At 56.5% G+C, this 270521-nt stretch overlaps 13 protein-coding genes and 1 non-coding gene across 47 annotated transcripts in view; 7 read left to right on the top strand and 7 right to left on the bottom strand.

Annotated features, from left to right (window-relative positions):
- NF2 (NF2, moesin-ezrin-radixin like (MERLIN) tumor suppressor) overlaps positions 1 to 21581 on the bottom strand; it is a 49457-nt gene extending 27876 nt beyond the window's left edge. For 9 of the 13 annotated variants that reach the window (XR_008731787.1, XR_008731786.1, XM_055707532.1 and 6 more), the window contains exons 1-8: positions 21388 to 21580; positions 9944 to 10069; positions 8773 to 8895; positions 6430 to 6513; positions 1846 to 1914; positions 1267 to 1349; positions 495 to 570; positions 50 to 184 (exon numbers count right to left, since the gene is read on the bottom strand). Coding sequence is in view for 11 of the 13 variants with exons in the window: in XM_055707532.1 (XP_055563507.1) it covers positions 50 to 184; positions 495 to 570; positions 1267 to 1349; positions 1846 to 1914; positions 6430 to 6513; positions 8773 to 8895; positions 9944 to 10069; positions 21388 to 21501 (810 nt within the window). In the remaining 2 variants the exon portion in view is untranslated. Of the gene's footprint in view, positions 1 to 49; positions 185 to 494; positions 571 to 1266; positions 1350 to 1845; positions 1915 to 6429; positions 6514 to 8772; positions 8896 to 9943; positions 10070 to 21387 lie in introns of all 13 variants that reach the window. The other 4 variants (XM_055707552.1, XM_055707559.1, XM_055707525.1 and 1 more) reach the window with 2 other exon arrangements.
- Positions 21582 to 21915: 334 nt separating this feature from the next.
- On the top strand, positions 21916 to 29062 carry NIPSNAP1 (nipsnap homolog 1). Of its 5 annotated transcripts, none has more exons than XM_027813876.2 (10): positions 25871 to 26000; positions 26699 to 26826; positions 26999 to 27044; positions 27368 to 27462; positions 27641 to 27711; positions 27824 to 27964; positions 28149 to 28180; positions 28291 to 28385; positions 28491 to 28574; positions 28667 to 29062. In XM_027813876.2, the coding sequence occupies exons 1-10, from the start codon at positions 25945 to 25947 to the stop codon at positions 28729 to 28731; spliced, it is 813 nt and encodes a 270-aa protein (XP_027669677.1). In that variant the 5' UTR covers positions 25871 to 25944; the 3' UTR covers positions 28732 to 29062. The 5 variants fall into 5 exon arrangements, 3 of the variants coding, with proteins under 3 accessions (XP_027669677.1, XP_055575544.1, XP_055575537.1); XM_055719569.1 differs by having other exon boundaries at positions 25872 to 26000; positions 26609 to 26826; XR_008733759.1 differs by lacking the exons at positions 26999 to 27044; positions 27368 to 27462; positions 27641 to 27711; ... (3 more) ...; positions 28491 to 28574; positions 28667 to 29062 and adding exons at positions 21916 to 22181; positions 22540 to 22600; positions 23154 to 23258; ... (2 more) ...; positions 24290 to 24393; positions 24581 to 24752 and having other exon boundaries at positions 25446 to 26000.
- Positions 29063 to 29378: 316 nt separating this feature from the next.
- Positions 29379 to 43038, top strand: THOC5 (THO complex subunit 5). Of its 2 annotated transcripts, none has more exons than XM_055719560.1 (20): positions 29379 to 29533; positions 29985 to 30098; positions 30743 to 30886; positions 31537 to 31650; positions 32320 to 32417; positions 33051 to 33197; positions 34742 to 34856; positions 35367 to 35499; positions 36601 to 36678; positions 37059 to 37099; positions 38005 to 38104; positions 38577 to 38685; positions 40168 to 40269; positions 40547 to 40643; positions 41008 to 41122; positions 41647 to 41750; positions 41831 to 41918; positions 42059 to 42174; positions 42376 to 42566; positions 42829 to 43038. In XM_055719560.1, the coding sequence occupies exons 2-20, from the start codon at positions 30003 to 30005 to the stop codon at positions 42890 to 42892; spliced, it is 2052 nt and encodes a 683-aa protein (XP_055575535.1). In that variant the 5' UTR covers positions 29379 to 29533; positions 29985 to 30002; the 3' UTR covers positions 42893 to 43038. The 2 variants fall into 2 exon arrangements, with proteins under 2 accessions (XP_055575535.1, XP_055575536.1); XM_055719561.1 differs by having other exon boundaries at positions 29495 to 29533; positions 29965 to 30098.
- Positions 43039 to 43164: 126 nt separating this feature from the next.
- NEFH (neurofilament heavy chain) lies at positions 43165 to 49546 on the bottom strand. Its single transcript, XM_055719559.1, has 4 exons — positions 48649 to 49546; positions 47352 to 47551; positions 46466 to 46590; positions 43165 to 46092 (listed from the first exon to the last, which is right to left on the bottom strand). The coding sequence occupies exons 1-4, from the start codon at positions 49526 to 49528 to the stop codon at positions 44409 to 44411; spliced, it is 2889 nt and encodes a 962-aa protein (XP_055575534.1). The 5' UTR covers positions 49529 to 49546; the 3' UTR covers positions 43165 to 44408.
- A 1945-nt stretch (positions 49547 to 51491) lies between these two features.
- Positions 51492 to 78144, top strand: AP1B1 (adaptor related protein complex 1 subunit beta 1). Of its 2 annotated transcripts, XM_055725667.1 has the most exons (24): positions 51492 to 51558; positions 57558 to 57671; positions 59030 to 59092; positions 60188 to 60293; positions 62233 to 62368; positions 63187 to 63432; positions 64256 to 64446; positions 65024 to 65245; positions 66654 to 66774; positions 66981 to 67076; positions 68139 to 68254; positions 69074 to 69239; positions 70168 to 70266; positions 70657 to 70916; positions 71328 to 71529; positions 72460 to 72480; positions 72813 to 72842; positions 72959 to 73105; positions 73318 to 73463; positions 74044 to 74173; positions 74767 to 74851; positions 75358 to 75444; positions 76208 to 76362; positions 77741 to 78144. In XM_055725667.1, exons 3-24 carry the CDS (start codon positions 59056 to 59058, stop codon positions 77813 to 77815), a joined length of 2874 nt encoding a protein of 957 aa, XP_055581642.1. In that variant the 5' UTR covers positions 51492 to 51558; positions 57558 to 57671; positions 59030 to 59055; the 3' UTR covers positions 77816 to 78144. The 2 variants fall into 2 exon arrangements, with proteins under 2 accessions (XP_055581642.1, XP_055581646.1); XM_055725671.1 differs by lacking the exons at positions 72460 to 72480; positions 72813 to 72842.
- On the top strand, positions 73589 to 73693 carry LOC114017530 (small nucleolar RNA SNORD125). The gene has a single exon (XR_003562640.1). It is a non-coding gene; the product is annotated as a small nucleolar RNA SNORD125 (small nucleolar RNA).
- Positions 78145 to 79653: 1509 nt separating the features above from the next.
- GAS2L1 (growth arrest specific 2 like 1) lies at positions 79654 to 88102 on the bottom strand. Its single transcript, XM_055700626.1, is given in 7 exon segments — positions 79654 to 81671; positions 82831 to 83149; positions 83470 to 83566; positions 83836 to 83943; positions 85956 to 86354; positions 86356 to 86610; positions 87758 to 88102. Coding segments are annotated over 6 exon segments (2370 nt in total). The 5' UTR covers positions 86602 to 86610; positions 87758 to 88102; the 3' UTR covers positions 79654 to 80470.
- Positions 88103 to 88605: 503 nt separating this feature from the next.
- On the bottom strand, positions 88606 to 111204 carry EWSR1 (EWS RNA binding protein 1). Of its 5 annotated transcripts, none has more exons than XM_055707427.1 (18): positions 111106 to 111203; positions 107949 to 107985; positions 107648 to 107699; positions 105220 to 105343; positions 104747 to 104764; positions 99564 to 99750; positions 98037 to 98204; positions 97077 to 97291; positions 96358 to 96538; positions 93518 to 93555; positions 92950 to 92982; positions 91982 to 92100; positions 91241 to 91370; positions 90703 to 90825; positions 90419 to 90596; positions 89880 to 89977; positions 89116 to 89386; positions 88606 to 88820 (listed from the first exon to the last, which is right to left on the bottom strand). In XM_055707427.1, the coding sequence occupies exons 1-18, from the start codon at positions 111179 to 111181 to the stop codon at positions 88781 to 88783; spliced, it is 2088 nt and encodes a 695-aa protein (XP_055563402.1). In that variant the 5' UTR covers positions 111182 to 111203; the 3' UTR covers positions 88606 to 88780. The 5 variants fall into 5 exon arrangements, with proteins under 5 accessions (XP_055563402.1, XP_055563407.1, XP_055563415.1 ...); XM_055707432.1 differs by having other exon boundaries at positions 93518 to 93552; XM_055707440.1 differs by lacking the exon at positions 104747 to 104764.
- Positions 111205 to 112332: 1128 nt separating this feature from the next.
- EMID1 (EMI domain containing 1) lies at positions 112333 to 122968 on the bottom strand. 7 transcript variants are annotated; one of them, XR_008730677.1, is made up of 16 exons: positions 122755 to 122968; positions 120336 to 120449; positions 120127 to 120233; positions 117967 to 118053; positions 117810 to 117871; positions 117595 to 117721; positions 116952 to 117056; positions 116626 to 116763; positions 116309 to 116395; positions 116155 to 116207; positions 116001 to 116054; positions 115832 to 115876; positions 115706 to 115750; positions 115142 to 115226; positions 114162 to 114252; positions 113120 to 113168 (listed from the first exon to the last, which is right to left on the bottom strand). XR_008730677.1 is itself a non-coding variant. In XM_055700903.1 (15 exons), exons 1-15 carry the CDS (start codon positions 122892 to 122894, stop codon positions 113038 to 113040), a joined length of 1380 nt encoding a protein of 459 aa, XP_055556878.1. In that variant the 5' UTR covers positions 122895 to 122968; the 3' UTR covers positions 112897 to 113037. The 7 variants fall into 7 exon arrangements, 6 of the variants coding, with proteins under 6 accessions (XP_055556876.1, XP_055556874.1, XP_055556875.1 ...); XM_055700903.1 differs by lacking the exon at positions 114162 to 114252 and having other exon boundaries at positions 112897 to 113168; XM_055700902.1 differs by lacking the exon at positions 115142 to 115226 and having other exon boundaries at positions 112897 to 113168.
- A 4760-nt stretch (positions 122969 to 127728) lies between these two features.
- DTX1 (deltex E3 ubiquitin ligase 1) lies at positions 127729 to 138433 on the top strand. The gene is made up of 10 exons (XM_055700822.1): positions 127729 to 127820; positions 129005 to 129763; positions 132973 to 133633; positions 135945 to 136006; positions 136167 to 136328; positions 136593 to 136654; positions 136842 to 137000; positions 137123 to 137284; positions 137380 to 137469; positions 137862 to 138433. The coding sequence occupies exons 2-10, from the start codon at positions 129505 to 129507 to the stop codon at positions 138084 to 138086; spliced, it is 1842 nt and encodes a 613-aa protein (XP_055556797.1). The 5' UTR covers positions 127729 to 127820; positions 129005 to 129504; the 3' UTR covers positions 138087 to 138433.
- RASAL1 (RAS protein activator like 1) lies at positions 138383 to 148101 on the bottom strand. 2 transcript variants are annotated; one of them, XM_055700820.1, is made up of 21 exons: positions 147599 to 148101; positions 145967 to 146023; positions 145763 to 145876; positions 145605 to 145666; positions 145387 to 145516; positions 144490 to 144571; positions 144243 to 144380; positions 143906 to 143994; positions 143692 to 143809; positions 143447 to 143600; positions 143177 to 143241; positions 142926 to 143038; positions 142543 to 142735; positions 142324 to 142461; positions 141643 to 141787; positions 141226 to 141401; positions 141000 to 141137; positions 140313 to 140448; positions 140102 to 140222; positions 139942 to 140006; positions 138383 to 138698 (listed from the first exon to the last, which is right to left on the bottom strand). In XM_055700820.1, exons 1-21 carry the CDS (start codon positions 147661 to 147663, stop codon positions 138556 to 138558), a joined length of 2442 nt encoding a protein of 813 aa, XP_055556795.1. In that variant the 5' UTR covers positions 147664 to 148101; the 3' UTR covers positions 138383 to 138555. The 2 variants fall into 2 exon arrangements, with proteins under 2 accessions (XP_055556795.1, XP_055556796.1); XM_055700821.1 differs by lacking the exons at positions 145605 to 145666; positions 147599 to 148101.
- A 1341-nt stretch (positions 148102 to 149442) lies between these two features.
- WSB2 (WD repeat and SOCS box containing 2) lies at positions 149443 to 153650 on the top strand. 3 transcript variants are annotated; one of them, XM_055724719.1, is made up of 9 exons: positions 149443 to 149878; positions 150027 to 150198; positions 150310 to 150545; positions 150753 to 150884; positions 151229 to 151329; positions 151583 to 151755; positions 151998 to 152111; positions 152419 to 152529; positions 152610 to 152717. In XM_055724719.1, exons 1-8 carry the CDS (start codon positions 149863 to 149865, stop codon positions 152483 to 152485), a joined length of 1011 nt encoding a protein of 336 aa, XP_055580694.1. In that variant the 5' UTR covers positions 149443 to 149862; the 3' UTR covers positions 152486 to 152529; positions 152610 to 152717. The 3 variants fall into 3 exon arrangements, with proteins under 3 accessions (XP_055580694.1, XP_055580686.1, XP_055580676.1); XM_055724711.1 differs by lacking the exon at positions 152419 to 152529 and adding an exon at positions 152933 to 153650 and having other exon boundaries at positions 149463 to 149878; positions 150313 to 150545; XM_055724701.1 differs by lacking the exon at positions 152419 to 152529 and adding an exon at positions 152933 to 153650 and having other exon boundaries at positions 149471 to 149878.
- Positions 153651 to 154399: 749 nt separating this feature from the next.
- RFC5 (replication factor C subunit 5) lies at positions 154400 to 157230 on the bottom strand. Of its 2 annotated transcripts, none has more exons than XM_055724732.1 (11): positions 157151 to 157230; positions 156959 to 157023; positions 156739 to 156875; positions 156557 to 156636; positions 156141 to 156214; positions 155860 to 156019; positions 155613 to 155694; positions 155364 to 155493; positions 155081 to 155158; positions 154940 to 154994; positions 154400 to 154706 (listed from the first exon to the last, which is right to left on the bottom strand). In XM_055724732.1, the coding sequence occupies exons 1-11, from the start codon at positions 157180 to 157182 to the stop codon at positions 154610 to 154612; spliced, it is 990 nt and encodes a 329-aa protein (XP_055580707.1). In that variant the 5' UTR covers positions 157183 to 157230; the 3' UTR covers positions 154400 to 154609. The 2 variants fall into 2 exon arrangements, with proteins under 2 accessions (XP_055580707.1, XP_055580716.1); XM_055724741.1 differs by having other exon boundaries at positions 156739 to 156870; positions 157151 to 157205.
- A 7109-nt stretch (positions 157231 to 164339) lies between these two features.
- Positions 164340 to 251711, top strand: KSR2 (kinase suppressor of ras 2). Of its 2 annotated transcripts, XM_055724680.1 has the most exons (21): positions 164340 to 164519; positions 171755 to 171895; positions 172736 to 172886; positions 180539 to 181043; positions 196311 to 196492; positions 204373 to 204442; positions 205129 to 205212; positions 207584 to 207651; positions 207826 to 207924; positions 209206 to 209324; positions 211963 to 212131; positions 215104 to 215145; positions 215481 to 215547; positions 217771 to 217819; positions 218526 to 218893; positions 232568 to 232664; positions 236863 to 236996; positions 241653 to 241784; positions 244326 to 244455; positions 244868 to 245001; positions 246896 to 251711. In XM_055724680.1, exons 1-21 carry the CDS (start codon positions 164343 to 164345, stop codon positions 246900 to 246902), a joined length of 2925 nt encoding a protein of 974 aa, XP_055580655.1. In that variant the 5' UTR covers positions 164340 to 164342; the 3' UTR covers positions 246903 to 251711. The 2 variants fall into 2 exon arrangements, with proteins under 2 accessions (XP_055580655.1, XP_055580662.1); XM_055724687.1 differs by lacking the exon at positions 246896 to 251711 and having other exon boundaries at positions 244868 to 245005.
- Positions 251712 to 270521: the final 18810 nt, after the last annotated feature.

The raw sequence follows: 270521 nt of genomic DNA, 5'->3' as shown, positions 1-270521 counted from the left end.
GCAATTCTGTTCTTACTGCCCTCAGGGAAGAGGGCAGATGTATCCATACCTCTTTATCACTGTATGAGATATTTCGGATCTCGTTCCACGGGAAGGAGATTTTAGGAGTCAACCTGTTGTCTGGATCATAAATGTGGAGACCCAAGGCATCAACTCCAAGGAGCAGTTCAGTGCCTTTTTTATTCTACAGGAGAAAAGAAAAGCACAGAAAACCCTTTTATTCCACTCAGAGGGTCTGACATGAACCATTGCTGGTTTCACCAACCAGCCCTGAGCAGTGACCCACCAGCACTGCATGTTAGAAGAGCTTCTCCCTCCCCGGCAGCCAGCAATGAAACACACTGCAGCAGGACTCTCACCAACACACTGCAGCCACCTCACAGGTCTGCTGGCTCTCGAAGGCTCCACTCATCCAATCTCACAGCAACACAAAAGATGAGGACTAACACAAGAGCTATGCCGGCAAGAAAACACGACCCACAATCTGCACTCACCCTAATCGCAAAATAGTTCACTCCATACATCTCCAGGTCCTGAGCTATCTTCAGATACTCCATTTCAGCTTCATCTCTGTCAGACAAAAAAAGGCCAGTGTTACAATGTTTGGTAGAATCAGGGAGAGGGGAATGGTTGCTCTTTCTGATCCTAAGTACTCACAAGGCTTTGAAGCCTGGACTGTCTCTATCACACAGGTCAATCCTGTCTTTGCTGGCAGGATCAATAAAGTCCAACAGCAAATCCCACTCTGCAGCTTGCCAGCATCTTAATGGCTGCTGATGCCTGCCTAGCATTTCAAGCCTTGCTTTCTCCATCTCCCAGTCCCTTAAGCATAAATAGGCAATCCCTGGCTGGGAGGCCCCTGTTTCAGATCCATCTGGCTTTAGACTTATCCCCCACAAGGAGCATTTTACCACCCAAGGCAGCGGTACACCTCCCCAGTCTGAATCTGCATTTCTTTTCCTGGCCCAAAAAGCACCCTGACCCTCTAGGCAGGCTGCCGGCCTCCCTGCCCTGCTGCAGGTGGTCCCTTACTGAGCATCAGTCCTAAAACCTCTCGAGGACCCTGTCAGTGACAAGGGGACAGGCAGGGCAGATGCAGAGCAATCAAAGCAAGCCCTTTGCCCGTCATGAGACTGCTGCAGAGGTGAGCTGGGATTAATCCTGCTGTCAGTAGAGCTCATCCATCACCTGTCCAAGCTCCCCAAACCCTTGTGACTCTTGCAGCGAGGGGACTGACCTTGACCCACCACTGCAGCACACACTCACCTTGCTCTGCCTCGATGTTCTGCATACCAGGCTGTTATCCTTTCCTCCCACATCTCTGGAGTCATTTGGTACAGGTTTATTACCTGAGATAGGTGGAGAGACAGAGACCAGGTCATACTGCTGCTCTTGTCACAGTCTCCTTAGCCAGCAAGCAAGCCAGGAACACCTGAGCCCCAAGCATCCCCTCCCCAGCACCACATCCAACCTCAAGACAGGTGACTCTCAGCAGGGCACGCTCAGCCCCACACCCTGCGATCACCCAGCGCTCACTCAGCCCTCCCAATCACACAGCACAGGCAAACTGTCCCCAGGCCACCCTGAGGAGATGCAGGTAGGATGAAACCATGAAAAGAAAGAATACACTTGCTTCTGTTTTTGTTAAAATGTCACACAGAGATTGAATTTTCCTCCCTCGATACACCTCTTCATACTGTCTGCCTTGGTAAGGAAGCCCAAGGAAAACAAAGCAGGGTGCATCGGCTCAGGCAGTCCCACAGAAACCCTGTCTGCAAAGGGCTCTCTTGCCCAAAATACCAGCAGGCTTGGAAACCTAATCCTCCACCCAGCCGAGCTCCTTACCCGCTTTGGAAGCAACTCCTCCTGCGCCAAGAAGCCTCGCTTGTGGACGTTGGGATCATAATCACCATACTGAAAAGAAGCACAGACACCATGGCCCACCCCATGTTAACAACAGGGGCAAGTAAAGTCTTCACCCTTACACCTCCTCCCCTTGGGGAGACAGCAAATGCAGGCTGCTTACAGCCTCCACATCACAACCTGTTAGAGCACTGAACATATGCTGCTCGGTAGATCTAACAACTGTATTTTCTTTGTTATTTGATTGCTAATAGAAACTAACATCCTCCTCCTGCTATGCCGCAGAAGTTGGAAGCAGAACAAAACTTCCCACCACCAGCTGACATCTACCACCAGTTGGGCTAGTTGATCACCGTAGGTCCCTTCCAACTGAATGATTCTATTCTGCTCTAATTAGCATGCCCAGCAAACACTTCCTCCGACACAGGGAAAGACTCACTCTATAGCTGAGATGTCCTTGCTGTCCCACCGACAGTGGGAAAGAGAGTCAAGATATAGACAGAGACCTGTCCCCTGATCGATACCAGTAATTCAGGTGAGGCAGATGGCTGTTTCTCTGTTGCTACTCACCACCCTAATGAACAAATACATAAAAAAATTACAGGAGTTTGACAGACTCACCTCAGACAGGTGCCAGCTTTTCTGCCGGAGGGTCTGTTGCGCAACTGGATCATGGAATCCAATTCAGATTTAAGTGCCTCCAGTAATTACTAGTATTTGTTTAGATTTACATCTTTTTGAGCAGCATACAATAAGCAGTTTTATTTCTCAGTCATTTTAACAGATTGAAAAGCTGAGTGTCCCTGCAGTGCATGTGAAAATGAATTTACCTCCTGTACAGCCTAAGAGGGCAGGAAACTGCCAGAAAACAGCACCTCAAATAACCTAGCAAGTTCAAGAGAGGAGGATGATGGATGTGAGGCACGTACATGAAACGCTGCGATTTTCATTCACCTGGCAAACAGGACTTCTGCAGTGACATTACCCAATTACAAAAGACATGGCAACGTTTGCTCAAGTCACTCATTTTGCAAGGGAGGCAGCCCTTCCCTCCCTGCTTTTCTGAAGAACCTCAGCTCAGGAAGTACAAAACGGTGACAATTTTTAAAACCAAGACCAAAACACACATGGTGGTCATGTAGTAAGTCAGCAAGCTTTCCCTATCAGCTTCCTTTTAATGGCAGAACCATCACGTTGTACACCAAAACAAGAGCCCAGCATCAAGAGTCTATGCATACATCCTCTCCACAGCCCAGCAAGCAATGTTTCATAGATGACAAGCAGGGATTAAAGACGCAAATATTGATTTGGAGCCAATGCAGATGCAAAGGAAGCATGCAACAATCAACACTGACTCAGACTTCAATTAATATAACAAAACCACCATGGATTTCATTCTGGAGGGTGCTGAGCAGCAGCAACTGTCTGTCTTCCAAGGTCTACAGATTGGAGCTCCTCTGAAAGCAGCGCATTGCAGGTACACATCCCTTGAACCCACATCAAAAGGGAACAGTAATAAAAACATGGTACTGGCAAAGGAAACAACTCCAATAACCTTGGAAACGCAGAAAATAAATCATTTTTAGGTGATGAAAATAACAGCAAATAGGATTAACGTGATTATTTTCTGTTGTGATCTACCATGGATATCCAAGACTAAGTATGGATTATGTGATTTTTATGTGGTGAAAAATATCACCATGTCCCAAAGGAATATTTGTACCAAGAGGGAGTCTAGATGAGAACATTAATTATTCACAAGTAAAAAATCAACAAATGGCTTAAGTATTGCAGTATATGTTGGCTCAAACGATTTGGCAAACATACATTTAAAGACCTTTTCAATTAAATCATTACTTCAAAACTGTTGTGGAATTTCGGCTCCTGCTAATTGAACTATCTGATTAATATTCCTGGTTACACATGGAAGTTCTATTTTCCTCATTCATACACCTGGCTTACATCATGCTGGATAAACACAAGCATGTTCATCTTCAAACTATTAACACCAAGTATTGTTTGTTTTGAGGGAGGGAAAAAAAAGGAGGGGAAAAAAAAAAAAAAAAAAAAAAGAGCAGCCCTTTGCTAGTGCTAAAAGATCTGAAGTGCTGAGAAGGCTGCGGCACAGCAGCGATCTGCATTTAAGAAGCAAGAAATGGAAGAACCTCCTGGACATCATCATTTCCTGCCGGGATGCATTTTTCGGTAGATTCCACATCTCTCCTGGCTATTTAAAACCTGAACCACCTCCAACATCTGAAAGCAGCGTGGGTGGTTTAAATGCAGGGCTAGAGGGGAAAACACATAGTAACTCCCCAAACGAACACAATGATATAGAAATAAATAAGCTTTTATTTTTATGACCCACACGCTTGCTTTGTTATTGCAGGTAGGTGTGCAACAACAGTACAAACCAACCTGGCTGTCAATCAAATGGCTGTATCAGATGCAAACACACTGCTATGTCAGGCTATTATGCCCCTAATCATGCAAATCAGCATGTTATTAGCAAAATTACTGTGCTCAGTGGCCGCCTTCTTGTCCAGAAAGGACATCATTATCCTATTTAACTGTAAGGAATGACCTGCAACATCTTTCTTCCCAGTTCCATACCAAACATATGCTTTCAGCTTCCTCCTTTGCTGAAAAAAAACCCCAAACAAACAAAAAACCCACAAAAAAAGTAGAAGGGGAAACCCAGCCTGGAGCCTGGCTAGCCTGGAGGGGCAGCAAGGAGAAGTGACATCTGATGCAGACATGAAAGCACATTTAGCAAAGATCAGAAAAGGCATCCCTCTTCCACTTTCTCACAATCTCTGTGCGGAATCAAGACGTGCAAGGTTAACAGAACTGCTCTGACTCCAGACAACCTCCTCCAGACGACCGAGCATTGAGCATGCCGAGCGTGCTACTGAGCGCAAGGTCAGCAGCTGAGCCGCAAGAAGAGAAAGGGGACGGCACAACAGTCCTGTACCAAATTACACCCTGTTCCTGATCACGCGAGCAGAAGCTGTCAGGGCCAAGAGTTAACAGCGCTCAATATTTACCCAATGGTCTATTCATTTTGGCAACAGGAAAAGTCATCCTCTATGCATCCTCAGCTCAGCAGGTCAACAGAGAAAAAGCCAAGTAAGTGTTTACTCATGCACTCTAATAAGAGTGATGAATGTTTCACACGAATAGAAACGTTTCTAAAAGCAACTTGTCTTTCCCTGGCTGATGAGTCTCTTGAACAAAATACGGTTTCATCAATATTCTGGCTATGAGGAGAAAACATCTTTTTCTAGTAAATTCAAACATTCATCAAAGAACACCGCTGCATGTCACCCAGGGCTGCATTCAGACAAGCCGAGCACGGACTGAAGGGTTATGAGGAAGATTATACAGCACAATGGAGAAAGCCACAGTGAAACACAGGGGACTGGCATCCATTTCCAACCAGCCTGGATCAGGCCCTCTTCAGACAACAGAGCCAAATCCCCTCTCCTGCACTGTCAGATAAGGTGGTCTCAAACCAGAGAGCTACCCTGCTTCTCCTAAACTGCTCAACAGTTATGCCCCTCAAAGACAAGCAGATGGACCAAACCCAGGGCACGGCCACCTGCCTGCGCTCCTGAGAGCCAAAACGCCTCCCTAAATCACATCCAGAGAGTCACAAGTGACTACAACCACGAAGCTACAGTGATAACGTAGCTGGGTTGTGATCAGACTCCAGTCACTCCTTTTCCAAAGACATTATCTTTACACACAAACTGGAGATTAGCTAGAAGACTTGTTAATTGAGCAGCAGTACATGTTGTGCATATACAGAGATAAATTACTTCCCTTCCTGCAAGAATGTCCCCACTTCTGAACCTTGTGCTGCTTCCTCTGTCCCAGGAGTCCCTCTGCTGTGGGCTGCTGCAAGCTGTCCAAGGCTGCAGGCTCCAGACTGGAAAACAGCGTTCTCTTAAATAAATCCACAGCAAAACACACTGACTCTGGGTCCAGAGCAGAATTCAGTCAAGGAACAAGGGGAACTTAGTGACCACTGACTTCTTCCTCTGTCTAGTGAGGCCAAACACCCAAGATAAAGGGAGAAGCGAGGAAGAGCCTTTTAACACTGCAATAACATTTAGGTGGCAAGCTGCAGCACTCAAAATAAAGTAGTTATCATGATGACAGGTATTCTGGGGAAGCAACAGAGCTGTGAGTCCCACGGCTGGCTTGCCTACGGCTGCAACGGCAAGAGCAGAGACAAGAGCCAAAAAATCACGGGCTCGGGGAATTCACCTGCTCCAGTAGTAAGCTACACTTGAGCAGGCACTGCAGCTCATAAGCTGAGCGCTTGCTAAACAGTCCTGGAAAAAGCAAGCAAAAATCTGTCAGGTCTGAGGGTAGTCAGGAACCAGTCATGCAGAAAAGGCAACAGTGTTGGTGTAATCCCCTCACTTCCCAACTTTTAACAACTTTCCCTGCCTTCCCCCTCCTCAGGAAGCAGGTATATCACAAAGCACCTCACTTCCCAGGAGCAACACTAACACATCACCAACGTCAGCAGCCCTTGGAGAATCCCCCTGTGCCTACCTTGGCTTGGACGGCATAAGAGGCCAGCAGGACAGAAGCTTCAGGAGGACAGTAGATCTTCTCATCCAAAATCTGCTTCTTCACCTGCACACAGAAGTAAAGGACACATAACATACATTTAGTAGAGCAGTGCAAAGCATGACTGTCACAACAGATGGTTACAGTTTGGTTTAGCTCGAGCTGTCAACCACACAGTTAACAATTTTCCTAACACTAATTACAATTCAGGCCCAGGATGTCTCTGGTGGCTCAGAAGGGAAGGGCTCAGGCTTTCACTGGCCGCCTTTTTCAGACAGGTTTGCAAGAAGAGCTAAATTTATATGTGGAAAATGACAGAACCTATATACCATCGCTAAAGGCAAAGAGGGGGAAAAAAAAATCTTGCATGTAAACACAACTATAAAACTCTTAAGGTACAAGCTATGGATGGATATGACATCTATACGCACCACTAAAAAAAAATGAAATTTGCAGCTGAGTCTCTGAGCACACAAAGGTTTTGCTCTGGGATATTCAGGCCTCATTATGAGTCAGTGCTCACCTGTGCTCGAGGCTAATTCCCTCCAATCCCACTGGCAGCAAGGAGAGCTGCGAGTCACCTCCGTGGCAGTGCTTTTAGCAGCAGGCAAAGCCCTGTGCACACTCCCAGAGGAACCAATGTGCAGTTCCCAAAAACAACAGCTTTACATTTCCTAGCTTCTGTGCATTAAAAAATTACACCTGTCATGTTTGATATTTTTTGGTTTTGCACACTTAATTTTCCTTAATAAAGATAGGGAAAAAAACATACTATTTCCTGGGAGACTTAAATGGATTGTCACAGAGATGCAGTAACATCAATTTGAATTTATAACATGCTTTGAGTCCTCAAAGTTGGTTACAACACAATCACAGAAGATATTCCACTGCATTAAGATAAAAACCAGCAGTTGCAAGCTTACGTGCGCTCCTGTTTCCCATATGCATTACAGGAGCCCAGGCTCCTCTCATCATCAGAAATCCTAGTAGCAAAGTCACGGTCTGCATTTATAAAAATGCAGCCTTAACTGCTTTTCCTCTCTGATTTTTCTTTTCAAAGATGCCAACAGCATTTTTCCTCATCAAGGATAAAACCCATGGCAAACCAGACATTTAAAAATAGCCCTACGGAGACACGAGCACACGAGACAGAACTTGGAAATTAACAGCAATACTTCACATTTAGAAGTCCTTTAGCTCTGAGGAACAAAGATGAACTTTGGAAGAGTGAGAAGTAGCAAGAACCTGGTGAGCTCACTTTCATATCCATTTGAAAGGGCACGGCACACTGAAGTCTACAGTGGTTATTTCAAAAGCATCCAAGTCCAGGTTGCCTCTACTTTGGTGTAACAAACTTAAGTGTATTTTTAAAATCTTTATAATGTATTTATTTTACAAACTTCAAATTAACAGCCACAGAGCAGCTGAACCATCCCAACAAGTGCCTAGGGGGTCTGACTAAGACTACTCTAGTCCCAGTAATCATAGTTGACACAACTCTTTATAGGACATAGTTTCAGAAAATTGATCTTGTCTGAAAAAGAGCTCCTGCAACAGAAGCTCTTTGTTACCAGCCACACAGCACTGCTACAACATCAGCTGAGCTGACTTCTCAGGATGCAAAATTTTGTAGCGTACTTTAAATAAAAAAGAAAAAAAATCTGAAGATGCATTCACCACAGTTTCCAAATGCTTTAACATAAGGGCACGAGTTACAGGGGCACATGGGACCGTTAGGTTTCCCTTTCTCCTGTGCTTCTGCCATCAGTCTCTGATGAAGCTCTGCTGCTGGGATTTTCTTCCGCTCCAGTTATTTGAAGGCTGATTTTTGAAGAGGTGAACCTTGCTGTACAGCCTGAACATGAAACAGGTTGGCTGCATTCTGTTCTTGAGGATGAAATTCCCCTGCTTCACATAACAATGCTATCATGTACAAAGGCAACTGCCATCCCTCAGCACAATTGATATCCACACCCTGCAGAGAGGTGGACTCCAAGGCTGTGTGTGTCATTCAAGCCCACATCTGACAGATTCATTTCCCCTAGCTACCACACACTAATATTACAAATCACCTAATCATTCCTGACAGCGAGTTTACGAGGTCTGCAAGTCTGGGCACCTGTGACTGCTTCATCCAGACAAACCATCTTTGACCTATTTTACGAAGTAGTTGTTGAAGACAACTCCCTTCGGAGAGATGTCAACATAACGATGAGGATCCACACTCTGCTGACAACTTTCTGACCCTGCAACCTTCTCACACTTCTGCTCATCCTAGCTCCTTCTCCCTCAGGCTGGAAAACACTGTATTGACATGGCTCCTACCTGCAGGAAGAACAAGTGCTGTGTGATTTCCTGGACCAGTTCCTCCTCTGCGTTCTCAGGATAAAATTTGGCCAGGAAGTGAAAGGTGACGGGCTCCTCTGTTGGAACATCGTGATCCAGAACCTGTGGGATACAAGAGCCATTCAGCTACTCTTTCCAGCTTCTTCAGCACTCTGTCTCTTGGAGCCAAGACACAGCTCCCTTCTGTTCAGATCAGCACATCTTTTGTCAAGCACTTTAGACACCTAGAACAGACGAACCAAGCTAAGTAGTTCAGAAACCACAGTTAAGAAAACAAACAAACATTTCTGACGCTCCTGAGAATGCAAGAAAACAAACAAGTCAGAAACAAACAGCATGCGAAATGAGACAGCAAAGGTTGATCCTGATCTGCTGTGCGCACATTGCCTCTGCTGAACCTCGCAGAGCGGTGCTATATCCTGCTACGCCACCATCCGAACCTTCTCGTTGTTGCCCCGCACTGCCTCTTCTTGTATTTGTTTCAGTGCTGTTCCTCGCTACCTTTCTATTGTGCTGGCACTGCCCAGTTCAGACTGATGTTAGTTTAAAACCTTGGCATAACACACGAGACACCCAGACCTCCCTCACAGTCTCAATTACTGTCTGGTTTTAGTGTAACATCCTTTGGATGCAAACAGAACCATGTTTATCACTTCTCCAACCCACCTCTCAGCAACCTGGAGGCTCGCCTATTTGGGAAGCCTTTCCTCCCTTAGCTCCATCTCCTTCTCACTCCTCTGGTTCTCCCCCTCCCCAGCTCTTCATACATCTCAAAAACAAAAGAAGCCAAGATGCAATTTGACTTTTCCACTAATGGTTTTGTCATTCAGTGGCACAGAAGAGAGGCTTTTAGGTTGCATTTATGTTATAGTCACTCTGAAGTCCAGCATCCCAGCATGGCCATCTCCCCGCATGCCTCAAGGGGATTCAGTGTGTACGGTCCAAGGTTCACAGCTCAGAAGGAGCTGGGGTTATCTCTGCCACCTCTCCTTACTTTAACTTACAGATGCCATGGGGATGAGATTTAAATACACTTCACCCAGTTCACTTTGGCACCACACATAACACAACCTTGAGCATTCAAGGAAATAGCAAAGTACATCGTCTTTTGTCATCCCACACGACCTCTCAAGGGAGGTTTGGTTCCAACCTTCTTGTCCATTTTGAGCCAGGCCACCGTATCCTTGATAGTGTACTGAAGCCCAAAGAACCAGGTTTCTCTGAGTCCTAGTGTCCTGCATACTAGATCGAACAGGTCCTTCCCTTTCCACTTCACCTGCAGGAAAGCAAAGAGAAAGCAGAGTTACAAAGATAGATTTCAGAACTTCATCTCCATTCAACCAAATCCACTCTTTTTTCACCTCACGAGGTCTTTGACAGTGTGGAGAAGGCATCTGGTACAGATAAGAAAACATCTTAATGAAGCATACTTTATATCCTTCCATCTGATCTCATCTGCAGATCACCAGCTCCAACCTCAGCAGGAAACAGAGATGTGATTTTTCCCCCCTTCCAAAAACGACACTGTAAAACCCTCTGTTTCTTCCTCTGGCAACCCACCAACATTCAACAGAGGACCTGAAGGGTCCATTCAGGTTCCTTTTGAGCAGCCATGCACTGCTATGAGCAGCCTGTTTCCAGCAAGAAATAAAAATCACTCTTAACTGCCCCTTAATAGCTTTAACGGCTCCACTTAATAGTCCCAGGAAGCCCTGCACAAGCTCCAGCGTCAGCAACAGGGTTTCACAGACAAGGGTGCAATGCACTCCCCAAAATCAGAAGTGAAACGATCTATGTGCAAAGTGTGTTCATCCAGAGCCACCGACCCTGCACATGTAAAAGGGAAAAAGATCAGAGAAAAAAAAAAATTATCACTGAAGTCAACGGTTCTCTTGGAGCATGTTTTGATAGGGTCAACACTGCATTTTCTGCTGAAAATGTTGGTGACAAAAGTAGCTCAGGAGCTGAGAAAGTTGGTCCTGCTCAAAGACCATGTCCTTCGAGCAATCCTGCAGCTGCATCTATGTTGCTACTGAAGTTTGCTCATAAAAACAGAAGGCGTTGGGGAGGCAGAAAGGTGAAGAGGGACATAAAACAGATTAATCTAATATGCCAAAGCCACTTTGGTCTTCCATCTGCACAGTGGAAACAATTGCTGGACCGAGACATATGGCCATTACTCTAAAGCCCTAGGGCAAAAGGATCTCGGCACATTCTCTTGTCACTACAACTCAATCTTGGTGCCACCTGGACAGCATCAATATTAATGCTCAGGCTCGGCAGGGACTGCTGGGGCTGGTGTCGCGCCGCTCCCGCTGTCACCCACTGCCGCCTTGTGGGCAAAGCCGCCGAGGACAAGCTTATTGCCATTCTGCTGGCTTTGATTAAATGAGTATATCGTTATTTTCTCCCCCTCCCAGGGCACGCAAACACACACACTGGCAGTCCCAGAATAGAATAAAGTCAATGTTACCCTCCAAAAAACCAACACCCCCAGACGGCTCGCCACAGCCTCTCCGCAATTCCTATCAACCACCGTCAACACCTCGAGGTCAAAAACACCAGGAGGAGCAAGTTTTGCAGGGTTGTAATTATAAAACCCTAATTTCACACATTTAGCTAGCCTCCAGTCCCCATGATGAGCTCCAGCTCGGCACAGGATGGTTCAGATTGTAGAAGATCTTTTCCTGACTATTATTTTAAGAGGGAGGTTAATTCAAGGGTTCAGACAAAACAGAGCGAGACACATTTAAACAGCTATTTTGTACCATTTCTGTAGGCACATAAAAACAGGCTGCCATCAAAGGGCTATTTCTTAACTGGAATGAAACTGCTTTGCATAAAGTGTTATCGGCTTTTTTTCTTTTTTTTTTTTTTTTCTTTCTGCAAGGACCACATTACAGCCTATTGCTTCAGAGGAGTGATGGGTGCCTGCAGGCACACAGCCCTGCACCTAACCTTTCCCAGGACAGGCCCCTGCGTGTTGCTAACAGGAGCGTCTCCTCCCCAGACACTCCACATCCCATGGGATCAGTGTTGTGAACAAACCTGGAGCAAACCCACTGAGTCCCATCCCCCCCTGAGCCGGGGTTTCCACCCGCTGTGGCTCCCCACCAAACCATCCCTGCAGAATTTCACACGCAGGCACCCCGACTTTGCTCACCACCCTGCAGCAGCTGGCATGACCCAAAGATTTCTTCCCCATAAGCAAGCCAGCCGTTCGTTTCAAAAACCAGCAGTGAGCATTAAAGCAAGAGCTTTGTGTGTTTTCCCCCTTCCTTGCAATTTTAATCTGGTGACAGGAATATTTTAAGCGATTGCTTCTGCTGCTAGATTTTACACCGCTGCTTTGTCACTGCACGAGTACGTTATAGCAGAAATATATATTTACATTCCTGCCCGCACAGTGCTGAAATCTCCAACAGTAACACGCTCAGACAGCCTCCCTGACTGTGCTGAATTACCTTCATTAAATACATAAATGGAACAGCAGCCACGTTTATTTCAACATACATGATTTCATTCCACACCTCGGTACTTAAAATAACTATCTGCATTCAAGTGGCGTCTTTTGACAGCTGAGCTCAAACTGCTTTAGAGGCGTTCAGGACCTCAGCCCTCCTTACCCTTACTTGATAGGACTCGTATCATTAACTGCCACATTTCCTGGTTGTAAAACGCAAAAAAGCCTCCCCCAGGCACGAGGGTATGAGGAGAGCTGCTGTCCAAGGCTGGGCAGAGAGCCTGGGGGAGAGCCAGGATGGGCTAGCAGTTCCCCATCCCATCCTCTGCTAGTAACGCCATTCCCCTGCTCTGCACTAAAGTGACACCTGAAGCGCAAAGACGGTTTCACAAGCCATTACGAGCTCCTGAAAACAAAACAAAGAGGCTCAGAGCAGAAAAATTCCCTCTCAGCCATATGCCAGAGCGTCTGGCACAATGCTATAATAAAGCTCAATGTCCCAATAAAAAGCTACATCATGATAACCTGAACCTGACCCACAGGACAGAGCAAGATGCGTCACCTCAGCATCCTCGATCAGCTGCAGGCATCGCCTCTTACATTTGCAGCTTTGCGTTCTTCCATTAGTATGATCGCAACACAGGTTGTTAGATATATCCAGCGAGTCGTTGAAGGAATACGTGGACAAGCTGCTTTATAAACAGGGTAAGCGCTGCAAGGCTGTTACTCTGCGGAGCTGGAATTTATGTTCTTTACTAAATACAGAGTGTTTACAATTTATCAGCAGAGCATTTTAAGTAAACAGCACCAAACACTTAAAAGTCAGCAGCCAGTGGCTAGAATAGAGTGCTTCCAGTACCAGTTATTGGCATCATCTTTTTCTCCAGCAGAGACATTGCATTTGGCGTCGATTAACAGGGTTTGCATTATTTATTAACCTGCACCAAAAGTCATTTCCAGCTAGCAGGCAACTGGACAATTTATTTTGGTGCACAACCCTTCCATCAAGTTTCACAACTGCTCCTTAGCTAACAAGTCAATAAACCAGCTGCAAAAATGAGCAGAAGGGTTATCTGATTCCCTTGTTGTGGGGTGACAAGGAAGGAGTGCCAGCACTACGAAGTCGGCACTTTTGTAGCGAAGTGCTACAAAAAATGGGTGCCAGGCACAAGAGGGTGCAGCCACCCTGCAGAGGGTTGAGCAGGTGGTCTATGGAAAAAAAAATCAACCACTGGTATAGGCGGATGCTTTTCTTCCAACCATGTCAAATTGAGTTTACGCCAACTACATGGAAAAGGGAAGGAAAAAAAAAAAAAAAAAAAAAAAGGACACTTTTTAAACCATTTAAGATCAAGGTTCCTCACGTGAGAAGCTCTCCTCAGACAACAGGGAGGTACCCAAACCGCTGGGGACAAAACCTGGCTCTGTCCGGGGGCGGCAGATGAAGATCTCACCTCCGTGTCGATACAAACACAAACCACCAGAGCTTCAGCTGTCCCTGGGGTCAGGCTGGGGAGTAAGGGCACAAACAAGTGACTGGAGGGCATTAAGGCAGCGCTCAGCAGCTCAGCCCAGGCACACTGCTTCCCAGGGAAAATCCATTGCCAACAGTCCCTCTGCACCCCACGCAATGCAGCCGCTCTGCAGAAGGCACAGCACCAGGTTAATGCATGACCTGGAAGAAATGACTAACATCTATAGAATATTTCACTGCACCCATTTATCTTTAAATAATGCAGAAAATGGCTTTTCACCTCAGCAGATCATTTTATTAAGCGTTAGTTCTGTGCTAGAGATGAAAAGAGAGCACAGAGTCCCTGTTGTGGTGACAGTCTGAAAGACCACGAAGAAAAGGGGACCAAGCCCCAGGAAGATGTGCTCAGCTTCCATCGTGTGATGTTATTTCCATTTAGAAGCAAGGTTTAACAAGAGGATGTGACACCTCTTCAGTGGAACAGGGAGGAAGATGGCAGAAGGGAGGGGGCAGGGGCTGAGCAGAGCACCCTTCCACTAACCACCTGGGAAACAATAAATGGGTGGGCTGTATCTGTTCCCCATCCCACCAGGAGATGCCCAAACAAACGAGCCACAACAGTTTACGCCTGAAATGGAGATAACTTTTGAGACTGCAGACCACATTTATTTCTCTTTCTGAACTTGAATGATATTAGGATTGCCACAGACAACAATTTATTTGGATTTAAAGCCCATTTGCAGCAAATGGGGAATCAAATACGCAATATGCTTCCATTTTTTTAAAAAAAAAATCAAGTGATGTCAAATACTTTCAATTGCCACTTACTGAGCCACAAGACAGGGCTGTAAAAGTTATTTTTATTTACTAATGCTACACGACAACTCGATAATGAGCTTTTAATTAAAACCTATTCTGTTAACCACCGAGGAGGCCAAAAATGCACCCAGGCGTAAGGACACAGATGGTGCAGCCAAGCACATTTCGTGATGTCTGCCCAAGACAGAGACGGAGTGGGGTACACGGCAGAACAAGCTGCTGCGGCTCCGGCCAGCCGGCACTGAGGCAAGTGGGAGAGGCGGAGGGGACAACAACCGATGATGATGTCCCAAAGCCTCACCTAGCCCCACAAGTTGGGTTTGCACAATTTAAGAGTTACAGAGTCAAGCAGCAGCTCAACACATGGGAAGAAGGTCCAAGAGGTTGAGAGAAGGATCTTGATCCTGCAGGGACCCCCCCCAGCCTTTGGGTGCCAAGGATGCATAGGAATATAACATCAGACAGAGCTGTCTCTGACAGCAGCCTGCACCCTCACCGCCGCGAGAAGGGCCCCACAGGGCAGCAATCACCGCGTGGGAGCCAACTGTGGACTGACACAGGGTATTTCAGCACAAGCCTGACCTGCTCTGACGATCTTTTGCCTGCTGATGCACTCTGAAAACAGACAGCTTACCGCAGGGAAAGCCACGCTAGGCTTTAAGAAGCCAGTGTTGTCAGCCTTAGGAGAGAGGGTTAGCCTTGCAAGTTTACCTCTGAATGAAGCAAGGCTAAACCATGTATACTATCAAACGCCTCTCTTCCAGTCTTAAGGGCTGTTTGATTTTCTAACAGAGTGCTGCCTCCCAGCTTCAAGTAGATTGTTTCCAGGGCTGCTTCCCTGTTCAAGTATTTTTAATTTCAAAAACCACCTACTTGAAAGACACTGTAGAAAAAAAAAAAAAGAGGAAGAAAGAAGAGATATTAAACAGCATCAAAACCAGAGTCTGTACACCAAAAGAGCAAGACTTTCTGTCCCAAATGCCTTCACTCCTTCCCCTTTGCATCAACACACCTCCTCTGAATTAACCACAAAGACTGACGATTGACAGCAGTTCTGAACCATCTTTGGAGGGAACGAGATAACTCGGAGTTTCACAATCAGCTCAGAAGAGGCTGCAGTGGGACACAGGGGATCCAGAGAGCATTTCAGATGCAGGATGAGGCAGAGAGAAGCCAAAGAGGACCTGTCTTCATAGCAAGTCTCATGTGACTTGTGCACAGCTTAAGGGAATGCAGAACTGAACCACACCAAGCAAGACATCTCTAAAAAATTAATTCCCAAATGACACTGTTGTGAATCAACAGAATTTCTGACCTTTTTTGGCATAAACCCCTCCAAGCCACGAAGTGAGAAAATAGCCCTTACCTGCAGCTCATATTTAAAGAGGGGTCAGCAGCAACCAAACAGCACAAACTCCTGAGCACTCACAGAGAGCCAACACAGGATTGGGGCAGATGGGTGTGCTGAGGAACCAGAACATTGACTTGACAGCTGGTATCCCAACAATTTACTGAAGATCATTTTGTAGCTGAGGGGGATTATTTCTCTCAAGCTTTTTAAAAATAGCTGTTACTGCCCACAGATCCGTCTTTTCCAGTTAACTTCCTGCCTGTTTGCAGAAGCTTAGCAGCAGTGAGAGAGGTCACTGCCCCTACTAGCATCACTGAGCTGCTGCTAGATATTTAACCAGGGATGGAAGGATTTTTATAAAACCCCTTCCAAGGATCCTGCAACACAGAAGGAAGCTGAGGGCGCTCTACTTCCTGGCTTCCTTCTCTTGCCTGTTTTATTTTGGTGCAGTGACTAGAGAGAGCTCAAAACTCGACCTCAATTTACTGTGCCAGCTCTTACTCAAAAACTTACTTGGTTCCAGATTTTCACCACCAAATCTTTGCTTGCTCCTGTTTCAGAGGATAAGCTTTTGCAGCTCAGCTACGTAACTCCCTAGGTTTGTTAACAAAGAGACCAATCCTTGGCCACACACTGCTGAAATTTGGTCTTGCCTACTTACAAGCGAACAGAAAAGCTTTACAACTAACCTCGTCCAACTGGCGCTTCACCGAGTGGGGCACTGGGCTAAAAAGATCCCTTCCAACCAAGGTTATCCTCTGGACAAAGAGGAACAGATTAAGCACTGAAGCAGTGACAGCGTGCACGTTTGGACCAGCAAATACATCAGTCCAAACCTGCCACTTCTTGCTGCTTGAACACTTAAGCTGTTTCTCTAGGTTGGCTGTAAAGCTTTTCCATTCATTTTTAACCTACGACCCACAGAAGCCGCTGGATAGCTAGCTGCATCCTTGGTGAAGTAATGATCCCTGCAGGAGTTTCAGGCCCAAGATCACAGGCGCGATTAAAAGGCTAAAGATAAAACACACACTTCAGAAAAGGTGCTGTGGCTCCAGAGGTGAAAAGCCACTAACCTGACTGACCACTGCAAGAGGAAGAAACGGGCAAAGACATGCACAAAACCAAAAGAAAGATTGATGGGTTTCTCCTATCAACCAGGGAACTTGGTTCTTGGAGGAAAAAAACTGCACATCAGTCCACGTGAGACCAACCTGACACCAGCCACGTTACACCACCACCGTCCTACTGGAGGGACAGGATGAACGATGCCTTGGAAGACAAAGACTCAAAAATACCACAGATTTTTATGATGTATGCCAGAGATAATGGATAACCAACTACCTCATCTAGAGAGGCACCACCAAAACCACATTACCTTGCCATGTCGACTACTTTAATTTGGTTCAGGGCCACTGTCAGCAAGCTGCACCATCAGGGTGGCAACAGCAGAGGAAACCATCAGGCCCAGCAGGCTCCTGGCACTGCACTCTGAACTGACATCAAGCCATTTGTACCACACCCTGGCAAGCTCTGCTCTACACTATGCCACTTAAAACAGCTTCCCAAATCGGTACTCGGGCAGTGCACTGCCTATCGCGGTGTTAATCGCAGGAGAACATCAACATTAAATGTCTTTCAGCAAGATTTCTCTTCTGCTGCTCTCCAAGCACAGAAAGCTGAGGGACCGCAGGAGCTATTTGAGGGTGATCTCAGAAAGGTGAGGCAGCTAGGGATTGGTTTAACATGGGGATTTTAAGAGCTATGCAAATGTCTATCCTTCCTCAAGATGCTATCAATTAATTAGGTAGCAGGCTCAAACAGCTGCGATGGAAGTAACATAAAGGAAGACACTCAATTTGTGCCTTCAAGATTTCCCCAAACAAATTATAAGTCTTTAAAGTGAAACCCCAACCGTGATTATTAAGTTTCATCACCAGGTTAGAAAGATTAAAATTTCATTTCTATGAATTATTTTAGATTTAGACTCGATTTAGAGACATCATTTGCAGAGTAAACAGATGCAAAGCGGGTTTAATCTCTTAAAATACACAGCTGGGAATTTCCACAGGGCAGACTGAAAAACTAACACAGAAAAATAAGATGTCCCCCTCACAGCTACGGCGGTGTTGGTGGGGTCAAAAGAAGAGGGACTGCTAGGACCAGAGCCAGGGCTCTACAGCTTGCACTGAGCGACATTCAGTCCAGCCCCAAGAGCCAGCCATCAAGCCACAGCAGGTTACGGATTCAGATCTCTTAGCTGCTCCACACACTCTCCCCAAGGGCTGGGGCAGACCTTGCTAGCCCCAGCTGCCCACCACGCTGCCCAGCCAGGCACTGCCAGGTCTTACATCCCATGGCCTCCACTATTTCCAGCTGTCTGGCCACCCTCGAGGTCTCAGGCCTCCGCTGCCACTGCCTCCAGGTGAGGACAGCACCTCTGTCCTGCGCAGCAGGGCTGGGAAGTCTAACTCATGACAACACAGATCACACCTCAAGAGCTCTGCAACAAAGTTTGGAGAAAAAAGATCAGTTATGTTAATCCCACACAGAAAAACTCATTGCTGAAGTGTGTTTACCAGCAATAGGATCAAAACCTGCCCGGGAAGCCACCAGTTAGGCTATGCTGAAGACCAGCACACATAGTATCAGCCTTCCCAGAACAGCCTCACACCCCTCAGATCACTCACTGGCTGGGCATCTGGCTCCTGGAGAAGGAAAAGCAGGGTGAAAGAAACACAGCAACGCTCAGAGCAAGGCTGGGAGCACACACCTAGGGCACAGAGATGAGCAGTGGCTATTTGCAATGGGGTGGAGGGAGGACAGAGACTTCTGGAAGTGGATGAGACCAAGGGCATGACAAGATGGCAGGGCAGGATGACAGAAATCAGCCCGCTCTGCCTGGACCGCAGCCTCTCCTTCGCAGGGACCCGCAGTGCCAGCATGCAGAGGATGCAGGAGGGAGCAGCAATTTCCCGCTGTCCCTCCCAACTCTGAATACCCAGCTCCCAGGGCTCAAGCAAAACAGTGCTCCCCGGACAACTGCCGAGCGGGCAGGGCTCCTGGGCAAGGCCATTTGGACTGGCAACCCAAGGTCAAGGCGTCAGCATGAATTAGGCAGCAAAATGCTCCTGCACTCCTTCCTCTGCCTGCTCAGCTGCTGTTTTCCATGGGGTTTCAAGCCCAAGGCAGGGAGCAGGCTCCAGCACACCAGGTACACACCAAAACCCAACCAGAGCTACAACCCTAGGACTGCTGGACTCACAGAGGAACTGATGAACCTGCAGCTCATTCCCTTGGTGGAGCCAGGAGGTGCCCACGGCTGGAGAGCAGCAATGGCAGAGAGGGAGGGGATGAGCACAGGCAAGAGAAGCCAAGAGGCAGCAGCAGTCCCCCCTGCCCAGCTCCGAGTGAGTTGGATGCCCCCAGGAGCAGGCTACTGATGAGATCTCCAACAAACCATCGGCTACCCATCCCTGTCAGCACCAGGTACCATTTACAGACTGCAAAAACACATCTCAGGAGCCTCCCCCAAACAGCACAACAGCAAGACTCCCAACTGCACCTCCTTCCACTAACCTTCTGGTGCGTGTTTGTGCAGCAGGGGTTTCCCCCTCCCCAGCCTCCTGCTCCGGTCAGCAGTCCTTCCCATCCAAAGAAACCCATCACATCAACGCCCACACAGATACTCCAGCAAACACAGTGCTGCTCACTCCTCTCTCATCTCAACCCTCCACAGCCCGAGCCCAGCAAAGCTTCGGGCAGGGGCCAGATCCCTCTAGAGAGCATGGTCCTCCCCAGACCATCGACCCTCCCACTCCTTTGACTTTCAGGCAAAGTGGCCAAGGCCACAAGCTCTGCTCCTGGCTCCAGGTCTCGCCATGGGCTGCCACAGCAAGGACAGAGACAAACCCTTCCCTGGGCCACCTTCCCATCCCCTCCGTCACATCAGCCCCAGCGACTCAAGGCCACAGGGTGTGTCTGATCCATCTGCAACGTCAGGAGCTGGGCTTGGTGCATTTCTGCAGAATCAGCAGCCAAGGAGTTTTCCCCAGAGCCATACAACTACAAGACAAAGACAGGGGCAGAGACACGGCCAGGGAGCTGGACTGCTTGAATAAAACTCACACCTCAACATGGACTGCCCTGTGCTCACGGGCACCAAGCATGGTGTGAAACAGCCCCATCACTCACAAGCATCCAACTATTTCCCTCCCCTCCACCTGAGCACTCTGTGCTGAAGGATGCCTGAACTCTCCCATGCATCAGCTCAGACGAGATACAGGAGACCCGAGCAGGACCATACACATTGCTCAGGAACTCCTTCCTGCACTTTCAGAAAGGCTGAAGAAGTCTATCTGCAGCAACAAGCTTTTTTGGCAGGAACCTCCCCAAAAAGTCATCTCAAGAGGCACAAGTTGCACAGTCAAATCCCACCCAAAAGCACTGCCTCACTGCTGCACAAATCCCCTAATCCCAACGTGAAGCAACAAATGGCTGCAACATTAAAAAAAAGAATTATTTACTTTTCATCATACGTTATTACTGGCAGCCTCAGAAAAACATGCAAGAACAGTGCCAGGATGCTTAAACTCTCCTAGCAGCATCACAGTGGGAAGCTCACAGGACTACTATCTCAAATAAATCCTTATTCCCTGGGAAAGGCAGAAAGTTCTTCAGAGCGGACAACAATTGTCAAAAGCAAGAAAATTTATGACAACAAACACCCCTCGGCTTACAGGAACTGGGATTCCATCAAGATAAGCATCAGACTAATGAAATATAAACTATTAAATAAGAAGGTTAAACTGGGTAGAAACGGATTTCGGTGTTTGCATGCCTGAGCCCTCTGGATTGGCTGCAAAGACACCGACAACAAACGAGACCCTGGGGCCTGACAGCAACTGCCCAGGGGAGGTTTAAGGGCCACCAAGGGCCAAAAAAAAGGAAAATATCAGGGAAAAAGCAGTCACACCCACAGCGGGCAGCTGGACACAATGCCCCCAGACTCCTCTTCATCCTCGGGACTGAGCTAATAACTCACGCAAACGTGAAAAATGTATTTGTGTGTGTTTGCTGAGCGCTTTGAGCCGGACCCTGGTGGGCTCAGGCCTGGCCACCTGGGCCACCGCCGGCCTCCTCACGGTAGCCACCGTGCAGCGGGCGCCTGCGGCTGCCTGAAGGCTGAATTGTAATGAGAATGAAGGCGAGTTACAAACAAGACACCAGAACCGCGCACACCCCTCTGTCCCGGCCGGCAGCCCCAGGGGGTCGCTCCCCCACCGCGTAGGGCCCACCCACCGCCCGGCCGGCCCCCACCCGCGCCCCCCGCCGCCGGGCCCCGGCCCCACCGCCAGGCCGGCCTCAGGCCGGCTGCCGGGCCAGGGGCAACCCCCGGGCGGGCGGGACAGACCGCGGAGGCGGGCGGGGGTGCGGCCCACCCCCCCGGGAGCCCCGGCCCAGCCCCGCCGCCGCCGCCCCGGCCGTCACCTCGCAGCTGAACTCCATCTCGGCGTCCATGGTGGCGATGCGCACCGTGAAGGTCTTGGGTTGCTTCCTCTTCAGCGAGCTGAAGCTCATGCGGGACGCGATGGCCCCGGCCATGGCGGGGTAGGCGGCTCAGCGCGGCGGTAGCGCCATGGCGGCGGGGAGGGCCCGGGCCCCGCCGCTCCGGGCCGCGCCGAGCTGCGCCCGCCCCCGGCGCCCCGCCATTGGTCCCGCACTGGCCTGCTCCCGCCCCCGCCAGGCGGGTTGCGCGGCGCGACAGCCAACGGGGAGGGCTGTAAAGGAGGAGAGGGAGCGGAAGCGGCTGTGATTGGGGAAAGTTGATGCCGCTCAAGGGAAGGGGGCGGTGCGAGAAGGGAACACCTCCCAGGGCGGGGGGATGAAGGAGAGGCGTGGGCCGGGCGGTGGCGCCACCTGGTGGCGGGCGGAGCGGGAAGCAACCTGCGCCGTGACGTGCTGCGAGGAGCCAGGCCCGTGCGTGGGAGCGGCGGGGCGGGGCGGGCGGGCACTAGGACCGGGGCAGCGGCCGAACGACCCGGGACTCCCCACGCTGCCGGCATCGGGCGGGACCGGGACAGCACCAGGATAACAGGGCGGGACCGGGACAGCACCGGGATAACGGGACTGGGACAGGACTGAGATAACGGGATAGAAATAACCGGGCAGGGGTGGGACAGCACCAGGATAACGGGATCGGCACCGACACAACCGGGAAAGTCTGGGACGGAACCGGGATACGGGACCGGGACCGGGGGGTCAGGACCAGCACCGGGATAACGGTATGGGACTGGGATCGGAACCGGGACCTAGACTGGGCAGTGGGATGGGACTGGGAGCCGAACTGGCGGAGATAACGGAACTGGGACCAGGGGATGGGACCGGCACGGGGCTGATGGGATGGAGGCTGGGGCCAGCGCCGGCGCGGGGGGGACGGCACTGGGATCAGCACAGAGTAATGGGCCGGGAACTGGGACCAGCTCGAGGTTCCTGGGCCGGCAACTGGGACCAGCTCGGGGCAATGGGCGGAGCCGGGCCCACCCCACCCCGGCCCGCGGCCCGGCGCCCCCGCAGCGGGAAGAACGGGGCCTCTGTTCCGCGGGGACAATAGGGACATTGACGGTGCCCTCGCCCCCGCAGGACCCCCATGGCAGAGGGAAGCGAGCCCCCCCGCCGGGCCCCCGCCGGCCCGGGCACCCAGGTGGGCGGGGGAGGGGGGCACGGGGGGGCTTGGGGGGGTGTGGGGAGCTGGGAAGGGACGTGGGGGACTCAAGGGTGACCCGGGGTGCTGGGGGGGGGTCATGGGGGGGGAGGGCAGGGGGTACCCAAGGGAGCTCGGATCCAAGGGTGACCTGGGGTGCTGGGGGGGCTCATGGGGAGGTATGGGGGGGGGGGGGGGGCAGGGGGTACCCAAGGGACCGAGGGGGCTGGGGGGGTCATGGCGAGCTGGAGGGGTATGGGGCACCTCAGGGGGCTCAGGGTGGCTGAGGGCCCATGGGAGGGCAGCGGGGACTGTGGGGAACCCAAGGGAGCTCAGGGGGCTGGGGGGGGGGACGGGACATGGGGGGCCCAAGGGAGCCCGGTGATCCATGGGGACCTATGGGGCACAAGGTGGGGGGGCATAGTGCCCCAGGGGATCCCTGGGGAGTTGGGGGGGGTCACAGTGGGGTGCACAGGTGGATTGGCATAAGGGGGCTGGTAGGGGCCTGGGAGAGCCGCTCGGAGCCCCCGCTCCAGGTGACTCCCCCACCCAGCCCTGCCGGCCAGTACCGCGGGTCCACACCTTCGGGAAGGGGGGGCAGGCGCTGCGCAGAGACCCCCGCGCCCCCCCTGCCATGCGCGGCTGGCTGTACAAACAGGTGGGGGGCAGAGGAGGTCGGGGGTGGGGAGTATGAGGGGGCTCCAAGGTGGGAGGGTATGGGATTGGGGAGGTCTGGGGTGGGGGGTGCTGGGGGGGGTCATGAGGTTTGGGGGACTGGAGAGGGTTGGGGGTCTGGAGGGGGTATGGGTGTTGGTGTGGGAAGAGTTCTTTGGGGGTATTATAGGTTTTGAGGGATCAAAGGGGGTGCTGGGGGCATGGGGGTGGCAGGGGATGCTGGGGTGGCAGGGGTGGTGGTGGTTGCTGGGGTGGCTATGAGGTTTGGGGGGCTCTGGGGGGGGGTTGGAGTTTGGGGGGTTGATGGGCTGGGAGGGCTCAGCCGCTGTTGCCCCACAGGACAGCTCGGGGCTGCGGCTCTGGAAGCGCCGCTGGTTTGTGCTGGTCGATCTCTGCCTGTACTACTACCGGGGTGAGGGGGGGCCAGGGGGGCGGGCAGGACACCCTGGGGGCTTGGGGACCTAGGGCATTGGGGGTCCCTGGGGGGGGCTCCCGGATCAAAGGTCCCTGGGGTGGTTGGAGGCCCCTGGGGGGGTCAGGGAACCTGGGGGGATCAGGGGTGGGGTCCCTGAAGGGAGTGGGGGGCCCTGGGGGGGTCAAGGAACCTGGGGGATTGGGGGTCCCTGGGGGATTGAAGGGGTCCCTGGTAGGGATCTGAGGTCTGGGGAGCCCCAGGAGGTTTGGGGACAGCCAGTGGGACTCAGAGAAGTTCCCTGCGTCCCCCCAGTGGTGCTGGGGTTCTTGGGGTGCCAATGGGGTCCCTGGGGGTGTTCTCACCCCCTGCCACCCCTCTGGCCCCCAGATAGCAGCGAGCAGCAAGTGCGGGGCGGCCTCCCCCTGCCCGGCTATGAGATCCGCATACTGCCTGCTGCCCCCCGCGCCCCCCGGTTCCTCTTCACGGTCAGCCTCCACCCCCTGGGTCACTGGATCTGGGGGTGTCCTGGGTGCGGGGACAGGGCCCAGGAGGCTCTGGGCCTCCTGGGCCCCCTCCAGCATGAACCCCCCCATCCCCAGGCCGAGCACCCCGGGATGCGGACGTACTGCCTGGGGGCTGAGACCCCCGAGGAGCTGAATGCCTGGGTCTGCGCCTTGCGTCGGGGTGCATCACCCCTGCCCCGGTGAGGGGGCATGGGGGGTCACAGGGAGCCTGGGTAGCAGGGGGTTTGGGAGGGTCCCAGGAGGCAGGAGGAGGCTGGGGGCTTTGAGGGGGTCAGGGAGGGTTGGGGGGGTCAAAGGCTTTGGGGGGGGGGGGGCTGGGGGGCAGTTAACCCTTTAACCCCTGTTGTTTTCTTGCCCTCCCCCCAGCTCCCCCTGCGCTCCCTCCCTCCAGATGCCCCAGGAACCACAGAGTGGGGGTCCCCCATTGTCCCCTCGCCCCTGTGGCTGGTGTCCCCCATGGCCCCCAGCTGAGGAGGTGGTGGGCCCACCCATGCCCCCTACTCGCCACCCCCTAGTCCCTCCACTGCACCCCAGCAAGGTGAGTGTAGGTGGGGGGCACTCAGGGGTGACCCCTTTATTTCACCCTCCCCTCCATAGTGACCCCCAAACCAGCCTCCTGCCCCCTATCCCATAGCATCTGGGGCTGGGGGGGATGTTGGAGTAGGGACCTCTGACCCCCAGCCTAACCCCAGGTGTCCCCCAAGCTGCTCTGACACTCCTTGCCCTGGGGTTCCACGGGTGCTGGGTAGCCCCACAGGTGCCGGTGGGTGCCACAGTGGCCCCCAGAGCAGCAGCTGGGGGGGGCGGTCTGGCCAGGGTAGTACCTCCGTACCCCAAGGACCACCATAGGGGGATCCTGAGGGTCCCAGTACCCCCACAGCAGAGTACCGGGGGTGCCCCAAAGACCCAGGGCTGGGCAGGGCACTGCACTCCAGGGGACCCTAATACCTTCCCCTGGGGGGGCCTACCCCCTGCAGGGACCACAGTTCCCAGCCCCTCCAGTGACCTCCCCCAGCACTAGGAACAAGGGAGCCATGGGGTGCCCTGACCCACAGCCAGCACTGCAGCCCCCCCAGGACAGAGTGGGGGGATATGGGGGGGTAGGTACCGGGGCAGTTGTGGGGCAGGTCTGTGCGGTGGGAGGGGGTTATGGGGCAGGCTGGGGGCGGCAGGGTATAGGGGGAGCCGTGGGACAGACAGGAGCAGCGGGTGCCCTGTACCCTCACCGCAGGTGTCCCCACGCCCGGAGGAGGCCCCGGCACGGGGGGAGCCCCGCCCTATGCTGACCCCGCCTCCCCTGGGGAGGAGTCTGCGGGAGCTCCGCCCCCCTGGAGCAGCGACCATCCAGCAGCTGCCCCCTCTGGCCGGCGGGGGGCCAGATGCCGTGGAGCAAGTCATGGCGGCCAATCAGGCACTGGCTTTTCCACCTGGCTTTTCTGATTGGCTGCTGGCACTCGAGGACTCGGATGGGGCTCTGCCCTTCCCGGGCACCGCCTCCCCGCCGGCAGCCAATGAGACCTCGCCCTGCCCGAGGGCGGGAATGAGTGGGCATGGCTCGGAGCGAGAAGGTGTGGCCGGCCGTGGGGCGCCTCGGCCAATCAGAATCACCCTTCTCCAGGCCAGCTTCTGAGGGAAGGGAGGGGAGCTACGCCCCTGTGGGGCGTGGCCTGGTGGAGGGCGGGGTTTCTGTAACCCCGCCCCCTCTGAGCCCCGCCCCGCTGCGGGGGAAGATGGCGGCGGCGGTGCGGCGGTTGCTGGGGTGCGGCGGCGCCCCCGGTGGAGCGCGGTGAGTGGGGCCGGCCCGGGTCCCCCCTTCCGAGGCTTCGGGTCCCCTCAGCGGGCCGGGGGCTGCTGCCGGCGGGCGGCTCCCGGGCCCTGGCGCGGTGCCGGCCCCGCTGTTAATGCCTCATCGGGCAGCGCAGCCTGCTGGGCAAAGGTCCGGCCGGCAGCAGCCCCGCGGCGAGGAGGACTCCGCCCGCGCCCCGCTGCCCTGGGGGCGCCCGGCCCTCTGGAGGGCACTGGGCAGGCTGTGCCCTGCCATGGGGCAGCGGGTCTGCCCCACTGCGGCGGGGGTCCTGGCCAGAGCTCCTGCGCTTGAGGGGGCTCCCGGGAGAGTGCTCCCCTGCCCCCCCGGGCCAGCCTGAGGCCCCCAGAGCCTGGGATGGGGAGAGCTGCCACCTTCGATGTTCTACATATTCCCTATAAAAGTGGGCCGGGTGCCCCACCCCACCCCCCACCCCACCCCCCACCCCACCCCTTCTGGGATGAATGGAGTGAAGCCCTCCAGGATGGACGGTGCTCCCCAGCAGCTGGAGGATGCAGGCACCTCTTGCCTGAAGACCCTGGAGGAAAGGACCAGCACTGTGGCCTTCAGCTGCTGTTTTTGCCCCCCAGTCTGTCATTCCCAGGCCAGAGATGCTGGGGTTTCCTCCAGCATGGGTGTTCTGGCAGGTGCCCCCCCGGCGCTGACCCGCTGTCTCACAGGCAGTACTCGAGGGACGCCGAGGGCAGCTGGTTCCGCTCCCTCTTTGTGCACAAGGTGGATCCCCGCAAGGATGCCCATTCCAACCTCCTCTCCAAGAAGGAGACCAGCAACCTCTACAAGATCCAGTGTGAGTGGCCCCGCTGGGAGGATGGAGCTGGGGGTCAGAGCAGGTGGGGTGCACCCTGCTCTACTGGCCCCTCCTCACCCATGGGGACTTCCCCCTTGAGCTGCTCTGCCTTGGGCCACCCTCCCAGGGCCTCGGCTTCTGCCCTGGCAGACCCTCTCTCCTCTCCCTGCAGTTCACAACGTGAAGCCAGAGTGCCTGGATGCCTACAACAGCCTGACGTGAGCCCTGCTGCTGTTGGGGTGCTGCCTGGCATCCCAGCCAGCTGTTGGAGTGCCACTCTGGAGCAAGGGGGTTGGGAGGGTGGGCTTGTGTGGAGCTCCTCAGGATGCTGGGTGGGTCTGTGCCTCTGCTCTCCTTGCCTCAGTTTTTCTTTCTGTGAAATGGGTGCACCCCCCAGGGATGCTCCCTGTCCTGTTAGGGCAGACTGCTCCATGCCCAGACTCCTTGTACTGGCCTGGGAGGGCAAATGGGGGTATCTGGAGTGGTTTGGGGTGGCTGCTGCTGCCCCCCCCCCCCAGCTTCTCCCCCTTTGCCCCCCCAGAGAGGAGGTGCTGCCCAAGCTCCACTCAGATGCTGACTACCCCTGTGACCTGGTGGGCAACTGGAACACGTGGTACGGCGAGCAGGACCAGGCAGGTGCGGGCAGGCAGGCGGTGGCTCCTGGTAGCTCTGCTGCCCGAGGGGCTGTGAGCAAAGTCGAAGACCTCGGCTTGTGCCAGGGGCCGGCTGTCATGCAGGGGGAGAGGGATGTGAGCTGCTGGGTGGGCTTTTGGGGTGCTACCCCCATCTCCCCAGCACCACGCTCTCCTTCCAGTGCACCTCTGGCGCTTCTCAGGCGGGTACCCGGCCCTGATGGATTGCATGAACAAGCTCAAACAAAATAAGGTACCACCAGGATCATGGCGAGGCGCCTGAGCTCTGCCCCTCTCCTCTGCCTGACACCCCCCGGCCTGGGTTGTTGCCCCTACCCGAAACCCCCAGCTGGGGCTGTCCCCAGGAGTACCTGGACTTCCGCAAGGAGAGGAGCCGGATGCTGCTGTCCCGCAGGAATCAGCTGCTTCTGGAGTTCAGCTTCTGGAATGAGCCCCTGCCCCGCCAGGGACCCAACATCTATGAGCTGAGGACCTACAAGCTCAAGGTGAGCAGCTGCAGGGGACCAGCCCACACCATGGGGCAGCATTTGGGTTGATATACCCCTGGGATGGGGGTCCTGCCTTGTGTTTTGGGGGCCAGCTGCCCAAATTCCTTCCTCCTTGGTGAGGAGAGCCCAAGAGCAGGGATCTGGCTGCTCACACTGGGGTTTTTTTGTCTTCTATTTCCAGCCAGGGACCATGATTGAATGGGGCAACAACTGGTAAGTGACTGTTTTCCCAGCACAGAGGGAATCAAGGGGGGAAAAGGTCCCCGAGGAGTGGGGGCCCTGGGCAACTCCCTCCCAACCATGTTTCTCCCGCTGCGTGCCAGGGCTCGGGCCATTAAGTACCGACAGGAGAACCAGGAGGCGGTTGGTGGGTTCTTCTCCCAGATTGGGGAGCTGTATGTGGTGCACCATCTCTGGGGTAAGCGGGCTCCTCCCTGCCACCCTTGTCACCCCCTGGGCTGCCCCCACCATGGGCTCTGGGGGGGGTGTGGCCCTGAGTGCCAGCTCTGTCCCCTCCCCACAGCGTACAAGGACCTGCAGTCCCGGGAGGAAACAAGGAACGCGGCCTGGAGGAAGAGGGGCTGGGATGAGAACGTGTACTACACGGGTGAGCAGGCCCCCCCTGCCCACACTGGGGACCCCCCTTGCTCACAATGGGGACCCCCCTGCCCTTACCCCTCTCTTGCTCTGTTTTTCTAGTCCCACTGATCCGGACCATGGAGTCGCGGATAATGATTCCCCTGAAGATCTCACCCCTGCAGTGAGCGGGGGGATCTGCGCCAGGGTGTCTGCCTGCACCCAGGGGGGCTCGCTGCCTGCCTGCGGCCCTGCTCTGCTGGGGGTCTCTGCTCCCCAACAGCTCCTGGCTCTCCTTCTCCCCCCTCACCTCATTTTGGTGTGCCCTGTGGGGTGGGGAGGGTCCACGGGTGGGGAGGGGAAGGGCGGGAGGCCCCCACCCTGCAGCAGGTCCCCAGGTGTGGCTGGGGACAGCACTGCAGCGGGGCTGGGCAGGCTGCAGAGGTTGGGGGGTGTCTTAATTATTCCTGACGGGCCCAGTGAGTGCCTTTCCTGCCAATTAAATATTTAATATGCCAACACCTGGCCTCTCTGGGGGGTGTCTGGGGGCACTCAGGCCCCCCAGTGTGGGGAGCAGACCTGCCCCCAAACCTGGCCTCACCCAGGGAGATACCCTGCCCCATGCCATGGGTGCGCCCAGCACCACAAGACCCCCACCCATCGGTGCGATGCTACACCGAGGCTCCTCCCCTCCAAGTGCCCCCAGTGCCATTGGGGACCCCATACCTGGGGACCCCCCAGCCCAAGGGTCCCCTGTGCCTTCTGCAGGACGAGCCCCCCGAGCCCACGCGTGTCCTCACCGTGGGGGGACCCGCCCCATAAAGCGGGACTGGCCACGCCCCCTTGCCGAAGCCACGCCCCCCGGCGTGGATCGCTGACGGACCTCTGTGGTGGTGGCCGCTAGGGGGCGCCCTCAGCGGCTGCCGCTCTGCGCCGCGCTCGCTCGCTCCACCGGCGTCACTTCCGGGCGGCGCTGAGGCGGGCGGTGCGGTGAGCGGGGGGCGCCGGCCTGGGGGAATCCAGGCAGGGACAGCCGGGCCGGGGGGCGGCCTGGGGCCGAGCTGGGGTGGGGGGGGGACGTCCCTGGCCTGGGAGCCGAGGCTCCGGGCCCGGTGTGCGGGGGTCTGGGGGGGCTCTGGAGGAGCCGAGGCTCCGGGCCCGGTGTGCGGGGGCCTGGGGGCTCTGGAGGAGCCGAGGCTCCAGCCCGGTGTATGGGAGTCTGTGGTGGGGCTGAGCGCTGGAATTGGGGAAACTGGTGGAGAGAAGCCCCGGGACTGGGTCGGCGGGGAGGTGGTGCAGGGGCTCGCTGGGCTGGGAGAGTGCGGTGCCCTGGGCAGGAAGGAACTGGGGACTGGGGATAGCCCGACCCCAGGCAGCTTTGGCACCCACAGACGACGGCTTCATCTCCCTGTGGACAACAGCTTTGCCTCTTCTCCCCCAGTCTTTGACTGGCAGCACCATGTCGTCGGACTCCAGCAAGAAGAGGAAACCCAAAGTGATCCGCACGGATGGGGGCCCACAGGAGGGCAAGCGGGGCAAGGGTGATGCTGACCAGGTAGGGCCCCTGGCTGCCCACATACATAGGCAGAGCCTGCCTGCTGCAGCAGGGTCCTCATGACCTCCCTTACACGGGTCTGTTCTCATACCTGCTCTTTGCTGACCTTATTTTCCCTTTTGGGAAGTTGTGACATTATTCCTCCAGCTCCCAGGGCCTCTGAAACTCCCGCTCTGTACTTCTGAACCTGCTTCCATCTCCTTCAAGAAGCACAGCACTCAAGGAGTCAGATGCTCTTCAGGAGATATAGGGAGAGGGAGCACCAGGCTGAAAAGTCCCTTGGGGGTTTGCATGTTGCCTTAAGACACTCCTGTGAGCAGCAGGGTAACTTGGGTTCAGCCAAAGTGGGGATAAGGATTGAGGAAGTAATCACCTTCCCAGTTTATTCTGTGTAGTCATGTGGGTACACCAGTGCAGGATGGGTACCACTGTGTAAAAGATGGCCTGAACTTCCCATGCATTTTAATGACTGTTTGTGTTTGGGATTGTTCATCAGGTTCTGTCTTGTGTATAAAGTCTCCTCAGGTGTAGGATTAATGGACAGAGCTGGGAACTGGCTTGCAAACAGAGCAGTTTGTTTCCCAGTGCCCTTTCCAGAGAAGCTGGAAGGAACAAGCCACAGAAGGTACTTTCTGCCTCTGCAGGATGTTAGGTACTACAGTGAGGAGTGCGAGGTGGATCTCCGTGACCCTATCAAAGACTACGAACTTTACAGAGAGACTTGCCAGGAGCTTCAGAGACTGATGGCAGAAATCCAGGAGCTGAAGAGCAGGGGCATCAAGGACAATGTAAGAAGCATCAGTGCTTGATTTAGTGTGTTCTGTCCTTATGTGTTTAATGCTTTCCCATTAATCTGAGAGGAGCAAGAGCCATGATGTCTTCTGGGGAGAGTCAGGAAAGTGGAACAGCCTCCCTTATATAAAATAAAATGCAATTTAGATGAGGCATTTGGTCTTTGACTGAGCAGCTGTTATGCAGACTGAGTTACTGATCTCCTAAAGCATCTGTGGGCACTTCTGGGAAATGTGCTGATGGATGGGGGGGCTCCTGGGGGAGGAATTGAGCTCCTGCTCACTGCAGGTGGGGGTGGCCAGACTCTCGCTGTCCCACAGGCTTGGCCAGGGAAGGCTTGCACTGCAGCTGCCCGTGATGTCCCCTGCACATCAGGGTGGGCGCTTCAGGCTCAAATGCCTCTGTTCCTGCTGCTGAGAAAAATCACTAAAGTGAGCCCAGAACCCCCCACCCCCCAGGTTATTTCCAGCTAGTGGCCTGTGAGTGTGGCAGTGGGAGGCTCCCTCAGAAGCCCTGGTGGCATAAATTGTGTCTCCTTAGAAGCATGGAGCCCCTTTGTGACGGGACTGGTAGGAGGTACCTGTAGCAAAAGGACTCTGTGGTGGCAGTTGTGTCTTTCTTTAAATGCCTGTTTCCTGCCACTCAGGCTTCAGAGATAGATGAGCGGCGGATTCAGAGCTGTGTCCACTTCATGACCCTGAAGAAGCTCAACCGGTTGGCTCATATTCGGCTGAAGAAAGGGAGAGATCAAACCCATGAGGTACAGAGGGGGCTGGGGGGTGATGAATACAGGTTGGGATTTAGTGGGATCACAAATGATGTCATTTCTGCCTGTTCTGTGATGGATGCTTGTGTGGGAGGAATTCAGCACCAGCCAGGTTGTGGTTTTTGAAGAGAGGGTTAACAGGAGACTACTGTGGAGCAGCAGCAGCTGTAATTATAATGAATAGTGAAGGAGCAATGTCTGCTTCTGTCTTGAATAAAGTGGGGATCCAGAAGGCTCCATCTCAAGAGTCTGGTGTGCTGTAGGCCTGAGAAATGTGTATATGATTGGCCCCAAAGTTCCTTATGCTGAGTTCTGGAAGAGTTTTTCCACAGCTTGTGAATAACACTGTTTTGATTGTGCCACTGAGGAGACTGAGGCACAGGGACAGGAAGGGACTCAGTCTCTGTGCCCCAGCAGATCTGCCCTGTTTCGTGCCTTGTCCCTGAAATACGCTGGAAGAGAGCGGGATCAATTTGATGTCATGATCGTTTGGTTTCCCAGCACTTGAAAATGTCTTTCTTTCCCCAACAGAAAAATTGTTGCATGCCCTAAAGCCCACTGTCCCTAGCTGGTATGGTGGGAGGGGGTGTGTTGGTGACTCTTTGTGGGGTATATTTGCTGGGAGGAAGGCAACAGAGCCTGATCCCCTGCTCTGTGTTTCAGGCAAAGCAGAAGGTTGATGCATATCACCTGCAGCTCCAGAACTTGCTGTATGAGGTGATGCACCTGCAGAAAGAGATCACCAAATGCCTGGAGTTCAAGTGAGTTTAGCTGAGGAAGAGAGGGAGTGACAATGTATCTGGGATGGGGTGGAGGCCTCCAGTGTTTGGGATCTCTGCCACATTGCCTGAGCCCTCTGCGGAAGGAGATGCGTTATCCAGATGCCACCACACAGCAGAGACGGAGAGAGTATCCCGGAGTTCTTGTGCTGGGACACCAGGATAGAGGCTTGTATAGCAGAAAGGGAAGAAGGCATCTATTTTGGTAGGTGGACGGTGGAGGAGAGACCGAGTAAATGTCAAAGACATGGTCATGCTGGTCTTTTGAAGGACTCCTTGGCCTCTGTATATCAGGAGTTTTCTTCCGAAAGCTAAGCCTTCTGTCATGCCCATTGCACGGGCAGCACTCTGATCCGCTGCCAGGAGAGCTGTACTTAGACTGATGCCTCAAACAGCGCTTTAGTTAATTGTGCGGGGAAGGTGTCCCTGTGGAAGTAGGGACCTGGTTCGGGCCTTTCTCTCCTCTGCTGCAGTTTAGCTCACTGATACTGTGGTATTCACACAGCAGAGTGAAGCCAGCGCACAGGCGTTGGCACTGAGCGCTGTCCGGTGAGACGCGGTTGAGTTTGGCTGTGCTGCAGCATTTCCCACCCTTCCCCAATCTGATCCTTGCAGGTCAAAACATGAAGAGATCGAACTGGTGAGCCTGGAAGAGTTTTACAAAGAGGCTCCCCCTGAAATCAGCCGGCCTGCCATCACCCTGTCTGAGCCTCACCAGCAGACCCTGGCCCGCCTGGACTGGGAGCTGGAGCAGCGCAAGAGGTGGGTCAGCAGCATCTCTGTTGGGTGTCAGCCTGCTGCAGGGTAGGGCTCTCGGTAAAACCCCGGAGCGAGCCACACAGCTGCTGTGTGAAGTGAAAGTGGGTAACAAAGGTTTTAATGCCCTCTTGAAATAGTGTAGAACACGTGACAGATTTGTTGTGTAACTGAACCCTCAGCATGGAGATTCATGCTTTGTGTGGAGCTGGGCTTGGTGAGATCCTTTTTTCATAGATCAGGGAGTTTTCTTTCACACGCCTGATGAGAGGGCACTCCGGGGGATCCTGGGGAGCAGAGCAACATCCAAACCAGTCTGAGAGAAGCCCTGAGCCAGCCGCAGCTGCTGTGCAAGAGAGGCTGTCTGGGACCACACCTTGTGCTCTGGTTGAGGACAGCAAAGGTGTCTTGGTTCTCCTCATAAGCCCACGTGTTCTCTCAGCAAGGCAGTGAACATCAGTGCTGACGCTTAAGTATCAAGGGAGGAAAATGAATTTTGTAGTTTGATGTTTCCCCAGCGTCTGCTTGGAGGCTTTTGCATCAGGGAATGGGGACACTGCCTGCCATAGGGGTGATATTGAAGGATGGGTGGGTACACGCTTCCATCCAGAACCTGGTTCTGCACGATGTGCCATGCAGGGCAAAGCGATCCCTGTTTTGTCTGCCATGCTATGGTCCAAGGAGCAAAATTAAGCCAGCCTGGCACAGCCTGGTGATACTGCCATTCCTGCCTGTGCTCTTAACGCGTGCCACTGTGGGGAGCTGCCTGCACAGTGCTGATCTCCGCTGAGCTAGTGCTGGCAGCCAGCTCCTCATTGCAGGCTGTAACCACCGAGGTCCCTCAGCTGGTGCAGGCAGGCCAGGTGGCTTGGCTGCTCCATCGACTCTTACCCCATGCAAAAAGCAAACATGACACAGCGTTCCTGCATTTTGGTAACAGCCAGCAGCTTTTGCAGCCAAGCAGCAGCTTGGAGTCTCTCTCCTCTGGAGACATTCAAAACCTGCCTGGACACAATTCTGTGCAACCTGCTCTAGGAACCTGCTTTAGCAGGGAGTTGGACTAGATGTTCTCCAGAGGTCCCTTCCAGTACTGACCATTCTGTGATTAAACCTCACTCTTCTTAGTTACTCACTTAGTAAACTCACAAGGAGTTGACGTGACATGAAGTGACTCTGGTGATAGGAAGTGGAAAAGCCTCTTCAGAAGCTTGGTAGTGTTGGCAGAGGTCTGTCAAGCATGGCTGCTGGTAGCAGAGGCTGGCATGGGAATGGATCTGCTGAGGGACGGTCTGGTTGCTGTCCCCTCTCAGAGCACAGCACAGGCATGAGCTTCCACTTTCTCTCCCTATTTGTTTTCCAGCTCTCATGGGTTCCTTTCTCCCTCCACTTGCCCTTGGCATTAAGAGCTCTTTGTTTGTTGCCATGTCTGAGCTCTCCTGGTTCCTGCAGTAACTTTTGTCAGGTCAGGAGAGCTGGGGCCCATGACCCAGGTGGATCTCAGCAGGCTTTGTAGCTGTAATGTGTGGCAGTGACTGAGTTTCCATCCCTAGGCTGGCAGAGAAGTACAAGGAATGCTTGACCAGCAAGGAGAAGATCCTGAAAGAGATCGAGGTGAAGAAGGAGTACCTGAGCAGCCTCCAGCCTCGACTTAACAGCATCATGCAGGTACTTAAGCTCTGCAGGAAGGGGAGGTAGCCTTCAGGGCCAAGCTGAGGTCATGCTCCAAGGGCTGTATTAGAGACATGCAACACCTGGGCTGATTCTGTTTTGGAGATGTTTTGCTCCCAGGCAGGGTGGACGAGGAGTAGATCTGCCTCGTGCCGAGATTCCTCCAGTCTGCTTGTTTATGCGGCAATTCCTGCAGAACTGCAGATGGAGAGTCATTAAATGGGCCTTTCCCTAGGGAGTGACATGCAGTTCCAGCTCCTTGTGATTATCTTGGGAGGGAAGAACAGGAGAATGAACTGGGTTATTCTGAGATCCAAAAGTTTTCCAGCGAAGGAGAGCTGCCAGCCTTCCCTGAGGGCTCGCAGTACCCGTGGCTGTGTTTAACCCTGCACCACAGCTGCTGTGCTGGTTTCTAGTCTCCCACTTTCTAACTTGGGGTGAAGGAGGGGTGAGGAGGCTAAACTGTTCTGCTCCCACTGACGAAGGTTAGCCCGCTTGTTCCCCCAGGCCTCCCTGCCTGTCCAGGAGTATCTCTTCATGCCCTTTGACCAGGCGCACAAACAGTACGAGACAGCCCGACACCTCCCGCCGCCTCTCTATGTTCTCTTTGTTCAAGCCAGCGCCTACGGTCAGGCCTGTGGTGAGTACCGAGGGGGTGGCACAGTCCTCAGCGACACCATGAGGGGCTGTCACCAGCTGGGGCCGGTGGGCCATGCTCCCCCCACAGGATAGATTTCACTCCCACTTGCAGAAGACACTGCTTTGGGGGGGGGGGGGGTGTCTTTCCATCTCATCTGCTCTGCTGCCAGATTCCGCTGAGCTCAGAGCACCAGCACGGCCCCACAGCTAGGCACAGTGAGGCAGCAGCATTTGAAACCTTGTTTGCTCAGCTCCCTTGCTGGAAGAACTGCTTGGGAAGCTCGCTTCCCACCTCTGCCCCCCCTTCTCAAGGTCGACAGGGACGTCCCTGCAGCCTGCAAGCTGGCACAGTGCTGACATGGCCTCCCAAGAGATGTCACCCCATGGGGTGGGTGCTCCTTTGTGCCACCCATGGCAGGGGGAGGTTGACTCCAGAGCAGGCAGTACCTCTGCCTGCTTTTGCAGAGGCACTTCCCCGCAGCTCACCTGAAAGCCTTCATCCCCTTAGGCAGCTTTGTGTTTTGCGGAGCTTTCTGAAGCCTCCCTGAGTTGGGAGGGATTTGTCAGCAGGGCTCAGGAATCCCCCTGGGCTGTCTGCATCTCCTGTGCGGAGAGGGCTGTAGTACAGCATGAGCTGCAGTGCCACTTGCTCTTGTGCTGCTCTGGGGGTGGGGCAGGCAGCAGAGGAGCGTGGAAGGACCTGTGGCACTTGGCCCCACCAAGTCCCTGCTAATGGGCATCTGCAGCCATGATGACACAGCTCCTTGCTCCCTGCTTGTGGCTTGTGCCAGCCAGACCCCCACCTCTCTTGGCTCTTGAGTAAGATTTGGCCTTTGTGGTTTTCAGGGACAGTCCCTCAAAACGCAGCATTTTCCCTCCTCTGACCCCATCCTACGCAGGAGATCTGGCCTTGTGGTGGCCCCGTGTAGCCCTCCGGGCAACTGCCTTTTCCCACTGACCCTTTGTGAGAGCTTCCTCTGCCATGGGGCTCTGCCTCATGCAGCCATTTAGCAGGAGCTTTTCAGGGCAGGGCTGCTTCTGCCAGCTGCCTTTCCCAAACAGAAGTGGGGTTCATAGCTTAGTTTTCATGTCTCCTCTATAGATAAGAAGCTTGTGGTGGCCATTGAAGGGAGCGTAGAGGAAGCCAAAGCTCTGTACAAGCCGCCTGAGGACTCGCAGGGTGAGTTGGGGTGATGTTGCCGCAGGCCAGCTGCCTGATGTTCTGTGCAGGCAGAGGGATTGGGCAGAGAAGCAAGTGGAGCAGGTGCTGAAATGGCACAGTGCCTGATGTCTGCACTGCTGGCCGAAGTCCCCAGCAGCTGTTCCCCTCTGTCCCCAGCTCCTCCTTCCTGAGAGATGTTCGCAGCCCCTCATCTGCTAGAGGGACCCCAGTACGGGGACATGTTCCTGTGTGTCTGCATCCTGCTAGGGCCCTGCTTTTGGGGGGACAGTGATGTCTGGGGGAGCTGTGGTCTTGGAGAAAGGGCTGGTAGTCCTGCTGGTTGTGGGAAAACGGCTGAGCCCCAAGCAGTCCCTGCTTACACCCCTCTCTTTGTGCAGATGATGAAAGCGATTCTGACGCAGAGGAGGAGCAGACCACGGTAAGGGATAGCGCCGTCCCCTTCTGGATCTTCTCCCAACACCATGTCGTGGGCAAACCAACCTGTGCCTGGTAACTGGAAGGTGCCAAGGGAGCTGGACCTGAGTGGGGCTGGGAACTGGTTCCTACATGCTGTGGATGTGTGTGGTGGTGCACTGACATTAAATCCAGTAGTTTCTTGGGAGGAGAGAGGTGCCATTTCCAGTTTCTGTCCTGAACGCAGGAAAGCCAGGGTACAATTCTGCCCTGCTTGTGTCCCACCATGCTCATCCCACCCAGCACCGACAGCTGCCTCACAGCTCTCCAGCTGGAGCTGTTCCAGTTTGTATAAATAGTCTTGGGCCAGGGAGGCTGGTGTCCAGCCAGGAGGGATCCGTGTCTGTCCCCTGCCATCTGCTGAAAGCGTTGAGCTGAACTCTGCACCGGGATTTGTCCAGCACTCCCTTGGGGAGGCATTTAGGTCCTACAAATTGTACCTGCTGGATGCTGGGGAGAGGCTCTAGGTGGTGGCTGACCCCAGCATCAAAGTCTGAGGGAGGTCTGTGCCACCGCCCACCACCACCCAGCAGCAGCACCTGGTGTATCAGGGCTGTTGCTGTGGGGAAGAATAAAGGGAAGGGCCTCAGTTTCTGCCTCTCACAGTGGTGAAGCTTCTGGGGCCAGCAGGTCCTTGGCCTCATCTTGCAGTGTTGGGGACACTCCTAGGAGCTGAAGGAATGACCAGAGCTGCTTTGTCCTTGCCCTGCAGCAGGTCAAGGATTTCCTGCTTCTCTCCATCCCCAGGGCTGCTCTGTGGCTGTGGTACTGGGGGATTGGGGAACTAGGCTAGAAGGAAAAAGCAGTGGGAGAGGAGGGTTGGGGCTGAGGAGCAGGAGGAGGCTCTGATAGCTGTTTTGCCCTCCCCAGAAACGGCGCAGGCCCACCCTGGGTGTGCAGCTGGATGACAAGCGCAAGGAGATGCTTAAGCGGCACCCTTTGTCCGTCACTGTTGACATAAAGTGCAAGGGTAAGTGTGGTGTGGTGGCCCTTGGTGGAGAGCGCACAAGGATGTGTTACAGCAGATCAGGGAGCAACCCGGCAGCAGCTTGGGGTCCTCAGGGAGAGCTCAGGGTGTGGAGAGGCTTTCCTGCCCTTGGCCCTGCTGCCCTGGCAGGGATGAGCGTGGTCTTGCAGGGGAGACTGAATGAGGTGGTTTATCAGCTGTCTGCTGGAGCTCCTCTCACCCGTGCAGGTGAAATGACCTTGCTCTGAAGCTGCCTTCATCTAGTTGAGAGGTTTTCTTTTGTGGAGGGGCCTTAAGCCTGACAGATAAAGCCTGGCAAATGCTGATGGGACAGCATTAGAGGTTACAGTGCATCGGTTGCCAGTTAATTCCCATGTTGCTTCTCTGCTCCGCTTGCTGTTGTCCTAGCAGAGGAGCATGTATATCCCCCCTGCAGAGTGCAGACAGCGCTGTTACCCCTCCTTTGTTTGCACAGATGAGAATGTGCTTCACCTGACCTTTTACTACCTGATGAACCTCAATGTCATGACAGTGAAAGCCAAGGTGACCACCGCTGTTGAGATGACAACTGCCATCAGTGCTGGGTAAGGGGAGCCTCTGGGTGCTGAGTCCGGAGCTTACTGGGCAGCGACCCCTCCACTTGCCGCAAACACCCTGCCCTGGGGTCCTGCCGTGCTCAGTGACCCGTTGGCAGAGCGATGCAGTGCCAAGAGCAGCATGCAGTGGCAATGTCCCTCTGCTCAGCTGTAGCCCCTGTGGCCAGTGGGCCAAGGGCACTCCATGCCCAATTGCCTGTTCCCAGCAGGTGAGGTTTTAACCTCAGTCCCTCACCTTGCCTCACCTGGGCCACCATAAGAGCCTTTGTATGGAGCTGTGGTTTCAAAGTGCTGTCTTGGCTTCTCCTTTGATGGGTAAATGAGACCCTGAAGAGCACAGCTCCATCTCTGCCTCTGGGGAAGGTTTTCCCCTTGTGCATCCTCTGCTCGGTAGTATCCTTCCCTTTGGCTCCAGGGCCTTGCCAGGAGCCCTGCCGGCTCCTGCATGCCAAACAACACCCTCCTTCTCTCCCTCTGTCCTGACAAGCCAGGGGCAGGGAGGTTGGGAACCTTTTAAGGGAACAGTGCCAGACCTGTCAGGAGCTGGGGGAGAACCTCTCCTGCTTGTCACATTCGGTCACCCTCTTGCAGCTGAACTGCTTTCCTTCCTCCTGCAGCCTGTGCCTGGCAGCTCCCTTCACCTGCTTGCTCTGCAGGTCACCTTGTCCTGAGTGCTGGAGATGCAGCTACCTCTCCGTGGGCTCCCCAGAGACCACTGGAACCTGATTTGTGTGAGGAATAGCTGAAATGGCAGTGGTGGGAGCCTGCCTGGGGAGCTGCAATCAGCTGCCAGCTCTCCGGTGGCTGTCCCTGGGCCAGGAGGAGGTGCTTGAGGAAGAGGGAGGCAGGAGAGGCTAGTCTGGGCTTACCTGGAAGCAAGTGCTGCCTCCCAGCCTGTCCCATGTGAGGCTTCCCAATCCTCGTGGGGTTCCCTTTTCCCTGTAGGTATCCAGAATCCTTCATGACAGCAGCTAGAGTCTCTCCGCAGGGTTTCTGTGCAGGGTGCTCCCTCCTTTGCAGCTGCCCTTGGCTGTGTTACACCAAATCAGTCAAGCTGATTTTATTTATGCTTGCTTGGGCTTGCGAGTACAATCAGACCTGAAGAATTTTATTCTATAAAGCAGAATTCCTCTGCTTGAGCTTGTTGGGTGGCAGACAGCTATCGTGTCATGCCCTGCCTATGCTGGCAATGTTTTCTCTATACAAATCGGCAGGTTTTGAAGTTAACACACTGGAGTGAGCAGCTTCCTGGGAAATCAGGGAGCTGGTGCCCTGTGGTTTCTATCTTCTTCACAGACAGGGAGGAGATAGTCTCCTTTTGGAGTGGAATTAGGGGAGAGCCGTTCTGGGGTGAAACCCAACTCGTGGAGCTCACAATCTCTTTCTCTGGGCTTCAGAGCTTGTTAAGAGGCCACGAAGAGACACGGAGCCCAGGCTGCTGCTCATTAATCTCTTCCCTCCTCTTGTCAGTGACCTCCTCTCACCAGACTCCCTCCTCAACTGCCTCTATCCAGGAGACCACGGGAGGAAAACGCCTAATCCAGCCAACCAGTTCCAGTTTGATAAAGTGGGGTGAGTGGGGTGCTGACCCACACAGCTGGGGCAGCTTTGCCTAGGTGGTTGGCATGAGTGCCCTGCTCCTGGCACAGCACATCCCTCCCTGACATGCCAGGGAGGGCTCAGTGGCTCAGAAGCCAGTTGGCATCAGGTGGGCTCACCAGGCACAGCCTGCGGTGCAGGTGAAAGCAGCACCTGCTCCCTCCAGCTGGTTCACAGGCTGGACAGTGGGAGGGACAGGGTTGGAGGGAATGTTTTGGGGTGGCATAACCCTTCCTCACTGTCCCCGCAGCATCCTGACGTTGAGTGACTATGTGACAGAGCTGGGGCACCCCTACGTGTGGGTGCAGAAGCTGGGTGGCCTGCATTTCCCCAAGGATCAACCTCAGGCATGTCACACCTCCTCCCCCATCTCCTCCGGAAGGTTGAGCTGGGGTTTGGGGAGGCTTTGGGGACAGTTTTTGTGTCCTGTCCTGTTCCCTTGGACTCTGGAGTTCCTGCTGGCACCAGCCGCTCCCAAACCATGGTGCAGCCTTGGCTGGGAGAGGCTCAGCTGGGATGAATCTGTGCAGCGGGGCCACACCAACATATTTTGTCTGCTGCATATAACAGTCTAAGCCATGTTACACGCACTGAGCAGTGACACGAGTGTGTGCCTGTCCCCATGGCTGGGTGGGGTGGCTTCTGGACCCATGGGGTCCCCAGTGGGGGCCCACAGGTCGATGTGATGGTGACGGTCCCTCCTGCCTGCAGCACACAGTCACTGCAGACAACTCGCTGAGCGCCAGCCACATGGAGCTGACAGTGAAACTGCTGCGGACGAGGCTGCAGTCCCGCCTGGCTCTCCACAAGCAGTTTGCATCGCTCGGTGAGTGCCTGGCTCCCCACCTGTGCCTGGGGACAGGAGTGCAGTAGCAGGGTCCTCCTGCAGAGGAGAGCTGGCTGGTGTCGCCTTTAATAGTGTGACGGATTTGTAGTGCCACCCTCTGTGCTCCCAGTCGTTCTCTGTGTCCTCAGTGGTAGCGGGGCTGTGAGGGATGCCCTGTTTAGGGTGGGAGAGGAAGGCTGTGCCCCCTCTCAGTGCCCAGCACCCCTTTGGGACTGGCCATCGCTGCACTGGGAATCGATTTGGGACATGGCGGGAGGTGAACCACACACCCACGCATGTCGTGCACCCATTGAGCAGGCCAGGCGTGTACTGTGCCAAGGCTGTGAGCTCCAGTGGGATTGCAGCTGCAGCCCCCGCTGCTCCTCTCCAGGCACCAGGTGAAGGTGTTGGAAGAGTAGCAGTGTCCCCACGTCCTGGTTTTGGAACATGCCCCACACACAGGACAGTGACAGAGATCTGTCCCCAGCCCTCCCCTGCTCAGGTGGCCTTGTCCTTGGTTTCAGAGCACGGTGTCGTGCCAGTCTCCAGCGAGTGCCAGCATCTCTTCCCTACCAAGATCGTCTCGCGCCTGGTGAAGTGGGCTGCCATTCCCTTTGAAGATTATGCGGTAGGTGCCAAGTGCGAGGCCGTATCGATTCCAGCTCCCACGTGGTGCCAGTAGCTGCTCACTCTTGTCTCTCCTTGCAGGAACTGCCCTACACTAAAGATGTGATAGAGGCGGGCTTGGCTGAAGACACTCACCTCTACTACATGGCCCTGATAGAAAGGGGAACAGGTAGGCACGTTCCCTTCCCCTGGCAATTTCTAATTCCCACACTGGATGCCCCCAGGGCAGCTTTTGGGGGTCTTCATAGAAATCCCTTTGTTTGGAGGCCCCGTGGGCTGTGGGTGATGTTTCTTTTCTGCCCTGCTCAGCCAAGCTCCAGGCAGCTGTGGTCCTGAACCCTGGTTACTCCACGCTGTCACCCATCTTCAGCCTGTGCCTGAACTGGAAAGGAGAGCGAACCAGCAGCAATGATGACAACATTCGGGTAACCTGGGGTGATGGGAGAGGAGGCTGGAGAACCGCTGGCTCGCTGGGGGTGTTCCTAGCGGTTCTGTGTCCGTAATAAACGAGCTATCAGGGTGAGCTGGTGGCCAGGCCAGGCCCATGAGACCTGCTGGATGCAGCAGCAGGTCCTGGGAGGGCAGAGCAGAGCCTCAAGCCTGCGCTATACTGATTCCTCTGCCAGGCTATGGAGAGCGAGGTCAACGTGAACTACAAGGAGCTGTGGGGGCCCAAACCAGGCTACCAGCTCCTCACCAACCAGCTGCAGCGCCTGTGCATGGTGCTGGATGTCTACCTGGAGACGGAGCCCCACGACACTAGCGTGGAGGGGCCTAAGGAGTTTCCCCAGGAGAAGATGTGTCTGCGCTTGGTCAGGTGGGAGCCTGGCGCCCTGGAGGACCTGGGGGCAGTGAGGAGCTGGGTGGGGGTGAGAGTGCTGGCCAGGAGCCTGGTGGCACTGCTGTCCCCCAGAGCACAGCCTTGCCTGACGTGGTGCCAACCTTGAAGCATCTCCTTTAGCTGCCTGTGGGGATGTGCCCCCCTGCAGCTGGGCAGTGCCCCAGGACCAGACCCTTTCTGTGGGGTGCTGTGAGCTTCCTGATGCCTGTGGCCGAATCAGGTTCTCCTTCTCTTCCAGGGGACCCATGCGCCTGAAGCCATTCAAGTTCAACTACCCTCAGGGCTTCTTCAGCCATCGCTGAGTGTTCCCTGGGCGTCAGTCTGGGATGGGCCTCATCCTGTCCCCAGGAGGAACGTCCCCATCTCACCATTTCAGTTTCTTTTCTGACGTTGGGTTTCTTTTGAAGATTTTGTAACCAAAGGGTTTAAACGCTGAACTGAATGAAAAGTGTGTGTCTGCCTGGTCTGTAGGGAGGGCTGGGATGGGGGCACCTGCGGGGGCTGCAGCAAGCCCTGTCCCCTGTCTCTGGTAGCCATCTTGCTGCTGGTGTCCTCTTGCCTGGGCTGCTGCCTGCCTCTGGCCCTTGCTCCCTCGGGACTGTGGAACTGAGATGGCTAAAAACTGAGATGGCTAAAAATAGCCCCTTTTCAGAGCCCGCACTGCAGCCCTCGCCTGTCCTTGCCTGTGCTGGCTGCCAGCCCGCTCAGCACAAACCCTGCAATGAGGCAGCGGGGGCTTCGCTGTTTCCCTGGGCTCATGCTTGGGGCAGGGGGGGAGCAGAGTTGTGTCCTGTGAGAGGCAAGACCTCATGGCACCAGCAAGGGGTTGAGATTTGGGATGGGAATCCCAGCTCCCCCCGGTGGCTCCCATCTTATGTCCAGGCTGGCTGAGGTGGGGCTCTATCCCTGCTCCCAAGGTCATTGTCTCTCCACTTGGCCACCGTGGGAGGTTTCTCCACCAGGAAGGCTGACAGACCCTCTCAGTGCCCCCACGCAGCCCCTGCTCTCAGGGTAGTGCTGCACTGCAGCGCTCAGGTTAAACCAGGCCCTACCAGCCCCCTGGGAGCCCCGCTTTAAAAAGGGAAGGAAGAAGAAAAACTGCTGCAATCCTTGGCAGAGCAGAGCGGTGGGGCAGGCCCAGCAGGACACGGGGTCCTTTGTGCCCACAGTGGGGTGGGTTTGCCACAGGCAATGGCTGGGCTTTCCTCCCTGTAATGCAGCTAGGGTGCTGGAAAGCCCTGTGCCACCCTCCCCCAGCCCCCTCCCCAGCCCTGGACAGGAGGCCAGCAAAGCCAGAGCATCTCTGTAAGCACTTTATTTGGTTATTGCACAGAAAGCAAGTAACAGTGGGCTGAGGTTCCTAGTGCACCGTGTCTGTGAGCGTTCCTGCAGCACCCAGCCTCTTCCACCGAAGCCAGCCGCAGCCTGGGTCACCGCTCGGAGGGACAGTAGTCACCCTCAGGTCAGGGAAGGACCCCCAGCACCCACCAGCCCCCCTCCCAACCCCTCCCAAGCAGCTAGAGCTCTGCATTGCACTCATCCATCAATTGCACATACATTAAATAAATGCACTTATTGGAGAAGGAGCACTCAGATCCCCTGGGCTCTCTTCTCAGTTATAATTCAAGTGTTTAAATGTGGCGCTCGGCGTGTATCACATTCTGCTAGGGAAGCTATCGGCCAAACCGCCAGGGCAGGGCAGCGGGGGGCTGCGTCTCTCACACAGACATATTGCTAAGGGAAAGCCGGGCCCGGCCATCGGAGGGGAGCGGAGCAGCTTCCGCACCCAGAGGTGCTCTTTGGCGCCCAGGGCTCTGCTCACTTCTTCCCTGCGGTGGGTGCTGGCTCTGGGGCTTTGGCTTCCTTGCTGGAGGGGGCCTCAGCCTTGGAGGGGTCTTTACTGGCTTTGGGCTCTTCTTTGGGTTTCACTTTAGCTTTGGGATCCTCCACCTTCTCCTTCTTGGGCTCCTCTGCCTTCTCCTCAGTCTTTGGCTTCTCAGCCTCCTTCACAGCTGCTTTGCTGACCTCCTGCTGAGGTTTTGGTGGAGCCTCCTTCTCAGCTTTTCCTTCTTCCACAGGTTTAAGGCCTGGCTTAGTTTCCTTCACCTGTGGAGCTGGAGGCTCTGGCACAGCAGCCGCTTTCTCTTTGGGCTTCTCCTCCACCTTGGCTGAAACATCCTTCTTGGGAGCTTCTGCCTTCCTGCCCTCCTCAGGTGCAGGCTTGGAGGGAGGCTTCACCTCTTTGGGCTGCTCTTCCTTCGCAGGGGCTTTCGGCTCCTTTTGAGGGGAGGGAGTGGGCTCCTTGGCTGGGGCGGCTTCCTTCTGTGGAGACTTGACAACCTCCTTCACAGGAGATTTGACTTTGTCAGGGGACTTCACGGTCAGGGTCTTGCCCTCCTCCTTTGAGGGGCTTGGGGGCTTCTCTGGGGATTTAACAGCAGGGCTTTTGGCCTCCTCTTTTGAGGGGGTTGGGGGTTTTTCTGGGGATTTGACAGATGGGGTTTTGGCTTCCTCTTTTGAGGGGGGTGCAGGTTTCTCTGGGGACTTCACAGCTGGGGTTTTGGCCTCCTCTTTTGAGGGGGGTGAAGGTTTTTCTGGAGATTTGATGGCAGGGCTCTTGGCCTCCTCTTTTGAAGGGGTTGGTGACTTTTCAGGGGACTTGACAGCTGGAGTCTTGGCCTCCTCCTTTGAGGGGGTTGGGGTTTTCTCTGGGGACTTCATAGCTGGGGTTTTGGCCTCCTCTTTTGAGGGGGGTGCAGGTTTCTCTGGAGATTTGATGGCAGGGCTCTTGGCCTCCTCTTTTGAGGGGGGTGCAGGTTTCTCTGGGGACTTCACCGTTGGGGTCTTGGCCTCCTCTTTTGAGGGTGGTGCAGGTTTCTCTGGAGATTTGATGGCAGGGCTCTTGGCCTCCTCTTTTGAGGGGGGTGCAGGTTTCTCTGGGGACTTCACCGTTGGGGTCTTGGCCTCCTCTTTTGAGGGGGGTGCAGGTTTCTCTGGGGACTTTACCGTTGGGATCTTGGCCTCCTCTTTTGAGGGGGGTGCAGGTTTCTCTGGGGACTTCACCGCTGGGGTCTTGGCCTCCTCTTTTGAGGGGGTTGGTGGCTTTTCGGGTGACTTGACAGCTGGAGTCTTGGCCTCCTCCTTTGAAGGGGACTCAGGTTTCTCTGGGGACTTGGCCTCCTCTTTTTCAGGAGACTTGGCCTCCTCTTCACCCTCTGCTTCAGCTTTCTCCTCTTCTTCTTTCTCTGCCTCTTCAGCTTTCTCTTCTTCAGCCTCTTTCTCAGCCTCCTCTTCCTCTGTGACCTCCTCTGTCACCTGAATTTCCTCTGTCTGCTCCTCCACAATCACAGTCTCCTTCTCAGATTTTTCCACCACCTTGATCTTCTCTTCACTCTTCACCTTGATGTTGGCGGTGATGCTGGGAGCCTTGGGGGACACCTCAGGGAAGGAAAGCATCCCAAAGCCAGACTCAATTCGATATTCCTCCCCTTCCAAGAGCTTTCTGCCAGGAAGAGACAAGAGTAGGACAGTCAATGATTGCTTCTCACCCAGCTTTCAGCAGCTCACATCACCAGGAGCTGCCAGCCATGCCCTGCAGCTCCATCCCCCTCCTTGCCCTGCTTTCAATGTCCTAGTTGACCCTCCTGTTCCTACACTCTGGGCTGTGCAGGTTTTCTCACCCTTTCCTCCACAAGCCACATGCAGGGATGGGTCACCCAACTGGATGTTGCCCACCATGGTCTTGGAGGATGGATGGTGTCTTTCTCACCAGGAAAAGCCCAGGTGTTAGCGAGGGCCTTTAAGGAGTGTCCCCAGAGACACCAGCACTAGAGACTGACTGAGATTCCCCCACTTTCACCTTGCCCACCCCATACCTATAGGCAGCAATTTCAATGTCCAGGGCCATTTTGACGTTGAGTAAATCCTGGTACTCCCGGAGCTGAGCTGCCATCTCCCACTTGGTGTTCCTCAGCTCGTTGTCAAGCTGCTGGATAGTTTCCTGTGGGCAGACAGAGCAACTGGTGACATGGGGGAAGCCAGTCCCCAGGAGTAGGGGGACACAGAGCACCCCTAAACAGTCCCCTGGCCTCCAAGGAGGAACCACTCATCCAGCACCAGGTTGCCTTCACAGAGGTGTGTGCAGCCACCTCCTCCTGCAGACACAGAGGGAAGGGGATGCATCCAGGGGCTGTTTCAGTGTGTCCAGTTTCCTTGAGGGATTTAGCAGGAGCCCTGCACCACCCTGGGTGAGAGCTGCACCGCTGCCAGCTGAGCCCCCAGCCCCCTCCCAGAGCTCCCTCCAGCAGGGACAAGCTGTGGGAACATTTCCAGGACTTGAGTGAGCCTGGTGGCCACCAAACCCCAGAGCATGAGGCTGATGGATGGGGCATCACCCTGGGGACAGTGTTTCAGTCCATGGCCACCACCCAGTGCAGGTCTCTGTGCTGCACTTCCCAGCTCTGTGGCACAAGACATGGCCTGAACCCTGGTCATGGTTCAGTGGTGTTTGTGACCAACATTATTAGCAGCTCAAAGCCAGGCAGAGATGTGGGACAGGTCCATCATGGCTAAGGGACACAACAGCCCAGATGCATTCTCAGGCTCTGCGTACCTGGGGCTGGGGAAGGCTGGCTCTAGGCACAGCTCTTAGTATTTGCCACAGGTCATCACCATGTCTGAAGCCAAAGCACCAACGCTGCTCCTACCCAGCAGCTGGATGGTCCCTCACCACCAGAGATGCTGCCCACTGCACCACATTACCTGGTAGGACAGGACATCTGCATGATGGCGCTCCTCCGAGTCCTGTCTCTGCCTCTCCAGTGACTCCTGGGTCCCTTTGAGGGCTTCGAGCTCTGTGGTCTTGGACTGGAGCTGGCGGCGGTACTCCGAGATCTCCTCCTGAGCCAAGCGGATGGCATCTGTGTTCACCTTAGCAACCTCTGAGAGCTTGTCCAGCCTCACTGCAACAGGGGAAAGGAGAAGCTGCAGAAGAGGAGGCTGCAGTCCCCCTTTCTTGGGGAACCTTAAATCCTTTAATACCACACACCCCCTGCGTGCACGTTCTCTGCAGAGCCAGCCCTGGGGGGGGGGGTCCCTGGGTGCGCTGGCTTTGCCAGCACTCGCTGCGTCTGTGCTCGCGCTGTACCAGGGAGCTGAAGGTGCCCGGGCAGGACGGGGTTCTGCCATCCTGGGCTTTATCCAGCGCAAACTCGGGCTGCAAACCTGCTTCTCCCTTTCGGCTCCTGCCACAGCCCCCGTGGCCCGAGGCTCTGCCTGCTCCCCCTGCCACGCCTGGCTGCGGCCGGGCGCGCTCTCCTGGGGCGATGCGGGGAAGGCGGAAGAGGGGGGGGGGGTGTGCCTGCCGCAGAGCCCTGCAGCCACCCCAGGGGCCGGGGGGGGTGGCCAGGAGTGGGAAGGACAGCGGGGAAGGGGGGGGAGCAGCGTGCCCATGGGTGCCGCGCCCGCCGCTGTCCAGGGTGCGGAACTGCCGCTGTCCAGGGTGCTGATCACATCCCCGCCGCTCGCCAGCGCACACATGGGTGCTGAGCCCCAGGGTGCCGATCCCCCCCCTCCCCCACCGGTACCGTAGTGCCCCACCCAACAGCGCAGCAGGGACACTCCCTGCCCCCCCCCCCCATCCCCCCGCATCAGGGCTGCGGCACCCCCCCTCCCCGCGCTGCAATCCTCTCCCTGCCCCGCACCGCAAACGCTCCTGGCCCCGCTCCAGAGTGCGGGGCACGGACCGGTAGGACCCCCTGCAACATTAGCGGGGTCCGGCACCCCCAAAACTTACGGGGTGCTGGGGCAGTGACCATGTCTCCCTCCCTGCTATGTACTGCAGGGCACGGGCAGCGCACTCGCAGACACCGGGGGGCTGCTGGCAGGGGTGGGGTTACCCTAACGCCCTCCCGGAGCACGGTATGGGGGGAACCCCCGCATCCCCCAGGCGCCGTTGCCCTAACGCCTTCACAGAGCGCGGCAGCCCCCGGGGTCGGGGGTGCCGGGGGGTCCCCCCCCGCGAAGTGCGTGCACGGAGGGGGGACATACAGACACTCACCGCGGAACCACTCCTCGGCCTGCAGCGTGCTGCGGACCGCCGTGCCCTCCAGCTGAGCGCGCAGGTCGCGCAGCGCGGCGGTGACCCCGGGGCGCAGGGCGGAGGGGAGCTCGGCGGGGGGCTCGGGGCGGGCTCCGCGGAGCAGCGCCCCCACCTCGGCCCGGTGCTGCCTCCGCAGCGTCTCCGCCTCCTCCCGCAGGGCTCGGGCTCGCTCCTCCAGCGGACCCCGCGCTCTCTCCTCCTGCGCCGAGCGCTGGGCCAGCCCGCGGGCCGCAGCCTCCAGCTCGGCTCGCTGCCGGGCCTCCTCCTCCAGCCGCCCCCGCAGCGCCGCCACGTCCTCGGCCAGGCGCGCCCGCTCCAGCCGCAGCTGCCCCTTCTCGGCGCCCAGCCGCAGCACGGTGCCCCGCATGTCGCGCAGCTCCCGCGCATACAGCTCGCCCATGGCCGAGCGCCCTGCCTGCTGCTGCCGCAGCGCCGCCGCCTCAGCCGCCAGCGCCCGGTTCTGCTGCTCCAGCGCCCGCACCCGCTCGATGTAACCGGCGAAGCGATCGTTCAGCACCTGCAGCAGCTCCTTCTCATTCCGCGCCCGCGGTTCCCCGTTCAGCGAGTCCAGGCTCTCGGTAGAGGAAGCGGCCGCGCTGCCGCCGCCGCCCCCCCCGCCTCGAGCCCTCCCCACCACCGGTCCCGGCCACGAGTAGAAGCCGCTGGAGGCGGCGGAGCGCGGGGGTGCGCGGCCCAGCTCCTTGCGGAGCCCCCCCGGGGGGGCCAGCAGCGTCTCCAACATCAGGCTCATGGCGACCCCCACCCTCGCTGCGGCACCAGTGCCGCCGCCGCCCGCTTTATAGGGCTCGGGGCGGCCGCTCCGCCCCGCCGCCGGCATCGGGGGTGGGCACCGGCACAGGTCCCGCCCCGCACCGCAGCCCCGCGGGTGCGGGGGGACTCCGCGGCCGCGCCCTGGGTGGGGAGCGGGGACCAGTGATGGAGGACGGGGGCTGCCCGAGAGGGGAGCGGGGGCGCCCTGGGAGAGAATGGGAGCCTCCCGTGTAGAGTGGGACCCCTGGGAATAGAGAGTGGGACCTCCAAGAACAGAGAGCAGAACCCCCGGGAACAGAGAGCAGGGCCTCCAAGAACAGAGAGTGGGACCCCTGTGTAATAAGTAACTAAAGGTAATTTGCTGATCAAATGGGCTTTTAACAAAAGGAATGATCTTGCTGCAACAGATTTGATAACGTTCTGTCTGGCGAGAAAAGAGTTAACTGTTAACCATGAGGTTGCGAGATGTACCTTCTCAAGGCCAATGTTAAACCATAATCTCATGTTACTATGACAACCTTTGTCTTAGTCTAGACCTTAGTGTAAAAATAGATTAGTTTTGTAATATACAGCTTCTTGCTATGGGACTGAGAGCATAACTGTTTGCTTAAAAGGGCTGTGATACTTGTTGGAATTAGCGAGCCTGGATGGAGCTGTGACTCCCCGGCCGCCCAGCGCTGTTTTTGCTTTCCTGCCTTAAATAAATACTTAGTGAATTTATTTCGGACTCTAGTTATTTCAATTCAACTATAACACCTGGGAACAGAGAGTAGGATCCCAAGGAATAGAGAGCGTGACCCCCAAGAACAGAGAGTGGGACTCCCGGGAATAGACAATGGGAGCCCCGGGAATAGAGAGCGGGATGCCCAAGGACAGAGAGCAGGACCCCCAAGAACAGGGAGTGGGAGCCCTGGGAACAGAGAGTGGGATGCCCAAGAACATAGAGTAGGACCCCAGTAACAGGGTGAGGGCCCCATAGGAAGGGAGTGAGGAGCCCCCGAAGGGAGCACGGATCCCGCCGGTAAGAGAGCAGGACCCCGGGGAAGCAGCCGGCTCCCCGGGCAGAGCAGGGCCCCGCCCCGGGGCAAAGGAGAGCCGGGGGGACCGGGACCCTTGGGGGACACAGGCAACCCCCTCCCACGGGCGGGACGGCAGGGTGGGGACCCTGGGGAGGCTCAGCGCCCAGACCCCCCCGCTTCCTTATTCCCCCCCCGGGGCTCAGCACTGCCTGGGGCCGGGGGCTTCTGCAGCCCGCTGGGGGGCCCGGGGCTGGCAGCAGGGTCCCGCGGGACCCCCGCCGCGGGCCGGCAGGGGGCGCCCCATCCCGGCTCCTCCACCCACCCAATCGGCTCAGCCGCAGCTCAGCCAATCAGCGCGCAGAGAGCTCAACCAGTCAGCAGGTATCTACAGCCCAGCCAACCACCAGCCGAGGATATGTAGTCTAGCCAATCAGCAGCTGGGGCCATATATTGTAGCTAATCAGCTGCCGCAGCGCCATAGGCCGGCAGGGGACCCTGGGAGAGTCGGAGCGGCAATGGCCACGGCCCACCGGTGCATGCCGGGACGGTGGGGGTCCGCCTGCGGCGGGGTGTGTACCCCCCGCCCGGGCAGGGGGGCACCCGGTGCCGCCACCGCCTCCCGCGGGCAGCACCGTCCCGCCGGAGGCCCCCATCCCTGGAACAGCTCGGGGGGGGGGCACGGCAGTCCCGGGGACAGGCAGCCAGGGTGTGGGGGACACGGGGACCGGCCCCCAGGGGACAACCCCGCGCCCGCCTTGCGTCTGCCGGGCACCGCTGGGGGGGCCTGAACCGCTGACAGTGACCCCCCACCTGATCATCCACCACCGGCCCAGGGCTACGGGCAGGCCCGCGGGTGCTAGATGGGACCTTGTGGGCTCCTCTCACCCCGTGCCCCCCGCCCCCCCCAGAAGCGGGGAGGGGCGCGGGGCGCGGGGTGTGTGCCCCGGTCCTCATCTCGCTGCCCGGCATGCCCTGGCTCCGCCCCCCAGCCCCGCCCATCACCCCCGCCCCCGGAAGCGCTCGCCCGCGCGTCGCTCACTTCCGCTGGGCCGGTGGCAGCGGGCGGCGGCGGCAGCAGGTATGGGCCGGGAGGGCTGAGCCGGAGCCGCTCCCGGCGGTTCCGCGGCATGGCCCCTGCCGCAGCGGGGATTGCTGCCGGCTTCTAGCTGTGCGCACCGCGGGCTGGGCCCCCCTCCGCCGGTGGGCTTCGCTCCGGGCCATCTCCCGGGGCCCGGGCCTTCCTGCCCCCCTGCTCCGGCCTGGCGTCCCCGGCCTCGCCCTCTGCCCGGGCCCGGCGGCACGCAGGGTCCCCTGCAGCCAGGAGTCCGGCTCCCGCCTCCCCCGCGCTCAGCCCAGCCGCATCCCGCCGCGCCGTGCCGCCGCGGGTGGTCGCTGGGCCTGCGCCTCCCCCCGGGCCCTCCCGGAGCTCCGCGGCCCAGCTCGGCCCTCCGGATCCGTCCAGGGTGGTGTGGGGGGGTCAGCCCCGGGGCCTGCTCCCCTCCACCGGCTGTGTCTCCCAGCAGAGCCCAAGGCACTGTGTCCTCGCCCGCAGTCGGAGCCACCGGCGGGTAGGATGCCTGGGAAGTGCGGGTGTCCCTGCCCACAGGGGCTGCCCGGCGCAGGACTTGCCCCTTCATCTGCCTCCTGATCTCGGTGGGTCCTGCTGGTGCAGCCCTGTGTCCTGGCTGGTATGGCATGGCATGGACCTACACATCTCCGGGGCAGGAGGCAAGGGACTCGAGAGCCAAAGGGCATGCGGAGCTCACCAGCGCACTGGACCCGCTTCCCTTCCTACTGCTGCTTTTGGGTGTAATGTGCCCTGGGCTGTGTGGTGGGGCAGTGGGGTTGGGGTGGCTTTGGGGGCTGGAAGCTGTTGCTGCCATCAGTGCCCCCTTCTCGGGGCTGCGGGGGCCTGGCCTCTGCGCAGGCAGTGCCGTGGCTCAGTGCACAACAAGGCACCGTGCAGATCTGTGGGAAGAGGTCAGTACGGAGCTGAGCCATGAAATAAGCTGGGAACTGGGTATGGATTGGATAGAGAGGCACCTGGTCTGATATCATGTGCTTGCTGCCTCCTCTGTGGAGTTTTTTTTGGAGAAAACATCAAGCCTGATAAAAAGGAATCGGTGAAACAGCTTATTCCTAAAGGAGTTGTTACAGGTTTTCTCCTTCTTCTCCGCAGGTGCCTCATATGGTGTGGAGTTTGGCAGAGTTATGAAACTTGTCAGGGCTACAGTCCCAGAGTAGCAGTGCAGCCTCACGTAGGGTTTTGCCATTTGCTCTTGCCTGGGGTGTGGGATGTTAAAGGGGTGCCTTGGATAAGCAGTTGGTTCGATCTGGTTTGCTGCCCCCAGATGTGGCCAGGGGAACCGTGGGCTGCTTCCTGCTTGACTCAGGCTGCTGGACTGAATGGACCTGACAGTTTGGGACCCTGTGGGGTTTTCCAGAGGTGTTGGCCCACACTCTGATCAAACCAGGCTAGGAATTCCGTGGCAGGAGGTGTGTGGCCTCAGAGCCCTGCAAAGCCTGGCTTTCCCAGGAGAAGAACGTCTCCTGTGCCGCAGGAAGCTGTCACTGGGGCAGATGCTGCCTTCCAGCACTTCCAGAACAAGGTCCTCAGCATCTCTGAGGGTGCTCAGCTGGTGCTGTAGGAGGAGGGACATGGAGGTGTTATCCCTACTCAAGGTGATCTCTGGGCTTATGCTGCTCAAAATCCTCCCCAGCTTTCCAGAGCACAATGCTTTGGGCCCCGCAGTGCTGGATCCCCACGTGCTGTGTTGCCCAACAGTGTATGGTGCAGGGACACCTTGGGACTTTTCTTTGTCTGTTTGTGGGTTTTATTTCCCAGTTATTGGTTGATGGGACGTATCAGCCATGATTCGCTTTTTCTGCATACAGCTGCTCTTGTGGCCCTTCTGCCATCTGGGTTAATTAAGGGCCAGGTGCCAGCGCTTCGGGGTTTTGGATCACTCAAGTGGTGCCTCAGCAATTGAATTGATCTGCCACCATTTTGGGCACCTTGCTAATACCGCAGTGAGTTTGGCAAGGCTTTTACCCACGAGTTATTAAAAGGGGGCACCTTAACCTGTTGGTTGATGTGAGATGGACCCCCTTGGAAAGCGCATGTGTTGGTCAGTAACAGCTTTGCGAGAGGATGTGCTGGCTGCCAGCCCACTGGCTTCACAGGCTGTTGTCTGCGCTCGCTGCTGCTGTTAATTGGTGGCTCCTGTTCTAGAAGGTGCAGGATAATTTGTGGTGCTCGCTGGCTTCAGGCATTTCCTTTGCAGGGGACACTGCGGAGTATATTTACAACTCAGGGTAAAAGCTACAGGGTCTTGCCAGCCCTCGAGGTTTGGTGGCACGGCACAGGGCACCTGTGCCATGCTGTGGCAGTGCAGGTGGGTTGTTTCATGGCTGGGCACAGCCTGGCTGCAGGTGGGGACAGCCCAGGTCCCTTTACGGGGCATGAAGGTTTGAGCCAAGCTTGGGATGCAACAGCAGGCTTGCAGCCCCATGTTGCTGCGTGCTGCGGGGCTGAGTGTGAGCTAAGACTGGCCCCGGTTAGGCCAGTCCTTAGGAAAAATATGTTCCTAGGGAGTGTGTACGGGCTTGATGTGAGCCCTTGGGGCTTTGTGCTGGCTGCAGGGAGAGGCGTGGGGCAGAGGTAGGGTTGAGCACAGGGGTGGGAGCTGTGCCCACAGCTACGCACCATCAGCCGGACGGTATACACCATGTAACTTCACTGCTGTGAATAAAGAGGTAAAAAAGAATTGGGTTCAGCATGAGTCTCTTCCAGCTGCTGGCTCTCGTATCCTCAGCCGCTTGTTCTCCTCCATGCTTGGGTTTTTATCTTCCCCGGCTGATGTCTGTGCCTGGTCCAGGGGGTTCGTTCATTGAGGCCAGGGACATGCAGTGCTGCTCAGAGGTGTGGGGAGCCATCACCACCTCGTGCCTGCCTGGCCTTTTGCTTTAGCTTGAAGATGCTTCATATCAGCAGAGGATAGTTGTGTGAAGTCCCAATGGCCTCAGTTATCTGTCTCAATGTTTAGGGTTTTTTCAGTCTGTCTTAATTTTCTTTAATTGTGCTGACTTGCTGGGTTTTACTGATCCACCTCAAGTGCTTTATTTGCAGCTGTGAGAGTGTGCATTGCTTGCTTGTAGAAGTTTTCTTTCCCTATTAACCTTCAGCTGACCCGCTGTTTCCTAGAAGCTTGCCCTTTGAGTTCCTGCTCCTCTTTGCTTCTCCCTCCACATCAGGCACCATCGTATATCCCCTGGTGCACAAGGGATGCATGTCTGTGCAGGGCTGGAGCGGATGCGTTTCCCTGTGTATGCTTCCTTCCTTTCCGCCTGCCTTGTCAGATCCTCCTGAAGACACATGTCAGGCTGGGAAGATTAAAATTTACTGTCAGCCAGTAAACTCCTGTTCTGGGTTGTGACAGAGTCTATAGAAAGATCAGTGGAGCTATGGTGAGCCCTCTTGCTGTAATAGCCAGGGAGCTGGGGTGTCTTGGGCATGGTTTAAATGCTCAAGTGATGCTTAGATGGCTCATTCCTTTGGAAGAGCGGCAGCAGCAGCACGTTCCCCACATCCCTTCCCAAGGCAACAGGTCTCTATTGCTGGAATGGCTCAGTCAGCAGCAACTCAGCCCCCTAGGATGGAGGAATTAGCCTAAAACAGGGCAGTAAAAGTAGCTGGGGGTCACTAATGAGTTTTCTTCTTCCACTCTCTGTAAGAGAAAACAAGTGGCACCAGTGACAGCTTATTTGGCTTCAGTGTCATCCCTGGGAGCCTGCTGGCAGCACCCACCTTGACGAGAAGCACCATGCCACATTTGTTGCGGTATCTCAGGTTTAGGAGCATGTTATTCACCCAGGATGGTTGAATTCTGGAGCCTGCTGGTATGGCAGCTGGGAGGAAGGGGCTGGATGAGTTCTGGCATGTTCCTGACCTGAGGGCCTGAGATCAAGGAGGGGGCTTGCACCATGTTGTGCCTGTGTGGGTGCATCGCCTGGCAGCTCTGAATTGCAGGTCCTGGGGGGAACATGCTGTCCTGTGTTCAGCCATGTGAGTTCAGCTGCAGGAGCGCCGGGTTCTCCTTCAGCCTCAAAGTGCTTCATGAGCAGCAGAAAATCAGATGCTCTAAACCATGGTGCTTCTTCCAGCTGGGCCGTGGGCTCCTTGGTGCTGCATCGCAGGAGCAAAATAACTTGTTAAAGCTGTATCCATTGAGGAAGGTGTATGTAGCAGCACTTAGCAGGATCCTTCTGCTGCGTGTTGCGTGAATGTGGATGATGTTTTCCACCTTGAGGCAGGTAGAAGGGAAGTGTAGGAGGTAGAGCGGCGTGGCCGCTGTTGCGCTGAGGGTCTTGGAAGAGCAGCATTGCTCTGGGTCTTCTGGAGCTCTTGAATTTAGTTGTCGTGGGTGAATAAGATTGGGGATAAAATTCTTTGGAGAGCCCCTTTCCTCCCAGCAGCTGGCACAGAGGGCTGAGTGGTGCTGAGCTCCCCACACCTTCCTCTTCGTATCACTGAGCCTGGCTGGTGCAGCCTGCAAGGTGGGAGATACAGGAGGGATTGTGGATGGCACACGTTCCGGTTTCACCGTTAGCAGGGGCTTCAGAGAGGAGGTCTCCCACTCTCCTTGGTTGTGGGGACCAGCTGGGAGCAGAGGACTTTGCAGTAGGGCAGGGGTTTGATGGTGTGGGAAACCTTGTGCCCTGGGATGGTAGGTCCAGGGTTCCAGGGAGGGCACGGGTTTGTGCTGCTGCAAAGGCTTGTCCTCAAAACGGACCCAAGGAGCCTGCACTAGGTGTGGGTGAGCTCTGGGTGCTCCCTGCCGACACCCAGCCGCTGTTTTGCTACCAGATGCTTACAAACACTTTGAAGTCCTTGAATCCAGTTTGCAAGACTGGCTTAAAATAAGTCTGTCAAGAAGTTGAGGTAAAATTTGAGCCACCACAAGGTCAGGGACTTTTTGTCTTCCTTGATTTGTCACTGCAAGTCTTGCATCTTGCTTTTTCTGAGTGCTGTTGCTGCTTCTGGCTGTCAGGAGCTGCCACTCTGCTTAGTCCCTCACCAGGAGATCAGCTAGTGCTGATCGTCTCCCTGCCTGCAGATGAACTCCCGCTGCCCGTTTTCGATCTCTGGGTGCAGGGTGTTCAGCAAGGGTTGAGAACTTGCAACTCACTGTGATGACTCTAAACAATCAGATCTGTCCAAATGAGATGACTGAGGCTGCTGGCTCTGCGTCTGACATCCCTCCTGCTCCCGTGTGCCAGGTAACTGGCTTATTTTCTTTTAGGCTCCAGCCTGGGAGAGGGGTCCCTGCCCCGTCCTCCCCCTTGCCCAGTTCAAGCTGGGCAAAGACATGTTTAGAAAGACATGGGGTAATGCAAGAGCTGCTCTGCAGTCCCTGAACCGTTTCTTTTGCCCTCCTTAAAACCAGAGCCAGACAGCAGCGTTGGACCCTGCCCAAGGGCTGAGCTTGGGGAAATTCACCTTCAGCAGGGCTTTGCCAGCAGCAGTTGCATCCCTGGGCTGGCAGGCAGCCCTGCCTCGTCACCCTCGGTTAGCCTGGGGACACACACAGGGTGCAGAGCACCCAGCTTTGGCAGGTGTTTGGAGTCTTGCTTGGCCTCTCATCACCCTGCCTGAGGTGCTGGGTGGCTGCAAGTCTGGTCCTGCTGCTGGGGAGCTTGAGGTGTTGGTGTGGGGAGCAAGGGGTGTCTTAATTTTCGAGCTCAGGCAGGAGGAGGAGGCAGCAGTTTGCTTTTTGGAAGCAGCTGTCAGCACTGCAGGGCTGAAAGAAGTGGGGGAGATGGGTGGCCGTCTCTGTCTCTGAAATTAGTGGGGGTTTGGATGGTTAAAACACACGCAGCGCTACCAGAGGGCTCTGGGAAACTGGGAAGCTTCAGGAAGGCAGCAGGCGTGATTCATGTCTCCCAGCCGGCTGCAGAAATTCCCTGGTAGGCTTCAAGTTTGCTTTCCAGGCACTTCTGCAGAGCAGGGCTGATCGCGAGCCAGGTCGGTGAAATCTGAGGGACTGCAGTAAATCCTCCTTCCTCCCTCTCTTGCAGGACAGGATCCGCAGTGAGGCGCAGAGAGCTGCTGCGGCGCAGCCTGGGAGCTCCTGCTGTTCGCTGGAGAGCCATCGACCTAGGGGGGAAAAAAAGGCTCTGCATAAATCCCAGGTAACCGAAGCAGGGAGCAGTGTTGTGTCTTATGTGAGGCTGCCCGGGAGGCAGTTTTCTCACGGGGCAGCCTTGGCAGGGCGGGGGTAGCACAGTGGCAGACGTGCCCCCTCTCTAACAGCATCGGGAGTGTGCTGCCAGTACCCGAAGTGAGCCCCGAACCGATGCAAACTTTCTCTCAAGAGTCTGCCAAGCTGGCTCTGGCTGTATGCGCTGCCTAGGAGGCTCGGCCCCCAGATTTTAACCAGATTTTCTTTTTATCCCTGTTGGGGATCCCTATCCAGCTTGAACAGAAAACAGAGGACACTGTTCCTCTGGCTGCATCTTGTGTGCTCACAGGGGATTGCTGCGTTTGGCTTTCAAGATGCTCATTTACATTTAAAACCATTTGCAAGCTCTTTTTTTTTTTCCACTTGGCTTTGAGTTCTGTGCTCCTGCCCCTTCAAAACAGCAAGGCCACTGCAGGCTTTCAAGGACGATCCTCTGGTTTCTTTGCTGTTGAAGGAAAGATGGGTGAAACAGTTGGAAAAGACAAATCCCTGCTGACCTTTAAGAAGGGGCTATCTGCTGCCTGCACACCAGGCTTCCTCAGCCTGCCAAGCCATAAATCTGCCCTAAACTGCCTGAATTATGTAATACAGCCTCGAGTGCTGGGCGGCAACCTCAAACCCTTTGAATTTAAAGCAACACTGCTGGAGCAGGGGTGGTTTCTGGAAGAGGCTCCTTTTGATCTTGCTTGGTCGGGTGCTGGGAGATCTGTGCCCCTTGGCTGTGCTGTCCCCTCACACCAGCGCTGGTCTGAGCCTTGGGTTTTGCTCGATTCCTCTCCCCATCCCAGGGCTGTTACCTGCATAGGTGTGAGGGAAGACGAGGGGTGAATTTTCCTTAGAAAAGCATTTTCTTGAACAAGGAGATGCAAACCCTGGGGAGATCACTGGGCCCTTGCTGTGGGGACAAGGGCTGCCCAGCTCAGCATGGGATGTGATGAGCAAAGTGGCTGCTGCTGCTGGTGAGAGAAGCAAGTTGGGGCTGTAGCCTGAGCAGGGGTGAATGCTGGCATCTTCAGCAACTGCTTTCCTCCTCCACATCCTCTTTAGCAAACCAGCTGATTCCCCACTCATCAGCAGAGCCCGTGGTGCGCCAGTGTGGCTGCAAGGCGCTTGCCCTCCCCTGGGGAACGGGCTCCTCTGGCAGTGCAGGAGCTGAGGGCTTCTCTGGGCACTTCATCTCCTTGTGACTCTTCCTATGAGATCCCAAGCTCTTTCCCTGCCCTGGCTTTTCCTTCCTGGAGCTTTCCATAGTAACCCCAGCAAGGAAATTATCAACCCTCAAACTTTCTGGTCTGCCTCTCCTCGCAGGGACGTGCTGCTAGCTGGAGACCACTATGACGGACTCCAAGTACTTCACTACCACAAAGAAAGGTAAGAGTGGGAGCAGGAGGGTCACACAATTTTTCCCAAAATAATCAGGCTCTTTCGGCACCTGTATAAGCCAGCTGGGGAGGGTTATCCCTGAGGTGGGAAGCTGGTGGAGGTTCCAGCTCTTGTGGGGATGCCCTAAGCCCATGTGGTATGCTGTGGCTGACACCCTCCTTGCTCTCATGGAGCTGGGGCAGCTCCTGGGCTGCTGTGGGGTCAGAGCACCTTATCACCATCCCCCTGAAGCCAGACAAGGCTGTTGGCAGCTAGGTTATTTGCTTTAGCAGCTCAGGAGCAGCTGTGGGACATGGCCGCCTGCCCCGAGCTCCCCTGGGCTGGGACAGAAGCACTCAGGGTGTTTGATTTAAGCACTTTCCAGACCAAGGAATTAATGTGGAGGAAAGCTATGTGGCATCTTCTCTTCAATCTGCCTGCCCAGGAGTGAATAGAGCTCAGTGTGGCTTCATGAGGGCAGGAGACCATGCTGGGTCTGAAGCCACTGGTTGCCCCCAGCAAGGTGCTGGGCTGGAGGACTGCTACCACATACAGAGCAGGATTTGGGATCCACCATCCCCTGCATGGGCTTGAGGAGCAGTTCCCAAAATCCACCTGCATTTGCTGCTGCAGGTGCCTGCCATCATCCAGGCTGTGGTGGGCTCCCTGGGTAGGGGAGGGCCTCCCAACCACTGTGTGCAGGGCTGGGGCTTCACTGTGTGCTGCAATAGCTGCTCCACAGCTGAAAATACCCACTGACTAAACCTCATGTCCTGTGCTTGAGGTGTGGAGTGCTTGTGCTCATCACTTCTGCACTCTCTCCCATCCTTAAAGCCCTGTGGGGCTGGAGGAGTCACAGGGATGCACTAGCGTGCTCATCTCCATTTCCACGGATGAGTGCTGAGCCCCAGAGCAGCCCTGGCCCTCGGTGAGACATTTGGGAAGTTAAATCCCCTTTCCCACCTCGGAGCACCTGGGGTGGCAAAGGAGCCCCAGCACGCAGCAGGTGGGAGCTGTGCTGTCCCTCCCCTGGGAGCAGCACCCAGCAGAGGGGTGGGTGCCCATCCCCTAACCCCTGAACTCCTCTTTTTCCCCTTCCTTCAGGGGAGATATTTGAGCTGAAAGCTGAACTGAACAGCGACAAGAAGGAGAAGAAGAAGGAGGCTGTGAAGAAGGTGATAGCGTCTATGACCGTCGGCAAAGATGTCAGGTGTGTGGCAGCGCTGTGCCAGGGATGCCCAGACCAAACTGTGGCAGGATGGTGTCCAGATGGCTCATGGGCTCCTGTTTTCCCCTGCTGCTTCTGAGGGGGTTTTGTGCTGGCTTTCGTCTTGGGCAAGGACCGAGCGAGCTCCTGGCCACTGCTATACCTTCTGCTACGGGAGGGAAATGTTTGTGTAAGCGTGGCCGTCTGGCAGGCAGGGGCTTGCCTGGCTTTGGTAGTAATCTGGCTAAAAGAGGATTGGTCTGGCTGCCAGATAAGTTTGTTGGGGATTATTGCCGCTTCCTTCACGTGTTGCTAAAACCAAGCAGAACCCCCCTCTGAGCCTTTACGGCAGAGGGTCAGTGTCTCTGCCTCGGTGTCGATAAGCCTTTTGCAGCCGCTCCAGTCCCAAAGGTCAGGCGGCTGCTTTTCCTTCTTCCCCTTTATCTGCCTGACCCAGCAGCACGTGGCCCTTCCGTCCCCTCCTCCCTGCAAAGACCTGTCCCTGCACACCCTGGGCATTACACGCATCAGCGCTTTGTGCTTTTCACGGTGCGTTTGATGGTAGATAAAGGAAAAAAATAACTCTGGGCTCTGGGTTTGGAGAATCGGTGCATCCCTGGCTCCCAGAGCACTTGCAGCAGGTCACGCTCTGTCCTGGGGCTGCTGTGGAGAACATGACACCAGCAATGGCAGGGACTTGCCTGACGCTGTTACCTGCATAGGGGTGAGGGAAGACTAGGGGTGAATTTTCCCTAGAAAAGCGTTTTTTTTGGACAAGCAGATGCAAACCCTGGGGAGATCACCGAGCCCTTGCTGCGGCGACAAGGTCTGCCCAGCTCCACATGGATGGTCAGCACTCAGCAGGAGCTACACCGATTGGAAAAGAAATAGCGGCTGTGGCAGCCCATTTTGTTTCCGTGTGTGCGTATTCTAGGCTGCAGGAGAGCACTTTACTAAGCTCGCCCCTCCCTGGGAGGTGCCAGGGACCGGCTGAGGTGGGTGGCAGCAGTGCTGGTAGCAGGAGCTCTGCAAGGGAACCAGCGAAGTGCAGCGCCCCAGACTTAAGGGTTTGGTCCTGTTTGATGGCTGGGTTTGCAGTGGCAGAGAAGCTTCCAGGAGCCAAGGGACATCTGTCAGGGTGGAATAACTCCTGTGTTAGCCCTCTGATCTCAATTGGCTCTCCTAAGGTGGCTTAGTAGTCTAATTGGTCTGTATCTTAATAGTCTAATTGGTTTGTGTTTATTGTCTGCAGTGACACAGTGTCTCTGGCATCCCCAGCTCTAGGGTGGTTGGGGAAGGGGAAGCCCCCCACTCCACGCAGGCAGCTCCGCTCCTTCCTAGCAGAGCATCTTTCTGCTGCAGAGCTCACCTGGTGGAGTGGGGCTGTTCCTTAGTCCTGGGTGTTTACTGCTCTAAGGTGATGCTAGGATGTGGGACAAGCACTTTGCAGCAGGACAGCCTTAATGTTTGTAAAAGCAGAGGATGGTTTTGGTAGGGCTGTGTGGGAGGGTTTTGCAGAAGGCGAGGGGGGAATGGCTCATCTTCCACGTCCTCTCACAGGTGTTGGAGGCTTTTGTGCTGTCCTGTGATGGCTGGGGGATGTTGCACCTTCTCCCAGGGCAGTGGGCGCACACTGGAGCTGGGATACAGCAGAGCTGTGTGGGAGAACTCAATTTCAGTCCATCAGGGGCCATTTTGAGCTACTCTTGATACAGATCTGTAAATAAAAACCTGTTGGGGATGGGTGATTTAGCCACATCTGCTGCAGGCTAGGCTCAGGTCATGGGAGAGCAGCCTGGGGTCATCTGGCTTCAGGAGTGGGTTGAGCCACAGGAAGGGGATGGCCACGCACCTAGGGAAGTCCCATAGGCAGCAGCATCTCCTTTCTCCGGCTCAGCAGTGTGGCCATGTCCTGCCTTCATGGAGGCACTCTGTGTTTCAGTGCTCTCTTCCCGGACGTGGTGAACTGCATGCAGACGGATAACCTGGAGCTGAAGAAGCTGGTCTACCTTTACCTGATGAACTATGCCAAAAGCCAGCCAGACATGGCTATCATGGCAGTCAACACCTTCGTGAAGGTGAGAGGAGAGGGCTGCATGCCTGAGAGCCACGCGCTGCAGCAGGTCGGTTCAGCCCACCACATGCATCCCCACTTTTATCCATGGCCACCACACTAACCTGCTGTGTACCCCACTCCAAAGAAGGGAGCGTGGGCAGGTTTCCAAGGCCTCTCCCTTCAGGAGTAGGGGCTCCCCTACTCCTCTAGATAACTGAGCAAATTTGTCCAGTAATGCAGAAGAAAAACATTTTCTTGGCAGCTGTACTGTGCCACTTGCTCTGTCAGTGGCAGCTTTGCTTGTGGGCAGCTCCTGTGATCGAACTGCTGTCATGTGAGCTTATGTGCTGAAGTCTCTGCAGCTGAGAAAGCCCTCGTGATCTTCCAGTTGGAGTTGGGAATTGAAGACCGTGTTTGTTAGGAGCCCAGATATTGCCAAATCATACTGTGAAAAGGCTTGGTAGGCATTAGAGGGAACTTGGCATTTTTGGGGAAAAAAAAATAATCCCACACAATAAATGTGATAGATGCGTTTCCCAGGTCAGGTGGCCATTCTGCAGGGTAGCAGCTGACTTCAGATACTTGCTGTAAGTGATGAAGATATCAGATTGCTGGAGGTGTGCTTGCAGTGAGAACTGATGGTGTTAAAACCCTCTGGGTGCCAGATTGCAGAACGAGAGATCAGACCTCTCTCTTGCGTGACTTGTTCTTGAGAGCTGAGTGTTAAACCCTCTAGACTTCAGGTACTCAAATAAGAACGGCGGTCCTGAAGCCACCACTAGTGCCTGATTCAAGGAGCGGTGGCCCAGGATATCTCACCTCCCCCTCTCATCCCTATAGGACTGTGAGGACCCAAACCCACTGATCCGGGCTTTGGCTGTGCGGACCATGGGCTGCATCCGTGTGGACAAGATAACAGAGTATCTCTGTGAGCCCCTGCGGAAGTGCCTGAAGGACGAGGACCCTTACGTGCGCAAGACAGCAGCTGTCTGTGTGGCAAAGCTCCATGACATCAATGCCCAGCTGGTGGAGGACCAGGGCTTCCTGGACACCCTTAAAGACCTCATCTCAGACTCCAACCCCATGGTGATTATTTTTTGCCTTCTTCATCCAAATGGCAGTAAATGCTCTCTCTTCATCTTTCCTTCATCTTCATATGCTGACTCCCTCCCTCCCATGTTCCCCTTCATTCTCTTTTTGGTGCTTAATATACCACTTCTGGGGACAGCTGTTTCTCAGGGCTGCAGGCTGTGTCCTTGGAACCCTGTCTCCTGGATGGAAGGTTTCTGCAATTCCTTGGCAGTGTGTTATTATTCTGTTCCCAGTGGGGAGGAGGTTGCCCCAGCCAGCTCAGAGCAGAGGGTGGTGGTAGAGGGGAGCTGAAGCTTGGCTCTGGTACCACCTAGCTGGCGGCTTTTGCCTCTGGTGAGGGTTTCCTAGCAGCTGGGCTTTGGCCAGTGTTAGTTTCCCTGCCTTTCCCCAGGCATGAGAAACTTCAAAGCTTGCTTTCCCCAGGGTTTCTCTTCCCCCAGCCTTTGCTGCTCTTCAGATCCTGCCACAGGCAGAGCAGCGAGCCTGGGAGGTTCCACAGAAAGTGATGGGGCTCCTCAGAGCTGTCTGGGGAAGGGGAGCGAGAGCAGGCTCCTCTGTGCTGGGCATGGGGCCAAGGCTGACTCCTGCTGAACATGTGCAAACTGTTAGAGATGTGGTGTGGGTGGTGGGACCGTGCTGGTGGTGATTGCTCATCTCCTGAGGATCAGCTGGTGGGGAGGAGAAGCTGGTACCCAGATGTCGCTGGGATGCGAGGTGCTGATACCGATCCTTGGCAGCTCATCCACTTGCACCAGCTTTCCCCCAGGCTGTTGAACCATGTTTGGTGTCACCTAATGTGTCCTGTCTCCTCTGGCAGGTAGTGGCCAATGCAGTAGCGGCGCTCTCAGAAATAGCGGAGTCTCACCCGAGCAGTAACCTCCTGGACCTCAACCCCCAGTCCATCAACAAGCTGCTCACGGCCTTGAACGAGTGTACTGAGTGGGGCCAGATCTTCATCCTCGACTGTCTGGCGAACTACATGCCCAAGGATGACCGGGAAGCCCAGAGGTGAGGGAGGCTGGGGGTGCTGCTGGGGCAGCGCTGCCTTCAGGGCACCACGAAGTGTCCGGAGTGGGGCTCAGAGTGGGAGGGGAACAGGGAGGTATCAACTGAAGGGCCTGACGCTGCCCCTTCTCATCTAAGAAGCATTTCTGTCCTCCTGATGCTTGGAATCCTACTGCAGGAGGTGCGGGACAGTGGGCATCTGCTGGCCATGGTGCCTTGGGTGCAACTGTCCGGAGATCAATGTGGTCTTGTAGCAAGCCCTGTCCCCATGCTGGCACAGGGACTGTGCTTCCCAAGCTGCTTCAAAATGTGGTCTTACCACACAGCAAGGGCCGACAGGTGCTAGGGAGCCCTGAAAGGGTGTCACTGCGATAGGGTTTTGCAGGGCTTGGGAAATAACCTTCATCCGGGCGTTTAAGAGCCAATTCAGCATTTCTTGGGAAGGTCTCAAGTGTTGCTCAGCTGTCCTGGTGCAATCTTTGCCAGTGTCTTGTTCTTCTTTGTCAGTACTGGCAGCGATGTTTAAGCAGGAAGACATTCTGAAATAATCTTCTATCTCTTTTACCCCTGACACCTCCAGCATTTGTGAGCGAGTGACGCCCCGGCTGTCCCACGCCAACTCAGCGGTGGTGCTCTCAGCTGTGAAGGTGCTGATGAAGTTCATGGAAATGCTGTCGAAGGACCTGGATTATTATGGCACGTTGCTAAAGAAGCTGGCCCCACCCCTGGTCACCCTGCTCTCCGCAGAGCCTGAGCTGCAGTATGTGGCTCTCCGCAACATCAACCTCATCGTGCAGAAAAGGTGGGTGCCCTGGGGGGGTAGGAGTGACAGCCTGGCTCGGGCTTTCCCTCTTCTCTGCAGCTGCTTCCCGACGCTTCCAACCCTCTGACGGCGGCAGTGTCAGGGCTTTGCTGACACAACCTGTCATATGGGGTTTTTCTTTTCTATTATTTAAAATCCAAGGGCTGAGCGCAGTGTGTCAGGTGAGGCAATAAGCAGGGAGCTAAGCTGGGATCTTGAGGAGAGGTTTATTTTAATTTATTTATTTGGGGAGAGCAAAAGATGGAAAGGCCAAAAGCTGAGGCTTTTGCTTTAGTCATTGAATATCTAGAGAGGAATTTTTGTGATATCAGCTTGTTTCTATGCAGTCGTCCTCTTTGAATAAGTGCTGAGAGTCCTTTTGTCCCTTTGCTGATCTAAAATTGCTGGTGGGCAGGAGGTGTCCGAGGCCCCACATGTGTGCCCCGAGCAGAACTGGCCAGCTGGAGAGCCATGCTTTGCATTGACAGCCTCAGTCAGATGATTTGTTGTCCTACCAGTTATCGCCGTGGTTGTCTATTAAAAATAGCAGCAATTTCTGGGAGAAGTGGAAAGCAATTAGTGTCCCTGGGAGCGGGAATGTGGAAGGCAGGTCAGCTTCTTGGAGTTGGAGCTGGACCTGGCCGATCTCTTTCCCAGCTTAGAGAGAGGATGATCTCATGAGAAAGGTCCAGCCTAGCCCTGGGGTCTGGGTTTGCGTTGCTGCTCCCCCCCAGACATCCCTTCCAGCCCTGGCGAGATGAACGTTTCCTGTTGCCTTGTGTCAGGTCCTTGTTTGTGGCAAGGTTGCGCTCTGTCCTCTGCGCTGGTACCAGAAAGGGGAGCCAGGGGACGGAGTCCTGGGGGGATAATGACGATGTCTCAGATTCCTTGACATTGACCAGGCCCCCAGAACTTTGTGCTGGTGGCCAAGGAGCCTCATCCTCCTGGCCCAGAGCTGCTCGCTCTCCAGCTCTGGGTTTCCCTAGCTTATGTCCTCAGTGTCCTCAAGCCTTCACCACCCCATCTTCAGCCTCAGTCAGGGGGTGATGGTTCATGCTTGTAGCTGGCTAATGGAGTAATCAATTTTCATGGACTTGGGCGTTAGCCAGCTGCAGGGTCAGGCGAATGAATCCCCATCTGTCTCCTGACTGGCACGCAGCTTTCTGGGGAGGACAACTCCCTTTCTGCGCTGCTTTGCCTGCTGGTTGTTGCCTGGGTCAGAGCCTGGAGGTGGGGGCAGAGCTCGGATCTTGCTTCTGCCACTAGAGGAATCATCCGATAGCAGTACCGGGTGTTCAGAAAGCTCTGGAGAAAACCATGGTTTCTGGAAGATTTCTGACATCTCTCATTGTGGTCAAAGTGAAGGAGCATGCGCCTGCCTTAATCACTGCCTCTTGTTGTCCTCCAGGCCTGAGATCCTGAAGCACGAGATGAAGGTGTTCTTTGTGAAGTACAATGACCCCATCTACGTTAAACTGGAGAAACTGGACATCATGATCCGCCTGGCTTCCCAGGCCAACATTGCGCAGGTCAGGGTCTGCCTGACTGCTGGGTGGGCTGTGCAGGGAGCTCTAGCCTCCCAGGGAGGGGATTTGTCTGAGAAATTGTAGACCCAGCTTTGCAGGTTGTGGAGGGAGCAGCTGTACCACGCAGTCTGCTTCTGCTGGGTCACTACCAAGCTTTTCTGGTGGCTTTTCTTGCTGCTGGGCTCTTAGTGTCTTGTCCCCTCTGGCAGGTGCTGGCCGAGCTGAAGGAGTATGCCACGGAGGTGGACGTGGACTTCGTAAGGAAGGCGGTTCGAGCCATTGGCCGCTGTGCCATCAAGGTGGAGGTGAGTGCTGGGTCACTTCGGGTCCTGATGGCAGCTGTGGTTAGGCAAGGCATCGCTCCCCAGCACGTTGGATGGGTTGGAGTTCGTCTCACCCCAGGAGTTGCCCTAATGAGCTGGAGCCTGCCTGGGGATGAACATTTGTTCCACAGGGCACAGACAAGGTGCAAGGAGGGTATTTCATCCCTTTACCCTTTGCCACCGGAGCTGTTTTAAGATCCCAGCCTGCCTCGTGCTGTGTTGCAGACCCAGCTGCCTGCAGCTGTGCCTGGTGTGTTAATGCAGTGGATGATACAAGTGGCTTGTCTGGGGACTGCAGCAGGGCCTGGCAGGGAGCTAATCTCTTTTCGAGGGGCTGAGAGGCTTTGCTTCCCCTTGGGGGTTATTTGAAGAAGAGGATTAGTAAAAACCTTGCTGGAACGGTGGCTCTGCGTGCCCAGGTGCAGGCAGGCTCACAGGCAAGGTCGTGTAGCTTTGAGCCAGCTGATCCTGCACCGGGTTTACTGCAGAGCATCCTCAGTCACGTGAGACAAACAGCTCGACGCCAGTGAGCTGGGCGCTGATGAGAGGCAGGAGATGTGCTGGAGCTGGCTCAGGCTTTCATCCCACTGGGAAGCTGAGCTGGCCTGGCTCTGCCATGAGTGATCCATCTCCTCCACAGTGAAGCCAGGGGGATTTATTACCATGGCACTAGCTCTGGTTTGCTCTCTCTGTTCACACTGAGCCGTGTGGCTGTACAGACCCAAACTAAGGCGAGGTGCAAGATGCTGGTGCCCTGGCAAGCCAAGGTGTGGGCTCACTGCTGTGCTTCTGCATCCTGTGGCCTGAAGTGCATGATGTGGGGGGAGGGGAGGCTCCGGGAACATGCGAGGGGATGAGGAGGAGCCAGACCTGGATGGGAAGGGGAGACTATGCTTGTGCATCCCCCATTCTGGTCTGGGTTGGGTTTGGGAGAGGCATGGAGGGGATGATAAGGCAGCAAGGAAGGGATGTCGGAAGGGTGGCAGAGGCTTTGGGACAGGGATGTAAGAACATGCCACCTGACTGAGCGACTCCCTCTGACAGCAATCGGCTGAGCGCTGTGTCAGCACCCTGCTCGACCTTATCCAGACCAAAGTCAACTACGTGGTGCAGGAAGCCATTGTTGTCATCAAGGACATCTTCCGCAAGTACCCCAACAAGTGCGTGGCTGCTGCCTGTGAGCCTCGGGTGGATGCTCCTGGTCCTAGATGAGCTCTTTCTGCCCCTCTGTGCTTGGGGGGGGGGACGGACCCTACAAGGACCCAGGGATGGGCTGCTGCTCCCTCCTGGTGGGATGATCAGTGGTGAAGCCACCTGCGGCCTCCCTGCAGTGAAGATGGCTTTGGTTTTTTTGCCAGTCGGGGTTGCGATTGCTAGTCAGTGCTGCCCTAAGAGTTAAGCTGAGAGCAGGAAAGCCACCCCCAGCCCCGTGATGGCAGTCCCAGAGACCCAAATGGACAGGAGCTGGCAGGGACTTTGAGGTCCCTCGTGTCAACGTAAACTGTCTCTGGCTCTTAATTCAGCGCTGTTGATGCTGGAGCAAGGGCAGCAGGAGGGGAGGGGTGTGTTCCAGCTGAGCCAGGATGAATAGTAACACTGTAGTCAGGAAGTAGTGTACTAATACTGGTAATAAATATTAATGAACTGAATTAGTAATGGACAGGAACTCTGCTAGTGACTCAGGGCTGCTGCAGAGAGAAGGGAGACCAGATGAGTGGGGCTGAGAAGCTAAATCAGCAGCAGGGCTTGTGAGCAGGGGAGCGTGCTCTGGGACCAGAGAGGGATCAGTGTGGGCGGTGTCACGCTGTGCCACAGCCCTGGGGAGAAGGGACAGCCCCATACAGGTGGCAGGGGCTCTTGCCGGTGCCCTTGGCCATGTCCTTGTTCTGCTGAGGGTGATGGGATGTGGTTTGAAGTCAGAGCAGAGCTAGGACTTGGGTTTCTTGCTTCTGGTGAGCGTATGTCCTCTCCTTGGGAAGGTATGAGAGCGTGATTGCCACCCTCTGCGAGAACCTCGACTCTCTGGATGAGCCTGAGGCCAGGGCTGCCATGATCTGGATTGTAGGAGAGTACGCTGAGCGGATCGACAACGCTGATGAGCTGCTGGAGAGCTTCCTGGAGGGCTTCCACGATGAAAGCACCCAGGTGCGGTGGGATGGGGCAGAGCCCCTCATGCAGTGGTGGTCTGGCCGCCAATAGAATCAACTGGTTGAGGGGTGACACTGGATGCTGTGACAAAGCTTGTGCTCATTAGAATTTAACAAAGGAATTTTCTCTAGCAGGGTCGTGAAGGTGTATTTCTTGTAGGCGTTTGGGGTAGCAGTGTCCCACAGCAGCTTTGGGTGTAGAACGTGGCCCTTGAAATGCCACCAGGTGGTGACCCAGTCGTCTTCCCTCCTTAGCAGCTGGGAAGGGTGCAGTGGTCACCTGGTCATTCCTCTGTGCCAGGACAGGATCAGCCCGTTGGAGCTGCAAAATGGAGTCAGACAGCTGAAATGAGCAGGGGGAACCATGCCTGACCCTTTTGCCAGGGCAGCTGAGGCCAGTGGTTTTGCCTGTGAAATTTTTTGAGGCTTCAGTCTATAGAAGCTTCCTACAACCCCCTGTGCAAAACACTGTGAAACTAAGTCATAGTGGCCAGGGGAAAGTCTACAAATGCAAAATAGCAAAGCCAGCCATCCTGGCTGCCTTGTCTCAGGTCTAAAGGGACTGTCAGAGGTGAATTGCTGCTGCTTATCCTCATAAAAGTCAGAGGATGCTCTGGCCTTTGCTTTTGTGGGACCATGTAACCTGGTCTCAAGATCTTGCCCAGTAACCTCTGTGTCAACCTGTGGCTCTGACGGGCTGAGGGTGTGATAATCAGCTTGAAATGGGCTGCAGACCTGGCTGGGAGCCATGCCAAGTGCCCTGACGCTGTCACTGCCGCTTAAGCTGTCGCCACGTGTTTGGTTCCTTGCGAGGCAGGTTGGGGTTACTTCCTGACAGTGCCTATGGGGGAAATTCTTGTGTTCTTGCACAAAAATGGTGTGATCTATCTGTCTGTCTCTCCCTGACCCTGTTTGTCTGCTCGCAGGTTCAGCTGCAGCTGCTGACGGCCATTGTGAAGCTGTTTCTGAAGAAGCCTACTGAGACACAGGAGCTGGTGCAGCAGGTGCTGAGCCTGGCCACGCAGGTGGGTAATGGCTCTTGCATGAGGCAAGAGCTTCCCGTGGGCTTCACTGCAGTGGGAATGGCTTGACGATGCAGTGCCCGTGACAGGAGGCAGAATAATGGAGCTTCATTCTGGAAAAACTGATAGTTAAAAAGTCCTGGAGAGCGAGTACACTGTCTCCCATAGCACAGGAGGCATCTTGTGCTGTTTCCTTGCTAAGGCTGGTGTAGCAAAGTGGTGTAGCCTCTGTACAGCAGAGGTGTGACACAAATAGCTTTTAACTTTTATCCCCGTGATCGCTCTAATACCACAGCAAGATTGAGATGGGGCCAAGATGCTCGGAGTTGCTCTGTAGTAGCTGTGGCTTCCCCTGCCTGATGGCTTTGGCACTAACCCCTGTGCTTCCTGAAGGACTCTGACAACCCCGACCTGCGGGACCGTGGCTACATCTATTGGCGCCTGCTTTCCACCGACCCTGTGGCCGCCAAGGAGGTGGTGCTGGCAGAGAAACCCCTCATCTCTGAGGAGACTGATCTGATCGAGCCGACGCTCCTGGATGAGCTGATTTGCTACATTGGGACACTGGCCTCTGTCTATCACAAACCTCCCAGCGCCTTCGTGGAGGGGAGCAGAGGGGTCGTGCACAAGAGCTTGCCCCCACGAACGGGCTCGTGAGTATCTCTGCCTCCCCAGGGTGACTCTCCACCCTGTGCTGGGACTTCCAGGGCTGGATCCGTGTGTTGGGCAGGTTGGATGCTGAGCCAAGCGGCTGTGGGGCTGCCACAGCGACACACAGCACCGTGCAGAACTGGCTGTGCTTGGAGCTGAGCTGAGGGCCCCCCTTACAGGGGAGCCTCCCCTTGGGAGCAGTAGGGCTGTATGGATTCAATACTGTCCTTACAAGGCTGAGGGAGTGATCTCGATGAGAATGTGTTGGAAGTGTTGGCAGTCGTGCTGGGACAGGGTGTCTCTGAACACTCACTGCAAAGCCCAGCTGGGTGAACTCATGTCTCCAGTGGGACTTCCTGGCTCCTGCAACTCCTCCTCAGCATCTCATGTCTTTCCCTTGCCATTCCCTCTAGGAGCGAAAGTGCCGAGAGCCCCGACGCAGCCCCCTCAGGGGGGCAGGCGGCAGAGCAGCCGGCTGTCATCCCCACTCAGGGTGACCTGCTGGGTGACCTCCTGAACCTGGACCTGGGCCCCCCCGTGGGTGGGCCTCCCATCGCCACCTCCTCTGTGCAGATGGGTGCTGTGGACCTCCTCGGGGGTGGCTTGGACAGCCTGGTACGTCACAGCCCTGCGTGCTCCTTCCCCGATGCCCAGCTAGCCTGGTGGCATCGCGCTGGGTTTGATGCTGGCTCCTGTCGGGAGCTCCTGGGGATGGTACGAGCTCATCTGCCCAGAAATGTCTGGGCTAGTCCTTTCCTTCTACAAGCTTGTGCAGACAGAGGGGCACTGCACCCCAATTTATTGTGTCCGGATCAGATGGCTGGAGCAGGGCAGGGGGTTAGTGCTCCTGAGTACGTGAGGTCTGTGTAGGTGTTCCTACTCTGTGCTGTGCTACAGGGGTGACTGCTCCTCCTGGCCCTCCTCTGAACCCCACAGCTGCGTGAAGCAGGGATGTGCCCAAAGCTGCTGCAGGGCTGGGCTGAGATGTCCCTGCTCCCGGGCTGCAGGGTGGCTTAACGGGTGTCTCCTGCACCGGGAGATCTGGAGGTAACAGCTTGTCTTCCTGGGAATGCAAACCAAACAGTGGTTTGGCTGCAGCGTGAGGGGGGGTGGAAACCTCTGCCTGGTGGGGACCGCCTGCCCTACAGGTGCTGGCGATGGTCCCAATCCCCAAAGGAAACTAATTTGGAGTCTTCTGCGCTGCTCATAAAATCCAGCAGATACCCCCTAAGGGGAGGCAGTGTCACTGTCCCTTCGCTGCTGCCCCTCTCGGTCCGTAAGCCTCCAAGTGCCACCCTGGCTCTTTATGGCCTTGCAGGATTTGGTAACGGGCTGGTGCTGAGTGCGGGGATGAGACACCCAGGTCGTGCTCAGTCCCCTGGCTCCAGACAGCTGTGGACAGGCAGGTGGACTTGCTGGCAGTGCAGCAGGACTAACCTCTCTTCCCTCCTTCCCTTCTCTTCTCTCTCTGTTTTTTGTCTCTCTCCTGGCTTGTCTCTGCATGTGGCTGGCTCTTCTCTCCACCTTACCTGCTTCTGCTTGGAGATGGGGGACGAGTCGGAAGGGGTATGGATCAGCCCTTTTCTTAGCCCTCTCGACCATGTGTAGCCCCAGCGCCCGTGCCAGCCCCTGGCTGCCCCTGCTCCCCCCGTGCAGCCTGAGCCCTCCTGTTGGGTGCCCCAGTGACACCTCGCTTCCCTCTGGGGGCGACCAGGCCCCGAAACAGCTCGTGGCACATCAGGTCTGGGACTGCTGGGGCATCCCTACCGACCCTGGGCCCTCACTAGCCCACACTGATGCTCTTGGAGAGTGCCCTTGATGGGGCGTTTTGGTGGGACCCCCGTGGCCCTGGGCGTGCTGGCCCCTGCCCCTGCTGATGCACCTTTCTTCTCTTGCAGCTGCGAAGCGATGTGGGAGGCAGCCCTGCTGTGAGTGTGCCCTCACACCCAAACCCCTTTCTCACCCTCTGCATCTTCCTCCTCCTCTTCCTCCTCTTCTCTGCCCTTTGGTGCCCTCCCATAACCTGCTCCCTTGTCGCCTGCAGATGGGCAGTGGCAGCGGCTTTGCACCAGCACCCAGCACCGCGATGCCCGCAAACCTGGGGGCACCCCTCGGCAGTGGCCTGGGAGACCTCTTCGACCTTACCAGTGGCGTGGGGACCCTGTCAGGATCCTATGTGGCACCCAAAACGGTGAGTGGGGCAGCCAAGCCTCAGCAGCTGGCACAGCACAGGGCTGCAGCATTAAGGGGGGCAGAGACCTGTGTCTACTTCTTGTGGCAGGGCTTCCCCGGGGGGGGGTGGGACAGGAGCCCCTTTTTCCTGTCGTGGTAGCACACTGGGTGAGGGTGGTGGCCTGCAGATGGAGAGGATGCTGTAGCAAGTTTCTTGCCTCCTTAACGCAGGTCTGGCTCCCTGCGATGAAGGCCAAGGGGCTGGAGATCTCTGGCACCTTCAGCCGGCAGGTGGGCTCCATCTCCATGGACCTGGTGCTAACGAACAAAGCCCTGCAGGTCATGTCTGACTTTGCCATCCAGTTCAACCGCAACAGGTGAGGTTCCTCCTGGGCTGCATCAGCAGTGGCCAGTGGAGATGCTGTGTGACGTTCTCGAGCACGTTCCCTGGCATGGTTGCATGCTGAAAAGGGTGGGAGGAAGGGGCCACAGGGCTGCAAGATCTGGGGACAGCCTCCCATGATGACCTTTCTCTCTCTGATGGCTGTGGTGGTGATGATCATCAAACCAAAGCCTCTAAGAAGTTGACTGAAGAGGCTGTTGCTCTGGGGTCTAACCCCCATCCCGTTTTTCTGTCCTCCTGGTGAACTGGCCCTTCCTCCCTTCCCTCAAGGGGCACAACAAGGGGTAGCCCTGAGGGACTGGTGGGTGTGAGTCTGTGTAGGAGGAAGGGCTGAGATTTTGGGGCTGCCTGGTGTTGTCCTGGTGGGCGGGCAGGGCAGGAGCCAGCCTGGTCCTGGACTGTGCAGGGGCAGCAAGGTGAGCAGGGGTGTTCCTGGGGTTCAGGTAGAGGAAGGCAGGGAGTCCCAAGGTGGCCCGCAGCCGACGGGCAGTGCCTTCTGCCATCATTTGCTGCCCCCCACCTTGACCCCCTCCCCTCCTCGGGTATCCCCGCAGCTTCGGCCTGGCCCCAGCAGCTCCTCTCCAGGTCCACGCACCTCTTGCCCCGAACCAGTCCGTGGAGATCTCCCTTCCGCTGAACACTGTTGGCTCTGTCATGAAGATGGACCCCCTGAACAACCTCCAGGTGGGGAATGCTAGGGGATCCCCCCTCCTGGGAGCTGGGGACTGGGCAGGGGGTGCCAGGGGGCGAGCGCTTGCCCTCAGGAGGGAGGCATGACAGCAGGAACCGGGCAAGAAGAAATGCTCAGCTCGCTGTCCTTGCTGTCAGAGCTCAGTCTGACTCCAGCTTGATATCCTGCTCCACGCAGACTGCTGCTTCTGTGGAGGAAGATCCTTGCCGCCAGCAGCAGAGCCGAGCTTTGGCGGAGCATCTGCTTGCACTGTCCTAGCGCAGGGGAGATGGTGGAGGCAGGGCTGTAGCTCCAGGGAGGCAGCTGGGAGGGAGGGCTGAGGGGGTGCAACCTCAGCAGTTCCCCATCTCCCCTGTATGCTGGGGACAGCAGCATGCCCAAGAGCGTGCCGGCATGCAGGGCGTGGACGCTGGCCTCTCCAGCTCCTTCGGGCAGCTGCCAGTCTCTTGCCTCTGATGCTTGCTGGGGTGGCACCTGGCTCAAGAGGGATCGCTGGTGTAAGATGGAGTGGGATGCTGGCTTTGGGAGCCACCTCCCTGCTGTAGGTTGGAGGAGGTGTTGATGTCCCCGTGCCCTTCTGTCCCAGGTCGCAGTGAAAAACAACATTGATGTCTTCTACTTCAGCACCCTGTACCCGCTGCACATCCTCTTCGTGGAGGATGGGAAGATGGGTGAGTTGGAGCGTGGGTAGCTGGGGCTCCTGCAAGGTGCGCTTCTGCCACCGGTCTCTAGGTGCCATCCCAGCCCCTGATGAAATCTCCTGATCACGTTCCCAGCCCTGGGCAGGGAGTGGGGAACCAGATGTCCCTGGCAGTCTGGAGCAGACAGGGACACTGGCCATGCCAGCATGACCACGCTGTGGCTACCTGAGATGGCCTGAGCCGCCTTCAAACTCCTAGCTGCCAGGGAGAGTTCTCGCTTTGCTCACTCCTTAGTTTGTCTTCCCTGGCACACACCAGCCTCTTCCCCAAGCCACCGTAGCTTGCTAGCCCCCCAAAGCAGGTCACTTTCCTGCAGCTGCATAAGGCTGGTCTTGGGAAGCTGCTGGAGGGGGTGGCAGTGTCACAGATCCCTTCAGCCACCAGTGACATGGCAGCATGGCCCTTGTGTTCTACCGCCTTTGGGGGCAGGCGACCTTGTAGCTTCATCACTGTGTTGATTTTGTTCCTCACTGTAGAACGGCAGATGTTCCTGGCCACTTGGAAAGACATTCCCAATGAGAATGAGGCCCAGTTCCAGATCAAAGACTGTTCTCTCAACGCAGGTGGGTCCAAACCCTTCAGAAGGACCTGGCTCCGCTTGTGGCCGGGTGCCGGTGACCAGCTCATCCCAGTTATCCCAACCCAGGCTGCGGGGAGATGAGAGCTTTCCCCTGTGCCCACCCGTAGCTCCAGGAAGGAGCTGCTGGTTTGTTTGCTGTTGACTAGTTGTTGAAAATTGACAGCCTCAGAGATGCTCTGCCCGGTGGGGATGTCCCCGCTGCCAGGGACAGTTGCTGTACCCACCCTGGGATCAGTCTCAGTGCAGAGAAGCTGAAGCGGATCGTGCAGCCCTGACACTGCCTGGCCTCCCAGCCAGCCCACAGGCAGGGCAGCGGTCCAGTGCTCATGAGCAGAGCAGAGAGCTGTGGGCAGGAGCCAGGGCCAGGTTCCTTGGCACCTCCTTGCTCCCTCAGCCCCTTCTCCGGGAGATCTGGTGCCAAGCAGGACACGCAGACGCTGAGTGGGGACAGCTAACTCCTTTCAGCCCCGCTGGCAGCAGTGAGCTGACCTTTGTGGAGCAAAGTGGGGCGGTTCCACTTGTGAATTGAGCTCTGGATTGTGGCCTGCCCTCCCCAGGGAGGACCTGGGAGCCCGGCTGAATAGGGCCCTTCTTGCTGTGTGAGGACGGCGGGTTTTGGATGTGCTGCATCCTGGGGAGAGGGAGGGGAGGTGGAGGTGGGGCAGGAGCAGGTCCGAAGGGATCTGGCTGTCAGCCCGGTGCCCTGCCCCGAGCAGCCTCCGCCGCAGCTCTCTCCTCCTGTGCAGATGCCGTTAGCAGCAAACTCCAAGGCAGCAACATCTTCACCATCGCCAAGAGGAACGTGGAGGGCCAGGACATGCTCTATCAGTCCCTGAAGCTCACTAATGGCATCTGGGTGTTGGCAGAGCTCAGGATCCAGCCCAGTAATCCCAGTTTCACGGTACGCCCCTTCCCCTGCCTCCCTCCAAAACAGCCCCAGGGTGGCTCTGAGCCGAGGCCGCTGCCTTCCCTGCTCTCTGCTTGGAGCCTGGGCTGGGCAAGGCAGTCCTGTGGCACATCTGCAGCTGTGGCACCCCCCCAGCGACTCTTGGTGCCAGCCCCCCCTCCCTGTGCCAGTCCCAGTGTCCCTCATGTGGAGAAGGGGAGACACGGGCTGTGCTGGCCAGCTGGGCTCTGCAGCAACAGGGGCTCTGCTGGGCTCCCTCCGAGCAGCGGGGAGGCACTGTGGTGGCCCCCAAGGGAAGCAGAGAGGTCCCAGCCCACCCGCACATCTCTGTTAAAATAAAAACCCCAACCCCATCCCCCTCTTGGGGCATCCCTGGCTCTGCCTGCGTGCTGGGCAGCCTGACTGCAGCTACAGTCTTGGGGCAGAGGTCTGTCTGCATGTCAGGCGTGAGCCATCCCGATGTCCTGCTTTCCCCAGCCCGTCCCCGTCCCCTTCCCCACCTTCCTCGCAGCCTCTTTTCTTTGGGTTGGGATGAGCTGTGTCGCCTTGACTCACCTCTCTGTGTATCTCCGTACCTGCTGCCTGCCTGCCCTCGCCGGCCTGCCCGCTGTTGCAGGATTTGGAGGTTAGCAGACTGGTTTTTCCCTCGGCTTTGGGCTGTCTCTGGCTGCTGCCTGGTTATATTTCTCCCCTGATATTTTTACCTGCCTGCTGGCTGCCCTGCCAGCCCTGCGTGTCTTTTAGTGTTTCTTGTCTCTCCCTCCCGGCAGGGGTGGCACGAGGCCGGTGCCCAGAGCAGAGCTTTGTTGGAGGTGAACATTCCAGAGGGTCAGGGTGTTCCCACCACCCTCCTGGGCTCACTTGGGAGAGGATAGCTGCAGATCCCTATCCCTGAGGATTCCCTGCTGGGCACCCGCTTGCGCTGAGCTCTTCCCCACTAGCCTGAGGAGCAAATTGATTTCAGAATCATTTAATATTAAATCTCTGAGCAAATAAAGGGGCTGATACCACTTAAAGGAAGATGCCTTTGGGGGAACCGTTCACTCTTGAGCTACAGGCAATGAATCAAACCCCAAGAGATGAAGTGTGTGTGTGCCTCTGCCTGCCCCCTTGCCCTGCCTGCCTGTGCTGCATGTGGATGTCTCTGCTCCTCCACCCCGGGCTAGGGGAGCACCAGCAGCCCGGGGAGGGTGTTTAGGGGGCTCGGTGCCTTTTAATATCTTCTATCTGGCCAAAATAAGGAGCTGGGGCCACCCATTCCCCATGGTGGGGGTGGGGGGGATGCTGCAGCATGCAGGGCTTTGTGCTTTGGGGCTGGTGACTCACCAGCATGGGACCAGTTGCCATGACCCCCTCTCCTCTCTTCTCACAGTTGTCCCTGAAATGCCGAGCACCGGAGGTGTCCCAGTACATCTACCAAGCCTACGAAACCATCCTGAAGAACTAAGGTGCTGCTGCAGTCCATCCTCCTCCTCTTCTCCTTTCCCGCCCAAGGAAGCAGGGGCAGGACCCGTGTGCATGTCTCCTTTCCTTCCTGCCAAGGAACCAGCCCCTGGGAATGTGTCTCCAGCCCCGGGGCCCTGGAAACCAGTGCTCCCATCTCTGGTAGGGCTGGGGTGAGCAGAGGAGGGCAGCGGTGTCCCGGCCAGTCCCTGCATCCCTGTAGAAATCAAATCTGTGTGTGAGTGATGCAGTGTCCTCCTTGCTGATGTTGCCCCATCAAGAGCCCTGTTTCACCCTCTGGGTCCCTGTGACTGCGTGCTTTTTTTTTTTTTTTTTTTTTTTTTAAAAAAAAAAAAACCAAACAACTGAGCCACCATATGTGGGGAGTTGCCTCCCTCCCCCTGTGTGCCCCCTACCCTGCAACAATCCACCTCCCTGCTGGTGCTGGGTCTCGTGTCTGCCCATGGTGGTGTCTGGTGAAGGGTTCTGCACTCCTCAGCCCTGGGAATAGCACCCTGGGGCTCACTCTGAGTCTCCTTGGTGTCAGTTGGGGCCTGAAGTGCCATGGGGGTGGGTGGCTTTTGCTGTGGATCGCCCTGGAGCCCTGGGCTTGCAGGGCTTGGTGCACCCAGGAGCAGGTAGGAAACAGCTCTGGCTTCCTCCTTCCCCTGTGGCAGTTCCTGCCTCTCCCCAGTTTCAGGTTCAGGAGAGCCGTGGGTGAGCCCCCAGCCCTTTGGAGAGGGTCTCCTCCCCATGGGAGCTGTTTCCAGAGGTCCCAGAAGGGCTCAAGACTCTCAAGTTTGAGGCTGTACTGTCAAGTGCAGTAAAAAAAAGGGCTTTTCCAGTCCCATCCAGCCCCTGCATTGGGGCTGGGAGGGCTCTGAGCATCAACTCATGCTGGCCCCCTCCCCAGCCCCCCGGCTCCCTCTGCTCTCTGCTGTCACCCATGGGTGCAGGAGAGGATGTTTCACCGTCCCCGCTGGTGACACTACTCCTTTCCCTCCCTCCCCCTGAAATAAAGCCATGGGTCACCCCTATCTAGAAGCATTTGGTGCAGGAAATATCTAATATATGAAATATAAATATATTGTATGTTCGCTTGTTTTAAGCAAACGTTGAATAAAGGTGACATCTGCCCATGGAGCTGCTGTTGGGGGGAATGGGGGGGGTACCCCAAGCTCAGGCCATGGCCTATTGCTCTCTAGGGAAGCAGGATGCTGTGAGCTTCCTCTTAGCAGTGCCCTGCCCTCATAGAGAGGGCCTCTCTGGGGCTGGTGAGGTGCCTGTACTGGTGTGTGGTGCCCTGTGCTGGGGGGGTGAGGGGTGTAGAGCCCCCTCCCAGCTCCTGAGCCCCTCCTGGGGTCAGGGACAAGTGCAGGCAGCTGGGGACTGCAGGGGACATCTCTCTTTAGAGACCCCAAAGCCACAGCAGGATGGCCAGCACCAGCAGGTTGAGACCCCATGGTGACCCACACCCGTGGCCACCTTGGGCAGGGGCAGAGCACGGCTGTGTCACCCCAGGGTGAGCAGCCCTCTCCCACAGGGCACTTTGGCTCCAGGCAGCCCCAAGGGCTTTGGGGACCTGGAGGGGTCCCAGATGCAGCTGAGGAGTCCCCAAGACTGCAGTGGGGTGCAGAACATTGGGGTTTACCCTCACTCCAGCTTTTCCCTCCACTGCTCCCAACTATCCTGGGACCCAACCTCTCCCAGAGCCCACCTTCCTTGGGCTCAGGGTGTCCTGCATCCCCCCAGCTCCTCACCCCTGGCTCCCCCTTGGCAGCTCCAGCACCCCCCACCCCAGGGGGTCTTACACCCCCAGGACAGATGACTGGACACAGTGGGTTCAGCTCTGTTGGTCTTTACTGGCTTGGGGGGACATGCGGGACTGGTGGGGTGGGGGCCACAGTGGCCTGTGCAGGGGACTCGCACACAGCCCTGTCCCACGTTAGGGACATCAACACAAGCTACGGACAGTGGTGCTGCTGGCCAGGGGCTGCCGGCTGCTGGAGAGAAAAGAGTGACCCCCCCCTGCCCTGAAATACAGGTTGTGACATCAAGCTGCATGTCCCCGAGTCATCTCAGTTGTGGAGAGAGGAGGAAGAGAAGAAAAAGAAGAGAAGGTAAGGAGATGACTAGAGAAAGTGGCCAAGAAAAGAAGAGAAGGACAAGAAGGCCAAGAAGAGAAGGTGGCTGAGAAGATGAAGACAAAGCCAAGAAGGCCAAGAAGAGGAAAAGGTGGCCAAGAAGAGAAGGCAGCCAAGAAGAGGAGAAAAGAGGAGGAAACCAAGGAGAGGAGAAGAATGAGGAGAGGCAAAAAGAAGAGACAAAGATCAGAAAGAGCTGGCTGCTCTCCAGCCCTGTTCCCAGGCACCCAGGACGCAGCTCTCCGCTCTGGCCACCACCACCGTGGCCACACCACGGCCACCTCCTGTGGAGCTGCTCCCCATGGGGCTGGGGCACGTCCCTTTGTGCCTGGCCCGGGGCTCCATGCAGGACCCCATGCCACCTGGCCACCAGCCACCGTGGGAAGGGTCAGTGGCCATCGCTGCGCCGGGGCCTCTGTGCAGGTGCCATCGCCAGCAGCAGCTCTGCACCCCAGGAGGGTGCTGGGGGCTTCTCCCCATCCTGCCTGCCGCCTGTGGCCACCGAGCTGGGCACCTCACGGCCAGGCATCCTCGTCCAGCCCCTCGCGCTCCCGCGGGGCCCAGGCGGGCTCCAGGAAGGAGGAGAGGACACTTTGCAGAGCCCCCCAGGGCTTGGGGCTGCCAGGGGGGGGCTGCGGGGGGGCCACCCCATAGCCCCGTGGGGTGGGGATCCTGGAGGGCTTCTTGTGGGGCTGCGTGTCCAGCCGGGGCTTGGCCCAGGGGCGCAGGGACGGCGTGGGCGACGGCTCGGGAACCTGTGGGGGGGCGTCCACCATGGCGGGGGGCTCCTCTGTCTCTGTCAGCTCATCCTCCCCCGGCGCCCAGTCGGTGTCAGACTCGGGGCCCCCCCGGGTCTCCCGGGTGTCCCAGGAGGCCGGGAAGCAGCTGCTCTCGTCGGAGGAGCTGGAGAGGGTCGGCCGGCGTCCCGCACCCGCCATTTCGGGGGCCACCGGCGGCAGGGGGCCAACGCCGTTGCCGCTCCGGCGGCCGTCCTCGGCGGGCGGCCCGTGCTTGCCGAAGACATTGAGGGAGGACGAGGAGGAGCTGGAGGAGCAGTAGGCCGAGTCGGCGGCCGTGCCGGGGGGCGGCTGTGGGGGCGCGGGGGGGGTCTCCCCGTCCCCCAGCTCCTCCATCAGCCGCGTGTTGGCCAGGAATTCCTCCTCCAGCCGGCGGAAGAGCTGCTGCTCCTGGCCGGGCTCCAGCCACAGCGGGGCCCGCAGCCGCCGCACCAGCTCCTCCAGCTCCCGCTGCAAGGCCTCCCCGGCCCCGCCGCCATGGGGGGGCTCCCCGGGACCCCCGCCCCGCCGCCCCCCGGCACCTTCCTCCAGGGAGGAGCGGCGCGGGGTGGGCGCGGGGCTGCGGGCAGCCGGGCGGGAGGGGGTCCGGCTGCAGGCAGGGCTGCTGGCCCGGGGGGGGGTCTCTGCCCGTGCCCAGGAGTGCTGCCCGTCCTGCCGCCGGCTGATGAGCAGCAGGGGCTGGGGGCCAGGGCGGCCATGGCTGCGGGCACGTGGCGCGGCACGGCCGGGCCCGTTGGACACCCACGAGCGGCCGCGCTCCTCTGGAGCTGGGTGGCCGGCCGGGACCCCCCGGCTGGGCTCTCGGCGGCGGGGGGGACCCCCGTCCCGCAGGCCTGGGGGGCCGCTCTGTGCAGAGGAGGCCGAGGAGTCGCTGTCGCCCGAGCAGCGGCGGGAGCGGGTGGGAGCGGGGTCACGGTGCCTGGGGAGGCATGGAGAGGAGGGTCAGGGGGGCTGGGGGGCTGTGCACCCCACTGCACCCCCCATTGCCCCCCCTTGCATCCCCCGTTGCCCACCTCCATTGCACACCTCTATTGAACCCCCTATTCCCCCATTACCTGCCCACTGAACATCCTATTCTGCCCATCACTCCCCCGTTGAACCCCCTATTCCACCCATTGCCCCCCCACTGCACTCCCCCACTGAACCCCCTATTCCCCTCACTGCCCCCATTGCACACCCCATTGAAGACCCTGCTCTCCCCATCATCCCCCGCACTACCCCCCAGTTGAACTCCCTATTCCACCATTGCCTGCCCATTGCTCCCTTCATCGCCCATTGCCCCCTCATTGCACACCCCCACGGAACCCCCTATTCCCCCATTGCACACCCCCACAGAACCCCCTACTCCCCCACTGCCCCCCCTTGCACATCTCCATTGAACCCCCTGTTCCCCCATTGCCCCCATTGCACACGCCCCCGCCCCTTCCCGCCCTCCCAGCGCCGCCAGGGGGCAGCCCGCCAGGCCTGCCAATCACCGCCGGGGGCGTGGCTACGACAGACCCCGCCCCTCCAGACGCTGCGCGCACTGCGCCTGCGCGTTGGGGCGGCGGGAAGAGGCCGGGAGCCTGGTGGGGGGCGGGGGGGGGCTGTGGGGACCCCACGGCTGCGACCCCCAGAGCAGGGGTGGCGTGGGGCAGCGATGTGCTGGGGCTCTACCAGGGCTGGCTCCAGCACCGGGGCAGGAGGATGTTTGCCCCACGGGCCTGGGGCTGAGGCCTGCTGTGGAGTTGGGCCTTGCCGTGGGGCTGAGGCCTTGCCATGAGGCTGGGCCCTGGCTGTGGGGCTGAGGTGGGGCCTTGCTGTGGGACTGGGCCCTGTCCGAGGGACTGAGCTCCGGCCTTGCTGTGGGACTGGGCCCTGTCTATGGGGCTGGGGAGGGACTGAGCTCCGGCCTTGCTGTGGGACTGGGCCCTGTCTATGGGGCTGGGGCCTGGGAGGTGGTGGGGGTTTCCCAGCTGGGCTGGGGCCTGGGAGGTGGCGGGGTTTCCCAGCTGGGCTGGGCATCCTTCCACTGGCACAGGGTCACAGTAGGCTGTTGTCCCCCCGCCCCTCCCACGCAGCACCCATGGGTGCCTTACCTGAGCGTGCTGGCTGCCCGTGGCTCAGCAGGGCTCCTTGAACGGCCGGGCAGGGGAGCCAGCCCACCCCGTGGGGGCAATCCCTCCTGCTTGCTGCTGGATGGTTGCTTCGGGATGCCTGTGTCCCCAACACCCTTCGGCTGGTAGCTGACCCGCTCCATCCTGGCATGACTGCTGTCCCCCCCGCCTGAGGGGGGGCCAGCTGCACGGGGGCGGCGGGGGGTGCTGGGGCTGGCGGCGCGGGACACAGGGGAGAAGCTGCCGGTGACGTTTTTTTGTGGGGAGAAGCCCGGGGCACGGGGCTGGGGTAGGCGGTGAGCTGGAAATGGAGATACCAGGTGGTTTGGGGGGAGTCCCTTGCCACCCACCCCACCTTCATGCAGCACTGGCACCCAGCTTTTCCCGACAGGGTTTCCCAAGCTGTGGATTCATCGCCTTGTCAATTAATTGGCCGGAACCCTGCCTTTCCTCACTCCCCTTTCAGCCGGATCAGCACCCAGAGCAGCACAGCCCCAGGGAAAGGAGCTCCACAGCTGAAAAAGCTGGGAGTGGTGAAATGTGGTGAGATGGGGTGGCACCAGCAGGGAGTGTGCGTTGGTGGGCTGGGAGGGGTGGGTGGGGGTCCCCAGAGGCACTCACTGAGGGAGGAGCAGCGGCACGGGTCATGCTTGTCCAGGTAATGTTCCAGTGTGTCCCAGCCGCCACCAACACGCACCATCACATGGCTTCTCAGCACCTGTGGACAGCCCAGTGCCCCGTCACCCTGCTTGTCCCCCAGGACGTGGCCAAAAAGCCACCCCACTCCTGGGTGGGGGCTACGTGTGCTGGCTGTGAATGGCCCCCCAGGTCCCCGGCGTGGGGCAGCTTGTGGGGAGTAAATTCAGCTCAGGGCCCACCCCCCACCACAGGGTGGATGGGCCCCCACTGTGCGGAGGAGGGGGGGAAGGAGGGGGGGGGTCCCGATGTAGGGGGGGATGATGCGGTGAGAGATGGGGTGGCTCTTACTCGGACGAAGATGAGTGTGCTGGAGTCGCCCACTTTGTATTTACCCTCGGAGACCTTGACCATGGGGAACTGGGAGGGGCAGGAGCAGCATCCCAGGATCTCCCGCACCTGTGGCAGAGAGGGGAGGGTCAGTGGGGCGTGGACCCCCAGCTGTAGGGCCAGCCCCTATAGCTAGGTGCAGGCAGAGGGGCTGTATAGAGCCCACAGAGAGAGGAGCTGGCTTGGTCCTGGCCTCTTGCCTGGACCCCTGCGGTGGGGATGCTGTGCCCCCCGAGTCTGGCAGCTCCCCTCCTGCCTGTGCTTGCTTGAGGGGGCAGGCCGTGGGCAGCACGCTGCCTGTACCTGCCGGGAAGCAGCTGGGTGGGTTCCTGGGGAGCCCCGGGCGGTGGGGAGCACCCCCAGCACTCACCCACTGTGGGAGAGGGGCCTGGGGGGCTTCCCACGGCCGGCCACCCCCGAGCAGGCTGAGAACAGGCACAACTCATCTCCCGCCAGCCTCGCTCGCTCTCTGGAGCCCACCCGCTGTGGGACCCCCAGGTGTGGGCAACTCAGAGCCACCCCAAAACTGGGAAGGAGGAGGACACCCCCCCTCCAGCCCTGCTAATCCCAGACCCAGGGGGGATCCCCCCCATCAAGCACCCCGCTGTGGGGCAGGCGCCTCCAGCACCCCACATCCACCAGCAGGAAAGGGTTTACCCCCCCCCCCCCCCTCACAACATTTAACATTTGGCACCAATGAAAAGCCCAAGGGAGGATCTGGGGGGGCCGGCCAGGGGACCCCCCAGCTGAGGGGCTGCCGGGCAGCACTGTGCCCCGCTGCCTGCCCGCCAGCTGCCCGCTCTATCTGGGGCGGCTGCCCTGCCCGCGGCCTGGCCGGGCTGACGTCAGGGATTAGGCAGGGAGCCACGGGGGGACGTGGGGACGCGGCCGCATCCTGCCCTGGCCCGGGGTGGGACGCAGCGCTGCCTCCCTCACCCCTAAATTTTGGGTTTTCCTTAGATTCCTCTTTTTTTTTTTTTTTTTTTTTTCTCCCCAGTTCTGCCTTTCTGTCCATCGCAGGGGTCCAGCCAGGGCAGGATCCGGCCACTCTGGTTCGCATCCGGGGCAGCAGCTGGGTGGCCAGGTCAGCCCCAGCCAGGGGGAAGCTGAGGGCCGCAGTGAGGGGGGGTCTTGACCCCGCTGCCATCCGGTGCAGGGGGGACTTGGGGACCAGTCGGGCCAGATCCTGCACCGTCAGGCTCCTCCCCGGCTCCAGCACTGCCCATAAAAGCCGATGGCAAGGAATTACGCAGCCCAGAAAAATGCAGCCGGGGCTGGCAGCGCCCAGCCATGGGGGTCTGGGGGGCAACGGGGGGGGGGGGGGGGGGGGGGCGGGGGGGCTTTGCAGCGATGCAGGGGCGGGGGAGGGTGCAGGATGCTCCCTCCCCTGCCCTGAGTATGGTGGCTGCGGGACTTAATGAGGAATCGGGGTTTCAATTAAAAAATGGCTTTGAGCTTAGGGAGTCAGGGGAGGGCAGACCCCCCCGTGTCCCCCCCATCCCTGTATTAATCCGCTGCCTCGCGCGCGGGACGGATCCTGCACCCAGCCCAGCTTTAATCCCTCCTGAGCCTCCCGGCCCTGGGGGGGCAGGCCCTGCACCCCGGCTTGTCGGGGGACACTACCCGCCCCCCACCATCTCAGCACCCCGAATTGTGGCTGTGAGCAGCCAGGGTGTCCTCATGTCCATCTGCCCATCCTTGGGGACACCAGTGCCAAGGTACTGGGAGGAGGACCAGGACTGGGCAGGAGCAGGTTCCTGGGGTGGGGACCACTGCGGGGAGGAAGTGTTGGAGGGGGGTGGGGGGGTGGGGTTGGGGGGGGGGAGGGGAGGTGACACCCGTCTTCCCACTGTGCTTATGGCCACAGCCACCTCCACGGGGCACAGGTCCGGCAGGGCTAGCTGAGGACCTCCCACGGGCCACCGAGAGCCTGGGTGGGTGGACAGAGAGGACCTCCCGTGGGCCATAAAGCAGCCATTGGGCAGACAGAGAGGACCTCCTTGGGGGGCCATAGAGCAGCGGGTTGGGTGGCCGGTGAGGCCCTCGCCCAAGCATGGGGCTCCCGGGGGAGCGCGTCTCACCAGCTCATCCAGGTTCTTCAGGTCACAGAGGGCAATAGGCCGGGCCCTGCTGGGGTAGGTGGGCACCTGGGGGTCCCGGCTCTCCTGGTGCGTGCCCAGCACGCCATAGGCCATTTGGTCCCTCATCTCCTCCTCGATCTCCTCCTCCATCTGGATCAGCATGGGGGCCAGCATGCCGAACTTGGAGCCCCTCCTGGCCACCTCCAACAAGCAGAGGACAAAGTTCTTCTCGTTCTTCTTCAGCACCAAGTCATTGGTCTCAAACATGAGGACGTCCTGGATGCCAAGGTCCTGCCGGCACCACTGGATGAAGTTAGAGACGTTATCCCGGGCGATGAAGGAGCCAGGCACCACATTCTTGGCTTGGAAGACAACCTCGTTCTGAGGGACACGCATGGTGGGCGGCCACCTCGGGGTGCCGCTGCTGGAAGTCCAGGGCAATGCGGTTGACGTTGTTGGCGTGTCGGCAGAGGTGGCAGCCCGTCTCCAGGCTCTCCAGGAAGGTGTCCACCTGGATGTCCAGGTCGTAGAGGGTGTTAAACCACTCGGCCAGGTCCTCCTTCATGGCCTCCAGGTACTCCTCACTGGAGCGGAAGGGACGGATGCTCTTGGAGGCGGCCGACTGGATGTGGCTTGGGTCAGCCATGGTGGGGGCCTGTTGAGGGGGCAATGAGGGGCATTACAGGCAGACGTGGGTGGGTGGGCAGCAGCCCACAGCCCCCCCACAGCTCCCCCTGACAAAGCAGTTTGCTGCCCAGTGTCAGTCCCCCCTCCGGTGACCCCTCCGTGCCTCAGTTTCCCCCATCCCTTACCCCCTGGGCAGAAGGGTCCTGTTCCCCCCTGCCGAAACCTGCCTGTCCCCTGCCAGGACCTGCGGCACTGGCACTCCATGTCCCCCCCGTGTCCCCCCCGCCCCGTGTCCCCTCTGCCACCTCTTCATTAATGAGTCACTTGTCACCAATGCCCGCCTCCCAGGCCCCTGCTGTGGGACTGCAGCAGGGAGGCCCCCCCCCCCCCAAGCTGCCCAGTCATGGTGGCATGGTGGGTGTCACCACCCTGGGTGTCACCACCGTGGGAGGTGACACCCGAGATGCGGTGTCCCCACGGGTGGCCCATGCCGGGGACAGGGACCCTCCCCACCGCTACCAACCCTGAGGGACTGCCCCTGGGGGGCACTGAGCCCCAGTGGTCAGTGATGGGGGGGGGGCTGGCACATGGGGGTCCCCTCCTGCCCCTGGGGGGGGAAACAAGAGCTGGGGAGGAGCCCAGTGCCCCCCACTGCTGCCCCCCAGCCCCACACCCCGGGGGGGTCCCTTCCCTTGGGGGTGTCCCTGCTGCTGGGGGGGGCACGGTGGGGTGCTCCACCCAAGGGCGGGGGGTGTCTCCTGTGCTTGGGGTGGTGTCAGCCGGGGGGGCGGGGGTGTCCCCTTCCCGCAGGGGGGGTGGCTCTTTTGGGAGGGGGGGGGATCTATACCTGGGGGGCCTCTTCCTGTGGAGGCTGGGCGGGGGGGGCGTCTCTTTCTTGGAGGGGTGTCTCTGCTGGGAGGGGGTATCTATGCCCGGGGGGGCCCTTCCCCTGTGTGTGGGGTGTCCCTTTCTGGGGGTGTCCCCTGCGCGGGGGGCCGTGCCTCGGGCGGGCGGGCTGCCGGGGCGGGGGGAGCGGGGCAGCACCTGCGAGGCAGATGCCGACTTGTGCGGGGAACTCGCGGGGGAGGGACACGGGGGGGGACACACACGGAGGGGGGGGGGGCACGGGGACAGGAACAACCGCCCCCCTCCCCCCAACCCCCCCCCGCACTCACCGCCGGCTCCGCGCTCCGCTACCGCCGGGCCGGGCCGCGCCGCCCGCCCGCTCCCCGCGCCGGGCCGGGCCGCGGCTGTGAGCGCCGGGGGGGCCCCGCCGCCCACCGGCCCCGCGCAGCCCCCGCCGCCATCCGCGCCGAGGGGCCGCGGCGGGGCGGAGCGGAGCCGGGAGCGGAGCCGGGAGCGGAGCCGGGAGCGGAGCCGGGAGCGGAGCCGGAGCCCAGCGCCCGCAGCCCTGCGCCGCCGCCGCGCCCCGGCCGGGAAGTTGGAGGCGGCCCAGAAAGGGCCGGGACGGGAGCGGCGGGCGGGGGCGGGGGGGACACACAGCGACCGCCCCCCCGCCCGGGTGTGATTTGACACGGCGAGCGGGGGTCACACACACACGCCACGGGCCCCCCCAACCCCTGCGGTGGGGGGCGCCCCCCAGCAGCGGGGCGGGACCGACGTGTTCTGCCCCCCCCCGGCACCCCCCCAGGATCGGGCCCTTCCCCAGCAGCGGACGGGACGGATGGGGTCTGCCCCCCCCCCCCCCCCCCGCGCGGTGTAGGGCAGGGCTATCCACCCCAGCCGCTCCAGCCCCCCCTCCTCTTCCTCGGGTGGGGGTCGCGGGGTCACCCCCGGGTAGGGATGCTCTCAAGAGAGGCCAGAAGTGGTACGGTTATAAACATCGGGAATTTTATTTTAAAAAATCCATCACAACCGTTAACATCGTTACAGTTCGCCGCCGCCGGGGGGGTGCGCACAGCATGCTCACGACAAGGGGGTCGCATGGGTTTAGTTTGCGTTAAACAACCATTTTCAAAGGGGGGGGGCTGGGAAGGGGGGAAGAAAAGATAACTCAGCACGCTACCGTTGAACTTGGTTTTAATGTTTCTCCACAAACGGTGAAAAATACTAAAGTACAGACAAGGAATAATCATAATGTTGTGGGCCAACATTATAAATATGGAATTATAAATTTAAAACATTTTCTGGTTTAAAAAATAAATCTGGTAGTAAATGCAGCTCTGCAGGGTCCGTCTCTAGTAGGGCCGGTCTCTGCGCTCCTGGCGGTGCTCACCCCTGTGCCCGGAGTGAGAGGCTGCATCAGTCACAGTGCCCCAGAATCTTTCCCCGGGCTGGGGGGGCTCCTTGCCCCACCAGCCGCTCGCCCCACCAGCCACTCACCCTGTTGCCCACTCGCCCCACCAGCCGCTCACCCCACCACCCACCCAACCCCAACCTGGTCTCCCAGAGGGAGTGGGCCCCTGGTGCCACCCTGTCCGCCTTCCCCACTGACCGACGAGGTGCCTGTCTCACACGTCAGGGTGCGGGGCCTCGCCCCCCCCAGCCGCTCTCTGTCCACCCCCGTACGTACTTGTCCATCTTTCCCGGCCCTCCGCGCCGTCCACCTCTGCCTCCGCCTCCCATCTGCTCCATCAGGGGTCCTGGGGGGCCGCCGGGCCCACCGCCTCCTCGCCGGCCACCTCCTCCGTAGCCACCTCGATCCATACCCCGGCCTCCTCTGAATCCACCTCTGTCTCCACCGCGGCCACCTCTGAACATGCCACCAGGTCCCCCTCGGTCCATGAGGCCACCTCCTCGCGCGCCTCTCATCCCCCCAGGGCCGCCTCTACCACGGTCTCCGCCTGGGAGAGAGAGAAGACTCTCAGAGCAAGGCGAGGGGCGAGCCAGCCCGCATCGGGCATCACTCCGGCCTGTCAAATCCTGCCCCGGGAACCCGGCACTGGGAACGGGAGCAGGTCCAGGAGCTGCCGGGGACCCTGCTGGGAGCCAGGGCTGCAGGGCAGTGCCATGCGCACACCTCGCCCAGCCTCTCGCAGAGAAGGGGCTCGTTAAGAGGGCACTGCCTGGTGAGGTGGAAGTGGTGCTTTGGGGAACCCAGGCGCTGAAGGCACCCCCAGGGAAGAGCCTTGGCTGTTCCGCAGGCGCTGGGAAGCGTGGGAGGATGGGAGGGCAGAGCGGTCCCAGCCTCCATTTTGCAGCTCAAGGAGCGATGAAGCCCCAGTAGCTCCTGGGGCTGGAAAGAGCCGCTCCCCGAGGAGCCCGAAACCAGGCCGGGGGCAGCCCGCTGGAAACCTGGCACCTCCAGGCCTGCCGGGAACCCTTCCGCACACGTACCTGGAGGGGGGAACGGGGGCGGCAGAAACCCTTCTGGTTTAGGAGCCTTGCACTGGTTGCACTCTGTTCTCCAGGCAAAGTTCTGGTTTCCACATCCCCTGGGTAAAAACACCAGTTAGCAGAGACCAGGGAGGCAGTCCTGGCCCAGTAACGCTTGGAAGCGTGTCCTGGCCGCTAGCAGGAGAGCATGAGGAGACACAAAAGCTGGCCGGCAGGACCTGCAGGAGGCCTACTGGCCTGGCATCCCCAGGCTGCGGTGGGGTGGCCAGCCTCCTCTGCCCGCTCAGCCACAGCCCCCAGGGCCCGACGCCAGCCCTCCCTTCCCGCTCCGGACAGGACAAAGGAACCTCCTTGGAAGGCCCAGCAAGTTATTCTGGGAAAGGCTCACTTGTCCTGGCCAGCACCTCGGACAAAAGGGCCCTTTCAGCGCTCTGAGATAAGAGACGGCTGTCGTCACCACGTGGGAGCAACCACCGAGGTGCCAGGCTCACGTGGAGCTGCCGTGCCGCGTGGGGACGCAGGCAGCACGGGATACTCACGGATTGGGACACTGCCAGTCACCAGCTCGGTGCTGGACGCTCCCGCTGGAGGCGTTTCCTCTGGATCCTCGTGGTCCTCTCGAGGAGAAGCCACCTCTGTCTCCACCTCTGCCCCCCATCCGGCCCATGGGGCCGCTCGGGCCGCCAGGCCCCCCTGGGCCGCCGGGCCCCCCCGGACCTGCAAGGAAGGCTCCATTAATCCCAGTAAGGCACCAGCTGCCACTGGAGGACAGGGTGCAGCACCTCCGGCCATGCCCTTTGGGGGCCAGGGGGCTGGACGTTACCTCCGCGGAGGGGGGGAGGCATGCCCCGCTGCTCACGGGGGGGGATCCCGCCCCGCATGCTGTTCATCGGGCCCTTCTTCCGCGCCAGGGTGACTTTGAGCTTGCTCCCCTGGAAATCCTTCCCTAGGAGGAACACAAAGGCAAGAGCATCACTTTGGGCTGTGAACATCCACTCCTCACCAGACCCTGGTGTCACACACAACCGCACCGGGTTGTTCCTCACAGGGAAAATTTTACCCGTGTCTACGACAGCAGAAGGGCAAAATTCCACCCGCGGGACTGAGATACTAGCTACAGGAGGCAGCAGGTGACAGAAGCCTGGGCAACGGAGGGCAACCATAACCCCAGCACACCTCTCTGTTCCAGTTAAAACCAGGCACTTCTTTGGCAAAAGCCTGACCACCGACAGCTAGCTGCTTTAAAGGACTACGACCCTCCATGCACAGAGGACAGAAATGCTGACTTCAGTTGGACAAGAATTCAGTTCTGAAATCAGGAACGAAGCGCTTCCAGCCCAAAACACATCCCGCACGCTCACCATCAAACCATTCGACAGCTGTTTTGGCGGTAGACAGGTCATCGTAAGATACTGTGGCATCTCCTTTTGGTTTGCCGGTTTCTTTATCGATGTAGAGGTTTATCATGGGCTGCCCCGTCCTCTTGTTCATCTAGCGGGACAGCAAAACGTCACCTCAAGTCACACCTCCCCATCCGCTGAGCAGGGATTCAGTCTTCTCTGTTCTGCTTTTGACTTGAGACAACCCAGCTCATTCTGGTGACTCCGTGGCAGAGGAAAGGGCCCCTCTGGCCTACCATGGGTAGCAGCTGCTGCCCAGACAACCCCGCAAAAGAAGGAGCCGGCCCTGAACAGCACTGCCGGACCAGGCAGGCCTCTGCCACGCACAGCTGGCAGCGCAAGAACCGAGCTGCAGCCTCCCCACATCCTCCTCCACTCTCCCCACCACACGAAGCCCTCACGCTGTCACATGCTCCACCAGCAGATTCACAGAGGCACATGGCTGTAAGTGTCAGTGCTTCCACAAGCCTAATCACGCTGCTGAGGGACAAATCCTGCAAGGGTTCTTTGGGAGAACATGAGCCAACAGGTTAATGCCAGGCTGCAGCCATCATAGCGCCCAACCAGCCCGAGACCTGCCAGCTCCTGGAAATGACGGGCTAAAGGGAGATGAGCAACGTGGAGGCAGGGAGGAGGTGGGCCACCCCTTTCCCCCACAGCCCACCAGCCCCAGGCCAACCTCTGCACACGCGCTCCCCTCACCTTGACAACACCGCACTGTTTGAAGAAGTCTGCCAGATCCTCCAGGGTCACATTATCATTGAGTCCCTGCACATAAACTGAACTGTTGTCTGAGTCCTCGTCTGGGTCCATAGGTGGGCCTAGGAGATAATTCAGGGTGTCATTGCAGGGAGAGGAGAGGCAGCGACCCAGCATAACGGAGTGCTTTTCATCACGTCATCCCCGCAGCCAGCTGCGGCTTCACTCTCAATGAGCGTATTTATGAAGTGACACAAAACCCCAGGCACTGAGAGAGGCGACTCTACGCCACCTTCCCCATGTGGGCAGGCAGGACTGTGCTGCAGCCCGCTGCTGAGCTGGCCTGCCAGCTGCCTCCTTGGCCAGACACCCACACCCAGCCAGCGCGAGGAGAACCGCCTGGTTAAACCGCTTGGTTATAATGGGAGACATCTGAGATGCAAGGAAAAGCTTCACGTCCTTTGGGCTCCCACACACGGACGTCCACCCCCACCCCCACCTCGCTTTCCACAGCACCGTGCCGATCCTGGAAGGCTGACGCATAACTTCCAGACACGCCTGTGCGACAGGAAGGAAAAAGCTGCACGGTGACAGGCCAGGGGTGGCACAAGAGGAGGCCACTGGACAAGCATGTACAAGCTCCGGGCTAAGGCTGCCCGAAAACGGCTTTCTGCTGAACCAAACAGCTACAAAGCAGCTCCCTCAAAAGCCCCCCTAGTTCCTGTGGAGGAGGGTAAGCATCTCACAAACACGTGCGGTTTTCCACCAGTCCAGCTGTTCTGATGCACTAGGAATCAGAAAATAAACGAAATGGCCAGGAAGAGCCTGCAAATGGCAGAGCATCCTCGTGCTCCCACGGACAGGCGCGCTATGGGGCGACGCTTCCCGCAGCTGCAGAGAGCACGGAACGAGCGCAGAAGTCTCCATGTCATGAGCTCAGGAGAGAGTCCCGGGCAGTTATTGGCAATTACCTAAATCAAGGTCCGGTCCTTCTTCCATATGTCCTGCCAGTCAGGAAAGAATCATAAGAAGCTGTGTTAGTGCACGCCTTGCGGGCTGCAGAACCGACACACACAATACTATCTACTTATAACCACCATTCGATGGCGCTGGTTAAACTCCAATTGACCTGCATTGCAAAAACATCAGCAATGCACCTTTACTTGGTGATCGGTTTGCTAATTTTTAGCAGCTTTTCAAACCATTAACCACTATCACACTTTTTTTTTTTTTTTTTAAAATGCTTTACCAGGCCAATCAGTTTTACGTTCATTAATAAAAAGTTACTTTACAAAAAAAAATTATTAAATCCAAACCATTTATTTTCCCCAAATTACAGAAGTTGTTGCTCAATTCTTCCAAGTTACCCTGTGTCCTGTAACCGCATACCCCTAGGCATTGCCGGCAGTACCCATTACAGTCTTGCTGTATATGTCATTTTAACCACTTAAAACTAATAAAAATTATACTTTGTTCTAAAAACTGACTGCAATTTTTTTTTTTTTTTAACACTATCCATTGTAATGCTCAAAAACTTACCACCAGGCTTATTGAAGCCACCTCGCTCTCCAGCGCTGCTGGGGGGATAAACGAAGAAATGAAGGCCTTTCCCTTTACAAAGCCAGTACCGCTCTGAGCCTCTGCGGCTCACTGGGAAGAAGGGCACTGGCTAAACATCTCCAAACAATGCATCTGTCTCTCTCTCTCTCATCTCGGCACTATGCCTTTCTTCAGGGCAGCTCGCTCAAATTTCCTTTACATATACGCAACCTTGCTTGTCTGGTTTTAGACACCACTTTGCTGTCGGTACCCTTGCATTACTTGTATGGGTATTATCAGTGCAATACTTGGCAAAAAATCTTTTCGAGCATTCTAAATTGGGCTTTTGCTTCAGAGAAATCATGGGGTCATTCACTGGTCAACTCCCTCCCCTCTGTGTGTACATAAAGGTGCACCCTCAGCCTCTCGCAGCACGAGAGCGAAACGAGCCCGCGGGTCCCTGACATTAACAGTTAAAAAGGTAGGAGACAACCATACGCGATACCTACAACACAGTTCAGATGACATTTCCGCTAAAAACCTCGGTATAAAGCCATACATTCAGGTCACTACTGAATTTAACAAGTCTCTGTGGAGGGAGAACTTACAGAATACAGCGGGGGCTCGAAGGCCTGGGGTGCAGCTTTGTGGACACAGACCAGAACGGCAGATTTCAGCACGCGCCAATGCAAACTGACGGCCGCAGCTTTCATTGAAAGCTTTGGCTGAAGCGTTCAGCTAAGGCTGCTTTCAAGCGCTGGTTAATTAGGAAAATGCCACCTGAAAAGGATTTTGATGTTTCTTGCTCTTTTTGGAGAGACAAAAAGCTGTTTGGAAGGAAACGAGCAGAGGAGGGAGAGCACCGCCTATTTTCTAGCAAGTATTGCACCTCTAATACTGGAAAAAAAAAAGTCGTCAATACACAGTTTCAAGCTGTTGCATGCAGCTTTGCCTCCTTTTGTTAAAGTACACACCATTTACGTAATGTCTCTCTTTTTAAACATATACGTTTACACTTTTTAACGTTACACAATTCTAAAGTAGTATACCTCCTCTGGTTTTATTACCAAACAACAAGTACGCAGTTACCAAAGTTACAGAAGGATTCCATTTATACAATGAATACATTTGGTTAAAAATATTCTATGTATATTTTTCCTCTCCATATGGACACCGTGTCTAGTCCCACTTTTCATTATGCTGCCGGCTGAGTACTGAGTACGGGTACTTTTTAAGTATTGAAGTGTATACAAGGCTCTCACTTTGTAACCTGTAGCATATAAATGCGACAAAGCATGTTAAAAAGTTTCCATGTTTAACAGCCAATGAAAATATAAAATAACTGAGTCAATGAAAAAGGGCACGTTAATAACATCGAGCTCCTTACCTGCCGGAGACACTGAAATCCATCACCACAGCATGATAAGAAGGGCCGAGTTCCCCTACCTGCCCCTGGGCGTTCATAGGAAGGCCACCTTTTCCATGGACAGCAGAAAGTCTACGTCCATAGAGCAGGGGACCCCTTGTAATGGTCTAGTCAGGTGGAAATCACTACGTACGCAATTTAAGCTCGGATTAGGATGTGAAATCAAGAGATGGGTGACAAATCTTTTGCATGAGAAGCTCTGAAGGGGCTAGAAATTTTAAGATGTGATGATAGACATTTCAAGTGTCTACATCTACTTTAAACCATTAGAGATAAATACATCATGGGTGAAATCTTTATGCAGAACCTTGGAACTCTGTTCCACTCGAGCCAATTCAAACCACATGTATTCCAACACAAGCCAGTCTTTTTCTTCTCTTTCCATACACCGGTAGTTGTATTTCTCCGATAAAGATTTCATGCCACTTCATTTCGACAGAGCTATGCAGAATGGGACTATTGATTGCCCAACTCCGGTTGCCACCAGGCTGTAAAACACCTTAAGAAGTTGCCTGTCGATGAGAAGCTACAGTTCCGGCTGCCCTGCCAAGTACCAGGGCCATCCCACGCCACATCTCCAGGGCGCACCTAGGGACACTTCTGCATAGCTCTGAACGACTGTGTGAAGGGATGGAACACACACAAAGCTACATCTTCCTTCTCTTTAGGAGCCTCTGGGGTTAGTCCTCCTTCCTCACCTCTATCAAAACAAACACCACAGATGGGGAGACACACCGCTGATCTGAAGGCACAGGTTTACCAAACCAGATTTTGCCATCAGTTAAAATGGCCAAACTGATTTAGACCACCTGAAAGCTCCAAGGGGGAGCAGTCCTGGGAGCCAAGCCAGATCTCTTTACGTTCTTGGGCTCTTTTCTTCATGCTCCAACCAAGCTCTAAGTGTTCTGTCCACTCAAGAGTCATGGCTTCGACAGCAGCAATCTGCCCCAGGCATACACTTACAGACGTAGCTCCGCGTGCTAGCGCTAAGGTGAAGAGGCTGACACGAGGCTTCTGCCTTGTACATACCTGAACTGTCAAGATCCCCACTACCGAGGCACAGGGAGTGACTCCTGGACCTGGCGGAAGGTTTGTGTGTGTTCGATCCAGAGTTACTGTTAAACCCCACAGAGGATTTCACCTCGGCGCGACCGCGAAGGGAGCTGAAAGTTCCAGGTTTAGCAATACCCTAATTCCCCCCGGGGCCCAACCAGCTGCAGGACAGAAAAAAAAAAGATAGATCCTGCTCCTATTTCCCCTAGGATAGTATTTCCATGGATTAGAAGAAATGCTGCTACAGAGATGTCCTCCATGGAAGTACAGTTGGGAATGTCAACCTTTCAGTCCCTTCTTTCAATTTCAAATCCTATGGGTAAACCAGAATTAGATAAAAGGAGAAAAGATTTGCTCTTACCCCATTCCACCGCGTCCTCCTCCCCGCCCACCTCTGCTCATGCCTCCGCGATCATATCCCCCTCTTCCCCTGCCCCGGTTATCAGGGCCGCTCATATTCCGGTTCTCTCCTGGGCCTGAAAAGCCTCCGGAATCCTGTCCGTATACGTTCATGCTGCTAGGATGGTCCTGGCGGAACGAACCTAAGGAAGTTTGTAACAAACATGTTAGGGAGCTGCAGACAAGAGTGGGTCGAAGCTGCCTGTCCCTTTTCTAAGCCCTTTTACCTGCCTTAGCACCAGAACATAACCGTGACCATCATTTGCTATGGCACTTACAGAAAGAGCACTAACTTAAGGAGAGATGCGCCGCTTTCCATGTGCGGAATCAAGTTTCATGTCAGGCCCGACCAGTCCGACCTCTGCAGAACTACCGCCTGGCCAGACAGAACTGTTCACAGCAAGTCTTGCCCACTCCAGCCACACTGTGCTTCTGTGGTTCCCAACTGCCCCTTCACCTTTGCCACACTGAGGAGAGTATCACAAGTTGCCGCTGCACCAGGCAAGGTGCCTTCCAGTGAGAAAGGGCAAAACCCAGCTGCAGCACGCTCCCCCCTCAACAGAGCTGCAAGCTCTAGACCCAAAGTAACGCCAAACCTCCTTCAGAGACCGCCCAGCCTGCAAGGGCAAGGGAGACCAACCCTTTCGTCCACAACCACCCAGCTCTGCTAAGCACACTCACTCTGTTGGCCATAACTGCTGCTCTGCTGGCTGTACTGGCTGGGGGCCTGGCTGTAGGATCCGGTCTGGGGTGGGTAACTGGTCGGTGGTGGCTGCTGCCCGTAACTGCTTTGCTGGCCATAGCTAGTCTGCTGCCCGTAGGTGCTCTGCTGCCCGTAGGTGCTTTGCTGGGAGTAAGTGCTCTGATCGTAACTGCTTGGCTGCGTAGAGGAATAGCTGGAAGACAAAAGCATTGTAAAGATGGAAAGATGAGCCAAATCACTGGCAATGTGCATTAGGCTGCAGATGTGGCTCACACTAGAAGGTAATGCAATTATAAGCCATATGTAGTGTTGTAAACCATTTAAGAAGGTGAAGTCATTCTATGGAGGCTAGTCCGGTGGCAGGAGACAAAATAAACATAGTAAACTGCTAAAAGCAAAATCCATGTGACCAGTCACAGTTTATTCGTACCTCTAGAAAGAGGCAAAAGGGCCAGGGCAAAAATCAGGGGCAATGCAGGTAACAGGCTCCCCTTCTGCCTGGGCACTGAAATACTTTCAGATGATGGATAATAAAACAGTCCCCTCTCATGCATGTCAGGCTTTGAGATAGAGAGATCAGCATATTGAACACACCCGAGGGGAAGAGATGAGCTCCTTGTCAAAGCCGTATTTGTAAGGAGGCAGCAAAAGTTTGCTGTAACACACTCCGTATCTAGGAAATGTCTTAAAAACATCTTGTCATCATTTCACCTTGCTACTGCAGGTGTGTATAGACACACTCATGCACTTAATCATAGCCCCATCTTCCCTACAACAGAAAGTACCCCAACACGAACCATACCTCCCTCCTCCCAGAGCACCAAACCTCCTTTTACACCTGTTCGTTTTAAAATCCCTTGAGAAAACCCCTTTTTGCCCAAGTTAACCTGAAAGTTCCCATGCCAGCTGCATGAGGCTTAGCCTGCTGGAATTGTTACCTGGTGGGAGGATAGGCGGGAGGCGCAGTGACCGGCTGCATAGGGTAGGTGGCAGGCACCTGAGGGTAGCTGTAGTTGCTCTGTCCATACCCTAGGCTGGGCTGGCTGTAGCCTGTCGTACTTGATTGTGGCTGGCTGGTCTCTGCTGGTTTGCTGCCATCCTGGGGCCTATGGAATAATGTGGAATGAGGAGGAAACATTAGTGCAAACCTCCACCTCTGGTAGCAACCGTTCACCCCCAGGACAGAATGCCACCACCTACTGCTTTGGGTAGCCTTACAAGCTGGCACCGCATCAGCGTCCGCCACTCTGGCAGCAGCTGATACATGCTCAGCAAACACTAAACATTTTAGCACCAGCTGCCTGGGTATCTGCACGCTCCTCTGCCATCAGGGAAGGCCTGGGCAGCATCCTAAGAGAGCACGCAGAGAAAACAGGTCCTGCTCACCAGCTGCGTTATGAAACCAAAGGTGAGGGATTTAGACTTTGACTCTAGAATTAAGCGGAGGGTGTGAAATGGCCAGGGAAGCAGTCAGCAGTGCTGCCCCTCCGCTCGAGCTGGTTTTGCACAACGCTTGGAAATGATGAGCTCAAACATAGCTGCATATGTTGTCAGTTAAATGCACCCACTGCTTGGTTTAGAATCCAGTGCAAGCAAATATCGCCCCATATACATTACTGAATGAAAGGAAAAGGATGTTGGGGGTTGGATTTGATGATCTTTAAAGGTCCCTTCCAGCCAAAACCAGTCTGTGATTCCATGTTTAGTATTAACTCTCAAGGCCTAAAATTAAAGAGAATAAATGTGGTTCGCATATCCCCTTCTATATTTGTCCTATACTGTTTATAATCTCTAAGTGTTTATCAGAATGGAATAAAAAGAGGTAAGCCTACTTTTGTTGTACAAACTGGGAAAAAAATATTTTAAATGTCAGGATTCATCCTTAAAGTGTAATCTGACAGATACACAGAAGCTCTGTGCCAAGCTCTGCCTTTCCTTACAGAAATGGTTGCCACAAACATCAGGTAAATGAATAAAGCAGTTTTTACTCATTACTAAATATTATGTAGTCTAAATCTTTCATACCACGAGCACACAATTAAAATTAATATAGTATTGACAGTGCCCAGACGTAAGAGATTTTAAGAAGGAAATCGACTACAGCATGTGCATCCATTCAGTACGTAGCAGTATCCTGCTTGACACTATGACTCAAGATCAGATCAGACTGGTCCATTTTTTTCCTACATTGTGAGTCAAGAGCCCGTTCTTGCTGCTTGGTTGCTCTCTTTATTGCCCAATAACAGTGCTGACTCACTCTGCTGGAACAGAACCTACCTACGCGGCTTCCTCCAGCCCCGCAACACAACGGGATCGGATGCAGCAAGTGCAAAGCTCAAGCGCAACAGGCAGAGAGAAGGTGTAAGCACAACCAGCAGGCCCCAGTTCAGTCAGTGGTGTGCTGGGGCTCTCCCCAGGAGCAGAGCGAACACAGCCTTAGGAGGAAGGGAGGAACCAGACGTTACCTTGCGGGAGCGGACGCTGCTGGCTGCTGCCCATAGGCTGGGTAGGCAGGCTGGGTGCCGTAAGCGGACGGTGCTGCGTAGGAAGCCTGGGTGGTGGTAACCGTGGCAGTGTTAGTATCGTAGGCAGCTGTGCCGTACCCCTGGACGGGCTGACTATACGCTGGGGGGGCAGTCGGGGTGGTATAACCTAGAACAGACCACAGCCTCATCAGATCAGTATGGTGACCTTTGCTCGTAACGTTTCACACTGCTGCGCTTCTGTTGACAGTTTATCAGACCTCAGGTACAGCACCGATTTTACCACTGCAAATGCATCACAGATAACCCAAATATGATGAGGTAACCCACACCACCCCCTCACAGAAACCCTGTGCCCTGGGAAGCCTCAGCCTACAGCTCCAGCTGTACCCTCACCATCCAAAAACCATACTCGTGAGGAGCTTTCTGGAAGCCACCCTTCAATCAGCATCCAAAGGCTGTTTGTTTACAGCTACCGAACCTCACGGCTAATTTAATAAAGTGCACGGTGGGCAAGCTGAGGCATGCAGCGTCTTCTGAACACGGGAAGATTAACAAAGCTCTTGTTAGCTCTGAAGTAAAAGAAATCCAATTGATTTAAGATGTATGGTCCCATCCTTTCAGCTTTTCTTTAAAAATAAAAGTACAAAATGGCACCAGGCTGACTTGAGAAGTCTTTTTGAGACATTTATGAAGTCTTATTTTAAGTAATTCTGGAAACAACAGAAAAACACTTTAACTTAAGATCAAAAAAGACGTCTAAGGTAGCTCCTGATGTACTTCCACTTTTCTTAGAATTTCAGTCTGTTTCAGGTAAAAAGCTTAGAGCTCATACTCATTTCTGAACAATTTTACTAGAATATCCAAGATCTCAAAACAGCTCCATTTAAATTACTCTTTCCAGCAGCCGCTACCGTGTAATTTAGCTGACCATTTGGCTTGTCACAAAGGTGAACTGTAAACCCGCTATTAACATGGTGGCTTTTTATAGTCAAGAGCTTTGCGAGTAGGTTTTCAAATCATGAAATGGGGACTTACATGAAAAAGTATCAATTAAAAATTTTGTTGGCAAAAGCTGACTTACTAAAAATACAAAACATCGATTGCCAAAGAGCAGCCAAATGGTCTCAGTCTTACTGATGTGATCTTAATCGCATCAATTAAGGTAACAGCTTCTCAATCGCTTCTTAGTTTTAATAAACACCGGACACTTGTGACATACTCTTCCTTCTAATTATACAGCATTTTAGGCAATTGTGCTGTAGGTTTTTCTTTCAACTCCCTCATTTGCAAAACAAATGTACTTCAAGCACAATATAGCATGCCCTCATGAAGCACTGCAGTACTTCCACATCTTGCTGCCTCTGCTACAAAATCAGGACCCTTCGCATTGGCTCTCTGAATCAGCAAGTAAAGAGGAAGAGAAGTGAGAGGAGGAAGTTTGCACTTAGTTAAAAAACAAACACATTAGTTAGCACAGTAGTTAAAATAAACAAACTTCAGCTTTCCATCCCCAGTGTTGCTCTGGAGCTTTCTAACCTCGGGATCCTGATGAAGGGGCTCTAAGGGGACACAAGCCTGTCCGCTCTTGTTACCTGCAACAGCTAGCCTAAAAATCCCTGCCCACTCCCACAAGCCTCATTCCTCCTGCCCTTGGCCCCCCCTGCTTGTCACACTACCACCCTCCTGCTGAAGGCCGCAGGCCGGCTTCCCCCATCACAGGGCTGCCAACCTGGAAACATGAAAGCGGGAGAGAAGAGAGTAAGCTGGTCTCCCACCGGGAAATAACTTGCATGAACCACTAGCAAATCAGCTTTCATGGTCATTATTCTTTTTTGCTGAGAGGTCCTCTGAAAAGCAAAGTCCTGTTCTGAGTGTCGCTAAGAAGGGTGAATGGGATGATGCCAAACAGGATGAGTGTGAGTTTTAGAGCCTCGGACGAATTTAAACAGTCCAAACACTTAAATGTGAGCCACCACAGCATTTCCACAGAGAGCACTGACACCAAAAGTTAAATGAATCCTTATTTTAACCAGCCGAAGCCTGACCGCATACTAAAAAAGCCTGCTGTTTGCTTAAGTACAGCCTGCAGTAAGCACTGCTGCAGCCACAGCCTTGCCCTGGGCTGTCCTCATCAGACTCAGAGTTATAGGGTGGTCTTCCTCATCCGAGCCTCCTTTCTGGGTACTGTTAGCGGCAGCACTAACCTCTCCAGTCAAGCAAGTGAGCAGGTTTGCTAACACCTGGCTCTGCACAGTGAATAGAATAAAAGGGAGGGGGAAAAAAAATTCCTGAATTTTAACGCTTCAGCTCTAGATGGAGCATTTCCCTTGTGCAAGTGTGCTCAGCAGGAAGGGTTTGTAACAAAGCAAGAAAAGGCAGTGATTTCACATCCCACTGGTCTACATTTTTATTTCAACAACTTACTTTAGGTACTCTGAAAATCCTCAAGAGCCGTATTTTTGAGGAGGGCATTTACATTACATCACTTTTCACTCCTCCCCCCACCAGGTTAATAAGATCAACAGCAAGTCTGCAGAACAGCTACTGTAAGAAAAAGGTAACAGAAGAACTTTGATAACCTGCTTAAGATGTCCAGTTATGTTGCTCAGTTTCCTCTCAAAGTATCCAAGCCTGCAAGCAAAACCCTTATTGAAGTCTAGGAATTCTTCAGGTGGAGGGGAAGCTTGCAGGATTTGGTCCTCAGAGAACATCAACTGAAAATACTGGATTCAGAGAGATTTATTCTGAAATAAGCAGGCTTCATGTCAGCTAGCAGCAGTGTCTGAATGCTTCTCTCTGAAGCAAGCAGTATTAAAAGCTACCCATGGGGTCTGCATGCCCAGCAAGAGCTGACTCCTGTTCGGCATGCACATGTTCTACGAGTGAGGGGCTGCAGAGGGTGACACAGAGGTGACCCTCTCTCTGCTCCATTTTGGTATAACAGATCATTGTGGTAGCCAAGACAGCTATGGGTGCGTTCGCTTCACCTCGTAAATACAACAGAAACTTAAAATATACATAAACCTGCATTGCACAGGTAAAAAGAGAAGTGGGGGCCGGCTGTCTTTAGGGAGTAATTCCCACTTAGCTACTTAAAGGAGATTCATACTTGAATATTTGAAATAATGTGTTTGCCCCCAAACGACACTGTTAGCAAGCCAATAACCCTAACAGATGCAGCTCTTTATTTATTCTTGTAATTCATGCTTATACACCGCAGTGATTAAAGAGCAAACCATGACCACAGATCTGATGGTGCTGATTAATCCCCTAATCCAGTTGGCATCCGGGCAGCTGCAGAGGAGCCCGCAGGCTCCTGAACCCCTCTTCTCCGTAACAAAGTCACTGGGTGACTCCAAGACACCTTTTGCCTACAGCCCCGGGGAGGTAACTCTCACCTCAGGTGGCCCAGGAGTCAGTGCAAGGCTGGGTGGCAGACTGCTTGGGACGGCAAGGTCCCCCGGCAGGCTAGAACAGTCCTCATCCGAGTCTCTGAGGCGATGCAGAGGAACAGTCTCTGCCACTCCGGCACAGTCCTGAGAGGGTGGATCTGCACAGGATTTGAATTTCCTTGACTGCAATGGCATCTTACCCAAAAAATAGGCTGGTAAGACAAAAAAAAAGCACTTTGCTTTTAAGTAACTGCAGGCATCCCTCTGCTACAAAAAGGCAATGCCTAGGAAAAGTAAATTGAGATTCAACCATAAAAATTGCACGTCTCTTGGGGCATAAAGATGTATGCCTCAGGCAACACCCCGGGCTTTATTTAGTATGAAAGGCAGAGACTGAGCGAGGGAGACAGGCTTTAAGCACTACCAGTCTCATCTGCACAGCTCTGGCTCCTCAAGGAGAGGCAGGTGTAGGAAGAATAAATACAGCCTGGCACTCTGCCTGGAGAGTAACACCAACAGTTCTGCCACAAACCAATGCTATGCGGACTGAGGCAAATCGTACTTGAAGGTCTGATACGATCATTTGCTTGACCACTTCCTGAGTTTTCTTTTTTTCTTTTTATGAAAGGAAAACTAAGTTTTTTGCTTTAAAAAAAAAAGGCAGCTGTGCAGAAAAGACACCTAATATTCTTATTCCTCCAGCAAATATACTCTTAACAAACAAGGAAAAACATGAACAGTCCAGCTTCTTGTGACCCCTGCAGGACTGTAGTCCATAGTAAGGATTAAGGGACCCAAACACTTCTAAGAAACGAGTTTTGGATGTCCACAAATCCTTTGTGCTGCAAATTTATGTCCATATAGTTTGAAATGAAAGGAAAAAAAAACTATAGAGAACTTGCAGAGATGCTGGTTGAAGGGTACTGGCTCTCATTCTGCATGCACTAACTGCCAGGCAAAAATTTTCCTTATCTGTGTGAAGACGTTATGTATTTTAAATGCTGTATCACTGGATAGACTATAGGTTAACGTTTTCTCTCCACCTCTTCCTTGTGAGGCATTCCTCAGCGGCTGCTGTGGCCAGATACCCCACTGCCTGTCTGTCCTGGTATTCCCTTGCTTTAGGAAGTATTTAAGAAAGCTCCCACTCTAACAGACGTTCATTATGTCTTGCATAGCAAAGGATGGACCTGCAGAAAACAGTACTCAAAGCATTAAGTGGAGGAAAATTTGCTTTCTTTTTCAAAGTCTCCCAAATACTCAGTGCAAATATACCAGAATCGAATGATGTCTCAATAGCTTCTTTCAGACATTACGACACTCATACGTACGAAACTCCAGTTCAAAGAGCACACACTGGAATAGTTCACAGCGCATTAATGAACATGTGACATGTGTCTGCACTGGAAATCCAAAGACAACACCGAACATGCAAAGGTGGTGGTCAGGACGTCTGGATGTGTCTAACCATGCTGTTTACCCTTTAGGAAAAGGTAGGACAATGGGGTTAGATTCACCCGAAACATCTCGGCATGCCTGTCATTAGTGCTCAGGAAGTTTTATCCATAAAGTTTTATCGGAGGCCTTACAGAGATGTGGAGATGGCAAACAGCATTGCAGCCTAGCAAATTCTTACTGTCATCATGTGTGCGCGTTCTGATGCTGGATGTTTTTAGTGCTAAAACCAAGCGACACCTAAAGGGTTAACACCACAAGTTTAGACAGGATGAGACAGCATTTTCCATGCAAGAGTGAGCAGGATAGTCAAACCTGTACTGGTCCCTTCTACTGTGGGAAGCACAAGACAAAAAGTAGAGGGCACACTATCAGAACAGGCATACATCACTTCCACTGATTTGATTTTCAAGCAACCGAAGTGCTGAGGACACCGGTTCTCAAGAGCAGCCAGAGAACACGCTCCCAGAGAGCGCTGCCACGCAGCTCGCGTTTGCTTTGCTCTAAGCACAGTACGCTCTGCAGCCATGCTTAGTTCCACAGCATGAACCAGCACCCAAAATGTTCCCTGCAAAAATTAAATGGGCACGTTTATTTACTCCTCCTCAGCCCACCCGCACCCTGACATCACTTTAAACTGCCCTTCGCTCAAGGCAGGCTCTTGGGGAATGAAACCCTTTCCATATCAGAGTAATTCAGTATGGTTTGGGCTGGAATTCCCCAACACAGACTTCAGCTCAACTCTCTCCCCAGGATAAGCCAAGCCTCGCAGGCACGGAGTTTCTTACCGGTAGGAGGTTGCCCGTAGGACGTTGCATATGCAGTCTGCCCATACGTCGCAGTCGTCTGGGGCTGCGTGTAACTGACATCGGTGGGTTGTCCGTAGGTTCCGTAACTCTGTTGCCCATACGTCTGCTCCAAAGATGATACAAATTTAATTCATGAACAGAAGTGACTCACAGGTGTTGCAGAGATACACACAGACCATTTCAGTGACGCACACAGACTGGGGGGATCTGTGTTACCTGAGGTACTGAAAGTAACCAGAGTCAAGCCAACGCTACTGTAAATTCACATCTGTAATGAAGTTACAAACACAGTTTTTCAATGCCAGGACCAGAGGGGCAGCCTCTTACATTTTCACAACACACCTCTGCTCTACGTAAAGCAAAAGATGAAAGCATCCAGCACCTCATGATTGCCTGGGCACCTGTCAACCTTCACAGGTACCTCCCGAGGGCTAACCTGAAACACAGGGAGTGGGACTACTCAGAGGGCACAACTGCACAAAGTAAAATAAGTCGGTTACCTCAGCATGAAAACTGCTTCAGTGTTCACTAGAAGAAACCTATTTCAAGGTTTCAATGAAGTTATTCTGAATATTCTCCATGTCCACCAGCCAATAGTTTGAAAAATGGGAGTTTACAAAGGCACCCAAGGATGGAATCAGCAGGAGCATCCAAGGGCTTACCATCACCAAACCATCCCAGTTACAGCTACTCCCACCCTGGTGCCTTTGCATTCAGCAAGAGATCAGCTCTCAACTCACACCTTCCCTCGGGCTCATTTTCAAGTCTAGGCTACCACTAAAGGATCACGCTTCGTCCGGCTCAATCCTGAAGACAGCACCCCAAAGCAGCTCCTCGGCCGCGGCGATCCAATCGGCAGCGCAGCGTGGCTGGATTAGTGCAGAGCTGCTGCTGCTGCAGTTTTGGACCTCAAGAGCGATCTCAGCCCCCAGCCACAGACCAGCCAGCTCAAACCTCAGGCACCAGCCACCCTCCAACAGCTCTGTGTGGCCTGCAGTTCGGTTTAAGACAAAACTGTAGCCACAGCTCAAGAAGCAACATGAAGGCAGCCTTAACGTCCAGATTCTCAAAGGGATTTAGTGACTTCTGTAGGAGCTGGGAACTTAAAAACACTTTTTGGGATCTAAGCCTGTGTTACTCATGAGCCATCCTCCTTGAACTCAAGCCACAGATCTTAACCAAGAGTAGAAATACCTTGACCAGATTGAGGATGTTCCTGTCTGTGGAAGCTCCTATCAAGAGGCAGGAAACACTGCAAACCTCCCATGGCTATCTGCCTGCAGCTGAGTTTATTCAGTTAGCTGTTTTAGTCTCACACTAGAGGATGTTGTTGAAACCTTCTGTTCCTACACCTGCTAGTCTGCTTACACTTGTCCTTCCGTGTACCCTACAAGGGGTAGCAGTTCTTGCAATTGTTCTGTCTTAAAAATCTTTATTCAAAGTAAAAGTTACCATCATTTAAGCTGACCCAAACGCCCTCCTGTAACACTGAAATTTTTGACAAAGTGCCTTCTTACCCTGCTGCAGGAACAAGTGAGTGCAGTATTCACGCAGCCTCGCCTGCCTCAGACTGGCTAGTGCAGGCAGCAGCAGGCAGCATGGCACAGGCAGCCTGAGTGGCATGGGAAGGCAGCTCCTGCTCAGCCCCACAGCACTAAAGCCAAGCTGTTGCCACAACCAGAATTAACCAATTAAAAGCTGCTCAGTAACACTCCAACATGACAACGTGGTGAGTTTTATCTCTGTAATACAGACATACCTTTGGGCTGTAGGATTTTCCCTTCAAAAACCTCTCTGGAGAGGCAAGGGAAAATTAACCTACACCACTTTTTGAGGACAGATGTTTACTTTTGAAAACAAACTTGCAGTGTGTATACAAATGTGTTTTTAGTAACTTGGACTATAAGGATTAAAAATAAGCATGGTTTAATTCATCTCTTAAAGATCATAATTCTGCAGTCTAGCCAACTGAGAGTATTAATAGTTTAGCAACAATACCTCCATGAAAAAATGTATTCCCTCCTCCTCCTCTGTCCAACTGCTACAATCTCACAAATGGCAATTCCCCCCCTATTTTTTTAGGTTTTTCTCTCCTACACTGCTGAGTAAAACACCCACTAACATGCTGGTGTCAAACATACACCAAGAATTAGGCTTTTATAATCCTCTCGACAACAACTAACTTAGGCTCAGATATATTAACGAAGGGGACTGTTGAGGCTCCTTGCCATTTAGGTTTGTTTTCACTTTAAGAAAGCAGTTCAGGCTGTGTGGGAAGCTACAAGGCAACTTTTAATGACAGATTTTGATGTCGCCACTCAGTGTTTTTTCTGGCTGGTAGAGCCCCATGTAGTTTACTGGAAGACATGTGATTCAGCAGCAATTATAAAACCGTCCCGTGTTTTACCTGGGTGGTCTGTGCATATCCTTGAGCTGGCTGAGGTGCATACGCGCTGTAGCTGTAAAATGAATTTGAAGACATTTATAATGCATCCCTGTATTTCTGACCTGTGTAAAACATGTATCACAAGACAATTTTCACATATCCATATGATTTCTGCTGAAATACTATGGCAATACAAAATACAAACGTTAAAGGAAAACCCTAAGATTTACAAACATACCTGAGCTAAGACTAAATTGCAATTATTACATTCTTACATTATATCCTTTTGAAACAGAGAGGATAAAACCATAATGCCACTTACCCCTGCTGAGCTGCAGCTTGGCTATAGGTACTATAATCTACAAGAAAAGAAAAAAAAAAAAAAGGGAAAACAAAGGTTGCCAAAGGTTTAACAAAATTAACAGCAGCTGGAATTTCCTCCTGTGGCTTGAAAGAACTGCTATAAACCACTGGAAATCCAGTTTCAAAAGAGTGTAAGGTAAATGCACTTTTTCAGTCTTTTTGAAGGAAACAAAACCTCTCTTCCCTTCATTGTTACTGCTGGTTGCAGCAGCAACTTTGATCTCAAATGACCCTACTTTAATTTAACTGCCACCTTGGATGACACCCAAGGGGGCTAGCAGGAGAGTGTTTTGTTTTGGAACAAAAGAAAACACTGGGGCTGACACTTACAAACACCCCCCCACCCCCCCTCATTTCAAAGGGCCAGGTTGCAAGCTTTTGGGTCTGTAGAAACCACCACCCTTCACTCTAATTTTCAAGGACACAAACAAATGGCTGGGAAGTTCTAACAATTGTCCCCTAGCAGGGTTTGAGATACACAGCTGGCAGTAATTCCTTCCCCAAAACCCCCATCCACACCAATACCCTGATTCAGAGGGAAACCAAAATCCTGAAAATCTAAACAGAAAAATCTATGCTGAACCCGTTAGCTGGTGGGAACGGAAAATGCGTCCACATGGCAATTACAAAGCTATATTTGAAATGATTACAGCTCCTAAATGTACTCTTTCCTTCAAAGTCACCAAGCAACTGCAGTACCCATCCAAACATCTACAGCATACGATGAATTCATCATTCTGACCAGACCCTGCCAGGCAGATTCCCGCTCTCCCGGCATCACAAAAGTCCCGAGAAGAGAGATCAGGAATGAGTCCCAACCTTGCTCGCATTTGCTGCCTGGGTCACGGCATCTGACAGAGCTGGAGGCAGAAGCTGGACATTAGTAGAGCTTTCCTTAGGCAGAGCCAAATAGTCCTGTGTGGAAAGGTTTCTCTGTTTCTATTGCAATCCTACCTCAGGGTATGATGATCTCAGAAAATTGAAGATAATGAATTTGAGGAACCCTCAAGAAGGAAACTGACGACTTCCTCCAGCCTTCAGTTATCCCTATATTGTGAGGACCGCTTTAACGCCTCTATCGCGCTGTTTGCAAGTGAAGGTGATGGAGCACCACGAATCATTTTGAAAATTATGTTTTCATACACTAGAACATCCTGCTTCTTGAGGCCACAGATTCATCCCTAATAAAGCTTTCCTCTCCTCCTCCTAACCCCTCTATGCGAGCTTACAGCTTTTCCTCCTTTTCACTCCCCTCCACTGACGCTGGAGCTCAGACTACGGAGTGTGTGTTGATGGACAAGGAAAGAAAGTGCCATGACTCCAGCAGTAATTTTTCACAGATATTAATTATGTGGACCTTGCAACAGAGCACAGGAATCAGTAGAAGTACACAAGGAAGATGCCCAAAATATCACACACACCAGAAAGACGCTGAACTGCTATCTGAAGGCTTCCATGCTCCCGAGACACACCATACAAGTAGTTTAACTACTTCAGCACTATTCCTGCTTTCCTTACAGGTTGTCATGTTTAATATTGAAAAATTTTGCTTGTTAAATTCAGAGTTGCTTTTTTTTTCTCTCCAGTCCACACGTGGCTCTAAGCCCTGCTAAATCCTGAACATTAAAAACCATTAACATCCACTCCCCTTCATCCGTCTCCCCTCTCCTCTCCCATCGCCTCCTTGCACCAGCATGTCTCCATCCTCCCCCACATATCACTGTATACCCTCCCCCACCCCTGCCTCCTCTTTTCCAACTCTGTTCCTACTCCAGCCACCAAAACCTCCATACTCTGCATTTAATTCTCATTTTCTGCACCCCTTTCAGTTACTACAATCCTCCAGGCTGGTAAAAAATGCCCAGGCTGCTGAGCACAGACCCCCCCCACCATCATCCTTTACTGGCAGACCCCCAGCAACCTACCACCCTCCCAAAGAGCTGCCGGGCCCCTGAGCTACTCACATGGTCTTCAATTAAAATACTCATCACACACCCCTTCCCCCAGCCTTCCCCAGTCCCACCTTGACACAACGTTCTCCCCTTTGTAGGATTTAAATCTAGGTGTTGGATTTGCAATTTGCCTCCAGTAATCCCTCTCTTCTAATCTGCTCGAGTTTACATTAAAGCAAAACATGTTAAAAATATTATGGTTCATTTAGTTAAAACCATCTCTGAGCCTTTATTTCCAGTGGGAAATTAATCTTCATCCTTCTATTTCACAAGGCTCAAGAGCACAACAGCACAGCCAAAAATAGCAGCTCCCATGGAAGAACACTTCCATGCATTAAGTGGAAAGGCAGCTGTATTTTTAAACCCCATTTTGACAATTCCATTGGCACATGTTTCTTTAGTAACTTTTTCTTTTTTAACTCTCCAAGGTGATATTAGTCACGTTCCCTCACACTCTGTGGCTTGTGACATTTTCCTTTACGGAAAGATCCAACCTTCAGGTGCTGGGTTTTAAAACTACTTTAAACATGATGTTGCATGGTTGGTAACTCTCAGTTTCGACCTATTGGCAGCCAGTTGGAGGCCTCGTGTAAAAGCACATTTCCTTCTATGCTGCTTCACTGATTTTATTCAAAGAAATTACATTTGCACCAGAAACCATCCTGAATAGCCCCCAGGAAGGCCGGAGGCAGGCTGGAAGCCTTCGGCAAAGGGAGGGATCTCCCGAAAGCCAGGAACTAGGAGGGATTTCTGGGGCTGGAAGGCCAAAGCCCCGCTCCTGTAAGCCACCCCCTGGCAAACCCGGCGGGGAGATCACCCGGGCACCGCAGCCCCGGGGAGGCACCGCAGGGTCCCGGCCACCGCGGGGACAGCGCTGCTGGGGGACAAGGGCAGGGGGCCCCCCGAAGCCCGCGGCCCAGCCGGGCGGGAGGCCGCCCCCTCAGCGCGGGGCTCGGGGCCCGGCTCGCCCCGCCGTGCCAGGGCCGCGGCCCGGCCCCGAGGCGCTGCCCCCGCCCCGCTCCCCTCGGCCTGGCAGGCGCCAGCCCCGCGTTCCGCCCGTCGCGGCGGGCGCCAGTGCAGGAGGCCGGGCCGGCTTCGGCCGCTCCCGTCCAGGCGGCCCCCGCCGAGGCCCCGGGCCAGCCTGACCCCCCCGGCCCCGCTCACCCGTCGACGCCATTTTCTCGCCTTCCTCCTCCGCGCTCCCAACGTCCGGCCGCCGCCACCGCCCCGCACTGCGCATGCGCCGCCAGGCCCCGGCGGGACGTACCACGGCGGGGGCGGGGAGGTCGCCGCTGGGGGCCGCGCACCGAGGGCTCGTCCCGCCCCGCCCCGCCGCCTCCCGGCGGCTCCCATTCTGCGCGATGAACCGGGACCGGTCCGCGCCGCAGCGACCGCCGCTGGGGAAGGCAGTTCTCTCGCGGCGCGGGGCGCTCCCCCCCGCCGGGCCGCGGGATGGTACGGCCCGCGGCCGTTAGGGACCGTCGCGCAAGAGCCGTTCGGCCCGGGAGGCGGAGCGGGGGGCGCTGGGCCGTGATGTCATCGCCGGGCGTCACGCGCGGGGTGGCTGCTGGCGTCACGCACCAACAAGTGCCGCCACGCGCTGCGCGTGCCGGCGGTGCCCAGTGTGGCGCGGCGGAACGTCATCGTCCTGACATCACGCTCCAGCAGGTGACACCGCGGGCCGTGCGTGACGTCAGCGGGGCGTCGCGTGTCACATGCTAGCAAGTGACGCCGCAGGCCACGTGAGCTCCCGCACCGTGCCTGGCGCTGCACGCTGCCCCGCGTGACGGACTGACATTGCGTGACATCATGTATGACATCATGTGTGCCAGCACCCCGCCATGCTGCTGGTGGTGTCCCATGAGGCCACCTAGGTGGGGACACAGGTACGCCACAGGGCCAGCCCTGGCTGGCACGGCACCCCGGGGTGCCCCTGTCCCCAACAGCTGCCACTCGTGTGTCCCCAGTGCCCTGTGCCCCCCCTGGGTGCTGGGGGGCTGCGGTGTGGCCTGCAGCCCATGTGTGGCATGGGTGGGTGTCCCAGGGGTGTCCCAGGGTGGGTGGGTGTCCCATGGGTGGTGTGGCATGGGCAGGTGTCCCAGGGGTGGCATGACATGGATGGGCATCCCATAGGTGGCATGCTGTGGGTGGGTGCCCCATGGGTGGTGTGGCATGGGTGGGCATCCCATGAGTGGCACGGGGTGGGTGGGTGTCCCATGGGTGGTGTGGCATGGGTGGCACAGGGTGGGTGGGTGTCCCATAGGTGGTGTGGCATGGGTGGGCATCCCATGGGTGGCACAGTGTGGGCGGGTGTCCTATAGGTGGCACGGGGTGGGTGGGTGCTCATGGGTGGTATGGCATGGGTGGGTATCCCATGGGTGGCACAAGGTGAGCAGGTGTCCCATGGGTGTCCTGGCACAGCTGTGTGTCCCCTGGTCTCCCTGCAGGTCACCACAGCCCATCTCCCCCTGGCCCCGTCCCACCCATTGGCAGCCCCAGGGGCACTCCATGGGACCCTACCCCCAGCCCCCAGCCATCCACTGTGGGTAGAGGGGACCCCCTTCAGCCACCCATGTCCCCACGAGCCTGCGTCACCCAAGGAGGTCCCCCAGGGCACCAAGGGACACCACAGGACATGGGGTCAGGAGGCGTTTAATGACCTTGAGGGTCTGAAAGCAGTGGGACAAAGCAGGCGGTGCAGCGGGGTCCCCACTCGGGGGGTCCCCAATGCCAGCCCCTCCCAGAGCCCCTTCCCCAGGGCAGGGGTGGCTGCAGGGCCTTGGGCCAGCAGAGCAATTAAGCACCCCCCAGCTGCACATTGGGGGGAGGGGGGCAGAAAGGGGGTGAGGGGGTCCCTGGCACCCCTTTGCTCCTCCCTGGAGGGGGTTCAAACAGCAGCAATGGGGGACAAAGCGGAGGGGGGGGGGGCGGGGGCTGGTGCCGTGCCACCAGCTAGCACCAAGTGCCCTGTGGGGCCAGGGGGACACCGGTGGGTGACCCTCGTCCTGCCCCCCCATGGGGTGATGCAGCTGCCCATACCAGCACGGTGGTGGGCACAGGGTGGGGGGTGACAGTGGGTGACCCCCCCAGGCTCTGTCACTGCTTGCCGGTGGGCTGACGGTGGGGGGCCACAATGCGGTAGGGGGGTTGGCTGCTGCCACGCTTGCCGCGGGGTGGCCGGGGGGCCGCTGTGCTGGGGGGGCCACCGCCTGAGCCAGGCTCTGGTTCTGTGGGGAGGAAAGGGGACAGGCGTCAGGTGGCAGGAGACAGTGGGCTGTCAGACCCCCACCCCCCAAAAGTGACCCCAGTATTGGTTGCTGTGGGTGGGGGTCCCCTACCCCACAGAAATGGGGTTCATTGCTCCCTGGCCACATGGCTCTGGCTGTCCCCAGGGACCCCCATGCTGGGAGAGGCACACTGGGACTGGGGCGGGGGACACACACACGAGACACCCCCCCCCCAACTGGCACCCCTGCCTGGCACCCCCATCCGGCACCCTGAGAGCTGGGGTCCCCCCTGCAGGCAAGCACAGTTGGAAGGCGGAGCGGAGGGAGGAAGGGGGTGGGGGGCACCTGCCACCCCGCAGTGGGTACCCTGGCATGGCAGGGGCTGGGCACCAGGGTCTCCATGGGCCAAGTCAGGGGTCCGGGGGCTCCCGCCATCCTTGGGGAAGTTCCAGGAACTGCCTTGGGCCAAGAGGGTCTCCCTTGGGTTGAGAAAGGCTCCATGGTCTCCCTTGATCCTTGGGGAGTTCCATGATCTCCCTTGGGCCAAGAGGTTCTCCACGATCACTCCCTCAATCCAAGAGGGGCTCCATAGTCTCCCTTGGTTCAAGAGGGGCTCCAGGGCTTCCCTTGGTCCAAGAGGGTCTTCATGGTTATCTCTCTCAATCCAAGAAGGTCTCCGTGGTCTCCCTTGGCCCTGGGGGACTCCGGGGATTCCCTTGGTCCAAGAGGGTCCCCATGGGTCTCCCTTGGGTTGAGAAGGGCTCCATTGTCTCCCTCGATCCTTGGGGAGCCCCAGGGTTTCCCTTGGCCCAAGAGGGTCTCATGTGGTTGTCTCAATCCAAGAGGGGCTCCATGGTCTCCCCTGGCCTGGGGGGAAGTTCAGGGACCTGTTCCCAGGGGCTCCAGCCCCCTGTGCTCCATGCCTGCTCCCGGGGGTGGCCGCGGCATGCCCAGCTCATGCGGGGAGGGGAGGAGGGAAGGTGGCACGGTTACCTGGCCAGATGATGGCTTCCAGCAAGGTGACCCTTCTAGCCAGGACCTCCAGCCGGGCCTGCTGCCGCAGGAGGGTTTGGAAGCTACTGGCCTGGGGGAGAGTGAGAGAGCAGAGCAGAGCGCACGTTTGCCCCGCGGTGGGCACAGCACGGGTGGCACATGGCATGGGTGGCATAGCATGGCATGGGTGGCACGGCATGGGCAGCGTAGCATGGGTGCAGCCCCGGTGGGGGGGTGCCGGGTGCAATGCCGGGGGGGGGTGCCAGGTCTCCCAGGAGGGTGTTCTTCTCGTCTCAGAGGGGTGCCGGGGGCTCCCATGGCCCCAGGGGGATGCGAGGGGCTCCCCCATCCCTGTGGGTCCTGGGGAGGGGGGGGCTGGGGGTTCCTTGTGCTGACCCTGCGACAGCCATAACTGCCTCGATGTCCCCAGCAGTGCCCCAATGGAGACGCAGCTGTCCCCTGCCCGGGCAAGTGCCAGCAGGGTGATCCCTCTGCCAACCCCCCCAACATGCCGAGCCCCCAGACATGTGGGGGGAGATGTCCCCAACCCACCCAGGGGCGCCACTGCCTTGTCCCCAAGATGGAGACTGTCATGGGTGCCCCTGCCCAAGGTGGGCACCCTGGGCAGTGTCTGAGGGGGGGTCCTGGGGTGCCCAGCTGTGGGTGCAGGCAGGGGGTGCCCTGGTGGCCCTTGCCCTATGAGCAGTCCCCAGTGCTGGCCATGATGTCGCAGCGTGGGTGATGATGTCATTCAGGCACAGCTGGTGACATCACACCACAGCTAAGGTGGGGCTGGTGCCTGCCCCCCCTGCAGTGGAAGGGAGGGGGTGCCAAGAGCCCCCTTCCTGCAGCTCTATGACATCAACAAGCCAAGAGCCACTATGACGTCATGGGGGCCTGGTGACCTGCTGGTGGGGATGGGGGCCACCCCAGTGGTCCCCATCCCCTCCCGTGGCCCGGGCTGGCCCCCCCCTACTCACCATAGAGCCCAATCATTGTTTCCAAGATTAAAACCCTCTCTGCTAAAATCTTCAGCGCCTCGCGGAGCTGGTGCAAACCCTCCCCCTGGGGAGAAGAGAGGGATGGGGGTGAGGGGGGGCCAGACCCCTGCATGGCCCCGGGCCACCTCCCCCAAGGGGGCACGGAGGGGACGTGGGTACCCCTCACCTCCCGGCACCCCCTGGTTCACCACAACGCCGGGGGAAGGAGTTGGGGATACCCCCAAGGGGGGGCCACTGGCCCCCAGCCCTACCCCGGGGAGGGTCTGAGCCCACCCTGTGCGCCCAGCACAGCTCTGTGCCACCCTGTGCTGGGGGGGGGCATGGGCAGCACTGGGGACCCCCACTCTGTCATGGGCATCCCAGGGACAAGATGTGGGGCACTGGTCACCCCCATGCCATCACTGGGGTCCCAGGATGGGGTATGAGGAGGGCAGGGCAGGTGGCCAGGGGTCTCATCCATGCCCATCACCGCCCCCCACAGCACCCATGGGTGGCCAACCCCTGTCAGTAGATGTGTCCCCCCCAGTGCCACCCACCACTCACCCAAGTGCCCTTCTCTCCCGGTTCGCCCCTGGGGCCCGGCTCGCCCTGAAACACAGAAAGGAGAGGGCCTGGCAGGGGGGGGGCATAGGGGGCTGCAGCCTGGGGGGGCCCGACCCAGCAACGTACCTGTGCCCCGTCCTGCCCACGGCTGCCTGGGTGGCCCTGGGGACCCTGCAGAGGGGAGAGTGCCCATCAGCATGGCCAGATGCCCCCACCGTGGCAGATGCTGGCAGCCCCCCCCACCAGCTGAGACCTCCCCAGTTCGTGTCACAGTGCTGGGCTGGTGGGCACTCACCCTGTCTCCCTTCTCCCCGGGGGGGCCGGCAGCTCCGGGTGCCCCGGCTCTACCCTGTGCAAGGACAAGGTGGGTGCCATCAGCCGCAGGGGGGGGTCCAGGGCTCAGCCTGCCCTATACCCCCCACCCCCACCCCGGAGCCTCTGGCACTTACGTCAGGTCCTGGGGGGCCGGGTGGCCCAATGGGACCCGGGGGGCCGGGAGGACCTGCAAGCAGAGGGGGCACAGCTCAGCTCTGGCAAGGTGCCCCCACACCGGGGCACCCCCACAGTACCAGGGTGAGGGGCAGGGAAGGGGGGGTGGCTCACCCATTGGCCCCACGGGTCCAGGGGGTCCGGCAGGACCCACGATGCCCCTGGCAGCTTCCGTGAAGGTGTTGGAGAGGATCGGGTCCCCTGGGGGAGAGCATGGGTGGTGGGCAGGGGCCAGACCCCCCCTGGGGCTCCCAGCACCACCCGGCTGGGCAGGATGCTGCCACACCACCTCCAGCCCGGGTGATGCTCCCACCCTGGACCCCACAGTCCACTCCCCACAGCCAGGCTGCCCCCCCAGACCCATCCCCGGGGTCAGCCCAAGGAGGACACCCATGCCCACCCTGGTCCCCCTCACCCCAGCCCCTTCTTACTTGGCTCGGCCATGCGGGCTATTGCTGGCCCCACAGGGGCAGGGGGCCCTGGGGGTCCAGGGGGTCCAGGTGACCCCTTCTCTCCAGGGAGCCCCCTGGCTCCATCCCGGCCAGGTGGTCCTGGGGGGCCAGGGGGACCTGCAGGGAGGAAGAGGAGGACGAAGATTGGGGGGTGCCCAATGCCTCAGGCTGTGCCGCACTGGAGCCCTTCTGAGCCCCAAAACCACTGTATGGAGCCCCCAGGATCTGCCAGCTGGAGCCAGGCACAGGGCTGGGACCCCCAGGCTGGGACCCCCCTCCCACCGGGGCTCCCTGCCCCCCCTTACCTGGTGGCCCCGCTGGACCCTTCACCCCAGGAATGCCTGACGGTCCCCGTCCTCCCGCGTCTCCCTTGGGGCCAGAGGGTCCCCGCCAGCCGTGTGTCCCTGTAGCTGAGCAGCACCCTCAGGGGAGCACCTCGGGGACAGCCCCCCAGTGGGTGCCCCCCACACCCAGTCCCCACCCCCACCACACAGCACAGCTCCCTGCTGCCACCTCAGTGTGGATGGGGAGAGCATCCATCTGGGGGGCACCCTAAGGGCACGCACGCCATGCCCCTACCCTGCCCCATGCCAAAGCACTCGGGGCAGCGGGGAGGGGCGCAAAGCCCTTCAGACCCCCCTGGAGCTGGCCTGGTCCCCACATGTGGCTCAATGTCACCGCTGTCCCCACTGTCTGCTGGGATGGGACTGCAGCCTGTTCCCCCAAGGTGAGTAGCTCCAAGAGGGGAGTCCCTCAGGTGTCCCCCGCCCCCCCCCCCCCCAGATACTGGTAACACCTGAGAGCTTTTCCTGGCAATGGCACTGCCAGTGCTGCCAGGTGGCACTGCCATCACCGCGGGTGCCACAGGACATGGCATTGCCACTGCCAGCGCCCAGAATGCAGGTGGGGGGGAAAGTGTGTGGCAGCTGCCTGCGCTGCCTGCCTTACCATCATCCCCAGGGCTCCCGCGGGCAGCTGGAGACCCCCAGAGCTGCCCAGCCTCTGGCCCCCCACCCGGGGTGCTGCCTTTGGGTGCTGGGGAGGTGTGGGGTTCGGCCACTGACAGCCGGGCCACCTGGCAAAGAGATGGCAGGGTTGGGTGCCACAGCAGGGGGGACCATAAGGTGACACCCCCCCCCCCGCCCAGATTAGTGACAAGGTACCTGAGCCTCGAGGGTGGCAAGCCGGGCTGTCAGCTCCTCAACACGGCTGCAGTTCAGGCACCCTGCAGGGGGAAAGTGGGGGGGCACAGGCAGTGGGGTGGGGGGCACCCATCCCTCTTTGCCCATGTCAACGGGGCTGGCTTGGGGAGGGACCCACCTGAGAAAGCTGTGGGGCGCAGGGAGGGCCGGCGTGCGGCAGTGCCGGGGCGCCCAGCGTCCCGCAGGGTGAGGAAGGAGTGAGCCTCTGCCAAGGGAATGGGGGGTCAGGAAAGGGACACCCCCTCCGCGGTGCATCACCTGCAGTGGGAGACCCTCCAAGGGCCACGGGGCCGGGCAGGCCTGCTGCCTCTCACCCAAAATGGGGGGGGGGAGGGGGGAGTTGCAGGGGCTCCCACTGCTTCTGCCCTGTGAGCCCTGGAGCCCCAAGCCCATCCATGGCCCCCCTGGGGCAGACCCCCCCAAACCTGCCCGTGGTTCCACACTGGATCCCCCTTGAACCTACATGTGATCAGCCAGATCCCCCCAGTCCCACCCTCATAACCCTGAGTAAGACCTCCCCTCAAACCCACCCATGGTCCTAAGCCAGACCCCCCAAGCCCACCCATGGTCCTGAGCCAGATCCCCCCAACCCACCTCCTAAACCCAAGCCAGGGCCCCCAGCTGCCCCCCATCCTCCCAAACACCCCCATGGCAAGCAAGACTTCCCCCAGCCCCAGCTCAGGGGGTGGCTTGGGGCCAGGGGCATGTTCCTGGGGACACCTCCCACATCCACAACCCATCATGATGTCCCAGCCCTCCATCCCCACCGAGGGACCCTAGGGACAGCAGCTTGGGGCCACCCGGCACGGCAGGAAAGGGGTGTCTGGAGCAGAGCTGGCGGTATCGTGCCCCCCCACATTGCCACCCCACCTCGGCACAGCCACCGCCATGCTGCAAGGGACAGCCAGCACCGCCCTAAGCGGGCCCAGATGTGGGGCAACCGGCCAAGCACGCATGGAGGAGGAGGAGGGGGAGGAGGGGGAGGAAGAGCCCCCCGCCTCCCCCTGTGCTGCTGCCACACAGCTGGCTCCGGAGCCCCCGGTGCCAGCTACTGTCCTGCAGGCCTTTGGTGGCCCCCAGCTGTCCCCAGGGTGCCCCCACCCCTGGGTGCCAGCTACTGTCCCTACAGCCCCTGATCTCTTTGTGCCCCACAGAGCCAGGGCCAGGCTGGGGACCCGCAGCAGAGGTCGAGGGAGAGCGGGAGGAAGGAGGATGGGAGCGACAATGGGGACAAGGGGACAAAGAGCCCCCCCCGCCCCCCCCCAGCAAGGAGGCAGGCTGGGGGCCAGCGGCTGAGGCAGCAGTGCCTGTCCCACCATGCATGGCACAGCCTTGCACCCATTCATTCACCCGTGCGCAGGCAGCTGCCCACCCGCCACCCTGCTGCACACAGGGACAGCGGGTGGGCGGGCAGCCACCCCCTCACAGCCACAGCCACGCACCCACCCAGACAGGAATGTCTGTCCTCTTGCCATCCATCTATTGACCTTTCCGGTTACCCACCGCTGAGCAGAGCCAGCCAAGCATCCATCTGCCCACTCACCCCTGCATCTACCCATCCAGCCAAACGTAGGGCCACCCACCCATCTGCCCACCCACCCATGCACAGCAATTGCTCTCGGTCTATCTACCTACCCACTCATCCACCTACCTATCCGTCCACACACAGGGACATCCAGCCATCCGTCCGCTTATCCATTCATGCATCCATGGACACAGACAGCCAGCTGTCTACCCATAGGGACATCCATCCATCCACCTACCCACCCACCCATGGGAACATCCATCCATCCATCCACCCACAGGAACATCCATCCATCCATCCATCCACTCACCCACAGGAACATCCATCCATCCACCCACCTACCCACAGGAACAGCCATCCATTCATCCATCCACCCACCCACAGGAACATCCATCCATCCACCCACTCGACCATTCATCCATCCATCCATCCATCCATCCATCCATCCATCCATCCATCCATCCATCCATCCATCCATCCATTCACCCACCCACAGAGAAGAACATCCCTCCCTCCATCCCTCCCTCCACGCACCCCCCTAGAGGACTGTGCCCCCAGCCATCCCACCCACCCACACATGGGTCCCTCTCTGCCCACCCCACCCTGCCCACTCTCAGCAGCAATGCTGATGGCCAGGGCCCACAGCCCAGGCACAGCCCTTGGGTCACCCCATCCCACCCCAGCCATGGAGAGGACCAGAAGCCCCCTCCAGGGCAGGATGAGGCCCCTTCCCATGGCCATGCTGGCTCCCACCTTCCTCGCAGTTGGCCCCGGTGTGTCCAGGGCAGCACCTCCACTCCAGTGCTGTCAGCGTCTTGTAGGTCACCCTGTAGATGGGCCGGACGATGGTGCGGTAGCTGCTGGCACAGAGTGGGGCAGTGTTTTCAGACCCATCCTGGGGCAGTGGAGCACCCCAGGGTGTTGGGGTGGGATGCCCAGGGGACCTTGGTGGCACTGCTCACCTGCCCCCGCTGCAGGCCAGGGGCCAGCGGCAGCCCTGAAAGACCCGTTGGAGGAAGGTGCCATTCTGGACGTGGCACGACACTGTCCGTGTCACCGTGTAGGAGCACCAGTTGCTGGAAAGGAAACCACTGGTGCCATCAGCTCTGCCACGGGGACACCGTGGGGCTGCTGGAGGTGGCAGTTCCACCTGGGGTGCCCCCACCCCAGGGCACCCTGCCTCCCAAATAACCCCATGAGACGCCCACCTCCAACTTTTGGGGTGCCCGTGGGGAACCCCCCTGGGCAGGGGCTGCCCTGGCAGGAGGCGGGAGCTGGGGCCCTGCATTCCTGCTGCATTCCCAGCCCTGCATGGCACTGGCATTGGCTGGCCTGGAGCAGGGCCCGGAGCCCCCCCCGCGCCCCCAGCCCACCCTGCACAAAGGCTCCTTTCTTTGGGCGCCTGCCTGCCCCACGCCGGCTCCTCATGCCAGGCTCTGCCCACCCTGCCTGCCCCGGGCATCCCCCCAGCCTCAGTTTTCCCCTGCAGAGGTGGGGGGGGACACACCAGTGCCACAACACCGAGTGCCCCCATCCCAGCGGCAGCCAGGACTCGCTGTATCTGGTGGCTCCAAATTCCGAGGCTGTGCAATTTGGGTCAAAATCCAAGCTTTTTGGGACCGCCGCAGCACTGCACAGCCCCTGCAAGCAGGGAGGCGGTGGCGGCAGGGATGAGTGGGCGCCGCGGGGGGACAATTGTCTGGGAGGTGCCGGGGGGGGCACAGCAGGGTGGCACAGGGCTTTCCGGCCGGGCAGCGTCCCAGGCAGGCTCTGTGCCAGCGCCATGAAAGCGCCGAGCCCGTTGGGGCTGTCTCCAGGCTTCTGCTGCTGCCTCATGATGCCAAGCGGGGTTCTGGGGGGCAGCGGCACCCCCAGCCCCCCTTACCCAAGGTGACAACCCCAAGCATCGTCCCCCCTGGGCGGGCATCCAGCTCCTGGGTGATGCGCACAGGGATGGCACAGGGGCTGGGTCAGGATGCAGGCGCGCCGGCGGCTCCGGCTGAGGATGCAGCAGCGGTGCCAGCCCCAGCTGCGCTGGATGCCCGCGGGGATGGGGATGGGTCCCGGCCCGTTTTGCCTCCCGCCTGGCAGCGGGAGGACGTGGGGGAATGCCCTCCTGGGGAGCAGGGCAGGAGCTGGCGGGCATCGGCGTGCGAGCGCTCGCATGGCCTGGCCTGACCTGGCCCACCCGCTGCTGGGCCACCACTCGTGCACCAAGCGGGCCGAGCTCTGCTGCCGGAGCATGCACACACCTGGGGCAAAGCCCAGGCTGGGGCTGGCTCCCAAACCCACCCCCCTTCCCCAAACCAGCCTGTTGGCTTTGTGCCCCCCATGCCGGCTTAGGCACGTGGGACCCCAGCGATGTGTTAGCCCAAGGAGAGGGCTGGGTTGGGGGCTCACAGGCCCTCCTGTGCTAACAGCAGGGTGATGGGTGCTGGGCCACGGGGATCTGGGGGGGACATGGCAGGGTGGTGCCAAGGCACTGGGGGCTTCCTGGGCTTGGCCGGGAGGGGAAGGGGAAATGAGGCAGCTTCTGCCCGTCGCCTCACCGACCCAAGCGGAACCGGGAGGTCCCGGCAATCCGGTGCTGGAGACACGGCCAGAGCCAAAGATTTCCTGTAAACATCCCTCCCGCCACCCTGCCTGCCGCTCCGCTGGGATGGGACTGGGGGGACAGGGACCACAGCCCCCCAGAACCAGACAGCGGGCTGCCCCAGCCCTGCCAACTCCTGGGGCCAGGCAGGACCCTGGGCCGGGGCCGCTCACCCTGCGCCAGCCCCAACGGTCTCAGTGTGCCCGGGCAGCCCCAGTAACCCCAGTGTTTCTGGGCAGCCCCAGTAGTCCCAGTAACCCCAGTGTGCCCGGGTTGCCCCAGCAACCCCAGTAACCCCAGCGTGCCCGGGCTGCCCCAGTAACCCCAGCAACCCCAGTGTGCCCAGACAGCCCCAGTAGCCCCAGCAACGCCAGTGTGCCCAGGCAGCCCCAGTAGCCCCAGCACCGTGCTAGCCCTGGTAGCTGTGATAACCCCAGCGGTGATACCAGTCCCAGTAAGACCTGCTGGCCCCAGTAACCCCCAGCCCCAGTAAGTCCTGCTGGCCCCAGTACGCCCCAGTAAGCCCCCGGCCCAGCAGTCCCAGCAGCACGGACCAAGCAGCCTCTTCCCTGCCATCCCCAGCAGCCGGTGCCCCCCAGTACCCGCAGCCCCGCGGTACCGGACCCCCCCCGGTGCCTGCATCCCCCTCTCCCCGGTGCCATGCACGGTGCCCCCCGTGCCCGGCCCGCCCCCCTGCGGTGCCTGAGCTCCATCTCCCCGGTGCTTCATCCCCCCGTGCCCGCTGCCCCCGGTGCCCCCCGTGCCCCCGGTGGCCCCGGCGGCGGTACCTGCGGGCGGCGGGCTGCAGCGCGGCCGGGCTCCAGGAGCCGGCGGCGGGCGGCAGCAGGCAGCAGAGGCACAGGCAGAGCCCCAGGGGGACGGGCAGCGGCGGGCAGCGGCGGCAGGGCCCCCGGCCACGGCCCGCCATGCCGCTGCGCTGGGCTCGGCGTGGGGCGGCGCTGCCCGGGCACCGGCACCGGCACCGGCACCGAGGGGGCGGCGGGGCGGAGCGGGGCGAGGAGGAAGGGGGGGGGGTGGGAGGAGGAGGGGGAGGAGGAGGAGGAGGGACCCCCCGTCCCCCCGCCTTCCGCCCCGCCGCCCGGGGGTCCCGCTGACGGCACGGACGGACGGACGAGGGGCGCGATCTGGGGAGACGCGCACGCTCTGACCCCGGGTGGGGGGGGCACGATCTGGGGACACACGCACACAGTGACCGGGGGGGGGCAGGACCTGGAGGGGCCCGGCCCAGGCACAGCCCGGGGGCAGCGGGCCCGGGTGGGGGGGCTCGGCGCAGGGAGGGGGCACGATGGGCACCTGGGTTCCCGTGTAAGCCAGGGTGCCCTGGGTGTGAGCCCCCCCGCGTCCCCTGCGGGGCTACACACGCGTGTGTGCGTCCCTGCATGGGCATGGGTACACACGTATGTGTGTGCACACATGTGTTTGCACGTGTACGTGTGTGCATGGGTACACGTGTGTGCATCTGTGTTTGCACGGGTACACGTGTGTCTGTGTGTGTGCATGGGTACACGTGTGTGTACACATCTATGTGTGCATGGGTGTATGTATGTCTGTGTGCGCGTGGGTACACATCTGTGTGTGCGTCTGTGTACGCATCTGTGTGTGCATGAGTACACACATGCTTGTGCATGCATGGGTTCCCACGTGTGCTTCTGTGCATGCATGGGTACACATGCGTGTGCACATCTGCATGTGTATGGATACACACATGTGCTTGGGTACACATGTATGTGTGCATCTCTGTATGCACGTGTGTGCATGTCTGTGTGCTTGGGTACACACATACATGTGCTTCAGTGCATGAACGTGTGCAGGGGTGCCCACACATGTGTGCACCTCTGTGTGTCCTCACGCCTGCGTGCCCATCCGCATGCGGTGTGCTGCAGGCCGGAGCGTGTCTGTGCACACACAGGTGTGTTCGTGCCTGCGTGTGCGTATGTGTGTGTACGCAGGCGGGTGCGTGTACATCCGCCTGTCTGTCTGTCTCCAGCTGTTCTTCCGGCTGCCTCTTCCATGTGTGCGTGCGTGTGTGGTCCCTGTGTCGGGGCGTGCAAGGCGGCCACGTCTGTGCATGGGCATACGTGGGTGGTCCCTGCTGCGGGTGTCAGTAGGTGGGGGGGCAGCCCTACAGGCAGCATGTGTGTGTGTGTCTGGGGACATGTCACCACATTGGCAGCACCCTGGGACCCCCCACCCCTCTCCTCTGGGGGGTGTGGGTGGGGGTCTCAGGCCCCTGATCAAGGCTGTCAGCACCCCCCCCAGGGTACCCAGGTGTCCGGCTGGTGTCCTCATCTGCTAACCCACTGTGTCCCTTCCCGTGCAGACAGCGGGGAACCCAGGCATCTGAGCCCCCCATCTATGGGGTGGGGGTGCAAGGAGGAGCTGCATTCTGCCCACCCCGCCTCCCCCGCCCCAGCATGGGGGGAGCCCGGGAAGGCCTGGAGCTGGGCTTGGGGGAGGTAGGCACAGGCAAGGCAGGAGGACTCTGCAGCGGAGTGGATGAGGAAGCACGCCCATGAGACCCCCCCACCCATGGGTGCCACTTTCCCCTGGACTGGGGGAGTAAGTGGGGAGCTGGCACAGCACAGGCAGGGGGGATGAACCCCCAAAGCACAGACCCACACTGGGGGTGACCCATTGCCCCAGCTCCCCACTGGGACCCTTGCTGGCCCCCTGCCTGGCAGCCCCCCCCCGGTGGTTAGAGCATCAGGGTGTCCCCAAACCCCTCCCTGCTCCCCCCGAAGTGCCGCTGGCAGCCTGGCCCCCAGCGTGTCCTTGCTGCAGGGCCTGGGATGGGCTGTTTACCCTCGTGGGTGCTTGGAGGAGCCGAAGGTCACCCGTGCTCCTCCTCAGACTAAACAAGGCACAGCCGGGTGGCTGGGGTCCAGCGGGGGCCCTTGGGTGGGGGCAGGCAAGTATCGCACTGGGTGACATGTGTGTGTGTCCCCACACACCATGGGGACAGGGCTGGTATGCTGCCAGGACTCAGCACCGGTGGGACAGAGCCTGCTTGGCTTTGGCTGGCTCCCCTCGGCACCTAGGGGTTAGGGTCCCCCTTGTCCCACAAAGAGGGGCAGCCCCCTTCTGCAGCTCCCTGATGGCTGTCCCAGGCTGTCCCCTGAGCACGTGGGGGTTCAGGCTGCACAGGACCTTGTCCCCACAGCTCCCCTGAGTGACAACCACCCAGCCTTGGGGTCCCCTCGCCCATGCCTACCCCCTGCTTGATGGCTTGAATCCCTCCAGGGGTCTTCAGGTGTGTTCCAGCCTGGTTCTAGGTCCCTGTGCCATGTCCCAGCACCATCTCCTTGCCCCAGCTCCATGTCCCGGATCCAGGTCCCCATACCATGTTCCTGCCCTGGGTCCATGTCCCCATACCACCTCCAGGTCCCCATGCCATGACCCAGGCAGGGCCCATAGCTCACAGCTGAGCTTAAACGAGGCTCCTGGGCCAGGGTGGGGGGTGGCTGGTGGGGGGGTGGGCAGGTGGGGCTGCTCAGGGCAATTACAGCCTATTAATGCCAGTGGGGCCCTGCCCTGTGCCCCCACCACTGCCTCTGTGACCCCATTTGCCCCCCAAACAGCACATGCCTTCCCAGCCTGGTTCCCAGGGGGGGCTGTGGCACGCAGGGATGGGGAGGGGCTGCTGGTGGTCCCAAGGCTGCTGATGGGGCTCAAAGAGCAGCCCCCCGGGACCCCCACCCCTGCCTAAGCTGAGGCATAGGGTGGCAGCCCCCAGCCCCATTTGCCTTGGAGCCAGCTCCTGGCATGAGACCTGGGTGCAGCTCATCGCGTGGATGGGGCCGTGGGTGGCTCCTGCCCGTGTGGGCTGGTGGGGACCCGAGTACCCTCGCCGTGGGGACGGCGACGGGTGGGTGTCCCCACGCTCGACCCCGCGCAGCCCTTGCCCAGCCCCGGGGCTGGGGGTTCGGGGCTAGGGGCAGGGACCGTGCCGGGGCACCCCGCGGTGCCACCCCGGGCAGCCACGCCGCCGGGCCGAGGCCACCAGGTGGCACTGCGAGGCCACGGTGGCCGTCGCTCGCCACCGCCCCCGCCCCACACCCCCCCCCAGGGCCAGCCCTGCGGCTCTTGAGTGTCCCCCTGGGGCGGCCAGAGCCTGGGAGGGACAACCCCTCTGTCCCCAGATCTGTCCCCAGTCTGTCCCTCCACGGGCATCACCACAGTGGCAACTCCTCTCTCCCCAAATCTGCCCTCCCCATGGATTCAGCTGGAGTAAAAAACCCTCCACCCCAAACCTGTCCCCAGATCTGTCCCCCCATGGGCACAGCCAGAGTGACAACCCCTCGGTCCCCAGATCTGTCCCCAGTCTGTCCCTCCATGGGCATTGCCACAGTGGCAACCCCTCTCTCCCCAAATCTGACCACCCCGTGGGTATGGCTGGAGTAAAAAACCCTCCACCCCAAACCTGTCCCCCTATGGGCACAGCCAGAGTGACAGCCCCTCTGTCCCCAGATCTGTCCCTCCATGGCACAGTCAGGGTGACAGCCCTTCTGTCCCCAGATCTGTCCCTCCATGGCAGAGCCATAGTAACAACCCCTCCACCCCCAGATCTGCCCACAGATCTATCACTCCACGGGCAGAACCCAAGTGACAGCCCTGCTGTCCCCAGATCTGTCCCTCCATGGTACAAGCAGAGTGACAACCCCTCTGTCCCCAGATCTGCCCACAGATCTATCACTCCGTGATCCCTCCTGTCCCCAGATCTGTCCCTAGGCAGGCAGAGCTGCTAGTCCCCAAGCCAAGGGGGTGGCAATGGGAGCCAAGTGTGGCAGAAACTGGGGTGTCCCCATGGCTCAGGGCCTCCTGCCACCCCCTGTGACTCATTGTCCCCATGGGGCTGTGAGAGCCACATGCCCTAAGGGGGACGCCGCTCTGACACCCCTGTGTGCCTGTGCCCCAGGGCTGGGCCACCTGTGGGTGCCACTGCCTGGTGTGGGTGATGGGTGCCCAGCATTGGTGGGGGTCCCTGCTGAGGGTGGGGGTCCCCAGTGTGGGTGGGGGTCCTGTCCTTGTGCCCACTGCAGATGCGGGTGTATGTGTGGCTGGTGCACATGGTTCCAGGCCAGGAACCCACAACGGATGTGGGTCCCTGGTGTGGGTGCCCAGGCCCCTGTGTGCGTCCCTAGTGTGGGTGCCCAGCCCTGGTGTGTGTCCCCAGTGTGGGTGCCCAGCACCAGTGTGGGTGCCCAGCTCCGGTGTGTGTCCCCAGTGTGGGTGCCCAGCACCAGTGTGGGTGCCCAGCTCCGGTGTGTGTCCCCAGTGTGGGTGCGTGTCCCCGGTGTGGGTGCCTGGCTCTGGTGTGTGTCCCTGGTGTGGGTGCCCAGCCCTGGTGTGGGTGCCCAGCCTCAGTATGGATGTCCAGTCCCCTATGTGTCCCCAGCGTGGGTGCCCAGGCCCCTGTGTGTGTCCCCGGTGTGGGTGCCCGGCCCCGGTGTGGGTGCCCGGCCCCAGTGCAGATGCCCAGTCCCCCACGCATGTCCCCGGTGAAGATGCCCGGCCCCGGTGTGGGTGCCCCCTCCTGCTACAGGTCCCTGATACGGATGCCCGGTCCCATACATGTCCCCAGTGCGCGTCTCCGGTCCCCGGTGCGTGTCCCCGGTGAAGATGCCCGGTCCACCACGCGTGTCCCCGGTGCGGATGCCCGGTCCCGGTGCGGGTGCCCGGTGCGGGTGCCCGCGCTGCCGTGCGCGCCGCCGCCGGTGCCCGTGGCTGCCTGGCGCTGGCGGAGCGCTGCCGCCGCCCGGCCCCGCGCCCGCCGCCGCCGCCGCCGCTGCTCCCGGTGCGGCTGCGGGTCCCGCTGCGGCTGCAGCTGCCGGAGGTAGCGGCGCGGGGCGCGGGCGATGCCGGGCGGTGGCGGCCATGGCGGGGCGGGGGGTACCGGCTCCGGGGGGGCGGCGGCGGGACCGTGCACCGGGGGGGGGCAGGCACCGTGCACCGGGGGGCTGGGGGTTACTATGCGCCGGGGACGGGGGGAACCGTCCACCGGGGGCTGCCGTGCACCAGGGGGGCTGGGGGCGGCCGTGCACGGGGGGTATCGCACACCGGGGGCTGGGGGCTGTTGGGCACGGGGGGAACCGGGCACCGGGGGCCAGGCCTGGACTTACCACCACCAGCCCACCCCCCCCTCCCCTTACTCCACGAGCAGCCGGGCCTGGGGTGGGGGGGCTGGCATCGTGGCTTGTCCCCACAGCCCGGTCCCGTGGGGGGCGCGGGGGGGTTGGGGTTGGGGTGAGGGTCCCTCCAGTGCAGTGGAGCGCGGGGTCACGGCGGGTGCTGGCTGGGCGCGAGGGTGCACACGCGTGTGGAGGTGTGAGGGTGCGCGTGTACACGCCTGTGGCAGTCCGTGCCTGGGCATCCCCGGGGGGGCTGCGCTGTTGGGGGTCCCTGTGTCTGTCTGTCCATCTGGGTCCCACTGTCTGTCTGTGTCACCAGCTGTGTGTGTGCCCGTGCGTGCGTCTCTGTGTCAGTGTGTCTGTGTGTGCCGGGCCGTATCCGTGCCTCTGTCTGTCTACAGCAGCTGTGCAGCAAAACCTCCCCCTGGCCCCCCACCCACCCCCGTGGGGCTGGGGGCTGCTGTGGGTGGGTGAGGGCGCAGGCTGGGGAGCGGGGGGCCAGGGCGGATGGCCCAGGATCACCCCCAGCCTGATGCCTGCAGTGCAGATCATAAATCAGTGGCGGCTGGAGCGGGCTCCGGGGGGCTGCGGGGCTCCCCAGCACCCAGGCTGCCTGGGCAGGGAGAGATGGGGCTCCCCAGTCTTGCAGGGCCCCTGCCAGCCCCCCAGGGCTGTGAGCAGGGTCACCTGTCCCCCCCGTCCCCCTTGTCCCTGCTGTCACGTTGAAGGCCAGCAGCCGGCTGGGGCTGGCAAGCAGCCCACGCTACCAGGGCTGCGGGCACAGCAGCCTCGCCGCCCGCCAGCTCCACAGGGGTGATGGGGACAGTCCCCCAGCTGCCACCTACCTAGCAGTACCCGGGGTGACCAGTGCTGTGGCCCTGTTTTGCAGGTGACACCCCCCTCATTTGCCACTGGTGATGTGCTGGGTGGTGGGGACATCTGTGGAGCCATCGAGGACGTAGGCTGAGCAGCAGGACACAAAGAGGAAGAGGAGGAGGGGGTGTCCTGGGGACAGCACCGTGGCTGTGTGTCCCCAGCATCATCCACAGCCACCAGCTACCCATAAGCTGATGCAGACCAGGGGGATCCCGGTGGTTTTTTGGAGCCTGAGCCTTGCCAGCACTGTGGGGAGGAGGAGGAAGGGCCAAGGAAGACGTGCTGGGTGATGGATGGCCCCAGCCCAGCCTGGTGGCCCCAGGAGAGCGGGACCAGAAAGCCTGGGGACCTGGCTGGCAGCACCCACCTCTGCAGAGCCCCGCAGTGTTTCCTCTGCTGAGCTCGGGAGCCCACAGCTGGCAGGAGCCGGGAGAAGGATTTGGAAAGGCTCTGGGTGAGCCCCACATCCCTGTGCCAGGACATGGTGCGGGGCTAAGCCACCATCCCCCCAGTATGGCACGGCAGGGCTCAGGGGCCATGCTGGCCTCCAGTGGCCTGGGCTTCCCCCCCCAAAACCTGGCCCGTGTGGTGGTGTGGGAGTGGCTGAACGAGCATGGACGCTGGCGGCCCTACTCGGCCGCTGTCTGCCACCACATCGAGAACGTGCTGAAGGAGGATGCCCGTGGCAGCGTGGTGCTGGGCCAGGTCGATGTCCAGCTGGCACCCTACATCATTGACCTCCAGTCTATGCACCAGTTCCGGCAGGACACAGGTAAGGCGCTGGTGCTGAGCCGGTAACATCTACCGATCCATCCACCCATCCATCCTTCCATCCCTCTACCCATTCACCGTTCCTCCCTCCCTCCCTCCCAGTGTATCTCTACTTACTGGCCTGTCACTTCATTCCTGCATCCATCCATCCATCCATCCATCCATCCATCCACCCATCTGTCCCTCCACCCCAGTGCACACACCCTCCTCTCCATCCATCTGTCCCTCCTGTTCCTTCTGCCCTTCCCTCACCGTGCTGGGCTCTACTCCCCCCATGGACCCATCCCCACTTTCCCCTCTACCATGGACCCCTGCCTTGGAGGGATGTGTCCCAGAGTCCCTCCATCCCCTCTTACCCGCAGTGGGGTGCTGTGGTGGGGGGTGCGTCACTGATCACCTGTCTGCCCCACAAAGCTGCTCCATCTGAGGTCCCCAAGGAACTGGGGAGGCCCCAGTTTGGGCACTGGGAGCTGTGGTGGGTACTGGGCTGGATGCAGCCATGCAGCTGTGGCTGTTAGTACCTGCCTGCCAATGGCACTGTGCTGCGGCACACATCCAGGCCACATGTTCTCAGGGGAAATCAAAGCTGGTCCCGTGCCGGCACTGAGCCCAGACCCCATTAAATGTGTCCCCGTTGCAGTGTGACCCATTAAACTGGTGCATGCTGGCTGTGCCACGAGGGACTCACCAGTTCAGGTGCTCTCCTGGCTGTCCCTGCATCCCTGCCTGTCAGGAAGCATGGGCTGCCAAGGGCAGGGTCCGGTCCCAGGCCAGACAGAGCAGGCAGGGGACCTGCCACACACTGAGTGACACCGCCAGCCTCCCCTAGACTTGCCTGGGGACACACAGGGGCCACCTCAGAGAAAGATCCCCGTGGCCGTGCCTCCCCTGCCATCGATCCCAGTCACCAGCAATAGTGAATGACCCTGTGTGCAGATGTGGCTCCTGTGATGGGCTGGGGACTGAGATAGGGACCAAGCCAGGGACCTGCCACCCTGCCTCTGCCATCATGCCTGGCTCCAAATTGGTCTCCAGCTGGTCACAGACTTGGCAAGGGGCATCTTGGCACCTGCAGCCCTGAGTCAGCGAGACCCAGTAGGGTTGTGCCAGTGGCCATGCTGACTCAGGGCTGTGGGTGCCACAGAACAGCCTGGTTGTCCCCATGACAGCTCCTGGCAGCTTTGGCCAGGATCCGTTCAATGACAGCACCTGGCATTGCATTTCATGGCCATGGTCCGGGTGCTCCTGCGGAACACCTGCCCGTGGTGGGTTTGGGGGTGACATGTCTTTGCCAGGAGCAAAATGGCTCTTCCTGGGATGTCCCTGGGCACCATGGTCCCTGTGCCAGCAGTTTGGGGGCAGGGATGCTGAGAGAAGGACCTCACCATCCCCAGGGATGTCACAGGAGATGTGGCCATTGCTTTGGCTCCATCCTATAGATCATCCTCGACATGGTCGTCTCCATGTGCCCCATCCCTGTATCCACCTCCATGCATCATCTCTGCCCTTGGATGAGGCCTGGGGACAGCTGGGTTTGGAGGCTGTCACATATCTTTGGAGTCCTGTGGTGCTTGGGGACAGGAGGGTCCTTCAGGTTGAGGGCATTCGTGGTGCCCACTGTAGCATGGGGACACAGGGAGGGTGGGCAGGAGGTGGGGGGTGAGGGGGTGCTTGGTCTGCGCTGTGCCTAGGGAGGGAGAAGCCCAAGCCAAAATGACGACAGTGTGAAACAAGGTGACCCTGTTCCAAGCAGCGGGGACGTGTGTCCCCTCCCGGTGGCCCTGGGGATGCTGGCTCAGCCCTGTGGCTCTGGCACAGCTGGTGGCGGCGTCAGGGGCTGTAGGACTGGGGGCAGTTGGTGGCCCTTGGGGACCCAGAGCTGTGTGTGCCCACATGCATGGGCTGGGTGTCCTCCTCTCATCCTCCTCTGCTCTGCTCTGTGGCAGCGGGATGCGGGAAGTGGATGTGAGCGGGCAGCGGGATGTGGATGTGAGCGGGCAGTGGGATGCGGGATGCAGATGCAAGGACCAGTGGGATGTGGGATGCAGATGCAAGGACCGGTGGGTGCATGACATGGATGTGAGCGGGATGCAGGATGTGGGCATGAGTGGGCAGCAGGATGGGGGATGTGGACACAAGGAAGCAAGCACAGATGTTAACACAAGTGGGATGCAGGGCATAGACGTGAGCGGGAGGTGTATGTGAGTGGGCAGTGGGATGTGGATGGGAGCTGGCAGTGGGATTTGGGATGGGGGCAGGAGCGGGCAGCAGGAATGAGCGGTTCTGCATAGGCTGCTGGAGCAGGGTGAGAAGCCTCCCTGCCTCCCTCCCGTGGGGCCCTCGGCAGAGCTGCCTCAGCACGAGCTGGCAGCTGGGGCCAGGCTCTGCTGCCTGATGCAGCTGATGATTAATGACCATTAATTAGCGTCGTTAATCGGGCTGGGCAAACGGTGCTGGCAAGGGGATAGAAAAGCACCAATGCACCGTGCCGCTGGGGGACTGCTGGGGCTGCGGCTCAAGGAAGGGGCTACGATGCTTCCCCCACACCATGGCGCTTCAGAGGCAGCTGTAGCATGCAACTCGGTCACAAACAAGCAGTGAGGGGACAGGATTTGGCCGTGCATGGGGGACAACGCCTTGCTCCTGTGACTGCCAGTGCTGGCCAGAGCAACAGCAGCTGTCAGGAAACCCCTCCTGACTGGGAAATGCTCCCTGCACCCCAGGGATGGTGAGGGGACCCTGGCCAGGGAGGGTGGGGATGGGCCTGGACCAGAGGGATGGAAAAAGGTGCTGGGGCCTGAGCAGCATCGCCCTTCCCATGGTGGCCAGGGCTGTGATCCTGACTGCTGGCAGCCCAGCCGGCAGCCAAGCTGGCTCTGCTGATGGAGGGTTGTTGAGCCTCACGAGTCTCCGGGGAAGGCGCAGCCCTGCAGACACGCTGATCGATCCATCGCACAGCGTGGCTGCCGTGGCTTGGCGGAGGGGAGGCAAGTTCTGCCTGTTGGAGTGTGGTGGCCATCACCCCTCCTGCACCCTGGGGTGCCTTGTGGAGGGCAGGTCTGGCTGCTTGTACACCAAGGTGCCTCTGCACCCCCATCCCTGCAGGGTGCCGGGCTGGGAACTGGACGCACGTGTGCAGTCATGGGTCCCTCTGCTGGCACCCCTGGGTGCTGGAGCCCTGTGGGTGCTCACCCCTCCCTGTCTCCCCAGGGACCATGCGCCCTGTACGGAGGAACTTCTACGACCCATCCTCAGCCCCAGGGAAGGGCATCGTGTGGGAGTGGGAGAACGACAACAGCTCCTGGACGCCCTACGACATGGACATCTGCATCACCATCCAGAACGCCTATGAGAAGCAGCACCCCTGGCTGGACCTCTCCTCCCTGGGCTTCTGCTACCTCATCTACTTCAGCAGCATGTCCCAAATGAACCGGCAAACCCAACGCAAGCGCCGGCTCCGGCGTCGTATGGACCTGGCATATCCCCTCACCATGGGCTCCATCCCCAAGTCGCAGTCGTGGCCAGTGGGCGCCAGCACGGGGACACCCTGCTCCTGCCCACAGTGCCTGCTGGTCAACAGCACCCGCGCCGCCTCCAACGCCATCCTGGCTTCCCAGCGCCGCAAGCTCTACCCGGGTGCCGTCCGTCAGAGCAGCACCTTTGCTGGGGCAGCTCTGTGGCCAGCAGGGACAGGGACGGCAGCGGTGGCAGGTGGCACGGCCAAGGGCGAGGGGCTGCGGGTGCCCAGTGGGGCGTTTGCCCCCAGCCAGAGTGTGCCCAGCGGGACGCCGCTGCCCGGGCTCAACAACCTCAACCGGCCTGGCACGCAGCGGGGGGCTGGACTCAGTGCCCGTGCCACTGTCCCCCCGGGGTAAGCTGGCTGGGGGCGAGTGGCCTGGGGAAGGGGGTGGCTGTGGTGTCACCGAGCTGCGTGGATGCCCGGTGAGGCAGGTGCAGGGATGGGCATGCGGAGCAGGGGGAAAGGGGAGGTGGAGGTGCCTTGTTCCCTGATGTCACCTTGCACAAGCAGCCCCAGCCTTTCTGGCACTGTGTCACCTGCAGCCCTAGGCTCCCCACCCTGGGGACATGGTGGCAGGAGGGACAGCCCCAGCAGCTGGCTTGTCCTAGATGGTCCCCTGGATCCCTGCCTCTGCAGAGGGGCTGTGGTGATCCGTGCAGTGTGCATGCCATGCTGTGCTGTGCCGTGCCATACTGTGCCGTGCCATAACATGCTGTGCCATGCCAGCTGGAGGAGATGGAGTGCCTGGTCCTAGGGGTCATCAGTCCCTGCTGGCCACTGTGGGGTGTATGGCCTTGGCTGGTGGCCCAGTGCCACCAGGCAGGTCTCTGGGGAGGACACAGTCACGGGGAGCTCAGCCCCACTATCCCTTACATGGATAGGTATAACTTGCCAGGGAGATGTGGGTGGGCGAGCAGACCCCTAGTGGGGTGTCCCAGTGGGTGTCCCTGCCCCAGCACCCCCATGCCCATGGCTGTACCCCTTGGTGGGTCATCCTGGTGACCCCTTGGGGCTCTCGACACCAGGCTGTCACCAGCTGAGGGGCAGGCAGGGCAAGCAGGAGCAGCCATGGCCCTCCATCCCACCTGCCAAGCAGGCTGTGATGGCACGGCTGGCAGCCTGCCGGTGTGGGAATGCCCTAGTGCCACTCACTTGGGTGGGAACCAGCCCGGATTCCCCCTCCAAAGTGTCTGGTCAGAGCCCCCCCAGAAGGGAGCAAGCACCACAGTCTACTGCAAGCTGTCCCGGGGGATGAGGAGAGAGCCTGTCCCATCCCTCCCAGCTCCCTGCCATGGGGGCAGGATCTGGCCCTGGGGTGGGGATGTGGGGGCAGGCAGAGTGGCCCCAGCTGGGGCTGGGAGGTGGGGGGTGGGGGGGAAGGCAGGTTCACTGAGCCCCCGGCAGGTCCTGTCACGTTTCCTTCCCCTGTTGACGTGATGCTTTCGCTTCCGTGCCAGGCACGGGGCCAAGCAGTCCCAGTCCCCATCCCCATCACTGCACCCATCCCAGCACGTAGGTCCCATCCACGCATCCCCATGGACAGGTAGGAGGGAGCCAGGAAGACTCTGGCTGGGGGTTGGGCCCTCCACCACTGCTCCGGCCTTGGCTGTAGGTACAGGCAGCTTCAGGAATGGGAGGCCCCAGCTCGTGTGGTGCTGAGCACTGCCAAACTCATCACCATGAGGGTTGTGTGCGTGGAGGGCTTTCGGGATCAGGGAGGGGGATGACACTGCTGGGGGGGGGGGGCTTCTGTCCAGGCTGCTGAGCTGGGGCAGACCCCTGGGGCGGGAGAGCACTCGGGTGCTATGCAGTGCTCCTCTGCTGGGCTTTCTTGCTTGTCCTTCATCCCAGTGCGTGCCCCATTCCTTCCTTCTTCCCTTCCTTCCTTCCTTCCACCCATCCACCCATCATACACTTCCCCAGCCACACATCTGTCTGTCCATCCATTTATCCATCTCTCTGCCCCTCTCTACCTCCCTCCCTCTGTCCATCCCTCCCTTCCTTCCTCCCTCCCTCTGTCCATCCCTCCATCCATCCACCGCACCCGCGGGCACAGCCACATCCATACACACACCAGCACACAGCCCCCCAGCTCCCACCCACGCCTGGCTGCACCCTGCCAGCTGCACCCCCAGCCTTGCACACATGGGTGCCCACTTGGTGCTGTGCACACACGGGTGCACACCCAGCCACAGGTGCACACATGGGTGCACACACAGGATGTGCCCTGGGTCAGCGGGGGTGAGCAGGCAGGCAGGCACCGTCATCGCCTCGGGGGTCTTGGGGCTGGCAGCCCTTGAAGGGTGGGGGTCCCCTTGGGGCATGGGAGTGATGGCCAGGGTGATGGGTGAGCAGGTGAGGTGCAGGTACCTACCGGGGATGTGGGACATGGGGCATCACCATCGGGACATCTTGAGGAGGCACCCACCCTGGGACAAGAAGGACGTGATGTGCCCAGTGCCATTGGGTCCCCAGGGGTGGACAACTGGACACTAGGTGACAGCCCCATGAGATGGGACAGCAACCCCCCAGGGCTGGCAAGGGGACACCCTGTCCTATGTCCCATGGGGAGGACGGTGCCCTGAAGACATGCCATGTGTGGAGGGGACAGTGACAGCCCTGACAACCTGGCTGACCCCCTTCCCCTCCCCTCTCCATGCAGGGTGCCAGCCCTCCCGGTCAAGAACCTGAATGGCACTGGCCCTGTCCATCCCGCCCTCGCAGGTAAGGGTGGTCCAGCCACTGGCCGGCTGTCACTGCAGGGTGACATCGTGAGGCTGGGGAGCAGAAGGGGCAGGGCACAGGGCTGAGGCATGGCTATGGCGGTGGGAAGGACGGGCGGACATCTGATGTACGGACAGACAGCACCTCTCCCCCCATGCAGGGATGACAGGCATCCTCATGTGTGCTGCTGGGCTGCCCGTCTGCCTGACCCGTGCTCCTAAGCCCATCCTGCACCCACCGCCCGTCAGCAAGAGTGACATCAAACCTGTGCCCGGTGTCAATGGCATCTGCAGGAAAACTAAAAAGAAGCATCTCAAAAAGAGTAAGGAGCCACCAGCGTCCCTGTGTGTCCCTGGCCATGCCAGCCCCTGCGGAGGAGAAACTGAGGCATGGGTGCTGCTGCTGCCCACAGGGGTGGGACCCTCAAGGGGTTTGCCCAAGGGTTTTGGGGTGATGCCCATGGGTCCTCCATGCCACATGCTAGCACCCCCTCCTCATGCTGTCCCCATCCTGGTGGCAGGGATGGCAGGAGGTTCAGGGCACAGCGGGCAGGCTCTGATGGCATCTTCCCCTCTGCCCATGGCAGGCAAGACCCCCGAGGACGTGGTGCGCCGCTACATCCAGAAGGTGAAGAACCCCCCGGACGAGGTGAGTGGGCATCCCTGGGCACTGCAGCTTGGGCATGCACTCGCCCCGGGGCCACTGGAGGTTTGCGGAGCTTTGGCATGGGGAGAGGCATGGGCAGGGGATGGGTAGACCCTGTGATGGGCAGGGAGCTGCGGGTGATGTCCCCATCCCACCTGGACACTGATGCCTGTCGACCTGTGCCTGGCAGGACTGCACTATCTGCATGGAGCGGCTGGTCACCTCCTCCGGCTATGAGGGCGTCCTCAGCCACAGGGGCATCAAGCCGGAGCTGGTGGGCAAGCTGGGCAAGTGTGGGCACATGTACCACCTCCTCTGCCTCCTGGCCATGTACAACAATGGCAACAAGGTGAGCCGTGATCCCCCTGGGAGGGACATTGGCGGGGACACCCTCGCCACGGTCACCCATCCCTGTGGGTGGGTGCTGTGGTGTAGGTGCCATCCCTGATGCTCACCCGGGTGCCCGCGCAGGATGGCAGCCTGCAGTGTCCCACCTGCAAGGCCATTTACGGGGAGAAGACGGGCACACAGCCCCCCGGGAAGATGGAGTTTCACCTCATCCCCCACTCCCTCCCGGGTTACACTGACTCCAAAACCATCCGGATTGTCTATGACATCCCCACCGGCATTCAGGTGAGGAACATGCACTCGCCACCCCTGGGACCCCTGCTGGGCTGGGTGCCCACACCCTGTGCCACCTGCTCACACCATTGTCGTCCCCCCCCCAGGGCCCAGAGCACCCCAATCCTGGCAAGAAGTTCACAGCACGTGGCTTCCCGCGGCACTGCTACCTGCCGGACAACGAGAAGGGCAGGAAGGTGAGAATCCCGGATGGCACCGGGGTGGGATGCGGTAGGAAGAGACAGGATGGGTTGGAAAGAGATGGGATGGGATAGAATGGGAAGGGATAGACTGGGATGGGGTGGGAAAAGAAGGGATGGGATGGGGTGGGAAGAGAAAGGATGAGGTGGGAAGAGAAAGGATGGGGTGGGAAGAGATGGGATGGGATAAAATGGGAAAGGATGGGATGGCAAGGAACAGAGAGGATGAGGGTGGCACCACGGAGGGCTGGGGTGTGCCACAGTGAGGGCACTGTGCAGGCATCGTGCTGGGGCTGAATCCTGCACCCTGGGGTGCTGGGGGCCGTGCCGGGCGGGAGGAGGGCTAAGGGTGCAAGGTGGGTGAGCGATGGCCATGCCTGCCCATGCAGGTGCTGAAGCTGCTGATCGTGGCGTGGGACCGGCGGCTCATCTTCACCATCGGCACCTCCAACACCACGGGGGAGTCAGACACGGTGGTATGGAACGAGATCCACCATAAGACCGAGTTTGGGTCCAACCTGACAGGCCACGGCTACCCCGACCCCAACTACCTGGACAACGTCCTGGCCGAATTGCTGGCCCAGGGTGTCTCTGAAGCCACCCTGAAGGACTGAGGCAAGGGTGAGGGGCTCCCCACCATCCCCTCACCCCCATGTCCCACCTGTGCCACTGCCGCCTGCACCGCTTCGCTGCTGATGCCGCAGCCCTGCTGGGTGGGCTCATCCCCCATCCTGGGCCACCCGGTGCCACGTGTCCCTGTGTCCCCCCCTGTCCTGGTTCGCCCCGCTCTTGTGGCGTTAGCATCGTGGGCTGGTGCTTGTCTTTTTCCACCCGTGGCCTCTTTGCGCGTCAGCCGCCCGTGCCACCCGTGCCACCTGCCGCTGCCCCACAGAGCCGCATCCAGCTGGTGCCATGTGTACATCTCTGTGTTACCAAATACACCCTGCGCCGGGCCAGTGTCCCCTTTGTGCCCCCACTTGGGTCCCTGCACCTCCCTCCTGGGGTGCTGGGTGGCATTGCTGCAGGATCAATCCTGCAGTGGGGTGTTGGTGAGGGTGGTTTCAGTCTCCCAATTGCTGCGGTTCAAGTGGTGGGTGCTAGGGGGGGTGTTGGGGCCCGGGGGGGGCTCGGGGGTGGCCCTGGGGCTCCATTGCGACGAGCAAAGATGTCGTGGGCGATGTCCAGGTCCCGCAGCACCGCCTGCAGCTGCCCTGTGATGGGCCCACCTGCGACCCCCAGCAGGGTCAGCACTGTGCCCAGCAGCCCCACTGCATTCCCCCTCAGCATCCACCCCAGCACCCCCCTGGCATCCATCCCCAGCACCCACCTGTGGTACCCGCTTGCCAGCCACCCACCCCCCAGCAACCCCCCCAGCACCCACCCCTGACAGGCACTCCCCGATCACCCCACTATGTCCCACCCTGTTCCCCCAGGCCTCCCCATCCCACCCGTCCCCCCATCCTGGCCCATCCCACTGCCCCCCACCCATGTGCCCCCCCAGTGCCCCACGGACACAGGCAGGCAACACTGTGTGTATGCGTGCGTGCGTGGGGGGTGTGCATGGGGGTGGTGGGTGTGTGGGGCTGGGGGGTGTTCATGGGGGGTGTGGGTGTACAGGGGGGTGTGTGGCGGATGCTGGGGTGTACTCCAGGGGTGCTGCATGCGCCTGTGTGCATGCCACTGTATGTGGGGGGTGCGGGTGTACCCACGCATGCACCTGTCTGTGCACCAGTGCGCACCCGTGGGTGCATATCCAAGTGTGGGCCACGTTCAGGAGCGTGGGCATCAGCCAGACCTGTGTCCCTGTGTCCAGGTGTCCCTGTGTCCATGTGTCCCTATGGCTGTGTGTCCCTGTGTCCAGGTGTCCCTGTGGCCCTGTGTCCATGTGTCCCTTATGGCTGTGTGTCCCTGTGTCCAGGTGTCCCTGTGTCCATGTGTCCCTATGGCTGTGTGTCCCTGTGTCCAGGTGTCCCTGTGGCCCTGTGTCCATGTGTCCCTTATGGCTGTGTGTCCCTGTGTCCAGGTGTCCCTGTGGCCCTGTGTCCATGTGTCCCTTATGGCTGTGTGTCCCTGTGGCCATGTGTCCGGGTGTCCCTGTGACTGGGTGTCCCTGTGGCCTCGTGTCCGTGGCCATGTGTGTTTGCTGTCCCCTGGTGGAGGGAGCCAGCGGAGAGCACTGTCTGTGGGTAGGTGATGTGTGTGGGGATGTACAAGCGTGTACATGCGTGTGCAAGCGTGTGCAAGCACGTACATCGCCGTGTGCACATGCGGGTGTACATGTGTGTGCATTCATGAGCGAGTGTGTGCAACTGCATGCAGGTGTGTGCACGCATCTGCATGCGTGTGCAAGCGTGCACCAGTGTGTGCTTGCGTGTGCCCATGTGTGCCAGCCGCCCACCCAGGGACCACCCCCGACAGTACCCTGGGGTGCAGGGTCTCCATCACCCCCCTCAGCAGGGCTGCCCATACCTGCCTGCCCTGAGCAGGGGGGCTCGGACACTGCGCTGCCCTCGGGACCCTCAGCCCCTGCCGCCCTGCAGGAGAGTGACCCTCAGCACGCTCCCACCCTGCCCGCCAGCACCCAGGGGCCTGGGACCCTCGTGCCGTGGGCCAGCCCCCCTCGCCTCACCGCAGCCGGGCCCCCGCCTGCCGGAGGTGCCTGTAGAGGGTCTGCGCTGCTGCCGTGGGGTCCAGGGGGTCACTCCACTCGCTCAGCACCACGGTGCTGTGGGTCCGGCTGCACCCTGGCGCTGCCAAAGACAGCCACAGTGGGGGTACCAGGGGACCCCCACACCCCCTTTCCAGGGGACCCCCTGCCCCGGGCTGCCCACCAGCCTTACCGGTGCAGGTAGGCTGCAGGCAGCAGGTCCAGCGGCCAGCACGGAATGTGCCCGGGTGGCAGGTGGGCAGCATGGCCTCGTTGGTGCTGCTGGCCTGCCGCACTGCCCAGAGCCACTGCCACAGCTCCTGGACGCTCTGCGGGGACAGGGAGGGAGGGTGGCACCCCGCTGGCACCCATGGGCACCCTGTGCTGGGCACTGCCAGTGGGAGGAGGAGGGTGGAGGTGGGCATAGGTGATGCTAACGGGGTCCTGGGTAGGGGTGGGCATCGGGGATGGTGGTGGGCACCAGGACCAGGTGACGGGGAGTGACATTTTGATGGCAAAGCTGCACAGGTAGGATCTGGTGGGGAGGTGGCACCGTGGGAGCCAGGGTACCCCAGTGACCCCAGTGCTAATAGAGCTGGTACCTCAGAGACTTCAGTACAGATATGGCTGGATACCCCACTGATCCCAATATACCAGAGCTGGTACCTCCATGACCCCAGTACAGTCAGGTTAGGCTACCCCCATTTCCCCAGTATAGCCAGGGCCCCGATAACCCCTGGACATCAGTACAGTCAGGGCTGGGTACCCCAGTGTTCCCAGTACAGCTCGTGCCTGAGCATAGATGGATTTGGGACCAGGACCATTTCCATTGTCCCCATGGCTGCCAGGGAGGGGGCTCCCAGGGTGGGGGGGCACCCACCTTGCACTGGATATAGGTGGTGTGAAGCTGCCCAGCAGCATCCTGCGCCACGATCTGCATGACGTGAGGGTGCTGGAAGGTGCTCTCATCCACCAGCTCCACCGCCCGCATCTGTGGCACAGGGATGGAGCAACGCACCTGGGGACCCCAAAACACCATGTCTCACTGCACCCACATGTTGTCCCCCTGGGGCACCCCAGACAGGGTGGGGGTCGCAGGCACCCACCTGCCACTTGGGGGACTTGGAGTAGGTCAGGGCCTCGGTGCTGAGCCAGAAGTACCTCTTCTTGAAGGCGAAGTGGGGCAGCAGGGTGGCCCCCCCCGCCGTGCGGGTGTGCAGGTACCCCTCTTTGATGGTGGCCGAGGGACGGAAAAGTGCTGGTGGCACTGGCCCCTCACCCACTGTGGCCATGGCACAGCCAGACAGGGAAGCAGCAGCATCACCCCAAGTGCCACCACCTCCCCCAGCTGGAGGATGCCCATCCCCAGCCATCCTGGCAGCATCCACATGGCAGTGAGTGCATCCCCCTCCCCGGGGATGCTCCCAGGATGTGGGGGACAGCAGCGATGATGCCATCCCCTGGTATCAGGTGCTGGCATAGCTGGACCCAGCACCAGTAGTGGCCCCCGTGTCCCCACTCACCCTCGGTGCTCTCCACTGTGACCAGGCTGTCCAGGAAGGCTTTGACACGGGTGACACCGGGCAGCAGGATGGCATGCAGCGGGGCCATCCATGGCTCCTTGCCCTGCCCCAGCTGCAGCCCCAGGTTGCCAATGCTCTGCAGCGCCTGACCCGTGCAGGGAAGAGCTCACAGTGCTGTACCCCCCTGGCATGGAAGGCTGCTCCCCTGAACCCCTCCGGCTGCTCCCCTGAACCCCGTGGGCTTGGGAATTGGGGAGGAAAGTGGAAAAGTGGAGCAGCTGGTGGGTGATGGGGCATAACTGCTGCCCCAGGTTGGCTCCTGTGCTGTGCCCGGCAGGTGGTGGCATGGCCTGGTGATGGGCAGGGCTGGCCTCAAGCAGCATGGGAAGGAGCCAGCCTGTGGCACGTGGCATGGTGACAGGAGTGGCTCTACCTTTTTTGGGGTCCCCATCATTCCTTGTGGTCCCCATCCATCTCCTGGGTTCTTGTCTCGTCTCTGGAGTCTCCATCCTTCTCCTGGGTCCCCATCCCTCCCTGGGCTCCCCAGCCCTCCTTGAGTTCCTCATTCCCCCCCAGGGTCCCCATCCCTTCTCAAGGTCCCCGTCCCTCCATGGTGCCCCCATTCTTCCCCAGGTCCCCATCCCTCCCTGGGATCCCTGTCCCTCTCCAGGTTCCCTGCACCTTGGCAAGCAGTAGGAGCGTGCGGCCAGTGCGAGGGTCTGCGTGCTGCTCCCGGAGGCTGAAGAGCTTTGGGGTGAGGACAGCAGGAGCAAAGAAGCGGAGGAAGAGAAACCCACTGATGGAGAAGTACTGCACCTCCTGGCCGGGGACAAGGACAGCTCAGGGTGGTGGTCCCAGCAGCGTGCAGACCCCCAGTGCTGGCCCTGCCGCATGCCCCACCTCATGCTGTGCCAAGGGGAACCGCTCCTCCACGCGCCTGCGGAGCTGCTTGAAGGCCACCCTCATGAGGAGGGGACATTTCTCCACCGAGCCCACAATGGCATCAACGATGTCCCCCAGGTAGCCCTTCAGCAGCTCCAGGCTGCTCTCTCGCACCTGCACCTCCGAAAGGGACCCCTTGAGTGAGATCCTCCTGCAGGGATACCACCAGGTCAGGGGCCACCCAATACCCAGGAATGGGCCACCCTTGTTGGCCAAAAGCCATCAAGATGACCCACAGGTTCAACAGCAATAGGTGACCCCCTCCTGCAGGGGACATGGGGATGGAGATGGCTTGGATGTGCCAGGTGCCATGTCCCCCCAAGCCACCCCCCCGCACTCACCTGCTGCGGCTCAGGTCCATCTTGCCAGGGTCCAGCTCCACATACTTCTTCTCCTCAAAGATACGGTTCACCACAGGCTTCAGGACCTCGTGCAGGTAGGGCAGCCCCACCACCTGCAAGGGATGGAAGTCACCATTTGCATCTCTAGACTGTTCATAGATTCCCTGCTGGGACACAACCCAGCTCTGTGCCCTGGTGCCATCACAGGGGGATGCAGCAGGGACCTAGCCGGTGTCCCCTCCCCTGCTCACCTTCATGAACTGCTCCATGGACTTGGAGGCCAGTGAGTTGGAGCGGAAGAGGGTGTTGGGGTCCGCTGGAAGAGCACAGAGTCCATGGAGAGGTGGGCACGGGGTGATGCCCCAGCTGTCCCTGGTGCATCCAACCCTGGGGACATGTGGCACCTGTCCTGCCTCCCCCTTGGTGGCCCCACTTTTCTCCCCATGGGGGCCTGGAGGGACCCTGGCAGCCCAGTTTCCTGGCTGAGGGATGCAGGTGGTGCCCCTGGCCCTGGCACTTACTAGTCCTGGCCAGCTCACGGGTGGTGAGATAGTCCAGGAGGGGCACAGCCAGCCCCTGCCCCAAGAAGATCTTCACCAGCTTGGTAGCCACATCCTGGCGGCTCTCCCCTGAGGTCACCTCCTCCAGGATGGTCAGGGCTGTGCTGGCAGGGTGCTGTAGGGAAGGCAGGGTGGGCATGGTGAGGCCCCCGCACCTGGGTGATCCTCAGCCAGCCCTGCGTGTCGCCCCATCCCGCAGCACCCACCTGGCCAGGGCAGAGGATGGGCTCAGTGAGGAGTTGGATGAGGGGCTGGTAGTAGTGGGGGGGCAGGACCCTGTCCTCCACCAGCCGCACCGCCAGCCGTAGGGTGCCCAGCTGCTGCCTACAATGACATGGGGGGGCTCAGCCGGATCCAGCACCCTGGCTCCGTCCCAGCCGGAATGGAGGAACCACCCTGGGGAGCTGCTCATGCACTCACCTGTGGTCCTCAGTGGTGCTGGGGAAGGGCAGAAGCTGGAACCAGCCTTTGGTGGGGCCTGTGCAGATGGTGTCCAAGGGGAGCTCGACCTGGGGGGCAGGAGGCAGGGTCTGAGCACAGGGGAGGCATGCACCAGCACCCTCCTTGCGGGAGAGCCCAGGACACGCAGTGGGTCTGGATGTGGCACTGCCCCAGGCTCAGTGGGTGCACATGCCCCTGCCCCCACCACTGTGGGTCGTGACCCATAGTCACCTGGACCCCAAGCACGGGGAGGTAACAGGGGTGCAGAGGTGCCTCCAGGACCCTGCCCCACACCAGTGTGCCCCGAGGTCCTCACCTGTCCCAAGAAGTCATTCTTGCCCACGATGTCCCAGTCCCACACCTCCACGCTCAGCACAGCTTCCCCTGGCTCACCCTCTGCCAGCTCGAACTCGAGTACCTCGTCCCAGTGTGGGAAACGGGTTTTCTTAATCACCTGCTGGGAACAGGGACCAGTGACCATGGGGGGGGGACGAGGTGCCCAAGCCTCTGGGTCCCAGCACCCAGCACGCCTCTGGGTCTCAGCACCCAGCACCCTGACTCACGGCTGTCTCCAATGTACGCCCACAGCACGACACGCGGGCAAAGGGGTCCGAGGTGCCCGAGAGGTCCCGGGGGGCCAGGTCCCTGTGGGGAGGTGGGGGTCAGCAAGGGTGCAGTGGGCAGGGGGCCCATCTCCGCCAGCATGGTCCCTGCACCCCCAAGCCCCCCTTCTCCCCCAGCTCACCTGGGCACACTGGCCACCCTTGGGGCAGCCAGCAGATGCCAGGGGGCTGCTGCTGAGAGTGGGTCCCCATTCCTCAGCACTCCTGCCCCAAACCCTTTCCTCCTGTGGTCCCTGGGAGCCAAATGGCACAGCGGGAGGGGGCTCTGCTGTCCCTCCTGGCTGTCCCCATGGCCATCCTGTTTCCTTGGTATCTGCTTCAGTTGCCATGGCAGCGGGATGCTGCCTCTGCTGCCTGCTCCACTGCCAGCAGCCTGCCGTCTGGCGTGTGTGTGGGCACATGTGCACACACATGCAGACACACATGCACACACATCAGGGTGAAGCAGCGGGGCAGCCTGGGGGGTGCCTCAGTTTCCCCCGGTTTTGAAGCCAAAGGGGAGAAACCTGGTGCCAGAGTGGGCTGGTCTGATGGAGACTGACACCAGGTAGCCCATGGCCCTCTGGGCCACCCAGCTCTGCCCCTTGTCCCCCTGGGCAGTGTCCAAGGCAGTGCATCCCCCACTGAGACCCCATGGCATCATCACAGGCGGGTTGGCAACATTGATGTCCCCAAACAGGACACAGCAAGGGCCCTTCCTGGTGCCAAGAGGGGAGGACGAGCCCTGTGCCACCCTTGTGCCCATCCCCTCCCCTCCTCCCACTGCCCAGACCCCATCAAGCAAAAATAAGACCCCAGTGTTGTTGCACCCTCATTGTGCCCCACCAGTCCCCCTACCTGGCCTCAATGAGGTGGCAGCGCAGCACCCGTGGGTGGCCCTGCTCAGGGACCTGCAGCTCCAGGTGGATCTCACCCTGCACCTCCTCGTCAGGGTCCACGGGCACCAGGCTGAGCCAGCTGTCAATGCCTGCCAAGGGGAATAAGGTGGGTGCCCCGTGATGCCAGAACCGACCCCACTGCCTTCCACCCAGCCCCACTCTCTGCCCCCCACTCACCCCGCGGCTCAGCTGAGATCTGCTGGCGGCTGAGCGAGACCTTGCCGATAACATCATCCTGCCTGTGAGGGCAGAGGCGCAGCATGCATTGAGGCCACCAGTGCCACCCCTCCAGGGGCTCACTGGTGCCCACCCACACCCCCATTTGTCCCCCCTACCCAATGGTGTCTTCATCCAGCACGTAGACAGTGAGGCTGTGGAAGCCACGGGGCAGGTGCAGGGTGTATTCCTCGCCCCAAAAAGGGTTCAGGTTCTTCCACACCGTGGCCGTCCTGCCAGTGATGGGAGAGGTGGTTGCACCCATGGGGACAGCACCCGTCCCTATGCATCCCCTCGCTGGGGTGGCATGGTGTCCCCCATACCTGGCTACCACCTCGTTGTCCACCTTGACCACGCAGTAGGGGTCGCTGGAGCCGGACCTGGGCAGGGGATGTGGGTTCAAGGGGTCAGTGCCCAACCTAGGCATCCCACCCATCCCTGGGGGCTGCTGCTGGGGGGGCTCAGGGGGCCCAGTCCCAGCATCACTTCAAACCCCACTAGTGAAGCACCGACTCAGGGGGTGAGATGAGTCTCAGCCCATCCCCACAGCTGACACCTGGATAGGGGACAATACCTTTTCCCCGTGCTCCTTGAGCTGGGGGACCTGTTGTGGGCCACCATGAGCCGTTGCCCTTTGTTCCCATGCCCCCCACCCATGGGTACCTCTGTCTCTCCAGCAGCACAGCTGAGGCAGAGTTTCTGTGGCAGCTCATAATGTCAGGGTGACACCCAGCTGGCCCAGGGCCCATCCTGGGCTTAACCCCTTCTGTGTGGGAGGATGGGATGGAGGGGACAAGGGTGGGATCCATCTGCTGCCTGCAAAGCCCCTTCCCCACTTGTTTATGGCAGCTGGACCAGTACCGAGGGGTGCCAGCCCCAGGGCGGCAGCATGGCCGGGGCGATGCTGGAACCCCAAATCCCCAGCTGCTGGAGGCAGGGGATGGTACGAGGTGCTTCAGTAAGAAGCCAGATCCAAAGTGGAGCAAGGGAGGTGACTCCAGCCTCCGTGCCAGCCATGGGCTGGGGGACAGGAAGGTGTTGGCTGCGGCTGGTGGGCACAGCAGGCGATGTGGCACGCTGGCTAAGGAATGGCTTTGTTAGTCCCCAGGGCTATCTCAGCGCCAGCCAGCAGAGCAAAGCCCATGGCCCGGCTGGTCTGGCAGGGACGGGCAGGCAAACCTTGGCACCACGCTGTGGGTCTGACAGCACCCAACCCCTCCAGAGCCCGGCCACGAGTGAGTCACCCTGAGCCGGGATGGCCCCAAGCTGGGTTTGGGGGGCTGGGAATGGTGCTGGGCACCTCATCCTTGTGCTGGTGGGTCTGGATCACCCTGCTGTGCCCAGACCCCCCGAGTAGGGCACCCAGCACAGGGTCATGACCCCTTACTGGGTGAGGAAACTGAGGCAAGGAGGCCCCGCTGCCCACAGCTGCTCCCGGCTGCCCTGCCCTGGGAGCGGCCAGCGGTGCCAGGCTGGCACATCCGGAGGAGCCCTTGGCTGCCAGCTCTGCTGAGGCATAGCCATGGGGCAGGAGCAGGCAGAGGGTCTCCTGCCCCCTCGTCTTCTCAGCCCCCCCCCTCTCCCAAAGAGCACGGATGGCCAACAGGTTTGTGGGGGTGCAGGGGGCAGTGTCCCCCCAGTCCTACGCCTAGCCCTGGGGGGATACCCTGTGCCCACCCTGCTGGGGGGCAGCAAAGGGATGCTCAAGTGGTTGGGGGGCTCATACACCTCTGGTGGGGAAGGGGAAGGGGAAAGCTGAGGGGGCTGGCAGTCCCCTGCCACCCACAGACCCCCCCTTTGGAGCCATGGGTCCCTGCTAGCATGGGTGCAACCAGGGACCCCCAAAACTGTACCGAGAGCAGAGCACCCAGAGCTCCCAGCACGCCCCCGCCACATCTCCCAGGGTCAGGGGCTGGGGGAAACTGGGGGACCGAGACCCCCCCTGAGCCACTCACACGTCCTTGGCAGGCAGGTCCTTCCCCTCCACCACCCGGCAGTGCAGTAAGGTGGTTTTGGCCATGCCGGCGAACTTCGGACGGGCACCTAGGAGTCCATGGGGGGCCACAACGGGTGCCCCCGGGGTGCCCTGAGCTCCCCCCGCCGCCGGTGGGGCTGCCAGCACCGGCCTCCTCCTCCTCCTCCACTGCTTCTCGTCGTCGCTTCTTCCTTTTTCCTCTTCTCGGTTGTTTTTCTCGCTGCTTCGCTCCCCACCTGCGCCGGAGCAGCGGGCGAGAGCAAGTGAGCCGGAGCGCGCAGGGATGCGGCGGTGGGCGAGCTCGGGTGGGCTGGCCTTGTGCCCACCGGCCCACCGGCACCGTGCTGGCAGCCACAGGTTGCCACTCACCGGGAACTGACTGTGGGGGTCCCCCTGTGTACCAAGAACTGCCAGCGTGGGCAAAGCCCCCCCCCCCACTAGCGATGGGGAAACTGAGGCACAGGACCATTGCAGGCTGTTGGCTCCGGGGGGGGGTGGGGTGGGGTTCGGGGGGCAGCTTCTGTCCTATCATGCTGAGTGGCACAAGAAACTGTCCCCAGGCTGGGGGGCTCTGCCTGTACCCCAAAGCGGCGGTGGGTGCCATGGGGAGCCTGGGGTGAGATTTGGCCTTGGGGTGGGCAGAGGTGAAGGAAGCAGCCTGCCTGGGGGGCTGCTGGCACAGTGGTGCCCAAGACCCCCACGGGACCTTGCCCCCACCTGGGGTGCCTCTGGGTGAGCTGGATCAGGGAGACTCCAGCAGATCCCAGGGTGCCTGCAGGTGCAGCACTGCAACGCCCCCCCAGTTCCCCCCGCCCCCCGGCTTCTCTGCACTGGGACCCTGAGCCAGGGGGGGACAGAGGGGGATGCGGTCCCCCCGGTCCCCACTGCACTGCTGGTGTGCAGCCCTCCCACTGCCAGGCATAGCAGGAGGCACTGGGGGGGCTGGAGGGTTGGTGAATTGGGGGGGTGCGGGGTGGGCTGGCCAGATGTCTCCTGCAGTGACTCACGGGAGGGATTGCCAGGGTGTGTGTCACCGAGTGGGTGCAGGGTCCTTGGGGTGCTGCTGCCGGGGGGGTCACTGTGGGTGCTGGGTCTCTGGGGGCATGACCCTGCTGAGGTGGGTGTCACCATGTGGGTTGTGTCCTCAGGGGTCAGTGCTGTGGGTGCTGTGCCCCCGGGGGGTCAGTGCTGGGGGGGTGTCACTGTGTGGGTGCTGGGTCCCTGGGGGGGTCACTGTATGGGTGCTGAGTCCTTGGGGTGTTGCTGCTGGGGGTTGTTACCATTTGGGTGCTAGGTCCCCAGATGGTCAGTGCCAGGGGGGTGACACTGTGTGGGTGCTGGGTCCCTGGGGGGTCACTGTGTGGGTGCTCGGTCCCCGGGGGGGGGTCACTGTGTGGTGCTGGGTCATTGGGGTGCTGCTGCTGGGGGTTGTCACCATGCGGGTGCTGGGTCCCCAGGGGGTCAGTGCTGGAAGGGTGTCACCATGTGGGTGCTGGGTCCCTGGAGGGGTCACTTTGTGGGTGTGGGGTCTTTGGGGTGTTGCTGCTGGAGGGGGTCACTGTGTGGGCGTGGGGTCCCCGGAGGGGCCCTGTGTGGGTGGTGGGTCTTAGGAGGTCCCTGTGTGGGTGCTGGGTCCTGGGGGGGTCACTGTGTGGGTGATGGCCCCCCGGGGGGGCACTGCCGGGGGTGTCACCGGGTGCTTGTGGGGTCCCCGGGCGCCGGTGCTGTGCCGCAAAGGGAGGCGCTGCGGGCACCGGCCGCTCCGGGCGCCCCCGCAGCCCCCCAGCCCCGTGGGGCGGCCTGGGCTCGGCCCGTGTCCCAGCGGGGCGGGGGCAGCGGCAGCGCCCCGGGGGGTGTCCCCGGGGGCCGGCGGGGAAGGCGAGGCGGCGCCGCTTCCCCTGCCCGGGGCCCGCGCTCCGCTCCCCGCCCCCGGCCCCATCCCGCGGAGCCGGGGCGCACGGCCAGCCCCGGAGCCCGGCCCAGCACGGCGGCGGCGGGGGGGTCCCTGCGCGGGCGCCCTCCCCCCGCGGCACCCCGGCCCCCGCGGGCCCGGCGGGGCGGTGCCGCCAGAGGAGGAGGAGGCGGAGGCGGCAGCCGCGCTCCCCTCGCCGCGCCGCCGCCGCGGCCGCCACCCTGGGCCTAGGCCCGGGCCTGGGCCCGCGGAGGCCGCGCCCGGCCCGGCGGGGCCTTGCCGTGGCCGGGCGGAGGCGGCGGGGGCCGGGCCGGCCGGGCGGCGGAGCCGCCATGAAGCCGAGCGGAGGTGAGGCGCGGCGGCGAGCGGCGGCCGGGCACCGCGGGGGCCGGGGCAGCGGGTGTCCCGGTGCGGGTGTCCCGGTGCGCACGGGGAGGGCGGGAGGAGGGGGGCGAGGCCCTGGCCGGGGGGGTAACGTGGCCGTCCCGCCGCCCAGAGGAGCCGGTCCTGCTGGCGGAGCTGAAGCCGGGCCGGCCGCAGCGCTACGACTGGAAATCCAGCTGCGAGACCTGGAGCGTGGCCTTCTCCCCCGACGGCGCCTGGTTCGCCTGGTCGCAGGGACACTGCGTGGTCAAGCTGATCCCCTGGCCCCTGGAGGAGGCCGAGCTGTGAGTTGGGCGGGGGGGGCTGGGTGGGCAGGGGGCACACGGAGCCGGGGTGGGGGATCCCGGGGGACCAGGCCGCCCCAGGGATAGACCTGTGTCCCTTCTTTCCCCCAGCAGCTGCAAAACCTCGGAGCGTAAGAGCCGCGGCGGCAAAGCGGAGGCAAGGAGCCGAGGGGTGGCCAAGGAGAAGACGCTGGAGTGCGGGCAGATCGTGTGGGGCCTGGCCTTCAGCGCCTGGCCGGCGGCAGAGGCAGAGGAGGCGGATCCCACCTGCGCCGTGGGTCTTCCCTGCCAGATCCTGGCCACCGGGCTCAACGATGGGCAGATCAAGGTCTGGGAGGTGCAGACAGGTGAGTGGCCCTCGCTGACAGCAGGAGCAGGCATGGCTTCAGGGTGGTGTCTCTCCCATTGCTTCCACTTGGAAGGAGATCCCATCTCCGTCCTTCCCCAGGGTGAGCGGGAGCCCCTGCCCAGTCCCAAGCGGGGCTGCCTGCATGTGAGGGGCACTGCTTCATTCCCTGTGGAGGGACGGTGCTGAGCATAGCTCCTCTCCGCAGGACACCTCCTGTTCAGCCTCTTGGGGCACCAGGATGTTGTCAGAGACCTGAGCTTCGCTCCCAATGGAAGCCTTATCCTTGTGTCGGCCTCACGGGACAAGACCTTGCGTGTCTGGGACCTGAGCAGAGATGGTAGGAGCATGCAGGGATGTTCCTGGTGCTAGGTCACCCCTGGCTGAGGCTGGGCTCTGCTGTGGGGAAGGGGGAAGAAACCCACCTCGGTAGGGGAGATGGTGGGAGAGGATCTTCAGTAACAGTGTTCAAGGCAGAAGGGGAGAGTCCTGCAACACAGGGTAGAGCTGTCTTATTCCAAGTGGGGTCTGGGAGGTTCAGGAGGGGGTTGCAAGTAGACAGAGCTTGGGATCTGCCCCCAGGAACCCCCCAGCCCCGCATGCATTCCCTCTTGGGAAAGGGAGGGGAGAGCAGAGACAGGGCCTAGCGCTGCATCTTGTGACTCATGTGTCTGTTGTCCCCAGGGCGGCAGGTCCAGGTGCTGTCAGGCCATGTGCAGTGGGTCTACTGCTGTTCCATCTCCCCAGACTGCAGCATGCTCTGCTCTGCTGCCGGAGAGAAGTCGGTGAGTCCTGCAGGATGGGAGCCATCCTGTATCCCACTGACTCCAGCGCTCCTCTCGGTTCTCTGTGTCCCTCAGTGCAAGAAGCCCCCCCTGTGAGAAGGGGCCAGGCCAGAGCCACCCTCGTTCCTCAGCCATCCAGGCTCTGCATGGAGGAGCTGGGACCAGAGCCCTTGTGGCTTAAACCCCAAGATGGTGCTTCTCTGTACCCACCCTGGGGATGCTCCCAGCCTCAGCCCCTGCCCATGTCCCGCAGGCACTGTTGTGGAGCATGCGATCCTACACCCTCATCCGGAGGCTGGAGGGGCACCAGAGCAGTGTGGTGTCATGCGACTTCTCGCCGGACTCGGCACTCCTCGTCACCGCCTCCTATGATGCCTGCGTCATCATGTGGGACCCCTACACTGGGGAGCAGCTTAGGACACTGCGGTATGGAGCTGGGGGGCCAGTGGGGAATTGTGGAAAGGTGGCAGAACAATGCTGTGGGGGTTTGTTAGGGCTGAACATGGCCTTCCCTCCTAGCTGGGCACGGCCACCACCTCTCCCCTGTCTCCAGTGGCTGAAAGGGGGCTCTGGCTTTCCAGGTTTGGCCCCTCTGCCAGTCCAGAGCACTGGGGATGGGGCTTTTGGCAACCTGGGGCTGATGCTGGGCTTGTTCTCCCTACTCACAGCCATGCCCCTCTGCACTCGGCACTGGACTACAGCAGTGAAGTCCATACCAGCTCCCTGCGCTCAGTCTGCTTCTCCCCTGAGGGCCTCTACCTGGCCACGGTGGCAGACGACAGGTGAGTGAACCCCCTTGGGGACCCCCAGTGGGAAGAAGAAGGTCCCAGAAGGACACCACCAAAACAAACCAGGAGCTCGGGACATGCCAGTGAGGAACAGACCTCCCGTGCCAGCCCCCCCCTGCAGCGCTTGGCTTAAGGGGAAAGGGCCAGCTGCCTGGGATACCGCAGCTTGGCTGTGGCAAGGGGTAGCAAGGTCAGGGTCCTGTCACCCCTCTGAGCGATGAGCCGGGGCCCGTGTCCTCCTGTGTGCTGTGCTGCCCTCGCTGTGCCCCTCAGCACAGTCACTAGCTCTGTCTGCATCCAGCTCAGCTCTACAGGGGACAGTGCCTCCTGCTTTGCTGCCGTGTTGTGACACTCCTGGGATGCTCTAAGCCCATGGGAAGAAAATCCTACTCCAGAGTTTGCATGCATTCAGGTGAACCCAGAGGCTTTATTTTAGCTGCAGGCACTGCGTGGATGTGGGCCTGGCATCGTGTCCCCTCCCTTTCTCCTTAGGCTCCTGAGGATCTGGGCATTGGAGCTTCGGTCTCCGGTTGCATTTGCTCCCATGACCAACGGCCTGTGCTGCATGTACTTTCCACACGGTGGTTTTATCGCCACAGGGTGCGTATTGAGGAGAAGAGAGTGGAGAGACACGTGGCTGCTCCCTCCCTCTGCAGCTCTGGGTCTGCTCAGCAAATTCTGGGCTTCCTTGGGGGTACAGGCTGGTTTCCTGGGCTGGGGAGAGCGTGGTTGCTGCAAGCTTGGGATATTTGGGGGTTGGAGTTTTAGCGTGTCGCTCTGCCCTGTGCTTACGGCTTGTTTGGGTCCCATTGCAGGACCAGAGATGGCCACGTCCAATTCTGGACTGCTCCAAGGGTGCTCTCGTCACTAAAGCACTTGTGTCGCAAAGCTCTGCGCACCTTCCTGACAACATACCAGGTCCTCGCGCTCCCCATTCCCAGGAAGCTGAAGGAATTCCTCACTTACCGGACCTTTTAAGGCAGCGTGGAAAGTGGAGGATGGAGGTGAGAGCCCTCTGCCTGGTGGCAGGGCTTGGCTGGATTAGAGGAGGCACTGCTGCAACGACGTCTCGCTGATTTGTGAGCCGTGGGGCAGAAAGATTGCTACTCCCCTTGTTTTGGGGCTCTGTCTGTGAATGTGGAGGGATTTTTGAGTATAGTAATACTAGAACCCAGCAAAAATGCATGCAGAGGGCAAGGGGCACAGCTGTGGCGGCCCCACAGGGGACACAGGTCCCCCTGTTCCCCTGCTATCTGCAAGTTTTGGGTCAGGTGCTTTTGCTTCCAAGTGCAATGTTGTGGGTTGAAGGTTAGCAGCTGCAGTCTGAGCAGAGCTTTTGTTGTTCATATGAATACCGGGCTACAACCATCCGTGACAAAACTGACCCTCGCTGGGACCGGCTTGTACTGTGGCTGAGTTCCCGGAGGAGTGCAGGCTCTGCTGCTCTCCTGGTTTGGGCGTGAGCTGGATAAACCCGAGCAGGTCTCTGCAGACTAGACAACAGCGATGACAGAATAAAAAAATTATTCCTCATGCCTTTCCTCTTGGCTTGTAGAGGTGACCTGGGGATACTGGGCAGGGCAGGCTCCAGCGCGCTAGGGGCTCCAGCCTCCTGCAGCTGTTGGGGTGGCAGTGAGTGCTTACCCAGCTCTGAAGTGCAGCAGACCATTAAGTGTTCAGCAGTGGGTGCTGGGGAGGATCAGTCCACCGTGAAGGTGGGACCTGGGGCTTCCGCCAGCCCCCAGCTTCCATTCCTCTGTTGCTTTTTCTCCCCTCTGGAGCTTGGCACTTGAGCAGCCTAATGTCCAGAGATGCTGTGCATGAAGGTCTCATGCGCTTGTCTCCCTCCAGTTTAGCGGGTGCCTGGAATGACAGCACGTGTTTTGAGTCCCCTGCATGCTAGAGGGCTCGGTCTGTGTGTGAGCCCGAGGCTGTGACCCCAGCAGATGGAGAAGTAGGGGAATGTCTCCTCTAAACTGTTCCCTGAGATGTTTTCCCTTGCAAGCAGCAGAATGCAGAAAGGTGGTGTTTCCCTAGCCTGTACAGGTGTGACCCACAGCTGTGTTCCCCCTTGTCATGTGGGAGTGTCAATGCAAGAAACTGTGTTTGTCCCTGCTCAGCTGCGCAAGCAACGGGGTGGCACAAGCTGGGGCAGCTCTGCTGTGCGAGGGAGTAGGGTTTTGCAGGCAGGTGACAGCAGCAGACTTCAGCCTGTGTGGGTGCTGCGACCACCTCCCTTCAGTCCTTGCTGGACAGGAAAAGAAAAGACAAGTGCAACCTGCTGGGCTTTAGAGGCATCTGTATTTCCCGATGAAGCTTAGAAATAACGCTGCCTGACCCTCGTGCCCCAGCTGCAGGCTCAGGGCTTGCAGAAAGGAAATGGAAAGCTGCAGGGAGCAGCTCCATGCACGGGGATGACGATCCCTTCCAGCTTCTGCAAGATCTGGTAATGCAAGCAGGGATCCACCCTACTTCCTGGGATCTTCGTGGACTCAGGCTTCGGCGACGATCAGGTCCCTGGTGACTTGGAAAGCTGCGACGAGGGAGCTCAGCTGAATCTTTTCATTGGTCCCAGCAGCCAGCCGGTACCTGGAGCAGGGGGCAAGGGCAGGTTTGAGTATTTACACCAGTGTCTGCATCCCAACAAAGCAAGAGCCCTGGCCAGGACAGATGCTCAGGGGCTGTGGGTGTCTGTCAGTGGTGCCCACCAGCTGCCAGGACCTGGCACAGCACAGCAGTGGTGGCTCCCATGGGGTTGGCACGCTGGCAGCCCCCCAGCTGGGGTGCTTTAGGGCAAGGAGCAGGGGTGAGTGGACACTTACTCGATGTCTGCCATTTTGATCAGCAGCTGGATGCGGATCGAGGGTGGGAAATCAACTGTGGAGAGAAGGAGATGGCATATGTCAGTGTGGGCTGTGGTTGGCCCTCCTGGGGTCACAGGAGACGGCCCCTCAAGCCCCCACCTCTGTGCACAAACAGGTGGATCTCAGTGAGGATGTCCTGCAGGGCCAAGCCCTTCAGCGTCTTCAGCTCCATGATTTCTGAGATGAGAATGAGTGAAGGGCCTTCTGCCAAGTCTTTCCCTGTGAGATCCCACTCCTCGTCCCCACAACAACCCTGAGGACCCTCCCCAGTGAGCAGCACCCACCCCAGCTGGAGCTGGAGAGCACAGGACAAGGAGCCCTGGTGAAGAGGATTTACAGCAGCGGGGATTAAACCCCAGGGCCAGCAGAGGGAAAAGGATACTGCGATAGGCGGTGGAAAAGTCCTGGTTTAGCATCCAGTCAAGGATGTTGGCAATATCAGACTTGAGGGGGTGTCCTGTGCAGGTGTAGACGTTCTCCTCCGTCACCTTCCCAAAGGCCATGGTGGTACTCTGAGGAAGAGGAGGGTGCAGGAAGGATGAAGAGCTCAGCCCTTCCTCCAGGGCAGCTGCCTGCATGGAGCCCAGTACTGCCGGCTTACACGAGGAGCGGCTGTGCCTATTGTCTGTACCTGCAAGATATTGAGGGCTCTGCGCATGTCACCGCTTGAGAGGGTCACCAGAGCCTTCATCCCATCCTCAGTCACATCCACCCTGGAAAACAAGACCTTGGGGCTGCAGAGGGAGCCAGCATTGCTGGAGGGAAATACAACTGCAGAAAACCAAGCCTGCAGCTCCTCCCTGTATAGAGGAATGGGGAAAAAGGGGGTGTGGAGGATGCTGCAGGGCCCCCTGCACCCTGTGCCATCCCCAGCTCACCCCTCCTCCTGTACGACGTGTTGCAGCCGGGGCACCATCAGCTCTGGGGTGAGGGGGCCGAAGCGAAAGCGCGTGCAGCGGGACTGCAGGGCAGGGATGATCTTGGAGAGGTAGTTGCAAATGAGGCAAAAGCGGGTGTTTTCTGTGAACTTCTCAATCACTGCGAAAAGGACAGAGGAGAGGCTGGTCCTCCTCTGCCGCCTTGTACAGGCTCGCACCCTGCGCTGCGCTGGGCAAGGCTGAAGGGGTGCCAGCAGTGTGGGGTCCCCAGCAGCCCTCACCTCGCCGCAGGGCGTTCTGAGCATCCTGGGTCATGGCATCGGCTTCATCCAGGATGACGAGCTTGAAGCCTTTCCTTAAAAAGAGAAAAAAGGGGGGGGGGCGGCTTTGGTCTCAGCTGCTGGCTTGGTGCTGGAGGAGGGTGAGCAGGGGGTGCTTATTCCCAGCCTGACCCCCATGAACACCCCCAGGAAGCCCTCCTTTCCCCTCTGCTCTGGCATCCTTATCACTCATCCCTAGCCCTCCCCATCCTCCCTGCTCGCTGTGCACCCCTGGGTCCTTCTCATCCTCTCCATACACTGCCCACCCCAGGAGCCCCCCCAAACCCACATCCCAAGCCACGCGCCAGGGTAGGCGGTGCTGGCAGGGGGGTGACAAAGGGGCCGGGGGCTTTGGGAAGCGCAGACCCACCACTTACTTGAAGATGGTCCTGGTGCTGGCGAAGCTCAGGATGGGCCCTCGGACGATGTCGATACCCCGGTCGTCGGAGGCGTTGAGCTGGAGAGAGATGGCGTGGATCCGCGCCCCTGCCTGAGGATGCACCCGGGGGTGGGGGTGACCCCCCCATCACCCACCCCCCCACCGCCCCTCCCCGGTTACCTCCAGCACCATGGAGCCGAACTCCCGCTCCCGGTAGAGCTGCTTGGCGCAGGCGAGGATGGTCGAGGTCTTTCCGGTACCGGGCGGCCCATAGAGGAGAAGATGCGGCAGCCGATCCTCGCTGATGAACCGCTGCACTGGAGAAGAATAACGGGGCTGGGGGCTGCCTGGCACCCCCCGGTGCTGTTGCGGGGGGCGGTTACCGGGGGTCGTTACCTACCGGTGTTGAGGATATCTTGGTGGGACACCAGCTCCGACAGCGCCTGCGGCCGGTACTTCTCCACCCTGCACCGGAGAGAGCGCAGCGGGCGGGGGGCGGTCAGGGGGCGGTCAGCCCGGGGGGGTACCCGCCGATCTCCCAGCCCTTCCCCGCCGCTCCCGCCCCCCCGTCCCGCTCCGGTCCCGGCCGCACCACGGCAGATTCCCGCCGCCCGCCCGCGCCATGCTCCGGTGTCTCGCGAGAGCGCAGTGGCGGGCGGGATGGGCGGGGCGGGGCAGGCGGAGCGGAACGGGATTGGGGGAAGCGAGTGGGATGGGCAGGGCGTAGTTGGGCGGGGCGGGCGGGATGGGCGGGGCGTCTGTTCGGGAGCTCCGCCCCGTCCCGGCTTAGCGGCTGGTGTGGGGCTGGGGGTACCGGGGCCGGGGGGCACCGGGGATGGGGGGTAGTGGCGCCGGGGGTACCAGGGCCAGGAGCACCGGGACGGGGGGTACCAGAGGGGAACACCGGGGATGGGGGTGCCGGGGCCGCTGGAATTGCCGGAGCATGCTTTTGGGGGGAGCCACGGCACCGGGAATTGTCGGAGCATGCTTTTGGGGGGAGCACGGCACCGGGAATTGCCGGAGCATGCTTTTGGGAGGAGCATGGTGCTGGCACTCCCCAAAGCCAAGTGGTGCCTGGGCTCTCAGGGAGGGCACGGCCCTGGGGAATTACTGGAGCAAGGTTGTGGGCATGGTTTTGGGGAGAGTGTGGTGCTGGCGTTCACCAGAGCAAAGTGGTGCCTGGGCTCTTGGAGAGGGCACGGCACCGGGAATTGCTAAAGCGAAGTGATGGGCATGCTTTTGGGAAAAGCGTGGTGACCCTGCTCTGAGAAAGCCCTCTGGGCCAGGGCACCGCTGGTAGCTGCAGGCTGGGGCCAAGGGCAGCAGCTCCAAGGGCTGTCTGGAAGCCGGCGGAGTGCAGACAAGACCTGCTTGTCCTCCCAGTGCCACGGGAGCAGCAAACTCGAGAGGTGCCTGTGAGAACACCTTCTCCCTGTCCCTGCTGCATCCTGGGGCAGGAGAGCACCCCCAAGAATTGCAGGTCTCTTTTTCTGGTTGACTAACTTGAAAAATCAGCTCTGTCTTCTGTCCCTCATGCTGCCAAAGCACTTGTCTGAGTCATGGGGGGGTCTCTGCTGGGGGCTGAGTGGCTCCGGGCTATTCCTGGATGTGCTGGATGTAGCCTCTTCTCACCAGCATCACCTCCAAAGGAAGAGGGGTCCATGGCTGCTTCAGGCTGAGCTTTGGGAAATGGCTGGAGCCTCCTTAGAGAAGGGGCTTAGAGGGATGAATAACCTAGGCTGGCTGGCACAGATGCTCACATGCAGCTCTGGTTTACATGCCATGGGTGGGAAAGGAAAGCGGCCAGCAGTGAGGGGCTCTGCCTTGGAAAGCACAGACGGAGAGGTGATGGGAGGTGATCCGTTGGGAAGTAGAGGTGATGGGGAGTATATCGGGGGGGTGAAAAAAAATCACGGAGAAACCCTATTTCTGGTAAGGAAAGGGAAACCAGCAAGAGGTCCAGGTGAAATCCTATAGAAACCCCAAAAGCTGCCAGAGGGCAGCTGCTTTCCTATTTGTTTTTCCTTCCCCCACTACCCCTATTTCCCCCCTCCCCCCAGCACCGTAAGACAAAGCAGGAGCTGGAAGCTGAGCTCAGCAAGCCTCAGCCATTCCCCTGGGTGCGTGGCGGTCGTGACAGATGGCCCTTCCGAGAGCAGGGTGAGGAGCTGTGTGGTCCTTCCCGAGCACCTGGGAACTGGCTGGGAGGTGTCACCTGGAGCCCTGACGGGCTTGGGCTTCTCCCATACCTGGTGGGTCCGGAGCTGCTGTTCTCTCCTCACATCTGCCTCCACCTGCGGCAGGATCCTCTCCTTCAAAATCCATCCTTCAAAATGGATTTTTCCAGGCATTTTCTCCCCACCATGCCCCATCATTAACAAATGTTGAGCTCCAGACCAGGCAAAACCAGGCTTGTGGCCAGTGTGCACACTCATATCTATGGTGGTATTTCTCACGGACAATTTCAGCTCTTTCTTGACCAGATTGACATTTTTTTTTATTATTTTATTTAGCCATTGTTTAATATTGTTAAAATTGATGGGTGCATCCCCCTGCAGTGATTCTGCATCATCAGGGCCGGCTGAATTATTAACCAGCATCTGAGCTGCCTGTCTTGGCTTATTTACTCATTACACCTCTTGGGCAGAGGACTGGCAGGTCACATCCAGCTTGATAAACAGTGCTAGAAATTTACAGCACTGTTGATAGGTTCATTAACAACCCTGAGGCATCAGGCACATCCCTTTGGAAGACGATGAGGGAATTCCAGGTAGATGGTGGTGGAGATGGTGGCAGAGATGCTCTTTCAGAAGGAAGGAAAACAGGAGCTCCTTGAGAAGGAAGGTCCAAGAGATGGACCCATCTAGCACAGAGGTGGAGATGCTGTTTGGCATATTAATAATAAAGAAAGAAAAATGCAAATATCAGAAAGGCCCTTGCTTGTGGAGCGGCATCCATTAAGAGGAACGGAGACAACCCTGAAAGTAAGGAGTCAGCAACAAGCCAGGGCAATGACTTAGCACTCATGGCCAATGGCTAACAGCACATAAAAGCCTCGTGGAGTGGCTTTGTTGGGGATTTGGTGGGAAAAGCTTTGTATGATGCTGTGGAGACTTGCAAGCCAGCGAAGGGTTGGTTTCACAAGGGTGGGTTTGGTTGGGTTTGCTTGGTGGCAGTGCCGAGGGGTTGCCCTCTCCCTCCCCAGCTGGACGCTGTGCCCAGCAGAGCATCCTCGCTAGGAACCACGTGAAAATTAACCTGATTTAAAGAGACTCTTGGTAGCTCCAAGCTCACAGACATGTAAGAAAACCAAGACAGGTGAATAAAGTCATTGCTATATACATTTTCTATGAACTGATTGTGCCAGAAAAAACTTGTGTTTAAGAAATGAAGTTGTTAATGTTGCTGAGTAATGAGGTACACAATGAGCCCCTGTACGAAATCCAGGCACTGGTGATGAAGGAAATGAATAATTCAAGCTGCCCAAAGCTGTGGAATAGAAAAACACAGGTTTTCTTACTGATCTCAGGCCTTTTCCCGCCATCCGTGATGTACATCTTCCTTTCGCACTGTGAGCCAGCCCAGCTCCTAGCACGTGAGCTGTGCCACTGACTGCCATAGGGATTTTTGGGGACTGTGAGGTTCAGCGTATGCCCAGAATCTCTGCAGGTCTTCTGCTGGTGGTGGTTTTGGGTTGGGTGGGTTTTTTCCAGTGGAGTCTCCCCGCTTGCATTTTGTTTTATTTTATTTTTGCTCGCTTTATTTTACTTTATTTATTTTGAAGGGCAGATACTGAGATTGCAGGAATTTTTTTTTGCACTGGAAGCTGTTGGAGTAATGGAGAGGGGGAGCAGCAGCGTGGGCAAAGGATGCCAAGGGGGATCCACTTGTTCCCCAGCATCCCCGTTTTGAGCTGGGCATCTCAGTGGGTTTTTTCTCTTCTCCAGGTACCATCCTATCCTCCCCTCCCTTGTAACTGGTTCTGGGAGCAGTGAACTCAGAAATGGCTGGGCTGGTAGCTTGGATGTTTTAGGGAAAAAAAAATAATCTGTTGCAAATGTGCTGAGTACAGAGAGTGCCTTGCCCTCTTATCTCCAGTTTGGTTATTGAAGGACTTGATTAACCACAGAAGCCATCAGGAGAGAAAATTTCCAGCATGGTGGTTTTTTTTTCTCTCCTGTGCTCCAGTTAATAACAGAAATTGCATTGCATTTCCAACACGGGCAATAGTTAAATATCTGGTGATGGCTGCCTTCCTCAAGCGCCTGCTGCAGCAAAGTGAATGCTGGCCTTTCCAGAGGGCTCTGCCTTTTTCTTCCCAGAGGAAAAGCCAGCAGAGCAGGAGGATGATTCTGCCCCGGGACCTCTGCAGCCCCTAGGGGCTGCGCCAGTGCCCACCAGTGCAACCCAGCTGCTGCAGTGCTGCTTCCTCCCATCCACCTCAGCTAAAACACCCAGCTGAAACATAGAAAAAAAAAATATATATTTGCATGTGAAATTAAGAACAAAATTGAGAATGCAGCCCAGCTAGAATGGGATCCTCTGCATTATGAAATTACACCAGGTTTTTTCCTCCCAGCTGCCCGCTCTGTCACCCAGGTGGGTTTTCACTGCTGGCTCCTGCTGTGGTTTGGAAAGTGCCTGAGGGAGTCCCAGCCTGATGCAAACTCACTGAGCAGAAGGTAACAGCTCTATGCAGTTCAGTCTGGCATCCCTCTTAAAATTATATTATATTATAATTTTTACTCTGTTCAGTTTGGGTATGGTAGCCTGGCATCCACTTTTTATTTCTATTCTATTCTATTCTATTCTATTCTATTCTATTCTATTCTATTCTATTCTATTCTATTCTATTCTATTCTATTCTATTCTATTCTATTCTATTCTATTCTATTCTATTCTATTCTATTCTATTCTATTCTATTCTATTCTATTCTATTCTGTTCTGTTCTGTTCTGTTCTGTTCTGTTCTAATTCCATTCTGTTCCATTCCATTCTATTCTATCCTATCCTTTCCTATCCTATCCTTTCCTATCCTATTCTATCCTGTCCTATCCTATCCTATCCTATCCTATCCTATCTTCATCCTATTCCCTTCCATTCTTCTTTTCAGTTCAAGTATAGTCTGGCATCCCCTTATTATTTATATCATCATATCATATCCTATCATATCTCATATCATCAGCATTGTATCATTGTTATTATTGTTATTATTATTGCAGAATTGGCTTTTTGAACCCTTTTGCTGTGTTTTCCTCCCCTTTATCACCCCTCCACAGCCCCTTTGAGGCTCCCCTGGGCAGTGGCAGCGGCTGCTGGCCGGATCCTGCCCTCGGCCACTGCCTCGCTCTCACCCAGGGCGCTGCTGGCGTTTCCCACCCTGAGCACCTGAAGGGGGTCCCTCTGAGCCTCCCTTACAGGCAGGGCTGGGGACACTGGGCAGAGCCAGGGTGGCTGCAGCTGTGGTCACTTTCCAGCAGGACGGCACAAAACTGACTGACAAGCTAAAATTCCAATAATTGCTATAAAATCCCTTTAACCTGCTTCTTTGGACCCTCAGGGAGAGTTTTTGCAGGTAAGCAAATGGGTTGTTAGTGAAAGGGAGGAAAAGGGATGTGTGGTCACCCCAACATGGGCACATGCCTGGAAATCAAAATTTCTGATTATAAAAGGGTAAAAATCAGCAAATTCCAAACTTTTTTAGCCATATCCCAACTTGGAGGGAGATGGCCACTGCAAGCATGGCTGGTTTAATTTGATGGTTAAAGCTGTTGGGGATCTGGCTTGTGTTCTTCATGGAGTTGATACGGGCTGGGATGGGTATGTCAACTGGGAATAAAGTCAAATATCCAAGGCCAAGGGGGTCGTGGTGAGAGGAAGCTCTGCGCTGGGGGAGTGGGGCAGGTGGCGTTCCTTGCAGCATCCTTGTGGCTCTGTCTCTCCTGAATAACTGCTGAGCTTGTTGGACAGGCTTGACCATTCTTGACTGGCTGTGAGTATCTTTTATACATATTATTATAAAAATAATATATAATATAAAAGTAATATATAAAAAACCACACACATATAATATGCATATAAAATGTTTTATATACGTATACCAAGCTCCTGTAAAGCTTCTCAAGCACAGAGGGGAAGGCTCCTCTCCAAGGGAAGGGCTTCAGCACTGGGGGGTCAGTGCATGCTGCCTGCACCCCCTTTCCTCTGCCACTCCCTGGGGCTGGGCTGAACCCCAAAATACCTGAGTGTGCTACAGAGGAGTGGGGTTCATCCCCTGTGTGCAGGGTTAGTGCTTCTGTAGGGGCTCTGGCTGCTGGGAAATGGAGATCCAGGGATGTGAGTGGGGCTGGGGGAGCATTTTTGGCTTCTACCTAGCAACCTGGGTGTGAGCGTGGGACCATCACCATGGCCTCTGGGCAAGGGGGTGTCTGTGTGCCCTCCTCCTCCCCTGCACCCTGCTGCTGTTCCCCAAACTGCATCCTGGGTGTTTTAAACCCCTGGAGCGGCACTGGGAGAGGGGAGCTGGGGAGGAGGAGGAGGAGGCATGCTGAGGCGCACAGCAGGTTGATTTTTATTTGGTTTTGCTCCCTTCCAGACCAAATCCCATTGCCGGGGCAGGGACTGCAGGGTGTCTCCTTGGCTTTCCCTGCATCCTGCTGCAGATGTCCATCCTGGCTGCCCCCCTGCTTACCCCTTCTGCATGACACTTAGGGTCTGTAGGCTGAGGCAGGATTTGTGCTGACTCTGAGCAGTACTGGCATCCCCTCTGTGCCAGGGGTGGTCGTGGGGTGGGAGGGCAGCTGTGGGGGAGCCAGCCCCTCCTGCCCCATTCTGTCCACAATTGCACCCCAATATGGCTTCCTTAGGCCTTTGGGGGTGTGCATGCCCTGTACCCCCCCCGCTGTCCTGCCCTGCAGTCACACACAATGCAGCCTGGCCTGGTTGCTCTGCAGCAGGGCTCCCCATCGCAGCAGGAGCCCCCATGGCAGCTGCACCCCACTTGCACCAAGGACCCCCACTGCAGCAGCCCCCCCATGCAGTAGGGGCCCCTGCTGCAGATCCACCCCATTGCCCCAGGGAGCCCACTGCAGCTGGGCCCTTTTTGCATCAGCCCCCCCTCTCCCCATTGCTGCAGCCCCCCCCCCATTGCCCCAGACAGCCCCCCCCCATTGCCCCAGACAGCCCCCCCCCCCATTGCCTCAGGAACCCCCATTGCTCCAGCCCCCTCTCCCCTTTGCACCTAGGACCCCCCATTTCCCCAGCACCCCCCATTGAACCTGGCCCCCCCATTGCCCCAGGCCCTCGCCCCTGCCCCAGGATCCCCTCTTGTGGCAGGGCCCCCATTGCACCAGGGCCCCCCATTGCATCAGGGTCCCTCATCGCACCTGTGCCCCCACTTCCCCAGCCCCACCTCCATACAGCAGCCCCCCCCCCATTGCACCTGCCGCCCCTCCCCCGCAGCATCATCCCCCCCTTCCCCCTGGTACGCGGGGGCGGAGGGCTGTGTGTATGTGTTTGTGTGTGTGTGTGTTGGGAGGGGGGGGTACCGCGCGGAGCGGCGCGCAGCGAGCGCGGCCCCGCGGTGCCGGAGCGCGCCGCCCCCGCCCCCGCCCCGCCGCGCCCGGGGGGGGGGAGGCGGCCGCGGCGCCGCGCTGACGGCTCGGTGGGCACCGCGGGGCCGCGATGCTGCGGGCCGCGGCGGAGCGGGGCTGAGCGGCGCGGGGGGAGGGGGGGGGGGCGGCCGCGGCGGCGGAGGGTGGAGGGGGGGGGGGGCGCGGCGAGCGATGGATGAGGACAACATGACGAGGAGCGAGGAGCAGCAGCTGAGTCTGCAGAAGGCGCTGCAGCAGTGCGAGCTGGTCCAGAACATGATCGACATCAGCATCTCCAACCTGGAGGGGCTCCGCACCAAGTGCGCCGCCTCCAACGACCTCACGCAGAAGGAGATCCGCACCCTGGAGGTAGGGGCCCGCCGACCCCCCCCCCCCCGCCCCCAGCATCCCCCCCCCCCCTCCCCCCCCCCGGGCCGTGCCGGGCTCCCCCGCGGCGCTGCGGAGCGCCCGAGTGAGGCTGCGCGCTCTGCAGGTGGCCCCGCCGTGGGTCCGGCCCCGCCGAACCCTCCCGCCGTGCCCCCGGACCCCCGCAGCCCCCCCGCGCTCCCCCCGCCTCGGCAGGCTGCGGTCCCCAGCCCGCCTGCAGCCCCTCCGCCGGGCTGTAGCCCCCCGGCCCGGCCGCAGCCCTTCATCCAGGCTCCTGCTTCGGCCGGGCTCCCTGGCCCTTCCGCCGGGCTGCAGCCCCCCGGCCCCACCTGCAGCCCCTCGGCTGGGCTGCACCCCCAGTGGGCTCCTACCTGCCCATCAGGCTGCATCCCCCCGGCCCAGCCGCATCCCTTCCAGTGGGCTCCATCCCCTTGGTCCACCTGCATCCCCTCTGCCAGGCTCCATCCCCCCAGCCCACCTGCATCCCCTCTGCCAGACTCCATCCCCATGGCCCAGCCACATCCCTTCCAGTGGGCTGCATCCCCTCAGCCCACCTGCATTCCCTCTGCCAGACTCCATCCCCACAGCCCAGCCACATCTATTCCAGTGGTCTGCATCCCCTCAGCCCACCTGCAATCCCCTCTGCCTGGCCCTGTCCCCCTGGCCTGGTTGCATCCCTTCCATCCAGCTCCTACCTCCCCACCAGGCAGCATTCCCTCCAGCCCACCTGCATCCCTCCCACCAGGCAGCAGCCCCCCAGCCTGGCTCCATCCTTCCCCCCATATTCCTGCCTCCCAAGCAGGCTGCATCCTCTCGGCCGGGCTCCAGCCCCTCATCAGGAGGCAGGCCAGCATCCTCGCCCCCGGTTCCTCCACTGCAGCGATGCAGAGCCTGCCCAAACCCTCCAGCCTTCCCTGGCAGCGGGGAGAGACCCGGTGGGAAGGGGAATCTTTGCCGAGCCATGGCCTCAGTGCTACCACGGCCGAAGGTGGCAGGGCTGTCCCAAGGGAAGCACCGGCTGGATTTATTTACGTTTCATAGATGGGAAAATACATATAAGTAAAAGCTGCCGAGTGGAGCCCTGTTTGTTGTAACCCTGCAGGAAGAGGTTCCCCCTGCAGTGTGCCAGGATGGATTTGGGATTCAATAGGAGCTTGGCAGGCCAGGATGTGTAGGGAAGGTCTAGACAGGCTGGGATGCTGGGGAGTGGGTGGGTGGGACCCCTCAGCTGGCAGCAGGGTGGGAAGTGTGGCCATGACAGTGCTGTGACCCGCAGGGACACACTGGCGGGGCCGTGGCAACGTGGAGGTGGCTGTTGCCGTGTGGGTGGGATTTTGGAGCCTGGTCCCACTCAGGCCTTTTGTCTGGTGCTTACTAACCTGGCTGCTCTCACTGAGAACCCAAACGTGATGGCAAAGCTTGTCCTGTAGCCCCTCTGCAGGGTGGCATTTGGCGCTGGGCTGTGACTGAAACGCCCAGTCCCGCTACTTTTGCTCCTGAAGGTCCTAAGCACTGCGGGAGCGTGCTGCTCCTGGGGGAACCCTGGGGCTTGGGTGCAGCTCCCCACGCTGTGTCCCAGGCACTAACTTGTGCTGTGGTCCTGCACTGATTCTGCTGCCGCCACTCCTTGATCCCCTGTCCCATCCCACCTCTCTGCATGAGGGGCTGCAGGCTTAGGCTGGAGCTGTTGGTCTACGCGTGGCTCTGGAGCAACCTTGGAATAGGGACAGGGAGGTGGGGATGAAGCAGCAGTGGTTTTGGTGTGTTTGGGAGACTTTGGGGGTGGAGGGGGAAGGCAGGCTCAAAGACCTCCTGGAAGAGTCAATGCCTGGAGATGCAGGACTATAGAAGTTTATTTCATGTGCGTTGATGGCCTTGTGAGGGTCAGCACCGCTGACAAGTTGCTGCCTCCCTGCCGCGGAGGGGAGCGAGGGGAGCCGGGGGGCGTGGTGAAACCATCCTGGTGGGATGCACCTTCTCAGCATCCATGATGGCACGTGGGCAAAGCAGCGTCCTGGTGTTGCTGGGGCAGCTCAGCCAGGCTGGCTGGAGGGTTCAGAGGTGCTCAGGGAGATGCCACCCCATAAACCCTTCGGACTTACAGGGAAGCATCTCTCCAGCTACTATGGTTCATGCTCTGGCATCACTTTCCCTAAAACGCCCCCAAGCCGGGGTGCCTGCTTCGTGTCTCAGCCATGGGCATCCCTGCCAATGCTCACCTGTTGCTTTTCAGCACAGAAACAGGGCGATTCCCAGGAGGGGAGTGACAATGGATGAAGCTGGGGCCAGATTCCTGATGCCGGCACATCGGTGTAGGTCACGACCAGCTGCTGGCGGTGTTGTCCTGTGTTGCTGCCAGCGTAAGCAGGAGCTGAGCTTGGCCCTGAGTCCCTGCCGCCACTGCTGTGTCCCAAGGACGTGACGCAGTCACAGGGGCCCTGCTTGGTACTTCTTCCCTTCCCATCTGGCAGCAGCAGAGCCGGGCCAGCCACCAGCATGGCAAAGGGGCTGGTGGCTAGGGACAGGCGGGCTGGGAGGCCATGTCACCCCGAGTACCCCAGGGAACTTTGCACAACCCTCACATCAGTGCAAGCCTGGAAGAAAGTGGGTGAATTTATGTTTTTTTGGTTAATCCTCATACTAAACCCTGATTTTGCTGGATTAGTAGAAGTTTTCCTCTTAATTTTTTTTTTTAAGCCACTTTAAGGCACATGCAAGTCCCCATCCTTCATGTGCTGTAGTTGTACAGGGAGCTGGTAACAGCATCCTGCGATACAGCATCCTTCCTTTGGGATGGGTACCACCGGCTGCAGCCTGGCTGCAGTCCTTGGGGCTGGGAGGCTGTTAGATCTTGCCTGCACCTTGGGACAGGCTCCAGCAGTAACCAGGGCAGTGGCTGGGACCAAAATGCTGGCTGACACTGCCTGGGTAGGAGTTGGGGTCGGTTTGCTTCCTGTGGAGTGGTAGTGGACCTGTGGCTGAGCGCTATCGGAGCAGGAGGGTGGGAGCTGAGCAGCCACCCCTGTTATCCCTGCCTGGTCTTCCATGGGAGATGGGGCTTTAATCCCCCTCTGAGCGCGGTGGTTGGGCTTTGCAGCTCTAAATCTGGGCTTTGGGATACAGGTATGGAAGAGGGGTGCTGCTACCTGTGCCTTTGCCAGAGGGCTGGGGGCAGCACGGAGTAAAAGCGAGAAGGAAAAGTTGCTGGGTGATTTTTGCGGTTGTCCTGCGATGCCTTGCTCTCTGCATTACCCCAGTGGGGTCAAGCCCCCACCCCATTTCAAAGCATGGGTCAGGGCTCCCAGAAACTGGTGAGTGACGCCAGGGATAACCCTGGGATTGGTGGTTCTCCCTCCCCGGGCTGCTGTGCTCCTGTCAGGAAGGGGGAACCCTCTTGTGATGCTTTTGGCTATCATGTGAACTTGTGGGTGAGGATGGAAAGAGGCACCTGGGGAAGAGCTGTGGCTGTTTCCAGACTTGCACAGGCTGTGGCCAAAGGAGACGCTGCCTCAGCACTGGGATTTTCACTGCCTGAGTGCGTGGATTCTCTGGTGTCTAATACCATGGGTGAGCACAGCACACTTATTCCTGCGCTGTATCTTCCTGGAGAGCCAGGCATCTCCAGGATGCTGGGTTGAGCCATTTCGGCCCCTGTACTCTCAGAGAGAGCCCCAGGGACCTTTTAGCAGTGCTTGAAATAAATGATGTGCAGAGCCAGAGATGGCACGCGAGCCCAGCAGGGCCTTGAAAGAGCCCTGAGAGAGAAAAGACAACCGTGGTGAGGTATTCCCCAGCCTGGGGGTGCTCCAGGTGTCTCTGGAATAACGAGCCCCTTGGTAGGAGTCAGGAAGGAGTTGCCTCAGTTGTGGCTACGTGCCGTGGGAAAGCAGCCGCTGTGGCTTGCTGCTGAGCCGGGAGTATTTGGAGGTGCAGAGCAACCTCTCCGGTTTGTGGCAAAGAGCCATCCAACACGGGCACATGCTGACCCCGGGATGGGCATCCCGGCAGGAGCGGGTTCCCTCTCTACGGCTTACCCGGCGCTGGCGGTGCACGGGCTGCCTGTGAGAGGTTAATTAACTCTCACCTTGTGCTCTGGCAGGTGGATTTTCCACTGCCTCTCCCTGGTCTCCAAGCAGGGCTCGGTGCTGTCTCCATCCCAGCTGACGTCAGGGCAAGCGCAGGGTGCCATGCTGGGGGGTGCAGCTATAGTTCATGCTGGGGGGGTGCAGCTGTCCTCCTGCTCCTTGGAGACCAGCTGCTTTGCTCCCCATGCCTGGTGCCTGCTGCTTGCCGCCCTGCCGTGTTTCGGGGCGAGGGGGAAATCCTGCTCAGGGTGGCAGGATGAGGCTGGAAATCCCCGTTGGGGTGCAGAGGGGAGGGAAGGGAGCAGGGTTTGCAGGGGGGCAGACGGAGGCCAGCCCTGGGTCACCCCAGCCCCTCACCCTGCTGTGGTCAGCCAAGATCTCAGAGAAGCGATGTGGAGCGGGGACATCCCTCCTCTGCCTGCACCCATCCCTGCAGGGCAGCGGGGTCCTGCTGGGGTCTTGTTTTTCAGCAGATGGTCCCTGCCCCAGGGGGGAGATGGGGCGACCCAGGAGCTGTTGGTCCCTTGCTGTGGCTAAGGGGAAGGGGCTGCTAGTGGCTTTACCCTCTTTTGGCAGAGCATTGCACCCTCCCTTACCCCCTTGCAGCACTGAAGCGGGGAGAGGCACTTGAAAGGATGCAAAAACTGAGCCCCAGCTCCACAGGAAGGTGTATTGGCCCCCTGGCAGCATCCCTGGTTGGACCAGCAGCCTATCCCCCAAACAGCGAGCACCCTCCGTGCTGCCAGGACTCTGACCCCTCTGCTTACACACCCACAGCACCCCAGGGTGTCCCTCTGTCTTTTTCCAGATGAGTAAACTGAGGCATGGAAGAGCTGAGGGGGTTGCACCACAGCAGAAAGGCAAAGCAGGACCTGGCCCTTGCAGCAGAACGGCATTTAGGATGTTTGCAAAATCTCCATCCCGTGCAAGAGGGGCTGAGCAGCAGCTCAGCGTGAGCGAGAGCATCTCTGCAGCCGCAGAACGGGGCTTTCCCGGCAGCATGGGGCTGTCTTGACTGCTTCCCTTTCCAGCCCCGCTGGTGAAGCTCTTAGCAAAACAAGAAGTGCTTTTGGACTTTGCAAAGGTTTGCTGGGCTTGTTTTCCCCCAGCTGGAGCAGACCCATGGCCCAGAGCACCAGCCCACAGCTGGGGCACAGGGTTCCCATCTGGGTCCTTGTTTGTGCTAATGATGACTCCTCTGGTCTCTCAGGGTGGGCTGAACTTCCTCGAGCTGGAGACTGAAAATGGCAGTAGCTCCACTTCCCTGCCCTTTCCCCATTTCCCAGCTCATCTCTGCGTGGTGGTGGTGGAGGCTGCCCAGTCCCCAACTCTGCCCTCATCCCAGGACCCTGATTCTAGTGCTGCAGGGGCTGTTTGGCTCAGGCATCACCTTAATTCCCCCTGGGGTCTCAGCCTGGGGGTGCTGGAGGAGATGATGGAGATGAGTGTGATGGAGGTGAGTTTTTTAGGAGGGTTTTTGCAGGTGCTTTGCTGCGGTTGTGTGTGGGGAAGGGTATTTTTTTTGGGGTAGGAACTGCCTCTGTGTGCATTCAAGGTGCCTGCTGCTGTTTCCCCTCCAAGGGCTTGGGGTGTGTTTGGGATGTGTGATCGGGCTGACCCTGAAACTGTTGGATGGTCCTTTGTTAGGAAAGTGTTTTTTCTTGAAAAGCAGACCTGGCCTGCTGAACCTAGCCAGCCCTGCAGGGCTCCCTGTGGTCCTTCGCTTTGCTGTCCCTGGCTCCCTTTTTGGGTATTAATTTTCAGTAATTAATCTCTGTGGCTATTAGCCAGGTTGGGGTTTGGGAGAAGCTGCCTGGTCGGGGTGTCTGGCTTCTGGCAGAGCTGTCACCTACCCAGGTGATGCTGGTAGTGATGCTGGTGGGACATCACGGTGGGGACCCACTGTTTATGAGGACTTGGGGACCATCAGACCTGTGCCTGCACTGCCTGGTTTTCCCCTGCAGCAAGGAAGAAGGCTGGTTTTGCCTGGTTTGCACCTCAATGGGTGCACCCAGCTCACCCCAAACACGATGGGTGGGCACGGGGGGCTGATTTTTCCCTGCTCTGCTTACATGCGTCTTGTCACACCAAGTCCCATGGCCATCACTGCTGGGTACCACCGAGGGAAGGGACTGGGAGAGATGGGGAAGCTCTCCCAAACCCTGTGATGCTGCGATGGGGTTTCTTCCCTTGTCTCCCTATTCCAAACCATCGCATATTTTGCTCATCTATTTTTGGGGTGCGCGGGAGCCGGCAGCAGGCAGGGGCACAGCACCATCTAGCGCTGCCGGCAGCAGGGAATCACCCAGCTGGAAAAGCAGGAGCAGGAAATCCCAGCAGGTTTCCAGCAAGCTGGGCTCTGCTCTATATTTCTGAGAAAGGAGGCCAGTCGCTCAGCATCTTTATTTTGGGAGCTGTCAGGCTGTGGTTGCTAACGTGGCGTCTTTGGCCTCGTGGTGGGAGGGCTTGGGGGAGGGATGGGGCGGTGGCTGAGCAAAGGGGGGTTGATCCAGTCCTGGTGATGAGGAGCAGTGGGAGGAAGGAGGGTTGGGGCAGATGTGGGCTTGGGGGGTGGCGAGAATAAGGAGCAAGCTCCCACATCCCAGCCTTGGCACTGTGCAATGCTGTGGCTGCTCCTGATGGGGGATGCTTGGCGGTTTCCTTTGCTCAAGGTTGGGTATAAGAGAGGGGAACATGTCCTTTTGGTGCTAGGCAGTGCTGGGATGGGGTGTTATTTGTGTTAGTGTGTGGGAGGAGTGATGCCTCTGTGTCCCCTGTCCTCTCTCCTTGCCCACCTGCCACAGGGTCCCTCGGGTGGCGAGGGCTGGCCATCCCCTGAGCAAGACCCCAGCAATGAAGCACATTGGGCTGGGGATAAAGGGATTGAGAAAGGGCTTTTTCGGAAGGGAGGTGCCCCCCTTGGACACCCAGGTTGGTGCCAGAGGGGTCCCTGGGGGCAGAAGCTTGGCAGCAGATAGCAGGGGGTGTTTTGAGGGCAGGGGGGGCTGCCGTGGGGATGGGGCAGAGGGAGGGCAGAGCCCAAGCTGCCTGTGGTCACCCCGCTCCACGTCCCCCTCCTGCAGGTGGTGGTCATGGCAGGGGATCCCACGGGGCTTTCACCTTTTCTTCCAGAGCAAGCTGGTCAAATACTTCAGCCGGCAGCTGTCCTGCAAGAGGAAGGTGGCCTTGCAGGAGCGCAATGCCAAGCTGGAGGGCTTCCCCCAGCTCCTGCACTGGTTTCGCATCGTCAACATGCGCAAGGAGGTGATGGAGGTAAGGGCTGGGCATCAACCACACCGGAGCGGGAAGGGCCCTGCTGTGGCTTTGGGTGCCAAACCTCTCCAGTAGTGTTTTTCTCAGGGGTTTGTGGGATCCTTGAGCAAAACTAGGCAAGGGCACAGATGGAGACTGATGAAGCCATGTGTTTGGGCAGGCTGGAGGGGGCGCAGCTGGCGATGGGGAGCCGGGTGGGAGACCAGGGCAGAGGGACCAGGTTGTTTCATTGCATGGAAAGATGCTGCAAGCCTGTGGTGGGATGTGCTGGCCAGGGCCACCCCACAGGTCCCCTCCACCCACCAGTGAGGACACCCTATTGCTGTTCCCACTGAAGGACATGGGTGCCAGGGGGAACTTGTGGGTGCTGCCCCCCAACAGTGGGGGTCCGCCATGTCCCTGTCACAGTGTGGTGGTGTCATGGCAGGTCACAGCCTCCTTCTGTCAGGCGAGGGGTGCAGTGAGAGGGTGGCACCTGGAGATGATCCTGTGATAGCCCCCCCACCAGGGAAGAGGATAGTCTGTAACGGAGCTGCCAGTCCCTGTGTGTGCCCCAGGCAGGGGCAGGTTGTCATGGTGCCCCCAGATGCCCTGGTGTTGAGCTGGGTCTAGATATACCTGAGACTGGGCAAAAACTTGAGATAAAGTTGAAGCTCAAGCTGTGCCCTCCTGGTTTTCATGTGGATTGGGATGGGAAAATGAATGTTTTTGGCTCTGTGACCCAAATGGGGCAGCAAAAGGAAACAGCTTCTTTTCTGCATGCCCCGAGGTGCTGGTTTGGAGGATGCTCCAGCATGGTTTATTTACTTCCTTCCTCACTCCTGCCTGTCCCCCTGTCAGGAAATCGCCCCTGGGCAGCTGAGCCTGGAGGAGCTGCTGGACATGACTGATGACCAGGTCTGTGCGACCGTGGAGAAATTTGGGGCCAACAGGGAGGAGTGTGCCCGCCTGAATGCCTCCCTCTCCTGCCTCCGCAACGTCCACAAGTCCGGTGAGTCAGGCACCCTTGTACCCGCTGGCTGTGTCCCCTCAAGCTGGTCGGAGTAAGTGGACCATCCTGTTGCGGTGACACTGGCAGCGTAGCTTTAACGCAGCAGAGGTGTCTGCAGAGTCTTCTCCATGGTTTGCAGAATTCCTGCATCCCTTGGGGGATGGCTGGTACCTGCTGCCTGCAGGGGACATCTTTGCTCTCATGCATCCCTGTGACTGGGGAGCACATGGGGGGGCTCACCTAGGAAGTGATGAGTTGTTAGCTCTCTGCAGGGAGGCTTTGCCAGAGGAGGGCACAGCATTTCTTATGGGGTCCCCTGACCCCTCTTACTTGTGGGAAGATGTAGAGGAATGAAGGCAGTGGGTTGATTAGCACTGACAACATGCAGCTGTGGCCTTGCCTCAGAGGCAGTGGGTTGACTGACATGGACGATGTGCAGGTGTAGCTTGTTCCAGCCAAGTGGTTAAATAGCCCTGAGGGTTGTGGGTGGGGGGGGGGGGGTCAGACAAAGGAGGAGCAGTGTGGTTTGACCTCTGGAGGAAGGAGCTAAAGCACAGACGGTAGAATCTGACCAACGGTAAAGCCTTGTTGCAGTCTACTAGTTTGTTTGTGCTGCAACAATTGGTGCCCCGTGTGAGGCTGACCGAGTTGGACTCCGACTACAACAGGAACACAACCAGCAGAGTCAGGAAAAGCCCCCGACACTCAGCAAGCTCCTACAACTCAGTGTTGCTTACCAGCAGGCTGCGGAATGAAGCCCCCGTGGCCAAACCCCCTTCCCAGGGCATGTGCAAGTCCTGCTTCCCCTTCCCACGGGGGATGATGCTGGTGGTGCTGGGTGCTGGGGTGCGGGTGCTGAGCTGGCGGGTGCCCGGGCGGTGGCAGCAGAGCTCTGTGCTGCAGAGGCAGCTGCACGGAGCCGGAGCTGCTCCGGCTTCAGCCTGCGAGCAGTGGTGCAGTGGGAGGCTGTGCAGGATCTGGCTCTCTTGGCATCTTGTCCCAGGCCAGCTGAGCCTGGCTGGATGATGCTGTCCTGGTGCCGAGGGCTCCTGTCAGAAGGGGTCTGGCTTGGGGGTGAGCTGGGGGGCTCTTCTCTACACATGTGGCCCCCCAGGAGAGGCCCAGCCTCACCTTTCCATATGTGATGGGGGCTGTATCCCACCGGCACAGCTCTTCCCCATGGACGATGGCATGGCTGAGCCAGTACTTTGGTGGCAGCTTGGGGAGCATGGCCAGCACAGGGACGTGTACGTGCAGCAAGGTGAGGGGGACATTCCCTTTTGGAGCAGCTGGAGGGGAATGGCAAAACTCCATTTCACAGTCTAAACCCCCCTCTGCTGTCCCCTTCCCAAGGGCCCCCTTCCTGGTCCTAGCCCGGGGTGATTATGCGGAGCTGGTTTAGCTGTGGTCCCCACTGGGAGACATGACCCTTCTGTAGGAGGGCCCCAGTCCTGCCAGATCCCGGGGTTTAGGGACCCGAGACCTCTCTGCCTGTCTCCTGTCTTCTCTCAAGGGCTCCTCCAGCGCAGCTGCATCCCGGGGGCTGCGGGGATGGAGAATGAGCCCTGCTGGGGTGTAGCTGCTGGGTTTTCAGCTGGGCTTTGCAGGTTCAGAGCCGTGCGTGGGGACAAGAGGCAACAGGGCTGGTGGTGACAAGGGTGATGTGACACAGTTTCAATGAGGAGCAGCTTTTGGGGACCACCAGTGTCCCCTCATTACCATTGCTTGGCATGACATGTTGCAGACATGGGGTCCCAGCTCCTGCCCTGGAAGGGTCTTGGCCACATCCACCTGTTGTGGGTACTGCAGCTCCTCCAGGCTTCCCGTGTGGCGTGGCATGGCACAGTGTGGCAGTGCCAGCTCATGCTGGGGGATAACAGCAGAGGGCCCGGCCACCACGTGCTGCTGCTGGACTGGTGCAGCAGCCACTTCCAGCCCTGTGCTGGAGCAGCGAGGTGGGGATGGCTGAACCTGGCGTGACATTTCCCACGGAGCACGAGTTTCTCCACGCGCCCTAACTCCCTAAATCCAGCTCTCAGCTGTGGTCCTGCCCTTCTCCCCTTTGGCATTTTCTCTTAAGTCTCTCCGCTGTTTGAGGAAGGGCATCAGTGCCTCCCTTGGAACCTGGGGAAGGCTCTCAGCCTGCTCTTTGTTTAAACACCTTTGACTTTGAGACCTTTGCAAACAAATCCTGCTTTACTTGCTGTGCTGGTTCAGCCCAGCCCCTGCATCCCTGCTCCTGCTCCTCTGCTCACTCGGCCAAGGGAGTTCCCCTGCACCCTGCTGGGACCTGTGCTTTGGAAAATCCACGTGACCCTTTGGCTCAGCAGCTGCAGTGAAGATGCTAAAACATCTTCTGCTCCTTCATGACGAGGGGGGTACCAGGGGGCTGCGTGATGCTTGCTGCTCGATTTGCTTTTTAATGGTGCAGGTGATGGGGCTGCCAGCTCTCCTGATGGGATATGGCTTGGTGGTCCATTGGGTCCCTGTGGGAGGGAGTTTGCTGCTATCCAGGCACTGCGCGTATTTGCCTTCCCCAGCGCTCCATTTAACCCCATCCATCATTGTGCCATTCGTGGGGCGGGGGCTGCGGGCTGTGCTGTGCTGTGAGAGCTGCTGTTTCGTCCCTCCAGCATTGCAGAGATTCTGCAGTGGCCATTCCTGCTCTGCTGGGGCTGGAGGCTCGGGCTCCGCAGTGCAATGGTTCTTGGCATTGCTGGCTCGTGTGGATCCCTGCTGTGCCGGCGCCACGCGTGCACACTGCTGGAGAAACCCCTGGGCATGCTGTCTGATGGACGGCACAAACCTTGGGAACGGGGAAGGGACTGGGAACTTGGGGCACCATAAAGCCCGTGCCAGCCCTGAGGGATACAGGAGCTCTCTGGGCAGCGGAGGAGACCAAATCTCCCTGAATTTCTAGAGGATTTGGGTGCAGAAAGCTCCCCCTGGGTTGGTAGATGGTCTCCTTCTATCCCTCTCAGCACAGCTGCGTTTCCCCTGCCTCTGCAGTGGTGTTTCCCTGCTTGGCTCAGCCTTTGCTTGGTCAATTGGCCCCATCTCAGCCGTCCTCCTGCTTTTTGTCCCCTGGGAAAGGGGGAGCACAGCCCCTGCCCCTCTTCTGTGGATAGGGAGATGAGTGTAGTGATACTTCTGGCTGGGTCAGGGTGAGATGCTCGTTAGCTGCCCAGGCTGAGGTTGGGTGGTGGGAGCAGTTCATCCCATCTAGCTGCTCAGGGCTGGGTCTGAGACATGCTGTGGTCCAGGCAGGGTGTTTTAGTGGGCTGCGGAGATGGGGAACTGGCAGAACAGCATTTCGGGTATGTTGGCAATGCCCCCCTCCCTCCTGTGCTGTTGCGGGCAGCTGGGATGGAGAGGCAATGGGGCCATAGCCCTCCCATCTGGGGTGCGCTAAGGTAATGCCATGCTGCTTCTGCCTGTCCAGCCACCCATCCCTCAGCTGCATTTCAGGGGATGCTTGGGATGCTGAGCTTCTGGCTGGCTCCACATCTTGGTGACTGGCCACCAGACTTGCCTAGACCGTAAGCTTGCACCAGGAAGGTCTATGCCAGCTTTGAGAGCTGACCTGGGTCGTGTAGCGCCTGGCAAGCATACACCCCCTCCATGTCCCCTTGTCCTCTGGGGATTCATCTGATGCACCACCAACCCTCTGTTGAGAATTCTTGAAATTACCTGCTAGATGTGTTGCCTTGATCCTTGTGACCCCTGGGAGCTCTGTTACGCTTGGCTGGGCCCCCCCAGCCAGGTGCCCAGGAGGTTTGCATGGCCCCAAGGAGCCAGCTGGGTGCTGGGCTTGGAGAGGGAGGGGGGGATTGGGAAGCACCCCAGGATGGCAGCGGTGCACTCTTGGGATGCAGTGCTGGGGTCTCGGTTCTCCTGGGTTAGTGCAGCTGCTCCAGAAGGGACCCCAGTGTACCACGCTGTGATGGATGTGGCTTTTTGTCTGCATTTTATCTCCTTGTAAAGCAACAGACAGTCCTAGTTGGAAAACGTAATTAATGAACAAGTTGCTGCCTCTTTAAAACATCGTGTAATTTCTTTGCAAGTGCGGTAGTGGTCGATTTCTAGAAGCCAAGATTAGTATTAATAAAGCAGGAATGAGGTACAGTATTAACCTTTTCCATCAATCTTTATTTATTGAGTTGTTAATTAGAGGCATCTAATTTCCCAGACCAATTCTGCCTGGGTGTGGGGGCTGGGGAGGAGGCAGGGAGGAAACAGGAGGCTTTCATTGCTTAAATGGTGATGAATTTTGCCAGGACAGGGTTTGATGGCAGGGAAGGAGCCCCTTCCCAAACCGAGCATCCTGGGGGCAGCTCCAGCAGCAGGGAAAGCCCTGGAGCATCTTATAAACAAAAAGCATGTTATATTTATCAAATATAGTGGCAACCCTATATTAAACCCCTGCTTTATTGTGTTAACAAGTCTGTATTCGATTTTTCTCAGCTGCAAGACCTTACATTTGGCAGCAGTATTTTATTAGCAGCCAAGGCGTCAGTTTTGAACTTGAAGTGGGATTAATTTAATATTAAGTAAGAGCTGAGTGGGGCCGCTGTGGATTGAGGAGTTGATGGCGTGTGACTAGTGAGTTATGCATGGAGGTCATTAGCTGTCCTACGAGGAAAAATGATCTGGAGCTGAATATTTATGAGTCGTCCTGGTGCTAGGAAGGCTGTGGGTGGCTTGGGGACAGTGTGGGGTCAGGCAGGGTGGTGAGCAGTAAAACAAAAAAGCAGTGAGCATCCTCATTTGGGGCAAATTTGAAAGCTGCACTGACCGTGGAGTAAAGGTTTGCAGAGTCGGTCCCTCCCGCTGACCAGTGTCCCCAGGCCTGCAGAGCCAGCGCGTGGTGGGGCTGAAGGGCTGGGTGATGCCGGGGTTTATTTTGTCCCATGGTGAGGATGCAGTGGCTGGGGTTCTGGTGCTAGGAGAGCGGCTGCAGCGGTAGGGCTTTCCCTGGCTGTAAAGCAAGCCAAGGTCTTGCTCTGGCTTTGTGCACGTCCCGATTTGGTCATCTGGATGCTGCCTTTGGGGAAGGAAAAAGAGCGATCACTGTATCCCCCAAGGAGCAGTCAGGATCTAGGGCTGCTTCGGGTACAGCTCCTCCTTCAGGTGGGACCACTGGCCCCAGCTCCCTAAGGGGCAGCAAATTATTCCCAGTGTTTTGTTTTAGGAAATCAAAGCAAAACTTGCTATTTGTCTTTTGGAACAGGGGGAAAACAGCTTTTCTGGTGACATTTTTGCCATCTCTCTGCATCTCTCGGTCTCCGAGCTGCACCCCGACGGTGGGCCCTCCTCTCCACCTCCTCCCAGGGGTTTGTTTTCTTGTTGATTTTAATGGAGTGGTTCAGAAAAAGCTTCTTCCCTAATTAAGTACGGTGGAGTGAAGGAGGCTGGACTAAGTGGGGAGGCAGTGGCAGCACCGAGGGGATTAATAAAGCCAAATGCTCCCCTTGGCCACATCTTTCCCTTTGTGCTGATGACCGGGGCTCGGTGGCAGCTGGGAGGGGAGAGGTGGCCTGTGGGGTCAGGGGGGTGGTGGGCAGCTGTAGCTGATGTTGGTTTCAATGTGCAATTAATATTCCCTATCCAAACAAAACAAACAGGCTTTTCAAAGTGAACAGGCAGCCTTGCAGCGCCATCGAGGCAGGCAGAGCTTGGGGAAAACTGAGCAAAGGGGGGTTTGCTTCTGTGCAAACTCTTTCCTTGCTTTTCCAGCTGGGAATTGGCTCTGGCAGAACAGCAACACCCGGGGGAGCCCCGGGAGGGAACGAAATCCGAAAGCGTTTAGCACGCTTTGCAGGAAGAAAAGCTCGGGGAATTTTTTGTTGTTTTTTCCTTTCAAGTGCGTTCTTGGTTTAAGCTTATCTCATCAAGTGGAGTGCCCGTGCCCGCTACCTGCAGCATGCCTGTAAGCAACTGTGTGTTGAAAACACGTTTCCCCAGCTTGTCCGGGATATTTTTAGCCCTGACGCACCCACCAGCCTGATAACGGGTTATTTTTGCTCTCAAGTGCATCAGTTGTGTTACGACACAGTCGAGCGTTGAAGGGACAGCAGCGACAGGGGGACACAGCGGCCACAGTGCCGTGGCTGAGCTTTGGGTTGTGGGGAGCAGCCTTGGCTCTCCTTCTTCGTTAACTGCTGCTAATTACTGCTGGGGGTGGGAGCACGGGGATGGTGCTGGGCCTGCAGCATCCGGGTAGTTTTGAGTTATGTAAATATATGCACGCAGCACAACCAATGGGAGAGCACGTTGATTTGCATACACACATGCTGATTTGCAATGTGCTGAGTGCAGGTTAATTAACCAGAGGGGTGGGTGGCTTGCAGGCGGGTTTAATTCATGGCATTGAGTCCTCCCTCACCCATGGCTGCCCCAGCCCCAGGCTGCGCGTGCAGCCAGGTGCCACCAGCCAGGGTGGCCTTGGGGACCGGCAGCCAGGGTGGCCTTGGGGCCAAGGGGGTGGCTCAGCAGTGTGGCACTGGGCCGAGCACCCAGCGTGGCTGGCGTGTGGGTGCAGGTGCCCACGGGCAGGGTGGCCCGGCTGGAGGTGACAGGAGCTCGTGCAGAGCTGCGTTTTGGGGAGGGGGGTGACATGCTCCAACTTGTCACCTGCCGTGTTCCTACTCGTGCTGGGCTGTTTTGGCGAGGAGGGGGCTGGGGTGTGTGCCCATGGTGGCTTTGGAGATGCACCTCCGTCCTGGCAGCACCATCCAAGCAGAGGCGAGGCTTTCCTACAGCAGGATTTTTTCCTTAATTAGTTAAAATATGAGGAAGGGCGTTAACTTTTTTTATGAGACTCTTGCTGCATGGAAGGGCTTTTTGTAGCAGCTGGAGAAGCAACTCTACACGCAGCTGGATAGGACTTTTTATTTTTATTTTCTGCTCTGGGAGAATGATTCAAGAAAAATCCTCATCCCCCTTTTCCCTCTGGAGCTTTTTTTCAATCCAATCCTAAAGCTTTTATTTCCAAAGCCCTTTCTTCCTCTTATTTTCCTCTGGAGTTTGAAATAAAATGTTCCTCTTGAAAAGGCTGGGAAGAGAAGAGGTGAGGCAATTAATAATCAAAAAGGGGATGGGGAAGGAGGCTTTTTAAAATAAAGAGATTATAGTTTTATGTTGGTTTTCTTAGTGGAGGCGATCAAAAGGAGTCGGCGAAGGGACCTTGAACTGGGTCCATCGCTTTGGTGCTCTGAAGTTGCTGCCGACAGCCCTTCCCTCATCTCTGCGCTGGTGGAGATGAATAATTAGAAGTGGAGAGGAGCCCCGCTTAATTACAGTCCCCCCTCCTTTATGCAAATGTCACGACTGGGTGCCATGGGTTTGTGGTGGTGAGGCGGGGGCACCAGCCTTGGCCAGGCAAGGGGTGGCCCGGCCCCATGTCACATTTTGGGGGGGCGGTGGTGGGAAGCTGGGTGACGGTGAGGGGGACACGTGGGGGGCTCAGCAGGTGGGAAAAGATGTGGTCAAAGCCCCTGTCTAAGCCTTGTAACGTGCTCATGTGGCTTTGCACGTGCGTAATGTGGCGAAGCTCCTTGCCGGTATTTCGGAGGCGGGGGGATGCAGTGCCGGAGTGGGGACCGTGCGGCTTCTGCCACGCCGCATGGCCATGTCTGTGTGCTCTGTCGCAGGCGGCAGCCTCTCCAAGCAGGACTGGACCATCCAGTGGCCCACGACGGAGCCGGGGAAGGAGAACAGCCCCGGGTGCCAGCTGGAGCCGGGGCAGTGGGGCAGGACGCACCTCTCGCAGAGCCCCAAGGTCCAACCCAAGTGCGGGCAGCATCACTGCCACGCAGGCTCACCCCATGGACCCATGTACACCCACGTGGACCGGCTGACCGTGGAGGGTCACCCGGGGCTGTGCCCACCCATGGAGTCCGGCCACCGCTCCCTGCCACCCTCCCCACGCCAGCGACACGTTGCTCACACCCCTCCACGTACCCCCAACATCGTGACCACGATGACACCACCGGGCACACCACCAGTACGGCGGAGGAATAAACTGAAGCCCCCTGGGACACCCCCACCCTCATCACGAAAACTGATCCATCTCATCCCCGGCTTCACCGCGCTGCACCGGAGCAAGTCCCATGAGTTCCAGCTGGGGCATCGCGTGGACGAGATGCACACCCCCAAGTAAGTGGGTGCTCCAGGGTGCTGGTGCATGGTGGGGTGATGAACCCCATTCCAGCTCCTCTGGAAAAGTGTTTTGGTCCCAAAAGATCAAGGCACGGTGTCTTTTTTTCTTTTTGAGCTTTGAGGTAGAAAAGCCCTTTGTAATAACCCTTGCAGGCAGTGGGGATGCTGCTGCGACGGTGTCTACTTTGCTCCCCTGCAACCTCATTTTGGGGGTGTGGGGTGACAGGGAGCACTGAGAGGCTCCAGGGCGATTGCTCGGCAATGTCCCCGTATGCTGGAGTGTGGCATGGGTGGGTTGGATGGTGGGATTTTGCAGCACAGGGATGCACCACCCGACTGTAAGAGCTGTGTGTGGGTGAGAGTGTGCGCAAGAGCGAGATGGGAAGAATCATCTTTCAGCTGAAACGTGGATATACGGATATATAAAGCTTTATAGATATAACACTTTATATTCTAGAGACATCCCCTGTATCTTTTCTGTCCCTGATGGTGTTTGCAGAAAGCTTTTCAGTCTCTGGCCGTGTGACGGCTCCTTCCCGTTGCTCTTGCTCTGCAGCTCCGGTGCCGGCAGAGGCTGCTGGTGTGCAGGGAAAGGGCTTCCTGGCATCAGCACATCCCTCTCCATCTCCTTCGGTCCCTTTTGGTGGCCATGCTCAGAAAGCCCTTCTTCTGCCTTGGTGTGGGGTGGCAGAGGGGACTGGTGGCCACCTTGGGGCATCATCTCCTCTCCCCGAGGATGCACTGGTATAGAGCACGTCTGGTCCATGCTAGCCTCCCAAAACAGGACCCCCACGACACACTGCCCAGCTTGTCCCCACATTTGACGTTCTTGGAGGGGAAAAAAAGGCCATGCCAGAAGTGTGGGCAGAGTCCCCTGAGGGATGTGGTGGGAGCAGAGGAAAGCCTGGGTACCCTGGGTACCTCCTGCCTGGCCCCGAAGGCAGCCGTGGTGCTCAGGCAGCTCCGGCTGGGGTATGTGAAGGGTTAAAATCTGCTGCTTGCACAGGGTGCTCCTGGCTGCCAGACCCTGGTCTCCCCCTATTTGGGCAGGAGGAGACCGGGGGGGTTTGGGGTGCCCACAGCATCGCAGTGTCACTTGTTCCCCCATTGTGTCCCCAAGGCTGCGGCAGCCACAGGGCTGCGGTCCTTGCATGAAATGAGGCCGGTCATCCTTCTCCGCCAAAGCTTTTGGTCTCTAAAGGCTTTTAGCTTTTGGAAATTAATCTATTTCAGCCGGACAATGCCTCTTGTAAGGCCCCCCTCCCCCTCGTGCTTAGGCACTGGAAAGTCATATTTACTTTGGTCCGTCCCCAGCAAACATCACCACGTTTGCAGGAGCAGAGACAGCAAGCAGCCTGTCCCCTCTCGCACTTTCATCTGTGTTTCAGGATCTGATCCAAGCTCTGTGCCACTAATGGAGCGGGTCTCACCGAGGGTAAAACCTGCCTTTGCTTCCCCCGAGCCATTTGATCCCCGTTGTGGTCATCACAGGCTCCAGGTCACCCTGACACGGATCTGGGGTGAGGTTTGGACATGGGTGTCTGGACTTTACTCCAGCAAACCCTTTGGCCACTGGTTCCCTGAGCTAGCTGGGGATGGGATGCTTCAACTTTTCTGCAAGGGGAAAGAGCAGGGAAGGGTGTGGAGAAGGAAACTGTAAACAGGGTTTTCATGAACATGGTCACGTCCCTTCATCGCGCTTTGCCTGCCTTCGGTCCCTGCCTGACAGTATCCAGTTTGCCCAGTGTCTCTGGTGCTCCCCGGTGGTGCTGAGCAACTTTAACTCGTGATTAGTGAATTAATAGAGGAAAGAGAGAGGCAGTGTCAATGGGGCTCTGTTGTGCTAGCATCCTACTGGGGGTTCATCCTGTCGATGTGGAAGGACCCAGGCTTCCGAAAGCTGCTCGGAGAACTCGGGAGGTTAATTTTCTCTAATGGCACTTAATGATTTTTCAGGAGGCAACCACTAAATCCTGCTTGCTAATCCCATTAGTGTTTCGGGATAGTAATTAGTTCATTAAAGAGGCAGCTTCTTCTTTTTTCCCCTTTTCTCCAGCAGAGGTGTGCTGAAGTTTTAGCTGTTTATTAGCCTGGATGCAGTGGCTAATGCTTTGCCCAGCACAGATTAAAAGTGGCTTTTTGGAACTGTTATCAGCTAGTTCCCATGGCTGTGTCTGTGCAACGCTATTGTAGGGCTGTTTTTCGTAGTGTCATAATTTCTGCAGTGTCTGTGCTCTCTGTGCTCTCTGCAGGAGTGAGGTTTCTACCTGACTTCAAACCAGAAACGTGGAGCTCATCCCTGAAATGCGACTTCAGGCTTTCTCTGATCAGCTCCGGGTTTTAGCTCTGCCAGTGGGCTCTTGGTTTGCTTTGGATCCTGGCTTTCTGCTCCGTGTATCATGTCCCAGCATGGAAAGGGGTGCTAGACCTGGGGAGCTGATAGCCTGCGGACACTGCTGGGCACCCTGAGTGCTGGGTGGGATCTCCTGGGGCAATTTTGGGTCTAGATTTACCGCCATACTGCATCTTTGCAGCCTGCTTTCTGGTGGGACCCATCTGAAACCCTCCCAAGAGGGAGACTGGTGTCCCCCGGGCTGATTTGTCTCCTCCCCTGGTGTGCCCCATCTCAGGATGGGGTGAAATGGGCTCTGGGGAGCCAGGGATGCCCTTGGCAAAAACAAAAAGCGCTCTCCCTGTGAGCTGTGGGTCAGTATTGATGGAGGGAAGCTGCTGGGGTGCTGCAGGGCTGCCCCCAAAGATTTTTCCATCTTGGTGCAGGCACAAAATTCAACTGCCACCATATATTTGCAAGAGCAGTAGCAGCAACCGGGTCCTCTCTGGATCAAGGCCACCACAAAGCACTTGATTCTTGTTGACAGCTCATAAGTTTGCCGGCATTTGGTGTTTTGGAGCTTATTTCTAGGGTTTAATCCATTGTTTCATACGCCAAGACCTTCAGAAGCAGGGGTTAAATTTTTTGAGCTTATAGCCTCAGATTTTCCTGCACGGAGCCTCCAGCTGCTGACCGTAACTCTGGGGTATGGAACATTACTCCTAAAAAGATCCCCTGGCTTCCATAAATCCACAATCCATAAACATCTCATGAATGGTCTTGAAACGGAAACAAAACATTTAGAGTGGTTGATAATATAATGCCCATTTAATACCTCATGAATTCCACGGGCCATTTAAATCTTTCATGGATAGTTAATGATTATTCATCAGCAAGAAGTCAGGAAAAAAACAAACTCTGAATGTAAGGTCTTAAAAATCCATTAGTTGGGGGAACAAAAGTCAAGCTAGTTAAGAGTGAGCTCAGGAGCGTGCGTTAACCCTTGGAAGGCTGCGTGTATGACAGCCCTCTGGAGATAACATCTGCGCTGGGTGGTCTTCATCCTCAGGCTCACGTGAAGGGGACGTGAGCTGAAAACCTCATCTGCTTCCCAGCTGTCGTTCCTTTTGCCACGCTGATGTCCGGCCAATTTCATGAACTCTATGGCCTTCAAAGAATAGCCTCTGGCAAGCAGCTGGGGAGGGAGGATCAGAGTGTGAGACAGTGAATTAAAGCAGCGTGACCTGTCCTGGCAGAGCTGAGCCCCAGAGGAAATGCTGAGCTGTCCCAAGGGCTAACGTGAAGCAGCCTGCTGGAGAGGACGTGCAGTTTTTGTGGTGTACCTAGGTCAGGTTTGGGCTGGGAGGTGGCTCCTCCAGCTCCGGGCAGCTTTATTTTGGGTAATTTTTCAAGGAGTCTCCTTACTGTGTATCATTGCAATTGCATTCAAGGTGTGGATGAAGATAGGGTTAGGTGTTCTGGTGGAAAAGTGTTTTTCCAAAGCCTTACGATGGCTGACTGCCTTGCCTTTAGCCTCGTTGATGCTGAGGTTGTGTTTTGGTGCTGGTTTTCAAAATCAGAATGAGGATATCCTGGATGGATGAAGTCAGATGTGAAGTTCACATCTGATCTGGTGATAAAGCACATATCCATTTTCTTCTTTTCCTTTTCCCTTGTGTTATTTCCAATGCTGAACCAACTCTAACTTGATGCTTTTGGGTTGTGGGTGTTTTTCTTCATCCCACATAAGAGAAATCCTTGAGAACAGGATCTGCTGTGTCACTTGGCTAAGTCTAGTGTAGGATCCTACTTGGGGCATCAAGGCAGAGAGGTGAAAGACTGAGTTATAGACTGGCAGAAACCGGGGACCAGAGGTCTTCTCCACTGCCCCCACCACACTGAGCAGCCTGTGGTGAGCCTGTCCCTCAGAGCTGATCATCTGAGCTGATCTTAAATGTTACTGAGGGATAGGTCATTTATCCTGCTGCTCTGCAACCTTTATAATAATGATGTTACCCCTTGTATCAATTCCAATCAACGCTTCTACCAGGTAGATCAATTATTTGATATTCTGCGTGGGCTGGATTCGAAAGAGCAACACCAAGCTAGCTCTTGTGCCTGGTGTCTCTCTGACATTTCCCAGGCTTGGAAAGGCAGGTGGGCTCTTGGCATTGGGGATGAGCAAGAGATTGATGTTTGCAGAGCAGGTGGATGCAGCGGGACACTACCAACATGTGCAAATAATCCATATGCAGCATCTCAGGGTTATGTTATTCATCCTGTAATGGTGCCCGAAAATGTAGAGATTCACCTGGTACTTCTGCAACAGGGGAGAGCACTGAAGTGAGGGAATTTGGAGAGCAAAACAAGCAGCATCTCTCTCTCTCTGTTTCCAAATAATCTTTCTGATTAATCTCGGTGCCTTTGATGGTGAGTCAGGGCTGTGGAGTTTTGCACAGGTCCTGGACTGTCTCCAGCTCTCTCAAAGTATGGTCTGCACACCGCATCTTGACAGTGATGGGTAGCCTCCGTAACAAACTGGCTCTCTGCTGCAATTATCCCACTGCTCTGGGCTGCAGTTCTCCTTAGGTATGTCATTAATGTTAATTACTGCTGTGGTATTCCATCAAGAGGAGCAGGAGCTTTAACATGCTTGGAGGAGAAACTTTTCACCGTGTCCTTTAATGAGAAGTTGAGCCTCCTTTCGCCACTTTGAAAACAGAGAGTGTGATTATGAATTTAGATAACGATTAGCATCCTGGGTGGGTGAGAGGCAGCAGAGCTCTCCTGCTGCCGGCACCGTTGCCTGATGTGCTGCCTCCGTGGTGTCCATGCGGGAGGGGAGGGCATGGCAAGGGCAGGTGCTGTGGGCAACATCCTGGGGTGGTGACCAGGAGATGGATTGGCTGCTGTTGGTCATGATACAACAAGGAAGACATGCTTGAGTTCTTCTCAGCTCTCTCTTCCATCTGTAGCTGCAAAGGCATGAAGCAGCTCCTCTGTCCTCTTCTTTGTGGTCCAAGAGGTTGGGGAGCGTATTTCATCACCACCCTGCAGGCCCCCACTGACCTGCCGCTGTGGCCAGCCCAGCACCCAAGCAGGTGGTGGGTTGGTGAAGCACTCTGGTGGCTTCCTTGGCAATAATGAAATGAAACCCAAGTAGGCAGGGAGACCAGGCTTCCCCAAAAAGCCATGAGACTGTTCTGCCTTCTCCTTTTCAATTAAAGAGCTGCCCAAACCCACCATGCATCGGCAACCTCAGATCCAGAGGCAGTCTGCAAGCAAACCATGGAGAAAAATTGCTCCAAGTCTCTTCTGAGATGAAAGGTTTGCAGAGCTGTAGTTGGTGTAACAAACCTCCACCTCAGGGCTGTCTAGCCATGGGCAGCCTGTGCTTTTCCCTCCAGTGGTGGGAATTTTTTGAGAATTACCTCCCAAAAGAGGTCTGGGCGTGTGTGGGTGCCTGGGCTGTATGTGTGTTGCTCTTCTCGTGTTAATACAGGTGGTGTAGGCAAGTGCCTGAGTTGATCACATCCCTTTTCTTAGCTGGATTTTGCAAGCATGGAGATGATGGTGGCTGGGAAATGGGGTCTTATACTGATGGAGAGCTCGATGGTCTTCAGCCCACCCTTTCCTCTCCTATAAAGACAGGCTGGGAGAGTTGGGGCTGTTCAGCCTGAAGAAGAGAAGGCTCCAAGGAGACCTTACAGCATCTTCTAGTACCTAAAGGGGGCTTACAAGAAATATGGGGACAGGCTTTTTTGCAGAGCCTGTTGTGATAAGACAAAGGATGATGGTTTTAAACTAGAAAAGGGTAGATTCAGACTAGAAATAAGGAAGAAATGTTTTATGATGAGGGTGGTAAAACACTGGCACCGGTAGCCCAAAGAGGTGGTAGGTGCCCCATCCCTGGTAACATTCAAGGTCAGGTTGGCTGGGGCTCTGAGCAAACTGATTGAGTTGAAGATGTCCCTGCCCACGGCAGGGGGGTTGGGCTAGATGGTCTTTAAAGGTCCCTTCCAACCCAAGCCATTCAATGATTTGGTGAGGGGGAAAAAAATGCCCAGAGCTGGCTCACCTGGTTGAGGTTGTGTTGTCTAGGGATGGGGAAACCCACTCATCTGGGTGCAAATGAGGAACACCCCAGGGTTGAACTGCTGTGGAAGTGGCTCTAGAAAAAGGAGACTCGGTCTCACCATCCCTGGTTGGCCATAGCTGGTGGTGCTCATCCCCCACTGCCCCGTGTGTCCCTCCAAGAAACGTAACGGTAGGAATGAAGAAAACAGAAGGGGCTTAATGAAAAACAGGTCCTGCTTCAGGATCCTGGCAATTAGCTCCTTGAGCTCCTTCCATGCAGCAACCTGTGCCTGCTCTGAGTGTTGTTCCTGCTGCCCTCCTGCAGCACCGTCTCATCTGTGCATGAGTCCCGGGAGAGGAAAAAAACCTGTTTGGCTCGAGCTCCCTTCAAAGAATTTCCCAGCTTTATAATTTGCAGCCGCAATAAAAAGTTATGCTTTGTGCTATGAAAAGAGAATAATAGATCAGTAAGACTGGAACCTTAAAATTCAGCCATCCAGGGAGGTGGGGACAGGCACTTGGATAAATATTTAACTGTCGAGGCTTTGATATGAAGAACCTGCTTTTCCTCTGGCCGGAGGAGGAGGGGTTTGTTGCCTCTTACAGTAATGAGGAGGATAAATGTAACATCTGGTGGATATTCTCTTTCTATTTTTTTTTTAACTATCAAGCTAGTATTGCATAGAGTTTGTTCAGATCTGGGTGTATAATGAAGAAATTTCGTCTGTTCAGACAGGTTCAAATAATCCACTGGCTTTACCTGTGTGTTTGCACTGAAACCTGGAAACTCTAAAGCAGCCAGTGCCGTCCTTGCTGCACGGGGAGGGATGTGCAACAGCAGCGGGCATGGATGTTGTGTGTTTATTCTCATGCGTGAAAGGTGACCTGGTGCCTCCTGTCCTGCCTGTGATGGCTCCAGCCATGGTAGTTCTGGTCCAGACTCCCCAAGCCTGTTGGTTTGGGGATGCTTGTGCTGCTTGGCCAGGGAAGTCACCTGGATTTTTTTGGAATCCCTGAAAAGAAGAGTTGTATTTTGCCAGCCATGTGCCAACATGGGAACCTGATGGGAAGGGAGCAGAACTGTGAGCTCTTCTTGCATTCAAAAAATGTACGAGTAAATTTGTGGGGTTTCCACCTTTTTTTGCCATTGCCCATGGATGCAGCTTGCTTGGGCCAGAGGTGACTGCCTAGTGTGGATGGGCAGAGCCTCGGAGGCTACCGAGGCGTGGGGGAAGCACTTCATCTTCTCCTTCCTCTGATTTAATACAGAATATTGTGCAATTAAGCCAGTCAAAAGGCCATAAATCTTCTGGGCTGGATCCTGATCGAGGCTGTGCACTTCAAGCTAGGCAGGAGCAATCTTTAATCCCTTGCAGAGAGCTAACTAAAATACCAATGAGAGGATTTCCTGCCCCCCCCCCCCCCCCTTCACTCTATTTCCCTTCCTTTAAAAGAAATGCTTGCCTTGAAATTTGAGTGTGGTGGAGAGGAGCGAAGCAGTGAATAAAACATAGTCTGGTGCAGTCAGCTGCAGTGTCAACTCACCTGTTTCAGCTAAATTTTAAATTTCAACCCCTTTTAATTTTTTTTTGTTACAATAATATTGGCAAGTGACAACAAATGCCTGCAGAGCAGATCGTTATTTACCCGATTTCCATCTTTTAGTTAAGAAGCGGGCATGGGGAAGTGGATGCTGCTGTGGTGCAGGGGACTGGTTGGTGTGTCCCCTTTGGGATGCTCTTTGGGATGGCTGTGGGTCAGCTGTAGCCCTGGGCAGAGCTGTATGCTGGGAGCATCACGTGGCTGACAGCCCTATGGCCACTTTTTGCATCTCTGCTCCCCGTAACATATAGGTCCCCCTGTGCCCATCCTCACTCCAACTTCTCCTGGCAAGCGCTCGCTTTCCCAGTGTATCCTGCTCTTGCAGCCTGTGAATCTCCCGGGGACATCCCAGCTGCTTCATGCTTTTGCACAGCGAAGTTCCGTGTGTCCTTGCCAGGTACCTTTGTGTTGGGGACCCTATAGTATCCATACCATCCTGGCTTACGCCACAAGCCGCTGTCAGTCCCTGCCCTCCCACCAGGCTTTGATGCACGTAGAGCCTTGCTGAGGCTGAAAGGAATGACGGGCCCTTTGTCCTGGGTGTCTGCTTGTGTTTTTCACCGCCTGTTGAAACCCTCTATTTTTTCTCCAAAGCCAGTGATAAGCGTTTGACTGATTCCACATAGCAGGCGGGGATGAGCCATTCAGGCTGGATTGACACCTAAAGGGATTTGCATTAAGCACTTCAAACTAGCTGTGCTTCCCCCCCTACCCCCCCATTTTTTTTTTTAAAACCCCCATCATCATATATTTAGCAAATTCTTGCATGAAATTATGTCCCTAATAGTTGGTGTTTACCTATCTGTGTGTGGAATTGCACCCAGCGCCTACTTTCCTGAGCATCCATGTCAGCTCGTGGCAGAAATTAGCCCTGGTGCTCCTGCAAACTCTGGTTCACAGGGCTCGAGTGAGGGATGCTGTGCCTGGTGTCCCTGCTGAGAGATGCATGGGGAAGACAAGGATAAAAATGATGGTTTTTTGGGCCATGCAGAGGGTTAGGGGATGGTGAGAGGTAACGGAGTGGAGCAGGCTGGCAGGGGATGCTCGGCAGGTCCAGCAGCAGCCGTGGGGCTCGCAAGACAGCAAGGGCAGAGAGCCGGTGATCTCAGAAAAGGTCTGGGGAGCTGAGGGCTGCATGGGGCAGGGTCTGGCCCCATCTTGCTGGCAGGGAGCCCGGCATCCCTGCAGCAAGGGCTGTTTAGTGCTTGCAGAGCCCCCGAAGCTGCCTGGCTTTGCAGCCTCCTGCAGCAGGGACGGGGCTGGGATGAGCACGGAGAGGGTATACCTGAGGCTCCTGCGGTGGCAAAAAAAGTAGTTGGGCTGTTCAAATTTTTCAAATTTGGGGATCTGCTTGGAACCTGGTGGGAAGGGAGCTCTTGTCCCTGTGGTGACACTTTTCCTGCCATCTCTGCAGATGGCAGGGGCTTGCTATAGTCACCCCAGGGTGTCTCCTAGATTTTGGAGGTTTTCAAGCCTAGAGATGGACCATGTGTTGCCCTCTGCTCCCCACAAACTCTTTAAAGCCACAATAAAAAATAACTGGTGCATAACTAGTTCCCCTCTCCCCTCATCTGCTTGTGACAGCCTCCCCTGACGTGGGCTGGAGGCTCATTTCTCTTGCTGTCCAGCTGGAGGAAAATGGTCCTTGCTGGGGACTGGGAGGTATAGCCACCATTTAAATAACCCCTCTGCCGCCCCGTGGTGTGCAGAGCTGTGCTGTGCCTTCCCTTCTGCCGCGTTTGCTTCTCCATCAGCATTTCTGTATAACCACAGGGATGTTTTAGCAGGTGCATTTGTCTTTTCACACCACCACCCCTCCCCCCCCTCCCCCCCACCCCCAGCCAAACATCTAAGAACTTGCCAGCTTCTGGAGAGGTCTGAAATGGTGCTTAGTGGGGGATTAGTGTGGCCAACCCTTCTTGAGCACTGAAGTGAGCCTGGCTTGCATTGTGTGCTGGAGTTTGCTGATTCTTCCCAATCCAGCTGGGGCTTGTTTGGCTGCGGTTCCCAGTGGTCAGGTCCAGCATGGCCCCCTCTTCTAGGAGGGGGGGTGTCTGCTGCTATGTTGCAGCTTTATCGCTATGGAAAATTGAATTAAGATGATATTCTTCCTTGCTTCTTTGAAAAATTCCCTTTTTAATTTCTGCTGTCCTCGCTGGGTTGGGGAGCATGCTAGGGGGGTGATGCTCAGTGGAGCCTGGCACAGAGGAGGGGGCTCCTCCTGCCCTGCTGGGATGGGGTGTGGGGTTCGGGAACCCCGAGCTGTGCTGGGGGATTTAGACTGGGAGAACCACGATGCATTTCCAACACATGCTTTTTCCCCACTCTGTGTGATACCGGCTTGGGTGAATGAGGGGAAAATGGAAATGTTTGCCAGAGAGGGGCAAAACTGCTCCCAGATACTGGAAGTTCAGGCAGGCAGTGGTTAGGAAGTATAGTCTCCTCTGCCCATGGGATTTATGCCCTAATCTCTGCTTACTGCCTGAAAAGTGAGGGATCTTTCACCCCTGGAGAAGAAAAAGCTTGATTTAGGAGTGGCTTAGTGCTCACAGAGGAGGAAAGGCTTTTGCAGCACGGCTGGGTTGGTGCACCCCTGGGTGCATCTCTCCTAAAGACCGGTGGCTACGTCCTGTTGCTGGGCTGGCACCGTCACTGGCCAAAGTGCATCCCTTTAAGACCCCAGAGTCCTTTGAGTTTTGCCTCTGTCGGTAGGTTATGGGGAGGGTTCTCTGGTGTATTGTCCCTGTCCTGGTGCTCCTTCTGTGGGCTGAGATGAGCATGGGTGGTGCAGAAGCATGGTCGTCTGAATGGTTGGACTCAATGATCTTTAAGGATCTTTTCCAACCTAAACGGTTCTATGAAATAACATTCCCCAAAATGCCTCCCTCAGAGCCCTCTGCAGTGTCCCCCAGAGAACACCCCAATGGGTGAGGAGATGCTTCCCACCAGGATGGTTATTGCTCTGTGGCCGTGGCTGGTCTGCGGGAGTGCTGCAGGTGTAAGGCCAAGGGGAACCATCCCAGTTTTGCTCTGGGATGTTGCAATGCAAACAGGTGGATGTAGGAGGCTGGTGAGGGGTGGGCTGTGACCCCCTCATAGCAGCAAGTCCCTTACGTGGTGCCCATGGCTGGCTCCGTCCTGCACCCCTGCCTCAAGGCCATGTAGCAAGGGTGGTATTTGACACTCTTTTTGCACAAACAGCCCCAAACGTGGCTTGGTTTGCATGGCAGGGAGGCGTTTGATCTGTGCCCTGCCAGCAGCCTGGGTGCCTTGTCCCCACGTTGGTGCTTGTGACCTCGGGGCCGCTTTGGAGCGGCCAAGAGGAGGTTACGGAGCAGCGAAGGAACCATGCCACCTCTTGGGATGTCTTGGCAGCTCATTGTTTGTGATCTCTGCTGCTTGCAGGACTTGTCCTCCTCCAGATTTTGGATTATTTGCTGTTTCTACCTTCCTCCCCATTGCCTTTGCTGGAGGATGGGGCAGAGATTTGCTCCGTGGGTGCACCATCCGACGGCGCATGGTGCTGGGACAACCCGCTGCCAGTAAGGGGCAAAACCAAGGGGAAGCCAGCAAAGGGACCGCCGTGTCCTCTACAACCCACCCATGTGCTTGCCTTGGCCCTGCAGCTCCTCCCGGGCTCCCCACGCATGCTGCGGGCTCCACGTATCCTGCCCTGGCTCTGCTTCCCCATGGAGGGGCAAGTTGCCACCTCAGCCTGTGCAAGCAGGACTCAGAGCCTGGGGGGGGCACTGAGCGCTCGTGCACACCCAGGGAGGTAAAGGTGCAGGTTGGCTCTTGGCCCCCCAGCACCCCAGGGACACCTCAGGGGGGTCCCTAACAGCTGGGACACCGCTGTGCCCAATATTGGGGTGCTTGTAGCACCCCTGTGGCAGGGCACGGGTGAGGATGCTCCTGCTGCAGCATCCCGCTCCTCTCCAGGATTTGGTCCCTGCTCCCCCCTATTTTGGGACAGGGAAAAGGGGTCAAGGCCATGGTGAGACAGGCAGCCAACGCTCGCAGGTCACCCAGTTAGACGACGATGTTTGTGTGTATTTATTAATTTATTTTTTTCCCCCAAAGAAACAGGGAGAGAGAAAAATATCTCTCTGTCCAAAATCACTCATCCTTCCTAATAATGAGAGCTGTCACCAGCCCTGCTTGGCGAGGAAATGATGCTCGCAGTAAATATTTGGTCTGGAACTGATTTATGGGTGGAAAAAAATGAGATTAGTGGCTAATCGCTGTGTTGCAGGAAGCGCTTTGGGCCAAGCGCTGGGGCTGAGCTAGCCGGGAGCTGGGGCTGTGCCTGCGCCAGGGGAGCTGTGCTGGGGGCTTTGGCAGCGATGCTTATGCCACTGGGTTGGGATCAAGTGGCGGTGATGGAGGGGTTGGACTGGTGCTGGGGTCCACCAAGCTTCTCCTTGGTGCTTTGCTGATTTGCTTTAAGGTCTGGGGGTTTAGGGTCAGGGGCAGCTTGGATCCCCCTGGCAGGGCACGGCATGGCAAACATCAGCCATGGGGCTGCTGGTCAATGGACCACCGTGGGCTCTGGGCCAGGAGGGGTTGTTCTGTCAGACCTGGCTGGAGGCAATCATCTGCTCCATCCCGAGCCCAGCGCACCCGCAGAAGTCATTACAGCCACCGCAAAGGCAGCAGCAGCTTTTCCTGTGCGGGGAAACAATTAGCTTATTAGAGGGCAGTTTAATTTTCGTCTGCTAAAGCGGGCTGGTGAGCACAGCACGGTCATTTCCTATCGCCTGGCAGGGCCAGATGCCCCTGGGCATTGCTGGGGCCTGGGGGCAGTGGGAGATGCGTGGCCCCGGGGTTGGGTCATCTCGCCTGGGGCTGGAGCGGGTGTCCGAGCTCAGGTGCAGCTCTGCTCGGCGGTACTGGAGCGATGGCAGCAGAGCAGGATGAGTAAGCGTGTAGGTGTTTGCAGGAAAGCAGCTGTTGGACACAAAGAGGAAAGTTTTGGGAGCGAGCAGCGCCTGGGTTTACACTCTCCTGATTCCCGCTGCAGCAGGGCTCACGGCGCTGCCCGGCATCGCCTGGCATTGCACAGCTCTGGTTTGGTTTTGGGGTCAGATGCTCTGGGTTTCCCTCCTGGGCTGGGGCAGGACAGGTTCAGCTGCTGCTGTTGCAGAGGTACTACGATTCACTTGCCTCTCTTTTGGCTCCCACATGTTTTTTTTGTCTAATTCTAACAATTGAACCATGAGTCGAAGGCAGCGGGTTGAATTAAAGGCTGTAACTCAGTTGTGCACCAATGCTGTCACCTGCAGAAAACCATCTCCAGCTGTTTGTGAGCTGTGCTGCTGGGGGGGCAGGGGGCTCCTTGATGACTGTGAGCTGTGGCACTGCCTGCTCCATGCTTGGAAGGGGATCTCTGCCCCAAATCCTCTAAATCTCCAAAAGGGCTGAGCTGCCTTTCCCAGAGACTGCTTTGGGGCCAGGCAGATGATGCTCTTCTCTACCTGGCCCTATTGCACCATGGCCAGGGTGGGAGCGGCTGAGCCAGAAAGGCTTAGTGTGCCAGAAACCTGCAGCCCAGCTCCTGTGAGCTGTCGGTGTCGGTCTGCATTGCAAATCCTTCAGATTTGTATGCTGCTTTGGGCCCATCTAAGCCACCAAAATGATAGCTGGTCCTTGTCACGGTGCAAGGCAGGTGGAAAAATAGGCTGATAAGCGAGAAGTGAGTGTCTCATTCCCCCCTGCTCTGCAGCATTTCGTTTTGGATGAACATTTCCCAGCGCTTAGGGTTGTCCGCACCACGGTCCTATGCCTTGGTGACCTGTTCCCTGGGTTTCTGCAGGGGCCACTCACAGCATTAGCCTTGGGTGACACACTACACTGCAGTCCACCCCTTGCTTGTACTCAGTTACCCTGCTTGGGCCCTAAAAGGGATGTAGGTGATACTAAGTGACATTAAAATTGGAGCAGGCGCTGAGTGCTGCAGAGTGCCAGTGATGTGGGTGCCGGTGCCTCACTCCCAGTGGGAAGGAGCCAGGACTAGTTCTGCCACGGTGCACAGAGAGCAGCATCTCTGGAGCTCAGCAGCATCTCTCGAGCTTAGCAGCACTGCAAGCGCCCAAGTTGATTTTAGGTGCTGTAGCAAGCAGTCTGAATCTGCTCGGTAATCCCTCTGTGCCTCAGTTTCCCCCATTTGAAGCAGGGCTTGTAGTAACGGCTGGTGTTTTGGCATGCAGATGAGCTCTGTGTGATGGCTGCCTTGAAGAGCAAGCCTTACCTGTGCTGGCAGCCTCTGAGCTGCTATAAAGATGAGCTGTGATGGGTACAGCAGCTCATCCAGCCCTCCTGGCCCCACAGGGGACAAGACAGTTACCTGGGGCACAAAGATGTTTTGAACATTACCACAAGCACATCTTTTAGCTATCAGTGAAATCCATGCAGGAGGGTTTGTGGTGGAAATCTCTTGGGCCAGGGCACTGAGGGGTGATGCAGCCCTGCAGAGGGCTGGTGGGCAGTAGGTGATTTTGGGGATGTGATAAGGCCAGCTTAGGATGAGGCTTTTGGATCAACCGACACTTTTCAGCCAGGTTTTGCAAGAGGAAGAACTCTCAAATGCAACATGTTCCTTAATGAAATTTGCCTTTTTTGGTGATGGGAAAGGATTGAAAGTTCTTGTAGGGAAATCATAGAATCACAGAATCATTTAGGTTGGAAAAGACCTTTAAGATCATCAGGTTCAACTGTTAACCCAGGACTGCCAAGTCCGTCACTAAACCATGTCCCTAAGCACCACATCTATGCATTTTTTAAACACAACCAGGGATGGTGACTCCACCACCTCCCTGGTCAGCCTGTGCCAATGCTTGACCACCCTTTCAAGGGAAGAAATTTTCCCTAATATCCAATCTAAACCTCCCCTAGCACAACTTGAGGCTGTTTCCTCTTGTCCTGTCACTTGTTATCTGGGAGAAGAGACCTACCTCCTCCTTTCAGGTGGTTGTAGAGATTGATAAGGTCCACCTGAGTGTCTGCGCCTCCAGGCTAAACAGCCCCAGTTCCCTCAGCTGCTCCTCATCAGACTTGTGCTCCACACCCTTCACCAACTTGGGGTGGGTCTAATTGTCACATGCACATGGGTCTGTGCATCTCCCCACATGAGCAGCCGTCCTGTGGGTGTCACCAGTCCCTTGGTACATTGCTCCCTCCTCCCCACTTGTGAGCATATCCCCCTCCAATTTCTTGCCCTTCACTTGTCTCTCCTTTTTTCTCCTTCTTCCTTCCAGAGTCAAGAAGAAGAACAAGCCCTTGAACCTCAAGATCCACAACAGTGTGGGAAGCTGTGAGAACATCCCCGCGCAGCGCTCTCCGCTCCTCTCCGAGCGCTCCCTGCGCTCCTTCTTTGTGGGGTACCCACCTTTCCTCCCCTCCACCCCTCCTGTCCACACCGAAGCCACCTTCTCAGCAAGTAAGTCCAAGCGTTTAGAGATATGTGGGTGCTTCTGGGCAAATACAAGCCGGGAAATGTGATTATATATGGCTGTATATGTACAAAACCACTGTCATATTGAATATTGATTTATGCAAACAGATACGCTCACCTATTGCAATACCAGGGGTGCAGCTGGGTGGCTGCTCTGGTTTGGAAAAGCCATGAGCCTTTCCATGCTGCCTGGGTGGTGACACCGGCTGGCTGTCACTTGAGAGTGACTTTTCCAAGGGCTCCTTTGTAAATGCAGCAGGGGTTTTACCTTCGTACAAAGAGGCTGCTTTTCAGACCTCTCCTGCTTAACAGGGTTTTGAGCTGATGCAGAGTGTTGGGTGAAGCCGGCACTGATACAGCCAGGTCTGGTGCAGACCCCACGGAGCTTGATTCCAGCAGCCAGCCCCAGTCCTGCCTGGGAGTCTGCTGGGGGCGGTTGCCCTCTTCCAGGAGATGCTGGTGGTGGGATTCAATGGCTGGATTTGGGTCAATGAGCTCACCCAGGGCATTGCTGCTGGCTGGGGAGAAACAGCCTGATCCTTGTTCCCTGGTCTTTGACCGGTGCCTTGATTAATTCTGCAGGACCCGAAGCCTTTACGAGCCAGGTGTGGCTCACTGCCTAAACAAAACACTCCCTGAAAACATGTGGCGGCTGCTGGGAGGGGTTTGCATGCCAAGAGCTGTGGCGGGGAGGGTGAGCACCCCTTGCCTCTTGTTGCTCAGCTAAAAACTTCCTCCAGCTCCCTATCTAGGCTGGTTTTCTGCCACTTCCCCCTCCCCAGGCTTTCCCCTTGTTTGCTTTCCCAAAATGCGGTCTTTCTGGTTTGTGTTGGGTTCTTCCAGTCGTGCTTACTGCTCAGCTCTTGGCTGAGGAAGGGGTTTGCAGGCAGCACCCCTCCCTGCCCATCCAGCCCCCCAGCAGGTTTTCCTCCTCCCTGTACTGCTCGCTGGGGTGCGAAGCAGCACTGGGATGGCTTTGCTGGCTGCCCTGAGTGCGGCTTTGCAGGCACTGGCTGCCTGTACGATGGGGCAACTCATTCGCCCCACTTGCATCCCCACAGCCATGCCTCTCCCAGCCCTCTGCAAGGCAAAACCATCATGATTTCTTTTTTTCTTTATTTTTTTTTTTTTACACCAATTGGTTTGGGATCATTGAATAATCATCGAGCTATTTCTAGCATCCTTCTGCTCCCCTTTCTTTGGCTTTGGGGACAATGGGACCTGGCAGGATTTCTGTGGGCAGGTAATGAGATGTCTAGAGATGAGATTTCTGGACATGTCCAGCTCCCTGCCTCTCCCACTGGCAAAGCCAGCAGATTTGCCTGGAGCGAGGGGTATTTTTGCATTGCTATTTCCTCCGCAGCAATGGCTGTGTTCAACTTGCAGCCCAGAACGATGGGGAGTAGCAGACCAGAAACCAAGAAATAAAACCCATTCTCAGCACCCGCCCCCGCTGTGTCTGGTTGCATTAGGTTTCCTTACGCATCAGCATTGGATTACATCCCATGGTGTGATAACCTGATGTAATGTGGCATCACAGGAACGTGATGCAATGAGAAGTGATGGGCTATCAAGTGACTAACGCTGCTCAAGAGGTGTCTCTTCTCATTTCCCTCTACCCTCCAACTTTCTTGGCTGCTGTGAATGTTTGTTTTCTGGGCTAGATGTGAGCCATGGAGAGAAAAGTTTGGTTGCACCAGCCGGTTGGTTGATCCTTGTTGAGAGGTTTTTAGCATCAGTGAAACCATTTGGCTCTTGCAGGACCCACATCTGTGTGCTCCACAACCCTTGCTCCTGGGGACTTGTGGGGAAAATTAGGTGCTACAATCCCACTAGATTGTAGTTTTTCTAGCTCTCTTGTGTTTCTGCAACATTTCCATACCAGTGGCCTTGTCCTCAAGCTGCACCCCAGGCTTCTGCCTGTTTCTATGTTTGCTCTCTGGTTTGTGTCCCTGTAGGGAGAGTGGCTGCATCCTGCGCTCAGCAGCTGGGTGCTGAGCGTGGCGTTATAGGGAGAGAGATGGAACTTAATGGGGCTTGGTGCCAGGGTTTATTACTTGGCAGAGCCATGAGTGATGCCAAGCGGTGCAGAGGCACATTTATTTGTGGGGAGGGGAAGATATCTCTGCAGCTTTCCCCATGCCCCACATTTTGCTGTTATAGGACCTGGGTGCCTTGCCCCGGCTCTGGTCCCCTGCTCACCTCTCACTGCTGCTCTCGCTCGTCCAAAGTACCAGGGCTATGAGAAGCCCTGATCACAGTTTGGGGGTCACTCCTTGACCCATCTCCTGGGGTGCCACTATTTCTCATTGCCTTTTAAGTGCAGTGGGTTTCCTATGTGCCGCTGGATGAGCTCCATGGGGCTCACCCAGGGTGTGAGCTGGTGAATTGTGCCCACTCCACATCCCAAGGACCTCTCCATCCTCATGCATGGATGTGGTCGGGCAGCCAAGTTCTCCACAATATCCCACCCCCATGACTGTGGGTACCTAAGCCTTTATAAAACCCCAACAGAAAACTAATTCTTCCTTTTTTGTCTTGTGGGATCAGCATGGCAGCACCTGGTATGCTCTGGATTGTTGTGGAATTGCTTCCCTAAGCACTGAAACAAAAAAATGTTGCTGTTGTCAGATTGAGATGCAGAGGAGGAGCCCAGCGACCCTTGGCAAGACCCCCTTCTCCCTGGCTGTCTCTCGGTGATCGCTTTTCAACAGCCAGGGCATCTTGCTTGTGGCAGGAGCATGCTCCCATCTGAATCATCTCTGGTCCTAATCGGATGCGGGTTTGGATGCTTTTCTCTTACTTCTAATAGCCAATTAGGTAGGGTAGGTATGGCTGGTGGAAAGGGATTCAAGATCATGTTCAGTGGATCAAGCCCTGCGCTGGGAATCCAGGAGCCCTAAATCCAGCCTTTCTGCTGGAAAGGACCAGGCAGGACCTGAGAGTGTGATGCTAGCGTTGAAGGTGCACGTGTCCAAGCAGTCAGTGCCATTCAGACCGTGGTCCCTCTCTGCAGGCATCCCGTCCCCAGTGCTGGGGGTGGTTTTGTGGGAAGAGACTTCTCCTTAACCCTGCCCTGGCCCAAACCACCTTCAGCAGGGGACTTCCCAAGTGGGGCATCATTTCTTTGTGACCATCAGCAGTTTTCTCCTCCCTGAACCTGCCCTGCTGCCAGTACAAGCCACGGTATGAGCACTCCATGGCCATGTTGGCAGCTTGGCTGGGAGTTCCCTGCAGCCCACATCTGGCCACAGCTGGCTACCTCGCTATCCAGCTGCTCCAGCTGGCAGTGAGGCACCAGAGGGTTTCCTACCCCAGCAGCGCTGTGCGGAGCTGAAGAATACAGCTTTGTCTGGGTAAGCCTAATTGACCCTGCAAGACTGTGAACTGGGGGTGGGTGGGTGGTGGGGAATCACAATGCAAGTATTTAAGCCAGTGAAGCGACTGAACGTGACATTTCAGCTGTATAAATGGGATTGTCATGCTGCAAAGAGGAACTGCCGGGATTATAAAGTGACTCTGTTTTCTTCCTAGAGAGATGCTCTGAGAATAGCTCTGCCTTCTTCGGCTGCTTTGCATGGTCCCCTCTGCAAGGGCTGAGGTTTCATTTCAGCTCGCTTGGATCATCCTTCCACCGGGACACCACAGGGAGGTTGCTGGGTTTGGACCTGGCTGCGATTGCGTGCAGAATATTTGCTGTGTGTGCTAGTGGAGGGGGCAGGTTGACTCCCTTTTTAACCAGAATCCTGTGTGGATTTTATATCATGGGGAGGGAAAGCTGCTGGTGCTGCTGCTCCAAGTGTTGCTGCAGGTTCCGTTGCTGCTGCAGCTGGGCTAGTTGGGAATCTCTCCCATCCTATTTTGGCCCTAAAAAGAGCCAGAGGGAGGACTGAGGTGTCTCATGGAGGGACTTTGCACCCTTGGGTGCACCCTTTGCTGCAGAGCAGCTTGCCAGTGTGCTTGGCTCCCCAGTTGGGATGATGCAGGCAGTAACCTCTGCCAGCATCCTCCATCACTGTCATGGTATGGGCCCCCCGGCTGTGATTTCTGCCTGGGGTGCAGGTGGTAGATATAAACCTGATGCTGTAACTGTCGTGGTTGTCTTCCAGGTGACTGTTGAACTGTTTCAGCAGGAGGCTGTACTCTGGTGTCTTCCCATAATCTCTCCAGGGGACTCAACCACCCTGGTGCTGGTGCTGGGGGTGTTTTGGTGGCTGCCTGGGGTAGAGGCAGATCTGTAGGACATCTACAGACAAGCACAGTCTCCTGGCCGTTCCTTGGCTTTGTGGTGATTCATCTCGGGATGCTTTCCAAGTTCACTTCTATCGATTTTATCCATCCCATTCATAATGTGAACATCACCGGATGCTGTTTGTTGTAGTAGGAGGAGGAGGGTTTGTTTATTGGGCTGTCGCTATGATGGATAACATGTTCACACCAATTCCCTGGGCATCCAGAAAGGTGCCAGGAGATGAAGAAGGGGGATATTGTGCCAAAATGTGGTCCCCATCAGTGTGGTTCAGCACGGCTGCCAGCCCCAGGTGTGGCTCTTGGTGTGTTCAGTAGGATGTGGGGGGTTGCTGAGCCCCAGGGAGGGTGGGAACCCCAAATAAATGAAACTGGGGAGCTCTGGCTGCTCTTGTCCATGCAGGAAATGCCCAGGCATTCCGCCTCCCCGCTGGGGAGTGAAGGGGAGACATCCACACCGGCAGCTGAAAGGCACGGAGGAGCTGTCGGGATGGCAGCGGGGGTGAGGAGGGTGTCACGGCCAAGGCAGTATCCTGGTCCCCGTCACCTCCGAGGTGCGCGGGTGCCACTCAGGGACCAGCGGTGGCTGTCACAGCTGCCTGTCACCACTGGGGAGCCGGGCGGCAGGGCTCTTCTCCCATGTCGGCTGTCAGAGATGCACCGGAGGCGGCTGTCACCCTCTGCCCGGGCAGTTTCCCCCCTTCTCTGCTCTCCTCCTGGTGCATCTGATCCCATCAAGCACGGGCTGTTGACTCAAGGATGAGCTGTGCTGCGCGGAGCAGGAGCTGTGACCTTTGCCAGCGCGATGCTGCGGCGAAGGAAAGAGCGGAGGCTTTGGCTTACTCGGGTGGAGGGTGGCATCCCCCGGCGTTGGGTGCCCAGCTGCGGGGTTCGAGCTGCTCTGCGAGGATCGATGTGTGGGGTGGCACTGTGCAGTGTCCCCATGTTGAGGAGCAGGGTTTGGCCTTTGAGGGTCCCTCCAGGTGATGGGGAGACGGGAAAAAGGGATGGGTGCTTGGCCAGGAGGTCCCCATTGGGCTGCTCAGTGGGTACCAGCTGTGTTCTTCCCTGGGAAATTACACCCGTGCCCATTAAATGCCACCTCAGAGAAGGAGGTGGGGGGGAGAATCCTAAAACTGCCCTCACATGCTTGTGCGGGGAATTATGGCTGAGAGCTCTGATTTTCAAGCCATAAAGGAGGTTGCTGGTGATAAACGTGTAAGTAATGACTGACACCAGGGCAGGGGAGGTCCGGAGACATCAATTGCTGCGGGGCAGCTCGGGGTCGGTAGCGTGGGGCAGCGAGCTGCCAGCAGCAGGAGGATGGAGGGAGGCAGGCAGCCGGCTGTCACGCTTCAAAGCTTGTGAGGGTCAACTTATCCCGCTGCCGTGGGCTCGGCTGCAGCACCTCGGGTCGGGTACTTCTCCATCGTGGGGTCCCTATGACACAGAGCGGTCCCCCTGGGGTGGTGGGACATGCTGCTGAGGCCACAAGGCTTTTTTTTTCTTGCAATAATCTCTTAATTGTGGCAATTTGGGGGTTTTGATGACAGTATTCCTCCTGTGCCAGGGGGAGCCTGCTGCATCCGCACCTTCCCTTTTGGGCACCACCCTGATGTAATATTGCATGGGAAGAAACAGCTTTTTCTCTGGGTGGGCTTCTCACCTGCACAGGTTAAAGGGGAGAATCACCAATTCAGTTCACTTCCCCCTGCCCGTGGGGCTGTTCCCTGCGACAGTGGGGTGCCTCTCCCGCCCTTCTGCCCCACTTTGCTTGTTTTCCATCCTGCAAACAGCAGGGCTATTGTTAAATGCTGCGATCCTTCATGTATTGCTCCCTCTAATGAACATAATTAGCCGTGAATCACGTAGGTCTCCTTTTTGTTAGGAGGTTAAAATCCCTGATATGCTTTAATACATTTTTGCAGTGAGCACATTTAGAAAGTAATTAAAAGGCTCAGCCATCTTTGCCTACATCCCCTCTCCCCCTCCCCAGGATGGTGGGATTTAATTGAGGCCAGGTGAAAGTTAGTGGAAATAAATTGTGGCTGATAAAGTGGAGGTTGTAATTTAATTCTGGGAGAGGAGCTGTTCTTGCCTGGGTGTTTAGTTCACCAAGGACCGGTGTTGGGGCAGGGAGCGGGGGAGATGACTTATTTGTGTAATATGATTTACTGATGAGAAAATGACATTTAGGGAGGTGCAGTGCTCATGCGTGGAGTGGTCCCACTCTTCAGGGCTTCATCTCTGGGGCTTGTGGACGTGCCCAGGAGGTTGCAGGTATTGGGGGAGCAGGAGGGATGCTGGTCCAGGAGCCTGGGGTGAGTTGTCTCAAGGGCTGGTGAGAAGCATGGGTCAAAAATATTGGCATACTGCTGCTGTAAAACAGCCAACCTGAGGCTGGGGGCAGCAATTACCTTAATTGACTTTGTAGTCCTTAAACATCTTAATTGCCGGCTCTGCCTGAGGGGTGATGGGGATCGAGGCGGCAGAGTAAGAGAAGGAGCCGGAGCAGCTGCTGGCAGGAGATACTGGAGATGGATGTGTTTTAGGATGCTCCCAAGACTTTTAACAGCGCCTTGCACGGGAAGCAGCATGTAAATGTAACCTTCAGAAAGAGAGCGCAATTAAAACACCCTGCCGCCCGCTATATTAAAATGGGATATTAAAGCAAACAGTGGTTCTCCCCACTCTGAGGGATAATATTGAAAGCGTATTTAGTGAGGGATTTGCTGGCATACTGAGCAAACGGCTGGGCTTGCAGCTGGGGTCTGCTGCTCGGCTCGCATCATGCTGGGGCTGGTTGCTTGTGCCTGGGAAACCTCTCGAATCCCTTATTGAAAATCCAGCCTTGAATCCCTGGCACAGATCCCCTCCCTGGAGCTGAGCATCCTGCAGGGCAGGACCTCTCCTGTGGCCAGTGCAGCTGGCAGGAGGAGGAGGAGGAGGGTCTCTGCCCTTGCTGAGGCTGAAGGGGGATGTGGAATCCGAGTGCAGCACGGGCATGGCGGTGCTGCTAATTACCTGCCTACTCCAGCTGGTGCTAATGAACTTATCTCTTTTTCCTTACCCAGCCAAGGTCCCGTTACCCTTCCTCCCCCCCTTTTCCCTTAGAAGGAGAGCACTGAGCCTGCTTTTTACTTTGTTCTTCTATGTGAATATGAGTTAAATTGCCTTCCAAGTGACTGATACTTGGCTTTTTGTGCTGCCACAGCCAGAAAACATGATGATGTCTTATTAATAAATGATGCAGTTGCTGTTTTGGCTTCATTCTCCCTTTCTAGTTTGGACATCATGACGTGGCTCTGATGGCTTTGCAGTCCTGCTCTGCATGCACATGGGGTGGGTGCATTACCTTCCACCTCTCTCCCTGGCCCAAACTGGATGCTGGGGGCTGTTATGGGGGACAGGAGACCCTAATTCCCTGCAGACCCAGGCACAAAGCCAGAGGCCTCTTGCTTTCCAGAAAGGGAGCCCAGTGGGGCATCTCCAAGGGGAAATATCAGGCAAAGCCTATTTTTAGTGTACATCCTTTGCTCCCCTCCTCAAAAGCTTGAACCCTAGCTCTTTCCTTTATTCCCACCTGATGGTTTTCCCTGTCTTTCCTCTCTCTGCAGATACGCTGTCAGTGCCTCGCTGGTCCCCGCAGATCCCCCGTCGAGATCTAGGAAACTCGATAAAACACAGGTATGCCAACCCTGCCACAGCGCCGTGTGAATCCCCCCGATTCCGCGGGATGAGCATCTCCCTTTCCATCTCTGGTCTGGGATAGGAGGCTTGGGGCTGTTCCCCCTGTTTCCCGTGCTGGGCTGTGCTGTGCTGTCCTAGAAGCCCATTTAAATTCCATTTCAGTTCAGATTTGGTTTAGATAAGGCTTGAGTCGCTATCAATAAAAGCTATGTATTATCCGTGACCTTGCCAACCTCCAGCAAATTTCCTATCTCTAGATTATTGCCCTTCAATATCTACCTCAAGAAGGAAAAGGACTAGAAATAGCCTCAGTGCTGCTGTTTGGTGGGGCAGCTGCTTTTCTGACAGGCTGGAAACTTAGGTGCCCAGGGCAGGGAGGCGTTTTGGGGGCTCTGGCCACAGCCTGGGGTGGGCAAAGCTGGGGAGCTGCAGCAAGCTGGTGCCTAATCCCCATCCTGGCTGGCTTGGACCCCCTTTGGAGCAGGCTGTGCTGTTCTGTATAACCAAAGGAGGGCTCAGATTTGTGCTTTGGCATCCCTAGAAAGATGCTTTGACACCTGCAGCAGCATTTGAGGGCAGCAAGGAAAGGATAAATCGGGACTTGGGAGATGTTCCTGCAGGAGCACGAGTGGGGCAGCACCACTTCATCTCTCCCTGGCCACTCTCCTTGTTTGTCTCCACAGGTTTTCCACCAAGTACTGGATGTCTCAGACATGCACTGTCTGCGGGAAAGGAATGTTGTTCGGCTTAAAATGCAAAAACTGCAAGTACGGCACGGTGCCGGAGCTGCTTGTGTCGCTCCTTAATATTGCAAGGGGGATATCTAGGGTTTTGCTGGTAGAGGCTCAGGCATGGGGAGAGCAACCAACCTTTTGCTCGCTTATCCTTGCAGGAAGCTTTAATGAGACGTGAAATTGGGTGAAGAACACCCCAAAATGGTGCTGAGGTTGGGTCTGCGTGCCAGGGATGGGAGTGGGGTCCTTGGGGAGGATGCTGCCCACCAGACCTCGGCTCTGCTCACACCAGAGCTCTGAGTCAGATCCTGCCAGCCTTGGCCTGGCTATAGATACCCACCTTATAGGGTTACACATGGAATTGTCTGCAGAGATGGGGGGATGGATGTGCTGAACCAAGAGCTGAGAGTGGCTTCAGTGAGAGTATCACCTGCCTGTGGGGTGGCTCTGGACATCAGAGGGGTTTTGCCTGAAGCCTTGGGCTGTATCCTCTATTTTTGCAGCAGCAAAAGTCTTGGGGGCCTCTGTTTCTTGGCAACGTCGTGGCACTTGTGGAGCCAACCCATCCCAAATCTCAATTAAGCTGTGGTGCAAAGGAAAGGGGCCGTGCTGGCTGTAAAATTGGACAGGACTGGAAAAAGATAGTGAGGCAGAGGCTGGGACCACTTCTACTGCTTTAAATCCAGTGGAGCCCAGCTCTTAGACAGTATCGTGCAGCCATCAGCACTTAGTAAAGCTGCTTCTGGAGATGCAATTGCCTTTTCTAGGGATGGGTGCTGGGAATATGCCGATCATCTGCAGGTAACTGAGTTAGCTAGAGCTATGAAGTGATAACGACTGCTGTTGCTGTTGATTAAATGCTGATGAGTTAGCAAATTGGGTTTTAAATGTGGACAAGAAATGTCTGGTTGCTCTGCAGCTGGTGATGGGTTTCTGGAAGTGATGTTATCAAATATATATATTTTAAAGTGGTGATTCCTATTGCATTCAATGCTCAAGCAACTGGAAGCTTTGTGCCTGCAGGCACTGCCTGCTGTGCCTGCCTGGGGCTGGTCCCTGTGCGGGAGGAGGGATGCTGGGACCTGCCCCTGTGATGCTGTGGCTCCGGCTCTGTGCTGGTCCTGCTGCCTGTAGTTGCTCAGAAAAGAGCAAATAAATGCCTTGGTTGTAAAAAGTTAGGGTGAATGCAAAGAATTTAGGTTCACCAGCTTTGTCATAGCCCCTTGGCCCTGGTGCTGCTTTCCCCGGGAACAGGAGGGGAACAAGCAGGTAAAACAAACAAATAGACCCCAACCCCCCCAGGCATCAAATACCAAATTAATCTCTGCCTTTCCCTCTAGGAACAGCTTTGTAATAAAAGCTAACATGCACGGCTTCTGAACTTTCATTACGCAGCTCATTGACTTGTAGCTGCCATCTTTTTTTTCCCCATCCTTTACCCTTGGTTTTTTAAATCCTTCCTTTTTACCTTTTCCCCCACGGCTCTCCCCACTCTTCTGGGGCCACCACGGCAAAGCATGAGCTGGAGACTCGTTTCCATCTCTAATTAAGAACGAACGGGAAGGTTTTGGGGTGGGGGAGCCTGCTTATGCCTATATACATGGCCCAGGGGTGAAGCCCTCTGTAGACTTCTGCCCCAACTATGCAAAACCAGGCAAAGCTCTGCAGAATATTCAATGTAGCCGTAAATGCTCTCGTTATTTTTGTTAAATGTCCTGGTAATAAAGCTAGGAGGGGAGGGCACAATGGCAGAGATTCATCAGGAGCCAAAGCGAGCCAGGGCAGCTGCTTCCTCCCCCTCTGCTGCCCCTTAATTTAATTAAGCTTAAAGCAGCGTTGGTGCGAGATGGTTGTCGCAGGGAAGTGGCTTTCCCCTGAGCACAGGTCTCTGCTCCTTGTATTTTAGCCAAGGCTGGCGGAAGTGACAATTCTGGGCATCCTCAAGCCGGCTGGTGGGTGCCTTGCCCCCCACAGCTGGTAGAGAAAGGGGCGAGCTGGGCAGCCCCCCAGGCTCAGGAGCTCCTGCACCCCTCCACTGGGACAGATGCACCTGCCATGGCTCTCATTTGCCAAGGGCATGCATCCCCTGCGTCCTCCCAGCCGACCCACCCTGATGCTCTGGGACGTGCATACCCATACCTGCAGCCCGACAAGGTGGCTTGGGAGTCACGGGTCTTCCCAAGCGCAAGCTGCAGGACCACAGGATCCAGGAGGGCTTGCCCTGGGAGCACCCAGGGGCTGTGCACAGCCGAAATATTACATCAGGTCACCTTCCTGGGTGGAGAAAGGGTCCCTGGTCTGCAGCGATGCTCTCTGCTCCCAGCCGCATCCCTCTGGCTGTACCATGATGCTCTGCATCCCCTTTGCCCTGGCTTCTCACGCCTTTTTCTCTGTTCCCTGCTAGGCTCAAGTGCCACAACAAATGCACCAAAGAGGCCCCTCCGTGTCACCTGCTGATCATCCACCGTGGAGGTAAGGGCCTTTCTTCCCCCTTCTGCCTCCATGGATGTTGCCACCAGGTAAAACTTTCAAAAGCTCCCCGGGCGATTCGGGAGCCTGACCCTCGCTGACGGCCGGCGGGACGGAGGCTCCTGAACCGCTTGGGCGCTCTGTGAAAATTTTACCCACCGTTTTTTCCGCTTATAGGGAGACGAGCCATTCGGGGCGAGGCAGATTTGCATTGCAAACCACTTCCACCCACCCTTCCCCTGCCTCCTTTTCTTTTCAGATTCCCCACCGCACGGGGTAAGTGCAACAGGTTTTAGCCTTTTGCTACTGTTGAGAGCTTAGGGCAGATGCGTGGGACCCGAAATCTCCCGCGGCGCTGTCGGTGCATGGGTGTCCCCACAACGGGGATGCAGCCGTGCCCCTGCGGATGCTTGTGGTGCTTTCGGAGCTGCCTTATCCCGCTCTCCTCCAGGAGAGCCCGTCCTAAAATCCACAAAGGAGGGACAACTTTGCAGCAGGACAACGGGCATCGCTTCCCACCTCTTTTCTTCCAGATTTTGGCTGAGTGCTCTCTGATGGCCAGAGGACTGTTGACTGCCTAAGGGAAATGTTTCCAATTATTATTGCCTTGAATTTCAAGCTCTTAAGGCCGTTATTCTGTGTCACCAAACCCACACTCCTCAGTTCAGTCATGGGGAAATGCATTGTGCTGGTGGCACCTCGCAAGGCGAGTGGGGAATGCTGTGGCTTGGAGGGGAGCAATTTTGCAGCCTCCCCTCTGCCCTCTGTGCCCTCTCTTGTGGCAAATTTGGGTGGAAGGGGCTGAAGATTCCCCTGTCATGCTCTGAGCTGCTGCAAACCCTGACCAGGAGGCAGGGAAAGCAGTGTTCCATGCTGCTGGGGGCAGGTGAGCTCCTGGGGTGAGCAGAAATTTGAGTTTACGGCTGCGGTCTGCAATGTTGCTAAAGCCAGAGCTTCCCACTGTGTGTATTAGCACAGGAGCAGTGTGGCTTTGGGGTGGCCTCAGCATCAGTGAAATAGCCCCCCTAAAAGCTCTTAAATACATTGTCTTGCAGCCAGCCCCAGGCTGCAGGCTGGCTTTCCCACCCCCCCCACCCCCCCAAAAAAACCCAATCTTCCTGCTGAGAGCGGAGCACTCTCAGCCAGCTCCTTCTCCTCTCCCTGAAAAGCTGCAGTGAGGAAGAGGATGGTGCCTCCTCCCAATGCTGGCTGCCCCCCCGGCGTGGCTGTGGCAGCTGCTGAGCCTCCCCAAACTGCAGCCTCTTGGCAGGGGCAGAAGGGTGCAGTTTGCATCCCACCACGGGGGGCTCTAAGTCCCCCACGTCCTGGGGTGGGGGTTGGCTGTAGCTGGGGTGCAGGGGGGTGCCCAAAGGCTGGCTGCATCCTGGGGCAGGAGCCGAGTGGCTGAGGTGCTGCGGGGGATTGCTTTGGAGAGTGATTCAAGAACGGTTTGCAAGTGCAGGGTGACCCCAAGTGCTCCTTCGAAGCTTTGATGTCTCCCCATCTGTCTCCCCCTCCTCTCCACTCCCTTTTCCCCTCTCTCCCTTCTTAATCCAGCAAGGTTAGTCCGGACAGAGTCGGTGCCCTGCGATATCAACAACCCTTTAAGGAAACCTCCCAGGTATTCGGACCTGCACGTCAGCCAGACGCTCCCTAAAACCAACAAACTCAACAAGGTGAGCTGCTCCGCCAGCCCTGCACACCCCTCCGCACCCACCCCCGTCAGAGGGGACCGGCCACGTGTCGCTGAAATATTAGCAGCTTTTCCTGGTTCTTCACGTGCAGCTGGTGCTCTTGCAGACAAGGGGCCAAATCCAGCGGTATTTTCAAATGCCACCTGAGCTGGGTTGCTTGAGCCACCCTGTTTGCCTCGGCTTTCCCAACGGGGATGCTCCTTGCAGGAAGAGCAGCAGCTTTCCCAGGGCATGTCCTTTAGGAGCATCAGTCCTGTTTGCTGGGTGGGAGCACGGCTCAGAGGGTAATTTCTAAAAGAAGGAATTGGAGAGCAAAAGGGGCCATGCCCTGACCTTGTGTTTGGGGCAGGAGGGGACGGGTGAGTTGTCCCCAGGATGGGACATCTCCCAGCCCCTCAGCCATCTGCTAGGACCAAGCCTTGCAGGTGTGTCCGTGGGTGTCCAGGCATATCCACACCCATGGGACTGATGTGTGTGTCAGCTAGTGGGCAGGAGCTGCCTAGAAACCCGTTTGGGGGCTTAAATAATAATAAAAAAATAATCCCATGGACTAGTGTTAATTCAAGGAGCAGAGTGAGGGTGAGCTTGGCGTTGAGGCAGGATGAGCTGCGCTGTGAGCAGAGCAGTGAACCCCTCACCCCTTGGGTTTCCCAGTGTGGGATGCATCCACCGAGATTATTTCTGTTAACAATAAAATGGGATCAGCACTTTCGAAATAGCCTGTGTCCCACCAGTCCTGCTCCATTGTGGCCTCTCAGTCTCCAGGTGTAAGCTGAATTTGAGGCGGTTTGAGGTCTCTGCTACTACCTGAGACTTCTGTAAATAACAGATTTATTGTTACAGATAAAACAAGCCCAGAATTTGATTGTGTCCCTGGCAAAGCTGGTCAAGTCAGACCTGGCAGTGCACCTGGCTCTCTTGCTTCTGCCCTGCATTAACAGCGATCAAACTGGCATGGGGTTATTTTTAATGAAATTTAGAGCCTGTTGCCTTCAGTGGAAAATTTCTCTCTGGTGGCCGGAGGTAGTGCAGGGTGGGGTGTTTGCAGGCTGGAAGTGCTCAAAGGGAGGGAGATCCTTGGTGTGATGGGGAACAGGACATCAAAGCCTGGCAGGACCCCCCAGCTCCTCCTGGGCCTCAGCATCTTCTGCCTGTCGGTAAAGGCTGGGTACCAGATGATGCTCTCTTGGATGCAGTTTTTAAACCTAAATCTCTTGGGGTACCTTTAGTGTAATGATCTGCTCTGATCTGTTGTTATGGGGTGGTGCAAATTCCTTTTTGAGGTTGGAGAGCTACTGCAGGTATGCAGAAGAAACAGAGATGTGTTAGTGCACTTTTTAGTGCCTGTCCTTCCAGTGATTTGTTTTCATTTTATTAGAGGGCAGTGGGGAAGTGACTCAGCTTACTGATGAAGGCTTTGGGTGTGAAGGGCATCAGTCCTGTTTCTCCTTCTGCCTCTGCCGCACAGTCTTTTCACCTTTCGTAGCTTTTCTCTCACCAGAGCTCCGTGATGCACAGTGTGTGTGTGTATGTGTGTACAAATATACGTATGTGTTTGGCTTTGACCTGAGCACTCCCATTCAGGTTGAAGTTTCCTCTATAAATGTGCTTTATGCAACAGGGGCCCCTTCTTACTTTGATGTTTCTAAAAGCATTTCTGTAGATCCTCTGTTCGCTGTGGATCCCATTGAAATCTTATTGTTAGTGGCCTTCAGTGTTGTTTAAAAAACCAATTTACCTAGCCAAGATTGTTGTGCATGTCAGGTTGGTCTATATAAAGCGTATGTGGATTTCCTGGAAAGCTGAGCTCATTTAAAGATTAATCTATTTGGACAAAATTACCTGCTTGGGGGGCGCATGCAGATTTTCTAACCTTGGAGGGATCTTGCCACAGGAGCTCATGTCTGGAGATGGGAGCGCTTGGTGCTGCTGAAAGTCAGACCCTGTTAAGCATCACCAGCTTGGGCAGCAAGGTCACAAGCAAAGCGGGAAATTCTGGCCTCAATTTTCCTTTCAGATCTAAGATATCCAGACAGGTTCTCCTCCCCTTTTGCTCCCAGGGGGTCCTTTCTCACCCATTGCAGTGTGCCCTGAAGAGGCACACCCAAAGCTGCCGTCCTTGCCTCAATTAGCAATGGTCAACAAAGGGCAAGGGATGTGTTGGTTGATCCTTTCAAATCTGCCTCAGCTCAGCCCCCTGCTCCGAGCGAGGCATGGGTTTTTGGCTGAAAGGAGGTCAGCAGAAGCTGTCAGGTCCTTGATGCCTCTAAGGACCGAGCCCCAGGGATGTGGTCCCCAACTCTGGTCTTGGTGGCCACGGGTCTGCAGACACGGTAGGGTTTGGGGAGCTCCCAGGTGTGGGTGCGCAGCATGGAGAGGCTGCCAAAGGAGCCCTGTTTCTGGTGTAAAATGGCCTTGGTGCAAACTGTGAATACAAATGGCTTTGGAGAAGGCCAGGCTGGGGCTCTGGTTGTTTTCTAGGGCTTTTGGAAATGGGGGACTGGGATGGCCTGTGTAGCTCTTGCTTGTCACCCAGAGTCCTCTGCACTGGGAGCACCTTGGGTGGCATCGGCCGGCACTGCTCTCACTGACTCCTTCTCTCCCTCCTCGTGTCCTGCAGGACCACATCCCAGTGCCCTACCAGCCAGACTCCAGCAGCAACCCCTCCTCCACCACCTCCTCCACGCCCTCCTCACCTGCTCCACCGCTGCCACCCAGCGCGACACCGCCGTCCCCCCTGCACCCCTCCCCACAGTGCCCGCGCCAGCAGAAGCAGTTCAACTTGCCAGGTACCGTGAGCTCCCCCCTCCTCATCTGCCCCACGGGAGGGGCTCATGCCCCGGGGTGTACTCAGGGGAAGGGTCTGCTCCAGCTGCTTGCTTGCCTGGACTTACACCGGGATGGGGAAAAGCTGAAAGCAGAAATGAGCGGCAAAGATGAGTTGAGGATAATTCAGGTTGGGAGGGAGCTTGGGAGTCTAGTCAAACCTCCTGCCTGAAGCAGAGCTCAAGGCTTGATCTGCTTTGGACTTGAAAACATCCAAGGATGGAGCCGGCACAACCTCTGTGGGCAACCTGCTGTGCTTGAAGCTACAGAAGCCTTTCCAAGCGTGACTTCTCTGTGGCTTGTGCCCGCTGCATTGCCTCAACAGCAAACGGGAAACAAGGGCTTACATCTCCACGAGGGTAACCGGGGTTAGCCTCATCGTGCCTTTGGGGTGATGGGCCTCCAACAAGCTTGTTGCCAGCATGTGTGGTGTGATAGTGGGGAGCAGCTGATGCTGGGGGTATCTGACGTGGCTTGTCCCACTGAGTCTTGCCTGGGTACCTAGGACTCATCTGCTCCTGGAGCTCAGTCTCTTCAGGAATGATGGAAGAGGCAATTTGGTCACAGTGGCTGCAGGACACAGAGTTACATTAAATGTCCAAAACCGCTTCTTCTGGCCTGAGGACGTGCTGAAGCATGTCCCAGTGCAGCTGCCTTTGGGATGTCCTTGGGGCAATGCTGCTGCTCCAGGGAAGGTCCCTTCCGGGAGGGGAACAGCTCAGCATCACTCCTGGCAGCATGGAGGGGCTCGTCTGCCTCTCCAGCCACTTCCAAAAAGGGTCTGGGGAGGGGAGGGGATGGGGACCTGTGGACCTGACCCCTCTCCGAGATGCCGAAGCACTTATGGCTGCCCCAGGGCTGGTGATACCTGCTTGGTCTGTGGCTTTGAGCCTGTGACAGTAGAGCAGGAGGTTGGTGTCCCTCCTGCATCTCAGAACCCCTAGGGTTAATAAACTGGTCCAGTAGGAAGGAGGGTCAGGACTGCTTTTCCAGAGGAGCCAGACTGTACTGGCACCTTCGTGCTCTGCTGATCCTGCCAAGCTGTGGTGATTCCTCCCCTTCGTCTTGACAAGCCTTCAGCTGGAGAGGAGGAGGAGGAGGAGGGGGGGGGAGGCAAGGAGGGAGTTGACTGGCATGATCCATCACCACAATAACAAACATTTCTAGAAGCCGGAGAAAAATCAACCACCAACCAAACAACACAGGTCCTGGTGTGCCCAGAGAAGCTGCAGCCGTGCACAAGTCCAGCTCACTGGAGTGGTGCTCAGGTGGGATGCTTGAGGGGTGTGAGGACACAGTGGAGGAGCTGTGAGGAGGCACTGAGCACTCCAAGGAGTGGTGTGACCCATCTGTCAAGCAGGGGCTCAGCTCCCTCTCCTGCTCCCCAGGTCGGGATTTCGCCAGCTGCAGCCCTTGAGCCTCTGAGTGCTGGGAGGACAATCACAGTGTGGCTGCAAACCTGAGAGTGCGGCGTGGGTTTCTGTGCTGGTGTAACTGAGTTTGTGGTGGTCCAGCTGGAGCTGAAGCATCCTGATGTCTCGGCAGCATGATAGCCGGGCTCATAGCGATTAACATCCCCAAACTGTTTGCTGGGCAAGCCCTGGACCCTGCCTGGGTCTGGGGGGGAGGGACAGAGAGTCCAGCGCTCGGTGACCCTATCATGCATCACTTCTGGAGCAGAGACCTTCCTGCAGGTCTTTTGAGACATCATTTCATGTTGTTTAAAGCAGAAACCACAGAAGTAACCCCATAGTGGGCAATAGCATCTCCTCATGGGGACCCAGCCGTGCTGCTGGTGCTGTGCAGTTTGCCTGGCTGGCAAGGATGGAGTGGGGCAGGATGACACCCCAGCAGCTCCTGGGGCTGGTTGCTCCCTGCTTTCGTGCCTGTGATGAGCAGAGCCCTGTGGCGGATAGGAACCAGTCTGACATAAAGCAGGACTTACTGTACTTTCATCTTCCCTCATGGGAAGTTCTCTATGGTTCGCCTCATCAAGATGGTCATCTTGGGGATTAGGATTTGAGCTTAGAAATTGCAACACGGTGACCTTTTTCTGCCAGAATTATCTTTGAGTCTCCTTTGATCTTGGCTCAGGGGTGCTCAGGTCCTGCTGTAGAGCAGAGGTCAGTCTTTAGGGTCTTGAAGCTGGAGAGGAGAAGATGAGGGTCGATCTTTGGGATCTTGAAGGTTAAGGAGAAGGTGCCTTCTGAGCTGATGCCAACCTTTGGTGGCCTCAGCAGCATTGTCTTGCTTCATACCCATGACCTGCCTGCCTGCATGAGTCCAATCAGCCCTTGGGCTTTGCCTGCTGGCAACAGGGAGCTGATGGAGGGGACCACCACCCCGAGTCCTTCTGCGGTGCTGGCTTTGGGCAGCAGCTCCCGGGGCTGCTGACAGCTGCTGGCTCCTTTCAGTGTGCCGGGAGGCCTGCAGGGAGCCCAGGAAGGACACGTATATGAAGCATGGCAAAAATGCACAGTTAGATGGGCTGGATTGGGCAAAACCGGGCAGCAGCTGCAAATCCATAGCTTGGCATCTCCATGATGCCAAGTCGTTCCCAAAGGCTGGTTGGGAGCTGAGCACTCAAACCCCATGGGCTTTTGCTGGCAACCAGGCATCCGAATCCCACCGGTGGCTCTGCAGATGACACCAGTACTCAAAATGGTACAGAGCAGTAGCTGATGGTGGCAAAAATTAAGTTATAATCCAGCCAGATCATTAAAGGGCCAAGGTCTTAATTTTTTTAGCCTGGGCACCCTAGGTACCGTCATGGGTGGCATCCTCTGGAGAGATGGAGGAGGGAGAGGTTGGATCATGCAGGGGAGGACCCGGACCTGGGGCTGGTGTTTCATGGTACAGGACTGGGCGCAAGTTGGAATCTCTCCAGCATCGGGCTCTGCAGGTCGGTGTCTGACCCCCCTCTTCTTTTTTCCAGCTTCCCATTACTACAAGTACAAGCAGCAGTTCATTTTCCCAGGTAAATCTCTTTGAAAGTCTTCCGTAACGCAGGGTGCTGAGATATCCCTTAGGGCGGTGGGTGCATGGCCGGCTCTCCTAACCACTGGATTTGTGCAACCCCTGGGTTGTGCCAGTGTGGGATTTCTTCCCCAAACCAGTCTGTCGTTGCAGAACTGTGCACTACTAAGATGCTGCAGGGCTGGGTGGCCCCAAGTTATATCCAGCTGTAGCTAAGGGTGTAACTAAATTGGACCTAGGGATGAAGGGTGGTTTTTGGTGGGAGTTAGTTCCCCTGGGTGCCCCCAGCACTGGAAAGGGTCCCAGCCCGCTCTCACTCCTCTGTCTTCTCCCCAGATGTGGTGCCCGAGACGCCGACCCGAGCCCCGCAGGTGATCCTTCACCCCGTCAACTCCAACCCCATGTGAGTGCCTCCCCCTCCTCCCAGCTAGCTTCACCTTACCCTCCCCAAGCAGCGCATCCTCCGCACCCCACCTCCTCCTGGCACCCATGGGTGCTCCCCTGGCCTTGCAGGACAAGTGTGGGGCTCAGGGATGCCTCTGGGGCAGGCTGGAGTGGATGGTCGTGGTGAGCCCTGATGCTCCTGCTGCCCTAACGCAGCTGACGGCTCTGGCTCGTGTCTCAGGGAGGAGAGTGGTTGAAAGGAGAGGACAGGGGATTGATTTATAATGCAATGCACCTGCTCAGTGCTTTGCCATCAGAAAAAAAAATGACTTTCAGTCCGAGAAGCCAAAGCCCAAGAGATTAATCTTTTACTAAATTATGAGCAGAGAACCAGGGTCTTTTAGATAGTTTTAATAAAGGTAGTTCTTGCAGTCCCACCTGTAATATTTTCAAGTCCAATAAACTTTGCACTGAAATGACTTTTGAAATGCAGTATCTAATTGGCATTAGGACCAGCTCTCCTCAGCAGGTCGAGTCCAAGCTGCTATGCTGATCCCAGCACACATCGAGGTCCTCATGCCGGTGCTGCCCTGGCAGCGATGTTATATTTCAAAGTTGCTTGCTGATCCTTTTTACAAATGCCATTTTTGAAGGATTTTACAAGCCAGGAGTTTAACAGATAGGGTCTCGCTCCAGGCTGTGGTTTGTGTGTGGCTCACCCACGCTCTTCAAACTGCATTGGCAACTGCTGGGGGGTCCGGTGGATCTCACCTCTGGGGAGGCAATGGGAGGGATGGGGACAGAGCTGCTGTCCCCACCGGTGACTGGCGGCCAGGAAATTAATGGCAAAGTGGTGAAGTCAAAAAGTTGAAGCCTGGTGTGGTGTGCTTTTTTTTTTTTTTTTTTTTTTTTTTAACTTCCTTCCCTGCCTAAAGCAAGGTATCAGGCACAGGGCTGGCAGGCTTTTGTGGGAGAACAGCTTTCGATACACAGAATCTGTGATTCTCCTCTTGTTCACCCCATTGAAAATAACCTGCAGGAGCCGCTGAGGGTGCCACGGGCTTGGCTGGATTAAACATCAGACTGTGCTTCAGATAGTCTGGAGACAGGTATTCGTGCCTGGGTTAAAGATCAGGCAGGAGATGACTGCTCCTCCTGCAAACCACCCATGCATCGTGATGGGTGGCAGGACCCGTCTGCATCTACCTGGGCTTTCTGCACTGCTTAAAATATCAGCGTTGGCTCCTTTCATATATGCACCAGTGTCTCCCCTGGGATTTATAGCTCTTTAGTGGCAATTGAATGGGATAGGATGCATAGGACCACTGTGTCCAAGTGGCCTGGGGGGTGTTATGCCTCTCCTGTGATTCTTGCTGGCTCTGGGAGGGGATGCTGTTATTTTTATTATTGATAATAATAATCTATAATATATAGTACGCTCAAAACCACCTGATCTACAGCTGACCTTCCCCACAGAATAGCTCAAATTCCCTGTTAACTGTTGGGTGCAGCAAGACCCTGGTTGTGGACCTGATGGTGGGAGGTCCTGTGGTAGTGGAGAAGAAAAAGAGGAGCTCCTGGCCAGGGAGCTGGGAAACTAGGCAAATTTGGGTGTTCTTACTGCAGGGAGGGTCTTTGAAACCTCTGCTTCTCAAAATTAATTGAAACGCCCATTTTCTTCTTTTCTGGCTGCTAATCAGTCACGCTTGTTGCTTTGGCTGGTGTTTGTTGGAGGGTAATTCTGATCTTAGAAACCCCTAGAAATGCCATAAGTGCATGCCTCGGTGCTGCCTTGATGTGGTCAAAAGCTGTGAGGGTGTAAATCTGTCCCTTACGCCGGGTTAGCTGGGGGTGATGCCTCCCAGGTCACATGGTGATGGTACATTCTCTGCATCATGAGCTTTGAGCAACAGGATGGAGACCTGGTCATGTGCAAATCACCAAATCCATCCTGGAACTTCACCTATCCAACATTAATTAATGCAACAATTAATATTGCTTCTCCCCTGTATCCTCCTGCTCCTGTGTGAGCCCCCAGGGCCATCCCCAGGGATGGAGGCAGCCAGGGCGTTGGTGGGAAGGGATTGCTCTCCCAAATTATCAGTGAGCCTGGTACTTCTCCTCCCTGATCTCTTTAGTCCTGGTGCAGAGCGATGCTGTGGGAAGCAGGACTCGATGCCTGCCTGTGCTCCCCACCTAACTGTGTTTTTACCCGGCAGTAATTCAGTAATTCTTTTAACAGCCTGGAAGGAAACCCATTGCTTCAAATTGAAGTGGAGCCCACCTCGGAGGTGAGATGGCTGGGCTCGCTCCTGTGCTTAACGGGCTTTTATTTTATGCATATCTTGGGGCACATTTCACAGGAACCACATAAGCTTAGCATCTGTGCAGTGAAATTACTGATAATTGAATTAATGGCCAGTCCTGATCCTGCCCAGGCATCCGTGTCCCTACCCCATGAAGAGGGACCCTCATGGGCTTCATGTTTACCCTCAAGTTTATAGTTCTATGAGCTTTTCTGAGATGCATTAAAAATGTGGTGGAGGGGAAGGGCTGAAGGGTGAGGACAGGGATGCAGCTTTTCATGGGCACTGTAAATCCTGCAGAAAGCCAATATGGAGCAGCAAGGGAAGAGTCAGAGCCATCACGGGGGGCTGGGTGTGGAGACCTGGGGGTGCCAGGGTGGGAGCAAGTCGGTATTAGAGCACAGCTTGGCTAGGGTAGGATGAAAGGCTGCTTTCAGGCAAATGAATTAAATGCTGTGGTGTGCCACACGCTTATGTTTAACCCTGGGCTCAGTGAACGTCTCCCTGCAAAAATCTGGGTTTCTGCTGGCTTTGCATAACCTGCAACTGCCCGGTTGCCTTTGGAACCCAGTTTCTCCGAGTCTGAGCAAGCAGTACATGGCTTAGTGGGGTTTTGTCCACATTATCTTGCTTGGCTGCGGTTTCCCCCCCGCTGTTTTATTGTGCTCACCATCCTTGGCTCCCCCCACAGAATGAGGAAGGCCCCGAGGAAGCACAGGAGTCCGAGGATGACTTCGAAGAGATGAACCTCTCACTCCTCTCTGCACGCAACTTCCCCCGCAAGGCCAGCCAGACCAGCATCTTCCTCCAGGAGTGGGACATCCCTTTCGAGCAACTGGAGATCGGCGAGCTCATCGGCAAGGGCCGCTTTGGGCAGGTCTTTCATGGGCGCTGGCATGGGGAGGTGGCCATCCGCCTCATCGACATCGAGCGGGACAATGAGGACCAGCTGAAAGCCTTCAAGAGGGAGGTGATGGCGTACCGGCAGACCCGGCACGAGAATGTGGTGCTCTTCATGGGAGCCTGCATGAGCCCTCCCCACCTTGCCATCATCACCAGGTAAACCCGGACATTGCGTGCTCAGCTGGAATAATTTTTTCTTTCCGAAACACCTTCCTGCAGTCAAACGTTATCGGGAGGTGAGGCTGGCCATGTCTCCCTGCCCTAGCAAAGGGATGGTCTCCATCTGCTGTGTTTTACGCTGCAAAGTAGATAGCAAACCCATCTAAGTGGGTCCATTTATCTCCTGTAGAAGTGAAGTATGAGACAGGTATGGTTTAACCAGAGATAAGAATGAGTTGTTTTAACCAGGAGGGATGTAACCTGGTGGGATTGGCAATTTCTGTCCTGGAGTTAGGGGGTTTATTTTGCATGGTGCCCTGGTCGGGTGGGTGGTGGGGTCTGGATCCTGCTTGAGCACTGCCACAGCGTGGAAAAGCCTCTAATTGCATAAAGCAGCTGGTCACATGAACACCAGGTTTTGTGAACAACTGGGTGCTGTGAAAACAGGTGTCTGAAGGCTCAGCAGGGTGAAGGTGTTAGGTCCAATGGCCTGTGAAACAGCCAGAAGGGCAGCAGAGGTGGGAAAACGGGGTGCGTGCATGAAGGCTGGTATTCCACAGGTCTGGAGCCCATCCACGGCATCTCCTCTCTCCTGAGGAGGTGGGAGACCTTGCAAGATAAGTCACGGTCTCCTGGAGTATTTCCTTCCTTTCCCAAAGCTATTGTCTCTATTACACCCCAAACTGGGTACGGGACTAATAGGAGTGAGTTTGGGATGGAGCCAGGGAAGGGAGGTTGGGGGCTTGGAGAGCTGCGTGCTGGGCAGCTGGTGATGCTTGGGGACATCACAGCAGGGATGAGACTGCTGGAGGAGGTTTACTGCAGCTGATTGGAGAGCAACTTGGGATTTGGAGTCTTCCAAACAATCTCAAACATCTCCAGAGCTGCCTTGGTCTCAAGGAATTCCCATGTACCTGCTGTCACCCACGTGCCTGGTGGGAAACGCAGCACCGAGCACCTGTGCTGAGGCAGCACTGAGCATCCCAGCGTACTCCTTGCATGGGTGGGCAATCACAAAATCCCTGCTGGGCTCAAGGCAGGAAGGCTGCAGCTGCTCCCAGAGCAGCTGTTGTCATGTGAAAAACATTTATTTCTGAGTATTCAGTTATTTCCCTCACCTCTAGACCATGTATTCAGCCACGGGGCTTGATGTGGTGCTGCTTTGCATCCCACCATGGGTTACCTTCTCTCAGAGAAGTTTCCCCAAGAGATTGAATTTCCAGCCTCTTCCTGGCAATGTTTCAAAAAGCCTGTGCTGAAATGGCAATGCTTCCAACAGCCATTAGCGATGAAATATTGCATCATCCTTTCCTAATGTCCCTTTGAAAGCAGCACCTCCTGGTTCCAGCTGGGACAGTTCTGCGGGTGCTGGGGTGGGAACTTTGCTCTGCTCCCCTTCTTGCTTAACAGCAAAGGATTTTAACCCAAATTTGTGACTTCTTATGCCATGACATCCCTGCTCTGGTAGGTTCATGGATTGCATTTGGCTCGGGAGATGCATCCTCCAGAGACAGGGTGACACCAACCAAAGACTGGCTCTTCCCAGCTGGGGACTGGAAAAAATATGCTTTTTATTTTAAACCAAAAAATAGTCATCTGGGAAAATTCAGCAGCTTTGCATATCTTCATCTATTAGCTAGCTTCAGGCCAAAAGCTTTTTGAAAAGCATGAAAACACATGTATAGATCGATGCGTCAGAGACCTCATCCATGTGTTACACCATGTTGCTGGCTCTACCCAGAGGAAGATGTAGCTTCTCTGTCCCGCTCTTTTCCGCGATCCCTTTGCAGCCTCTATTTGCTCTCTTTTAAAATGATATTCAATATCAAATCCTGGGCAATATATTAATTTTTTTTTTTAGCTACAAAGTGTTTTCTATTCTAATACCTCTTTATATAAAACCATAAAGGTGCCGTTTTTGACAGTTTGACAAAATAAATATGTGCGGTGCAGCAGCTTGATGCATTAATGTGAGGTCTGTGAAGCGTGCTGCTCAGCTTGCTTTTCTACCCATCTGTACTCAGTCCTTTTTTTAAGGTCAAAGTACAGCTTTCTTGGCTGCCCTAAATATAACCTGTGCTTGAAATGTCTCCAAGCATTGCTTTGCTCTTTGCCTACAACTGGCAACCTGCTTTTGTCTGTATTCTTCGAAGTTTGAATCAACATCATGCTATTTTTTTAACTGCAACTGGAAACCTGTTTGATTTTCTCCTGCTGGGATTTCTGGGATGTGATCAGCTCGTGTCCGGTGCTGGTGCTGGGCTGGCCATGAGGATAAAGGAAAGCCGAGGGGGGTGTCAGATGGGGACTCAGCTCAGTCTCAAGGTATTTTTGGGAAGCCCAGACTACATGAGTGAACATGCCTCAGCCCAGAGGTGATTTCCAGACACAATTTATTCCCCTTTGAGGCTGTCTGTGGGGCTCTGTTCTGCTGGTGCTTCCGCAGGAGGCACCTCTGGGGCAATCAGGGCAAAGCATCCCTGGCGTTTCCTGGAGCGACAGCGCAGGGATGCTCCCTTGCCCTCCTGCCTGCCATCCTTGTCTGGTTCATCCTTGGTTGAACATTTCTGGGGGCTTCTTGGGACATCTCTGACCATCTCCTGTGGGTAAAAGCCTTCTTGCCATGTGGAGGTCTCCATCCCATGCCTGTTTCCTTATCTGGCCCTGCTTTCTTGGGATAGGCAGGTCCTTCCTAAGGGATATAACAGCTCTGGGGACTCTTCTGCCATGGCACAGATGGGAGGTCCTGCTCAGATGTTGTAGGGAATGAGTCTGGGAAGAGGACGATGTGGTGTGTGCTGGACTGGGAATGGTCAAGGATAGTGGAAATGGTGCAGGATGTGGCACTAAGGGAGGAGGGAGACTGGTGACCCCACACAGGCGAGAGCATTGCTCTTCAAACAGGATTTTTCTGAAGGGACTCAACTTCTCCCCGTGGGTTTACAGGAGTAACCTTAAACCAAACTCTGCTTGGAGTGAGAGAAAATCAGTCCCAGCTGTCTGGTGGGGTAATTACAGATAAAAATCCAGGATGTCCAGATTTCCTTGCCCAATCCTCCCAGCGTGCATCCCTGGGGCTGAATCGGCTGTGTGCAAAGAGGCCCCTTTTCTTCTGGGTGCCCAGAGGTGGTCTCTTGAGGACATTTTTCCCACCAAGAAGTGAGCAATTTCTTGTAGCTGTTAAAGAAATCTCCATTTTCCTGTCAGCATGCCGGAAGCAGCTGCCCGTCCCTGGAAGGGGCTTTACGATGCCATTCTGCCCAGTGCTGCCGGAGAGGGGTTATTTATGGATGGGTTTATTTTTACTTTTTCACATCCCTATGTTTTACTTCCTGCTCACTTATGATATTCAAGGATCATCTCATTAGCAGAAAGAAATCTCCCCCTCCAAACACCACAGCCAGAAGCTGGGAGGTGTGACCAAGGCAGCAGCTTGCTGGCAGCGTCATCTTTTGGGGTAACGCTCTGATTTTCTCGGCATTAACCGTCGGTCTGGCTGGATAACTGGTACTGCTTAATATCTTCGTCAATGACATAGACTGTGGGATCCAGCGCACTCTCAGTACATTTGCAGATGACACCAAGATGAGTGGTGCAGTTGAGATGCCTGAGGGACAGGATGCCATCCAGGGGGACCTGGACAAGCTTGAGATGTGGGCCCATGTGAACCTCGTGAGGTTCAACAGGGCCAAGAGCAAGGTCCTGCGTGTGGGTCGGGGAAGCCTCTGGTATCAGTGCAGGCTGCGGGGTGAAGGGATTCATTCAGAGCAGCCCTGAGGAGAAGGGCTTGGGGGACTGGTGGGTGAAAAGCTGGACGTGACCTGGCAATGTGCACTCGCAGCCCAGAAAGCCAACCATACCCTGGGCTGCATCACCAGCAGCGTGGCCAGCAGGGCGAGGGAGGGGGCTCTGCTCCCCTCCGGTGAGACCCCCTCTGCAGCCCTGCGTCCAGCTCTGGGGCCCAGCGTAAGGACAAGGAGATGATCAAGGGCTGGAGCACCTCTCCTGTGAGGGCAGGCTGAGAGCTGGGGTTGTCTCTGGCAGACCTTATAGTGGCCTTTCAATACTTAAAGGGGGCTGATAAGAAAAATGGGGACAGACTTTTTGGGAGGGCCTGTAGTGATAGGAAAAGGGGTGATAGTTTTAAACTAAGAGAGGGTAGATTCAAACTAGATGTAAGGAAGAAATGTTTTATGAGGAGGCTGGTGAAACACTGGAAGAAGTTGGCTAGAGAGGTGGTAGGTGCCCCATCCCTGGAAACATTCAAGGTCAGGTTGGCCGGGGCTCTGAGCAACCTGATTGAGTTGAGGATGTCCCTGCCCATGGCAGGGGGGTTGGACTAGTTGATCTTCAATGTCTCCTTCCATCCCAAACCATTCTATGAGTCTATGATTCTTTAGTTGTCTTTTAATGTGACCGTCTGGGTTGGAAAGGAAAGGAAGAAATTCAGCATCTTTTGGCAATGGGAGGCGGTGACTCCAAAGAGCGCTTCCATCAGAGCCACTAATAGATTTTCTCTTGGGTAATGAGCGGTGGGGACAGTTAGCATTCATCTTAATTAGTCTTGAGCAAGAGCGAATGTGAGCCTTGGTGCTTTGAGCGCTGCATAATGGATAGCATGAAACGGCATCAAAGTCCTCGGCCCAGTGGAAATGAAAGGACTGAAAAAATACCATGTTTGCTGCATACATGCAAATGACAAGTTGTTTTGCCAGGGTTGAATGAGACAAAGCCAGGCCTGGGTAAGCTCCCGTCAGCTCCTTGGGGCTCCTGGTCCCAGCCCCTGTTGGTGGCAGCACGGGGAGTGGAGGTAAAGCCTCAGCCACCCAGGAGGTCCTTCAAAGGACAAAGTCTAACAGTTTTCTAATGCTATTAAAATGGCTCGAGCCACCCACAAAGGTAATGGATTGCAGAAACTACCAGGTTTTTGGATTCTGGGTGTTCCTTCTGGGAAAAGAAAAAAGGGGGGAGGGGGGATTTTCATTTGTATTGATCCTTCCCAAGTCCCCTGGGTCTGATCGAATCTGTAATGAAAGTGGGGGCATCAGCTGGTGCAGCTTTGTGGGGGGACACTGATGGCTCTTGTTGGATGGGAATGTTGTTTGCAAGAAGGGAGCAAGGTTAGTAGGTCTGAAAGGCAGGAGAGAGGAGGTTTGAGCTGGAGCTTGCCTGTGCTTTGAGCTCCTGCTGACTTTCATGGGGGATTTGGTGCAGCTTTTCTAAGAAGATTACTTGGTTTTTAGTTAAAAGCTTATGCGTGGCACTGGCAGCCTGTGCAAAGACCCTGGGATTTGCATCCTGAGATGCTTCTACCTGGGTTTTGGCCCCTTTCTTGTCACGGTGTGATGCCAGAACGACTCCAGATTTACAGGGTGCAACTGGGGAGCCAACTCAATGGCTGCTGGCAGTCTTAGCCAGGGCTGCGTGGCTGTGATTTATGTCCCTGCCGTGATGCACTGGGAAGAACAGGGAGAACATTGAAGAACATTAGGAATTAAGCTTGACCATGGCAGGACTATATAAAGAGAATTGATTTGTTGAAGGTGCCTTTCAGCAGAGGAACTTGGAGTATTTCTGCCGGAGAGGGAGCATCTCCCAAAAGCTTCCCTGGTGCTGGTGTTGAGCTGGGGGGGAGCTGAGTGCCGAGCATGAACATAAACCCAGATCTTCTTCTTATGTGACATACCAAAGATGAAAAGAGAGTTTTCTCTTTTTTCCTCCATGGCAAAGCAAACTGGCTTTCATAACAGGGAATGCATTGCCTGCCACAAATTAATAGGGAAGGTGTGAGAGCGAGGGATGGGAAGAATATCTGAGATGCTACGCCTGTGTTGTACAGGATAACTTTCTTGCATTGCATGGGCTAAATGTTGGGGTTTATTTTGATTTTATAGTTTATTTCTACGCTGTTTTTTTGGCAATGTCTAATGCTGGGCTCCGCTGCCAGGAGGAACAAGCCTGGCTCCTCACAGGGGATCCTTTCCCATCCCCGGACCCTGTTCCCTGTGGCTGCAGGGGAGCTCTGGGCAAAGCTCAGCTTTAAATGCCCAGCTCTTCCGAGGCTCACCCTGTGCCAAACCTCATGACATTTACAGTGTCCCGGCTCAGCTGTGAAGGATTTGGGGCTTGTAAATCTTAATGCTCAAGGAGCAAGGGGTTGAATGGATATTTAACATGATTTGAAGGATGGGACTAAAGGGGAAGGGTGTAAGGCATTGCACTTAAGACAAAACAGATAGGGGCTGCTTCATTTTGGCCCCTGTGGGTGCTCCGTGGGGCCAGCTGGTGTGTGCTGCTTGCAGCCTGCTGTCCCCTCCAGGGAGCCATGGTGGCTCTTTGGGCTTTAATGAACAACAAGTTGGCTTTTTCTCCTCGCTACAACCCAACGATCCTCAACTCAAAGCATTCTATCAGCCTTCTTTCCTGGCCTGGAAAGTTAAGTAGGAGCTCGAAATCCTGCTCAATGGGAGGGAAACTGAGGCACGGAGCTGCCACATTGTTTTCCTCCACGCCAGGCTGGAGCCACACATCCTGGAGCTGCGTGTTTCCAAGCTGCCTTTCAGGTCTGGCCCTTCTCTCGTGGGTGTATTTTGGGAGCAGAAGCCATCAGGTCCTGCCTCCTCTAACCCATGTATGAGCACCTGCTTCGGGAGCCAGAGCATCACCTCCTGCCCTGCCTCTTAGTTGTTTTCCCTTTTACTTTCTGCTGCGTTCCCCCTTCCCTAGCAGTTAAATAATGGAGCTTGTAGATCATATAATAAGTAGGTATTGACTTCATGCCACAGGCTGGTTCAGAATTGATTGACCTGTGGGAATACACTCCTTCGCAATCAATAACAGGCCATCAGGCTGGATAAATCTTGATAACGACTGACAACAGGAAAGTCAATATGTGTATTAATATATACATTAAATGAGCATATATCTTCCGCCTGGAGACAGCATTGCTTTTGGCACCTTGTGAAGTGGGATGGGCTGGGGAGGAGAACAAAATATCTTGAGCAAAGAGGATGGCAGGGATAGGGAAAGGCAGCAGCCTGATCCTCCGTGAGGGTGTTTGATGTCGAAATCAGAGCTGGCTGCTTTGGTGCTGGCTGAGCTTGTCTCGCCCATTGTAGCATCAAATCCCCGCCAGCGGCTGTTCGTCAGCGCCGCCTTAACGTGTTCCGCTGGCTGGGGGATGCTTGAGGGGAAAGTTCTCCTTTGTATTTGAAAAGTGTTTCAAAATGCCATGGAAATATTTCTATTTTGGCCGTGACTTCTTGGGGAAAGTACTTAACGCAGCGGGACTCGGCGCTAAGGCACTTTACTAGAAAGGACGGGATTTAAGTGAGTGTTTAAGGGAAAGCCTGTCATTAAGTGCCCTGCTGGGAGACGGTCCCACCAAGTCTTTCTGTTCATGCCAGCTCTTCCCTTTGCTATTGATGACATCTCAGCATGATTCTTTTTTTTTTTTTTTTTTTGAGTGTCCTCAGTGCCAAGGATCCACTTTGGGGCTGAGCAGGGCTGTTTGCTGGGGCACCTCCATGCTGGCATCCTCCTGCCTAGCCAAAGAGGAGGCTGTCCAGGGAAACAGATCCCTCCTATGACAGCATTATTAATTTTTTATTAATCATACTAATAATTATTATTGCTATTCCAAAGTGGAATGGAGTTCTAGTGAGACAGCAGTCTCGATCGAAAGACTTGCTTCTTCCCTCTCTTCAAAAGCAGGATTTTTTTTTTAAATTTCTTTTTCTTCCTGAAGTACAAAATAGCAGGAGGGTCATGGCACAGAGAATATATTAGGCTCCTTCCAAGGCAAGGATAGGTCAAAGCACCTTTGCACATCCCCGTGTACCCAGCCAGCCCTTTCCGAGCTGATTACCAGCGCACCCTTTCAAAAGGCAGCAAGTGCCACCCGAAGCATCAAGTATTTTCGGATGACTTGTTTGCAGCCAGGGCTTTAGATAAGCCCCTGGGGCCTGTGGCTGCTTTGCATTCACCTCTCTCTTAGCTCTTTTCCCTGCAGCTGTAGAATAGCTCGTCTCCTCTGACACTATCTCCTCCAAATAAAAATGCATGGAGTTTGCTTTTTCTAAATAACTTGTTTTTTTCCGAAGCGACGATGGAGTTGGAGCTACTTTTCGGGGAGGCTGATCTCCCTCCTCCTACTCCAGCCCTTGTGGTTTGGCTGCGCTGGCTGTAGTTATCTCGCATGCCAGCTGCTGGGAGGAAAATTTTGCTGCCTAAGTAATATCCATCAAAGGACGGTGCTTCCATCAGGCGGAGATAGAGAGCGCGGGATGAGGGGACCATCGTCTCTTCAGGGCTTTTCGATTTCCCCATCTCATTTTGCTCTGCAGAGGCTCCTCCAGGCAAAGTGGGAGCTGGGTCGCTGCAGGTTCCCGGCTGGCAACCTGGGCTTTGCTGTGGCCAAAACCATTGCTTGTGGCAGGTAATGAATTCCCTGCTGGGGTTGCTTTGGGAGACTCGTGTGAGGGTTCAACTTGGAGGTGCAGTTTGATGGGATAAGTATTTGCACCCCTGAGCGATGCACTTGGCAGGGCCAGGCTCTGATGGATGCTGATGCTCAGCACCAGGTCTGCAGCCTTCTGGTCCAGCCTTTATTTCGTGGCACTGCACTGCCGTGAAGCTTTCGGCTGCTGCTTTCCTTCCTGGTCATGGTCCAGCAAGGATGGGTGGTGTTTCTTGGGGCCCGGGGAGGAAGGAAACCACATCTTGCTTTTGTTGAAAGCGATGGGAGCAGAGGGGAAGGGAAAGAGGAGGGAAATGAAAGTTGTAGTTCTGGGCTGAAATGCTTCCAACTAAATCTCTGTGTGCTGGGTGCATGTGGCTCAGAGAAGAGCTGCTTCGCTTTACCTGGAAGTTTTGGCAGTGGTGAATCCCAGTGAAACCAGTTCTGAGCATCCCTCTGCGTGGTTGGAGGGACCTGGGGTTGCTCCATAGCTGGCCCATGAACCAGCCAAGCCTTCCGTCTTCCTCTTATATATATATATATCTATAGGTGTGGGGTTCAACACATGCCAGCCTTCTCCTTAGGCTGAGACCTAACAAACTCATTGCAGCTCTTGTCGGTGTGACCCCCGCTTGTCTTGGCTGGCTGTCCCCACAGTCCTTGGGGTGGCATTTAGATGCAGAGGGCTTGGGGAACTCAAGCTGGATGATGCCACAGCTCTGCTTCACTCTTGCTGGCGTAGTGGGGAAAGCGTGCATCAAGGCTGCGATATTTCTTATTGATTTTGAGGAAAACAAAGCCTAGGGATAAAAATTAACCCAAATCTCTCCCTTTGCTGCTCTTCAGCCTTGTTTCATTTTCCATTTTGTGAAACGCATTTGTGGCTGTCTAGTTTCAAGCGCACAATTGCCAGACGTCAGTAACAGAGAAAAACAAGCCAATATATGGAAACAGCTTGAAAACTTCCCGAATAACTCAGGCACGTGCAGGCACATGCAGTACTCATCCCTCTCTTCTCTGCTGCAGCTAGTCTTACTCAAATGAAATCAAATAGGTCCCAGCTCAGCAGCTCTGGTTGCTGTGGCTGTATCTTTCTTAATATTCCCCAAAGATTTCTTTTTCTGTGAAATACTAAAAACCAGTAAACTGATGGGGAGTGTGGAAACATCTGAGCAGCTCCTCCTTTGCTCTGTTTTTCCTCAAGCACAGATGTAACCTGCTAGCTGAGGTATTTTTATATTAAAGTACTTATTAATTCCCATTCTCTCTCCTTCTGTGTCTCCCCTGGGTGTATAGTGTCGACTATCACCATGGTATCTGAGCTGGTTCCCCATAAATCAATATACTAGCAAGTAATGAGCTTCCTGGGTCTGGCATTTATCACTTTGGGGTGTTCAAATGATCCTATTTAATTTAATGGGCATTTATGTGGATGGTTGGGCAGAGGGAAGAAAAGCACAAAACACTGGTAACGGCGTCGCGACCTGCGTACAACCGCCGTACCGTCAGCACTGGATTTATTCCTGCTCCTGAGCGGGAGCCAGACGGAGGTCTTCAACCCTATAGAGGTGATGGCCATCAATATTATGGGGGTGGAAAAACCCCAGCGGGTGGGGGATGGAAAAACCCCAGTGGGTGGGGGATGGATGAGGCTGTTTTCACATCAAATGGCAAAAATATCAAGAGGCAGTGCTCCAGCTCTTCCTCACTCATCCCTTCCAAATTGTTCCTCTGCAAGTTGCTTTGGCTTTGCTCCCATTGCTGATGTCTTCAGCCCACTTTGGTGAAATGCAGAGTGTTTATAAAGCAATTTGGGATTTGGCTTGCTTGGCTGAACACTTCAAAACCTCATTTTGAATAGAGAGTTGCATCTGCAGCGGGCTGGGGCTGGGACCGTCCTAGTGCTGGGGAAGGCTGTGAGGTTGCGCCGTGGGTTGAGGTGCGCTCCGGGATGCTAGGGACCCTGGGAAGGAGCTTTGCATCTCCCCGAGCTGCCTGACCAGGCTGTCCCTTGGCTCTGGATGGGGTTTGGTCACCGCACGGTACCAGGCCACGTGTCACCAACCTGCCTGCTCTGCCGACAGGTGGGATGGAGAGGTTTAGGAGGAGAAGACAAGTATTTATTTATGAATGTGTACTCCAGTGGTGAATAAGCTGGGATGCATCTGAAGATGCAAATTGTCTGCCTTTGTTTCTGGTGTCAAGCGTAGGCGGTCTCTGGCCTTGTGATCTGCAGCATCGCTCGCTCGAAGCTGGATGGGTACCTCAATGCTGTGGTTCAGCGGAGGCCTCTTGAAGTGGAAAGGCAGAAGATGATGTGCGTGCCCTGGGAGCCGTGCTTTGTGCCTGCCGCTCCTGCCCGAATGGGGAATGATTGACGGCAGATGAGGAACGAGAAGAAGTGAAATTGTTGAGCTCTGCCATGAAAAGGTTCTGCAGGTGGTGGCTGAATAGGCTCAGGTGCTGCATAATAGGTATCAACCAGGCTTTATCTCTGCATTGGCAGCTCCTTATCCAGCAAGAAAACTCTAACAAATGCCAGTGCAACGGTCGCTTGTTGAATTAATTCAGAGGAGTTATTCATTGAGGGGAGGAGAGAGGCACCTGGGCTGCCTTGCCAGCTCTCCCAGGGTCTGAGGAGCGGTGGTGGCATGTCCCATGCCCACGGGACCTTGCCATGTGCTGGAGTCACCACCGCAGGGCCGAGCGGTGGCTGCTCTCCTTGTGCCAATGCTTGCGCTGGGTGCATTCATTGCCTCTTTTAATGTGGTCCCTCTGTAAATGAAGTGGAGAGATGGGAATCTCATCAGAAAAGGGCTGCGCGCTCTGCTCCTGGGGTTATCTCAGCAGTTCAGATAGGCAGAAATTTGAGGATTTTTCTCTAAACAACCTTTTTTTCCAGGAAAACAGCTGATCTTAACTCACTTTAGGGCTGAAATCAAACCCTGTTCCAGCACTAATCTATTCATTGCATTTGCAGTCTTGATTCCTGACTAGTGCAGACCACAAGTGTCTTTGTGTAATGGTTTTCTCAGGGGGAGAACAAGCATTTTCTGGGGAACGGGGAGGGATGGGGGAACTCCTCCCTGTGCAGGCAGGTCAGGCATGGGAGGTGGTGGAAAGCCTGTTGCATTGTAGAGCTTAAAGCTTTACAGGTTTAGTTAGCAAATTAGTGCAAGAAAACTTCATACCGTAAAGGTGGTGGAAAGAGAATTCATGTCTGTCCTTATTTTGCACACTTTAATTCCAGTTGCAGAAACCCAAAGGTTTTCTTTATCGCTTATTTCCAAGTAGGATTTTGAGTGCTTGGATCTTAATCTTCAGTCAAATTCATATTTGACTGCAGCCAAACTGTTGCAGAAGATAGGAAGCGGCTGGTTTAGTGAGAAGAAGTTCTCATTTGTAATTGCGGGTGCCTGGGGTTTGCAGTCCAGCTGATGTGCTCAGGGATGTGCTGAGACACCTGAGCAAGGAAAACCATTACTGAGGAGGCAGCTGCATGGGTACAAAGATGCCCTAAAATCCCTACCACAGCTCCCTTGCATTCAGCCAGGTTATTTCCATCACAACCCCTGACAAAGTACTTTGAAGGGTGCTGTTGTCTTTCCAAAACCTGTGAGATATGGGACTGGTCCTGTTCCAGCTTTGCTGCTTGACCTGAAAATGGTGCGCTCTGCCCATGGAGGGATGTGGAGCTTTTGGTTTAGGAGCAGGAGAGTCCTTTGTACCCCTGAGCTTCTGAAGAAGCAAGCAAGGTTTAATCCCAATGAACACCATCCAGCTTTCCCCAGCTTGCTGGAGGCAAGCCTCTAACATCCCTGCTCTTGGGGACTAACTGCTCGTGGGAACGTTATCTGCATCCCAGTGATGGCTTTGGCCATGCGGCAGTGAGGGGGGGATGGCAGCAGCGCTGTGGTTCGGGGAGGTTGCTGGTGCCATTTTCAATGTCCCCAGGGAAAACATGGCGAAGTCTCCGGGGGGTTTTGCCTCATCGTACTGCCGTGAGCTAGCCTCCGGATAAAAAATAAAAGTGGGGCTTTACCAGAATGATGCATTCCCAATTTATCCAGATTTGCAACCCAGGAGAAGTTGCTGTGGGGTGAGGCTGCTCACCGCTCTGTAGGGCTGTGCTGAACATCGCTGCCCTTGGTGTGCCTCCTCCCCTTGTCCATACCAGGGGTCCAAACCATCCCCTCTCTCCATCTGAACAATGTGGTACCCAGGCAAACCCAGGGTGGCTCAATGTGATGCTCCTCAGCCCTTCAGAATGAGGCACAGCTTGGGCTGGTTGTTTGCATCCAAATGGGGCAAACCTCCTGACCTCCCAGGGAACAAATGCAGAGCCATCTGTGCTGGCATCCCCAGGGCTGGAGATGGGCAAGGGGGAAAGCAGTGGATGGAGCCGAATGAGGATGCAGCGGAGGGAGAGCAGGGGAATTAAAACCTGTAACTTTTTATTTGTTAACTAGAACAGGATCAAATTAATGTCTGCAGTCGCCGAAACCTCTTTAACGAGATGTGTGTCGGGTGCTTTATTTCCCAGGCACAGGTATCCAGTCTCATCTTTCTAAAGTTGCCTGTAATGAGCGTGGGTGGATACAGAAAAGCAAAAAAGCCCTTTTCTGTGGGCGGGAGTCGAGGCAGCATCCACCCACGTACTCCATTATGATATTCAAATGTCAATATATTTTTAATTGGTTTAGACCCTCCCCCCCCTTCCAGCTGCCTTTGGTAATTAAGGCTCTGTAAATAGATTTTACTGTAATTGGTACGAGAAGGAAAATTGGAGGACATTGTACAGTGCATTGGGGTTTTGTTGTTTTTTGTTCTTTTTTTCTCCCTGTCTTTCCTCTTTTGACTCATATTACATCTGTGAGTATTGTATCCTTCAAGGGAAGAGGCGGGGAGCCGCGGCCAGTTTTGCACAAAAAGTCTGAAGCAAGAGGGCCAGGTGTTTTGCTCATGGCTGGGATGTGGGAAGAGCCGGGAACTAGCCCAGGTTACTGGGAGCAGCGCGAGCTCCACCCCAGTGCCGAACTGGGGAGAGCCCCCAGTTTCCCTGCTGAATCTTCAGCCTGCCTTGAGATGTAGCCAAAGCTCTTGCAGTTATTTATAGTTCCCTGCCACAGCCGCTGCCTTTATAATTTGGGGATGTTTCTTGGCCGGGGTTTATAATCCATGTTTTCATCTTCTCCCTTTTCCTGTTCTTTCAGCCTGTGTAAAGGACGGACTCTCTACTCAGTGGTGAGAGATGCCAAAATCGTCCTGGATGTCAACAAGACAAGGCAGATAGCACAAGAAATTGTGAAGGTACGGTGTGGTGTGGGGGCAGCTTGTCACCAGTGGGGTCCACATCCAGCCCAGAGCTCAGCCAGGCTGCTCCAGGGAGCGGGAGGGAAGAAGCCAAGGAGGCTGGGCAGGATAGCACCTCTTGACTTTAAAATCCAGGTCTCTTAAACCTCCCTCACCCACTTTGAGCTGAACTGGGGTGCCACCAAGGCTTCCCAGAGGCTCCCTGTGCAGTGATGAACTTGGAGCTCGTCCTGGCCACAGCTCCTCTTCCCCCTTTGAAGCGCAGATGTTTAAGTCCAGCTTTGCTGCCATGAGTGAATTGCTGGCTGGGTATTCCTCTTCACTTGGAAAAAAAGAAAAAAACAATCTGCTGTTGATTTGAGGTTTTCACATCTCTGGTGCAAGCATCCCTGCAGCCAGGGTGCATGGAGGAGTCAGTGCCGTGGTGCTTGTGGCAGGAGGCTGTGCACGCCACAAGGCAGAGCACACGTGCAGTTTTCAGAGCTAAAAAACCTTTTCCTTTCACAGAGATGACTCAAAGTGCATCTTCGACACTTCAGATGCGACCGTATGAATAGATGCTGAGGAGGATCCTCACGTGGCAGGGTCAAGTGGCTGGGAAGTTGGGTCCTGAGCCATCAAAGCTTCCCATCGAGTGTCTGCAACGGCTTGTTTTCCTAAGTGGTGCTGAGCCGTCTGCTAGAGTAGGGTTGTACTGTGATTCCAAACATATTTAACACTAAATGATACCAAAAAGATTTGGCACGTGTCCTACCATGGGAGATGCGACAGTGGCCCTGTGTCTGCTCGAGGTCAGCTAGCACCTCTGGTAAACAGCCATAGCAAATCATCTGGGGCTGAGCTTATGTTGAACATATTTCTATTGGAAGGGGAAAAAAAGCCAGTAGTTTTTTTGGCAGATCTTAAACCCCCTTAAATATTCAAATCCATGTTATAAATAAGAACGTGTTCTGCAATATACCCTGAGCGGTGCCATTCCCCTGCCTGCGCTTATGCTGTCTCTTATTAGATTGTCTGGTTTGCATTTACTTACACCCAGATTTAGCAAAGTGCATGCTGTTTTAAAGTAAATTCCTTAAATTCCCCTGAAGCCTCTGGGCTCTGGGCAGGAGCTGACAGTTGAGCACAGGCTTACCCTCTTTGCTGAGCCAGTGTTGCAAGGGGCGTCTTGGAGCAGCAAACTATGGCCTGAATCCGTGCTGAGGGCTTCTTTGCTGATTTCTAGTTTCAGTCTGTGTTTTCCACTTTTAAAGATGGATTTTTCCCACTGAGCAAACTCTGAGGCATCGCACTGGGTTGCCTCATATGTTTTCCCCTGACTGCCACTGCAGTTATGCTCAGGGTTCTCGTGTCCCAGATGTTCACAGCAGGAGGTAATGGCTGGGTTCAGCCCCTTTCTCCAGGCGGGTTGCATCGCTGCCTATGGGTTGGGGTTTGGAGGACTGGGCTGAGAGACCCCTGTCCCCTGCACGTGCATATAGGGAGAAGTTGGAAACTTCAAAGTGTGGTGTTGCGAGGCATTGCCGGCACTGGGGAAGCGTGGCTGGGTCTGTGAGATGAAAGCAACACGGTGAAGAATGTCACCCATGAGGTGCTGAAGCAAATCAGCAGGACTGCACGCAGAGCTCGCTGCAGCCCCCCTGCATCTCCTCTCCTCCCGGCGAGCACGGGGCTGGGTGCTCCTGCTGCAGCCCACCAAAGGGCAGAGGGACTTTGGGGCTGGCCCAGGTCCCTGTAGGAGTTCACAGAGGTGCAAAGGCAAAGCTGTGCAGCATGGGTGCTGAGCCCAGGCTCTCCCTGTGCACCCAAGGGGTTTTAAAACAGCAGCTCCGGCTTGCTGGAGAGGTTCCATCATACCCTGTCGCAGCTGCTGTGCCCCAGACACATGGCCCATCACTGCTGTGCACCAGGAGAAGCAGTTTCTCTGCCTTCCCACCCCTCCATGTCAACCATCAGCAGACATGAAGGACGTTTTGGTGGACTTGGAGGTGGCTGGTGTGGAGAAGCGAAGGAAAACCCCGACATCTTGCTTTGGTTGGGCTGGGGGCTGCATTGCCCGGAGGAGCTGGAGACGGGACCACAGCAGGGGCTTTGGCTCAGCTACCCGGTCGCGGCAGTTGTTTGACTTTATCCTTTGAGTCCCCTTATGCGATAGGAGAGCCGTTAAGATTATTGGATTAGCGGATGCAAGGGCTCTCGTTATGCCGTGATCCTCGGAGGCGAAATTTAATTTATTTAAGAAGCGAAGCCGGCAGAGGGAGCTGGCTTTTCGCACACGCCGGGCAGCCGAGCAAATTAAGGCGTTACTGGACCAAGAGTGTTTTCTCACAGATCATCCCGGGGGTGAAGGTGGCAGAGCTGGAATTTGCAGTGGGATCTGCGTGATACCCTATGGAGTGAGATGAGGGATTTGGGTTTGCTGAGAATTCCTTGAGAAATACCTCCAGCAAAGGCTTGGCTGCGTGTGAGGATTGCATGGGAGATGCATTCCCATCCATGCTGTGTGCAAAGGGTGCAAAGGCCCTGCTGCCTGCTCTGAGCTCCTGTCAGCCCTGGCCGATGGGAGGGGGCTGCAAAGCATCCCCATGGCACCGGGTCTCATCCTGTCCCATGGATGCTCAGGGCCCTGCACTGCACCTTGCAGGAGGAACAGGCTCGCAGCATTGAAATGCTGTTTCTTGCATAACCCTGGCACTTTATGAAGGTGACAGTGACATTTTAAAGCAGATTTTTAAACCTCATTATTATTTCATGTGCTGGGATCCAGAGACCCCTAATTAATCCCAGTGACTGGAATGGTCCTGGCATGCAGCTGCAGCTGTGGCATCTTAGGACCAGCCGCAGCCCCAAGTACTTTCCTTCCTCCAGCTTCTCTTAGCAGAGGCTCTTCAGGATTTGACCGCTGAGGGGTGCGGGTGAACCACTGTATCTTGCTGGGTTGGGGTGTTTGCTGTCCCCAGCAGCACGTTGTCCCTGGCTGCCCCCAGGCTTTCCGGCTGCTGGAGCAGAGCCCTGCAAGTCTCTGCCACTGGTGAGACCTTTTTCCCCCCATATCCTGCGCATTTGCATTTGAGGATTTGGGGTTTTTTTCAGGTTGCTTTCCCAATTTTTCCCAATCGTTTCTGATTTTGGATTGTGACTCCCATCTCCACGTTGGCTGCAAATTACAAATATATTCATGTTCCACTGCCTGCGTGGTTAATGACGGGACGTGAAAAGATCAGACCTAGGATGGACCCCTGTGGAAATCCAGTTAGTAAATCCCCCCATGCCAGCGATAGACAACTGATATTTGCTCTTAAGCAACAGTTTGCTGGCCCATTTGGCTTTTTTCCTTCAGTAGCTTCCTCTTGAGCAAGTTTCCCTTAGTCTGCTTATGAGAATGAGAAGTGGGACAGCATCGAAAGCCCTGCTGAAGTTGGGATAAATGGCTTTTATCGCCCTCCCCACTCCCGTTATCCCGTTGAGCTGAATGTCCGCTGCATGGAGCTGTCAACAGCCTGTTTGATTTGCCGATGCTAAACAAGCCTGGTGCAGAGGAGTTTGGATTTCCCACCCATGGCCTTTTTTTGCATCATTAGCAATAATTTTAATTAACCACCAAGTAGCTTTACTTAGGGGAAAAGAATTAAGGCAGGACTCCTGCGAGGCGCTGGTTCCCAGGCTAATGGTGTCGGTGTGCACATAGGAGGCACTAATGGCTCAGCCAGGGTGTGTGATGGAGAGCTTTGACTTATTACCCCTCTGCTCCCAGCCCCAAAGTGAACAAAGGCGAAAACATCATCATCATCATCAATTTCTCCGCAGAGGATTTCAGGAGAGTGACTGCCAGTTTGGTTTGCCGCTAATTTTCCTTGCATAACCAATTAATCAGGAAGATGAGTGGGAGCTATCGTGGCAGAGATGCCCACACCATGACCCCCTCGCCCTCTGTGAGCACCACCCATTGCCTGTCCCAAGCCAAGGACACCCCCCGGACACCTGCCCTGTCTGTAGGAACATTGGGGGATGTGCAGCCTCCAGCTGTGGCCCAGCTGGAGCTCAGTGGCATGGATGTACTGTGATGGTACAGGGATGGTCATGGCTGGGCTCTCCCCGTCTTGGCAATGGTGGGGCTGCCCCTGCTTGGGTGTTATCCCATCTGTTTGTGTTGCTTTTTCAGTTTTGAGGCATTTTTCTCTCTCTTCCATCCTAGGGAATGGGCTACCTGCACGCCAAGGGGATCCTTCACAAGGACCTCAAGTCAAAAAACGTTTTCTATGACAACGGGAAGGTGGTGATCACAGACTTTGGCCTCTTCAGTATCTCGGGAGTTCTCCAAGCAGGCAGGTAGGACACAGCATGGTGGAAATACTGGCATTCTTCCTCATGCCCTAGAGCTCCCATTTGAGCTGGGAACATGGAGAAGTAGCGCAAAAACCTCCTCTGCAAGTGCCTGTCTGGGTCTGCAGCCTCGGTAGACATGGGGACAAGGTGCCTTTGAGTGTCCTGGGGCTGCCCCTGGGACTTCACCATCTCACCTCCTGGGATTTTGCTTTTGAGGAGGCCTGCTTTGGGAAGAGCAAGATTTGTAGCTCCTGCAGAAACCCCTCTGCCCCACCAGTGGTGCTCCCTTGAAATGCAGCTCCACACTCAACACCATCATTGGGTTTGCGGTGCAAAGCCCCAGAGGGATGGCAAGAGCAGAGCTGTGTTTTCTGCAGCAAGGTGGGTCTGGGCTCAGCACTGAGCGCTGAAAACAAACTGCTCTACTCCTTGGGTGCAGAAGTTGCAGCTTGTTTCAATTTTATTTTGTTTCATTTATTTCTTAAACCTAGTGTTTAATGGCAGAGTTGCTTTTGATTGGTAAGAAGGAGCATGATGCTGCATGTGAGTCTCTAGCAGTTTGGTTCAGAGAGGCAGGACCTGGCCCCAGGCATGGTTTCTTGGACCCAACCTCTTCCCACAGGATGCATCATTTCCATGGCCAAACCACCCTGCAGCTGTGCAGGAGATGCTCCTTGGGCTCTGTTTCACCAGGGCCAGCAAAGCCAGTTTGTTCCTTGGCCTTTCCCTAACACTATCGTTATAATCCCCCAGCATCTGCTTCACCTCCTGCCTCTGGGCTGACAAGCGGTGCAGCCAGAGCGGCAGCCCGGGTCACACGGTGCCATCCCTGGGGCTGTCCCCTGGCCGCTCCAGTGACCTTTCAGGTGCTGCAGACATCTGGCCGTGGTATCTGCACTGAGCCAGGGCATGGAGCAAGACGCAGAGAAAATGAGAGCCAGGCTTGGGACATTTACAGCATTATGACATTTTTGGTCTCTTTGGACTTAGAATCAAGCCCATTTGGTAAATGTTCCTTATTAAATGTTTTTTTGGGTTTTTTTCCCCCGGTGCTTTGGGAGGTTTTCGAGCTGTAGACATGGTAGGGCAAATTGTCTCAGCAGCAGTGGAAAGGAAGGAAAACAAAGATGGGGGGGAAAAGAAAACAGCAGAGGGGAAAAAAGAACAAAGGTTATATTCTCCTTTCTTGCTAAAACTAAAAAAAAAAAAAGAGCATTGCTGACTTTTCCCAGTGGGAGAGTGATTTTTCACTGAACCCTTTGTGTTAGAAACAGCACAGGTCAAGCGCGGCATTATCGGCACCAGCAGCTGAGGCAGGTTTCCTCCAGCAGCATGTTACCTGCCTTCTGGTCCTTTCGGTCTCCATCACCCCACATGGTGGGGTTTGTCACTGGAGAGGTTGTTGTGGCAAGTCATCACTTTATGGTGAAGGTGATCAGGAGATCAAGTGCACCTTGGAAATTATATATTTTTTTTGGTCTAGTTCCCATGTGATGAGGTCAAATGGTTAGAGGAAAAGGCAACAGCCACTTCTCCATCCCATGCCTCTCATGGTGAGATGGGGAGCCAGCCTTTCCATTCTGCCTGTATAAATATCATCTGCTTTTAGCACAAACTTGGCCAAAAGCTTAGGAAGCCCAAGAAATCCAGCAGTGCTGCTGCTCTCCCTGCAGTGGAGAAGTGGATCTTGGCTCTGGTGTAGCAGCTGGGCAGGGGGTTTGGGGCTTAGGTCCTGCCAGGATGAAGCTGCAGCTCATTCCAGCAGTAATAAAAGGATTTGGGCAAAAGGGCCAAAGTTTGCCAGGGGCCTTTGCTAGAAGGTCAGAGATGCTCTGGAGATAAAATTGAAAGCCAAGACCCTGCGGAGATGGGGCATCCAATGGGATGGACCAATGCGTGGCCATCTCTGCACAAGATCGGGATGGCACATGGTGGGTAAAGTCCAGGAGATTACTCAGGAGAGGAAGGATGGTCAGAAATGTAAGACTGGACAGAAACGAGCAGTGTTTTGGTAGAAATATGGGGAAATTTCTGTCCCAAGAAGCTTTCAGCGTGGCTGCCCTGGACTACTGGTGGCACACGTCTTCTGCTGGTGAAGGTGGCTTTTGGGGATCCACACTCATCAGTCACGATGAATTTTGAAGCAGCAAGTGTCTGCAGGTCTGATTTCCCTTTTCAGGGTGTTTTTTTGCCGGTTCTGGTTTCTCCCAGATAAAGAAGAATAATAAAGAACAGGTTTGGGTCCTCAGAGGCTTGCATGGACAAGCATGTATGGAGAAGGGAGCAAATTTTTGCAGGCTGAGCTAAGGACAGTGATGTTACTTCAGATGTGAATGAGAACTATAAACTGGCCTGTTTTCACTAGGGTTAAAAAAAGAAATGGCTTAAAAATCTTCCTTGTCCTCCTAGACCAGGCTCACCTTCAGTTCATGAAAGCATCCACCACAAGGACTTTGTAGCGTCCATCCATGCTGTGACACGCTTGTGCTGCTGAAAAACAAGACAGATATTGCAACTAAAATACTTTCTGCAGAGACTTCCTAATCCAGTGTCTTATCCTGGTGAAATCAGATTTATTTTTCCTTTATTTAAACGTTGTTGGGCTTGATAGGGCTGCTCTGTAATTAGGAGGAGCATGAGGTGTGTCTTGAGTCATCTGAAGAGCTTTTCTGCCCTTGCTTTTGCCTTGGGGCTGGCTTGTCCTTCAGTGGGTTTAGAAGATGCTTGGCTGGTTGTGCTGCTTTCTGCTAGTGGAATTAGCCAGGTTGGTTATGAAGTCAGGCAAATTTTTGTCATGAAACCATTTTGCTGTAATTGAGCCACGTTTGGGAGTGCATTAAAGCTCAGCCTTCGTTGCTGGAAGCTTGTAAGCCTGTAGCTGCGTGCTTGGGCATACGTGAGCTTTGCAAAGGGCTGAGGCTGGGCTTGTACCACAGCTGTGGAGCCAGATCTGGTCCCTGGAGCATCCCGAGGTGAGCCTGAATGCTGCTCATGGGAGATCACAGCACTGGATGACTTGAGTGAACAAGAATAGAAAGCCCTACGTGCAATCCTGGGTGGTGGAACACATCCGAGTGCTGCCCACTGCATCCCGCTCCCCACTGCCTGCCCAGAGGCAGAGAACATAGACACAGGGAAGGACTAGTGAGCTTCTCCACATCTTTTCTAATTGCTCTGGTGCTTAACGACGGCTTGTAATTAAGAGCTGCACAGGGCTGGAGGATGGTGGCGGGAGCTGGCTGGGGAGCTGAAAGCCTCCCCCCTGTGCCAAAGTGCTCTTGCCTGTGGCTCCTGGGGCCGGAGGGTCTGTGCCTTGCTGGAGCTGCTGATTGCGGTGACAGCTCCAGAGCAGCAGGATGAAGAGGGGCCATGGAGACCCTAGAGGGGGCATGGAGGCTTAATCAGTGATTCCCTGGACCAGCAGTGTCCTTCCCTAGGGGAGGGGGTTACTCTTTTGGTCACTGCCAGACCCAGGGGTGATGCTGGGCACAGGGGTGGCTTTGTGCCTGGGAGAATCTGGACTGTGTCACCTTGGGATTGTGCACATTATGTGCACACAGCCATGGTGGGGGAAAGCCAGCCAAGCAGTCAGCATTTGTGGTGGGAGTTTGTCATCCTGCCTCGGGGGTGGATGGACATGCCCATGCCTGGGTAGTGTCCCCTGGGACATGGGCTCTGGGATTTTGGCCCCAGGCTGAAGTTCAGGAGGAGAGATGACCCCCCTGCTATCCCTTACTCCTGAGCATCACCATATTTGGGAGGGCATCAAGCAAAAACAGGGAGAAATTCCTTGGGACAAGTCAGTGGGCACTTCCTTCTCTATTCCAATGGGGCATGTGACAGTTTTTGTTACCTCCTGCAAAATTGTGCTCCCAAATTTGGTCTCAGACACATGATTGAGCTGCTTAATGTGCTACCACCACCAGTGGTCCCTGCCCATTTCCCTACCTGGGCACCCTTTTTAAGCCAGTTGGGCACCCTAGGTGCCTGCTGGAGGATATAAAGGATGAAGAAGCAACCAATGTCATCCTCAGCTGTTGGCCAAAGGAGCCTAATGTATTTGTACCGAGCAGGGGGGCCTTGAGGAGGTAGAAGACAGATGGCTGAGATTAGCTGAGAGAGGCTGGTGATGGTAACGAAGCCAGGCTGCGCCCGTGGGTGATGACATTGGAGGTCTGGACATGAAGGTGGGCTGGAGGGGCTGTTTGGGGACCAAACACCTGAAGACACTGATTTCTAGGCCATTAGAGGTCACCAGTCCAACCTTTTGCTCAAACTACAGCGGGGCCAGACGAGATGTCAGTGCTGGCGGGATTTGCCCCAGGTAACCTGTTGTCCCTGCTCTTTTAAAAGAGTTTTGGTCACAGTGAGGGCCCTGGCAGACCCTGCATCCCCATTAGCAGCCTAGCAGAGCTGAAGCTGCCCCTTGCCCACCCTGTGCCCAAACTGAGCCCTGCCACCTGGCAGGGACGAGTGTGAAGCCACCATGCTGGCATTTCTCAGAACAGGGTTAAAACCTGACATTGCAAGGATGCTGTGGGGAAAACCAGGCATAAATGCCCTGGGGAGAGGGTGGGAGAGCTGGGGGGCTACTCGCTGGTGGCACGGTGGTGATGTTCCTCCTGTGGTACCCATGGCTTTGGCTCCGTGTTTCGGCAGACGGGAGAACAAGCTGCGCATCCAGAACGGCTGGTTGTGCCACCTTGCCCCCGAGATCATCCGCCAGCTCTCGCCGGACACAGAGGAGGACAAGCTGCCCTTCTCCAAGCACTCGGATGTCTTTGCGCTGGGGTGAGTCCCTGCGGCAGGGCAGGTGGGCAGGCTGCAGTGAACCGGCACAGTTGTGCCAGCTGTGAGCTGCTATGTGCAGCCGGGAGGGGAAGGGGACACGGTTTGCTTGCTGCAACACCAAGGGGATGCTTCATGTGGGAATCCCCATCGCTGGGCGCAGAGCACCTTTCTGTTTGAGAAATTTTGTGTTAACTCCCTCCCAAAACACCAAATCCCCTGTTGTGGCTATGGAGCAGGGTGGCTCTGGGCAATGGGATCTGGAGCATCATGGGGACGCCAGCCTGGTGTGATGTCTCCCCTGCATCCTCTTGGGGTGGGTACCACTGGGATGTCAGCTAGGGATGCAGAAGGTTGGGGACACAGGCTGGGGAGCCCCCAGACACCCTGATTCTCTCCACCAGCCAGCTGCAGAGGGGTTGGCAGCAGTAGCTGCTGCTGTGAGCTGGGGCTGCTGGGGAGATGAGATGCCTAAAGGTCAAGAAGAGGAGAACTGATGAGTCTCCTTCAGCGAACTGGCTCATCACTCCTGCCGCTTATCTGAAAGCAAGCCTCCCTTACGGCAGGAGCCCAATTGCCCTGGTAAAACCTTTCTCGAGGTGGACATAGGGCTGGGGGCTTTACCCAGAGGATTAATTTTCTTGTGGATACCTTAAAGGCTGCGGGGATTAGTGTGCATGGGGCTGTTATGGGAGGCGATATTTCCATCAAAACCACAGTAATTACAGCTGAAAGGGTCTGGCTTTTTTTTTCCTCCCTCCCTGAGGTATATCTTTAGCACAAAAATAAAGAAGTAATTAAGGGATCATATCGAACTAAGTGAGAGTCAGTTACTTAGACTTAGTTTTTCCTCCTTTCTTTGAGTGCGAGCTCTGCCCTTATGTAAAGCATGAGTTTCCTTAAAAGATTAAAAGATTTTCCCACATTTTTTGTCTTTCTTGTTTCTGCTGCCCTCCGCTGAGCCCGGGAGGCTCACAGCTGATCCGGAGGGTTATTGCCATCGCCATTTCCCTCTAGGGATTTGGGGATCAGCAACAGCGAGAGGAAAAGATCTTTTAAAGAAGACAGAAATTTTAAATTAGAGCGTGGGTGAAGGCGGCGCAGAGCAGGGTGCTGAGGCTGACGGCACGCGCTCGACAAAGTCTGCAAGATTGTGGCAACAATTAATGTTAGATGTGTGGTCTTCTGCAAAGGGAGATGGAGCAGCAGATCACTCTCCATAGCACCATCTGTACCCCAGGAAACACAGTCCAGATATTTGGGATGCATCACATGAAGGTGAAAACTTAAGCCTCAAACTCCCAACTAGAAATCTGAATTTAACTGCATCGGATGCATTCAGGCACTTTAAAAATCCTGGCTGATGCCTGAACATCTTGTCCTGTGCCACCAGGACCTGTCTCTCTCCAGCCTCCCCGTTCCTCTGTGCCTACAGCACCAATGGGCATCTCACATTATTCACATTTTTTGAGATCGATAGTCAAACTGTATGCATATTTTTCAAAAATCAGGGAGCCCCCCATCCAAGAGTGTTCTTTCATTTATCAGACTCCCTCCCCCAGATTTTTCCACCCAGATGCTGTTTTAACTCTGTTTCTTGCTGCTTTAACTGGCTGTGATGGCATCCCTTGAAGGGAAAAGTAAGTCCAGGGAATTTGCCTTGGAAATCAGGGCCAGCACTGTGGGAGTAGGGGCTTATCCAGCCTCCGAGTGCTGGAAAACAAGGGTGGAAAAGTCCCAGGTGGTAGCGGGGGTGGAGGACCACGGGGATGCCTGCCAGCTCAGCCAGAGATACCGTTGTTTTGGGATATTCCCTTGGATTTGGAAGTCCTCATGGAAAGGAGGGCTTGGCTTAGTGATCAGAGCAGTGCAGTGGCAGATGGCTGGGGGTTCTCATGTGCCATCACCCGGTGAGGGTGCCAGGGATGGTTCATGCCATGGCTTGGATGGCTTTTTGTGGTTTGGAGTGCTTTTTCCAAAAGAAAAAGGAAAAAGTCAGAGCAAAAGTGAATTTTCAGGTTCATTCTTCCCTGGTGCTTGCTGCCCCAAGCAGCTGGAGCAGGTGGCAGAGTTAGAAATGCCAGCCCGGCGGCTGGACCATGTATTTACCCCCCGCATCATCTATTAAGCTACTCGGCGGGCAGCGGGGCAAGGTGCTATTGCATCCTAGTGGGAGATTCCCACTTGATGTAACAGGCTGGCTGGCAGCTCTGCCCATTATTCTGCACATGCCTCTGCCTGTGCATCCATCAGCTTCTGTCCTCCTGCCCATGGGCCATATTCTCCCCTGGTGTAAATCAGGGGCTGCAGCAGGCTGTCAATCAAATTGACAGCCTCAGTTACTTCCTCTGGAAAATGGGAGAGGTGATGTCTCTGTAATGAGGGCTGAGCATCTCTGGTGTCATATCTGGGATGAAGCACCTCCTGGATGTGGATGATTTTTAGAGCAGGGAGAGGCAGTGGGTGTGGGTGCAATGAGCAGCCGTACCCCTGTGCGATGCCTCCCAGCTCCTCCCAACTCTAATCCCTGCTGTCTCCCAACAGCACGATCTGGTATGAGCTGCATGCGCGGGAATGGCCCTTCAAGACACAGCCAGCGGAGGCAATAATCTGGCAGGTGGGAAGAGGGATGAAGCCCAACCTCAGCCAGATCGGGATGGGCAAGGAGATCTCGGTAGGTGGTGTGGAGCAGGTGCTGGAGCCCCGCGTGTATGTGTGTGTGTGCATGGAGGGGGAACGTGCCCCACTGGTGCATGCCCTGGGGGGGGGGTCCCTTTGAAAAACTCTCTGTGCTGCCCAGGATCTGCCAGCAAAAAAGCGAGGGGTTCCTTCCTCTCCAGCCAGTGGGACTCAGTCTAGCTGCTGGTGGCACAAGAACAGTTTGCCTGTTCCTTCCATGCCAGCCCTTTGCAGGGATGCGGTGATGGAGATACGGTCCTTACGGGGGTGGACACATTCCCTCTGCCCTGGCACTTCAGAAGGATGCAGTGATGGAGGTGGGGTCCTTGCTGGGAGGACATTAGGTGCGGAGATCATGGTGGGAGAGGGACTGGCTCTGCTCACGCACTTGTCCTGTGTGGCTGCAGGACATCCTCCTCTTCTGCTGGGCCTATGAGCAAGAGGAGAGACCCACCTTCACCAAGCTCATGGACATGCTGGAGAAACTGCCAAAGCGCAACCGTCGCCTTTCCCATCCTGGGCACTTCTGGAAGTCAGCAGAGTAAGTCCCTGCCCTTGCCTGGTTTTCCCTGTGGTGGCTGGAAGCTCTGCCTGCACCCCTCAGCACGCCACTGTCACAGCTGACTGGGTAGCATTGGCGGGGGGCATGGGGACAAGCTGTGTGTATATAGGTGCCGTGGGGGGGGGGGGCAAGCATGGGTAGAAAGGGTGGTCATAGAGTGCTGTGCCCATGCCAGCTGTCACTGCAGTGCTGGCTGTTCTTATTGGGCTGAAAAAGCCTGGGAAAGTAGTTGGAGACGATCAGGAGGAGCTTAGCGAAGTGCTCCAGCATCGCTGGGAGGAGGAAGCAGGGTAGGTCCAGGGGCAGGCTGGGGCCAGGACATCTGTTTCAGGGATATCTGCTTTGGGGACATCGGCCAGGGCTCCAGTGCCAGCTTCTGCACCCCTCTCAAAGTGGTTTCCCTCCTGGGAAGGTGGTTTTTCCTTCTTTTGCCCAGATTTAACTGGTGGGGGGATATCCTGCCTGGGGTCCCTCCCCAGACCTGCAGCCTGTGGCAGCCATCGCAGCTTCCAGCGCTGGGAAAAGAACATCGTCTCTTCTCCCACAGACAGCTCGTGGCCAAGTCCTGCTCCGTTTCATTGCTTTGGCTTAGTCACATCTCTCTGCTTCAGCAAACACAGCATAAATGGGTCCCCAGTCAGGTTTCAGGATCTGGCCTGTTGGTAACAGCAGGCAAAACCCAGAAGTATCACTTAGAGACTCATTTTCTTCCCTTGAATTCATCGTATTATGACAAATAGGATCAAAAGCCTAATCCATGCAGGGGTTGCATTCATGGGGGGATTTTTCCTTCTCCTGGTGTGCATGCCCAGACTGTGGAGGCTGGAAATGGGCAGGGAGGGAGGGCGGCAGAGGTGAGCTAAGGGAGAGAAGTGAGGGCAATTTTGACTACTTCAAGCATCTTTTTTGGACCTCACTGAGGGTTGGAGATGCAGATTTCTTCTGCTGTATCTGATAACAAACCTCCTTGCTTCCTTATCTGTGTGACAAGTGTGGGCGGCCCCAAGGTTACGGGCACAGCGAAAGCCGCTGGAGTGTCCCTTGTGCCACCTCCCATCCCCGTGTGCTCAGGGCTGATGAGGGGCTCCTGGGACCAGCACAAAGCCAGCGGTCAGATGGCCCCCAAATCACCTGGAACATAAGCCAATAATCAGGAGGGAAGTTAATTACCAGTCCGTGCTCCGAGCAGGCACCAGGGTGGCTTCTGCAGCCAGGCAAGGAAAGCTGAAGGTTGACGAACCCCAAAGCAGGTGGCTGTATAATTGCTTGGTTGGGTTTGGGAAGGTTTTTGCAGTCAGAGCCATGCTCTGCCTGCCCTAGGCTGTGGCTGGCCGGCAGCTTCCTCTTAATTACCGGCCCCATCTTTTGCTAAGTGCGAGGGGAGGGAGGATTCTTCAGCTCAGCTCTCGCTTTCCGTCTGAGCTGCCTCCTTCCTGAGGGACTCTGCTCTGGCCACTGTTCCCATGTTAGGTCCTGGCTTCCCCGTGGGGTCCTGGCTCACCCACAGATCCCAGCTGTGCACAGGGATGAGCCGGCTGCGGTACCCGGGGGCTCTGCCATACCTGCACTCGGGGTTCCTGCTGCTGGGAGAGCCTGGATGCACGGGGATGGGGCTGAGGTGTGTGGTACCCAACAAGCCTTTTCCCCTCTAGATGATACTAAATCTGAGACTTGCCTGCACCAGCAAAACCCAGGCTGGGCTGGCGGGGAGGTGCAGAAGTGCACTGCTTCCCATAGTGCCACTGTATTCCGGGGCAGCTCTGTGGCAAACCCACTTGGGGAGGCTTTTTTGCAACCACCTGCCCCGCAAAAACCCGTGGTGCCCTGGGACAAAGTGCCCAGTGCTGACTCTGCTGTGTTGTGTCCCTTCCAGGCTGTGACGGGAGGAGTTAAGGGATGGTGCCTTCCTCCCCCTGCGGTTCTCCTCTTCCTCTCCGCTTCCCACCCTGTGCTACAGAGGAGCAGCGGGTGCCACGGGCCAACAGCGGAATGGGAATGAGCCTCTTCCCCCGCAGCGTTTCATCCTCTCTGCAAGGGCTGGAGGAGCCAAGCTGGTGGCAGAGCGCCAGGGACGCCCGGCTGCGGTGGGATGGGGACGGCGGGCAGCTCCCCGTGCACATGGAGTCAGGTCTGGGGCCGATTCCCCTCCGAGCAGGGGGAACCCATGAGGCAGATGGCTTCAATTTAACCCCCAGGGCTCCTCTGATCCCAACCAGCATGGTCAATGCTCATGACGCTCGGATGGGGAGGGGTTGCTTCTTGGTTCTCAATGAGTTTATTTAATTTCCTTTATCTATTTATTTATTTTTTAAATGAAAAAAGGGGGAAATGTTGCTGATTCATGAGTTTAGCGCTGGAGCCTGCGGGGGCCAGGGAGTGCCGCTGCTATTAGCTACCCCCTGTGGGAAAATGCATCTGCAGAGCCGGAGCTGGAGGAGTCCTGCTCCCCCTCGCCTCTGCAACCCCTTCATGGGCAGCCGTGACCTTTCACAAGTGGCTTCTTTACCTCCTGGCCATGCCCACTTACATTTCTGCCCTCCAGGTCTCCCTCTCAGCAGGTTGCTTCTCCACATTCCTGTTAATTTAGCTGTTTGCCCCAGCACATATCTAATCAGCGATCCTTTCCTTCTCGCTCTCCCCACTGCTGCTTTGCTTTTGGCTTCGATCTTCATTCCTGAAGGCACTGCCAAAGCCCTGGGTTTGGGGGTGCTCTGGGGCCGGGCAGAGCGGAGCAGCTGGGACTGGGGTCCTTCCCCTCTCCCGTTGCCTTCCTCAGGCTCGTTGCCGGAGCCGGGGATGTGGACAAGCTCTGGTTGTACAGAGCATCTCCCTCCCCAGCCCCACGCAGGGAGCCATGGACATCTTGGCTGAACAAACAGCCATGCCCAGGACTGTTTTCCCCTGCATATTCATCTTCCATCAGCCAAACCCCGGACCTCCCCGAAGAGATGCTCTTTGGGCAGCATCTGGGAGCTGGTGTTGCCATCTGAATACCGTGTGCCGGTATTTCCCTCTCCCCATCATCTCGGATGGGCCCTCGAGCCCATTAGATGAGCTGTCAAGCGAGGGATGATAGCAAATTGCGTTTTCAGGCCCTTATTGAGCATAATTGCTTGACAGGAACCATCCTGAATAATTCAATTGTAGTCTAAGTTAGCTTAATTTGGAGACATGATGAGGCTCTGCAAACTAACCAGCCCTGGTTTGTTTGCTGCTCCTCTAACTCCCCCTTGCCAGCATTTGAACCTCTTTAACATAAGTAAATGAAGATTAGAAACGTAATTGCAGCTAGCAAGAGATGTTACTTTAATCATGGGGGCGTGTATGAAGGTGCTTTTATGTCTTAAAATTTGCACAAGTGCATATGTATAAAAATCTGAGGTGGGCAGGAGCAAGGGCGGTGAATCCAGCCTCCAAGCATGCTGGCAGAGGGTCGGTCTGGATGAGTCTTCTGCTGATGCTTTCAGGACATTTGCTGTGCCATGTAGTTGCATCTCACTCTCAGATGTTTTGCATGAAGTTGGGATGAGGCAGGATCACCTGCTTCTGCCTTTGATGCTGAGGCCAAGTGGGATGAGCAAGAGAGAGCAGGGTGAGCCCTCGTTTGTGCTAATTGCCCCCCGCACCAGGCAGCAGGGCCAGTTTGTGGTCCCCATGGCCTCATGCTGCAGAGCTCAGTGTAGGTGGCTGAGCATCACCTCATCCCAGTGATGATGAAGGATGTTCCATGGCTGTTCACCTTCTGCCTCCTCCACATTCCACTTCTTCCCTCGTGAACAACCCCCCCATCTTCTTCATCCCACCCTGGGCTGCAGCAGTGATGTCCTCTGCTGCCCATCCTCCCCATCCCAACCCTTCCCTGCTGTCTCATACCCTCTCCATCCTCTGTGCGTGAGCACGTGTGCCATAAATGTTGCACTAAGCCTCAGAGTCTCCCTGAGTTTTCACCAATGCCTTCACCTGTCGTGGTCCTGGGGTCTGTTGGGGGGAGCACAGCCCCATCACCAGTGGTCTCTGCTGCTGGAGGGGCACAGGGGCGTCTCACTGTGAACTCACCGGTCCCCAAACCACGTTCAGAGAGAGTCATTGCTGTAGAAAGGTGGTGTCCTTCTCGCTCGGTGGTTTTAGTTTCTGTGTAGGTGTGAACTTCCTAGGCGAGCAGTAGCAAGTAAAACGTGTTGGAAGGATGAAGGAGGTGATACTCAGCACTGGGGGTGGCAAAATGCTGTAGCCTGATAGACTTGTGGATTTATGGTGGAAGATACAACGTCCATCTTGAAAGACTTTCTGTGGGTTTATTCTCTGTGCCCCAAGCCCCCTGCTTGCCTAGAAGGTCTCACCTTGACATAATCCCCCCATGGGGTCTCCCCAGCCGTTGGCAGACACCTGCTCTATTTTATTGGCCAAGACTCAAGGAAACAAGTGAACTGATGAGCATGTTGGTTTGGTTGCCCCATGGCATTAGGTCCTTACCAGGAGCACAGGGCCCTCTGCAGCAGCCTCAGCCAAGCATTTCTCCCCTGGATTTTGGGCATTTGAAGGGAGCTAAGTGCTCCTGTAGCCAACAAACCTTGCCAACTCTTCTCTCATCTCTTTCCTCTTTCTCCCTGCTTCCCTCATCGTAACATCTCAGCCAGGCCATGAGCAGAGCTGTCACACAGTAGTATTGGTGGAAAAATAGCTGCCCTGTATTTATCATAAATTAGCTCAGAAGAGCAGCTCCTTCGCTTCCATTCAGTGCAGCGACCGTTGTTTATGCAGCCGTGTTATTTGCATCATGCTTTCTTATTTTTGAAAGTCTTAATTATTAAAAAAAAACCCAAACCAACAAATCTTACTTTTTTTGTTGTTGCTGTTCTTTGTTTTTTGACTCTGGCTTTGTGAGTTTTTTTTTTTTTTTCCCCAGTTTAAAAATATCCAGCCCTTCAGCAGGGAGAGAATGTAGGAGAAGCTCTCCACAATGCCCTCTAATAGGAGATCCGAAGGAGCGAGAAGGTCCATCCGGTGGCTCAGTTTAGCTGCATGAGCTAGAGGAGAGACAGGGGTTATTTCCAGATGCGCTGGGTGAGAGCGGAGCCTGCTTTAGCACGGTGGTGTTCTGAGCAGCAGCTTGAGATGCAGGGAACCATCCCCAGCCCTGTGGTACATCCCTGGGCTCCTGCAGCGGAGCAGCCCCAGCGATGCTCTCCTGACCCAGTCCTCCTGCTCTCAGCTGCTTCATCTTTTCAGTCACCCTCTGAGGCTCTTCTCTGAGCTCCCCAGTCCCTGACTTTGCTGCTGTCCAAGGTTTCTTTCCCAGCGTTTCAGCGCTCATGGGAAATGCTGCGTTTGGCGCTGGGTAGCGAAGCCACTGCCAGTGGTGGAAGTGGTGGTGCTGCATGACCCCAAAGTGCTATGTCCTCCTTTGGCTGCTAAGTTATATCCCCCCAGCCCTGCTGCTTCTTCTATCCACCCCCCCAAACTACCCAAATCCTCGCTGAGCCATGACCAGGCAGTTCCTGGGGATGATGAGCTCAGAGTCCGTCCCCGATGGCTTTTATCCGATACTTGACATGGCAGGAGCCAAGATGATTAAGATTTAAGACAGATGGTAGGCAGAAATGAGTATCTTTGAGGTGGAGTTGCTCCTCAGCCTTTGCTAGATGCTATGGAAGGGTTGGTGCCTATGGATTGGTCCATGCTAAGAAGAAGGGGTCTATGTTGGAGGTGCCATGAGGTGCTGCCTGCAACCCCAAGTGCCATGGGGAGCCCCAGGTCAACCCTGCCAGGGTGGCACTCTGCTGAGCACCTTTGCTTTCCTTCCCCCTTTCTTCACCATTTATTTATTTTAATTTATTTAATTTTAATTATATTAATTTTTTTTAATAATGATTCTTCGAGAAGCTCGGTCACCTGCAAAAGCCTTCTTTAGTTTCTGGTCCCTGTAAAGTATGCTGTTACATTTTCTTGTACATAAGGTATATATAAATATATATACATATCTCTATATGTATGTATATAGATATATACATATATAATGAGCTCTAAATCCTGTACAGTTTCAAACTGAACTCAATGGCCTGCTTTGTTTTCTCTGTGTTAGTTCTGACCGTTGCAGAATGAGCTGACTTTCATTTCCCTTTTCCTCTTTCCCTTTTCTTTTTATAAATATATACATAAATATATATATATATATTTTGTTGTCGTTGTTGCAAAACTCTCATCACTGGAAAAGAACAGTTGATTCTGGTGCAAAAAATATATCACCCCACAAACCAACAACAACAAAAAATTGCTGAGAAAGGCACGATGGATCTCCCTGATGTAAATTTGTACAGTAACATTTATAACGTTTTCTACACTTGAAGAAAGTATTTATAATTTCAGCTGTCTGATTGAGTGCGAATCTCTGTGACCTGCAGAAATGGATAGCCATTTGTTCCTGTGGTTTCTCGTGCAGTGTTTGGTGAGGTGACAGTGTATGAATTATTTATGCCAATAAAAAAAAAACAAACACAAACCTTTGAAAACCATTGCACCCCTGTGCTGCTCTGCGCCGCCAGCTGCTCCCTGCCCTCTCCTTGCTCCACAGTGGCACCGCATCCCAGTGGTGGGGTGGGAGTATTTTTCCGTGGCTGGATCTGGACCACTGTCCTCCATCAGACCCCTGGGAGCATCTCGGTGCCAAGCTCTGGTCCAGCAATGCTCAGGGGGAAACACAGCACTGCCGAACCCCCCTTTTCCTCTCTCCCACCGTGTCAGCTCGCAGCCCAGCCCTTTGGGGACAATAATTCACAGCGAACGTTTGGATGGGAGCCACAGGGAGCCGCAGCAGCCGAAAACGTGGGAGTTGGGCAAATTATGGGGCAGGCAGCAGATAAATCTCCACGTGGCTCTGCTTGCAGAGGGGCTGGGGCTGGGGTGGGGTGCATGCCAGGGCAGTGCTCCTCCCCAGCTGGACCCCCACAGGGACAGCTGAGCCTGGTGATGAAGCGCTGGAGGCTCTTCGCATCTGCTGCTTTATTTGTTTGCTTCTCCCATGCTGTTTTACTGGGGGGCTACCATAAATCTGCAAAACAGCCCGTCAGAAAGCAGCAGCAGTGCTTGCTTGTGGGGCTGATGCAGGCGGTACCCGATGGTAGGAGATGGAGAAGAAAATCACAGAGGGTTCATGTCGCTTTCCCCCTCTCCTTCCCTCCTCACTATCGCCTGAGTGCTTGAAAGGTAAAATAATGATGGCTCACCATTAATAAACCATGAATACTCAACACTTCTCCTGTTGAGGGCTTTTCATCTTTCAAAGCCTGCAGGAGCCAGTAACCAATTAGACCAGACACATCCCGGGAGGGGAGCTGTGGGAGGGTCAGCCAGGGGGATTTTCCTGGGAAGGATGGAAGGGGGCTGCTGTGATGGGACATGGATCTCCCAGACAAGAGAGAAACGGGATTTGGGTATAAAGAGCCACTACTTAATGCCCTCTCCCTGCCAGGGTCTTTGTCACCCCCCTGGCTCCCTTGCAGGTTAAATGGGGTACTGGCTGCATCAAGGTGTCACCATCTCTTGCATATATGGTATAAACAGGGGGTTAAATCCTGCTGATGGTTCCCCTGGTGTAAATCTGGAGAGCTCCCATCAGTCTGGAATATAACTGGTTGGCACTGGTGTGTAACTGGGCAGCCAGGGCCCTGGTGGCTCCAGTGCTCCAGTGATGGAGCTGCTAATTGAAATGCCGGCAGCAGTGCTGAGCCCCTGCTGAGCCCAGCGCAGGGATGCTGAGCTCGCTTCTAGCTTGTAGCTAATGAGATGCCAGCACCAGGACGGGGATAAATGTGCAATATATCCCCAAAACAGCCTTAACAATGGCAGTGGTGGATTAGAGGTGTCTCTGAAAACATATCTGCATATATACACGCACGTGTGTGTGTATCGGAGAGCCACATGAATACGCACATGTGTCTAATCGCCTTCTTGCTGTTGATGAATCACGAGCCATTAATATTTCACAGGTGAGGAATAAATGCAGAGAGTGAAAGAGGAGCTAAACCCTCAGGATGCTGGCTCTAGCCTTCCTGCCACTGCTCTGGGGTGAACCCATGGCAATGCTGTGGGACCGCAGGTCAGGGCTCGGGGTGGGCATTGCTCCCATTTGGGTGCTGGGTGCCAGTGGCATTGGCAGAACGTGGGTGCAGCCAGCCTGGCCTGGTGTGAGCAGGTACCATCATCAAATGGGGCTGTTTGCTTTGGGTAGTAACGCTTTTGAGGTCAGCTATGTTGATGGAGAAGAGCAGAGGGCACCTGCATTTTTACTGGGGGGTGGCTTCAGAAATGGCCCCATGCATCCAGGTCCTACTTGGGTGACCCACTCCCCCTCCAGACACACAGGGGCTTATTATACACACTTGCCTTCCTTGACTGTCCCCCAAACTAAATGTACTCTGAAGCCTTTTATTGACCTGAACTTAAAAGATCAGATACATGGGCACCAAGGTGGTGCACCCAGCTGTTAGACCTAGACGCCAGCCACAAGCCTCTGCTCGCCGCGGGGACTGTGCTGTCACCGCAGAGACAGCTGCAGGTACCGTGTCTGCTGCCAACAGGTCTGGGTTCCCCTTTCCATTCTGCATCAGCTGAAATGGGAGGAAAAAAAGGGTGGCAGGGAGCCGAGCCCTCAGCCTGGAGGGTGAGAACCAGCGATGGCTCCCAGCCAGCGCTGCCAGCCGTCCCAACCCAGCACCAGGGGGTCTTGGCGGGGGCCAGGGTTGCACAGGGGTTGCTGAGCAGGAAATAAATTTAATTTAATTAATCCTGTGGATTAATGCAACATTCATGCTGCAGCCAGAGCCAGAACAGGGCTAGCAAGGGTCTGGCATCGCTGACCCAGACCCGGAGCATCCTGCTGGTGCTGGTCCTCCCCAGGACGGGCACAGCCCCAGCACGGGCTGGGGTGGTGGCAGTGCCTGACAATGGGGTATTGTTCAGCCACTGTAATTTATGGTTCCTCCCCTGGCTTGTCTGGGCTTTCTCAGGAGCCTCAATGAGCCCTTGCAGCTGAAGCACAGGGCTGGTCCCTTCCAGGGGGACCAAGGTTGGGCTGAGCCCCCCACAGCCACCCCAACAGGGACTGGGGGGATCCTGTCTGCGTGATGCATGGGGAGTAAAGCACAGCTCCAGCCCTCCATCAGGGCTTGAATAGCTGTCCCTGGAGCAGGAGGCATGGGGACAGTCCAGGCCTGCTCCACCTTGGATATCCTGGAGAGCATCGTGGGGGCTGTGGGGAGCCCTGGGCAGGTGGCTGGTGATGCAATGACTAATTAGCCACTTCTGTTATGGCCACCCACCCTTTAACAGGATTGTTGCTCTGAGCCAGAGCAGAGCTGATCCTGCTTTGCAGAAAGACCCAGCTGATCAGTGGGATTAATGCTAGCCAGGGTATTATAAGGGAGTTGCTTAGTTTCTTCCTTGTGCTTTTCTTGGGGGGGTGGGTCATCTCCATCTTCCTCTGCCTACCTGCCAGGGAAGGGGCTGCCTTGGCCAAGGTCCCTGTGGTCCTGCTGTCCCATTACTCAGCAGATTCTCTTTCCTCACCTCTATTTTTATGTTGTCCTCTTGGACAGAAACCTGACCCCCGGCTGCCTTGCCCTGTGCTGGGGACATTACGTGAGTTCCTGCTTGGCTCCCAGCACAGGACCCTTTCCTCCCGGCAGCCCTGGGAAAGAGGAGTGATTTCCAGTTCCCAGCTTTTTGCCTTAAACTTCGCACCTGCAACCTCCTCCAAGGGTTAAAGAGCTGAGCTGTGCCCTCGGCAGTACCAGGTAGAAAAACTGGCTGCAGGCTTTCCCGTGTCTTGCAGCTATTTATTTATTCCTTGTTTTGTTGGGACAGGGTGGCTTTCTGTGCCTGTGTACCAAACCCTGGGGTGGGGAGGGGGGTCAGGGCACCCCCTTTCTGTTGGGTGTGTTGTGAGGTGTGGCGATGGGACTGTGGTGCTGAAGGTCCCCTTGGAAAATCAACCCACAGCTCGGGGGTTAGTGAAGGGCTGCGCTCTCCCGGGTGGCATTTGGGCAGCCGGCACGGTGAGAGCCGTGGCCAGGCAAGCAGTTGTCCCACCAGTGTGTGGGCTGACATTTTTTGGGTGCATTGAGGTGCCAGGCATCGCCATGGGTCTCCACAGCGCATGAAGAAGACCCTGTGCCCCCAGGGTCAGCCATGGTACCCACTGGCTCCGTGTCCCTATTTCTAGCTAGTGGTGGGAAACAGCCCAGCAATGTGGCTGGTACCAGGCACCGTGGGTGAGCCTTCAGCCTCTCCCTTCCTCCTCAGCCAGCAGCCCCTGCAGAGAGCGCTCAGCCAGGTGCTGCCCCCGGTCCCATGGTGATGGGCAGGGCGAGGGCACCATCCCAAGCTCAGCTGGACCTGTCAGCACATGCTGCCCATGTGGATTTGCTTTCTGGGAATACTGGGGTGCTGGGGAGGGACCAGCAACCGTTTCTTCTGTGAGTGTGAAAGCAAGTGCTTCTGCCCACGTTTCCCTCCATGCAGCCAGGACTGAGGATGGCTGGGCTTCCCTCCTGGGCTCTCTCCTCCACCTGCAGGGGAAACACACCCCGGTTGCAATCCACTGGGGCATCACAGCCCTTCTGTGGGGTAAAGGGACACGACTCAGCCTGCACCAGTGCTACCATGATTACACTTAGTTGTGCAGCAGCTCTAGAAGCTCACAATGAGGGTTTGTGATGGTCTCCTGGAAAATCATGCTCTGTAAACACCTATTTATCTTGAAGAGGCTTTGGCAGCATTTAATTTGCTGGCTGCTGTGGCCACAGGTGCTTGGGGATGCCACAAGCCTGGGGACCAGCTGTCCCTCTGTCTGCTGGCATCCTCAGGCTGGTGTTGCACCAGTGGGCTCTTGAGGCCTTGATGGCTGCCCTGTGCCTGGGGGAATGCAGGAGGCAATGGGCACTGCGACTAGTGCGATGCCACTGTGGCGGCTGAGCCCTGGCTTGGGTTTCACTTGCTGGTGGCTATTTTCAGGCCTACAGATCCGATGGGTGACAATGCTTGTGGCTGTGTGTGCATGATAATCAGCCTCAACACGGCTGGTCCTTCCGCAGCCCAGCCGCACTGCTTTCTTTTTTAGGATCCAACTTATACACTCTTATTTTCAGCTGCTGGCTCCACACAACCCATCTCCCAGCACCCTGGGGGGATACAGCTCATTGCTTACCCCTTGCGTGTGTGTGTGGGTGCTGCTTGGATTAACATGTAGCATTCTGCCACATGGTGATCGGCCCCTGCTCCCTACTCAGACCTCCCAAACACCAACATTTGGCCACTTCTGAATTTGTTTGGCATTTATAGCAGTGCATCCATGCTGGTGGAGCAACCACAGGGATGCAGAGAGGCTCTGGGCAGCCCCCATGCTGGGAAGGGGAACATTTAGGCAGCGAGGATCCCATGCTCTGTGGCTGAGCAAACACCCTCAGTGTTTTCTCCCAGGTCCTGCCCCTGGGCTTGGCTCAGAGAAACGCTACCTCAGGTCCTGGGAGGAAAATGGATTGCCCCATTATCAGCACTTTCTCCCACACCTTAAATACAATGCACCTGGCAGGAGGTGAGCCCCTAGGTGCTGCTTGCCCACACCTGGTCGGTGCAGGCAAGTAGCTTGGCCATAGGCTCCTGGGAGGCACCTGTGGACTGTTTTTCCCAGGAGAACAACACTGTGGCCACTGCTGGACTTGACCTGGTGGTGAGTGAGACATGGGCTGGTGGGCAGAGACCCTGGGCTGGGTCCTTGTGTGTCAGGGCTGGCGCAGGGGCTTGGGGCTGCACCACGTGTGCTGGGAGGGAGTGCCTGCTGTGCTTGAGGAGGGGTAAAGATCATGCTCAGCTCCTAATGGGGCAGATGAAAACTGTTACAGAGGCTCAAAATGCAGTTGCCTGTGGAAATAAGGTGGGGAAGGCAAAGAGCTTGCCTTCAAGTGCTTGGGAAGCTGTTAAAATAGCAATTGCCCCAGTGGGAGCTGCAGCTCCAGAGCATCCCTCCCAGGTTTCCTCCTGCACTGCTGGAGATGTCTAAGAGCCTTCCCTAAATGCCTGTAGTCGATTACAAAAATGGCCTGCGCATCAAGGCACAGCACCTTTCTCAGCTGCCTCTTCCCTGTTTCCATGAAGCTGGTCAATGTGCGGTGATGGATCCTGGGAATCCAGGTCTGGAAGCCACAACCAGGGGTTTATAGGCAGAAACATTGAATTGCCTTGATGCCTCTGCTGTGAGGTGGCTGCTCAAAAGTCTTTTTAATGGAGACTTCGTAAAATGGCCCCAGTGCAGATCAGTGCGGACTGACTCTGGCTTCAGAAGTGGAAAATGCCAGGTTAAATTGCTCACAGCCGGATAAAAGTGGAGTTTTGCAGGCAAACAGTGAGCAACTGGAGGGCACACAGGGCAACGTTCCCGCTCTCACAAGCAGCATCTGAGTTGCCTTGGGATGGGAAGAACTTGTGTGAATTATAGCAGGGACCTGATCTGTAGGTGTTGACAGCAATCAAAGCAGGATGTGACTTTTGAAAACTATTTTTATTTTACAAGGTTTGTGTTCCTTGGGGTTGAGCTGAGGCTTCTGGGTGAGAGCGCCACATCCCTGCAGTATGTGGGTCAAGCACATCCCTCCCTGCTCAGGGCTGGAGGGCTCTCGCTTAGGGTTAAAATCTCTTAAAGAGCCGAATAGGCTCTGCACCAGCTGAGCTGGGCAAGCTCAGGGGCTTTGCAGGAGCTGAACTCAACACCGAATGGAAGTGCAGCTCTCCTGTTACTGGGCAGATGCTGGATGGGGCGATTGGAGGGGACAGGAGACAACAAGGACCCTGGTGATGATTTAATCTTGAAGCACTAGTTTAATTAATGCAGCAGCCCTTGGACGTATCCTAATTCTCTGGGCACACCTGACTTTGCAGCATACAGGTGTTGAAGTTGTGGTGAGGAGCCTGCATGCGCCTTTCTGCTCTCTCTCACTTTGCAGCTGAGAAAAATCAATGCAAAACCCTTCAAGATGCCCGGCAAGACCCATTATCTCCTGATCGAGCCAGGGAGGTGAAGTTCAAACAAACCCCCACTGCTGTGTCAAGGACAAGAACTTCTTGCCTGCTCTTCTGGGGGTGGGTTAAAAAATACAATTCCTTCCTTATAGACATATACAATTCCTTTGGGTTAAGGCAGAAAGAGCCTTGCTTGTCCTGGCTGTAGTGTGGAAACAGCTTTTTCCCTGGATCTGCGCCTTGTTCTGCTTTGGAAAAAGGATTTTGCAGAGGGGAAGGCCCTGATCTGGGAAGCAGGGGACAACCCGCTGCAGCCTGTTTCTGCAGCAGTGAGGGTCTGCTGGGCTTTTCCCTTCAGTTTTTTTTTTTTTTTTCCCATTAGCTGGGTGTTTTGAACAGAAATCTGAAGCTTTCCTCTCATCCTTGCCCTCCTTCCCAACGCCACCCATTGGTCCAAGGGAGAGACAGACCCCAACCCACTAAAATTAGCTGAAACCTGCATGTGTGACTAGGCAGGCACAGAGCAGTCTCCAGCTGGGGAGGTTAAAAGTTATTGAGTAACCAAACCGTTCCGTCAGCCACCGGGCGCTGCAGGGGACACCGCGGCTGCGCTGGTGCCAGGTGCCCTGTGGGTGTTCTGGCCATCCAAAACCACAAGCCATTTCCTCCGGTCCCAACCCTGGGGAGCCCAAAGAGATGCCCTGGTTGGGGTGATGGGCAGAGGGGGTCCTGGGAGAGCTGCACGGTGCTGGGCATTGGAGGGGATGAGGACACTGCTGGGCCCCAGCGAGGGCGAATGCCACCGTGGGAAAGCTGGCTGTGGCTGCGCAGCCGGCTCGGCACCGCGCACGCAGCCCTCCCGCAGCTCCACCATCCCCTCCGCCTGCTCCACCGCAAGCAAAGCCCTTTCTTCCCACCGCCCAGCACCTCTCTTCCCCTGCTCCAGCCAGCCCCCTGCCTCTCGGACGGCTCCGGAGCGATGGAGTCGGTGTGTGCCTTTTGTTTGCTCTTTCTTTTGGGGCTGAAATCCGGCAGGCAGGGGCGGGGGGAGCGGGGCCTCGGCCAGGCGGCATCAGCAGCAGGGGCGAGTGGGGCGTGATGCCCGATGCCCGGCTCTCTCCGGACACAAGTAAGGCTGGGGGCAGCAGGGGCACTTGGGGGTCTGGCTGTGGGGATGGTGGTGAGGGGGCTTGGGGTGGCTCTGCGTGGCTGGGGAGGGGTGAAAAAGTCTTTGGCTCCCACTGAACTGGGAGGTTTCCAGGAGTGGGAGCAGCATGGTTTGTTTGGGATGGGATCGTGGGGCTCTGCTCTCCCCCACCTCCCCTACCAGTCCCTTAGCCTGGGAATCACAGCGGGGTCACTTCTCGTCTCCGACCCTCTGGTGCTTCACTTGTTCCACCCTTAGGCACCCATTTGGCCTTTGCAGGGTGGTCTGGGGCTGGCGCTGCTGTCAGTGCCCCTTTGGCTCTTTGGTTGGAGCAGGTCGGCAGCTCCCTCCTGGCTCAGCAGGTCGATGGGCTGGGGTCTGCAGGATCAGTTTATGCTCTGGAAGCCTTAAAAATCCTTCCCATGTACACCTTGCTGCTCTTTGGGGACCTTTAGCTTCTCCTAAGTGCCACAGGCTGGGGAGGTGTGCTCTGCTTTGATTAACTGCAGCAAATTTTCAGCACGTGTTGGCATGGGGAAAGTGCTGTGGGGTGTAGAGGGGCTGCCGTGGGGCTTGGGGAAGGGAGGAAGAAAAGCAGCTGAAGGGGAGGGGAGGCACCTCCAGCCTGCACAGCAGCTTCTGCGGGGAGGCGTGCGCTCCTTCTTCCAGCAAGGACCTCATCCTGCAAACTGCGTCGGCACGCAGCTGCTCTGGCTTCCTGGGAAGTCCTATTGATGCCAAAGCAATCCTGGGCGGCAGGGAGGGGGGGAACGACTAAAGTTATCCGGGGCCGCGTGCGGCTGCAGATGCGAGGTCCTTAGCCCCCCCTTCTCCCTGTTTTTTGGGGAGGGGTTCGGAGGCTGTGATCAAAAGCTGGAGCCGCCGTCCATCTGCTTCTGACAACCTGAGCGCTCGCTGGCAGCTTCTGAATTCAGAGTGCTGAATTCCTCAATAATTAGAGGGTTTTTTGCAAAAAAAACCATCTGGGCTTTTTCATTATGGGCATGAAAAGCCAAGGTGGGTGTGGGAGGGGGGCAGGTGGATTTTCAGCCTTAGCAACCCAAATCTTGAAATATTACATCAGCACCGAAGAGGTGTAATTAAGTAGGAAACAAATGAGCCCAGCTAATCTGTTTTGCTTGTTTGAGCTTAGCGGAGTGCAGAAAACAAACAGAGGCTGAATGATGAATGAGACTTTTTTTTAAAAATATTTTACAGGGTTTTTCTTTCTCTGAACCCCAAGGGGGGGTTGGGATGTGGGTCAGGAAACTCGGCCGCTCTCCCCTGCGGCTTGGAAGCCACCCGGCCCTAGCAGTGGAGGCTGCGTGCCGGCACTCACCGTTTGCCTGTTTCTTGCTTGAATTGGCTGCTTTGCCAAGCTGGCTCCTTTGGACGCCCTCCTGGAGTGATGGGGATGGATCTCCACACTGCTGTTCCCCGCGGCTGGGGGGGCATCAAAGCCATGGCCCTGCAGGTTGCTGTGCAAGTGCCCTTTAGTGCAGGCTCTGCCGCTGCATCCCTCCCTTGGCTGCAGCCCTGGGAGCCCCTGCGTGCCCTCGGGAGGGTGAGCCTGTGCCCCAGGTTATCTCTTGCATTGTGTTTCTGACGCTGTGGTGCAGAGAACCGATGCTGTTGGTGCATCCTTGAGTGGCAAAAGTGGGTGGGCAGGGCAGGCCTCGCATGGGGACCCTACAGCATCCCCCAAGCCACTCCCCATCCCTCCTGCTGCCTCCCCCAGCCTTGCCTCCCCCAGGCATCCCACAAGGGACAGGGGGACATGTCCCTGGCTGTGAAGCCACTGGTGCGGGCAGCATTTCACAGCCCTTTAAACACCCCAAAGGGCTTCAGCAGCTTGGCCAGAGCAGACCATGCTGCTGGCTCTCAATGCCCAGCCGTGCCCCCCTGCCTGCACCAAGCCCACCGGTGCAGGCTTGCAGAGCTGCCGGCAGCAGCGGGGAGGAGGGCTGGCTGTGGTTTGTTTTCTCTGTGCCCTCGGGTGTTTTCAGGCTCTGGCAGCGGCATGAGGTGCCAGGACCAGATGGCAGCCATCGGCTGGGCTTTCTCTCAGATCCCCGTGGCTCCTGGCACTGTGCTGGGCAGCAGCTCCTGGTAACCCCCTCACTCCCGCACCACTCTCTGGGGAAAGAACCAGGGTTTTTTGACCTTTTCTTGGAGCACATTGCATCTAAGCCCCCTCTCCAAAGCGCTGAGGATATTCTTGCTGCAGTTCATGGTGTGGTGCCTTGTGCTGGAGACTGGAGGGGACCTGGCGTGGAAGGGGGTTGTGTTGCAGGCAGATGGGTCTGAGCCGCTGCCTATCAGCCGGTGTCAGCAAAGACCCCGTTTCCCTACCAACATCCCACCAAACCTTCCAGAAATGGTTTCAAAACCAGAGGAAACAGGCAACTCACTTGGCCCCAGGGAGGGCAGGTGTGCCATGGGGAGGAATAGGGGCTTGTCTAGGTGGGAACAGGCTGTGTGGGGTCCTGGGGGGCTGCCAGCAAGTGGGGTAACCCTGGGATGGTTGGTCTGGCCACCACTGTGCTGGTGCTGAGGTCCTCCCTGATGCTGAGTGCGCATCTTCCTGGGCTGCACCATGACCCTAAATATTGCACGGCAGAGGAGATGCTCCCAGCCAGCCCCAAAATATTGCATGGTGGAGGTGATGCTCCCCGTGTGCTGGTGGTGTCTGTCCTGGTCAGCATCCCCCCAAAACACTCCGGTGCTTCATTTAGGCTGTTCTAAATCTCCTTGATGGGGTTGTGTCCCAGCTGGTGTCTCCAGCCATCCCCCCCTTCCCCCACAGCAGAAAGATGCTGAGCCCCCTGCACGCACATCTGCCCCTCCCTCCTGCACCCCCCTGCCCCGGCCTCCCCTCTGCCCTCCCTCGCCCTCCCCTGCCATCTTGCATCTCCTGCCCCCGGAGGGACTGGGAAATTGGGAAACGGCCAAAATGAAACAAGTTTTCCCCTCCCCTCCTGGGTGACAATTTCAACCCTGCAGGAGCTTGGTGGCTGCCAGCCAGCTCCTGCACCCACACCGGCCCCCAGCAGCCCCCCCGGCGGCGAGCACCAGCCCCTGCCTCCTGTCATAACCAGCACAAACATTTGCCGTCTTACTATTATTATATATTTTTTTTTAATTTTGTTTTTTCTCTGCGAGGAAAAGGCTGGTGCTATTCATTGACAGGCGTTGCTGTCGGCTGCCTTGTTTCAGCAGTGTTGTGGCTCTCTCCAAGTAATAAGAGCATCTCTGGAAGAGAAAACTGAGCAACTCTGTAGCAGGCGGTGTCTTCCTCACCGAGTGAGGCTGTTTATCCTCCTCGTTTTGTTTCAGATGAATAAATTTGCCAGACAGCAATGATATTAGCCTCGTCTCAAAGACTTTATCAATTTGCAGTTGTCTCTTCGATGATAGTTTTTTATTGAACTGTCTGAGATGATTTCCAAAGAGAGGACTGCAATTTAAACTATTAAGTAATTTGGGAGAGCAATTAGTGTTAATCTGGAAACTCCCTGTGTTGCTCCCGAATAAATCAACCTCTCCGTGAGAGCCATGCTGAAAGAGCCTGGGCTGATTTATGTAAAAGGGGGGGTTCGGCCTGGAAAACAACAAGGAGCAAGTTTCTTGCCTGGAAAACTTTAATACTTTGATGGTGCTGTGGTTCAAAAGGTGTCGGGGATCTGTGGGAGCCACGTTTTGCTCCTGGGGTCTGCCGGTGTGTCCCTCTGTGCATCCCCATCTCCAGAATGCTTCTCTGGAGGTAGCCCTTGGTGCTCCCTGGGAAAGGTCTCGGTTCAACTTGGTGCTGGGGTTTTGCTTCTGGCCTCGTCTCTCCCAGGGGAGGAGGGGGGACAGCCGGCAGGGAGGTGAGGGAGGGCAGAGGAGAGCCCTGCTTCCTCCCTTGTGGCATGATCCCATGGGATCGGACCTGGCTCACGTCTGTGCAGAGTAGTGCGTCGGGTTGGGTACTAGAAATGATGCATGGTCCCATCAGGTGGAGCTGGTGGAGGGGAAGCCTCTTCCTCCTCTGTCTTGTTCTCTGTTGGCTTCTGCTCAAAGCCAACCACCAGACTGTGTGCGAGGTCTCCAAACCTGGCTGGTACAAGCAGTCTCTGTGCTCTGCCTTGTGCCCTGCCTCCTCTGCCTGCACCATTGGGCGTCCTCACTCCAAGCAGGGCCAGAGAGGGTTGCTCAGGGCCATGACCCAGCCAAGTTTCAATTAACTCCAAGGATGACAATCCCATGTGTTTGACCGACTTCATGGGGAACATTTTTTTCCCCTCTAATAGCAGGTCAGAATTTCACATATTCCAATCTGTGCTGTTGCATCTCATCTTGCCTCTGGCTGCCTTCTCCCCAGCTTCCACTGAGGTAGTTGCAGGCAGCTGTTAGGTCTCTTCTTCTTTGGGGAGAAGGAGCCCAACTTCTGCAGCCTCCTCTCATGCACTGTGTGCTCCTGCTCCAGTCCTTGATCAGGTTGGTGGTCTCCACTGGACTGCCTCCAGTATGTCTATGTCTACCTTACCCTGAGATCCCAGAACTGGACACCATCAAGATCCGAGGTACAAAATAGAGGGGAATAATAGAGCCCAGGGAAACAGTTGACTTTGGCCAAGCTAAACCATAGTTCTTCTTGTCCACCAGGATCTCCAGATCCTTTTCTCCAAAGCTGCTTTCCAGCCATTTGGATGCAGACTATCCCGTTACTTGGGGTTATCCTGCTCCAGGAGGAGGACTTGGTGTTTGCCCGTGAGTTCCCTGAGTGCCTGTTGGGCTGTTTCTGCAGCCCATGGTGGTCCCTCTGGATAGCAGCCCTGCCTTCCAGTGTGTCAACTGTTCCCCCCTGTCTGGTATCATCTGAAAATGAGCCAAGAGTGCAAACTGTCCCCAGTCTTTCTGCTTATCCACAGTTTGGCCACAAGGATGCTACAGAAGACTCCCTCAAAGGCCTTGCTAAAATGAAGTTATGCAGGTTGCATTGCTCTGCCCTGCCCTGGTCTACAGAGCCAATTGTCTCGCCCTGGCAGGTGATCAGGTCCATTGGCCATGATTTACTCCCAATAAATCCCTGCTAGCCATTCCCCATTACTTTCTTGTCCAGGAGGATTTGCTTCATCACCTTCTCAGCCAAGCTGGGCAGCCCATGGTTCCCTAGATCATCCTTGCTGGATGATGGGTGATGTTTGCCTTTTTTCTGTCCTCAGGGAACTCCCCTGATCCCCACTGTCATTCAGCAGCAGAAGCAGCCCCAGACAAAGGCAGAGCCAGAGGGGCGAAGGCAGCCCCAGCAGAGTAGAGGGGCCACCACAGCCTTCCTCACCCCCACCTTTGCCTTTGTCCTCAAGGTCATCCCAGGGAAGATATTTCTGTTTGCAGGGAGTGTGATGGCACCTTGTGAACAGCAGCCTGGAGAGCCTCCACCTCTCCAGAAAGTTACTTCTCATTGGAGCTATTGCTGTTTTCTGGTGGCTGCTGTTCCCCATTCAAATACCTTCGTAATCCACTAAGGGACCTCACATCTCCCTTTCTTTCTTCTTTTTTTCTTTTTCTAAAACAATTAACTTGGCTCAAGCCCTCTGCAATACATCAATTAATACAAGCTGTGGCAGTAAATTAAAGGGAAACAGGAACAACTACACTGGGATTAAGTCAGTGAAACTATAAACTTTGGAACAAATCAGATTTCCTTGGGAAGGGAAATGGACAGCGGTGATATGTCAAGTCGTGAGATGAGACAGGCTCAGAGCAACTTTCCAGAGTCTCCTGACTTGGCCGCTGGATGCCAGAACTTCTTCCCTAGGGGAAGTTTTGGGTTGCCAGACCCTGTTGTGGCTGACGAATCCTTGGATGGTCAAACAAACAAACAAGAAGAGAGAGAAAATGAAAAGAGGATGGGGGGAGGTTACGTGGCTGCTTTGGGTGGTGTATGGTGCGTAGTTGTATCAAGACTTGTTGCCAGCCAGGTCAAGCCCCACATCCCCCCCCCTCTGTGGTGGCTGATGCTCTTGAATATTGTATGTGGCTATGCCAGGTCAGACTTGTTTATTCCCAGCTCACCCAGTAACATTTCTGTCCTGCGCGGTGGTGGTAAGGAGCAATGCTGGGCAGGGTGATGCTGTTCAAGGGTCCCTGCAGAAAGGCCAGAGGAAGGCAGGGCACTCACACCTCTGTGCCGGCTCAGCCTACAGCCAAAAGGGGCTGAAAAATCCTTCCAAAACCCAAAGTGACTGCTACAATGGCAGTTTCTGCACTGAGGGAGTGAGAGCATCCTTGCCATGGTGCTCCAGCCAGGCGCAGGCAGTCCCTTCCCCTGCCCATCCGCTGCATCTTGCTGCCAGTACCCTGGACAGAAAGACTGCCAGACAGAGGTCATCCGTCATCCCCCTCCCCAGGGAGGATCCACTTGTGTTCCCAGTGATCTGAGGTTGGTGGAAGGCCAGGAGCAGGGGTTTACATCCTCCTGGGGTGCTCTCACCAGCAGGGATGATTACAGCCTGCGTGTTCTCATTAGCCACATAAACGTCTCATCCCTTTTGGCCTTTTACTCAATTCTTGGCTTCAGTGAGATGCTGCAAACTGAATTACACGCTGTGCATGAGCGAAACTTTTCCTATTCTCAGCTCTGCATCATCCCTCCCTCCTCTCTTCCCACAGCTGTCTTCACCCCATGCTTTGTTCCCCAGGCTGGTCATGCAGAACCCATGAGGTCCCCACCGCCTTTGCAGGGACATCCCTCTCACCCTGTGGGCACAAACCCCCGCTTGCTGCTGCTACCTGAGCACCAGGCTGACCCCCAGCACTTAACCCCTGCTCATGCAGTCTCGTTAGCAGTGGTGTGAAGGCCACCACATCCCTTCACCTCCAGACAAAAGTCTTGCTAATGATGGAAACATCTGCTGGTGGAGCTGGAACAGTGTGGGAGCTGCAGGGACAAGGATGCAGGGCTCTGTCTTGAAAAAACAGCCCTATGTGGCCTTTTATTTCCTACAGCACTAATGATGTTTCTCAGCCACCGCAGCTCATTTGGAGCATCACAGCTGGGAGCCAGTACTCTGGGCTCCTTGTGTTGTCTGAGATGAGAGGCAAGTCTGGAGGTGGAGCTGTGGTGGGCTCCAACACCTCCCAGGGCTCCCACCTCTCACTGGAGAAGGACTGTAGCGGGCTATGGTCCCAGGGGACCACAGGGGACCTGGACATCTGCGGCGCTACACCCTATGGTGGTTGGTGTGGACTCTGCCATGGCAAAAGCTCCCTGTAGCAGATGTGTGGTGGAGCAAGACAGCGCTGAGAGCATGGTCTTGGCAAAGCTGGTTAACCAAGTCTCCTGACTCTTGTGTTGGGTTAAAGCGAAGTTGTGCTGCCTCTCCTTGCTCTAAGAGAAGGCAAACCAGGCAAATTCTGCCCGTCTTTTGCACTCTTCCTTTCTGAGGTAACACCTCAGGGATGCCACTGAGACGCTTCCCATTATCTTCATCAGTCGTTGTAGGCAGAAGTATTTTGTAATGCTCCCGCTGCTGCCTCCCTGCTCGGAGCCAGGCTGCCGTGCCAAGCACACTGCCAGCTCCAGGCCACGTTGGAAAAGCTGGCTTCACTGTCCTCAGCCTGATGCCTCTGCCAGCTGTTGCTGAGGACAGTGTTTGTGTTTTCGCTGTGTATAAACTGGTGCGGTAATGAAACACTGGGAGTGGATTTGTGGCAAGAGGCAGATTTTCACCCCTGTGAAATCACACAGGGGGCTTCATATGCACTGCTACCCCATTTATTGCTCCTTCACTACCTCTTCCTTGTATTGGATGGGGACAGGCATGGGAGAAGCAAAGAGATTTCAGCATCACTGAAGGCAAAACCTGGCCTTGGTTGTGCTGGTGGCCCCATGTAATTTGCCTTCTTTCTTGATCTCTTCATCCTCCTCTGAATTATTTTTTCCTAAGTCCTCCTACCCTCTTAAAAGTAGAGAGATGATCCCAGAAAACATGTTACTGGGCAATGGGCTGCCAACCAAAAACCTTCCTGTTCATGTAAACCCCAAGACTGATGTTGGGAGGACCCTCAACATGAGCATCTCTGTACTGGTTCAGGTACAGCAGACAGTGTATGTCATATTTAACGCTGTAGCCGAACTTGCATTACTCCAGACTCTCACTTGTGTTTTTGAAGCTAATATCCCTGGTCCCCTCATGGGAGCTGACATGCACAGTTGAATGAGAATGAGCCATCAGGCTGAAAGAGGCCAAGACAGCAAAGGAAAGTGGGATTTGTAGCTGGAGGAGCCTGGGATAATATCTGCTCAAACCTCCACTAGCAGTGCCCATGTTTACACCAACGAAGCCTCAATCTTTGGCTCCCCTCATTCTTTCCTTCTTTGTGTCCACCTGTGTCTTGGGTCTCTGTGGCTGCATGGGGTTTTCTGGGGCCCTCGAGCCTGTTGAAGGGAGTGGAGATGACTGCAGCAAGATCGGGAGGTTCAGACACTGGCTAATCCTGTTAGGAAGCCAGTGGTTATTGCAGGGCTTCCAGTGGGACTTGCTAAATGAACCATAATTCTGTAATGAGATTTCCTTTTCCCGGCCAGACTAAATGTTCTTGGCCACTGGGAATAAAAGGTTGGGGGGGGGCGAAAAAATAAAGAGAGAGAAAGAAAAAGGGGAGGGGGAAGCCTGTCTCAGGCTCCGTCTATCTTGATTGTATGAAAGATCTGAAGAGCTCTCAGATGTGCCTGGTTATTGCAGCTCACTTCTGCGCCCCATGAGTGCAGCTCAGGGCAATAGGATGCCCTGGCCTCCTCTGCAGGGGGTTGATAGGACCCTGAGAGCAAGAAAAACACATCTGAGGTTGTGATATCACTCCGAAATTCAGAGAAGGTGAGAGAGACTTCTTTACAAACCAGCAGGATGCTGGAGAGGGAGGGGGAAACAGGCTGCAGGGCTAGTGATGAGAAAACATACCCTAGAAAGCGATTCCTTTGCAGGAAAGCTGAGTTACACCGAGAAACGTCCAAAGAGTGTTTTATTCTGACTTTTAGCTGCAACAGGGAAAAGCCAGCAGCCTTCTGCTCTTCCCCAGGAGGTCTCTAGGCTATGATCACAGGCAGAGCCTGCAGGGGAGGGATGGTTTGGGCCAGGGCAGCTCAGTGCTGGTCCTGTCCCAATTTGGCAGTGGGACACCCATGCCGCTATGGCTCCAGTTCTTTGGCTGGGGTGAAGTCAGGGAAGAGATTAATTTGACCTATAGTTTTGGTAAACAGTGGGGGTTTTAGGTGAAAACCCACAGTGGAGGCTGGCATTAGCTCAGAGACCATCCGCTGTGCCGGTCCACCTGTGCTGGACCATCGGCCTCCTGCTCTGCTGGCAGTGGATGGGGACAGCTGCGCACTCTGGGGCAGCAAGGGCACGTACTCAGCCTGGGAGGGGTGGTTGCATTAGACACCTTGCCTAGGAAAAGCGTGCCCCACAAATCCCTAAGACAATGTTTTTCTGATTTAAACGGCTCCTTTTGCTCCTGTTGAGGGGCTCTGGGGAACGCTGGCAGGCGTCCTTGCTCCCCATCAAAGCAGGAGTCCCAGCTGCCAAGCCCTAACGTTGTGGCACTGGTGGCAGGAGTGACATTTGGGTCACGCAGGGGACATGCCTGGGTACAGGGCTGGTGCCACCTGGGTCGCTGGGTCAGCCACCGGTAACACACCCGGTGCAAACGCAGCCTCTGCTGATGCCACGTCTCCCCCCTCCTCCTCCATCAGCTTGCTTGCAGGTGTTCCCAAACTTCCCAAACTGGCCTTATTTCACACCGGGATGAGAAGCCAGCCTCCCTGGGGAAGGGCAGGGCTCTTTGCACCGTTGCTTGCTCTGGCGTGGTCTCTCTGCCGAGGAGTGGTTCAGGGCTGGAAGCTTTTGATGTATCCCAAGAAGGAGGGAGTCACAGCCTGCTGTGACTTGGTGTTTTGCAACAACTCTTTTCTTGCTTGATCTTGCTTGGGTTATTCTTCTTTTCTTTGTGAGCGTCTGACTCTAATTTACTTCTGTCTAAATGGCAAACAGAAGCTTTTGGTTTGCCAAGTCCTGGGCTGGGTTTCTCTGGCCATGGCTGGTACTTTGGGGTGAGCATTTTCCAGCCTTCCTCTGCTCGAGGGACCCCTGTCGCTCCTTTAACCTGATGGTGAAAACCCTGAGCCCTGCCTCTCATCCAGCAGGCAAGTGAGAAAAAAGAAATGTGCTTTGATCTTTCCTTTTTTTGTTTGTTTTGCTTTAAAATTTGGTCCCAGGGGTGCTGCAAACACGCTGGCTGACCCTGGCCCCTTCTGTGCCTCAGTTTCCCCATTTATAAAATAGGGATTGCTGAGAGGGGTGGTTGTTTTCCAGCATTTCACGGGGTAGTGCTCCACAGGTCCAAGGTGGTTTCTTTATTTGTTAGCCTGTTTTTCCTGTTTACTACGTTTTCGGCCTCAAAGCTCTCCCTTGGGCTGCATGGATGGGTGCCTCCCGCTCCTAACTCAGAGCCTGTTTCCAGGCCATCAGCTGCTTTTGCTGCAAAAAAAACCTCAAATGAGGATGGGAAAATAACATTGCTAAAAATAAAATAAAACTCTGAATGTTTTGGATGCCAGTTCTCCTGGTATCTTCTGAGCACCTCTCCTCCCTCCCGGCCCACAACCATTCAGTGTTGGTTTCAGCAGGGCAGAAAATGTTGGTGGGCTGAAGATGTGTGCAATGGGGCTAGGTCTGTCCTGCTCCACCAGCCGTGGTGCTTGGCCAAGGTGGGGGCAGAGTACCGCGGGTCTCTATCCTCCTGCCTGGGCTCTCCTCCAGTATTCAGTGGTGGGGTGAGAGGGGGATTCCACACATCTGACATGCAGTGGTGACAGCCTTGTCTGGGGATACTGGCGATGTCTAGAGGAGCTGCAGCCACAGCCTGACTTCCACTGCCAGAGGGCTTCTACCAGCAACCTGATGGCGAAGGGATCATCCCCTGTACAAAAGTGGCCACTGAAGTAGCCCAAGGGTGATGGCAGTGCCGCTCCTGCTGGGACACCACTTCCCCTGCCTTGGGGGCAAGGTGGCACCCATCACCTGCAGGTCCAGAGCTGGGCTGGGAGCAGAAGCTCAACCAGCTGGATCTGGAGAGCTGAGGAGCAGCAAGTCCTACAGCCGTGACCCTGAGCTGGCAGAGAGATTACCAACCAGCTCCACATGAAGCATCCCAGAAAGGTGAGGCTATCCACAAGCTTGCTAGGCAAAGCCCAAAGGCACACAGCTACGGCTGGCTGTAGGCAAAACCCTAGGTCAGATGTTCATGTTGTAGCAAACAATTTAATCTGGACTTAACTGAGTCATCTCGTAAGTGC

Source organism: Falco cherrug, chromosome 1, assembly GCF_023634085.1.
Source record: "Falco cherrug isolate bFalChe1 chromosome 1, bFalChe1.pri, whole genome shotgun sequence".
NCBI lineage: Eukaryota > Metazoa > Chordata > Aves > Falconiformes > Falconidae > Falco > Falco cherrug.
The sequence above is the reverse complement of the archived record's forward strand: the minus strand, read 5'-3'. Positions and strand labels throughout refer to the sequence as shown.

What these genes read in the sequence shown, in the direction of transcription:
- NIPSNAP1 (XM_055719562.1), top strand. Translation starts at nt 26,376, where the DNA reads ATGGGGAGAGCTGCCACCTTCGATGTTCTACATATTCCCTATAAAAGT. An exon ending in CAACCTCTACAAGATCCAGT is followed by an intron (nt 26,827 to 26,998) that starts GTGAGTGGCCCC and finishes CTCTCCCTGCAG; the next exon opens with TTCACAACGTGAAGCCAGAG. An exon ending in GATGCCTACAACAGCCTGAC is followed by an intron (nt 27,045 to 27,367) that starts GTGAGCCCTGCT and finishes TTGCCCCCCCAG; the next exon opens with AGAGGAGGTGCTGCCCAAGC.
- THOC5 (XM_055719560.1), top strand. Translation starts at nt 30,003, where the DNA reads ATGTCGTCGGACTCCAGCAAGAAGAGGAAACCCAAAGTGATCCGCACG. An exon ending in GCAGGGGCATCAAGGACAAT is followed by an intron (nt 30,887 to 31,536) that starts GTAAGAAGCATC and finishes CCTGCCACTCAG; the next exon opens with GCTTCAGAGATAGATGAGCG. An exon ending in GAGCTGGAGCAGCGCAAGAG is followed by an intron (nt 33,198 to 34,741) that starts GTGGGTCAGCAG and finishes TTCCATCCCTAG; the next exon opens with GCTGGCAGAGAAGTACAAGG.
- NEFH (XM_055719559.1), bottom strand. Translation starts at nt 49,528, where the DNA reads ATGCCGGCGGCGGGGCGGAGCGGCCGCCCCGAGCCCTATAAAGCGGGC. An exon ending in GGCCGAGGAGTGGTTCCGCG is followed by an intron (nt 47,552 to 48,648) that starts GTGAGTGTCTGT and finishes CCCCTGTTGCAG; the next exon opens with TGAGGCTGGACAAGCTCTCA. An exon ending in ATTGAAATTGCTGCCTATAG is followed by an intron (nt 46,093 to 46,465) that starts GTATGGGGTGGG and finishes TCTTCCTGGCAG; the next exon opens with AAAGCTCTTGGAAGGGGAGG.
- AP1B1 (XM_055725667.1), top strand. Translation starts at nt 59,056, where the DNA reads ATGACGGACTCCAAGTACTTCACTACCACAAAGAAAG. An exon ending in TGCTGAGCCTGGCCACGCAG is followed by an intron (nt 70,267 to 70,656) that starts GTGGGTAATGGC and finishes TGCTTCCTGAAG; the next exon opens with GACTCTGACAACCCCGACCT. An exon ending in TGGGGGACGAGTCGGAAGGG is followed by an intron (nt 72,481 to 72,812) that starts GTATGGATCAGC and finishes CTTCTCTTGCAG; the next exon opens with CTGCGAAGCGATGTGGGAGG.
- EWSR1 (XM_055707427.1), bottom strand. Translation starts at nt 111,181, where the DNA reads ATGCGCAGTGCGGGGCGGTGGCGGCGGCCGGACGTTGGGAGCGCGGAG. An exon ending in GGAGGACGCGGTGGAATGGG is followed by an intron (nt 93,556 to 96,357) that starts GTAAGAGCAAAT and finishes TTATCCCCCCAG; the next exon opens with CAGCGCTGGAGAGCGAGGTG. An exon ending in TGGCTTCAATAAGCCTGGTG is followed by an intron (nt 92,983 to 93,517) that starts GTAAGTTTTTGA and finishes CCTGACTGGCAG; the next exon opens with GACATATGGAAGAAGGACCG.
- EMID1 (XM_055700899.1), bottom strand. Translation starts at nt 122,894, where the DNA reads ATGGCGGGCCGTGGCCGGGGGCCCTGCCGCCGCTGCCCGCCGCTGCCC. An exon ending in CTGCAGCCCGCCGCCCGCAG is followed by an intron (nt 120,450 to 122,754) that starts GTACCGCCGCCG and finishes TTTCCTTTCCAG; the next exon opens with CAACTGGTGCTCCTACACGG. An exon ending in TTGCCACCCTCGAGGCTCAG is followed by an intron (nt 117,722 to 117,809) that starts GTACCTTGTCAC and finishes TCTCTTTGCCAG; the next exon opens with GTGGCCCGGCTGTCAGTGGC.
- DTX1 (XM_055700822.1), top strand. Translation starts at nt 129,505, where the DNA reads ATGGCACGGCAGGGCTCAGGGGCCATGCTGGCCTCCAGTGGCCTGGGC. An exon ending in TGTCCATCCCGCCCTCGCAG is followed by an intron (nt 136,007 to 136,166) that starts GTAAGGGTGGTC and finishes CCCCCCATGCAG; the next exon opens with GGATGACAGGCATCCTCATG. An exon ending in AAAGAAGCATCTCAAAAAGA is followed by an intron (nt 136,329 to 136,592) that starts GTAAGGAGCCAC and finishes TGCCCATGGCAG; the next exon opens with GCAAGACCCCCGAGGACGTG.
- RASAL1 (XM_055700820.1), bottom strand. Translation starts at nt 147,663, where the DNA reads ATGGCCAAAACCACCTTACTGCACTGCCGGGTGGTGGAGGGGAAGGAC. An exon ending in GGCGTACATTGGAGACAGCC is followed by an intron (nt 144,381 to 144,489) that starts GTGAGTCAGGGT and finishes TGTTCCCAGCAG; the next exon opens with GTGATTAAGAAAACCCGTTT. An exon ending in TCCCCTTGGCACAGCATGAG is followed by an intron (nt 142,462 to 142,542) that starts GTGGGGCATGCG and finishes GTCCCCGGCCAG; the next exon opens with GAGGTGCAGTACTTCTCCAT.
- WSB2 (XM_055724701.1), top strand. An exon ending in GCCACGGTGGCAGACGACAG is followed by an intron (nt 152,112 to 152,609) that starts GTGAGTGAACCC and finishes CTTTCTCCTTAG; the next exon opens with GCTCCTGAGGATCTGGGCAT. An exon ending in GGTGGTTTTATCGCCACAGG is followed by an intron (nt 152,718 to 152,932) that starts GTGCGTATTGAG and finishes GTCCCATTGCAG; the next exon opens with GACCAGAGATGGCCACGTCC.
- RFC5 (XM_055724732.1), bottom strand. Translation starts at nt 157,182, where the DNA reads ATGGCGCGGGCGGGCGGCGGGAATCTGCCGTG. An exon ending in TCAGAACGCCCTGCGGCGAG is followed by an intron (nt 156,020 to 156,140) that starts GTGAGGGCTGCT and finishes TCCTTTTCGCAG; the next exon opens with TGATTGAGAAGTTCACAGAA. An exon ending in CCACCTGTTTGTGCACAGAG is followed by an intron (nt 154,995 to 155,080) that starts GTGGGGGCTTGA and finishes TTCTCTCCACAG; the next exon opens with TTGATTTCCCACCCTCGATC.
- KSR2 (XM_055724680.1), top strand. Translation starts at nt 164,343, where the DNA reads ATGGATGAGGACAACATGACGAGGAGCGAGGAGCAGCAGCTGAGTCTG. An exon ending in GGAAACTCGATAAAACACAG is followed by an intron (nt 204,443 to 205,128) that starts GTATGCCAACCC and finishes TTGTCTCCACAG; the next exon opens with GTTTTCCACCAAGTACTGGA. An exon ending in GCAGCAGTTCATTTTCCCAG is followed by an intron (nt 215,146 to 215,480) that starts GTAAATCTCTTT and finishes TCTTCTCCCCAG; the next exon opens with ATGTGGTGCCCGAGACGCCG.